The sequence below is a fragment of the Pararge aegeria genome, chromosome 9, assembly GCF_905163445.1.
Source record: "Pararge aegeria chromosome 9, ilParAegt1.1, whole genome shotgun sequence".
NCBI classification, from domain to species: Eukaryota; Metazoa; Arthropoda; class Insecta; order Lepidoptera; family Nymphalidae; genus Pararge; species Pararge aegeria.
This window is the reverse complement of record NC_053188.1, coordinates 1,832,739-2,081,585: the sequence shown is the minus strand read 5'-3', so window position 1 is coordinate 2,081,585 and position 248,847 is coordinate 1,832,739. Positions and strand designations below refer to the sequence as shown.

At 36.1% G+C, this 248,847-nt stretch overlaps 6 protein-coding genes across 10 annotated transcripts; 2 read left to right on the top strand and 4 right to left on the bottom strand.

Moving 5' to 3' along the window:
• The first annotated feature begins 67,791 nt into the window (after positions 1-67,791).
• On the top strand, positions 67,792-79,180 carry LOC120626565 (2-oxoisovalerate dehydrogenase subunit beta, mitochondrial). Its single transcript, XM_039894117.1, has 8 exons — positions 67,792-68,085; positions 70,037-70,173; positions 70,315-70,458; positions 72,033-72,188; positions 73,125-73,296; positions 74,846-74,991; positions 76,695-76,781; positions 78,998-79,180. Exons 1-8 carry the CDS (start codon positions 67,965-67,967, stop codon positions 79,136-79,138), a joined length of 1,104 nt encoding a protein of 367 aa, XP_039750051.1. The 5' UTR covers positions 67,792-67,964; the 3' UTR covers positions 79,139-79,180.
• A 2,152-nt stretch (positions 79,181-81,332) lies between these two features.
• LOC120626288 (inner nuclear membrane protein Man1-like) lies at positions 81,333-83,962 on the bottom strand. Its single transcript, XM_039893737.1, has 2 exons — positions 83,861-83,962; positions 81,333-83,773 (listed from the first exon to the last, which is right to left on the bottom strand). The coding sequence occupies exon 2, from the start codon at positions 83,763-83,765 to the stop codon at positions 81,465-81,467; it is 2,301 nt and encodes a 766-aa protein (XP_039749671.1). The 5' UTR covers positions 83,766-83,773; positions 83,861-83,962; the 3' UTR covers positions 81,333-81,464.
• Positions 83,963-91,058: 7,096 nt separating this feature from the next.
• LOC120626319 (fatty-acid amide hydrolase 2-A-like) lies at positions 91,059-117,207 on the bottom strand. Of its 3 annotated transcripts, XM_039893795.1 has the most exons (12): positions 117,027-117,207; positions 116,307-116,325; positions 104,909-105,083; positions 103,981-104,206; positions 102,435-102,652; positions 98,557-98,668; positions 97,336-97,514; positions 96,259-96,381; positions 94,869-94,970; positions 94,313-94,480; positions 92,478-92,657; positions 91,059-91,246 (listed from the first exon to the last, which is right to left on the bottom strand). In XM_039893795.1, exons 3-12 carry the CDS (start codon positions 105,080-105,082, stop codon positions 91,157-91,159), a joined length of 1,572 nt encoding a protein of 523 aa, XP_039749729.1. In that variant the 5' UTR covers position 105,083; positions 116,307-116,325; positions 117,027-117,207; the 3' UTR covers positions 91,059-91,156. The 3 variants fall into 3 exon arrangements, with proteins under 3 accessions (XP_039749729.1, XP_039749732.1, XP_039749731.1); XM_039893798.1 differs by lacking the exon at positions 116,307-116,325; XM_039893797.1 differs by lacking the exons at positions 116,307-116,325; positions 117,027-117,207 and adding an exon at positions 110,337-110,375.
• Positions 117,208-119,246: 2,039 nt separating this feature from the next.
• Positions 119,247-200,441, bottom strand: LOC120626225 (myc box-dependent-interacting protein 1). Of its 3 annotated transcripts, XM_039893631.1 has the most exons (10): positions 200,227-200,441; positions 133,199-133,334; positions 131,881-132,071; positions 131,293-131,397; positions 129,952-130,122; positions 127,869-127,998; positions 124,591-124,818; positions 122,221-122,367; positions 120,266-120,408; positions 119,247-119,933 (listed from the first exon to the last, which is right to left on the bottom strand). In XM_039893631.1, exons 1-10 carry the CDS (start codon positions 200,293-200,295, stop codon positions 119,853-119,855), a joined length of 1,401 nt encoding a protein of 466 aa, XP_039749565.1. In that variant the 5' UTR covers positions 200,296-200,441; the 3' UTR covers positions 119,247-119,852. The 3 variants fall into 3 exon arrangements, with proteins under 3 accessions (XP_039749565.1, XP_039749567.1, XP_039749568.1); XM_039893633.1 differs by lacking the exon at positions 122,221-122,367; XM_039893634.1 differs by lacking the exon at positions 124,591-124,818.
• A 1,277-nt stretch (positions 200,442-201,718) lies between these two features.
• On the top strand, positions 201,719-213,752 carry LOC120626588 (meiosis-specific nuclear structural protein 1-like). Its single transcript, XM_039894141.1, has 9 exons — positions 201,719-201,853; positions 202,158-202,334; positions 203,883-204,113; positions 206,912-207,141; positions 208,728-208,892; positions 210,391-210,469; positions 211,149-211,352; positions 211,778-211,962; positions 213,184-213,752. Exons 1-9 carry the CDS (start codon positions 201,851-201,853, stop codon positions 213,398-213,400), a joined length of 1,491 nt encoding a protein of 496 aa, XP_039750075.1. The 5' UTR covers positions 201,719-201,850; the 3' UTR covers positions 213,401-213,752.
• A 5,077-nt stretch (positions 213,753-218,829) lies between these two features.
• LOC120626426 (dynein regulatory complex protein 11-like) lies at positions 218,830-232,854 on the bottom strand (the record flags this gene model as incomplete). Its single annotated transcript, XM_039893951.1, has 19 exons — positions 232,750-232,854; positions 231,041-231,207; positions 230,670-230,872; positions 230,414-230,603; positions 230,206-230,340; positions 230,019-230,130; positions 229,304-229,452; positions 228,840-228,999; positions 228,458-228,625; positions 228,114-228,259; positions 227,877-228,030; positions 227,634-227,737; positions 226,631-226,776; positions 225,612-225,769; positions 224,813-224,915; positions 222,963-223,086; positions 221,743-221,862; positions 220,790-220,862; positions 218,830-218,964 (listed from the first exon to the last, which is right to left on the bottom strand). Coding segments are annotated over exons 1-19 (2,631 nt in total), but the record flags the coding sequence as incomplete, so codon positions are not given.
• Between the last annotated feature and the right edge of the window lie 15,993 nt (positions 232,855-248,847).

Below are 248,847 nucleotides of genomic sequence, written 5' to 3'. Positions count from 1 at the left end.
GTTTTTGTTATTTCTTGTTTTCACTTTTAATTTTTGCAATAAAGACTATCTATCTAGCTAAGTTTAAACAATGTTTTAAAACACTTTTAATAAATCTTGGTTGTATAGTAACCAATTTTGATTGATGATTTTCTTAACTTGCTTGGAAGAAGGCTCCGCTGTCATCTCTGATAAGATGGAAAGTTTAAAAGATTGTAAACTTTACAATGATGTTACAAAAGAGCAGTCTGTAGAGTTTCTTACCAGCTCTTCTCGGTGAAATCTTCCTTCCGAACCGGTGTTAGAGTCACTACAAACAGACTGACTTGACGTTTCAAAAGTGCTTATAAACTAGGCCTACTTGAAATAAAGAAATTTTTAATTTACAATTGTGACCTGAGTGAACCTGACGTCGGTGTTAAAATCAAACCAAAACCAAGTTAATTCCTACTATTTTCTGCCAGGTATAGCCTGGCCCAGGTTATTTTTGTTTATTGTTGTAAATGGCAAGGGTCCATTCGGATTATGAAAGGCAATTTGTTTATCGCTTATGAGATACAATCAAATCATATTATACCGGTCATATTTTGTATGTATATTTAACATCAGTATGGACAAAACTCGTAATACAACCCAGTATGCGCTTGGCAGCACTTTTCTTTGATCTCTCACGTTTGACCCGCCCACTCGCGGGTTACTTAACGTGATGCCAAATTACCTGTAATAATCGATAACGACATCGCGATGTCGAGATGTAATCACAATATTAGTTTATACCAACCGCAGCTAGGTTTTACACACAGAGTTAAGAATAAACAAAACCCTCGTTCAGCCATTATTGCATGCAGTGTATTGTGTCCAAAAACAGTAAAAACAAGCAAAATGTTGCTAGCTCACACTGTTAAACGGAATGATGTGAATAACCCCCTGTTCGACTAACACTACTAAAGTGGAGTGGTTTTTGATGCTTCAATATGAGTCTTTAGATTATTAACAATTGAATTATAACTCGCGTTTACTCGCGTTTTTGAAGTATAACCTTTGCACGCGACTTCATTCACGTATATTTAGGGTTTTAAAAACAGCATGCGCTTTCCAAGCCTAGGCTGGAGACATGTTATTTCTTCCCGGGGAAAGGTTTTTAATTTTATCTTCCCTCATACTTTATCAACTCTCCGAGAATAAGTGCACATATAAGATCCAGATAAGTAATCAGAAAGTTTTATTATGACGCATTATCTAGTTGTCTCATTATTGGACCACCAAGTTTCACTGAATATTAAAATTTGAGATTTTTTTACAATTGAATCAATTAAATCACCGGAATGAGCCCGCAGACTTTGACAATTGAAAGTGTAGGTACATTGTCAAACCTCATAGCTAACTTCAGGGTGCCGATGTTTTGTGACGTTGTGCGCGCGCATCGTAAAAAGTGAGCTGGCGGACGATGTATTTCCCTCTCACTCGGTTGAGCAACTACCTTCATCCTGTTAAAATCGTGTAACCATGTGCGCGCGCATTTCGTTACATCGTATAATTTCAATCCCATGATTTTTTCCTAACGTCGCTAAAGAAGTGTGACTTAGAATAGAATAGAATAGAATAGAATAGAATTTGTTTATTTACCAGAAAAACACAAACAGACTTACATACGGAGTAACTTAAAAATTTTGTACTTAATTATTAATAGCTTAAGTCTATGATGTGTCGTACCAATAAAAAGGTTCTGACTCAGCTTAATGCTCCGGATACTAATGTACCCACAACGCTTCAATAATAATAATAATATAAAAAATGTGTGTTTAATATAACTGCCTCAGCCTAAACAGCTTAGCCAGTTACCATATGAGACTGCATAATCACTTACGGACGGTGTATTTCCCTCTCACTCGGTTTCGCAACTACCTTCATCCCGCGATACTAGCTTCAGTATGAACAGAGCTTAACGTTTCCATTTTCACGGCCCGATGACCCTGTCAGCCCATGTAATGGTGACGGCACGTGAAGTCTATTTTTATGATAATTTTCGCCTTATCACTTTTCTGATACGATATTTTTCTCTATTTTTCGGAAAAGCTCTTAACATTTGACATGTTTTTGTGGAAAATATTTAACCCGTTTCATTTGAATAACATGGTGATCTTATCTCGCTAAGAAGATTTTGTGAACAACTAAAGACAACTGAGATAAGTTATTAATAAACAAAAGTATTACCTACAGTGGAAAAAATAGAATTAAGTTAAAATAAGACTTAGAAATATAATGACTACTCATTCAGTCTTATTTTAACTAAAAATAATTATTAATAAATTATTTTAACGTTAAATTTTACCAAATAAATATAATGATTTTGTGATTTCTAAATCAATGCGTTTTGATAAATACATTTTATTCCTCTCAAATATGATAAAAATAAAGGATACTTGGTTACAATCAGTGGTTACAAGTGAAAAAGTAAAAATTGAATTTATGATTTTTCCTTCTCCTTTATTTCTTATCAAGCAAATTACTTCACATGTCTTTTAGATTTGTAATTTTTGCAAAGTTACTCTATATACGTACATCCATTGAGCATACAAATACATAGTACCTACCATATAAAAGTTGCTTTATTAAATTACACGCTTTTTTTGAGAGAGAGGCTTTTTAAGGGGGATTCAAATCTCTGGCTACCTTGCGCACTTACATCGCAACTAACAAAAACACATCCACACAAGTAAAAATATTTTATCCCTTTCACTCGTATAGCAACAGGTTGCCCCATTTCAGTGACCCAGATGTTATGTCAAGGGCACAGTGATGGCACGCAACAAGTTTAGGGTTGCCAGAGTACTGGCATTTTCCTTAAATTTACGGAATTATTGATGCGTCACACAATTTTGAATGTTTTGGAATAAGGATATAACATGCGTTATGCTGCAGAGATTAAAGTTGTCTGATGTTACGTACATAAACAAAAGAGGGTTATTCATAACAATATGATAAATGCGAAAATATGTCTGTTTGTCTGTTCTACTACATCACTTACCATCAGGTGAGATTGCAGTCTAGGGCTAACTAGTAGTGGAATTTTGAAAAAAAACAACGGCTAGTCTTATAATAATCGTTAGGTGTAGCCCGCCAACCTGCATTGGATGTGAAGGGTCATAACTCTGTCCCTTTCTAATAAGAAGAAAGTTTCATTAAAAAGCTAACGATGATATTGTAGAAAAAGACCACGTTATGTATAGCTGTCTTACATAAACTGATTTGACGTAGATGCCTTTCAACCGACGGCAGAAGATTTTAAATCCGTTATTGAAATATTTCTACATATCGAGCTATGTCTATTGCATTCCAATACGTAATACTCTAACTGAGGTATGTATACAGTAATGTAATTCAAGATATGAGTTTGAGATGAAAATTCCTATGAACTGTATCGACATACTTACTCAACGGTGTCAACTCTGTTTTTTTTTTATAAATAAATATTCAGCCTTGGTTTCATTATGGGCCAGTTACGCCCATATTGAAACCAAGTGGATAAATGTTGGTTCCCCAATTTGCATAGTTTGGGACCAGTGGCGCGCATAGAGGGTATGCACAGGGTATGCAGATGATATAAAATGAAGAAAATCACAAGTACGAGTTTTAAATACTTAAGAGTAGGCTTTTTATAACTCTTACAATGCTCTTACTATAACGGACAGTCGAAGAATACCAGCCATTAAGGGCAAAGGGATGAGAGAACATGGAATATATCAGCTTTGACAACTCTTCAGAACTCTTCTGAATGTACAGACAGTAGAAACGCGAAAAGGACTGACGTCTCTACAGTATACCTATGTATCCAGTTGCTGGGATTGTCAAAAAATCGAATTCCCCAACTTTGAATCCGATCGAATGCAAGGATTGTGGTGCACCGACCCAGAGGCAATTATACTCCATGTGAGGCTGAACTTGCGCTTTATAAATTCAAATTCAAAAATGTTTTATTCATGTAGACCTTATCCACTAATGCTAGGTGTTGGTGATAACTGATTTCTTTAATTAAACAGTAAAACTAGGAGGGTTCCAAACGCGCGCTGGTCTAAGAAGAGCCCACAACAATCTTACCACTTTATATTATTACTTATATATTTTTTTAATATCGATTACTACACACTAAGCAGCTTTTGGTAAATATGCGAATAGAAGAGATAGTTACTGCACAATTGTTACGCGGTTTTTTAATTTAAACAAGAGGAGAAATCTTCATAATATGTAGTTTTAAATGTGAGATGGTGATAACAAAAAAAAAAACCGGCTAAGTTTGTTGTTTGCTTCTTTTTAGACCAGGGCGCGTTTGGAACCCTTGTAGCTTTAGTTTTAAGTTGACGAATTTAGTAATAACCATCAACTAACTTCTATGTCATATTTTACATGTACGCATCAAAAGTGCAATCTATGTGCCTATTTATTTGCATACAATTCTACAATAAACTACCAATTGACATCTTGAAAAGTTCAAAGTTTGAATTAAACGTAAGCTTATAGAAAAGTCTTGTTATAGTATAAAGGACTACGTAATCGATAAAAAAGCTTGGGTTTGAATTATTGCTCTAACCAGGTTGCTCTTCTAATAATTTTAAATGACATTGTGAGATGGTGATCACAAAAAAAAACACCCGACTAAGTTTGTTGTGGGCTTCTTCTTAGACCAGGACGCGTTTGGAACCCTCGTAGCTTTAGTTTTGAGTTTACGAATGTGGTTATCGCCATCATCTCACTACCGTGTAATTCTTAGGTACGCATCAAAAGTGCCACCTATGGGCCTACTTGAATAAAGATATTTTTGACTTTGACTTTGACTTATTTGAATAAAGAAATATTTGACTTTGACTTTGACATGGACACCCATCGAGAAGAGATAGCCTGTCACCCTGTTAACCATCTATAGCATGACATTTTTTTAATCTATTTTATGGTTTTATCTTTCTTCTGTTCTTTTCTCTCCCTTTTGTTACGAGAATTTGGAATTTGGCAATCTTACTAAGGGGTGAGTCGGTATGTTAAAACCGATAATTGGGTTTAATATAACTGTCATACTCCTAATTGGAATGGAATAAAAGAAAGGTTCCCAATATTATTAGCTTATAAAAACCAGGATATTATATTTACAGTAAATATCATAGAGCTAAACGCATTGCAAGAGATATCGTCGCAAATTCTTTTTGTCAGGAATTCTTATAATATATCTGGTAACCCTAAATAAATGCTATCTCCGAGAGAAATTTGTCCCTTTCATTTGGCATTTCAGTGAAAAGGACGGATATAACGACTTGACGTGTCCATTAATAAAGAGTAATGAACGACTCCATAAAGTTTTATGACAGAGTAGTTAACATACAGCCTGTTGATTTGAAGAGAAAATCGGTTGGTAAATTATTATTGTTCTCAATAAATCCATTCTCGGTTTTTATAATGTGATGGCTAATATGCCATTTCTTTGTTAGTCACTTATTATTTACTTCCCGACTACAATTTAAGTTTTCTCATGTAATATAAATGTTTTAATTAAATAGTTAAATACTTTTTCTTTTATTGGTTTATTGGTATTCAAACTTCTGTGAATTGAATTTTATGAATTTGCTTGAGACAAAATAAAAACGCGCGGCAATATTTTGCTGACTGGCGCAGTGGGCAGCGACCCTGCTTTCTGAGTCCAAGGCCGTGGGTTCGATTCCCACAACTGGAAAATGTTTGTGTGATGAACATGAATGTTTTTCAGTATTTGGGTGTTTATCTGTATGTTATAAGTATTTACGCATATTATTCATAGAAATATTTATCAGTCATCTTAGTACCCATAACACAAGCTACGCTTACTTTGGGGCTAGATGGCGAAGTGTGTATTGTCGTAGTATATTTATTTATATATTACTAGCCGTTTCCAGCCCGCTTCGCTGGGCGAATTGAAAAAGGAAATAAATTACATTTTATGTTTCATTTTTATTTATTTTTTTCATATTTTTATTATTCTCCTTTTTTTTTATTTTTGTATGAACATAAATAGGCCCCGCGGATAGAACTGTAAGCATCGATATTGTTTAGACTTACTCAAATTCCAAATTCCATCGATTTAGCCTGTATCTTTCATCAAGGTGATTTTTCTCACTAATATTCATTGTAACTTTCAATGTGCAATCATTTCCGTGCCTTTCTTCCAAAAATTAATAATAATTGACATGAAGAAAAAAATTTGAAATGAGCATTGAAAGTTTAAGTTAAAGTCATTGCAAGTCTCATATGTGAAGTTGAAATCTGTCTAGGTTCAAGTGCGACGAATTTTCTGTTAACTAAAATTTTCTCCGTGACATCAATTTTTTATAGAAAATTAATTGTGCATGTTTTTTATGAATTCTATTGGAATAAGTAACTAAATTTCTTTTCCACATCTCATGTGCTTGGAAAATGCATTCATTTTAATCTATTACATTTCCGCGATCCCGCAATAAAAGAATTCGTCGGTTATGTAGTCTGCAAAAGTAAAATGAATGTAAAATTCTTAGTCCGTTGATTGGATAGCTACATGTAAAGTTAAGTTTTTGAAACCTCTCAATGACTTTTTCTCCGCTGCCAAAAAGACGATTGTTGTAAGGAAATACACGAATATCCCTACATACACGAAGATCCCCACCAAATTTGGAGTCTGTAGAAGTTACAGGTTAGAAATAAAAATTTTAGATTTTAACACCCACCCCCGCAATTCCTGTCGGAAGTAGACTTTATTGAAATCAATTTTGAGATGTTCTTTATGTGAATAATAAAAGATTCCTACCATATTTAGAATTTTTAGAAGCTATATTTCGAAATTGAAATTTTTTATTGTTAACACCCACCCCCGCGAACCTTATTGGAGGTGATTCATTGTAAAATCCGCTCGAAGATCATTTTTATATTACATATAGAACACTCTCACTAAATTTGGAGTCTATAGGAGCTATCGCTTGGAAATTGAAAATTTTCATTGTTAACGCCCCCGCAATCTTCTTTGGGGTGGGATATCGTAAAATTTGTTCATAAATCATTTTTACATCACTTATAGAAAATTCCTACAAAATTTGGAGCTTGTAGGAGCTTTAGCTGGAAAATTAAAAATATTAATTGTTAATACCCACCCCCGCAACCCCCTGTGGGGTGAGCTATCGTAAAATTCGTTCATAGCCTATTTCTACACCTCTTACAGAAGATTCCTACCAAATTTGAAGTCTATAGGAGCTATAAAAACGGGAATTGTTCATTGTTAACGCCCCCGCAATCCCCTTTGGGGAATGAATTTCTTAAAATCTATTCATAGCTGACCTCTACATAGCAAAAGTAATTCCTACCAAGTTTCACGTTTCTAAGTCTTATGGTTCCCGAGATTTCGTGGTGAGTGACTATATAGATGGGAATTCTTCGATTATCATCGAAATTTTTAACTTTTTATCGGGCTTTTTTAAAATTTTCTTACATACAATACTTTCTCCTGACAATTCTGAAGATAAAAAAAAAAGCCCAATTGGTCCAGCCGTTCTGCACTACCGTGAGTAGATTCTTAGCTGAATGTAAAAAACCATAATCCGTTTAATACACTCTGTTGAAATCCATGAAAACAAAAGAATCAAGAGAAAATGCTTATCTTTTGTTTTTATTAGCGGGATAAATGTTCATAAAAGTAAAACAGCAATAAAAAAATGAAGGAATGTTGGAATTCAAAAAATAGATAGCCATAAACCATCTAGGAAAAATTTCGCATCGAATGGTGGTAGTTTCATGTCGATACGATCAGTGGTTTAGGCGTGATTGAGCCTCAAACGAAGACCATTTTCATTATATATATATATAGATTAATATCACAAATTTTGCCATACCTTTTTTCACATAACTGATTGATCTGTATAAACGTGTTTATTTATATTTTCTTTTATTACTTGTTTCCTTTCTACTCGAACTGATTTCCTCTTGTAATGTTTGCAACTCTCACACACATCACGAAAGTAAATAATGCTAACCTTCTCACATATCACTTCAAAAGCGCTTGAGCACTTTTCCGCTACACAAACTACTGGAATTTGATACTCAAAACTCGGTAGTTGTATTTCGTAAACAACAGCATGTTTGGAAACGAATTGCTACAAAACATACCTTATTTCTGGCAAGTAAGGTCTTTTATTAATTTGTGGTAGGAAGAACAATATTTTGGCGTCTCGCCACATCTCTCGACGCGTGAGGAGACTATAGTTTTCACAGATGTTCAGATACTCGGTCACATGCACTATGATGTCAACAAGACGTCATATAGGCGAAGAGACGTCCGTCATAAAACAATATCATCATCATCATCACGGTCGCATTTAAATAATCTTTTTTGCATTTGATATCTTAATTCTTGAGAAAATCTCTTTCGCAAATAAAGCAATGTTGTCCCATTGGATACAAGCAGACGTTACTTTGCGGAAATCCATAATATATTATGAAAATTAAACTTAATTTGCTATACTCCGAAAACATCAGGAGAATCTGTATGGTGTAATTTATAATTTCTTCAATCCTTATACTACACACCAAACAGATCTTCGACGATGTACCCTCTACGCACGTTTCGCTCCGAAACCGGAGCATCCTTAGGAGATGTTGACTTTACAATGAATAATTATTAAGTTGTTAAGCAAATTAAGCTTAATTTTCATAATACAACGTTGTCCTGCCAATTATCTGACTCCGTAACTGGATTGGTCATCAACTAAGAAATTTTGAATCAGGCTTTTCTTTGAGACATTTGCACATGACGATAAGATTAGGTAGTTTAAATTTGGACTTTTAGTATCCTCTGTGCCCAGAAGAGAACGTTAAGTCATCGACCCCGGTATTGAACATGGTAACAAAGCCCACTAAAAAGCATTGCAGCGTGGTTCGTTTTATCTTTATATATTATGTCTGTTTATACACATATTTCTCTCCTATGAGAAGTATGTGCCAAGCTGTGGGACATGAAACTGAATGTATGCTTTTTCCAATTAAAATTACCCGCATTACAATTGGCGCAGAAAATGGTGCATTGTGGCATAGAAAGAAGAAGATGAAACTTAATGTTCATTGTTGATGTCAATGAGGTTACGACAATCAAAATTTTGCAACATTAGCTCTTGGACTATTCCGCGTTTTAAAGCCAGTCAGATGCACCACGGTGCGGTTTAAAATGCGCGCTCGCGGATTGCGGATGGAAGATAAAGTTAGTTGATATTCTCTGAGGGAATGCGGTTTTATTGCGGGCGTGTTACAGCTATGCTTTTATAAAACAACTTACGCAATGTTCTCGCAGGGTTTTTTTAACGAAAAAGAGAAGTTCTAAAAAAATTTTTGATTAGCCAAAACTGCTATTGCTATTTTTTTTTATCCGTTTGATTGTAACAAAATATTATTATATGTATACAAATCTTTTATATTATTTTTATTTATTATTTCACATTTTTCTTTTTTTTTTTTAATTATATAATATATTTTAAATTATATTATTTTATCCATCGTTTTCAAGCGTCGCTCTGTCAGTGCCTACCGTCCAAACGTCACGTCTGGCTTCACGGAAGATCAGCGCTGTGTCTTTAACAGGCACTGCAAAAATGCTGAGTGAAGACCATTTTGGGATCACACCGTTCCTATAATTGTTGTGTAGACTATAAAGTTGTATTTTAATTCTAGTGGGTGTATATCCAAATAAAATTTCTTTCTTTCTTTCTATTGAAATTGTTTCTCAGGGGACGATCAATGTAGTTTTTTTAAGTAATACTTTACGGATTAAGCAGATGGCAATCCTGATTGTAAATGGAGAACAATCGCCTATGTATAGAAAAGAAGAAACACTTTATTGCACGTATACAGGAAAAGAAACGGTAAGAAGTATACAGTAAACATTGAGAAACACTTCGCAGATCAACCAAGGTAAAACGCCCTGCTAAATGCCGCTCTGTGTCCATACACTAGGTGTCAAGACTCATGTGTATGTAATCACAACGGCACCCACGCCCTTCAAACCAGAACACAATAGCAATAATGCTGATTGGCGGCAGAAATAAACATGGTGTATACTTCCCAGGACGAGCTCTGTCACAAAAAACTCTTATACTACTCATTTTCATAGCAGTAATGAAAAATAGTAAAAGAAGTTCTACTGTAAACACGCGAGAAAAAAAACACACAGTGAATATGCACCTAAGTAGGTATAATACAGGCTCGCCTCGGGTCGTTACTAACAGAAATTAAGTGTAATTAAACCTATAGGTACATATAATCGTTTTCTACGCGGCATTATCCCACAGCGCTATATTGCTTGATGGCATGTCTTTGTCGGTAGGATAGTAATAAGCCTCGGCCGAAGCCTCCCGATCAGACCAGAGGAAATTCAGAAATCATAAATAATTAAGTATACTATGGGCCTCATAAGAAGGCTCAGAGTCACTCAGCGGGCGATGGAGAGAGCTATGTTAGGAGTATCTCTACGTGATCAAATCAGAAATGAGGAGATCCGTAGAAGAACTAGAGTTACCGACATAGCTCAGCGAGTTGCGAAGCTGAAGTGGCAATGGGCGGGGCACATAGCTCGGAGAACCGATGGACGTTGGGGTCTTAAGGTGCTGGAATGGCGACCCCGCACCGGTAAACGCAGCGTAGGTCGGCCCCAAACGAGGTGGACAGATGACATCAGGCGAGTAGCTGGGAGCCGTTGGAGGCAAGCGGCCCAGGACCGTGCATTGTGGAACTCCCTACAAAAGACCTATGTCCAGCAGTGGACGTCAATTGGTTGAGATGATGATGATGATGATGACTATGACAAGACACACATCGCCATCTAGCCCCAAATTAAGCGTAGCTTGTGTTATAGGTACTAAGATGACGAATATTTTTATGAATAATATACATAAATGCTTATAAAATACAGACAAACACCCAGACACCGAAGGACATTCATGTTCATCACACAAACATTTCCCAGTTGTGGAAATCGAACCCACGGCCTTGGCCTCAGAAAGCAGGGTCGCTGCCTACTACGCCAATCGTACTCAGGACCTTTCACTTCTTTCACTATGACCGCTGCGCCTGGGAGATCGTCAAAAGCATCTATACATTTAAGGCCGTAGTCCACCACGCTAGCTATGTGCGGATTGGAGGACTCCTCACACCTTTGAGAACATTATGGAGAACTTTCACGCATGCAGGTTTCCTCACGATGTTGAAAAAACTGATTTAGTTATCCCTACTTCCCTATCCCTATCCCTATCCCTACTAATATTATAAATGTCAATGTAAATTTGCTTGGTAAGCTTAAGCAAGTGATATTTTAATTACTTAAAACGCACATAACTTTGAAAAGTTACAGGTGCTTGGATTCCAACTCGGCCCCCGGAAAGTTAAGTCGAGCTACTCACTGGGCAGTGGCGTGCATAGAGGGTATGCACAGGGTATGCAGATGATATAAAATGAAGTAAAATTCTAGTAAGAGTTATAAAAATTAAGTAAATCTCCAGTAAGAGTTATAAAAATTTTAAGAATAGGCAATGTAAGAGTTATAGATAGCCTACCATTGAGTATCTGCATACCCTCTATGCCACTGCCACTGAGCTATCACCGCTTCATAAACATGGCGTCGAATTAATAAACGAGAAGCGTTTTTGAAGTCGCTGAACAGAAGCTTATAAATGATAATCTGTTTGGAACTGCGACGGTGGGATTACAGAGGCCCGGTCTAGGCGTAGAGGCGGATGAGGGATCATCGCGTTATGAAACTGGGATTATCTGGCCGTTGTCTCCGCCCCGGGATAATAATATCACGCACGCAGGCTAAAGAACAGACGTTTTCGGGTTTCTGTTGGCGTGTAGACGTGAACAACCGTAACAATCATCATCAAATTTATAAATGGACTGTAACAATAAAAATATTAGAAGCAAAAATACACTCGTCTTGCAGTTTACTAGTCTACATAAAATTGCTACATCATTCAAGAGCAATTTGAATGTTATTTCATAACAAAGTACCGAATGAAATCTTTGAGATGTCACTCAATAAGTTCAAAGTTTATATAAAACGTAAGCTTACGGAAAATCCCATTTATAATGTTAAGTTAAATGTAAACTATAAAAAAGCTTGGTTGTGAATTGCTCTAACTTCGTAGCTTAATATTAATTTACTGAGAGATGGTGATAACAAAAAAGAATTACCCGGCTAAGTTTGTTGAGGGCCCTTCATAGACTAGGGCGCGTTTGGAACCCTCTTAGCTTTAGGTTGGCGAACGAAGATATCACCATCCCCTTACAATTATGTAAACATATATGTATGAACGCTTCATAAGTGCCTGTGATAGACATGAATAAATAAATTTAGATATTTTGATTTTGAAATAAACTGACTTATTTCTGCTGGATGTACGGGTTTGTCTATATTTCGATGAAATCCAAAAAAAACTAAGCCGCACGACATTGTTTGTGAACACTGTCAACTAAGATACTTCAAAACCAAAATAAAAAATTCTAATTAAAATCTTGTTCCTATCTTTTCAGTTCTTCGATTAATTTAATAAAGATAACATATAATATTGTCGCAGTCGAGTTTTTAGTTTTTGTTTGTTTAACAAACTACTGTCTGTTTTGGCTTATTCGATTGCCGTTGTTTTCCGGAGCAGAATATTATACAACGACTTAGTTACTTAATTTGATACGCAGCTTCCACATTTCTAAATGCAGAAATTAATGCATAAATGTTTTATTTATTTATTTATTATTATTTTAAAACATTGCTTAAAATTACTGCACATCGGGACTGTAGTTCAAAAAATTCAAAATGAAAAATTCATTTATTTCAAGTAGGCCTACTTTATAAGCACTTCTTAAACGTCATGTATGTATGTTTGTAGTGACTCTACCACCGATAGCTGCTGTAGATGTCGATGTTTGACTATAAAACGACGTGTGTTCAGTGCCAACAAATATAGAACTCCCGCCGGTAAAGTTCCACAAAGTTCCATCAATGACATAACGTGAACTTGACCCGGAGCGGCAGATGACCTCTGAAGGCCACTTGTTGCACCTGGCACGCCGCCAGCCCTCGTTTCTCCATTCATTCACGATGCCGTCTATACAACTGAGTACTTATAAACTACAAACTTCAAAAGCTCGCGGAGTCACTATCGCTAGTGGATACTAGATCTGACACATCCTACTTTTAAAAAAAAATATTCCGACGAATTGAGAACCTCCTTTTTTAAGATGGTTAAAAAGAAGAAGAAGAAGAAAGAATACCACTTTGTTTCTTGCCGAAATAAACTATTTTAATTTTTTAATTGTAAATTTTAATAATAATCTTTAAGAGTATCGGATAGAAGCAGGCGTTACTTCGTGGAATTCTATGATATATTATGAAAATTAAGCTTTATTTGCTAAACTCCACAAAAAGCAGCAGAATCTGTGTAGTGAATTTTATAATTTGTTTAATCTTTAAACAAAAAATAACTCAAAGAGAGTCCCCTTTTCAACCGACCTAAAAAAATAATTCGACTGTATATTTTTGTATATTTTTATACACTGATTTAGATGATTGTTTTTTTGTTTGGTATGTCATACCTCAGTCCTCAGATGTGTTCCCATTTTTTTTTCAAGAGCTATTGGAAGGGTCCTGAAAAATGTAGATAACTCTTCAAATATTATGGGCGCAACACAACACCTATATAGCGAGTATTTTTTATTTTTTTCTTCGGCATCTTCCTTCTTTATGCATACTCTGGTCAAAAACCCTGTGCACAGTGGCGTGCACAGGGTTTTAGTTGTGCAGATGATACAAAATGAAGAAAATCTCCAGTACTAGTTATAATATATAGAAAATATTTAAGGGTACTTTTTATAACTCTTACAATGCCTATCATTAAGTTTTTTATAACTCTTACTGAAGATTTTCTTCATTTTATACCATCTGCATACCCTGTGCATACCCTCTATGCACGCCACTGCACCCAGGGCTGCAGAGTTTGGTGATAATGAGTATGAAGCTGATGTTAAGTGGGAAACAATAGCCTATAAACAGAACTTCATAGGGCATGCAAGCCGAAAGAAACACGTTCTACAAAGTGTCGCCTCGTGTCATCATTTCATCCCTTCAAGTTACGCAACTTTAAGTTTCCCATATATTATGTTGTATCATGTATGCGGGACTCCCTCGCTAATAGTTAATGCAAACAAAGCCTTGTTTGATATTCAAGTAATGCTATCAGGGGTTTGTTTCTCCACTGACAGATTATCTCAATTCGAGGTCTTGAACTTTAAGGGTGCGCTTTGGGTGTTGCGACTTCTGATAATCCATAATTTATTCAATTACTTATTTATTGATTTACAATTCCATTACAATGTGGCCTATTTGGAACTCTCGTAGCTTTAGTGTTTAATTTACGAATGTAGTTATCGCTAGCATTTATAATATTTTTATGTTTTCTTTTATAGGGCGAGTTTTCGCAGCGCATGCGGGGAACACGTCCTACAATTATGAAAATTAAGCTTAATTTGCTATACTCCGAATAGCAGGAGAATCTGTATGGTGTAATTAAGTCAATTTGACTTAACAATTATTCATTGTAAAGTCAACATCTCCTGAGGATGCTCCGGTCTCGGAGCGAAACGTGCGTAGATAGTACATTGGCGAAGATCTGTTTAGTGTGGAGTAAAAGGATTGAAGAAATTATAAATTACACCATGCAGATTCTCCTGCTTTTCACGGAGTATCAAATTAAGCTTTATTTTCATAATATATCATGGATTTCCGCAAAGTAACGCCTGCTTCTATCCAATTCTTAAATGTATGTTTGTTAGGAAGTATAATTTAATTCCTTTGCTTATAGTTCTACGTTACATGATCAAAAAACTATAAAACTTGTCTGTAGATTACGGCCTTCTCATCGTGGAAGGTGACCAATGCCCTGTAAGGGCCGGCAATGGGTTGATATGGTGAACATTGTAACTCTAAGCGATCTTCGATTCGATTCCGACGATCTTCCTGGCGCAACGGTGAGCGCTGTGAATTTAAGTAGGAGGTGCCGGGTTCGATTCCCGGCAGGGTCCATTTGGGAATTTATAAATTCAGAATTTTCTCTGGTCTGGTCTGGTGGGAAGGCTTTGGCTGTGGCTAGTTAGTTACCGTACCGACAAAGACGTGCCGCTAAGCGATTTAGTGTTCCGGTGCGATGTCGCGTTTAAACAGATTAGGGGTATGACTACCATACTCCCTAACAGGTTAGCCCGCTACCATCTTAGACTGCATTATCACTTACCACCAGTTGAAATTGCAGTCAAGTGCTAACTTGTATTGGAATAAAATAAATATAAAAAACTATTGAAGTTTACTGAGTACACCAGTGACAAAAAATTATAACTTTATTTCTGCATTCAGAAAATTTTTAATAGGCTACTCTAATTAATAAAGTACATATTCTGCTTCATAAAACGGGTTAGCAGGGAATTAGCCAAAACAAATAGGAGTTAAGCTAAAACAAACTAAACGACAGATATACATTGCCTTTTTTTTTTTTTTTTGTCGTGGTGGAAAAGCTTTATGGCTACCTCTGTCCTTTTGGGCGGGACAGAGGTTATGTGGGACTCGTTTACCCGAACTAAAAACCACCACGGCATGTCCCTCTCGTTGGATTTATTGGACGTCCGGGGAACCCGTTATACTCTTCCCAGAAGATATACATTGCCTATGTTACCAGTAGGTTCAGTAAAAAAGAACTGAGGTGTGTGGATTTATTATATTGGAATTAGTATAGCATGTAAAAGCGGTTTCAAAAATAGCTACAAAATAAATAAGTAAGAAAAAGAAGGTGTAAAATATCGAACAGCGCAGCACGTGTCCATTGCCAATTTCGTCACGGTACGATGCGGGACGCCATTTTTAATTCGCGGCCATTTCATAAACACGTTAATCGAATAGACGAAAGTGTAACATTCGGTATCAAATACAATCGATAACTGTTTACCTACCTACTAAACTATATAGAAATACAAATAAAATCATTAATTGTAACAACTGAGAGTAATAGAAATGTTTATTTTCATTCGGTAAATTAAATTGATAATAATTAATTCATAAATTATCTTCATTAACCTCAACCTATTAATGTCGAACTACTGGAAAATGGTTCCTTTCTCAAAGGAGATCCCTACCTCCTTTAAATGATAAATGACCCACCACGCTGCTACAAAGTGGTTTGGCGGGTTATAGCTATTATTATCACATTAATTCTCCGTCCACTCTGAAACATTTTTCACCTGCCAAATCTTGTCACACTATATTTGCAGTAATCTTTATTTAATTCATTTCTGTGCTGTCATTTATCTTTTAAACATTCACAATTCATTTATTTCAAGTAGGTCTAGTTTATAAGCACTTTTAAAACGTCAAGTATGTCTGATTGTAGTTACTCTACCACCGGTTCGGAAGGCAGATATGCTAAGATTGTATAATATATTACTTAGTAAAGTTTGTATTGGTTATCACTTTCTGCCTTAAAAGTGCTATACTGCTATATATAATGCTTTCCGAATACTCATGGGCCTACCGCGGTTTTGCAGCGCTTCGACAATGTTCGCCGAATCGGGAGTGCTTGACTATTATTGTATTGCTAGAGCCCGTGTAGTATCCTTTTGGGAAAGGATTAGGAGTGGAGTATAAAGATTGAAGAACTCTACCAGTATAATACTCAAGGTTGTCTGTGAAGGTATGCCGAGTCCTATCTCAGACCATTGGCTATCTGTTAATCGAGACTGGAACAGAAAATAAACTAAGATCCTATGACATCTGAAATAGGTTTATTAACTATTTCATTTAGATTAAGTTTTAAAGTGTATATTTAATTGTAGATTTCTTTGTATTGTCCCTATATAAAAGCTGATATATGCCTCTAATAAAAAAAGTATGTGCGTGTTACCTTTACGCGCGATTGAAGTAAAACTTTTATTATTATTTATTGATGAAAGAGTAAAATGTTCCTCGGACTCCGCTATTTAATTTGATATACAAAATACCCATAAAAAAAACCATTAATAATATTTAGAGATTTTCAAAGAAACTTTGCAATTTAATTTTTTTTTAAACTGTTGAGTTTTTATTCACTTTGCACAATTGATCCGTTTTAAAATATTGGAAATAAATAATCCTAATTGATTATGATGTTTGCCACTAGCTGGCGTATAAGTCAAGAAGCGTGTATAATCGAGTAAATGATATGTACCATCGACCAATCAAATTTATTATTTTTAAAAAGCGGAAACTAGAAAAACGTGTGACGTAAGCGTTACTTCCGCTAGAAAAAAATCTAAGTTACGCCCTAGTAGCACCTAAAGAAGTTTTACTTAAACTTTTAAAATTTTTGTATTATTATTATTTAATACTATTAATCTAGAAACGGGCATAGGCGTCGCGAGCATAGGTATTTCAAAAATCTCATGGGATATCAAAGATACTACGCAGACGAAATTGCTGGCATCCGCTAGCAGATAAATAAATAAATAATCCCCCGTTAACTTCTCCAAGATCGTCGTTAAGACTATATCAGTGTGACATGTCAACAAATGTGTAAAGGTCGTGATATTGTTATAGCTAGTACTTGTCGCTCTGAGCGCCCTTTGAGCGTAATTGGCCAATTTGAGCCTCTACCAGCGGGTTACTTCATGTAATTACATGGAATACAGACACGGTACAATGGATTTACGAGACGGATGTTTTATTACGCTAAGCTACGGTACATTTAACTAGAATAACGATTCCCGAAATATCTAAATTTTAGATCAATGAGCCTCTAAAAGGGGCGCCTGAATATAAAATGGAGTAAAAGAAAAATGAACGTGAAATCTTAAAAATAAGTAATATATAAATACGAGTCATGATTTTAGATTAACGCCCAAAATTAGTAATCAATCTCATCCAAAATCTTAAGAAGGTGGTAGTACTTACTCGGACTAGCTCTGTTACCACACGAACAACTCTACTTATTACAAAGAGATTTATCAGACAATATTGAGTTTCGGATAAAAGCAGGCTTACTTTGTGGAATACGCACGAACTTATGCGCCCCTTTCGCTCCGAAACAGGAGCATCCTCAGGAGATGTTGACTTTACAATGAAAATTGTAATGTCAACATCTGAAAGTCAACATCTGTCAAGAAAGGTGCGTAGAGGGTACATTGCCGAAGATCTGTTTGGTGTGGAGTATAAAGATTGAAGAAACTATCATTTCATTATCAGATTCTCCTGCTTTTCGCTGAGTATAGCACATTAATAATTTTCACCACATTAAGTTTCCCCGTTTTCTGGTTCTGAAACACTAGTCAGCATATCATCAAAACATGAGAACAGTGACATAATTGAAGTTATACTTCTTTTGGCGCGTTAGGGAAAAATGATGAGAGTAAATTTTTACGATGCGCACACCGTCTCAAAAAACCGACAGTCTGAAGTCAATTGTCAAAGTCTGCCGGCTCATTCTGGTGATTTATTTGATTCAATTGTACATAAATCTTTTTAAGTTTATTTTTGTTGTGTCCATTGTTTTTTTTTCCTGTTAAATAAAGTGTATAAAAAAAATCTCAAAATTTAATGAGTCTGGTAATGAGATAATTAGATAATGCGTTTATAATAAAACTTGCTAAGTATTAAACACCTTTTTTCTGTTGTCGTTTTTTCTACAAGTAGGTACGTCTACGTAAATAGGCGAAAGATAAAATTTTTGAAAACATTTTTATCTTGTTACGCCAAAGAAGTATAACTTCTTACGCGTGTGCATAAGTACACACACGCTTTTTATTTTTTAGTTAAACCACAAGTATGATTAAAATCATTGGAAAACCCCCTTTATATTGGCAATAATAATTATGGCATAGTCACGGTGTTTTGCTTTATTCATATGATATTTTCTATAAAATAATTGCAGTGTGTTTACAATCATTTACGGCAGATGTCTCAATACCGCCTCATTTGTAAGGAAAATAGTTATAACAGCTGTTTACTGCATGCACTCTAATCTATAGACCGTCGCGTCATTATGTACTGACGCGACGGTCATTAGGGCAAAATACCGAAGGTTTTATTAACGACACGCGAAGATTGGTATACCTACATAAACGATGTGTTATTGACATATTGTACGCTCTCGGACAGAATGATACAAGTCATCAATCAAGAACAATGGTGGTGAAGCCCTGAGGTCGCGGCTCGAGGATACCGGGTCATTCATTTATTTAGTTTATTACAAGGAAATAATGGAAGAGACATCTGCGAGGTTTTTGCTGATGAAATATAATTACAGACTTTGGTTTAAAAATTTGGTAGACAGCCCAGTTAAATCGGAGCCTCACATTATGAAATGTATTGAAAAAGAGTTTTTCTAGGACAGCCGATTGGCGCAGTTTGCAGCGACCTTGCTTTCTGAGTCCGTGGGTTCGATTCCCACTACTGGAAAATGTTTGTGTTATGAGCTAGAAATGTTTTTTTTTCAGTGTCTGAATGTTTATAAGTATATAAGGGTTTATGTTTATTATTCATAAAAATATTAATCAGTGATCTTAGTACCCACAACTCAAGTTACGCTTACTTTGGGGCTAGATGGCAATGTGTGTATTGTTGTAATATATATAAATGTAGTGTGTGTGTTTTTTTATAAATGTTTATTTTTATTGCGATTTAATACTTTAAAAAATAATGTTACTGTAAAAAGTAATTAAAGGATTGTTTTCATAATAAGACAAGTAATAAAAAATAGATTATAACCAGTAATTACTTATGATTTGCGTAAAAATACTTACTTAAATTTTTTTAATAAATGTAACATAAAAGGGTATGACGTTACGTCATTCGATAACCGTGACGCGTGACCAATGGGCACGTGCGCTCCAATAAACTGCAATAAACTAAATCTATTCGCACTTTATACTAATATAATGTCGGCAGATTGTTTATTTGATTTATAATTTAACTAGCTGTTGGCCGCTTTCTTTGTCCGCGTATATTACGTTTTTTTTATTATTATTATTTATTTAAGTCTTTATTTGTACACCACTATGAAGTTGGGCAGTGGCGTGCAATGAGGGTATGCACAGGGTATGCAGATGATATAAAATGCCATTTGCCATATTGTTAATATTAATTGATAATCTTTTAGTTATTAATCTTGTATTAACAATAGTGTATGGCAGTAAAGTAAATTTTTATTATTATTATTAATTAAATGAAAAAAATCTCGAGTAAGACTTATAAAAAACTTAAGGATAGGCATTGTAAGAGTTATAAAAATCCTACCCTTATTTATGACTCGTACTGGAAGTTTTCTTCATTTTATATCATCTGCATACCCTGTGCATACCCTCATTGCACGCCACTGAAGTTAGGGAAATAAATGAATAATACAAATACAAAGATGGAAGTTGAATACAAAAGGCGGCCTTATCGCTTAGTAGCGATTTTCGCCAGGATTAGGTCAACATGAACGACAAAGGACAGGTGGTGTAAAATTATTATAAACCTACATTCAAGTAGCTAATTTATAAATAGAAAATAAGGAAAATGATATAAATGAATATAAAATAATAAACAAATTTTATTTTAATATAGAAAATTAAGTTGCCTATGTAAGTGACTTAGGTCTTATTATGGGAATAAATGTCTTTAAACCTAAATATTTGTTGAACCATTTGTTGTCTAGGTTCCAAAATAGCCTATGTTATTCTCCGTCATTTCAACTAACTCCAAGCCAAAATCAAGTTATTTGGTTTCTTAGTAACGTCGTGAGACACACACACACAAAAACACACTTTGGCATTTATAATATTTTTTAAATTCAAATTCAAATTCAAATTCATTTATTTCAAGTAGGCCTACTTTATAAGCACTTTTGGGATTTTAGGATTTATTGTAATACAAATTGACTTACTCTTAGACTGTACACACGCGGACTGCCGGTAGCCCATTTATTGGTACGATACGCTGCGTCCCAAAGTTAACGCGGGTGAAACCGCAAGGCAGAGCTAGTTTGTCAATAATTTTGTGCAAAATTCAATAAACGCCTGGCGGTCACTTAGCCCTGGGGCAAATTGTATAAATATCAACCAGTGGTATTTTGTGCGCGAAAGCTAAAAACATCAATTATTAAATTTGTCGAGGTTTCTTGATGAAGATTGGAGACTGGTTTCCACTTTGTACGTATACAAAGTAATTGAATATTAATATTTAAATTCACATCTGTCCACACCCACGCACAGATTAACATTATATTATGTTAATACTAGCTGTTGCCCGCGACTTCGACTTAGTAGGTTTATAATAATTTTACACCACCTATTTGTTCTCGCTCTGGTTGTCTCCTAATCCTAAGGTTGCTTGGTAGAGATCGCTTTTAAGCAATAAGGCCGCCTTTTGTGTTCTACTCCAGTTAGACAATTATATCCAATTATATTCCAAGTTACCGTGCTTTAGCAAGTGGAAACGTTAATTATATCCCCTCGATTATATCCCCTGTCAGGGGATATAATCGAGGGGTATAATTTTATCCAATTATATTCCAAGTTACCGTGCTTTAGCAAGTGGAAACGTTAATTATATCGTATGGGGGTATAATTTTTGTCTCCTGCACGGCTAGCATGGGCAAGAGACAATTATATCCCCGGGGAAAGAATATAAATTTATATAAGATAAGAATTAATCTTCTCCCACAGCCTTATCAACTCTCACAGCACTGGCGCACAAGTGGAAATAATATCTATATGACATATGTGTATTTATAGATGGGGGTGAACTTCTCCTATTCATTTTCCAGTAATTTAGCAGGTGGGCACGTTAACTTTATACCTTGTCAGGGGATCAGGGAATATAAAAATATAGTATTAAATTTATAAAAATAGCTTTCGTCAGCCGCATGATTTCGATTCTCATACAAATTTCAACCCCTATATTACACCCTTAGTAAGTGAATTACTAAAAATCCTTTCTGCTATATAATCTCAGTTTCTTGCCGGCTTTTTTTGGGTAGAGTCTGACTTCTGAATCGGTGGTAGAGTCACAAAAAATAAGAAACAGACTTGACGTTTCAAGAGTCCTAATAAATTGAGCTCACTTGAAATAAATGAATGAAAGAATGAATGAGTGCATGAATACTATGATTGTACACCGAAGTGAAAATCATACAAAATGCAAATTACAATAGGTCGGAGAAAATTTGGTACAATTTGGGGGCATGGGCGCAATCTCTCCCAGTGACCAGGAAAAAAATGCATCAACGTTTTTTTCTTTTTTAATTTTATTGCAAGTTTGAAGCCACTCTGTCCAGTAGTTTGAGCTAGCCAGTAGCTTAGATTATACATCATTCATTCAGTCACCTTTTATTTGTATACACAGCCCAGTTGATTCAGGCAACTTTTACCATGAAACCTTAGGTTTAAACGTAGGCTGCTTTTTATACAGGTAAACTGGACACCTGTCCTGAGGCTTTATAGCAAAATCTATGCTGTTGATATAGATATGACGTCACAACAAATCCAATATGGCGGATGTTACAAACTCCGACAATATATATATTTCTTCCTTAACCATCTCGGTTAATATTAAAATAATGTTTATTTATTTGACATGGGGTTTTTTTTATTTATTTGTATTGCGTGTACATAACTATGTATTTTAAGAAATAAACTTAATTAGCAAATACGTAACTAAACAAATCTTTCGATTGTTTCTGTAGTAATAAACGCTGATTAAAATCGTTATTTTAATCGCTTAATACCTGTAAATAATTAATAACGGCGTGCAAATTAGAATAATAATCGCGTTTTTTAATTATTTACTGAGTGTGTAAGATTAGCTGCCTTCCCTTCGACGGGGAGAGGAGGTAAATAATGCTCCGACATAGTACTGGGCCACTTGATCCATAATAAGGCAGTTTTACTGAAGTGTGAGTCAGCATTGGATTGTAGCATTTAGCAAATTAAGCTTTATTTTCATAATATATCTTGTAATTCCTCAAAGTAACGCCTACTTTGAGGAATTCCATGATATATTATGAAAATAAAGCTTAATTTGCTATACTCCGCGAAAAGCAGGAGAATCTGCTTGGTGTAATTTATAATTTCTTCAATCCTTATACTCCACACTAAACAGATCTTTGCAATGGCAATGTACCCTGTGGCGTATGTATAATAGTTAAGTCGTACGCACAACAGTACAGTACAATAATCGTCTTATCAGCCCATTACCGGCCTACTACAGTGCACTTGTCTACTCCCACAACGATAAGAGTTAACCCCTTCTTTCCCCTTGGCCTTAGTCCACCACGCTGGCGTAGTGGACTAAGGCCAAGGGGATTGGTGGACTCTGTGAGTCCACCAATCCCCTTGGCCTTAGCCCTACAGTCATATTAAACAATAATCCATTGTAAATGTTATCATTTTCTATTGTATGATCTTTCCATAAGGTCACATGCAGTGGCGTGCATAGAGGGTATGCACAGGGTATACAGATGATATAAAATGAATAAAACACCAAGTAGTACGCGTTATAAAAAATTAAGGATAGGCATTTGAAGAGTTTAAAAAAAGCCTAGCCTTTAGATCTTATAACTCGCACTGGAAATTTTCTTCATTTTATATCATCTGCATACCCTGTGCATACCCTCTATGCACGCCACTGCGCACATGCCTCAGCATTTTTCACAACAGACTCTAAGGCAACTCCTAAACAGCGTTACTTGATAGTCAATATTAAAGTATCTTTTGGAATAGTTCAATTATCGCAAAGCACTGCCGCCGCACAGCCTTGGCATTTTTAGTAAGCCTAGTATTATCTATAATGCAGAGTTTAAATGCGGCAAACGTTTTAACAAATATGCAAAACGTTTTACACTTATCATGCGTGTATTGAGGTAGGCGTGCTAATAAAGCTTGTAAAGTATGTACGGAATATGGTTTATGGTATGACCAGCTGTTTCCCGCGTTCTTTGCCAGCGTTGATTTTGGTTGTTATTACAATCCCGTGGCAACTATTTGTTTGTTTGAAATCTTTATTGCACACACAAATAATAATAAAGAAGGAAAAACCTGTTTGTTTTCGTGGAATTACAATTAGTCTACTCTTTGTCCTTTCGACTAACTCTTTGCCAAAAATCTATAAAAAATAAAGCTTGTAAAGTATGTACGGAATATGGTTGTATGGTAGGACTAGCTGTTGTCCTCGTTGATTTTGGTTGTTATCACAAATCTCGTTGCAACTATTTGTTTGTTTGTAATCTTTATTGCACGCACAAATAATAATACCTACAGAAGGGAAAACCCGTTTTTTTTCTTGGAATAAAAAGTAGTCTACTCTCCGTCTCTCTCTCTCTCTCTTTGCCAAAAATCAAGATGATTGGTTGCTTAGTTAGGGCGTCAAAAAAGGGCAGACAAACACAAACACTTGCGCATTTATAACATTAGTTAGCATTTGTACCTATTGTCTAATGGTTCGAGCGGTGATAGCCATGTAGTTAAAGCTTCGCTGTCAATTTCGGGAGGACCAAGTTAGACCAATAGCACCTATAACCTTTCGGAGTTAAGTGAGTTTTAAATTTCTAAGCAATTAAAATATGAAAACATCGCGAGGAATCTGAGAGTTTTACATAACGTTCATGGGCTTGTGAAGTCTAACAATCCGCACTTGGCCAGCTTGGTGAACTACAGCCTAGACCCTTCTCACTCTGAGGCCATTGCTCTCAACATCATTTTATACTTTAACAATCTTTAGAATTGTTCTGTTTTGTGAGAGATGAGAGCGAGAAGTTTGACGTGTCTATGAGTGTATGTGTGTCTGTGGCAACGTAGTTCCTGAACCGATCGACCGATTTTAATGTTGTTTTTTTTTGTTTAAAAGGTAATTAAGACTAGAGTGTTCTTAGCTATGTTTGATAAAATCGGTATGCCACTTGTAGTGGGCCGGCAATGGGTTAGTAATAGCAACTTTCGGTTGTAATAAAGAAATACATTTTGATACTAAAAAGTTTCTTATCTTAATGTTAACTTATACATAACATAAGCGCTTTTAAACACAAAGAAATATTCCTCATCATCATCATTACCCGCCCCCTACAGAAGACTACAGAGCACGGGTCTTCTCCTACAATGAGAAGGGGCTAAAGACGTAGTCCACCACGCTGGCCCAGAGCGGATTGGTGGACACCACACACCTTTGAGAACATTATCGAGAACTCTTACTTAACATAGTCAGCAAACCTGCATGCCTGAAAGTTCTCTATAATTTTCTCAAAGGTGTGTGGAGTCCACCAATCCGCACTGGGCCAGCGTGGTGGACGGCCTTAACCCATTCTCATTGGAGACCCGTGCCCTGTAGTTGGCCTGTAATGGGTTAATATGGCCGTATTTTGTTGACACTTAAAGACCCATTCTCCTTTCTAAATGAGATATCTAATCAAAACATGAATTCAACTTGTCTAACCGACTAGCAAAAACCGAACACCGTTAGCACATACGCCCTTAGAAACAAAATGTAACTGTCCCAAGGTAGACCACTTCGCTTAGATCCATCTACCTAAAAGAAACTCTAATTAAATACATATAAAGTCTTAAATCGTGTATCAATCAAACCGAATATTTGTACTCGTGCGTATTGCACTCATTAGTGTATCAATGATTGCAATCTAATACGGTCTCCATGCGGTTTTTTTTGGTCGCTTTTGGTAGTGCCTTTCCTTATCTATACACATTTAATTTATCGGTGTGCGCTGATTTTCCATAACATTATGCGATTCGATATCGTTCGCCTTAGAGTATAGTAGATTGCACGTAAAACGAGCGCTGACAATAGCATATTCATTTAGTTCAGAATTCGTTTTTTAAAGATCCATGCCGAAAGGGTAAAAAGGGACCCTAACGAAGACACAACTAACACACACAGACAGCCTGTCTGTACGTCTCACCAGGCTGCCTCAAAGAAATACTAAAAAAACAGAAAAAAAGGAACATTAAGGAGGTTTTCCAATAGCTAGTACAGTATATTTTTTTTGTATGTTTGTACAATGGTCTCCGAAACTACAGGACCGTTTTGACCACTTCATATACCAATTAAAAGATACATTATAATCAGGAAACACCTAGGCTAAAATTTATTATTAAAATATTGAGAGATCCTTACGAAAATTTCAATATATATATGGATACTGCAGTAAAACAAAATTTTGCTTATAAAAATAGTTATTTCTCGAAGCGAGAATCCACTAGGTTAACGAAATGTTGGCTTCCGTACCATGAAAGTGGCAGAAAAATCTTGTCTGTTGTATGGAAGCCCCCTATAGTATTTATTTTATTCTGTTTTTTTAGTATATTCTGTTGTAGTGGCAACAGAAATAAATACATCATCTTGGAAAACTTCAACTGTTTAAGTATATGTAGGCCTAATATAAGCACTTTTGAAACGTCAAGTCTGTCTGTGTACTCTAACACCGGTTCGGAAGGCAGATTCTACCGAGAAGAAGCTGGCAAGAAACTCAGCAGTTGCTCTTTTCCGCCATAAACAATTTACATTTTACATTTTAACATTCATTTTTCTATCTTGTGAGAGATGAAAGCGGAGCTGGATGCTTCCAAGCAACCTTGTCATTAAGAAATTCATCAATTGTATAGTATCCTCGCTGTAATAAATGTGTTTTAACATATTCTATTAAGTGTGTATACCGTAATGAGATACAGCCTGGTTGGTGACAGACGGACGGTCATAAAGACGGACGGACTACGGAGTCTTAGTAAAACTGTCCCGTTTTACCCATTGGGTATGAAGCCCTATACAATGAATGTCTAAAAAGTGTAAGAACTCTGAGCAGTATCTGAATAATGTTTGACTTTGAATATATAAATTGAGTTAGTTAGTAATACTTTAATCTTATTTTATCTGATTATATAAGTTATTTTAATTTTTTTAAGCCGTGATCTTCATAATACTCCATGTAATGTTTGGGATTATAAATTATGTATTTTTAATTCTCTATTTATTGTTTCAACTTTAATTTTTACTGGTTTTTATTTTATTTTATTCCAAGTTGTGTAACACACCTTGGTTTTTATATTAGAGAAATACTTATTATTATTTATATTCAGATCTAACTATGATTACCTGTTTTGTGTACCTAAAAACAATTAATAAATAAATATTATTTGTTAAGAACTTTTGCTCCGTTACTCGAAGGTGGGAAGAAGCCCTACTACGAGTTCTATTGCCTAAATGGTTTCAAATAGTTTTCGAATTTCGAAATACTATAATGTCTGAGTAAAATGAACTTACACGTTTCTTTGATCGTGTTTGTTTGGTCACGGGCAGCGAAAACTTTCAGAAATATAATTCGGTTCTTCGGAGTTTTATTATTTTAAACAAATAAAGTATTTCGTTATTCAAAGTAACAACTTTTTGAGTTAAGAATTTCACAATCTTGTTACTCTTTCACCATTCTATCACGGAACAGTACGGTTATTTCGTTTTCGTTTATACCAAATCTGTATAAATATAATCGATAATATTAGATGTTTATCTGGGACAACTAATATCTTTCTCTAAGACCAGACTCGAAGATGAAGTTAAAAGACGAGTTAACATAACTTGGAATAAATTCTGGAGCAATAAACAAACTTTAAAGTCAAAAATCCCTTTAAAGCTAAAGAAAAAAATAACGGACTCTTGTTTATTACCCTGTCTTACGTATGGCTGCCAAACATGGATTTATAATAATAAAACTAAAAATAGAATACAAGTATGTCAGAGAGCGATGGAAAGGAGTTTGCTGAATATAAAACGAATACACAGAATAAGAAATACTGAAATAAGAAAAGCAACAAAAATAATAGATGCTTTAGAACATTCTCAAAAACTAAAATGGAAATGGGCGGGTCATATTGCACGTATGGACAAGGAAAAATGGACAAATAGAGTAACTACCTGGCAAGGTCCAACAAACAAAAGGAAAAGAGGTAGACCGAAAGAAAGATGGGTTGACGAAATAATAAGAAAAGCCGGTTAACTAAAGCAAAGGACAGACAGTCGTAGGGAAAAATGGAGGAGGCCTTCACCCGTATAGGGGTCCATAGTGAAACTTGATTTTATTATTTATTACTAAGAATTTAATATATATATATATATAGATATTATTTTTATGCATGCACATATTAAAATGTATTAATAATTGATAAAAATGTATTATGGAAATAAAGAGACTATAATAATAATATGTATACCAACTAACTTATAAAGTATACAAATGATTGTTGTCAATCAAATCAACTTTACCTACTGTAGCCATAATCGATCTTGAATCTTTATAAACAACCAATATTTCGTGTTTTTTATAAAGCAATTATAGACTGACTAAGTAGATGACTCACCTGATAGTAAGTGGAAAACTGTCGGTTATAACAGAGCAACACCTCGCAGGGTATGCAATGAACAGTCCTAGAAAGTTCCTCTCTGTGTCTAACCAGAAGCGTCAGTGTTCCCTCCACATCAATCTTTTACCGGCCCACTACAGCGCACGGGTCGCCTCCCACAATGAGAAGGGCTTAAAGTCGTAGTCCACCACGCTGGCCAAGTGCGGATTGGTGGACTCCACACACCTTTGAGAGCATAATGTAAAACTCTCAGGCATGCAGGTTTCCACATGATGTTTTCCTTCACAGTTAAAGCAAGTGATATTTTAAATACTCGAAAAATTTTAAATACTCTAATTCAAATTCAAAATTTCTTTATTCATGTAGGCCTATCACAGGCACTTAGAAAGCGTTCATACATATATGTGTACATAATTGTAAGGGGATAGTGATAACTTCGTTCGCCAACTTACATCGTGAGCAGTGGCGTGCAAAGGGTTTTTGACCAGGGTATGCATAAAGAAGGAAAATGGAATAAAATTGAAAAATCCTTCCCCTTTATGAGTAATACAAAATTTTTAGGGTATGCAGTGCTTTCGTGCATGTATGAAGTGCACGCCACTGATCGTGAGGTAACCTGCATGCCTGAGAGTTCTACATATAATGCACCCAATACACCAATGGGACATAAAAAGAGCTATTTGTATCACACGCTGCCGGACGATTCCCCAGCATTCCCCGCACAAAGGGGCCCAAGATCTCGCATAATCTGCTTCACTTTCACTGTACGAGCGGTGATGCAACGGCCACTACCCGATCGCCTTTGTTGCGTTCTATTCAAGCTTATCAAACTTTGTTTACGTTTTACCGACTGGTATTACGTTGAGGCTTATAGAAAATACGCTTTACAAAGGACGCACTGTGAATGTATATTAATAAATAATCGTTCAAGCTGTGCGTATCGTAGCGTATCGGGTAGGAGCTAGACTTCACTTTCGGGGGGCCCAGTTCGAATCCCAGCACCTCTAACTTTTCTAAGGTATGAGCGTTTTAACTAATTAAAATACTTGCTTCAACGATGAAACATCGTGAGGAAACCTGCATTAATTCGAATTCAAATTCACAATTCATTTGTTTCAAGTAGGCCTGGTTTATAAGCACTTTTGTAACATTAAGTCAGTCTATTTGTACTCTACCGGAGTTCGGAAGGCGGAAGGAGGAAGGCATGCCTGAGAGTTCTACGAAATGTTCTCAAAGGTGTGTGGAGTCCACCAATCCGCAATGGGCCAGCGTGGTGGACTACGGCCTTAGCCCCTTCTCATTGTGGGAGGAGACCCGTGCTCTGCAGTGGGCTTTTAAAGAGATGATGATGATGATAAATCGTTCGAAGGGTAAAAAAGAGATACTTACAATTTATTTCTACTCAGACTTGATCATCATTTACCCCTACCCCTAACAGACTAGCCCGATACCATTTTAGACTGTATCCTCATTTACCCGTACCTCTAACCGAACCCTAAAGGGTTAGCCCGACACCATCTCAGATTGCATCATCATTTACCCCTACCCTAACCTACCCCTAACAGGTTATCATCCGCATTCACCAGCAGAGATAACAGTCAAAGGCCAACTTGCAGAGGAAACAAAAATAAAAAGCTGACAAAAAACTCATCAGATGCTATCAGATGCAGATGATGTTTTACAATTTATGCAAATTAAATCGGATCCGCTTAGTGTCGTGATTCATCAATTTTATAGTAACCTCGACTTTTAATGTATTTTTACACATACTTACGCAATGGCGGGTCACCGCAATTATGTGACACAATAAACTAAATTTAAAATTAATTAAATTCAAGCGCCTATTCAATGCCGCTTTGTGTTTAAGGCGCAAAATCAAAAAACTGTTTTAATACGTAATAAATCCTTGACTCTTTTGTTTTTATTGATTTCCATATAATTTATTATGGCTTCTTTAGCAAAAACTCAATTCCTTGACTTTATAATGCATCCTGAGTAAGTTTTTAAGCGGGGTATCTAAGTCATAATATTCATCACCATCATATCAACCCATTACCGGCCCACTACAGGGCCTACAATTAGAGGGGGTTAGAGGGGGTTAAGGCCGTACTCCAACACGCTGGCCCAATGCGGATTGGTGGACTCCACACACCTTTGAGAACATTATGGAGAACTCTCAGGTATGCAGGTTTCCTCACGATGTTTTCCTTCACCGTTAAAACAATCGATATTTGAATTGCTTTAAACGCACTTAGAAAAGTTAGAGGTTCGTGCTGGGATTCCAACTCGTCCCCCCGAAAGTGAAGTCGTAGTCCTACCCACTGGGCTATCACCGCTTCTCATAATATTATTAACTTTAAATAGATGTTTAATAAAATAATATACACTATGTCAAATTTTAATGCGTATATGGCTATCACCATAAAATAGCGACATAATTTTTCACAACTCCCTCAATGCGGTTATAAAATGACAGGGCTTGTCTAGTAGAATAATGAACACTATATAGAAATCCAGGAGATTTTTAATTTCTTAATTTACATATTTTCTTACGAGAATAACTCAAGCAATTAGTAGTTAATGTGAAAATTAAGTACCGGAATTACATCGTTAAAACTGTGAAGAAAAGGTTATATATTTGGTAAACGCCTCATTGGAAACTTTTTCTATTAAAACTATTTTAATAGGCGAAGCAATATAATATGTTTCCTGCATACTTATTGCCATTTTTTTCTTTTTATTGGCCGGGAAACTAGATAAACGCAAACTCGGCCTTGACATTCCGGCCATATTGGCTTTATCACCCAGTCTATTACAACTAGGTATTCTACTTAGACATACCTACCGACATTAGGTAAGTATTTTTAATTTTATCAATTTCATGATATACTTAAAATAGGTACAAACTATAAATCGTTACTATTTTACCTGTTTAGTTACAGACAATACGCATGATGACTAATTTAGAAAAACTGGCCTATGATGCTCGGAAGTACTACGATCCAAAAAATATCTTATTATTGGATATAAATAATCCAAAGGTTGCCTGGCAGAGATCGCTACTTAGCGATAAGGCCGCCTTTTGTATTCTACTTCTGTCTTTGTATTTCTTTTGTTTTTTTTATTTTCCTAACTTCATTGTGGTGTACAAATAAAGAGTTAAATAAATAAATAAATAAATAATAAATAATAATAAAATTTTTAGTTAGCTCTTATAATCTTCAGGTCAATATTAACAATTACTAAAATACTGTAACAAGGTATATCAACGTACGATTGATTTGATAATATACTGAATCTTTTTGTAAGGATAAATATTTTATGCCTAAAAATTAAGAATTACATTCTAATTTTTCTTTATCAAACACGTTACGTGCGTGCGTGCATGCGTGTGTGCTTGCGTGCGTTACGTGTGTGTTGAGCGGATTAACCGATTTGGATTTTGTTTTTTTATTTATTTAAATGTACCATTAACCAGCTAGTGTTCTTTTCTATGTTTGATGAAAATCGGTCCACGAAGGCCGTCGCGTCGCTACATAGTAGCGGATTAAGATTTTTTTCAAAAATCCAACAATATGGGGATCTCATGAAAGGGCTTGATTAGTAGAATACTTTACATTATTACAAATTTCAAATACATGATGACCGCCACCACTAAATGGTGTATATCTTATTTTTTTCACAATTACTTCTATATGGGTATCGAATCAAAGGGCTTGACTAGTATTTTTTGTCGGTGGTTTTCAAATTTTAAATTCATAACTGATGTTATTTTATTAAATTTTTTGTCTATACGGTTAACACCCAAACCCTTAAGTAGTTACTTTTAATTGCGTAAAAATGAGATTAATTATCAGCCGAGCTACCTATAATGAATAAATATGACATTGTGAGATGGTGATAACAAAAAAAAAACACCCGGCTAAGTTTGTTGTGGGCTTCTTCTTAGACCAGGACGCGTTTGGAACCCTCGTAGCTTTAGTTTTAAGTTTACGAATGCTGTTATCGCCATCATCTCACTACCGTGTGGTTCTTATGTACGCATCAAAAGTGCCACCTGTGGGCCTACTTGAATAAAGATATTTTTGACTTGACTTAATAAATATTATTAGTTTTTTAAATTTCTTATTCGATTTTGTTTAATTCTTCTGACTTGTTGTGTTGGCTCTGAAGTAATCATCTCTTGAGGATGTTGTAATGTGGCAGGTAGAGGTAAACTGGCGTAGAAATAGTTTCCCCTTCCTGTATTAAATCTTCTTCCTCTTCTTTCTTAGGAGAATGGCTAAGAAAGAAGAAGAAGAATATTTCGCCAATGTCGCGTTAAATGAGAATACACTGCTCAGCACGGCCACTATGGGCCGGAGACAATTATCTCTCCGGGGAAAGGATAATAATTTATCTTCCCCCACAGCTTTATCAACTCTCAGATCCCTTTATTAATAAACGGGGGTAAACCTCTCCTATTCCCTGTTACCGTGCTGTAGCATTAAGGCTAGCACGGGCAGGAGACAAAAATGATATCCCCCGATTATATCCCCTGGCAAGGGATACAATTAATGCGGCCACCTGCTAAAGCAAGAGAATATGTAGTAGGAGAAGTTTACCCCCGTTTATTACACATATATTATTTGTATATTATTTCAACTTTTGCGCTAGTGCTCTGAGAGTTGACAAAGCTGTGGGAGAAGATAAATTTATATCCTTAAGATTTAATTGTCTCCTGTCCCTGCTAGCCGTGCAGGTGGACACGTTAATTATATTCCTTTGTGCGGGGGTAATATTTTTGTCTCTTGCCTGTACCCTGCTCCACGTTATCTATCAACGGGCGAAATTGTGATTTCCCAATATTAGTTTTTTTTTAAGTTTTGTTTCAAAATTACAATCCATATTTCAGGTTCGTCAATGTACCCATACAATATAAATCTGTCATTTCAAATAGCTAACAAATTGCTTTAAGAGATAATAAATAATAAATATACTACGCTAATACACACATCGCCATCTAGCCTCAAAGTCAGCGTAGCTTGTGTTATGGGTACTAGGATGACTGATGAATATTTCTATAAATAATATGCATAAATACTTATAATATACAGATAAACACCCAGACATTGAAAAACATTCATGTTCGTGACACAAACAATTTCCGATTGTGGGAATCGAACCCACGGCCCTGGACTCAGAAAGCAGGGTCGCTGCCTACTGCGCCAATCAGCCGTCTCTCATTAGATCATAGTTACGTAATCTTTGCTGTCGTGGATCATAAATTAATGTTCATTGTATTAAGATAATACCCAACCATAACAGCAAAGAGTGACGTCGAAGTTCTTGAACGGCGAAGTCAATTTTGACGTCACAAATGCACTTGACGCAAACGTGAACGATTTCAATGTCATAAAGAATCCGAGCCCCGCAGCAGACATAAGCTTGTTTACAGCTTAATAATAGGATTTAAGACAACAAAACCGACTCCATTGTATTATATTGTTGGTGTCACCTACAATACTTGTATATCATATTATGACGAGCTGTACTCCGCGATTTTGTCCGCGTGCAACTTCTCTTAAGTATTTAGACATACAAACTTGATTCTAACATAAACACAATAAAAATCGACCTACCGCCGCCCGCGGTTTTACTTTGTGCTGTGTGGTAACAGCAGTGTACCGTGTGGTGACCGCAAGCAAGTTTGAGCAAATTATATTTTAATTGCTTAATTTAAAAACGCACATAACACAAAAGCGGTGTACTCCAGTGGGTAAGACATCGGCTTCACTTTCAGGGGGCCGAGTTCGAATCCCAGCACGCACCTTTAACTTTTCTAAGTTATGTGCGTTTTAGCCAATTGAATATCACTAGCTTCAATGGTGGAGATACACATCGTGAGGAAACCTGCATGCCTGAGAGTTCTCCATAATGTTCTCAAAGGTGTGTGGTGTCCACGTAGTGGTGGCTCCGGCCTAAGCCCGTCTCATTGCGGAAGGAGACCCGTGCTCTGTAGTGGGCCGGGAATGGGTATAGAAGGATAAGTATTCTCTTTATTAGATGAGCGGAAGTTTACTGTGTGAAAAGCGACGATGATTTTTCAGTTTTTGGTAGTTATCATAATCATAATAATCATCAATTGACGTCCACTGCTGGACATAGGTCTTTTGTAGGGAGTTTCACAATCCACGGTCCTCAGCCGCTTGCCGCCAGCGGCTACCAGCTACTCGCCTGATGTCGTCTACCTCCAGCTCCCGGCCTACGTTGCGTTTACCGGTGCGGGGTCGCAATTCATGCACCTTAAGATCCCAAAGTTCATCTGTTCTCCGAGCTATGTGCCCTGCCACTTCAGCTACGCGACCCTTTAAGCTACGTCGGTAAGTCTAGTTCTTCTACGAATCTCCTCATTTCTGATTCAATCAAGTAGATATTCTCCTGGCATAGCTCTATCTATCGCCCGCTGAGTGGCTCTGAGCCACTTATAAGGCTTAAAGTAAGCGACCACGTTTTAAGTCCGTAAGTCATCACAGTCATCGGGTCGTATTGCAGCATAACATAACTATGTTAATATAACATTTGTAATCATTTTGCGTTTCCTTTATAATTAGAAATGGTGAATCGACTAAAGATTGGTTGCGGCTGTTTATTGCCTCTAAGCAGCGTTTAACTTTTTTACGCTTTAGGCAGTTCTAGTTGTAGATAACGTGTAACTGCTTTGAACTTCCACGCCTTGTGTGTGTTTATTGGTTAAATCAAATCAGAAATGAAGAGATCAGCACTATGTTAATAACTCATGGACTTGCGAAGCTGAATCGGTAATAAGCAAGATACGTAGCTTGAAGGAACGTTGGATCACAAAACACTGAAAACGCGAAACCGCTCCGGAATACGAAGCGATAGTAGACAGATAATAAAATAGATGGACAGATTATTCGAGATCAAACGAGACGCAAAAATTAATCCGTCACAAATGTCAAAAGACCGTGGAGTGATGAATTTATTTTAGTTCATATCTATTAAGCTTTCTGTTTAGAGAAATATGTAATGCTCAAGATGGCAAGCGTTTATGAATACGAAACAATGAAAAACTTGTATTAAAATTTATTTTTTTAAATAAAAAAACGAGCAGGTGTGAGAAACACCAAAATACAATGTGTTCGTTCATAATTTATTTACTTCGAATTTGCTTTTTGTGGTACAAAAAGTAGCCAAAGGAGGGCAGCTGGCCCCTCTTGAAATCTCGCAGCAAATGTGTGAACTCTCTTGAAAAATGTATCGCGGCCAGGACAGAGGCATATAGACAAAAGAGAAAAAATAACAGCCTCGGCTTCAGTATCGACTATAGAGGGCCCTCTAAAAAGATTACCACAAAACGAAGCCCGGAAGATCTGACCTAAAACTCTCAAAGAGTAACAAGAAAACATCATTCTGAACTCTATCTTGTGAGAGGATTGACATGTGCCCAATGGGTCATTGATTAGTTAGATAATGACGATAAATTCAGTGATTCATATATTTCGCGTGGCAACCCTAATAATGTCAGAAACGTCGTAACATGTTTATTAAATATTACACTTGGTTTGCATTGCAGTAGCTGAAATTACTTAGCACGTACACACTGTCACCCTTAGCACGAGTAAGCACACCTTTTTTTAAACTTTTCGAGTGTTGCAACACTAACTTTACGGTATTCAGACATTTTAACTTCAGCGCTATCTATCAAGAAGTTCTGAAGTTAAAATGTCTGAATAATGAAAGAAAAAAATTAACATCTCTTTTTTTTTTTTTTAAATTTAACTATTGAGTGAAAACATTAGGTCTGTGGTAAGATTATATATTAGTACCACAAAAACCACTCAAATACCCAAACTTATTTATTTATTTAAATAACTTCAGTTCAGGACATAATAAACAATTTAAAAGCAAAGGTTAAAAAGGAATTATATATGTTACAAGCAAATAAAATACAAATTCTACATAAATAGACAAATCTGAACATAATCAATTATGTATTCAATCAAAAAAGCCTTTAAATGTCATACATATGTTTCTCAATTTAATGAAATAAGTACTTAAGTACTTAGCAAATATTACAATAAATTAAATGAGCTGCTCTGTTTATAAAGTATGACTCTTTATAGGCTAAAACCCCTAATTAAAAATAATGAAATTTAGGACACCACAGTATTTTTCTGAGGAAAAACGTCCATTACATCGCAAGCAACCGTCCAATTAAGAAACAAAGCCGCGAGACCGTACCCACTAACCTCTTATACGCCCGAGGAAAATCAAGTTTATATTTGGAAGTGCCCTAAAACTCGAAAACCATAAACGTGATCTTGTACTAAGGGTAGAGATTATCCGCGAAATAGTAAACGCACTTCACACGGAAGCATCTGAGTTATATCTTATGTTAATCAACTAGACTAAAATTTTAGTTTCATATATTAATGAAACACAAATGTTCTTAATATATATATGCGGCGATAGCTCATCGGGTAGGTTCGAGCCCTAGGGTTCATCGAGCCCCTTCGTTCAAACTCTTCCTGGCAGAGCCCCATTCCAAGCTCGCCAACAAGCCCGCGTTACGCTGTTAAAATCATTAAGGTTAATCAGCTACACACAATCCGAAAAAAAAAAACAGCATCGGGTAGGAGCTCGACTTCACTTTCGGGAGGCAGAGTTTAGATCTCAGTTTAAATACCTCTAAGTTTTCTGAGTTATGTGCGTTTTAAGCAATTAAAATATCACTTGCTTCAACGGTGAAAGAAAAGTCGTGAGGATATGTAAAAAATTATATCATTATGGCTCGTCAGTCGTCACATACCCTGTGAGGTTTGAGACTTGATTTACCTAATTGTCATTAATTGATTATTAAAAAGAAGACAAAAAGTATAACTGAATGAATTAAGGTAAATATATTATGATGACAGTTCAGAATACAGATGTCACCAACCCCCCCTCTTTCGGCGGGGGTTGTACGAGGCGACTAAGGAAATATACCGGAGAACGGGCAGCAGCAACGGTATGGTAAATAATATATTATTAAGATTTTTTTAATATTTATTATACGTTAGAAGTGTTTGTGTATATTAGTTTATATATTAGTATTTAGTTATTCGTGTGGATGTATTTTATGTTTTGTACCACCTGCGATTTGTTCTCCTCTTTTTTTTCTAATTCTAAGTATGCCTGGCACTGATCGCTATTCAACGATAAGGCCGCCTTTTGTATTCTGCTTCTATTTTTATGTTTCTTTGTGTATAATAGTTTTTCTTCGAGCGGTGTACAAATAAACAGTAATAATAACAATAATGATTGAAAGTAAAATTTGGGACATTTCCGGCTCAAATCAAAAGGCTGCTAACCCTATTATCCAATTAATTAAACAATCTAATCAGTCGCACTTTTGTTTGCGTTTTTTTTATAATAAACACATAAAAATAGTACAAGGTCAGGCGATTGAAAGTTTATCGCACAAATGTATCCTACAAAAGTAACAGCAATTGTTTGTTAACTTTGACTAAACATTTCGTTTAATATTAATATTAGATCCTTTATTATAGCTTTTTTTTTTTTTTGTTATCGGGGGGGGAAATCTTCAAAGATACCTCCTCAGACCTCAAAGAAGATCGGGTTATGTGGGATTTTTATCCACTAAAACCCCCTCGGTGGCCATCCTCGGCACATAATTGTAGGCTCCGGGATCTCCTAAGAACGCACCGGTGCCTCCCTCGTACAGCGCATGTGGAGCTCGTCCCGGAGCGCATGTTGAGCTCGTCCCGAAATTATTATACCTAATATTCTAATTGAAATTATAATACGTTGTTTTACTCCACTACAAACATCCCCACCATGGCTGGGTAGAGGCTTACCTATTACGGATATGGCAGTTATATTAAACCCCTAATCGGCTTCTACTTGAACGCTAAATTTGACGCCACGTCTTTATTGGTGGTAACAAGCCACGGTGAAAAGCTCCCAATAGACCACACCAGAGGAAATTCAAAAATTATATATTTCCAAATTACCCCTGTCGGGTACCGAACCAAGAACCTCCCACTTAAATACCACAGCGGTTACTCTGCGCCGGGAAGGTGGTCTAAATTATTTCCGTTTTGCCATAACCCAATTTTTTATCTGTGATTTTAAACATGACTTTGACCTCCAATCAATGACGAGTGGTGACGGCAGACCAGAAACAGTTATCCACACCCCTCCGCGGGTGTCGTACCAGGCGACTAAGGGACAAATATATTATGATTTCGAAGTTGGAAATATATATATTGTGTAAATAATATAATGTTGGAAAAGAGCAACTGCTGAGTTTCTTGCCGGCTTCTTCTCGGTAGAATCTGCCTTCCGAACCGGTGGTAGAGTCACACACAGACAGACTTGACGTTTCAAAAGTGCTTATATTAGGCCTACTTGAAATAAATGAATTTTGAATTTTGAATTTGAATTTTTAAATTTGAATTTTGAATTTTGAAAAATTGAATTTGAAGTGTTCACGTTCACGTTCAAAATACAGATGTCACCAACCCTCCTGTTTCGGTGGATGTCGTCAGTGGCGTGCACTGGCTTCCTTACCAGGGTATGCGTACAACAGGAAAATTGCGTAGAATGGCGAAAATCCTCCTCTTATACGAGCTATATATAAATTATATGGTAGGCAGTGCTTTTGTGCGTGTATGAAGTGCACGCCACTGGATGTTGTACGAGGCGACTAAGGGAACAAAACGAAGAACGGGCAGCAGCGTCCTCCGTGCTACTACTACCATATTCTGCGATCTCCAACGCCCAGGGTGGTGATTATGGGTTAACCTTTAGTCCAGCAGTGGACTGTTATAGACTTTTAATGATGATTCAATTATACGCAGCATAAAAAAAAATTAGAAGCTGTGATAGCGCAATGGTTAGGAACTCGACTTCACTTTCGGGAGGCCAGTTCGAATCCCAGCACGCACATCTATTTTTTCTAAGTTATGTGCGTTTTAAGTAATTAATAAAATCACTTGCTTCGACGGTGAGGAAACATGCATGCCTGAGAGTTCTACATAATGTCCTCGAAGGTATAGGTAATATATGGTAAGTCTACCAATCCGCACTGGGCCAGCGTGATGGACTACGGCCTTAACCCCTGTCATTGTGGGAGTCAACCCGTGTCCTGTAGTGACCCGGTAATAGGTCGATATGAAGTGTCGAAAACGTACGCACTACTTTAAGTTCTGTCTGCCTTAACCAGTTGATAGAGTTTGATAAACGAGTACCGTTAGATTTATCTCACTTATGGGGAGAATTCGTATCCCTTTAAGTTTGGGTGGTAAATGAAAAGCCCGCCTACGCAAAAGCTAATCTTCGAATTTTAAAAAAGATGAACGACATGACATTTTATTTAATCTTAAGTGTTAAAGGATTGTCGCAGGCGAGATCATTTTTTTTTAATGCCAAATCAATTTTTATTTTGCTTCTGTATAGTATATCCTTAGCTAACTTACATTAAATTTTAATTGGTATTGTCACTTTTTAAGTTTTAATAAGTCTGCTATCTTGTTTTTACCTGACTACGGAAGCTAATAGGGTTAATTTTAATTTAATTTTGTTAGCAGTAGAAGTAGAAGCGGTGATAGCCTAGTGGTCAGGACTTCGGCTTGCGGTGGGGCCGAGTTCGAATCCTAGCATGTAACATTTCTAAGTTATGTGCGTTTTAAGCAATTAAAATATCACTTGATTTAACGGTATAGGAAAACATCGTGATGAAACCTGCATGCCTTAGAATTCATAACGCTTTGAAAGGCTTGTAGAGTCCACCAATCCACTGGACCAGTGTGGTGGACTACGGCCTAACTGTTATTGTGAGCCAGCGGCTTCGTATGCGGTTTTTTGATTTTTCATGAATCCTGCGCGAACCGTACATTTTCCAGGATAAATAGCAGCCTATGTGTTAATTTTATAATATATCTTCATTCCAAAATTCAGTCTAATTGAATCAGTAGTTTTTGTGTGAAAGATTAACAAACATCCATCCATCCATCCATCCATCCATCCATCCTTCTTCTTCTTCTCACTGGGCCTTTTTCGGCACGTAAGCTGTCCGCTTGTTGTACGTCGAACTCTTCCCGTACAAGCGGATAGCTTTAGTCCATCTATACGATTAAACCATCCTTACAAACTTTATATGTAGTGGTGGGCCTTTATAGGTAGTTATTATGTAGTGGGCCATTAATGGGTTGATATGATTTTGTTACCTTGTATTTTATCGTTAGACTTTATCATGAAATCACAGAATGTTAGTGAAAACATTTCCAGTTACTCCGATGCTAATAACGAATTAAAAAATATTAGGTTACCGTATTTCGGTTAAACCGCGACCTTGGAAACTCTTAGAGATCGGATGACTACTTTTCCTTTCCGATTTCTCATATTTCATATTGGAATAATCAACAATGGGTTCTCTATTTTATTATACAGATATTGTTACAATAATTTAATATAATTTGCGTAATTTTTTAATTTTAGCTATGCAATTTTGATTGCGGTGGTAAAGCCAGATCGGAAACTGTATGGCAAGGTCTGTGTGCCGTTCTGGCGTAGGTAACTCTGCTAGCTCTGGTGGCTTCGGCCATGGCTAGTTACCACCCTACCGACAACGATCAACCGAAGAAACCTGTACAATTTTACAATAAATTACCGGTTGATATCTTGGGGATGTCACTAAAGAAGTTCAAAGTTTGTATTAAGCGAAAGCTTATAGAAAAGTCCTATCTATATATATATAATGAAAATGGTGTTCCTTTGAGGCTCAACCACTGATCGTATCGCCATGAAACTACCACCATTCGATGCGAAATTTTTCCTAGATGGTTTATGGCTATTTATTTTTCGAATTCTAACGTTCCTTCATTTTTTTATTGCTGTTTTACTTTTATGAACATTTATCCCGCTAGTAAAAACGTTTTCTCTTGATTCTTTTGTTTTCATGGATTTCAACGGAGTTTACTGAACGGATAATGTTCTTTTACATTCAGCTAAGAATCTACTCACGGTAGTGGAGAACGGCTGGACCAATTGGGCTTTTTTTTTATCTTCAGAATTGTCAGGAGAAAGTTTTGTATGTAAGAAAATTTTAAAAAAGCCCGATAAAAAGTTAAAAATTGCGATGATAATCGAAGAATTCCCATCTATATAGTCACTCACCACGAAATCTCGGGAACCATAAGACTTAGAAACGTGAAACTTGGTAGGAATATTACTTTTGCTATGTAGAGGTCAGCTATGAATAGATTTTAAGAAATTCATTCCCCAAAGAGGATTGCGGGGGCGTTAACAATGAATAATTCCCGTTTTTAAACTATAGCTCCTATAGACTTCAAATTTGGTAGGAATCTTCTGTAAGAGGTGTAGAAATAGGCTATGAACGAATTTTACGATAGCTCACCCCACAGGGGGTTGCGGGGGTGGGTATTAACAATTAATATTTTTAATTTTCCAGCTAAAGCTCCTCAAACAAGCTCCAAATTTTGTAGGAATTTTCTATAAGTGATGTAAAAATGATTTATGAACAAATTTTACGATATCCCCAAAGAAGATTGCGGGGGCGTTAACAATGAAAATTTTCAATTTCCAAGCGATAGCTCCTATAGACTCCAAATTTAGTGAGAGTGTTCTATATGTAATATAAAAATGATCTTCGAGCGGATTTTACAATGAATCACCTCCAATAAGGTTCGCGGGGGTGGGTGTTAACAATAAAAAATTTCAATTTCGAAATATAGCTTCTAAAAATTCTAAATATGGTAGGAATCTTTTATTATTCACATAAAGAACATCTCAAAATGGATTTCAATAAAGTCTACTTCCGACAGGAATTGCGGGGGTGGGTGTTAAAATCTAAAATTTTTATTTCTAACCTGTAACTTCTACAGACTCCAAATTTGGTGGGGATCTTCGTGTATGTAGGGATATTCGTGTATTTCCTTACAACAATCGTCTTTTTGGCAGCGGAGAAAAAGTCATTGAGAGGTTTCAAAAACTTAACTTTACATGTAGCTATCCAATCAACGGACTAAGAATTATACATTCATTTTACTTTTGCAGACTACATAACCGACGAATTCTTTTATTGCGGGATCTCGGAAATGTAACAGATTAAAATGAATGCATTTTCCAAGCACATGAGATGTGGAAAAGAAATTTAGTTACTTATTCCAATAGAATTCATAAAAAACATGCACAATTAATTTTCTATAAAAAATTGATGTCACGGAGAAAATTTTAGTTAACAGAAAATTCGTCGCACTTGAACCTAGACAGATTTCAACTTCACATATGAGACTTGCAATGACTTTAACTTAAACTTTCAATGCTCATTTCAAATTTTTTTCTTCATGTCAATTATTATTAATTTTTGGAAGAAAGGGACGGAAATGTTATAATGATTGCACATTGAAAGTTACAATAAATATTAGTGAGAAAAATCACCTGGATGAAAGATACAGGCTAAATCGATGGAATTTGGAATTTGAGTAAGTCTAAACAATATCGATGCTTACAGTTCTATCCGCGGGGCCTATTTATGTTCATACAAAAATAAAAATAAAGGAGAATAATAAAAATATGAAAAAAATAAATAAAAATGAAACATAAAATGTAATTTATTTCCTTTTTCAATTCGCCCAGCGAAGCGGGCTGGAAACGGCTAGTTATAGTATAAAGGATTACGTAAACGATAAAAAAGCTTGGGTGTAAACAATTGCTCTAACCAGGTTACTTCTTAAATATTTTCTAATGACAATGTGAGATGGTGATAACAAAAAGAACACCCGGCTAAGTTTGTTGTGGGCTTCTTCTTAGACCAGGGCGCGATTGGAACCCTCGTCGCTTTAGTTTTAAGTTTACGATTGTAGTTATCGCCATCACTACTCACTGCTATGTACACATTTTGTATATAATAACGCATCAAAAGTGCCATCTATGTGCCTATTTGAATAAAGATATATTTGACTTTGACTTTGACTTTGAAGTGATATAGCGCTGTACGAAGTCGCATTGAAACCGATTATGAGAAATGAAAAATTATTTAATACATAATAAGTTTTTCCAAAACATTGAAGCGTTGATGGGACTTCCTTATAAGTAAGTAATATACCTGTGCTAGGATGTCACGCCCTCTTAATCTAAATCTTTATAGTTACATTTTACTAATACTATTGGATAATCTTTTTTTATTTTTATTTTTTATTGGATTATCAGACATTAAAATAATAATTGTGTGTGAGTGTGGGTGTGTGTATGTGTGTATATAAAATAAATAAATAAATATGTAATAAAAGAATTTGCATAGTAAGCATTGATTTAGAAAAATCCTATTACAATATTAAGGATTACTTAAACGATAAAAAAGCTTGGGTGTGAATTGCTCTAGCTTCATGTCTTAATATAAATTTACTGGAAGATGGTGATAACAAAAAAAAATTTACCCGGCTAAGTTTGTTGTGGGCTCTTCTTAGACCAGGGCGCGTTTGGAACCCTCGTAGCTTTAGATTTAAGTTGGCGAACGAAGTTATCACCATCCCCTTACAATTATGTAAACAAATATGTACGAACGCTTTATAATTGCCTGTGATAGGCCTACATGAATAAAGAAATTTTGAATTAGAATTTGAATTTTAATATGTTACCCTCGTAAAATATGTAGTAAAAAAAAAATCTACAAAAAAAACAGACTTCCTATAAACAACGCAATTACTTACGCTCGACCAAATATATGTGCTTTTCAAAAGCAAGTGCACAAGTTACTTTAAAAAAATAATCAAATTGCAAAGGTGTGTGTATGAGAGTTTCCTCGATTTTTCCAGGATCCCTCCAATAGATCTTCACCAAATTAAAAGGGACCACCTCTGAACTATGACAAACCAAACTAAGTATCATATAAATCGATTTATCATTGGCGGAGTAATAGCGTAAAAAATAAATAAAAACAAACATACAGTCGAATTGAGAACCTCCTCCTTTTTTAAGTCTGTTGAGAAAAAAATGCTTTGCAGAAAAAAAAATGAAATAGGCGGATTATGAATTACTGTCTTCCGTCAACTTATCCCCCCCCCCCCTCTCTCTCCTATTCTTACGTCTCATCGGATGCAACTCCCATTTGTCTCGGATCACTACAAGTTGTGTCTACGCTAGCTGTAGCTAGTGATAGTTGTATACCATTAGAAAGTGTACTATAATATACGAACGACTGCATCTTTGGTCGAGTGGTCAGTATAAATAAATAAATATACTACGACAATACACACATAGCCATCTAGCCCCAAAGTAAACTTGTATGTTACGTTTACTAAGATTTATATTATGAACAGTATACATAAATACCTAAGTATACATAAACATCCATACACTGAAAAACATTCATGTAAATCACAGAAACATTTTCCAGCTGTGGGAATCGAAACCACGGCTATGGACTCAGTAACCAGGTCTGCTGCGCACTGCGCCAATCGGCCGTCAAGTATGGTCAACTACAGATTACGAGAGCTTGACCCGGGAATCGAACCCAGGTCCCAGGCACACAAGAAATATATATATAAAGACTAGCTGTTGCCCACGACTTCGTCTGCGTTTGTTTTTGTTTTTCGAAAGACACTTAGCTTTCGATTTAGGTGTAATTCTACGCACTTTATGTATTTAGGATAGCTAACCCTTAAATGACGGGCTTTGCTGCCGTCCGCTGAGGATTTGTGTCCTCTATCTCCAATCACATTCATTCATAGACGAAACTTGGGCAAAATTAAACAGACGTTATAACCTCTAAAGTACAAAAGTAGTTATTTAAATCGGTTATCATTTGACGGCGTTATGGTATAAAATCATCAAAAACCTTCTACCCCTCTCCCAAAAGAACTGAGCTTAATTTCGGAATAAAAAGCATCCTATATTAATTCTAATATCTTCAGAAATATGTTTACAAAGTTGATCGGTTTAGTAGTTTTTGCGTGAAAGCGTAACAAACAAACTTACATTCACATTTATAATATTAGTAGGGATAAAACTATAGGTTTCAATATAAATTCCATGCCTTTAAAAGGTTAGCCCAGGTGATGTTGCAGCCAAAGGCAATTTTTTAACGTAACCAAAAAAAACTCGTAACACTATTAATAGATATCTGTATTCCTATATTCTAAGCTTATCTGAACATAACACTTTCCGAAGAAGTTTTTAAAAAATAATGGCTTATACACATGAGAGGTCTTCTAGGTCTAAAGAAGTTGCTATAAAATAGTACTCCTTATAGATAAGGAGGAAGGATGAGGAGCTCCGCAGTTGTTCTCAGCAATTTTTCTTACGGATAGTAAAGAGGTAATATACTTAAGTTAGAATGAGGTTTTACTTGTTTTAATATAAGGTTAATTCTATCATCCCATTTATAAAAAAACTACCTATCAAACAAAACTGGCTAAGTGAGAGTAAAACTCGCTCACTGAGAGTTCCGTATCTTGAATAAAAACATATACACTTATACTATTATTATTGACGGCCGATTGGCGCAGTGGGCAGCGAACCTGCTATCTGAGTCCAAGGCCGTGGGTTCGATTTCCACAACTGAAAAATGTATCTGTGATTAACATGAATGTTTTTCAGTGTCTTGGTATTCTGTATATCTGTTTATTGTCTGGGTATTCTGTATTTCTGTTGCAAAGGGGTCAATACTATACAAGTTACAACGTGTAACGGAACTACGAAATACTGTTGAATGGTACATATATTCATAAGGAAACACACTGAAAAAATATTAAATCGAAATAAGCATATTAATAAGTGTTTACTTATGGCAACCCTATTGAAGATAAAAGCCCGACACGTGCATAGTACCTACGCTACACGACGCGTACCTTATAAACAGGAGTCAGATGATTTAAATTTGTATCTGATTTCTCTCAGTATAAAAAAGTATCTGAGTTCTCTCAGTATAAATGCCAGTGGTTATAAAAAAGTATTAGGTTGTAGGTTTAACTCATAAGTTTCAGAGACATTACATAATGTACCTCGAAAGCCTGTGAAGTATTATTTCGGTTTTCATTTACACGTATATTATAATAGTTTTTAAATATAGTTCAACGGGTACATACCAATTACCACGATAATATTTTTGGATTTGTCGATATTTTTTATTTCACCCAGTTGCATGGGTCGAAATATCGAAAAATCCAAAAATATTATCGTGGTATGTACCCGTTGAGATAAGAAATGTTGATTAACCACGAAAATTTTAAGTTTAAAATCTTTAATAGTATTTAAGTAAGTTAGTTCCTTTGTGATGCGCTAAACGGCTGCCATAAACTTCGACTTTTGAACCTAATCTTGTTGAATTATGCAATAATGAACATTATTTAAATTAAAAAATAATTACTTTCTTGAGACATAAATAAAAAAGAAAGATATCAATTAGAACTTTTTCATCAAAACCCTTTTAGCATAACTTTTTAAGTTGACAATCTGTAATGCACTCTTTCGTTCGAGCTCAACAAAATAAATGTTTTGAGATTAGGCTTTTTCTGGAGATTGTTTCAAATTCGGAATTCAATGCAATTTGTGGCGATGCAATACACTATTTCTTATGCGATTTAGAACCTTATAACCTTTACATAAGGATTGGATATCAACCTAAGATAACATATTGTGGGATTAAATAAACTGTATAGGTAGTCCATCAAGCCTCGGTCTCTCGATACAGGTTTAGAGGATGCTGCGGAGTTATATCATCGACGTTTTTGCTTTTCAGATAATCATTATTTATAGCCGATGCAATTTTAATAAAACAACTTCGCTTGTCCTTTTTTCCTTATTCGGTTGTGCGTTTAATCGAGTTTAGAGTTGTTTTATTGTTTCGTAATATCGTCTGCGGAGTGTATTATGACTGTGACAACTTATGCAAAATATTTTATCGGTAAATATTACATACTTCATACATGCACGAAAACACTGCCTGACCTTAAATTGATATATATATATATATATATATGACGTGTAGAAGGAGAATTTTAGCCGTTTTATGCTATTTTCCTGCTGTATGCATATCCTGGTGAGAAACCCAAGTGAATGCCACTGTATATAGTGTATATTATGCGGAGTGAATGAATGAATGAATACACTTTTATTGTACACCAAAGAAAGAAAGTAATTACAGAGATATAAACATAGAGCAAGAGAGCACAATTTGGTGGCTTATTGCTACATAGCGGTTTCTTCCACACAACCTAAGGCGTAAAAGAAAAAAACATAGAAAAGAGGTAGGTGATGCAATAAATAAGATTTAAACATTACACAAATATATAAATAAAAGGAGTGGTAGACTTTACATGCCTTTGATGAACCAGGTTCCATCAAGATATTGTTTCCTTCACCGTTCAATTTATTTATTTATTTATTTAATGCCTAAAATTGAAAGTTGACAATAGTTAAAAAATTTCAAAACTCCTAAGTATTCTCATTCCAAAACCATCAGATTGAAATTTCGCAGTATTTTAAGAGAAATGTTTAATGGGCTCTAACATCTATAACAAAGAAGCTTTCATTAGAAGTACCGGCTGGAAAGTACATAAATCTGTTATGTACTCAGGCGTAGATAGAGTGAGTCCTAAAGCCTAAAATATTCATGTAATTTGGACGACAAATTGAACAAAAGATGGATATTTGGGTGGAAATAATCAAGTGAGACGTAGTTAACGAGAAAGTTCTCTCGAATTATTTAACGCAGAAACTAGACAAAAGCTAGGTCGTACAGAAAATAAATTGAACTCGTGAAAATACAGAAATAAATCATTCGAACTGAAATGTTTTACTCAAAAGCGTCTACAAATTCTAATTAAAACAATAACAATAAGGTAACAAAAAGAAGATAATGAATCAGAATATATTTTTGAAAACTCCTTGAATGTGAATCTTCTACGTAAATAAGCGCAAGTTGTGGTCGTCCGGTAACGGGTTGATAAAGATGAAACTTCCACTTCAAAAATACACTATATAATTGAAATTTAAATTATACTAAGAAAAATAAGGCATTTCTTGCTATGTAGCCTATATGACCCGTTTTGGTTCATAAGTCATAACATACATTTTTAAATAGACTAAAATTTTACTATTTATATATATAAAAGAAAGTTGTGTTAGTTACACCATTTGTAACCTCAAAAACGGCCGGACCAAATTTTATGATATTTGATTTTTTTGATTCCTCTTAGACCGGAATAGGATTATAAGTATTAAAATATAACATTCATCAAAAAAAAAACAATGATACGCGGTACGAAGTTCGCCGGGACAGCTGGTTAATAATATAAATTAGTACTTCTTAATAATTGTGCAGTCATAGCTTAATATTCCATAAATTTAATCAAAAGAGATATTATTGTAAAAATCTATTAATTTAATAAAACAATTAAGACGTAAGAATTGATCATAAGAAATACAGCAATAAAACTACGAAGAGCAGCTGACTGTAATGTTTCTCGCTCGGGTACACTCGGCGGTCCCGAGTTCACCCGATCGAGCGTTTCACCTTAGAGCATGACGGATAACTTACTATCCACGAAAAAATAAATTCATAAATAAATAAATTAATCTAGCCGCAAAGTAAGCGTAGCCCTAACAAATATGGCTACTAAGATAGTTGTTGAATATTTTTATGAATATAATACAGATAAACACCCAGACACTGAAAAACAATCATGTTCATCACACAAACATTTTTCAGTAGTGGGAATCGAACCCACGGCCTAGTACTTAGAAAGCAGGGTCGCCCACTGCGCCAGTCGGCTGAAAAATCTGTGTGCGGTGCGCCTAAAGAAGTTTTCACTCCAAAAATGCATATTACGTGAAATAAGTTTTTTTTTGCCATCTACGACCGCAAGCAAGTATATTTTTTTACAAAACCCGAAGCGATATCAGGAGATCTGGTATATCTGCTATCTCTAGCGCGATAGTATAGCTATATCAAGACTAATTCTGATCTAACATAGAGAGTTTCAAAATACGTATTTACTGCTTTTAAACTGCGGAAATGTCATCTAAATTCGTTCAACGGATTTCGATTTAGTAAACCAGTAGTAAAGTTACAAACAAACTGTAAATCGTTAAAGTTTTACAATATCGGAAGTTATGCAAAAATCTCATCAGTAAATAATTGTGACTTTTGAATTATTGACACATTTGTTACCTCATCATTAGATAATATCATTGTAATGATAAATAAGGAAAGTCATATACCTATTTAATTCTAATTAAGCACCATTATGTGTCTAAACATGTGTATATAAACATCTTATTTGAATAAAAATGAAGCATGATTAAACACTTGACCGCCATTTGAAAAATATCCAAAAGAATATTTTATTTAAAGGTATATTCTTATTTTAAAATAAAGTATCTATAAATACGAAAAAAAGTAAGAACCTATAAACCTAATATAAACTAACCTTTCTCAATAATCATACGATTGTTACAAATATTTAAAAGATAAAATATGATAAGCGTTAGTAATGGCTAAAGTAACGTAGTTAAATACCCCATATGGAATAGCTTCATGTGCAAATATAGGTATAGAGAATCCATAGAGTAAGACGTTATTGCGAATTTTCTCACTAACATAGTTAAGATAAATGATGTCACGTTCAGTTAATTTATATGTCAATAAGGTTCCAATAGTAATTGATTACTGGGAGTTAATATGCTAAACTTTGCTAAAGAATGGTCGGAGAGAGTGTGTTCCAAGGAATTGCAACATGCCACAATCTCACGTATCTTATTTTTCCGTTTTCTTTTTCTTCGCGCTAGAAATTCTTTGAAAAGCTTAGTTTTCTTAGGAGCATTTTCGTAAACATTTCCGCATACTGTTCAGTATCAAATATATCATGAAATATTTCTTATGCCATTGTGTGTATCTCTATATAAAAGGAATTGATTACTGATCACTTAAGAAAAATATCTAAATAATTCATCTAACTAATATAGATTTAAACTTTGTTCTTTGAAGTACGTTGAAAAAGTAGGAATCTAAACTAGACAGGCAAAAAAAAATAGTTCATAGGCAATTTCAAATTCAGCGATGTGCTCGCAACTTTCCAATTATCAGCATTTCCTAATAGCAGTGAAACAGAATTGACGAATACAGCTTGCTAATTGCATAATTTACAGCCAAATGCGACGGAGTCTTGTAAATCACTATTCGTAATTTTAAGTTTTAGTTATTGTGAGTTAATTTTCTACCTGACATCATCAGACAACAAGATTGTCCTGGATATAAGCTAAGATGGTCGAATAACGTTAGAACTGCTCTCAACTGTACTTTAAAGAAAAGCCATTTTTTCCGCATCATTGCGAAGAATCCATCAATTTTATAGCACCGGTATTACCTATAGACACCAGAGGCAGTGAAACTGAATCAACAAGTGTACGCGGCGGCAGTGCATGGATGTCGGCTGTGGAGCCGCCGGTGTATCGGCACCCACAAACAAAGCAACCAGTGGAATTCTAAGACGGAGGCAACGATCGTGAAAACTGGGCCGGACATGTGAGCCACGGCCGTGACCACATACAATCACTTTTCAATTAATAAAGAACTAGGCACCTGCAGAATGCAACTGTAACTCGGTGCAGCGTTCGACGGAGTATCTCGGTCTGGAATCTCACTTTGCAGCACTTTGCGCGTCGGTTCGTTTGTTTACGTGTTCGGGGAGCTATAAACACTGGCACAGGTGCACAGGTGCGCGGAGGCCGGGTGCGTCGCGAAGGGCGTTCGTTCCGCGCGGCGGTCGGCGCGGCACTGTCTCCAACTCCTCGCGATTCGGCCGTTCAGTTCTAGTCACTCCGGCCAACTCACGCTGGCGCCGCATGTGCTCGGAGGCGAGTGGACAATCGCAATTCGCAACTTGCCTACGTAACGTAACTTAACTCCACAATATTTTATAGTTTCGTAACCGAATTACTAGATTACCGTGCGCCGTTCTCGTCTAATCGATGTCACGATTCGGGTGTGGTGAGCGCTCCTCAGGATAGGTACTTCGTGATCCCAAATTTATTTGAGGGTTCCAATTAGTGGCTTCTTACTGTTTGTTTTGCGAGTGATTTTTTTACCGTTGCAAATTGGGCTAATCAATATAACAGAGCGGATAGGGTTTTGGCTTCACTTTCGGGGTGCCGAGTTCGAATTCCAGCACGCACCACTAACTTTTCGAAGTTATGTGCGCTTTTTAAGTTAATAAAATATCACTTGCTTCAATGGAAAAAATTGTACGGAAACCGGCATGCCTGAGAGTTCTCTATAATGTTCTCACTTCTACTGTCATCTAGAACATTTTTTTTTTCGGAAACTTATTTCAAGGAATATAAGATTGGTATAAATCTAATTGACGTACGTACTTACAATACGTTTATGCAAATCCGGCATTTGAGATCGGTTGAAATCAATATCAAGATTTTACAGATAGTCTTGAATGAGCCCGGTTTGAGCTTCTCGGTGATAATATAAAAATAAATTCAAGCATTATAAAATCGTTTCGGGGGACCAAAATAGTTGGATTCGTAAAATTTATATAAGCTGATTAATGTTAAATTCGATAAAATGCACGCATTCATATTAAGTAAGACGCCTAAGAGATGTGTCCGTGATAGACCTTGTAATCCCACTTCTGAAGAGTATTAGAATAAAACCTCCAAGAGTCCTTGCAGACCGCCCATTGTCCTGAATCAATATAATTGAAGCTCAACTCAATTTATTTTTAGATTCAAACTAAACCTCTATTCTTTCAATATTCTACGTTGCTCATTTGCTCGGCATTTAGTTATATAATATCGTTTTTGGATTCAAGATTTCTACCTCTCAAAAACAGCATGTTATTCTTATTATATATTATTAACTAGTAAAATAACAACATGGAATCCCTACTCCCTACTAATATTATAAATGTCAATTTAAGTTTGTTTGTTACGCTTTCACGCAAAAACTATTCAACCGATCCTCATGAAACTTTGTACACATATTCTTGGAAGTGTTAGAATTAATATAGAATACTTTTTATCCCGACATTAAGCTAGGTTCCTTTGGGAGAGGGGATGAAAATGTTTGACGATTTTAAACGATAATTCCGACAAATTTTAACCGATTTCAATAATTATTTTTGTACTGTAGAGGTTATATATTTAATTTTGCCCAAATTTTGTGTAGATCTGATGAATATACAGCAGCAAACCCCTCATTTAAGGCTTAGCGATACTGAATACTTTAATTTTTTTTATAACTACAACTAAATTGAATGCCTCATCAAAAAACAAAATCAAACGCAGACGAAGTCGCGGGCAACAGCTAGTTATATATAAACCTTTAAAACTTTTTGAAATTCTAAGGCCGAGAAGCAGGCATTACTTTACGGAAATCCACTTAGGCGTGTGGAGTCCTCCAATCCGCACTGGGCCAGCGTGGTGGACTACGACCTAAACCCTTGTCATTGTGGGAGGAGACCAGAGCCCTGTAGTGGGCTGATTATGGGTTGATGATATATTACTATATTTATACTACAGAAAAGAGCTGTGCGATCGATATATAAACTTAGATCACGCGAATCCCTTCGTGCCAAATTTAAAGAAATAGGTATACTTACAGTAGCCACGCAATATATTTATAATAATATAATCTTTATTGAACAAAATATAAGTAATTATAAATAAAAAGTCGATATAAACAGTCGACTTACTAGAAACGGACATAAATTAGTGATATCTGCATATCGTCTGAGAAAAGTACAGAAGTCCGTTGTGGGGATGGGTATATGCTTTTATAACATGATACCGAAGGTAATATTAGATCTACCTTTACCTAAGTTTAAACAATATATTAAAACACATTAAAGAAATCGTGGTTACTACACGCTTGATGAATTCCTTAACGACAAGGCTGCTTAGAAGCAGGCACTCCTCTCTCATCTATCACAAAACAGAACAATTCTAAAGATTGTTAAACTTTAAAATGATGTTGGAAAAGAGCAATCTACTGAGTTTCTTGCCGGCTCTTCTCAGTCGAATTTGCCTTACGAACCGGTGGTAGAGTCACTACAAACAGACTGAGAAGACGTTTCAAAAGTGCTTATTCATTTATGCCTACTTGAAATGAATGAATATTGAATTTTTGAATTTAAATTTTTTCATAATTATGATCATGAGATCGAGTAAATATACGTAAATAGTACTTGAAATAAATTAATTTTGGATTTTGTATTTTGCCCTGTTGTGGCAGAACAAAACACAGTTGTCAGTTGCCACGACCCCTCTCTTCCCGCGGGTGAAGTACGAGGCGACTAAGGGAATATGATGGAGAACAGGCAGCAGCTTCCTTTGTGCTACTGCTACGAGTACCATCTACAGAGATCCCGTGTGTCCAGCGTTGTGTTTGTGGGCCAACACTACCGTTGGGAGAGGCCTTTAGTCCAGCATTAGATTGTTATGAGGTATTGTTTTTTTTAATATAATCACATAAAATTTAATAATAATAAATAATAAATATACTAAGACAATACACACATCTCCATCTAGCCCCAAAGTAAGCGTAGCTTGTGTTATGGGTACTAAGATAACTGATGAATATTTTTATGAATAATATACATAAATAGAATAGAATAGAATAGAAAAACTTTATTGCAAAGCGACACACTAGGAAAAATACAAGGAAAACAGTAACAGTACTTAGTGCCACGGTGCAAAGGCGGCCTTATCACTAAAAGTGATCTTTTAAAGGCAACCTGAGCGTACGAAGCCGATAAAAAAGTGGAAAGTGTATGGTGCATAAAGTATGTTACAAAAAAAAACTCACATGAACATTCATACTACGTTTACATATTAACTACAAAAATACAGATATAAATAAATGTATATATACTATAATAGATATTAATGCTATTATAAACTTACATAATGCTCAATTACATAGATAGAATATACATATAAACACCGAGACACTGAAAAACATTAATCTCATCACACAAACATTTTCCAGTAGAGGTAATCAAACCCACGGCCTTGGACTCAGAAAGCAGGGTTGCTACCCACTGCGCCAGTCGGCCGACAATTTTCGAATTGAATGCAATGCGGCAAGACCCCAACACTTCGTGCGCAATTCTTCTTAGAAGCAAGCGAATTGATTACGAATCTACTATTAAGTATTATTGGTGACGTTCCTAATTGCCTACTTGAATGAAGTATGTAGTTTCAATATCAATATGATTTTATCAAGTGTATAATAAAGATAGCCGGATTTTTTATAAAATCGTTAAGTGTATTTAATTCAGTCTGTGGAATTTTTATAAAATGTACCTTATATAAAGGGGAAAAATTAGTATTCTCGTTAAACTTTAGACGCAATTTTATATTTTACTTTCGTCGTACGCGTTTATTACGGTACAAATCTCATAGAACCGTTTGTTTTACTAGGATAAAAATTAGCTTATTTTCTTCCAACTAACTCTTTGCCAAGAGTCAAGTTGATTGGTTTTCACGTGATGCCCGGACAGACTGACAGACAGACAGACAGACAAAAATTAAGTAAAAGTCTGTTTTGGACTCAGTATCGATTATAAAGGATTCCCCGATTAAAATTTTAAAAATATATTAAATGTACAGAAATCTTCCAGTTACAGTTTTATTATAAGTATAGAAGTATAGATTATGTTTCTATTAAGTCGATTATACAGTCTTAGTAGTAAGTACATAGTTATCATACGAAACTATTATACTCTCATTGCTAGTTAGGCGAAGTTTACCGAAGTACAAACAAAGGGTAGGTATCAGAAGATGGGGCACAATTTGGGGCACATAGACTAACAGCGTCGCGCTATGAATATTCAGTAGGGCGATAATTAAAAAGTCGTTCTATATTTTCGGGTGTTAGGACTTCACCGCGATGCTCTGTTCTGGAACTTGTTAATTCAAACTTCTCTTCAATGTAGTATTTACACCTTAAACAAAGCAACAATTTAAAGGGCATGCAAGAAGTACGTCCTGCAACATGCCGCCCTGTGACCATACATTTGAGGTGTAGGTGTTAAGCCTCATCATCATCTCAACCTGCAAGTTATGCAAAAATTTGAGGGTAGGCAGTGCTTTTGTGCTTGTATGAAGTGCACGCCAATGATAGGTGGTTTCGGCCGTTGCTCGCTTAAATCCCTCCAAACGCTTTCGGGTTGCAGTGAAATTACAGCCAAGGCATAGCGTGTAGACGAAAAAAAAAATAACTACCAAGTTTTAAAATAAGTCTCACAATAAATCCGATACTCCACGAATACGCGTTGAAAGTGGAATATAAAATTCAAGATCACGTTATCAAAGCGTATACTCAACCCCACAAAAGAGTTCAACCTTTTGCAGGCGACATGAAGTTATAAAGACGCAAACTTTTTCCAGTTGGACATTATATCGATGTTGCACTGAAGTTTATTTTCGTACAAAGCCCTGTTATATAAAAGGGTAAATGTTTTTCCCGTATACATCGTTCGTAACAACACATTGCGTGGCTTTTTGCATTGAGGTACGTCTTCAGTGGGAGTATGACTTATGCCCACGGATATCTTTTTTTTTTACCACTTCCTGTCCTTTTATATAAGGCCAGTTGTTCGGTGTTTTGGGGATACTTTGGAGATTTTTTTTTTTTTATAAACAACGACAATACACACACATCGCCATCTAGCCCCAAAGTAAGCGTAGCTTGTGTTATGGGTACTGAGATAGCTGATGAATATTTTTTTATGAATATAATACACATAAATACTTATAATATACAGATAAACACCCAGACACTGAAAAATATTCATGTTCATCACACCAACATTTTCCAGTTGTGGGAATCGAACCCACGGCCTTGGACTCAGAAAGCAGGGTCGCTGCCCACTGCGCCACTCGGCCGTCAGATTGTGCACAAGGACTATTTAATCTCATTCCCTCTTCACCATTCTAACATCGCATTGCAAGACACCGGACGGGTTTTCATCCCTATGTTGTCAATATCCCAAAAACTGGCACGAAGCGATTTGCATCTTTTCTTATTCGCATGGCTTCGCATCAGTGGCGTACAAAATCCACAGTACCTACCAGATATAAAAACTTAAAGGTAGGCTACTTATGAGTAACTATTAAATAAGTTTTTTTATAAATCTTGCTCCAGGTTTTCTCCGTTTAATAGCTCACTAGCGGATCCCCGCGACTTCGTCCGCGTTTGAGTCAATCGAGAAGCTAGAATATATCTGATGCTAACATCATAATCATCGTTGGTAGCTAGTACCTACTAATATTTTACGTGGTATTTTAGTTGATACATACATACATCCATCCTCACAAACTTTCGCATTTTTAATATTAGTAGGATTACCATCCTTCGATCGTTGTCCCATATGCCTTGCGACTAACAGTTATTTGTGAAGAGTTATGTTCTTTATCTCCTACAATATTTATCAGATCCTTATTAAATTAAGACCGTGCATGCTTGATAGGATACACTTTCAAATAAAGAAAGAATTATTAAAATCGGTTCAAATTTAACGGAGCTATGAAGTTAAATTGGTTGAAATTTTCATCCCATTTCCCGGAGAAAACTTATTGTTTATCGGGATAAAAAGTAACCTATATGTTGACCCGACTTTACCAAGTTTTATTTGAGTCCGATCAGTAGTTTTCACATGATACCCGGACAGACAGACAGACAGACAAAAATCTAAATAAAAATCTGTTTTGAACTCAGTATCGATTATAAAGCATCCCCCGGTCAAAATTTTCACAATATATTAAATGTACAGAAATCTTCCAGTTACAGTTTTATTATAAGAATAGATACTACATAGTTTTCATCATGCATACTCTGTGCACGCCACTGCTTCGCATTCCTAATTCTAAAAACCTTCTTAAACGTCTTTATAGAGTGAAAAGGCATCTTCTAAGCAAGCGCGTCCCATCTTAGGCCATATCTACACTTTCTACATTGTGGTCAAGCGCCAGTCTATAATCGTTAAAAAAACATATGGTCGCTGCCTCGTGTGTCACGACGAGCATGTTTACTACTAGCGGACTTGAGTTCGAATCCTTAATCGGGAAAAAAATTGTTAGGATTGCGTTGTTTTATGTTTAAAAATTTCTAGTAACCAGCCTGTAGTTAGAAAATTTGAGGCTTCAAGCAAAGTACCTCGGAGAGCACTTTAAGTCATCTGTCTCGGTCACTACAATTTACTTGTGATAGTAGTCTAGTAATTTTAGCCCAACAATCCGCATCGGAGCAGTATGGTGGGTTTTTGCTCTAAAACCGTCTCTCTTAAGAGAGAGGAGCCCTGTGCCCAACAAATATATACATCAGATGCCTGAAATCCTGCACACATTAGTTGTTCAAATTTCAGTTCCTTGGAAACTCGTATTAGTTTCACAACCTACAGCAACAAAATGGCGTCAACAATTTTAAAACTTTTTACTATATTGGATAGAATCAGGCGTTACTTTGCGGAATTCCTAGATATATTATGAAAATTAAGCTTAATTTGCTATACTCCGCGAAAAGCAGGAAAATCAGTACGGTGCGATTTATAATTTCTTCAATCGTTATTCTCCACACCAAACAGATCTTCAGAAATGTGCCCTCTATGCTTCGACACCGGAGCATCCTCAAGAGATGTTGACTTTACAATGTATAATTGTAAAGTGAAAAATTCGCCAAATGTGTTTTTTCCATACTTTCACCTAATAAACCATATATTTTTGAACTTATTGATCTACAAAATAAATAATAACTTGCTTTACACAAAACTTAGTTCGGACTTCATCATTTCGACCCGTCTGCTCCCACAATTACTGAAAACTGTAACACAACGACAAGGGGTTATGGCCGTAGTCCACCACGCTGAGCCAGTGCGGATTGGCGAGTTCAGACTTACGCTGCTATTAAATTAATAGGTAATGCAGCACAGTATTTACGTGAGAGATACGCCCTTCTAGCACTACAATGACGCAAACAGACAAAGCATTCATACTTATAACACCCCTTTTTGTGTGGGAGGATAATAAAATGATGTTATACTATACTCGTAACAATCTGGAGGACGATTTAGGGCGTGTGCTAATGTAAGCGTTGCGTCATGAATATTTTAGCTTCACGATAATTAAAAACTCGACGCTTATGTTTTCTAGATGTGAATCCAAGACTGAAGCAGAAAAGCGCGCTGTTTTTATAATAAAATAGGTTTTGCACGCAAATTTCAAGGCTAGCAATTACATTGGACGACCTCCTTGGCGAAGCGGTGAACGCTGTGTTTTTAAGTAAGAGGTCCCTGGTTCAATACCCGGCAGGGCAATTGGGGAATTTCTGAAATTTTACTGGTCTGGTCTGGTGTGAGGCCTTAGCCGTGGCTAGTTACCATCCTACCGACAAAGACGTGGCACTAAACGATTTAGCGTTCTTGCAATACGAGTATGTCGCGTAAAAACCGAATCGGTGTATGGGTTTAATGTAACTTTAATGTAACCCCTGACAGTTTTACCCCTCAAAATTAATTTTAATTAAGGGAGAATTTCGGGAGATTTTAACCCCCGCAACCCCTTTGTGCCTTTATTTCATCTATGTACCATTCCTGTAAAGTAATACGAAATTATTTTTAGGTCAGATCGTCCGCGGATGTTTTGTGAAATGTAGAGGGCCTTCTATAATCGATACTGAAAAGCCATTTTTTTAAATTATTGTGTCTCTGTATTTTGGCCACCATTTTAAGTTGAATGAAATTCGTAGGTATGCAGGTTTCAATTATTTTAACCCAAACTGTGAAATGGTGTTAACGGTAAAACCAACGGCAAACTGTTCATTTTATCGGCAGCTAATAGGCTGCAAAAAGGAAAGAGATAAGGTTTCTAGATAAAAATGCAATTAGACTTCTGAAATGTTACTAGTTTTGCGTGCCAAGGCATTAAACCTTTATGTACATCCTGAAAGTATTTATCTGAAGACATTTTTGTCCATCTACCCAAAAGGATGATGACGATGGATGCTTATGGCGGGCCTATTTTAATTTGATTCCTGATCTCACTTTTACTACTAATATAGAGGGTCGGTCTTCAGGCATTTCTGAATACATGGCATTCTAAATTCTCTTTCGAGATCGCATCGAAACCTTCCAGAAAAAACTCACCAGCTGCATTTGTGTACTCATTTGACGACCTCCCTGGCGCAACGGTGAGAATAGTGAATTTAAGTAGGGGGTCCAGGGTTCGATTCCCAGTAGGGGCCATTTGGGAATTTATAAATTCCGAATTTTCTCTGGTCTGGTCTGATGGAGGTTTTGGCCGTGGCTAGTTACCACCCTAAGGATTTAGTATTCTGGTGCGATGTCACGTAGAAACCGATTAGGCGTATGACTACCATACTCCCTAACCTAGCCCGCTACCATCTAAGACTGCATCATCACTTACCACCAGGTGAAGATTGTAGAGGGCTAACTTATAGAAGAATAAAATAAATATACATCTATAACTATATTCATATCAACTCAGTTAATATCAAAGATTATTAAGACAAAGGAATTTCTTTAAAATTGTGGATTTTTCTTCAGTGGATTCCATCGCATATTGATCTAAAAGGTAATGAGGAGACGAAAAGACAAGCAAAGTTGGCTCACACATACGGAAAGAATTTAAATAGGTATTTAACTAGTATTAAACCTCACTATACCGAAATGTTGCCGCCTAGTAATTGTTTTGCGCATACTAATGGCGTGTGTTCGGAATCACAACTTGCGACAAACACTATCGTATGAACAAATGAGTATTGGCATTTTGAACTCTACTATTAGCGAACCTTTGAACATTTCAGCAATTAAACTTTGTATATTTGTTGGTGATTCTTTCAAATGGTTTTAGTTTAAGATTGGTTTGTCCCGAGGATTCAGTTATAGGTAACCTATAAAAGTCCCTTGAATACGAGTAAATAGTTAATAAAAAACTCAGTTAATCCGGTAAAATTAGCGTCAATTATTTGATGCTATGATACGGTGATAGCGCAGTGGGTGGGAGCTTGACTTCACTTTCGAGGGGCCGAGTTCCCAGCACGCATCTATAACTTTTCCAAGTAAGTGCGTTTTACGATTAAGTAATTAAAAATATCACTTGCTTCGACGGAGTTAATTTAAATAAATAAAAAAAACGAAATAAACTTATTAACGCTCAATCACAAAAGCGTAGCGCTCGTTCCGTGTACTTTGCGCGTGGATTGTATTCCTAACTTCAAGACACGCCAACAATTTCACACACTTATAATATTAGTATGATTTTCTTATAAAATAAATAAAAGTTTTTTTTATTTTTATTGGTCAACTTAAGAGTAAGACAATTTACGACAACTAGGTCACTCATCTCATCTCAAACCACACAGAGTTTATGTGACATGGTATAGATTAAAGATTCATGATATTCATTTTAAAAACTTTTTTTTTTATTACTTAAGTTGCATTCACAACCCTACCAGTAGTCAGTACACAACAGTTAGATAGCAAGTTAAACTATCTGCTTCATCATCTTACGGCCTAGCAGACGTTAACGTTGAAGCCTTCTACACACAATTCCCATATTAACAAATAAAAGATTAAGAGAGTAAAATCTGATTTTCGTCGTTACTTATCAACGCTCAATCAAAGACGCATAGCGCTCGTTCTCCCGAGCGGGTAATAATTACAAAACCGCAGCGCAGCCATCTTGGATTACTCGTTGAAGTCTAATGCTCAAAGCGGGATTAAATAATACACCCTTTAATCACGTTACGTCTCAATGACTCCGCTAATAAACGAATTAGCGGTTTATTTCGCAAGTTTAATCATGATACGCAGTGATGCCAATGCTGTTGAACATAAATAAACTATTCCTTAAAAATAGTTCAACGGGTACATACCACGATAATATTACGGGATTTGTCCTATTTTTGGTTGAGACCCGTCGTGACCACGATCCATAAAACTCGGTCGAAATCTCGACAAATCCCGAATTAACACGAAAACTTTAGTTTAAAATCTTTAGTTAATAAATCAACTATATATAATGAACTACATTGACTTTAATATCAAATATTTTTGTCCTTTCTACGAGTAGCGTCCGGATAAAGCCGGTCACAGTTAGGCTTTTGTTTGCGTCTGGTCAAAAAAAACGGTGTCCATTTTGATAAATATTAATGTTTATCTTGAATTAAATTTTAATTGAAGGCTTTTTTGACTGATTAATAACAAAGTACCTACTTAGACTGACTTGGCATTCGACTCAATTTATATTCCATCAGAAGGATATTTTACTCACGCTTCCGGCCTTTTAACTCTAATATTCGGCCAAACTAGCTGATCTGTCCAGTTAGTAGGTTCGGCGACCTGGTAACCCTATCCAAGAGTAACATTGTGATAAGGACAGTACTCTTTTAAGTTTTGTCCATTTAGTCCATTTGAGAGATTGATTACAATATAATTATTGGCGCTAGTATTAATTTATCTGGTATATAATATACCAGAAATGTAGTCTTTTAAATCTTTATTATTATTACACGCTTTATTATAACTATTTGTACACCACATTAAGAATTATACAAGAAAAAAAGAAACAAAATAGAAGTAGAATACAAATGGCTTAAATCTTTATAAGTGCTTACCAGTTGTATTAGAGAAATTCTGATGATGACATCCCAAATACTAACTCAATTTAGATAAATTTATATTAAAAGTTTAAATTGAAATAAACATAAGTTAAAAATATTGTAACTAATTTTAAAATGATTGTTAATTCAAAATTTCTTTTGGATTCTCCGATGTGAGTTGGAAACGTGCGTAGAGAACGAATTTTAAAAGATGTTTTTTTTTTTAATTTCACTTAAAGTTAGCCTCAGGCTGCATTTCCTGAGAGTTCTCCATGGTGTTAATTCTACCAATCCGCACTTGGCCAGTCTGGTAGACTACGGCCTAAAAACCCTTCTAATTCTGGGAGGAAACCCGTGCCCGTTGGTGGGCCAGTAATGAGTTGATGACGATGATGATGGAGAGTTAGCCTTCAACTGTAATGACACTGGTGCAGCTAAAACTCCAAAACGATAGAGGTGCGTGCCAAAATCCCTCACTTCTTAGAGAGAAGCATAATCCCAGCAGAAGGAAAAGACTCATGATAATGATGGTGGAAAGAAACCCTTATTATGAAGTCTCCCTAGATACGGAATTAGGAAGTATGGTATTTAGGTACAACAACGTAACTCCATAGAACTCAGGGCAATTAGTGGAAGTGTGCGTTAATCCTGCGTTGAACAAAGACGTGCCAAATTATTATTTCATACACTTCACCACAGATCTGGCGACCTCCCTCCTCAGCGGTGAGTGAGTCCGTCAAGTGGGAGGTCCCGGGTCCGATCCCCAGCTTGGACAGGATGAGAATTTATAAGAATTTTCTCTGTTCCGGTCTTGAAAAAGGTTTCTGCCGTGGTTAGTTACCACCCAACCGACAAAGATGTACCGCTAAGCGATATAGTACCTATATATTTTGTAGTGCTTCAAATATGTTCGCCTCTGCAAGACTGCCCAACCTTCTTTGCCTTAACACGTTCCAGAATAGCTTCCTTTTGGGAACGATTACGTCGCTCAAATAAGTTGGATGTCGCCTTCTTCCGCCATTGGTTGAAACCACATCGCAGCGCGAATCGGAAATAAACTTTTTTTTTTTAGTTTTAATTATTTTATTTTTTAGTTTTTTAATTTGTAATTGTAGTTGGATATTTATTTAAATTTTAAATTCTACTATTGTTTTTAATTTTTTTTGTATTATTTTCACAGTATTTTTTGTATTTTTGTTTTAATTTTTGTCGTTTTGTAATATGGGTATTTGACCTGAATTATTATAATTATTACTCTTATAGTGTTCCGGTACGATGTCGCGTAAAAACCGTTTAGGTGTAAAAGTAAGTACAACTGCCGTGCCATGTGGCAATATTAAACAAAAAAAGGTATCCCTATCTTTTGACTGTGAGATGGTGATAACAAAAAAAAACCCGGCTAAGTTTGCTGTGGGCTCGTCTTAGACCAGGGTTCGAGTCCCAGCACGCACTTCTAACTTTTCAAAGTTATGTGCGTTTTAAGCAAATAAAAATATAACTTGCTTCAACGGTGAAGGAAAACATCGTGAGGAAACCTGCATGCCTGTGTGCTCTCCATAGTGTTCTTAAAAGCGTGTGCAGTCCACCAATCCGCACTGGGCCAGCGTGCTGGACTACGGCTTTACCCTTCTCACTGTGGGAGGTGACCCGGGCCCTGTTCTGGGCCGGTAATGGGTTGATATAATTATGATGATGATATTGTGTATAACGCTTCATAGGTGTAAACATGAAAAAAAAAAATTTAATTTTTGTTTGAAGGCTAGCAAAAGCTTGGGCTGATATCTGATATATCATATAGGTCGACATCCGACCTCCTAGCTCAGTAAATGCGTGTGTATCGGGCATGTGTCTGTGTGCGTGTGTGTGTTTGTGTACACCAATGCGGCCGAAGGCAGGTAAGGCCCACTTTTACTTTCAGTCACGACGCACGGCCGATGACTTCTAACCAAGATGTAGTACCAGTGCATTAAGCTATTCCTAGATATGTTTTATCTTACGCTCATAACTGACGGACAAAGTAGATGACCAACCTGATGGTAAGTGGTAAACCATCGCATATAAACAGAGCGACACTTCGTAGGGCTGTGCCCATAGATCGGAGGAAAAAATATACCAATATAAAGTCAACATCTCCTGAGGATACTCCGGTTTTGGAGTAAAACGTGCGTAGAGGGTACATTGCCGAAGGTCTGTTTAGTGAGGATTCTCCTGCTTTTGGCGGACTATAGCAAACTAAGCTTAATTTTCATAATACATCATGGATTTCCGCAAAGTAACACCTGCTTCTATCCAATACCAATGTTACTTTTGACAAAGATCCTTACTTAATATTTGTCCACTTTACAAGATTCAGAAAAAAAATCTCGATTAAAAAAAAATTTTTTTGGGATAATATAAAAAAATACTTTATAGTCGAGATGTTTCTGAGTACATGTTTCACCGAGCAACTGATTACCAAGTTTTACTCGGTTTCATTCTCGCCAAAGTACCGAGTTACTAAGTCTAGGTTTTCACATCCTAGATAAGCGAAACCAGGTGTATCTGTGCACGGTAACTCCAACTGCAAGCTGGAAGCAAGTGTTGTTTATCCTTTGAGGACACTTGCAACCTGTATACTAGACGTACTAAACTTGCATAAGAGATACTTGCGACCTATATACGAGACGTACTCAACTTGCATAAAAGACACTTGCGAACTGTATGCACGACGTACTTAACTTGCATAAAAGACACTTGCAAACTGTATACGAAACGTACTTAACTTGCATAAAAGACACTTGAAAACTGTATACGAGACGTACTTAACTTGCATAAAAGACACTTGCAAACTTTATAAGAGACGTTCTAAACTTACATTAGAGACACTTGCAACCTGTACACGAGCCGTACTTAACTTGCATAAAAGACACTTGCGAACTGTATAAGAGACGTTCTTGACCATAAAATACACTTGCAAAGCGAATACGAGACGTACTTAACTTGCATAAGAGACTCTTGCGAAAATAATCAACAATATTATTGCTAAAAGGTAAAGGTCCTACGATGGTTAAAAGTACTGTCAAAATATTAACAGACTACCACATTATTAGCATACGTGCAATCATTGACTTGTCATTGTGCACGAGATTAGCAAATAATGCTAAATGTTTTAATGGCGTGTCAGTGGTTCGCAATCGGAAAACCGTTATGACGCTATTGAATTAGTAGAATACAAACTTGTCATAACTGACCATTGAGATGTAACTGATCGACCACTGAAACACTGAGAACCATCGAGTAATAAACTGCTTAGCAACACCTGCAACGTGCCGCCCTGTGCTAATAAACCTGAGGTACCTATAATTTCTCTGAACGAGTGACAACCTATGTCAATAAAAGCTCTAGGTAGAGTGCGGCCAGCTCCTAAGTCCAACACTGGTTTTTTTATTGATGATTATTTTTATTTTTAGTTTTGTTTTTAATTTTTGATAAAATTTGATTTTGATTTAATTTTATTTTATTTTAATTTTTTTTGGCGTATTTTTATCTTTCTGAGTTATTTTTTTTAGTTTTATTTTATTTCATTAAATTTGTGCATTGTTTTATTAATTTGCAATGTTTTCTGTTTATGGGTGAAGCCCGAAATAAATTTATATTATCATATTTATTATTGTTATTACTGCACATAATTACAAGGTAACAGACTCACACCACAGCGTCAGAGAGGTGTCAAGAAAGAGATTAATATAGCCGGATTGTGGGGCTGTTTTATTGAAAAAGCTTGTCTCCGCACCGGGGGCGACATGATAACCCCATATGCTAATATGCCCCCGTTGAGAAGCGTCACACGGAGACTGTTAATGCGTCTTTAGAAGTTTAGACCCCGCTTGCGCAGCGGTTTGTGAAAATTTAGCTGTCTCGTGCGAAGCTGCGGAACAGTATTTTTTTTTTTATTATCTATAGGGCAGCGCTTTACGACAGCAATCAAGCCCGTTAGAAAGCAATGATGAAGTCTAGGATGGAGCACGCTTGCCTAAAAAAGCCTATTCTCATCAATATCAGCTAAACACAGAATTAAGAACATACAGAAGCCGTGTACACGACTAATATTGAAGCATCAAAAACCACTCCAATTTAGTAGTGTTTCTCGAACAGGCGGTAAGTTACTTCATTCATTTAGCAGTTGACAGTAATTATTTTACCTCTAATGTTCTAAACGTTTACCATAAAAATGGGGAAAATAGGAAAAGTTTGTGAGCTGCAACCGCGGGTGTGAAGTGAGCTGTGACAGACATGCTATAATGGCTGAATAAGGATTCTGTATGTTCTTCATTCTGTGGAGCTAAAGCAGTGTGGAAACTAGAACCTGATAAAATAATTACCTACACTCCACGCGACCTACCTACACTACAATAACGCGAACAATTCAGCTTCAGGGATTCGCTGTCTACTGATCACGTGTCACTTGTAGGTTTTAGCCCATTGGACCATCAAATTTAGTGCAATGATATTTTAGTATAGGACGTTGTGATTTGCTACAACTATTAAGTTTGCGGCATGTCTTTTTTCAACTGCTTCGAAACAGAGAGCTACGTCATCCTAACCATCGATCCATAATAAATGTGCAAAAATTTTTGGGACGCTATTGGGATTGGAAAAGTTGAAAAGTGAAACGAGCGAGCAACAAGATGCGCAATTGCTATGACAACGATAACCAAATCTCATAGTAAAAAAACTAGATACATACAGCTTAGTCTTTTATCTGAGAATATTTTTTAATTTAAAAACAGTTTTAACACAGACACTTGTGATGAATAAATATTTGATGATTAATGATTTATAGCTGCTTTCTAAAAATATGTACTTTATTAAATGCAATTTTTTATTTAAACGATCAGGGGAACATTAAATTACTTATGATCCAAGTTAATAAAATACGTTGCATTCCCAAAAGTAACTTTTTCGTGATCCAACAAATTAATATTTATGAATCATAGCGCGTAATAAATAAATAATTGTTACTCTAATGTTTTTGTTTTATAAGAAATCTATGACTAAAAGAGTGTGTGCTTAAGACCGCACGGCAAAAGTGAAAACAATAACTGTGTTTTAATCATCTTTAATGTTTATAATGTTTTTTCAATATAAAATATTTATAAAATATTTTTATTAGCACGATACACCGCTAACTATATATACTAACATCACAATGTAAACCAAATAATTGTTAAAATAATTAACTATTACGTACAATCAATAACTATTAAATTAACAAAGGCAATTATTAGGTATGAATTGAATAAACTAATATGTACGAGTATGTGCGGTACACCAAAAGAAGTTTTCACTTTTTTATAGCATAAATTTTCCATGGTATAAAACCCGGTCAAAAAGGTTCTCAATAGTTCGATGCGTTTTTAGTGTTCTTATATAGTGGCACTTTAGTGGCTTATTGCTCCTTCATGTCTCATTTTTATTACTCTTTTAACAGAAAAGTAGAAACATAATTAAGCTTTTATTAGCCAAAAATTTGTATTTTCTGGGTATAACGGAACGTAGTAGATTCTAAATGTCAAAATCAAATGGCAATTGACAGTTGACAGTGACAAGAAGGATTGTTTACCTAGTTTTACTGTTGTTTATTGTTCAATTATTGTATGCTCTAAAAAAGTCATCTTCTTCTCAGAATATAATATGAAGAAACATAGCTAAACGTTTAAACTCGAGTAAAACTCTATTACGTAACTTGATAAGTGAACAATAATACAAACAAGTTGTCGTCAAAAACACTTCGCTTGTCGTCATGCTTTATCAGTGTTTATCGATTTCACTAATTACAATTGCAGATAAGGCAGGCTACTATTATTTAATTTATTCCTCTCGCCCGCATACACTGGGCATAACTTAAGCCATGGCGACAGTAGGGAAAAAGGTTATAGTACTCGGAAACTTAGTGAAAAATGTGAATAATTGCACTAAAAGATTGTCGTCGCATTTCGTCTATCACCCCGATGATGGAGCGCCGGTGGAAGGTATTAATTAAGTCTTTTAAACTCTTATAATGTGTAAAGTTGATAAAATACGCTAAAGAAACAAGCAAAGCTAATACATGAATGATTCATCATCGTTATCCTCCCATTGCCACTACAGAGCATCCTCCATGTATCCTCTCAGAATGAAAATGGTTAATGCTACTATCTACCATGATGGCCAAGTGCAGATTGGTAGTCGTCACACCGTTTATAATATAAAAGAGATCTCTCAGCCATGCAGGTTCTTTTACTTAGTGTTTTCATTTGCTGTTACATCAATTAAAATTTAATTGAAATCCACATAACTTCAGAAGATAGAGGTGTGTTCTAAGATTCAAACTCGGCCCCAAGGAAGGTCCTAATCACTAGACTATCACCACTATGTGAAACCAACCAATCAAATCAATATTAAAATAAAGTTTCATGAATAACAATATAATAAATTGTTTATATAACCTTGCAAATAAAATAAAAAAAATAAAAAATAAAAATAGCCTTTATTCTCTGACTAAATACATTTTTGCTTATACACTACTAGTTACTAAATCTATTATTTAATTAAGTTATATTTATTCCTAAAAAAAAAAAAATTGTAACACCAGCGCGCTTAGTCAGGCTGTCCTTGGACATAGGCCTCCTCTAGAATACTCCAGTGTGCTCTGTCTCTGGCTATTCTGCGCCATCCTTTTGGCAGGTCATCTTCCCACCTTTTTTGTGGCCGTCCTTTTTTCCTCTTGCCATCTCTAGGGTACCAAGATATAATTTCTTTAGTCCATTTTTCTTTCGAGGATCTAACTACATGGCCAGTCCAGCGCCATTTTAGCCTCTTGTAAATAATTTAGTCTAACCTTGTAAATAGTTTTTAAATAATGCAAAAGTGTTCATTAAATTACTTTGATTGGCAATTGTCGATATAATTACTTTCTAATAGACTTAAGAACTTATAGTCCTAAGGTCTATTAAAAATATCTCATAAGCTCTACTTTAGTATACTCAGTGGCATGCATAGAGGCTATGCAGATGATATAAAATGAAGAAAATCTCTAGTGCGAGTTATAAAACAGGATAGGCATTGAAAGAGTTATTAAAAGCCTACCCTTAAGTATTTTATATATATTATATGGTTCTTGCGCATTCATGTAGAGGAGCCTCAATTGGTCTTCACTTGTTCCGCCCATCTCATTGTTTATCTAACAAGTGCAAGTGCACAAAATACTTTGCTGAAAATTCAATAAACAAGATACTTTGCTGAAAATTTGCTATCCTGTGCTACACAGTAGTAAAATCATCACTGTTATTTAATAACACAAATTATATGTGTTAACAGTAATATACAGTAACTTTACAGCCTTTTAGATAATATAATTGACGGCCGATTGGCACAGTGGGCAGCGACCCAGCTTTCTGAGCCAAGGCTGTGGGTTTGATTCCCACAACTGGACAATGTTTGTGTGATGAATATAAATGTTTTTCAGTGTCTGGGTGTTTATCTATATATTATAAGTATTTACGAATATTATCCATATAATTATTCATCAGTCATCTTAGTACCTACCCATAACACAAGCTACTTGGGGGTCTTACGTCACAACTTACTTTGGGTCTAGATGACGTTGTGTATATTGTCGTAGTATATTTATTTATGATTCAGTAGTTGGGATGATTGAAATTCTTTAATTAATTGTGTACATACAGAGCAGGGAAAATTTCAGATTCCGGAAAGAATAGCAAATAATAATATAAATGCAAAAGTGTCTGTTTGCTTGTCCTTCCTTCACACCCAAATCCCAAATCAACTTGATTTTAGGCATAGAGTGAATAGAAGAGATGGAGAGTAACAACTTATTAGCCCAGCTAAACAAACAGTTCCCATGGGATCTGTAAAAAACTGTAATTAAAGCGTATAGCAAACGTGGGTAACAACTAGTGAGAAACTTTCTTATAATTGCAGGAAATACCTCTAAGATGAACATGATGCAGGCAATCAACAATGCAATGGATATCACCCTTAAGTCTGACCCCAGTGCGGTGCTGTTTGGTGAAGATGTGGGATTTGGTGGGGTTTTCCGGTGTGCACTAGGGCTACAGGTAATAATTACTTGGAGTAATTACTAAGGACTGTTTGTATGTTCTTTGTACAAAACGGTAAAGTTGACAAAGGTCTGTCTACTCGTATTTCCACAGCCACACGTTAAATAAGATGAAATTAAAGTAACTTTTATTTTTCAGGAGAAGTACGGCAAAGATCGCGTCTTCAACACTCCACTGTGCGAGCAAGGTATCGCGGGGTTCGGCATAGGACTGGCAACGGCGGGCGCAACTGCTATAGCAGAGATACAGTTCGCCGATTACATCTTCCCAGCGTTTGACCAGGTTTGTCTTTTCCACACTAACCTTTTTTGTCATCAAATTACCGGCCTACCACGCTAGAACTCCACACACCTTAGAACATCATGTCGAACTCTCAGGCATGCAGGTTTCCTCACGATGTTTTCCCTCACTGTTGAAGCAAGTGATATTTTAATTGCTTTAAACGAAGATAGCTTAAAAAAGTTAGAGTTGCGCGTTGGCGTTTGAACTCGCCCCCCCCCACGAAAGTGAAGCCGAAGTCCTACCCACTGGGCTATCACGCTTCGGAGTTATGCGCGTTTGTAATTAGGGTAAACTTCGATGTCTTAAAGTTCTCCGTACTATTCCCAAGGGCGTATGAAGTCCACCTATCCGCACTTGGCCAGCGTCATGGACTACGACCTAAACTTTTCTCATTCTGCGAAGAGACCCGTGCCCTGTAGTAGGCTTGATGATTATGAGCACTAACTGACTTTTAGTTTAAAATAGGATTACAACCGAAAGATGGAGACTTGCACCAACAAAAACAATCGCTTCGTGAAAAATTTAAACCAATAGGTATTCTTACAGTAGCTTCGCAATATATTTATAATAATGTAGTCTTTGTGAGACAAAATATTACTCTTTATAAACAAAAAGCTGAAATTAACAACCGACTTACCAGAAGCGGACATAAATTAGTGATATCTGCATATCGTCTGCGAAAGGTGCAGAACTCCTTTGTGGGGTTGAGTATACGCTTTCACAACATGATTCCTAAGGAAATTCTTGACCTACCAATGCATACATTTAAAAAATGTGTAAATTAAATTGTTGTAATTTTAATTGTTTCTTGGAAACTATTCATTAATTAAATAATAATTATAAGCGTATTAATAAAGATCCTAATCAATTTAATAAAACATATGGCCAATATGAATTTATAGTTATCAAAAGTTGAATTATTTATCCACTTTATAAAATTACTGTAACAAAAGATTTTGCTGATACAGAATATTCCAGTAAAGAACATTTGTGTATTAAAACCACGAGATTCAGACCAACATACCCACATGGTGTCATTACAAATCTACCTACTTATTTCATAAAATTCATAATTCGTTTAAAGGAAATTGCATACAATTCTACAATAAACTACCAATTGACATCTTGGAGATGTCTCTTAAAAAGTTCAAAGTTTGTATTAAACGTAAGCTTATAGAAAAGTCCTATTATAGTATAAAGGACTACGTAAACGATAAAAAAGCTTGGGTGTAAATTATTGCTCTAACCAGGTTGCTCTTCTAATAATTTAAAATGACATTGTGAGATGGCGATAACAAAAAAAAAACACCCGGCTAAGTTTTTTGTGGGCTTCTTCTTAGACCGGGACGCGTTTGGAACCCTCGTAGCTTTAGTTTTAAGATTACGAATGTGGTTATCGCCATCATCTCACTACCGTGTAATTCTTATGTACGCATCAAAAGTGCCACCTGTGGGCCTACTTGAATAAAGATATTTTTGACTTTGACTTTGACATACACATCAAGAACGTTTTGGCTTCAGATTGACAACATGTCAACCTTAAAACTTTAATTGTTCTTGTACATTATTCCCAGCTTGTGAACGAAGCGGCCAAGGTTCGATATCGCTCCGGAGCTCAGTTCTCGTGCGGCGGCCTCACTGTGCGCGCGCCCTGCGGGGCCGTGGGCCACGGGGGCCTCTACCACTCGCAGAGCCCTGAGGCCTTCTTTGCGCACGCGGCGGGACTCAAGGTAACCGAAAGGTGGATAGAAGCAGGCGTTACTTTGCGGAATTTCATGATATACACTCCGCAAAAAGCAGGTGAATCCACTCCAGACAGACCTTCGGAGCAGGAGATGTTGACTTTACAATGATTGGTCTGAAGTTTGGGATTTAATCATAATAATCTCTTTATTTCAGACATAGCCCACAGTTATACATTTAAAAATTACAAAATTAATAAAATAAATAGAAATAATAAGCAATATACAATATTAAAATAAAATGCTTTATAAATTAATAAGAACAGTGTCATAAATATTAACAATAAAAATAAAAAATTAATAAAGAAAAATTTACAGTAAGTAATGATTTTGTTATTTATTGTTACATTAATGTTTGCTCCGCGTATATTATGTAAACCCACCAGGGCTTCCAGAATGAGTTACTTAACTTACCCAGCAAGTGTTTGCAAAATACTGTTAAGGCAAACGCAATTGCCTTGAAGATGACAAATGTCAAAACTCTTTTATTAACATTAGTTATCTCACATTAAAGATTCACAATATCCAAACAAATATGGGTAAGACTTCAGCTTCCTTTTCGGGAAAACCTAGTTGGCTCTTAATTTTCTGAGCTATGTGCGTATGAAGCAATGAAATATCACTTAATTTAACGGTGAAGGAAAACATCGTGAGGAAATATTCATGCCTGAAAGTTCTCCATAATGTTCTGGCGTGTGAAGTCTACCAATCCGCACTTTACCAGTTTGGTGGATCACGGCCTAAACCCTTCTCATTCTGAGAAGAGACCCGATAACAATGATGAAGAAATATTCCTTCTGAAGTGTTCTATTGCTTCCTCTGTTTGTGCTAGGAACACTTTTTTTCTTCCTTGGTTTTTTTTGGTTCGTTTGGAAGTTTCAGAACATTTCAGAGCACTCGCGAATTCTATGTTACATTTTATAGGTGGTAGTCCCCCGTGGTCCGATCGCAGCCAAGGGTCTTCTACTGTCGTGCATCCAAGAGAAGGATCCCTGCATATTCCTGGAGCCGAAGATCCTGTACCGATCAGCTGCTGAGGAAGTTCCCCTCGAGAGTTACACCCTGCCACTTGGGAAAGCACAGGTTTTAAGAGAAGGTAGACACTTAAAATTGGCAAGGTTATGGTACAGTTTTATGCTGCTTTCTTCTACGCGCGTCTGGGATTGGGAAAGCCCTTACAAGTTCTATGTTTCCAAAGCCTTACAACCTGGGTATCTTTAAAATAAGACAATATAAATCTTCTAGGCAAGCGCGTCCCATCTTAGGCCACATCTAAACAGGTTCCATCAGGTGAGGTTGTGGACAAGTGCTAGTCTATAACCTACTTAAAAAAATGTTAAATTATTACAGCCGATAAAAGTTTGTCTCTATCCACTACGAATATCCATGCCTGTTTCCACTCCTACAGGGAAAAAAACTTATCAATATCTACTGCACTACAGACAACTGCCAATGTGTAGCGGGATGTTGGTTTATGGCTACCATAATTTATAATATACCATAATTTAAATATCTTCTTAATTTATACATTTCTATAATATTATAATACAAATATATTTTTGAATTATATTTCGAATTATGAAATACTGTTGAAGGGTGCATAAGCATATTTCATAAGGTAAAAGGTCCTGTAAAAATATTAAATCAAAAGAAACATATTTATTTTTCCATACAAACGAATTCAAAACATCCTAAGTTTTTACTTATGACAACTAAAACACCGACACGGGCGTAGTGAAACCACTGCCATAGTTTTTACCGAAAGAAATCAGATATAGCCCTAGCATCACATGCAAAAATAAATCATGTGACTCCCGACACTTTATTAGGTATGCGTCGCGTAGCGTATGTTCTATGCGCGTGTCGGTCTTTTATCGTCAATAGCGTTGTCATAAGTAAACGCTTAGAATACTTTGAATTAGTTTTTATGGAAAATAAATTTTATTTATTTAAACATCTTTATTGCGTAGTAAAGGAGAAATTACAAATATACTTAAAAAAAAAATAAAAGCAAAAGGCGACCTTATCACTAAAAGTGATCTCTGCCAGGTAACCTTAACGATAGTACACAATAATACATGACAGACTGACAGATGAATAGACAATACATAAATTTACACACTTAAGTACATACCTACTACTAATAACTAATATAACAAATTATTAATAAAATATTTATATATTATTTATTTATATATATATAATCAAAAGAAGCATAGTGTAGTAGCAAGTGTATCTAGGTTGTTTATGTTATGACTATTTACACTATCCTATTTTCTAGGATTTGGGTTTGTGTTTAAAAAGATCAGACTGTTTTTGCGCATTTCTTTATTTTCTTTACGAATTAACGACTATCCATCTATCATAATTTAATGCACTGATTTTGTTATTTTACTACTTAATCAATATTAAGGACGGTAGGTCGCTGATGCCTATAGCATAGGGTTACCTAAATAAGGCAGCAGAGACCGTCCATACTTTTTGTTTGTGTATTACTAAATGTCATCATGTTGCCACAATAAATGATTTATTCATTTTTCAATATGTCTCTACAATTTGTAAGTCTCAGCAGAAGTAAAAAATTAATTAAACTATTTAGGCTTCGTCTGACTATGTTCTGCGTATCCATTACTCGTGTGTTGCAGGCGACGCGGCCACACTCATAGCGTGGGGTACGCAGGTTCACGTCCTGCTCGAGGTAGCGGAGATGGCTGAGCAGCAGTTGGGGGTACGCTGTGACGTCATCGACCTCATGTCCGTCCTGCCGTGGGACCAGGAGACCGTTTGCAACGTGAGTGCCCGATATACAGGTTAGCCCGCTACTAGACTGCGTCATCGCTTATCACCAGGTGAGATTGCAGTCAAGGGCTAACTTGTAGTAGAATAAAAAATAAAAATACACTAACCGGAATTGTGGACTCTCTACAACTCTCTACTAACGGTTCAGACTAAAAAAACAGGCGGGGACAATCTTTGGGGACTGCCGATAGAAGTGAAAAATATATCTATGTTCATATAAACACATTTTGAAAATATAAAAAACAAGTGTTTACATATATAAAAAACAAGTGTTTACATATTTCTTTTATAAATTTAACCTCAAATAAACTGTAGAACTAAATTCAGCGAGGCGGAGTTCCTAAGATTGCCCTTTTGGAAGGCCAAACTAACTCTTTGGCCAAGATCACTGCCCGCTCTAGGATCACCAGTAGACTCGATAACCCTTTTTGATAATTCCCTTTTTAATAAATACATCGACATCTAGCCCCAAAGTAGTTGTTTGTAATTTTAATATTACCTACATAAAATAAGCAGTAAATATTCTCATTGAGTGAAATTGTAATATCTTTTGAGAAAAATAAACGTCTTTAACCACAAGTAAGCGTACCTACTTTTATGGGTACGTACTAAATAACTGACAAATATTTTTATGAATAACTAGCTGTCCCCGCGAATTTCATTACGCCTTAATATATTTTACATCTCGATATTTTTATAAAGTACAATACGTAAAACTCATGATTTATTTTTAGTCATCAACAGTTTTACGATTAGGTGCGCTGTCAGTTGTGTTTTAATACTTATTATCCTATTCCGGACTAACAGGAATCAAACAACTCAATAATAATGGAAATCGGTCCATCCGTTCTCAAGTTATAAATGGTGTAACTAACACGACTTTGTTTTATACATATAGATATACATAAATACTTATAATAATATACAGATAAGCACCAAAACAGACACTGAAAAACAATTATGTTCACCGCCCAAACATTTTCCACTTGTGGGAATCGAAGCCGCAGCCTTGAACTCAGATTTTTTTAGTTTTTATAGACAAAAACAGCCGCTTCATAAATATATGGATTTCAATAAAAGTAATGTGCCAATGCACACGCGATAAAAATTACAAAATCGGTTTCCTATCATTTCCGACGTACTTCTTCTTCTAGAACTTCTTTAGATAGTTTTAAGGACTTTCACATCATGGGAAGCGTTTGGTGACGAGACGAATTCCATGATTTTTATCACCCAAAACGCTGGACAGACGTATTGGATATTGGATAGAAGCGGGCGTTACTTTGCGGAAATCCATGATATATTATCAAAATTAAGCTTAATTTGCTATACTCCGCGAAAAGCAAGAGAATCTGTGTGGTGCAATTTATAATTTCTTCAATCCTTATACTCCATCTGCTTTTCGCGGAGTATAGCAAATTAAGCTTAATTTTGATAATATAGCTGGGCAGACGGATTGGGTATCGCAGTAGATGGCAGTAGCACAAAGGACGCTGCTGCCAGCTCCCTGTTATATTTCCTTATTCGCCTCGTACAACACCCGCGCGAAGAAGAGGGATGGTGACAACTGTATTCTGATCTGCTGTCGCGTCCAATGCTAAGCTTGCAGAGATAAAAATAAAACTATTCCGTCGTTATGCCACGTTTATATGTAAGACCCAAAAACAAATCCTAATTAATTCCAAATAATTCCAGTCGGTGAAGAAAACTGGGAGGTGTCTGGTGGCGCATGAAGCGCCGCTCACATCGGGCTTCGGGGCTGAACTGGCCGCCACTGTACAGGTGTGTGTGACTTGTGACATCATTGCAGAAGTGGTTGACACCGCGTAATTTTATAAGAAATATTTACTTATCTAAAAGTATTGCCTAGTTATTGCTGTAGATATTGTCATCAAATAAATCATCTACATACAATAAACCTCGCTGTAACAAATTGTTTAAACTTATGCATTGGTAGGTCCAAAATTGCCTTAGGAATCAGATCAGAAAAGCATATACACACTCAATCCTACAAATGATTTCTGTATTTTTTACGGACGATATAAATTTGTTTTTGTTTATATACAAAGCTTAATTTGCTATACTCCGCGAAAAGTTTTTATATTGTTACGTCTTATGGTTCGAAGATTTGGAATAAGAACATCACAAGACTCTTGTAGGACTTTAATAATATTCTCCACAGTACAAAGTTCGAGCACACAATACCTCTACGATGTAACTTCACTCAACTCTCAGAGCAAACTGACTCAGCCGATTTCGATTTTTGATGGGCTTGCCGATAACCACCTGAGGGGTTGCTACGGCGTCACCGGGGGAGTGGGGCGAGCGCGAAAGCTCGCCATGAGAAGAGCCCCAGGGCTCGACGACATCGGGGGTAGAGTCGCCGCGTCTCGGCTCGGTTCGACGTTAATCTGAGTGTTGGTGGACTTTTGGACTAATCATTGTCTAGTCTGAACGCCTCCGTGACCGTGAAAAGGATCCACGTCCGGATGACGTCAGAAATCGGGGTCCACGTCTTCGCCGGTGAACTTGTGTGCTTGTGTGCTGTTGGGACACATTGTCGGTAGTTATTTGATCGTCATGGTCGTAAAGGATATGCTTCGGACGTCGCCGCCTAGGCTCGACGTTGGGGGCGGGGGTATAAGTGGACGCCTCGACCACTAGGGGGTTGGAGTATCGCACTGCTTTTTCAAAGTAGTTCTTTGATAATTTTTTAAAGTCCTGGCCTATGGGGAAGATCGAGGTCTCGGTAGAGACCTACTTTATACTGCTTCAGAGGTCTAAAACCTTTAGCCGAAAATTGTTAATAAAAGAACGATCTAGAAACGTTTCGAATTATGCCTATTCCCAGAATTCCTTATTCGACACAAACAAGTAGGTACCTACACGTTACGTTCACGCGCGTGCTAAAAAAATATAGGGAATGGAAAGCCATGGTAGTCAGATATTCCTTTCAATACCAACAATGTGCAGGATGGCACTTAGATCTTTCATTAATTAACAGTATTATTGAAGCTAAATACCTAGTTTCTCATATTAAAGTATTCATTTTATAAAAGACATCATTAAAGCCCACCAACCTGCTTTAGAGCAGTGTTGTGGGTTTGTACTCTATAAACCTGACTTCCCAAGGAGTGAAATAAAACAACTAGACTGACTCTAATACTGTATATTAGGCTTCTCTATAATTCATATTACTTGTTACCTTGAAATGACTCTACTACCAGTTCGGAATGCTGTCTTCGGCAGAGAAGACCACTGGCAAGAAACTCTACCGTTGCTCTTTTATTCAATCAATTAAAACAACTTATAAACACAATTACAACATTGTCATATGTAATAACGCTAGGCCCTTTGATACAAGACATATAAGACAGGTCGAACATAACTACTATTATCACTTATAACATCAGGACTTTTGGAACAAGTTGTTTGTATAGGAGCAACCTCTGCTACATAAACTGTCGGTATAAAGTTATGCTAGGGCTCCATATATGATACCTAAATAAACCAAAAGATGATATATACTTATCTGATGCAACATCAGGTACCAACATAGTACCAACAACTTATCTCAACTCCATCACCAATACATACGACTCTTGTTTCGTCACAACAATATTTCCTTAAGTATATCGTTTCCATTATAAATCATCTATTCCCAATTTGTAACGTTCTATCCACAATACTTTACTTAATCTCCTTTTCTCAATTAATTAATTAAAATCCGTGCTAACTTTTCTTTCCCGCCAATCGATCTTGTCAAACTCGCGTCTCCCGCCATAGATCCTATATTTTTATTTGACAGTCTACTAAAGGCCATTATTCTATTTTCAATACACTATCAATGAGTATCATCGGGTTTATCATAGATAAAGTGCTATAATTCCCTATTTCCTAACACGCGAATATGAATTTTACGCTTCATGTATTAAGGTTCTTTGTAATATTATGTTCTTTTCTCTGCAGCCCATTCATTATCTTGTATGCCGTTCCAGGAGGAATGCTTCCTGCACCTGGAGGCACCCGTGGCCCGCGTGGCGGGGTGGGACGCGCCTTTCCCGCACGTGTTCGAGCCCTATTACCTGCCCGACAAGTGGCGCTGTCTGGAGGCGCTGGCTCAACTTGTACAATACTAAGATATCATACTAAATGTATATTAAATTATCGTTTTCTTTGAATACCTTGACCTTTAGAACTTAATCAACCTGTTTCGATATTATTGAATTACTTTTGGCGCAACGGTGAGCGCTGTGGTTTTGAGTGGTAGGTTCCGGGTTCGATCCTCGGAAAAAAAAAAAAAAAAAAAGTCAAAAATATCTTTATTCAAGCCCTATTTGGCCCATAGATTGCACTTTAGAGGCGTAGGTACATTACTTGAGAAATGTTTACACGGTAGTGAGATGATGGCGATAACCATATTCGTAAACTTAAAACTAAAGCTACCAGGGTTCCAAACGCGTCCTGGTCTAAAAAGCCCACAACATACTTAACCGGGTGTTCTGTTTTGTTATCACCATCTCACATTTTAACTTATAATTATTAGAAGAGCAACCTGGTTAGAGCAATAAATAACACCCAAGCTTTTTTTATCGATTACGTCGTCCTTTATACTATAATAAGACTATTCTATAAGCTTAAGTTAAATGGCAATTGAGGAATTATCTGAATTTTCTTTGGTTTATTATGCTTCGGCCGTGGTTAGTTACCATCCTACCGACCAAAAAGTGCCGCTAAGCGATTTAGCATTCCGGTTCGATGTCACGTAGAAACCGATTGGGATATGGGTACTTATAAATACCAAGCTTCAGGTTAGCACCATACCATCTTAGGCTGTAGTCCATCTTAGCTAGTGAGATGGCGGACGAGAGCTAACTTGTAGAAGAAAAAAAACGAATAAATAAATGCCAGCCTACTACAGGGCATATCCAGACATCACATTTAACACACCTATGAAAACTGCATGGTCACGTCAACCCATTACCAGCCAACTACAGAGCACGGGTCTCCTCCCACAATGAGAATGGTTAAGGCCGTAGTCCACCACGCTGACCCGTGCGGATTGGTGGACTCCTCACACCTATGAGAAGATTATGTGGATCTCTCCGGCATGCAGGTTTCCTCACGATGTTTTCCTTCACCGTTGAAGCAAGTGATATTTTAATTACATAAAATGCACTTAACTTAGAAAAGTTAGAGGTGCATGCTGGGATTCGAACGCGGCCCCCGGAAAGTGAAGTCGAGCTCCTACCCAATGTGCTATCACCGCTTCCGCTCCGCTTAACACACCTATGAAAACTGCATCATTTCTTCCCAATTGTTTTTTAATCTAGGTGAAGCAGTAATAAAAGAAGTGGTTTTTACCTAAATTATTTATTGAAAGTGAAAATCAATCCATAAAAAATTAACCCTAGAAAATAAATCAAAGTTAGTATGTAAGAATTATAAAATAAATGTCAAGAAAATTAACACACAGTTATTATAGATTAAATTGTGCCATTTTTTTATACAAATGGTAAAGTGAACAATTACAAATACTCCATAGAAACTTAACCTAAGTACTTGAAATAAAACCTATCGTATCATGTTTGTAATGAATTTGTTCCAAAAGAGTAAAAAAAAAAATTAAACCTACATCTTAGAACTAAAAGATATTAGTTTGTGATGTCATATATTTACAAGTTGTATTTTTTATTTTACTTTTTGTTCTCTGCAATATCAAAACAAAATTGCAGTTTAAAAAACAGAATGTTTGCAACTTTACATCTGATGGATCTTCCCCTTTTCCACCCTTATTAAACAAAATTTGTCAGTAAGAGGGGAGGGGAACAACTAGTCCAAAGGGTGCAATTTAAATTAGGACCTATATATCTTGGTGCAACTCAAGCCCATAAAACTTTTGAATTTAAAGGACTGGGTGTCATTACTGCCAACCTTCCGGAACAGGTTTCTTACCTAGATATAAAAGCACACTGCAATTTTGTAGTCCAAAAGCAGTAAAACATGCTGTACTAGTTAGTGTAAACAGCAAATGAACAATAGCAAACATTTGCTTGCATTGAGATACACTTATCTATTATATTCTAAGCTACTTTGCAACCCAAACAACGGCCCACAGGGATTGTATTATGCAAATAATTTATATCAAATGTTCTATAACTGAGTTTCTATTACAATAATAAAATTATGAAACATCCACTTTAACAATGAGCATTTTAGAAAATCCCCAAAAAACCTACCTACATTAAAATAAGAAATATTCTTTCATCATAACAGTAAGAAATTAAGAACACAAACAGTAGTTTAACTAGTTAAAAACATTAGGCATAACAATAATTTTGTACGCAGCATTCTATATAATTAAAACTCACAATAAATATACGAACATTGAGAGAATCAGTATTAAAAATTCATCAGAAGGTTTTTATTAACACTTATTTATAACAAAATTAATTCATCCCATGATCATTGCATACGGGAAGGTTTTAAATAAGGTCCAGAAGAGGGTGAGTATGGAAACCTTATCATGTATCGGTCGAGATGTAGATATTTGACTGTTATCAAGCGACCCTCATACCACCAGCCATGCAAACTCTTGTAGACTACACCAGCATCTGTTGTAGTCGAACATTTAACATACACACAACAAGACGTTCTTTCTATGTCAATGTGTAGTATATTGCAGCGCTCACACTTTTCCAGAATAACATCTTGAATTATGGTTCGTAAGTTCGGATTTGTATCATTCTTATCAAACATATGGCGGATTTTCAAGCATGGTGTTGGTGCTACACTAACATTATTCACGGAACCTTCCTGCGTTTCAAATGCCTGCCCCTGCCATGAAGTGCTGCGCTTAGGGCTGCTAGTGGCTATCCATCGCCAAACCCTACAGTCCTCCCCATCAACTGATTGCACCTCCATGCGCACTCTACTCTCATTCTTCTGAATAAATTTAACAGCAGAATCCCATGTTGAAGCTAACTTCTCCCTATTCTGCGGTGATATTAAAGTATCCCTAACATGGTCGACTGATATGTACGGTTCCCCACTATCCTCAGTCTCTTGGGAAATCACATCAATGATTTGCTCCACCATTGAGTAAATTTCCTCACTCTTTGTTTTCTTATAATTCATGTACAGCTTATACGCCTTTTGTATACCTAAGATTGCTACTGATAAAACTACAATAATAATGAATGTCGAGCCAGCTGAGTACAAGGTGTTGACAAATAAACATGAAATGGGAGTAGAAGGGTCCGAGAGAACCAAAGCTACATTACCCTTGTTGCGTTGTTGAACTATGTCAGTGGAAGTGAGAGGGGAATACTCAACATCCTTTGTATATGAGTTTTTGAGTTGGACAACAGCCAGACCCCATTTTGGGTTGTGGACCAAAAGGACTTGTAAATTGTTCAGATCTGTCCTGCACTGACTGACATCTACAACTTCAGCCCTGGCGCTAGCCATGTCGATTATCTCTCTCTCTGTAAGATAGGGTAAAGCACCTGACTTGCCACATTTGTAATTTGCGGCCCGCGATGTAAGTTCAGGGTGGATAACCTTTAACAGATCTTTAGCATAACTTACTTGCTCTTTGAGCACACAGTTAATGCCTGGTCTGTCCCCTGGTTTTTGTGATTGACAGATTGGTACTATACTATTCTGGTCATCTACTACTGAAGTGATATCATTCTTCTTAACTATATACATAAAAAAAACGCAAAAAAAAAAAAGTGCAACAAGTCCAACCAAAGCAAGAGACACCATGTTGCTTTTTATAAATTTCTTGTCATTAACAGCCTTGTAATCAATATCCGATCTGGTTACACCTGTCATGTAGGACCTTCGCTGTGTTGATGTACCACCATTGTTTGTGTCTCGGTTTAAGAAAGAAGTTGGTTTAGGTTCAGCTTTAAGAGAAGATAAGCGACGGGTGAAATTACTTAAATATGGAGATTCAACTTCATCTATAGTGGATGTTGAAGGCTGATAAGTACTGGTTGTGTAGTTGGAGGTATAGTTGGATGTGTAGTTGCTGCCTGAGGGGCGATCTGCTAGAGAGGATGTTAAGCCGAGTCTAGACCTTATAGAGTTCAAACTATCAGAAGAGGAAAGTGATGAACCAAAGGTAGATGGATGTGATGTGGACGGGCGAGAGAAAATTGATGGTTTTGTTTTTGGTGGACTTGTTGATACATCATGGGTTGGTAATGTGCTAGATATGTAGTCGCTCGATCTGGAACTGCTTCGAAATGAGGTAGAGGTCTTTTTATCGACATCTACGTCACTGTCTGAGCCTGTTTCATAGTCGTCCTGATCATTGGCATACGTGCGGGTCACACGACGCTTAGTCACAGTTTCGACTTCCTCGAGAGTGCGGACTGGCGCTTTCTCGTCATCAGATTCAGATCCTTTATCAGAGTCGCGTTTAGCAGGAGAGTCCTTTTTTACAGGTGTTCGTCGTGTTTTGTTGACCGGAGGAAGCATAGCTGCACCAGTGGTGGCGCGGCGGCCTCTTTTTTCTTTAGCATTCTTAGTATCTATGTCAGATTCCTCGCCGCTGGAATACCGTGCGAGCGATCTTCTGCTTTCAACCTTGCTGTCAACACTATTTCGAGGTTTGCTTTTGTTGTCAAGTACCATTTTCAACTTTTTCACAAGTAATTTCCTCGTGGATGCCGTTATCGGCATTACGGGGAACCCATGCTCGGCCAGCTTAGTGCGGAGCTCCGCGTCTGACATTGAATCAACTTGATCGGCCATTGTGAAATCTGCAAGATACAAACAACTTTTATCACACTATCACTTGATTCTAAATCGAAAACAAAACCGGAACTGTAAAAATAAATTAGGTTCACCTTATTTATAAAGTGTGCACACAAATATAACGTCAATTTTTAAAATACTTTTAAGTTAAAATTCACCGGCGCGTCATCTCGCACGCGCTAAAAAACCACAGCACTGAGAAAAGTCGTTAACCACAGATTATTGATGTGATCTCCAAACAAAGAGTAGATACATACTAGTAATGATATACTCTAAAATACATTCAACTGTCTGATAAAATGTAAGACAGTTGAACGGTTTTACTCTCTCAGAAAATTACTTACTCCATTGCTCTGCACAAAATAGAGGTTAGAGACTATCTATTTAAGTTTTAAGAACCTAGTTAAAGGACATTTATCGGTGAAAACTTCTTTATTGAATTCAAGAAGGATAATATTGGCAGTTCACGCCCCATATTGAATGCCACGCTGCAACCACGGATCTTTTATCGTTAAATAACTAATTAGTTTTGAAATAAAATAAATAAAATTTTAAATTAGCACAATAATTATTATATAACCTATTACTTCTTGGAAATATTAAAGTACATATTTTTTTTCTTATTTCATGAAATAATCATTTAATATTTTATTTGAAGTAATAACAGAAATAAAAAAATTCAAAATTCATTTATTTCAAGTAGGCTTAATATAAGCACTTTTGAAACGACAAGTCTGTATGTGTGTAGTGACTCTACCACCGGTTCGGAAGGCAGATTCTACCGAGAAGAAGCCGGCAAGAAATCAGCAGTTGCTCTTTTCCAATATCAACAATTTACATTTTACATTTTAAAATTCATTTTTCTATCTTGTGAGAGATGAAAGCGGAGCCGGATGCTTCCAAGCAACGTTGTCATTAAGAAATTCATCAATTGTATAATAACCTCGCTGTAATAAATGTGTTTTAACACATTATAAAATCATATTATAAAAGCGTATACTCAATCCCACAAATGACTTCTGCACCTTTCGCAGACGATATGCAGATGTCACTAATTTATGACCATTTCTTGTAAGTCGACTGTTTATATCCACTTTTTGTTTATAAAGACTAATATGTTGTCTTACAAATACTATATTGTTATAAATATATTGTGAGGCGTAAGGATACCTATTTCTTTAAATTTTTCACGGGGGGGATTCCACACACTTAGTTTTTTTGCATTTAAAAGTAAATTATTGACAGTAAACCAGTGCGACACATGCGACATAGCACGGCTTACATCGTCAAAGTTATCTCTACCTCTATCAGTTTTAAAAATTAGAGATGTATCATCGACTGCCAGTACAATTTCACAGGTTTCATTGACATGGTGTGGTAGATCATTTATATACACCAAAAATAGAAAGGGACCGAAAATTGAACCCTGTGGGACACCCATTGACGTAGCCGAACCCTGCGACTTAATGTCTTTTATGCCAACCCTTTGGGTTCTGTCACTAAGATAAGAGGCAACCAAATTTAGTGCAACGTTTTTGATACCATAGTGGGCTAGTTTAAGAAGCAAGGTTTTATGATCAACACAATCGAATGCTTTGGATAGATCACAAAAAACACCAATGGCATTCTGCGAACGTTCCCAGGCATCGTACACATGTTTTAAAAGTTTAGCGCCTGCATCCGTAGTGCTACGACCTTTACTAAAACCGTACTGCTCCGGATGTAGTAAGTTATTTACATTGAAGTGATTCAAAAGTTGAATTAATATAATTTTTTCAAAGACCTTGTTAAGAGCTGGTAAGATTGAAATGGAACTGTAATTGTTAATGTCGTTTTTATTGTGAGATTTAAATAGAGGAATAAGTTTACTATGTTTCAGGCAGGTCTCTAGCTTATTAAAGGACAAAATATTACTACTTAAGTCTAGGTTAGCCGTAGGTATATCTTGAGAACATTGACATCTATTATTATTAGTGTACTACCTGCTGTATGCTGTATTGCTTTTTAATGGTTAATATATGATATTGTATATATTTAAACTTATGAGATTTTAGAGGAATGTGCAGCGTCCAAATAAACTCATGTGAGTTTTAGGATGCGAAGAATAATAATTTTAGTAGTCTGTGTAATAAAAAAAAAAAAAAAAAAATTTGCCAATGAGTCAAAACGAGCCATATTGTAGGTACCTAGAGCTAATAACTCATCAGCTGTCAAAATTGGTTCATCGATCTGCTTTTTTGACAGCTCATATTTAATAGTCATAGTTTTTAGTGAGTCTTCCAACTGTTGAACAACATCATTTAAGGTTTGGATTTCACTCTCAAATTTTTCCCTGCTACTTTGAAAAGAAAGAGAAAAGGTATTTAACAAAACTGAACGTTATTTTCTTAGTATCAGGTTTTCACTGCTTTTCTTCTGGTTTTTTTTACTAATTTTTGAGTTTTTATTACTATTTTACTAATTCTAATGTATTTTTTTATTTTATTGTGGCTATTTAAAATCGGATCTATTTGAGGCTTGGTGAGCAAAATCCGTTTTCATTATTTAGAAGATTTTAAAAAGCAATCTGTTGAATCGATCGCTTTATTAACACAGATTAGTTTGATGCGCACGCGGTTTAATTAGTCCGTTATGCGGCAATTTTAAAAAATATATTTTATACCCTTTTTTGGGTACATTGAACGGTGTACCTACATAAAATTAAAATATTTTTATAGTTATATGTATTCACAAGTTGATAAGTAGTCCTTATTCTAAATTTGTACAAAAAACTGTACTTTTAGTGCAATAAGGGTAGAAACCAGGATTTGTACTGTAAAAAATATTAAAGGATATTTTTTAACTTAAAACATTTTTATCCTTTCAGGTAAATTTGGGAGACCTGGCTGGCAACACCGCACGGCGCACACGCCAATTAAATCGATCTGCAGAAACTAACTCGATGGAAAAGAGATGTTCGGGAACTCTCTCGGATGTCGGACTTTTGGCTTAATAGGTTATATAATAATATAGCTTAATACTAGGTGGGGTTAATAAAACTATTTTTTATAAGATATATTTTACTTTTAAAGAATACATTTCAAAATATTAAAGTTAAATTCACAGCACATTCAGATCGAAGAAAAATCTAAGGTCCTAATTAACCAAGAAAAAAAATACAGAAATTGAATTCATTTTCCTGCAAAACTTTTTTAAAGGTATTTAGATTAGGCCCTTAGTAGTATTTTAAATAACCAACAAACTTACAAGTTTTCTTTAAAAAATATATTTTAAGTTTTTGCTCTAAAACATCACATCACAACACCGTGTCTAATGGCAAGGATAGCGCTATTTTAAGACGTATTAATTTAGTTTAGCATAGAGCTTTGGGTAAATACATACAACAGAATTGGTACCACTAAATTAACTTAGATATTTTATTAAGAAAATTAGATAAAGCGTTTCCGAAATCTTCCGCTTCGCAAATGCGTTCTCACTGACCACAAAAATTCAGCTCGGCAGCATGAATTTTAGAAACCATCATCATTATAATCATAAAGTCAAAAACTAATGGTTCAAATACCACCAGTCTGGATCCGCTTCGGTCCAGTGGCTTGATGTCATTCGTCCACATCGTCGGGGGTCAACCAACGCTGCGTGTACCAGTGCGAAGTCGCAATTCCATCTCTAAACTAGAATAAGAGGATAGGTCCATAAATAGTGTTTATCATTTTCATGCGGTAATATTTTGAAAAGGAAAGCAATACTTTGAGACCTGCCAATTTAGTTTAGTTGTAAGATATTCACCAGACGAAAGTCTGCTTGGTTTACACTGGCGATTTGTAATTAATTTGACGTTATCTCTCACGACCCATATTTATCGACATTACAGAGTAACACTTTTGCTTGTAGCCTAAAAAAATAATCATTTCAAAGGCCAAGAGGTCATTAATCTAATTAAAAGGTGTTAATGAACAAGAGATTGTCGGTTATTTTAAAATCTATAGTAGGATATATGTAGATAATATATAGGGTGATATTTTGAGAATGGAATTAAATACGATATGGCTACAATAACCGTTCAAGATAAGAAATCTGTCTACTGTCTACGATTTTAGGATTTTATTTTTAATTTAATCATTTTATATTCAATGCAGTTTTAATACATTTGAGAAACTCTAGACGGAATTCTAAAAACCAATGTTTGTATCCCTGAACGGTAAGGAGAGCTATAATTTGATTTCGACTTAAAATATCACCCTGCATAACATAAATAAGACATTTAAAGGTAAAGGGTAAGAAAATAATTTCACACTACTATCTAGAGGACTAGTTACAAGTATATAATTTATATATAAATAAAACATTGTTTTTTTCATGTAGAAAAGTAAATAGACTATATTAAAGATTTTCCACTTGACTACCTAGCTAGACTTAGCTAATGAGAGAATAGGAATTCAATTCCTGTTAGCTCAGTAAATTAAAGTGAATTTTTTTCGAATAATAATGTACATGAAAATACTTCTTTCCTTAGTATAAAAAAGTCACTCTGTCACAAAGTTTGTAGGATTTAATCTTTATGAAAATTAAGTCTAATTTCTATACTCCAAAGCAGGGGAAACTGTATGATGTATTCAGATTACATAACTTGGAAAAGTTAGAGGTGCAGCGATTCGAACTCGGCCCTCCGATAGTGAAACCAAAGCCCTTATCTATCACTGCAATCTAGAATTATCTACAATGATACCGCATTAAAACGGTCAAAAGGCGTCAAAGATTGCAATAAAAAAAAACGATTATTAATACAAACTTTTTCACATTGAAACTGTTCCTAATCTCATTCCCATAAAAAAACTATTTAACGCATTTCAGTTATATTCTAAAAAATGGGGTACCAAAGTTGGAACTGATTGATGCAGAAGACATGTACATTGTTACTCAATGTCTAAGAAAAAAAATATCTTTGGATATATTCTACTCGAATGTGTCTACTATTCAAATTTATTTTTTCCTATGTAAGGGCGCATTTTCATTAATGGATAATTCGGGAGAAGTAGCATGCCAGAAATTCCAGCAAGGTAACGACTAGTAGAATATTCACCTTCCACCACCAATTCAAAGTTTCTTGAATGCATGCCATACCTATCGGCCAGTGAAAATAGTGCACACGGACATGTTTTGACTAATATTAATATCTTTTCTGACTTCTACACCATTTCCCATTAAATTCGGGTTTTCTAATTCTCTATTAGCGCGATTTAATTGCGCTTTTATGTTTATGGAAATATACCTTTGCATCATCCAACAGTATTTCGTAATTCCATTACACGTTGTACATAAAAGTTTCACAAAAAAGTGACTTTCGGGACAGTGATAGACAAAAATAAAATTTTCAATTTATTAAAAATAAAAACAACTCTTTAAAAATATACTACATCTAACGCCAGCGTTCTTTTGTTAAAACTTATTCTATGTGAAACACTATGAAAAATAAATTACACTTATACTTATCTAACACACAGAGTAGGTACAGACATACAAAACACCAATATCGCCGTAATCGGGTAAACTGTAGGATTTCACGATTATTACTCTCCATGTCGAGAGTATCGCAAATCGTAGTTATACTTATTTATAATAGAATATGTACAATATTGAAACAATTAACGCTATAGGTAGAAAGAGGTTGCCCTGTTTTGATTATCTCCACTTACTATGAGGTGGGCCACCTGTTCCGTCCATCAAGTGTTAGCATAAAAAAAACTAACCTTAGAAGTGGACTAGCAAACTTTATTAGCCAATGTGCTACTTTTATGATACAATCGACCTCTTTTAACTTATAGCGTCATCGTTAAAACGTATAAAAAACAACCACGCCATACATGTGGTTTGTGATTCCTTTGACACTTATGTTGTAACAGACACCAGTGAAATAAGGGTATAAGGGTAGAAACATACTCTTAACACGCAACGCGTCCCGCTGGAATGCCGCGTCGGGAGTTCGACTCCCCCGAGCTTTTCTAGTGTCATAACGTCACAGTGAAATAGACCGGATTCTGTTTATTAGCCGACTTCAAAAAAAAGGATGTTATAAATTCGAATGTTTTTTTTTTTTAAAGTTGTAAGTAAGTAACAGATTTAAAGGCACAATTAATCTGTTTAAAGTAAATGAATAAGGTCTTTTCAAATCTATTTAGTAATATCACGCCGATTTAGCGTAACCTATAGAACAAAAAATTTGACAGTTCTCCTGTCAGTTTTGGATCGGTTAAGTTAAATATTGAAAAAAATCATATAACGCGAAAAAACCGTAATAAACGTAGACAACTGTGGGCTTAGTATAAGATTAAAATCAAGGTGTCGTTTTCGATTATCTGAATACATGAAAGTCCAGAGTAAATTGGATCTTATTCGAATAAAATTAAAGTTCAAATTGGCCTAGAATTTTTAAGCTATATATTAAAAATAAGAAGTACAGGATTGGAGACTCTAAACTTAGTGAAATTAAGTCCATTTTGCTTTGAGAGCATATAGATTTTAATATGTGAAAACGAATCCCGGAGCGAGAGAGAGAGAGCGAATCTTGTACTAAGGCTACAGCATATCAAAAAGAGTTACGCCTGTTTCTATACAATAACTTGTCGCTACTTTCACTGTGACTTTACTAGGATACTGGAAAGCTTCTACGCTCGTGCAATTCCAGCAAATCGGGACAGTGACGGCGTGCAAAGGCAGCCTATGAAGCCTGCTTGTAAATACTTCAAAAATCACTTTCAGTACACACTCTCATACAACTTTGATATACACAATAGTACACTTATATTTCCATCAATTATTATTAAATAGAGATGCCGCGACTGGAAATAACTACAGCAAAAGGAATCTTACTAACAAGTCGCTAGAAATGTTGTAGACGCGTCAATTTGTCGCCGCAAACGAGACTCAGAGCACAACAATTGTTATTTCATACTAGAAAAGTATAGTTACTGTACACAAATCTCTGAAATGCTCTAATTTGACAGAAGTACAATATTTTTGGACCTGTCAATTTAGTTAACACTTCAATCTTGTTAACTTTTCTATATTGTAAACAATCTTTTCATTACTTTTCAGTGTAAAGTATGTATTAAAAATAAACAATATAAAAATGAATAAAAACTGTTAGTTTTTATTCATTTATATAATGAGGTTTTCTTTTTGTGGATGTGTTTTTGTTATTTTCTTAACAATTTAAAATATATACTCGTACTTCAGGTTTAAGTGTGAGAAAAAATGCTTTACATTTTTACAAGTAAAAAAATAAAAAAAATACTTTAGTTCAGTTGTAAATACAACAGATTACAGAATTGGCACCGTCGAATTGTAAAAAGAATGGTGGGTAACCGCGACATCTCTGTTATTAAGTAACATTACACTATCGGTTGCCAACCGCCGAAGCGTTCTTCGAGCTGTTTCGCGACCGCTAAGCAAAGTCTGTCTTGATATGGAGCGGCGATCACCTGCAAAGGAAATAATCATTATCATCATTCATCATTCATCATCGGCCTTTGCTGGAATACCATCAGGGTTTAGCATGGGAATAGGGCCTGAGCCCTTGCCAAGTGGGAATCGGTAGATTTCACACGCTTTTGAGGACATTATGGAGAACTGGAGGAAACCAAGGTATTTTGTGAGTTTTATTGCTGGGGATTTGTGCGTCCCAACGATGGGTGTTTATGAACTCAATTGCTGGGTGTTTGTAAGCTTTATTGCTGGGGGTTTGTGAGTCCAATTGCTGGTAGTTCGTGAGGCGCATTAATGAGTTTATGTGAGTCCCATTTCTCAGTATTTGTGCGCCCTATTGCTGGGCGTTTATGATGGATGTTCGAGAGTCGTATTGTTAAAACTATTTTGCTGGGATACCCAGTTGTTGGTCCAATAGCAGAGTGCGTCCCAATGTTGGGTGTTTATGAGCACTATTGCTGGGCGTTCGAAAGCATTATTGCTGTATGTTTGTGAGTCCTATTGATGGGTGTCTGTGAGTCCTATTGATGGGTGTATACGAGTCCTTTTGCTAGGTGTATGCAAAATCCCATTATTGGGTGTTCGTGAGCCGCATTGCTGGGTTTATGTGAGGCCCAATAAATGAATTGATACAATTTTTTTGTACACCACATAAAAATACAGGAAAAATTATAAAAAAACACTAGTTTACACCAAGTATACAATTAGGTGCCTTATCGCTACATAGCGATCTCTTCCAGGCAACCGATGGCGTAAAACACTGCTCAGGACGAGAGGTAGGTGGTGCATATTTATATATACGGAAACGGCTGGACCGATTTCAATGAAACTTTCAGGGAATCTCCGGGTTGACCTGGCGAGTAATTCTGTAAAGTTTGGTGACGATCGGAGCACTCCTATTTTTGAACTGTCAAACTGTCAAATACATCTTTTATTTACTATGATGATATTCTATTGTTGGTTGTACACGGGTGTAGATAATGATCTTCACCCGCTTGAGAACAGAATAGAAGAGAATTTATACGGAGATAAATAAATGATTTAATATATTATGAGACTTAAATTAAAAATTTAATGATGTAATTTTATTGTTTAAATAAAATAAAGCAAAATCTAGCCCGGCGATGCGGGCTGGGTACGCTAGTATATATATATATTCTGGGTGTTCGTGTGTGCCATGGCTGGGTGTTCGTGATGGTGAGCCGATGGCTGGGTGTCGCCACGCACCTGTATGGCCACGGGCAGGCCGCGGTGCAGGCCCATGGGCACCACGGTGGCGGGGAAGCCCAGCACGTTGAACAGCATGGAGTACATGACGCCGGACGCGCGCAGGAACACCTGGTGGTGGTAGTGCGCCAGCGAGCTGTGCACGGGGTACAGCAGCACGCCGTCTGTGCCCAGCTTCTCCTGCGGACAGGCGGGCCCGATGAGCTCGGTGTTCGAGGAGGAAAAACTACTTTGCGAGTCGCCATCACTTTTTTACACGCTTTATATAAGCTTCACCTGTATGTATGCATGTAACCGACCCCTTTGAGCTCAATTTTGTCCTACTTTGAACGATCAGATTTCGTTAAAACTTTGTAGACATATCGAGGACAGATGACAATACACTAATTTGAGCAGATTATTCCAATTTTCAATATAAAAAATGAGTTTTTATTTAGTTTTTTCGAACTATTAATTACAATTACTACAGCGCCATCTAGACCCAAATGTAAAAAACCTATAGCGTTACCAACAGATGGCGTTCGCGTATCTGCAGCTCCACAGAAAACATTAAGCTACTACATAATTATTATTATTCACTTAATTTGAGAGATAAATTCATAAATGATGACAGATAATGACAGATTTAACGGCCGACTGGAGCAGTGGGCAGCGACCCTGCTTTCTGAGTCCTAGGCCGTGGGTTCGATTCCCACAACTGGAAAATGTTTGTGTGATGAACATAAATGTTTTTCAGCGTCTGTTTATCTGTATATTATAAATATTTATGTGTATTATAATCATAAAAATATTTAACAGCTATCTTAGTACCCATAAGACAAGCTACGCTTACTTTGGGGCTAGATGGCGATGTGCCGCGTAGTTGTGTGTGTAGTTTTTAGCCAATACATATTTGAAAATTTAATGTATGTTCACAAAATATTTTTGTGAACATACATTAAATTTGTTGTACAAATGTTTTTTTTTTTAATTATTTCTGTAAATGTGTTTATTTGTATTTTGTTTTTGTGTGTGCAATAAAGAATTTATTATTATTATTATTATTATTAAAATATATCTAAAATGAATGATGAGAAAATGTGACTGCAATAATTTGAACATTAGAAGCAAAAACGGCTAAGTTCGTTGTGGGCTTCTTCTTAGAGCTTAAAGCGCGTTTGGAACCCTCGTAGCTTTAGTTTTAAGTTGACGAATTTATTTATCGCCATCAACTCACTCCTATGTCATATTTTACATGTTACATACACATCAAAAGTGCCATCTATGTGCCTATTTGAATAAAGAAATATTTGACTTTGACTTTGACATACCATTTAGCAGATGACAGTAATTATTGTACCTCTTAATGTTCTAAGCGTTTACCATAAAATGTGAAAAATTATATGAGGGTTCTGTATGTTCTTAATTCTGTGTTCCATATAAATTTTTTTGGTCACACCATCACTTGTTTTTCTCGCCCAAGGAGGGTTGACTGATAGAAAATGCTTTAGCATTATGCCGGCATATTGAAAGCCGATTTCTGATTGATCAATGAAGAGAGTAATGGTTGTAATGCATAGGTAAGTAATGGGTTTTCAATTTTCATTGTTAAGGTTATTATTATGCTTTATTTTATGGAATTACTGCTGCGACGATAGGACCGACTGCGAGAACTTTGATCGCCATATTGAAGTTTACCGGGGACTAATCTTTTGTAACCGTTAATTTCTGTATCGTTAAGTAAAACATAAAAAAAAAAAAATATGTTCATAAATTTGGTTCATGTATGACATATTAAAACATCCGTATAGAAAAAAAAATTATCCTGTATATATAGCTTCGATGTCGGAACGTACCATCATGATGTTCTTCAAGCGGCGCGCGCGCTCGCGGTAGTACGCCAGGCGGTGTTGCGGTATGAATAGTAGCTTGTCGCTCAACAGCGCGAAACCCAGTGCCTGTAGCGAGCGCGAGCCGTTGCCGTTGAAGTACTTCATTATCTCCATCAGCAGGTTCTTCTCGTGCTGCGAGTCACCACAAACAACGTGTTTAAGTTTCGAAGTGGGAAAATGGCGGATGCGGATTTTCCGCATTTTTCTTTCGGAAAATTGTAGCATTTTACTATCTAGGGTATGTTTCATGATATAAATAACATTAAAAGTTTGAATACACATATTGCAGTTGAGAAAAGCAATACTACATTTATCTATATTGAGATCAGAAGTGGGATCAATTTTTAAAGCCTATCCCACTTCTGATCGTGTGATTTTTACACAACACAAGTTTACCGTCTAAGCTCTCAAAAGCCCTGTGCACGGCTGTGGGAAACGTCCCACTGCTGAACACAGACAATAAAGATAATAAAGTGGTACTGACAGATAGGTTTAGTCGTCTAACATCTGGAGGACTTACTTTAGGGTCGAGCGGGTCTTGCAGCATATTGGGGATGTCTTTCATCGCGAAGAACACTGACACTGACATCTCCACAGATTCTTCTAATTCCGTGAATTTCTCCTATGAATATAAAATTAAATTAAATTTAAAAAAGTCTCCTACCATTCTTCTCCTACTCTCTAATTATATATTTATATGTATTTAAAAGAATTTCAGTGCGTGTGCTTCGAATTTCCCGATAGATTTGAATATATCTTTTGTTTGATGATGAATGAATGAATGAATGAATATACTTTTATTGCACACCACAAAAAGTACATAAAAATAGAAAAAACTATAACAAAACAATGTGTTCAATTTGGTGGCCTTATCGCTTTATAGCGATTTCATCCAGACAACCAATGACGAAGAAAACAGAAAATAGGTAGGTGGAGCATATATACATAAAACCTTAAAAATATAAAAAGGATGGAATGGAAGGAATAGTGGACGTTCTTTAGATGGTACGAAGTTTAAAGTAAACTATAAATAATTTATACATTATCTTCAAATGTTTGCAATTTTCCAAATAAACTAGATTGTTTATCTTCCTCTTACACAAAGATTTTTTCGGTATGTTTATTCAAATTCATTTATTCTTTATTCATTTAGAACTATTTGCAGCATTTATACACATACAACGTGTAAATGAAAACCGAAATAATACTTCACAGGGTTCAGAGGTACATTATGTACTGTCTCTGAGACTTATCTGTGAAACCGAAAATCTAATAGTTTTTAAGTAAACCAATGCCATAGTTTCCACTGAAAGAAATCAGATACAAGTGACAGGAGCTAACATCACATGCAAAATTTAAATCACTCCTGTCACTTTATTAAGTACGCGTCGCGTGGCGTAATAACTGTGCGCATGTCGGTCTTTTATCTCTAATAGGGTTGTCATATGTAAACACTTAGAAAGTTTTAAATTGGTTTGTATGTAAAAATAAATGTGCTTCTTCTGATTTAATATTTTCACAGAGTGATTTCTTATAAAATATACATATGCATCCTACAATATTATTTCTTAATTCTGTTACACATTGTATGTTTACATAAACAGTTGATGGTGATAATTTCGTTCGCCAACGTTCGTTTATGACTACCATATTTCCTAACAGGTTAGCTCGCTACTATTTTAGACCGCATCAGTTACAACCAGGTGAGATTGCAGCTTGGGGCTAACTTGAAAAAAAAAATAGAAGGTGGCGTGCACTTCATACATGCACAAAAGCACTGCTTACCCTATAATTGATATAATAACTTTTGTAAGAGGAGGATTTTTGCCATATATGCAATTTTTCTGCGGTATGCATACCCTGGTAAGATACATAATCTGAACTTATTATGTCGTACGAACTAAACTTACATCGCACAAAGTAGCGCCACATTTGCTGTGCAGATAGTCGGTCGCTTTGAGAACGGCTTCTTTAATGGCTGGATGTACGCTCAGAAGCGCTATCGACTTTGTGGCTTCAGTCATATGGTATATCTGGAACAAAACACTTTATCATACAGTAGCTCGGAAACTGAACGTACATTTGAAGGAAATGTACTTTTTCGGTGTGAAAGTTAATTCAAGTTCAAAAATTATTTGTTCATGTAGGCCTCACACTTATGAAGCGTTGAAGCGAACATATATATATGTTAACATAATTGTAAGGGGATGGTGATAACTTCGTTCGCTAACTTAAAGCTAAAGTCAGTCTAAGAAGAGCCCACAACAAACTTAGCCGGGTATTTTTTTTTGTTATCACCATCTCACAGTAAATTAATATTAAGCTATGAAGTTAGAGCAATTCACACAAAAGCTTTTTTGTCGTTTAAGTAATCCTTGACATTATAATATAATTTTTCTGTAAGCTCGCGTTTTATTTAAACTTTGAACTTATTGAGAGACATCTCAAAGATTTCATTCGGTAATTTGATTTTTTTTTTTTTTTTATTTATTACATTAGTTATATTATAGCGTAAATTATCCCAAATGTAACAAAATATATATAAAGCTATATTTAGTATTTCAATTCGCGAAACGTCTGAAATTTATTTTGGTTACATAGTTGTACCACCACTTGCCGGCCGATTGGCGCCGTGGGCAGCGACCCTGCTTTCTGAGTGCAGGGCCTTGAGTTCGATTCCCACAACTGGAAAATGTTTATGTGATGAACATAGATGTTTTTCAGTGTCTGGGTGTTTATCTCTATATTTCAAAAGTCATCTTAGTACCCATAACACAAGCTACGCATACTTTGGGGCCAGTTATATTTAATTATCATTTATTTATTACTTGTTATCAGCAAAAAATATAATAGAAATATGTAATTGCTATGTGATACTTATGATTATATATATCTTTAATTTGTGACGGCATATAACATATCTGTGTTGCACAACGCAATTATACTTACAAAATTTATCAAAACGACCTCTAAGGGTTAAAACTTACCCTCAACTGGTCGACGGCGACAGGTCTGTGCAGCTCGAGCCTGTACCCCTCCTGTGCCGCCATGACGGACAGCATTAGGGGTAAGTCCTCTGCGTAGCGCGTCATAGGACCTACTGTTAGGAACTTCGGGTAGTTTTCGTCGGTGAGCGTGGGTACGTGGCCTTCGATAGATATTATACCTGGAATATCAAATGAAAATATCATTAGAATTTTTTGTCAGTACAAAAATAAATAATTTATTAGGATCCTAAACAAGGAAAGTCTCTCTTAGTAGCTTTTTCCTTCCTAAGATTCGAACGTGTGCTTTTATATGGATGTTGTAAGAAAAATATATGTAATGCGCCATTTTGTGGCCATCTTAGAATTAAAAAAATGTCATAGTGAATAGTATTCCTCTAGTCAAGCTTATTTCATTTGATACACATATTAAGGGTCTGCAAAAAAAAAATTATTCATAAAAATATTCATCAGTCATCTTAGTACCCATAACACAAGCTACGCTTACTTTGGGGCTAGATGGCGATGTGTGTATTGTAGTAGTATTATTATTAATCTGTGGCAGTGGTCATCGTGGACCGATTCTTATCAAACACATGAACACGTGGCGGTGGCTATCTTGGACCGATTTTTTTTAAGCATATCTATAAGGACACTCTCGACTACCTTTCAAAATAGAAACAAAATGTAAATCGGTTCATCAGTTCCGGAGATGCGATGCAAGAGTAAGACTGACACACAGACACGTCAAACTTATAACACTCCGTCTTTTTTGCGTAGGGGCTAAAAAGGCACTTTTAATGTTTTTAAAGCGTAGTTAACTTTTTCTAAGTTATATGCGTGTTAAGATAGTCCGACACGAGTGTTTTTCAAAATGATGCAAAAGTTTCTCGCGATGATATAACATACTTTGAAGTAAATATAGGGTAGGAGCCTCGACGACATATTTTATTGGTATTATAATCAGAAGTGGGATCAATTTTTTAAGCTACCAACATAATTTTAGCAAGGAGGATAAAAACACGTTTGTTTTTATAATACCTTTTTCACCTTCAACCCTTCGCTTTGTTAAGATTATTACAGCTACCATGCAAGTTGTTGTGGGGTAGTTTGGGGCACTGTAATTTTTTTTGCGCGTAAACAAAAATTAGGAAAACTTTCATGGTATGAGGAGATGAGTAGTTAGGAGGGCAATTTCGGAAGCAGAACAGAACAACGACTTACCGGGTGTTGGTTTGTGTCCAAAAACCCCACAAAACGCAGCCGGGATTCGGATAGAGCCCGCGATGTCTGAGGAAACTGACAGGGCGGATGCGCCACTAGCCAGAAGAGCAGCCTGCAAAATAAAAAAAATTAGAAGATATAAGCGGGTGTTTCTTTGCGAACGGCCATCTTTAGGTTGACGATTCAAGGAAGTGGAAAAGCATCGCCTATAAACAGGGCATGTGTTCTACAAAGCGCCGCTGTGTCTATGGACCTGTGTAGGTGTTACCTCATGCACCTGTAATTACATCGGCAACCACGCCTTTCAGACCGCAATACACCAATGCTGCTAAGCGGCAGAAATGGCATGGCGGTAGCACTTCTCCAGACGAGCTCTCCCTTAAAAACTACTAAAATATTAAAAAAAAGTGTCTGTACTTATGTACACGCGTTATAAGTAATACTTCTGTGGCGTAGCAAGATAAAAATCTTTTCAAAAATGTTATCTTTCGCCTTATTCTACGTTTGTAGACAAAACGCAACTAACAATACTTGGTTCCTTGGCAAATTACGTCGTTCCAAATTTTGTCCCTCAAACAAATTCGAAGTGTAACTCTCTCCATAGCACTTGAAGTTTAAAGCTTAACCTCGCTGTCAGTGTCCACATCACTAAAACTCTACGCATAAAGTAACTTTCTATTTTATTCCATTTAATGTATAATAAAGAAAACTTTTAATGCAAATTTGCGTTAAGTTTTAACTTGCCATTTTTTTCTGTGAAGGAAATTTTAGTTAATTGTTTTACATCGGCTAACCATTCAGTCGGAAAAATGGTCAAGAATAATAGATATTCAAACATTTTATTAGTTTTTTTTTCATCGATCGAGCACGAATAAACGCCCAGATAAAATTGCAGTCAAGAGCTGACCCGTAGTGGAGAAACAAAAAGCAAATAAACTGCATTAGACGGATGCAACTTAGTGCACACGCCACTTGACCTTCGGTCGAGTTCAGTGTGTTGACAGTTCACGTTATACGTAAAGCTACACGCGCACTTTAGTGATTTCACAATAAACAAAGGTGTAACGACTGGCGGCGATATACTACCGTCGTGCTTATACCTGCCGCAAAGCAGCATTGTTGCAATACTGTATTCAAGTCTAAAGGGTGTGGTTGCCGTTGTAACGCACACACTCATACACACACAAACATATACAGTGTGTATGAGTTTGAATAAGTGAGGGAATGTATATCACATACATTCCCTCACTCATTAAAAACTTCGAATTTAAGATTAGCATGTTGCATGTATAAGGAATACATTGATTATTGTTTTTTATCCCATTTAATTTTGATTTATATTTTAACTACGTATGCATTTGAATTTTTTGAAGTTATACTTCTTGTGGGGCGTTAGAGAAAAATAATGAGACCCACTCAGTCAAAAAAAACCGACACCCTGAAGTTAGCTATAAGGTTTGACAGTAAACACTTGTCAAAGTCTGTGGGCTCATTCCGGTGATTTAATTGTACAAAAATCTCAAATTTTAATGTTGAGTGAAGCTTGGTTGTCCGATAATGAGTCTATTATTAGTATTCCAAATTTACTTATGTTTATTATTTAATTGTGCAGAAATATTTTTTTTTGTGGTATGTAATTACTCTTAAAAAAATAATATTGTTGAACTAGAACTTTTTATAAAAAATTTGAAACTGAAATTCTGGAAGTCGGTTAAAAATAAAAATATCATCCCGCGAATTTATCCAAATTCTATTCACCGGCTGGACTTCCCAGGCCTAAGGCTTAAGCGGTGAACAGCATACTTCATGCGTTTATCTCAATCTGATAAATCTCATTCAAATCAGTTTAGCGGTTCCCAGTACTGATTAAGTAACACAAATCTGCATTTTTTTTCACATTTATAATTGTTTTTGTGTGAAGTGTGATGTTATAGAGATTCCATTAAATTGCCTAGATCTTAAGAGCAAGAATCGAATTTTATATGAGAACGTTGCAAAATAAAAAGCTACCTAAAATGCAACTTGACCGCTTTTCTGTTGAGAAAATTTTAGTGAACATTGGACATTTAGTTATATTAACCATATAGTACAAATTTGACCAAAAGCAAAGACCAGATTTTTTATGTCAAAGTCAAAGTCAAAAATATCTTTATTCAAGTAGGCCCGGCCCATAGGTGGCACTTTTGATGCGTACATAAGAATAACACGGTAGTGAGATGATGGCGATAACCACATTCGTAAACTTAAAAATAAAGCTACGAAGGTTCCAAACGCGTCTAAGAAGAAGCCCACAACAAACTTAGCCTTATGCTATTAAGAACTCATAGATCTGGGTATAGTGAGCGAAACGTAATTGTCTATTACATTGTTTGTTTTAATTTAATACTCAATATGCTAAGCAAAGATGGTCGTTCAGCAAATATTGGCTGATCGAGCGAAGGAAGGTATCTGTGTTTACTTTGCTGAATTTAAACTTTATTTGTCTGAATGTCAGCACCTATAACTTATCGCTCACTATACCTAAGACGTAGTTTATTTAACGTACAACGTAGTGTTTTTAATCCTTATTGCACTTTACTCAAGATGATGTACTCAGCATTTGTTTTTCCGAAATCCGGTTAAAATAACTTACCTATCTAAGTATTATTAAATCTATGAGTTCTTAACAGCATAAAAAACCTATGATGCTATGTTTTTTTTTTATTTGGTTATTTGTCCCAATGTTCTTCAGTAAAATTTTCACAACAGAAAAGCGGTTACGTAGCTTTTTGGGTCGCTTTTTATTTTGCAACGTTTGCAAATGTACACCACTACACAGTTAGGAAAATAAAGGACGAATAGTGAGGACCACAAAGACTGGAGTAGAATACAAAAGGCGGCCTTATCGCTTAAAAGCGATCTCTTCCAGGCAACCTTAGGATTAGGACAACAATAGAGAGAACAAAAAAATAAAATTATATATACATGAAATAAATATAAAAATAATAAACTAACATATACATTATGATAAGCTATACTATTGAATAGTTAGAAAAAAAAAATCAGTTGTCTTATTGCGCAAGGTAATAAGTTTTAACTGCTTTTTAAACATATAAAGGGATTTTGTCTGTCATATGTTCGTACGAGAGCATTCCACAGTTCGATAGCTTGTACTTCTTAAATAAAGCTACTAAGCGATAAGGCCGCCCTTTGTATCCTACTTTTTAAGTTTATTTTTGTTGTGTCCAATGTTTTTTTTCTATTTGTGGTGTACAAATAAAGTGTATAAATAAACAAATAAATAAATAAAATCCGAATCTGGAACGGGAACTGTTTAACTGATTTGAATGAGATTTGTCGAACGGATATGACTATTTCGAGATAAACGCAGCCAGTCCAGCCCGTGAACGGAATTAGCACTGTATAAATTCGCGGGATGAAAATATGTAATTTGAACCGACTTTAGATTTTAGCACGAAGTCACAAATTGTACATGTTTATAACGTGACAAATTGTACGTGTTTATAACGTCACAAATTGTACGTGTTTATAACGTCAAAAATTGTACGTCTTTATAACGGCACAAATTGTACGTGTTTATAACGTCACAAATTGTACGTGTTTATAACGTCAAAAATTGTACGTGTTTATAACGTCACAAATTGTACGTTTTTATAAGGTCACAAATTGTACGTGTTTATAACGTCACAAATTGTACGTGTTTATAACGTCACAAATTGTACGTGTTTATAACGTCAAAAATTGTACGTGTTTATAACGTCACAAATTGTACGTTTTTATAAGGTCACAAATTGTACGTGTTTATAACGTCACAAATTGTACGTGTTTATAACGTCACAAATTGTACGTGTTTATAACGGCAGTGTGGCGGCACTCACCTCTCCGCCCGAGGAGCCGCCGGGCGTGGCGCTGAGGCGGTAGGGGTTGCACGTGGCGCCGCGCAGCAGGTTGCTGGTCTCCCAGCCCAGGCACAGCTCGGGCGTGTTGGACACCAGCAGCGGGATGGCGCCCGCCGCCGTCACCAGCCGCACCGCGCCGCCGTCCTCCTGCGCCAGCCTGCCCTGGTGCTCCAGGCAGCCCACCGAGTTCGACATCGCTGCCGGTCGAGGGAATTCTCATTTTGAAATGCGACTAAACGCATAAAGCCAATGAGTATGCCAACACTCAGCAATGTACGTTATACTAAGTGGATACATCAATGAGTATGCCACTCAGCAATGTTAGTTATATTAAGTGTATGCACCAATGAGTGTGCAAACACTCAGCAATGTACGTTAGACTAAACGCATAAAGCCAATGAGTATGCCAATACTCAGCAATGTACGTTATACTAAGTGGATACACCAATGTGTATGCCAACACTCGGCAATGTACGTTATACTAAGCGGATACACCAATGAGTATGCGAACACTCAGCAATGTATGTAACACTAAGAGTTATGCATTTTTAGTTTTCGATATCATCATATCAACCCATTACAGACCCACTACAGGGCACGGGTCTCCTCCCACAATGAGAAGTGTTTAGGCCGCAGTCCACCAATCCACAACAAGTTTTTGATATGACATTTGCATACTTTGTGGTACACACACAGAATTTACATACAGAATATATAAAAACCGTGTATACGACTAACATTCAAGAATCAAGTACCACTGCACTCTACTAGTAGTGTTTCTCAAACAGACGGTTAGTAAAATTTTTCAGTTGACAGTTATTATTCTACATGTAATGTTCTAAACCTTTCACATACATGGGAAAATAGTTTTTAGACACAATGCACTGCAATAACGGCTAAATGGCTAACAGGTTAGCCCGTTACCATCCTTGACTGCATCTTCCCTTAGCATAGTAGTTTACCTTTAAATGGTTTTGCATACTCTGTGTAATGTACTCGTATATATTATAAATGAATGTAAGTTTGTTTGTTACGCTTTCACGCAAAAACTACTGAACCGATCGTCATGAAACTTTGGAAACATATTCTTGGAGGTAATAGAAGTAATATAGGATACTTTTTATCCCGAAATTAACCTCAGTTCCTTTGGGAGAGGTAATGAAAAAGTTTCACGATTTTACACAAGGACTATATAAAAAATGATAGAAATGTCAACCTTTAGCATATATATCGAAACTAACAATGCGATTTCGACTCGTCCTACAACGATTACTATTATTTGTAAGTGATAGGATTAGCTGAGACTGGTCGGACAGTTCTTTTCAGATATTGTTTATGCGAATAGATTTTTTTTTTTATATTAGAATACACAACTTAAAAATTTCAGTACAACTCCTACAACTAAATTTAATGTCCATGTGTCTCAAACAGCTAGTAAATAAATAAATCACACCAGAACAAATCAAAACCAGCGGGTGAGATTCTTGTCTAACGTGTAGAGGATGGAGATCAACGATTATCTTACATCTGAGGGAGCAGCTTTCCTTGACGGTGAAAGGGACTCCTAGCAAGGGCTTGGTGACCATCAGCTCATCTATCGAGCCCTTCATTCGCACCTCCTGCAGCATCAGGTCGACCTCGATCGCGCGAGCGACCGCTGCGCAGAATATCTCCTGCACCACTGCGTTGATGAGCGGGTTCACTTCTTTGATTCGAGCTATGAAACTCCTCACCACCTCTTCACTGGTCAACTGTAAACAAAAATCAATTTCAGTTTATCGCTGCCCTTTCAAAAGATAACTTACTAGATATTGCCCGCGACTTCGTTCGCATTGAAATTCGACATGTATTATCGCATAGTGGTAGTTCAAGGTTCAGAGAATACCTTGCCTATATTAAGAATAACAAATAAGGAACGTATTTTTTTTTTTAGGCTATGTACTATTCCAGACTAATATCCATCGAAGCTGTGATAGCCCAGTGGGTAGCAATTCGACTTTACTTTTGGGGTGCCGAGTTCGAATCCCAGCACGCAAAGTTATGAGCGTTCTAATTAATTAAATATCACTTGCTTCGACAGTGAAGGAAAATATCGTGAGGAAACCTGCATGCCTGATAGATCTATAATGTTCTAAAAAAAGTGTAAAGTCCACCAATCCATACTGGGCCAGCATGGTGAACTACTGCCTTTACGCCTTTTCAATGTGAGTAGACCAGTGCCCTGTAGTAGCCTATATCTGTGGTAAATTTCATACATATCTGTTCAGCCCTTCTGGCGTGATTGAGTAATAATACATTTGATTACCTTTTTGACGTAATGGTAAGCGGTATGGCCTTATATATAAGTGGGAGGGTTCGATTCCCGACAAGGACAGTTTTGGGAGATTTACATAATTTCTGAATTTTCTCTGGTTTGATTCGTGGCTAAAATATATAGGTATCGCAAACCGTACCTTCCCACTGCGGATCGCAGCGGCAAGCTCCGAAGCGCTCTGCAGCAGCACTGTGTTCCTGATGGGCGGCACTCGGAGGTGGTCCTGCTTGCGCCATCGCAGCCAGAACAGAGGCGCCAGTATGAAGTTGAGCACCCTCAGCACCACGCCGACTATCCGGACGCCTACTTCCATTCTGCAACAAGTTACCCAAATTTAAAAAAAAATGCACGTATAAAAATTAAAATAAAATAATTATGCCGCAATATCTTATTTTAAGCCCCCCGTGCAAAAACAATAGGGTTTTATAAGTTTGACGTGTCTGTTTGTGCATCTGCCTATGGCATCGTAACTCCCGAGCGGATGAACCGATTTTAATTTTGTTAGTTTTCTTAGAAGGTAAATCAGTAAATTAGTGTTTTAATATTGTTTGTTGAAAATCGGTCCAAGATGGCTGCCGCCACAAAATTGTGGATTACCTACTTACATATATTTTCAGAACTTCCTCAATATTTATTCCCATAAAAAGGCCACGTCAAGTCACTTACTAACTTAATTTTCTATAATAAATTAATACACTTCGCCATTACACTAAACTAAATTCAATTTTACTAATTTCTACTCATTCAATGTATTCGTCTTTAAATTGATTGGCATTACTTAATATATAAGAAGCTAATTTAGTTTTGAATACATTGAATGAGTTTAATTTTTTTATAGGTATAGGTATTTTATTATAAAATTTGGCGCCTTCGTAAGGTTTTTTTTTTACCATAATTTGTTCTATTTCTACGGTAAGGAAACTGGCTCGACAAGTTTTATTTATCTTTTTTGTGAAAGTGATATTACTGTGGATTGTTTTGTTTATTGATTTTCTAATAAAGATGCACGTGCTATAATTGATGCATGTTCATTATTTTAGTACCACTATAGATTTTATATCTATTTTATATATATTATTCTTTATATTACAACACTATTATACACTATGACAAATTTCAAATCCAAGATGGCAGCCACCACAACATGGCTATTTTCATTTAATTTTTCAACTACTGCAATATCTAGACGAGAAGAATAATGGACGCTATGTTTAAAGGGAATAAATAATATTAACTAACGAAATAAATACCTACTAAAAACTTGAAAATATGTTTTTTGTCTGATCAATGCTCTAGATTGATGAGGAAAGTGGAGTGATGACTGGAACCGACAAAACATCACGGTTCGACCCTTAGGAGTCTAGCAATAGAGGTAATAGGGCAAGCGGGCGCTGCAATGCGGTGGATCAAAGTATATTGTGTAAAATAGCAGGCAAAAATTTGTATCGGAAACTTATCAAACGTACGCGGACAAAATCGCGGGGTTACATAGTATTTTATATCAAAATACGGCAAGGTCACTTTCAAAGCCTTCCAATTATATCGGAAAACAATTAAATTCGCTGCATAATCTCTTATCAATTCCAATATTTCGATTTAAATCTTCAATTTATCTGGGATTAACAAAACAAAGATGTGAAAATATTTGTCTTCCATTTTCTGTGGAGGTCATTCAAGTACACTCTATCATAAATTATCAATTTTTAGGTATTTATTATATAATCTCTGTTGCATATACTTATTTATTTGTGAAAAAGTAGTAGCTTTGCCCGCGACTGTCTTTGACCCTCGCTAGTTTAGGTTGTAAGGGACCGCTAGTATGTTATATGTATGAATGAATTGGTCGTTTAATGGTATTAAAGAGATAGATAAGAATGTTCCCGAGTTTTGTAAAACCTTTAGGTAGGTAACTATTTCTATGGATTTAGGTGCAACTTAATAAACACAAAGCATGCGTGCGTTGCTGCAGAAGGATGCCTTGGACGTGTTCAGACTGATTAATACTTAAATTATCCTAAATTGTGGCAATTACCTCACCCGTTGTAGACACTGCCAACAAACTGGCAAAACATAATGTTACGTTTTTTATTGCACTACAAGTTAGCCCTAGACTGCTATCTGATCTGGTGGTAGTTAAAGTTGAAGTCTAAAATGGTGGCGGGTTAAACTGTTAGGTTGTATGGCATGGTTTCTACGCGACATCGTGCCGGAACGCTAAATCGCTTAGCGGTAAGTCTTTGTCGGACAACAGCCCCGACCGAAGCCTCCAACCAGGCCAGAACAGAGCAAATTCAGAAATCATAAGCTCCCAAATTGCCCCTGCCTGAAAACGAACCAGGGACCTCCAACTAAAAACAAACTCCAACGCTCACCGCCTGGTCCATCGGTTCTGCGAGCTATGTTCCCCGCCCATTGCCACTTCAGCTTCGCGACTCGCTGAGCTACTCGTATGTCGGTAACTCTAGTTATTTTACGGATCTCCTCATTTCTGATTTTGGATTTGAATAGAGATATCCCTAGCATGGCTCTCTCTCTCCATCGCCCGCTGAGTGACTCTCGAGTCTGAGCTTTCTTATGAATACCACAGTAAGCGACCACGTTTCAGATCTGTCATCACTGGCAACACGCACTGTTCGAAGACTTTAGTCTTCAGGCATTGAGGGATTTTGGACGAAAAGATGGCACGAAGTATTCCGAACGCTCCCTCTCCGAGCATGAATTTTGGAGAAAGAGTTAAACAGCCGTATCCAACGGCTGTTTAACTCTTTCTCGCAATTCATCATCGTCATTTCAACCAATTGACGTCCACTGCTGGTGTCTTTAGTAGGGAGTTGTTCCATTATCCACGGTCCTGGGCCGCTTGCCTCCAGCGGCTAGTCTGATGTCATCTGTCCACCTCGTTGGGGGCCGACCTACGCTGTGATTACCGGTGCAGGGTCGCCATTCCAGCACCTTAAGACCCCAACATCCATTGGTTCTCCGAGCTATGTGTCCTGGCCATTGCCACACTGTCTCGAAATTGGACCTACCTAAATGGATCGTGTGGAATATAATAATGGAGCTATTATAAACTGACGTGCCCGCGCATAATCGGCTTGAAGCCGTACGCGCGCGATTAGGACCTTGAATGTGCTCATCCCGCACTATTGCCCGTCTTAGAACAACTAAGAATTAACTTATAAATTGCAAACTGACTAAATACGTCATTGAATAGGCTATATGTTGGCCAGGTAAGACACTAGGTCTAGTGGGAGGCTACAGCCGTGGCTAATTACCACCCTATTGACTAAGACGTGCCGCTTAGCCTTTTAGCGTTCCGGTACGATGTCGCGTAAAAACAAATTAAGGGTATTAACAGCGTAGCCCATCACCATCTTACACTGCATTACCTGCTGGTAATGCAGTCTAAGTTGGCTTGCAGGTGTGAGTTTGCAGTCAAGGGCTGGTTTTAAGTGGAATATAAAAAAAAAACACCCTTAAGAGTGATCAAGAAAGGCTGGCAGAGAAGAGAGGTAACGGATAGTCAAGAGTGCCACGACCGCGACCGCACTGTCCACAGCGAACCGACTAATAAGAAGTTGTCACACCTCGTTGGTCTAGTGGTGAGCTTGTTCAACTACGAATCACGCGGTTCCGAGTTCGATAACCGGGTTGAGCCACTAATTGGGGTTTGTTTACCGTGAAATTAGTTGTGTTTACCCCGTGGCTCAGAGTTCACGGTCGCAGGTTGGAACAATAACATATTGTGATAATGTTAATGTTAAAGCCCACCAGATTGCATTGGAGCAGCATGGTGGGTCTATGCTTTAAAGCTCTCTTTCCTTTGGAAGACGAGGCCTATGTCTGGTAGTAGGACGGCAATGATAAATACTGGAATTAGAAATTGTATGGCAACGACTAAGCTAAACAGGTACTATAGTAGCTATATTAAACCTAGTGGTTAATCAGTAACTAGCCACGGCCGAAACCTCCCACCAGACGGGTTTGAAAAAAAAAAAGAAAATATGAATTCCCAAATTGCACCTGTTGGGGAAACTACTGCTCCCGTCGTCAACAATTACTGGCCCGAGCGTAGGCACATGGGGAGACAAGTTTCAAGACATTGTTACAGTAGTAGCCATAGAAGTCTGGAATTAACAACATTTCACACGCAGATTAATGGAAGTTTTTTAATTGGAGCTAGAAATTATAAACATTTTCTGAACCTTCTCTGATCCTTCTCTGATATGATACTTGTAAGACGCACAATTAATATACTAAAATGAAAAATTTAATTAAATTACCTTGCTTTATATAAAAGGGAATACGAAGTATATGATCTAGGTACACCAAGTAATTTTCAACATTTAACTTGGCACCGACTTAAAAAGATTGTAGAAAATATTTATTTCTTGCTTTATAGTTGTTTAACAAAGTCGCTTTTTAAAAATTTTCATTTTCACGTATTGTAAATAATGAAAAATTTGAGTTTTAAAATTATTTGTATCACAAATATATAGGTTACAAGAAAATCGAGTTTCTAAAAAATTTTTAGCATTGGAAAAGCAGAGTGATGAGAATTCAACAAAACGAATTTTACGAATGGAATTCTTTATTTATTTATTTATTTATTGAAAACTTTTAACTTAAACTAATTTACATCTTTAATTTCTAAAAATTTTTTTTTTATAAAGTAAAGTAAATATAACTATTGATATATACTCGTATATAAAACAAAATGCGTACTTCGCATCTTATATTGATTAGTATGTAATAAATGTATGTAATGGTGCAATTTAAAATCTACTGTCCCTTATTTAGGTAAAAACCAGTATATCAGGCGACAGGAATCGAAGTCTAATTCAAATTTTAAAAGTAATTCATAAAATGAGTTTCTTACAAGCATTTGTTTAATATGTTACTATCGTTAAGCTCACTGTTACCAAGACTTTTATTACGAATGAAGTGTTATTTTCCCAGATTCATGCAAACTGCTGATTTTGTAAATAGTTCGAGAAGTAGAGGAACCGCTAATTCATTTTTTTCTTAATAACTTCATTAGTAAGTAAAGTTTACGTTCTTTATGTAATTAATGGTTATGGTTAAAATATCCGTTTTTATAACTCGATTCTTCCATAAGGGATTGCATGCGGGATCGCTTAGCAACATGATTTTGTTTTTTAATCAAGTGCAACGGCTTTATCTTATCTCAATGTATATCGATTAAGCTTATAAGCTATTTTTAGTTACCAAAATTTTTTCTTCATTGACCAAAAAAAATCACAAAACCACAACCTCTTTTTTTTAAGCAGGCAAACGACCAAGTGGGTCACCTGATGTTAAGTGATCACCGCCGCCCATAAACATCTGCAGCACCAGAGGAGCCACCGATGCGTTGCCGGCTTTTAAGGAGTTTGTTTATCCGCCCCTTGAATAACCCTAGATTGTATTTTGGAGGGAACACATCGGATGGGCCAACACATCTCTTATAATATATGTTTAAAAAAGAATATCTCCCATCTTTAAAACTGCAGCTATTAAACGTTATCACAAGATTTAATATTTCTAAATATAAAAAAACAACTTACTTGTGTTATTAGAAGAGAAGAATGACGGAAACAAACAAGTTTTTGAAAAAAGAATTTAAGGACTGTATAAAAACTTCAAAAACTAAACTTCAGTCTGTAAAGATTATTTAAAAAAAAAATCACAATTTGTTTGCAAATTGCTGAATAAAGTACGTTCACAACAATAAACAAAAATTTACCGAATCGTTAACACGGTTATTTATATTAAAGTTTATAATCGAAGTTAAGAAAATGCGTTTTCAATAGCGAGCTCGTAACGAAAAGGTATCCAAGCGGAGATGTGAAATACACGACCGATCGCACCGATGTTACCCGGCTGACTGACTTTCCCTACTTGCGTTGTTGCATTATAAGCTTTTCAGCCGTTCAACCTTTCAAACGTAGCTTTCATCCAAACAGCAGCGGTACCTCTTTCCTTGAAGGACAATGCTACACGCGACGTTTTCTTTCGCCAACCTAGCTGACCAAGAGGTCCGATATATTATGAACATTTTTAGACAAACCTTCATTGAATCAATCAATCAATTAAAAATTCTTTATTGCACACAAGAAATAAATAAAAGAGAACAAAGGTACAAGTCATTTCAATTTATGTAACAAAGGCGGTCTTATCACTTATAATGATTTCTTCCAGGCAACTATTATGAGGAATTGAACTCACATATGAATCCTTATAGCGGTGCGCAAAACTCTAGGAATATATATACATATTAATAATTACAAAAAAGTACATATATAAAATAAATAAAATCAACTATATGGTAAAATAAATACTACTAAAACTATCCCTACTAATCCCTACTTAATATTATAAATGTGAATGTAAGTTTGTTTGTTAAGCTTTCACGCGAAAACTACTGAGACGATCTTCATGAAACTTTTTATACATATTCTTGGAGGTATTAGAAATATTATAGTATACTTTTGATGAAAAAAAAAATTACGAAAGATAAAAAAATGTTTGTGAAAAAATATAAAATCTCATATTCTATGACTAGAGGTGTAGACTATGTAGCAGTACGCTGCCTAGCAAAATTACGCGGGCGAAGCCGCAGGGCATATCTAGTACATAATAATGTTAACGGTACAGAAAGTAAATGTGGAATATAATAATCATACTTCCAGTGTTAGATTAATTACGTTTTTAGACGACTCTTAAAAATATTATGTGATTTAGCGTAACGAATGTCACATTGAACTTTTTATTAAACTTGTAACTAATTGATGGCTTTTTTTAATACCAAGTTAAGTTAGCCCTGCCCTGACTGCAATCTCACCTGCTGCTAAGTGATGATGAAGCTTGAGGTCACCCATAAAGTAATGGCGTGCATGGAGGGTACACAGGGTTTGCAGATGATATAAAATAAGGAAAATCTCCTGTATAAGTATAAAAACTTTAGGGTAGGCTTTTTACAACTCTTACAATGCCTATCCTTATGTTTTTTATAACCCTGGAGATTTTTTTAAAGATTATATCGTCTGCCCGCTTAATGCATACCCTGTATGCACGCCACTGCCATAAAAAGTAAGTGAGATATGATGTCCCGTGTTCGATTCCCGGTACGGACAATTTGGGAATTTTAATTTCTGATTTTCTCCGGTCTGGTCTAGTGGGAGGCTTACCCTAGGACGTACCGCTTAACGATTTAGTGTTCCGGTACGATGTCGCGTTAAAAAGAGTTTAATAAGTTAGCCCGCTACCGTCTTAGATCATCACTAAAACCAGACGAGATTTCAATTAGGGGCTAACTTCTAGTCTTTATATATATATTTCTTGTGTGCGTGTGTATGTCACTGAACTCCTCCTAAACGGCCGGACCGATTTGAATGAATTTTTCGGTGTGCGTTTGGGTGGCACCCTGGATGGTTTAGATTCACAAATCAGCCCGACAGATGGCGCTGGGGTCCGCTAGTGGTATATAAAAAAATATTAAGCATGCGAGCTATAAACATGTATAATGTCTCTTAAAAGTGTTGCTCAATGGTTTCTACTGGCTAGGAAATGTTTTATCTGGAAAACTGGAATAGAACAAAGTTTCGCTACCACCTGAGCTAATCTAAATAGAATAGTTTGTATTGTGTCGGCGTAACAGCCTCGTTCATCTAGTTGTTAGCATGTTCGGCAAGGAATCATAAGGCCTGGGTTCGATTCCCGGGTTGAGCCCTTTTAGTATTGACTTTTTCTGACAAGATATTCTCAGTACCAGAGTCATTACCAAAGTTACAACTATTTATTGACATCCTCTATTTTCGTTCCTTAGGGAGCACGTATAACCATTAGTTTCGGTAGAGCATTAGCGTATAATCATTAAAACCCACCAAACCCGCATTAGAGCAGCGTGGTGGGTCTAAGCTCTAAAACCCGGTCATGAGAGAGGAGGCCTGTGCAGAGCAGTAGGATACAGATGATGAGTTGCGTCTTTACCCGCCTCAATTCCATAACGCATATATTTAATGGCAAATCTTTCGCGGTATTCTCGTAATTAGCTGTGGCCGAAGATTCCGACTTTATTCTTTTTTCACTAAAAGTTACATCTTGACTCCAAGTCTCACCTGGTGGTAAGTGATGATGAAGCCTAAAGTGGTAGCGGGCTAACCTGTTAGTGAGTAGTCATACCCCTAATAGGTTTCTACGCGAAATCGCACCGGAACACTAAATCGCTTAGCGGCACGTCTTTGTCCAGACCAGACCAATTCACACCCAAGCTTTTCTACCGTTTAAGTAATCCTTGACAACGTAGATTTTTTTTTGTTTTTAAATATAAACTTTGAACTTATTGAGAGACATCTCGAAGATTTCATTCGGTAATTTTTTATCAAATAATATACAATTGCCCTTGAATGAATACTATGTATAAGATTTGTCCGCTCACAATCCAAGATTCGTTTTCGCATATCAAACTCTATACTGTCAAGCCAAAGTATATTGGACCTTATTGTTTTAGAGTTTTAGAGTTTTAGAATCGCAAATCCCTTACTTCTTGGTTTTTAAATAATGTTCAACAAAAAGCCCTAGCTGAAGAATTTCAGGCAAATTTCAGCTTTAGAATAATGAGCATAAGATGCATTTTACTCTGAATTTGAAGTAATTCGATACTCGAAATCGCCTCCTCGATTGCGAGCGAGCCAATCTTGTAAGGGTGCAGGATGATTCAGAGAGGTCACTGAACCAGTACTTTTTAAATTTTCACCATCATTTTGAAAATAATATCAACGATCTTAAACCTTAACCCCACCTTAAAAGGATATTTTAATAATTACAATGCCAGATAAATAATACCAGAGATGAATAAATGAATGTGACATTTACTCCTTAACTCGGCGCGGAAGCTTTATTAAGGAAACGCGTGCGTACGCGCAAGTACGAAAATATAGTATTAATTACACTATAAGCCTATTACGTAAATGTTTACGCGGTTATCAGAAAAATGTATCGTAATGACGTCATTTTCGAGCTTTTTTCTTTTTTTAATTTAAGTTAACTAACTATTTATTACGTCATTTGTAATTATTATTATAAAAACAGGAAGAAAGTTGAGTATAAATACAATTATAAATTTAGTACACTTATACGATCCCTGTGGCGAAATGGTAATATTGTGGAAAAATTGGAGAACCAAGGTTCGATTTCTTAAGGGCCACTTTGGGAATATATGTCAGAAGACTTCATAGCTATGTACAAATTTACCGTTAGATTATGATGAAAAAAATACAGGTTGGTTGTGAGTTTCTTAGACCAGGGATCGTGTGGAACCCACCTAGCTTTAGTTTTAATTGTAGGTATACAAAAACATGATAACAGCATGCTATTAGAATAATTAACAAAAAGCACATAGGATACAAGGGGGGTTTACGTCTATAAGTAACGTACCGGTACGCGGTTCATATTATAGAAAAATTCTAATATAATATTACGAATTACTTAAACGATAAAAAAAGTTTGGGTGTGTAATTGCTTTAATTGACTGTGAGTTGGTGAATTTTGTTGAGAGCTCTTCGTAGACCAGGTGCGTTTGGAACTCTCGTAGCTTTAGGATTGCGTTGGCGAACGTAGTTATCACGTCACCAATATGTATCTATCCGACATCCCAACCCTCTCATAGTTGCGGCTTCTTTTTACTCACCCAACCTTAGCGCCACTTTCAACAAGAGGAGTTAGGCCTCCTCTTGTTGAACCTGCACGACCCTGACGATCAGATTACTACTGACAATGCTCCCTATCAGAACACACAATCAACAGCGTCTTCGCCGGCAAAGACGAGGTCCCCGACTTCTAGCGTAAACCGGACGTGGGCTCGCACCACGTTCTCGGAAGCGTGCGGATTAATCACCGTCCGTAACCCTTTCACTCCAATCGTCGCCTGAGTCGAGGTTCGGCCTCACATGAGGCGCCCTCAGGCCGACGATCCCTTCGCTTCTTCGAGCCCTAGGGTTCAAACTCTTCCTGGCAGAGCCCCATTCCGAGGCTCGCCAACAAGCCCGCGTTACGCTGTTAAAATCATTAGGGTTAATCAGCTACACACAATCCGAAAAAAAAAACAAATATGTAGACATAATTTATGCATGAACGCTTTATAAGTGCCTGTGATAAAGATAAGAATTTTTTGAATCTGAATTTAGCACGTTCGTGAAACCGAGAGGAACAGCTAGTAGTCGAAATAATAGGAATTTGATCAATTCAATTGTAGGTTATCTATACAAGTAAATATGATACAAGTATCTGTATACGTATTTCGAAATATCTGCATCTAACAGTGCTCATACTGCTATTTGAACTAAAGTAAATCTTCACCGTTATAAATCCTCACAGTTTGGTTTTATTTAGAAACTCATAATCCTTTTGATGAAACATAACACAGCGGCGGAGATATCACTTAGCTTGCGCGTAACGTACAACAAAAAAAATACATTGTAATTTAGAACCTTCTCGAATTTTAAAGTACATTTAAAAAGAAGAATTATTAATAACAAACAAAACTTAAAAAGAAAAAAATAAAAAACAAACTTACAAAATAAACACCCACAACTGGACCCATGGAGTGAATCCTGTGTTAGAAAAAAAAAACAAAATTGAAAATGAAAAAAAAAAATAGAGCGCAATGCATTCAATATTGCGAACGCTTAAGATTAATGGCAGTGTGTAATGTCGTAAAAAACTTGCTAAAAACTACCTGATTTTTCTAGTGGTTCTTGCTCAATTACGGAAGGTTCCGAGTTAAATTCCTCGGTCAGGTCCATTCCCAAGCAATGGGGAAACCATTGTTATAACTAAAATGTAATAAACTTATGAAATTACTGTTAAAGTCTGGCGGCATCCCACAGTGGAGCAAGTGAGTAAGGTTTTAGCTCAAATTTCTGTTATGAGGGGAGGTCTGTGAACAGCTGTAGCATAGAGGATGATGATGATGAATATTAAAGTATTAATACTAAAGACACAATAAGCTTTACTACATAATTTTATAATTTCTTACTTATTACACAAACAAAAATCAGCACTGGGCCAGCGTGACGGATTTCGGTCTTAACCCCTTCTTATTGTGGGAGGAGACCCATGCCTTGTAGTGGGCCGGTAATACTTGATGATGATGACACAAACAAACCAAGAACAAAGAACCCCTAAAAATATCACTGTACTTTTGTCTGCATTTTAATCTATATACTGTCATACTAGACCTTTATCCATCCTATAATATAAACCTATTTAGTGAAGGTTACATGTATGTTTTGCAAAGGATTTAGTCCATTATTATTGAGGATTACGATGGTAAATAAACCTATAAAATTTCCTCTTACCAGACATTGATATCACATCTCCATTCAATAGGCAATTTGATAAGCAAAATTATAAAGCCCTGTGTAATGTATCTATATATATTATAAGGAATATTATTTTTTTCTTTATAAAATCGCTGGTACAACCAATAAATAAATAAATAGGTGACTTAAAGACTAAATGATGTTTTTACTTACATTTTTGAGTAGTATGTGCCTGAAAAGAATAACACATTTTTTTAAATGATTAAGCATAAACAGAATGAATGAGTACTTCGAGAAAAACTTAGTGAATCACTCAAATACATATATAAATTTGCTCTTCAGAAGTAGAAGTAAAAAGGATAGTTTGAACACAGATTACACAAAAAACATTAGTGATAATTATTTTATTCACAAGATTTTAGGTACTTTTGGATAGTCTAGTAATATTTAAATCTATAAAACCATTAAAAAAAATTGTTGTTTAGAAATATGTAGTTAAGCTGCCTTAGGACACACACGGTAATTATTAAAATTTTCTGTAATCTGCATTTTGCTTCTTCTAGAGACAAACTGCCAGAAATCAGTTTTTGGGTTTTATAAATTTGTTTTGTAGGTATCACTTTCATCATAATTCATCATTATCAATGGATCAACTAGTAGCATTAGGTAGGTGACTGGTTATGGCAAGATAGGGGTGGTTGTAAATACTAGTTCATAAAATAGCCTAAAAATACATAGTCTCTAAACTTTTTGGCCGCCCTGACGCCCTACGCTTGCACGTAGTTTAGGGCGGCAAAAAATATTGGAGACTATTGTATGATGTCTCTACAGTAGCCTGTAGGTAGGTAACCTGTTAAGACATTTTTGTATCCACAGCAAAATGTCAATGGTTCAATGAACTCCGAAAGGTGAAAATTAATCGATTATTCCTACCTGAGGGTGGACTTCTGCGCAAATATCAGGACAACCAATGGTAAACTTAATCAAACACGATATTATTACTAAATATGCTAAGGCTCAATTGTTTTAGTCCCTTCTCTACATGTATCACTGTAATTAAAATACATAAACACTTCTTTCGCGTAAATTACCGAAAAAAACATACACTTGCAACTTGCAGTTTGCACAGTGCACTTGACATTTGAATTTTGACAGTCGAAATGACATTGACATTATTTATCCTTGACTTTGACGGCTTTGAAGTTTGCCATTGACATAGCACGGGTGAAGTTGATCGCTCACAGGCACGAATCAACAATGTGTTGAACATTTTAGTAAGTATTTATATATGTATTATAGGTATATCTTCATAAACCATGTTGATTAATGGAAACTTACAGTAAACATTGCAATATTTCATTGCTAAGTAATAAAACTGATTACATTGTCGTTACTCATAACATTAGTAAACCTGTATATTTATAAGAGCCGATTGGCGTGACACGCTTGATTTATTTTGTAAAATCTGTCATTTGTTTTTAGATAACTAACTAAGTCAATTAGAAGACTATCTAAATATATGCAAGATCACACCTGTGGAATGTGAAAATAAATGCATCAAAATACTTAGGATAATAATTTTTAAATTTTTTGCAAATATTTATAAAACTTGACGCAATGACGTATTTGTGTAGTGATCCAAACGTTATGCAAAAAAGCATTTGAATCGGCCTATTCGTCTAAAAGTTGTTGCGATAGGAGATAAATAATATATGGTGAGGTTTTATAAAATAAGAGGCAAATTTGTGAGAAACATTTTATTTGCAGTTGTAAAAACTGTACAAATCTTAACAAACTTATAAATTATCATCTATTATGGACCTTCGCATGGCACTGCTGACGACAAAAGCCACATATAACGTCGCGCATAGACTACTAAGAAATTCATATTCAATTCCTACAAACATCAGTCGTTTAAATCTTTTTAATTTTGACCAAAGGTAGTCTAAGAAAATAATGATCTTATGGCTTTTGACTTCATTTTTGCTTTTTTTAAGAACTTTCACTCACTGCTACACTGCGTTCAAAGAGTATACAACTAAAATATAATTGGGAGTGTTCGATTATAATTTGCAATTGATAATTCAATCTTTTCTTATTTCTAAATATGGTAATGAAAAGATGATTATGTATTTACACACCCAAAAGCACCATTTTTGACACAAATGTTCGTATGGGTATAGTAACATGATCGGTTTCTCCGGATATGGGGACATTTTTCAATTTTTTTTATTTTCGATCTAATACCTCGTTTAAAAATTATTTTTCATTTTATTTTAGGGATATATTTTTTTTTAAATGTAAAATGTCTCCTGTATTTCGTTATTCATAAGCATCCCTAATAAATAAAGATTAGTAATCAGTTCACTATTAGGGTTAAAACAAAAATTAAAACCGATAAAGTCTAGTTAAGGAAGCAAGTTTACAGGTAATATATAATATGTTTATTCGATTAAATTACTCGCTATGTTAAAATAATGCTTTAACAATAATAAAAAGGTCAACAATTTAAAACTGATTTATATACACTAAAGCTAGTTGGTTGGTAATGATATAATATACTCATAGTCATATAATCAATAAATAGATAAGAATTCAAACAAGAGAAAAAAAGCGCTAAGAAAAAATTAAACACATTAATATTTGTCCTTAATATTATTAAATTGACATTAATGTAATATTTTACAGTAATAAATAATCATTCATAGAATACATAAAATATCCAAAACAATTATGAAATAAATATCAAAACAGTCAAACAGTTCAAATGCAACCAGACATTAAATACAATTATCATGTAAATAAAATGCAATATTCCATTATATATTATTATGAAATATAAGACACTGAAACAGAGCTTGCAACAAAAAGCTAAAAGATTAGCATAAATAACTAGAAAAAAAAAATGAGAACCATTACTTTTAATCTCCATTTGATATTTTCAGTATCGAATATATTATTTTATATATTACAGTCGTGTATCCTCGACCAAATATGTTTTTATAATAAATATTATAATTATTATCTTTAACTTGGAGTAAATTTTTTTGGAAGATTTGATCATTTCGCCTTCATATATCATAAAATTTAATGTAAGGTCACTTTTTATTAATAATTTAAATTTTAACAATAATAATAACGACTGAGCAATTTTTAGACATTATTATATTACAATAATTTCATAAAACTCGTCTAAAATATACATTACATAAGAAATACCAAAGTAGTCCTCAGATATGTTTATGTCAATTATACAAATATGAATAGTGTAAGTATTCGGCTTTCGAGTAAAAAATTCTGATGAAATAAACGGGAGGGGCACATATATTACATTTTTCGTTGTAATACAACACAGACAATAAATAATATATATCTAGTAACGCTGAACAACTAAACTCTAACTTTAACAATGCGCAAAGTATTATGAAAAAGAAAAATACATCCAATAGACAGTATTAGAAGTAGAATTTATAAGTATTAGAAGACAGAACTTTATTTCAAATTAGTGTTTTGATAAGGCCAATTTTATTTAGAGCATTAAAATTTGTTTGAAGTATATATTACAATGTACAAAATAAATATAATTATTTTAAAAATAAAGTTTACAAAGCTTCACAATTGTAAGTTCAAGGAAGTGATATAATTTTTAATTTCAAAACACTAGGCGCATTGCACTATTCACATCTAAGTTAGCGGTACACGTGTGGTACGGTGACTCTCGTGGGATGTCCCGCGGTCCGCTACGGCGGTCTGTATCGCTCAGATGGGCCGCGTGAAGTTAGCAGGGAACATGCCCTTCTCATTGGTGGATTCCTTTATACCCATAAGCCAGCCTTCCTCCTAGAAAAGGCAAAAAAAAAACAATTAGATTTTTTGTCCATTGGCGTACCTACAATAATTTTGAAGTAGCAACGAAGTGAAGATACAATTCTTTATCTATTTTAGTCCGAATTAGATCGAAATCGCAAAAGACAGCATAAGTTTCCTGTTATTGTTACATTTTAAATCTGATCATAAAGCAACAAGGACTGTTTCATTAGTGTTTAAGTAGTTTGTAAGATTAAAGTGCACTCATGAATATTGTTGTTGCAAGACATGATAGCAGTGTACATAATTTTATTCCCACCAACGTTCATATATTCATTAGAAACATTTGATACATATAATATTACCTGTTCGTCGGGATCGTCATACTCCACGACGCGTATAATGTCGCCCACTTCGAATGACAGCTCGTCGCAGTCCTCACGCGTGTAGCGGTACGTGGCACGCACTCTGTACAGCGTGCCGGCCGGCAAGCCCGCCAGAGTCGCTCCTGAACCACAGATATACAAATTACATAACATGAAAACGCTCAACGTGTCGTTATATATCTACGCCTTGTAAAAGAGCAATTGTTAAAATTCGTAGATATTTAACTAAATGTAAACAATCTTTATACAAAAAATATGCATTACAAAATCTGAAAATGCATAATAAATTTAGTAATTACTCTAAAACCGGAAAACATGTCCGTATATTTAATTTGAAATGTTGCAGACTTTCTAAATGTAATTTATAAAAATAAATTTATATTAACGCACACCTTATGACGCTTATTTAAGTTTTCTTAATTTCCTTTAATTTTTTATATTATTTTTTTGAATTTATGAACCCAAACCATCATAAGTTATCACGGTTGCATCACAGATTGCATCACTATTTGCTATCAAATAAGACCTGATTTATAGCCGACGACGTTTTCTTCGCTAAAATTTATTGTTCTTGTAAAACAACAATGCGTAGAACAGGCGGCTTTTTGTAAGTGTTACCATTTTCGCCAACTACGCACAACGTTTATGGTTAGGTTATATTTCAGTGATTTACAGTCCGCTCCATGTATCAAAACAGAATTTTTACTGTATAAGAAATAATAATAATAAGGAAAAGTTGGCGCTGCTTGAAAGAGACCTATGTTCAGCAGTGGACGCACAATGGCTGATGATGATGAAGAAGTAATAAATACTGAGATACTATTGAGAGGAAGTGCAATATTACGCAATCTATGTATGTGTGAAATAGATTAATATAAATGTTTGACTATTAACATTAAATGTAATCGTTAAAAAAAGGTTAATAATAAACAATACTGAACAGTCAAGCCAAGCATTAGAAAAAATCTATTAAGCAAGCCATTCAATAGAATAGATATTTACAAAATAGAAACTCCGCAGCCTGTAAAAAATATATATAATATACATAAAATAAGATGTACAATAGATAACAATCGCTTTATAAATCGTATTATATAAATAATATTTAAAATCAATTCTTTACCAAACCAAATTATCTTTGATGTAATATGTTAGATTCAGAAATAAGAAAGATATGTACAGAAACTATTCAGACGCTTTACTGCGAGTCATTAAAATCGTTTAAGAATTTTTTCAATAATCAATCATGTACATAAAACAATGGATACTAAACAAATCTCCTTTCATAGGAAATTTGTTAAAATATATAAATAATACTAATATGTATTATGAAATGTTAAGGCCGAGCGTTCAGCAGTTAAAACTAAAGAATAAATAAATAAGCAAGAGCGTAATGCATTTCCACATTATGGAATATTATTAGTGCTGCGTTGCTCGATGTTTCACAGCCGGTGAATGATCAGCCTTAAAATGACGAGGAAGTTAAAGTAATATACAATTTAATTCTCCAAAAAAAAAAAAAAGCTTTCAGTTACTTTAAGCTGATGATTTATTTATATAAATTACAATAATTTATTTTAATAACTTTGTATTGTATTGTTTAAAAGAATAAAAGAATTGGTGGTTTGAAAAATGTAAATGGATACATATTGTAAGTTAACTGAAGTCAAAGAAAGACCTATGATATAAAGTGAATTATACTTTTTAGTTTTTGGGTGTAAAATCCATCCCATCATCCATCTTCCCCAATACCTATAATCTGGGTACCTTCAAATCAAGAGTGACTAGGCATCTTCCAGGCTGGCTAACTGATAACTGTGATTCCGGCTACTCCAGAATCTGTCTAATCGCGAATCTGAAGCTATAATCTGTAAGGGGTTTAATTTCTAAACGTATATCATACAATACTGAACAGCCCACCGACCATCACTCACCGACGGGTATATCATAAACCTCTTCGGCCTTGGGTGTTTCATTCTGGTTGTCTGTCTCTTTCTTTTCCACGTTCTCGTTGACGTCGTCGTCGTTCTGTCTCTTCTCCTCCACGTTGTTGTTGAGCTTCTGGACCGCTTCCGGCGACCCTGGGAGAAGTCGAGCTACTCAAGCCACTACTGTGCTATCACGTGTTGTATATACAGTGGGACGCTGGCGTGCACTTCTCACATGCAGAAACCTTACCCCAGAAGCATATGTGTAAGGAGTATATACACTCCATTTTTTCTGGATGTCTTATTATGCAAAACAATCTTTCAATTACTTTTTAGTTTAAAGACCGTTTTGCACATTTATTTTATGAGTTTTTATTTAATTCCACACGTTTGTTTTTCTTTACACTAAAGTGTAATGAAATGTTGGTTGACATAATAAGACATGTTAGAAAAAATAGAGTATAGTGAGTAAACTCGGCTGGATTTAATTAGTAGCAGTATGTAACAGAGCTCGTCCGAAAAAGTACTAGCGCCATGCGTATTTCTGCCGCCAAGCAGAATTGATGGATTTCAGTCTGACAGGCGTTGCTGCCGATGCAATTTTTTTTTTCCTCTACAAATTAGCCCTTGACTGCAATCTCACCTGCTAGTAAGTGATGATGCAGTCTAAGATGTAAATGGTATGGCTGTTATATACAACCCATGCCTTTAACCGGTTTCTACGCAACCTCGCACCGGCAGGGTGATAACGTATCTCGCGACAGGCTTGCGACAGGCATAAATCTTGCTATCACTGCTGTCAAACGTCACTTTTGTTTATTTATTGTATGGAAAAGTGACGTTTGATAGCAGTGATTGCAAGATTTACGACTGTCGCGAGATACGTAATCACCCTGCCGAACGCTAAATCGCTTATTGGCACTTTTTTGTCGGTAGGGTGGTATAAAGCCACAGCAGAAGCTATCCACCAGACTAAATTAAAGGCTCATAAAGTTTAACACCTATGCCTTAGGTGGATGGTCACAGGATAGCGCTTTGTGTCACGTGTGCATGCCCTCTTTATAGGGGAAGATTTTCATCTTACTATCAGGTGGGCCACTGCTTGATCCATCAATTAGTACTATAAAAAAGAGCAGCGAATAGGATTGATGGTTGCGGTAGACCATCTCGGCTTTGCTTGCGCGCCCGTACTTCCCATGAGTATACAAACATATAGGTTGACTCACTATTATCCTCATCACACATGTCTTAAGTTTTGAAGTGAAACCTCTTCGCCGACGATTCGATAATTTTAGGAATAGAATTTAGAGTGGAACATCACATTTCTTTACATGAAAGAGGAGAAAGATATAAACGTAGATAGAAGGAGAATAAGAACTGTACATCCTGTTCGAAACGTCGGCCGTAAAAAATATGCCAAAACCATAACAACATGTCTTAACTTGAAGCTAAAAGACATGTTGTGCCAACCCACATCCCATGGGATATGGGCAAGAAGAAGTAGATCCTGTTGACTTATCCATAGGGTTAGTTGGTTCCTGACCCATTCGTAAGTCAGCGGGACGAATGGGTCAATAACCCGCACGCTGATTTTTAGCTTATTTCAATGCCATTAAATTTATTGGTATGTTTTATGATTGGAATATGTGGTAGACTATGACATTACACCCCATTAATGTACATTAATTGAAAGTTGACAAAATCGACGGTTGAAAAGGCTTTTGTGTGTCAATAAGATTGGCAAAACTCTTTCGCTTTTATTAATAGTAATTATACACTCTGTCTTCACATACACTTTTATTGGTCTCCCAATAAAAGTGTACAGACTTTTAACTGTATAAAAGTCTATTCAACTCTAAATTACGATAGCACGAGAGAATAGCGGAACTAAAATAGCTTCTAACACTCTAAACTAGCCAGCAACAGCTTAGCCAACAACGGGAAAATGTAAGTTAAAGGCTGGCTTGCGCAAGACGCTGCTGGCACCATTTAGCTTAGCCATTACTCGCCGGTAGAGCAGAAAGACATAGTAGTCAAACATATATATCATTCACTGCGTGATTACACGCGTTTCATGATATAGCGATAGTTATGTTACTGCGATAAAGTTTTAACGGCCTCTTAAGTTTTCGGAGTCACAGTCACAAGCAATTTAAATGCTGTAACTAAAACGTGAAGAAACTTGCATGCCTGAGAATTCTCCGTAAGTCTACCAATCTAACCCTGATCATCGTAGTCGACTTGAGCAATAGATATAATTATGATAACATAAGGAGATAAACAGACCTGCTACGCATGCAGTATCTGAGGCGGTGTGCGGGCGGGGATTCCCCAATCCCCCATCGGTCTAGTTGGTTGAGCAAAATGTCTACTTACCGACGGGTATATCATACAGTTCTTCAACTTTCTTGTCGTCAGCTGGTTGCGTGGCTGGCGTCACGGGAGGCGAGGCTGTGGGGTCACGTCTCGCCGGCGGGGCGGGCTCCGGGGTCACCTGTCCCCCCGGGGTCGCGGGCGGCACGGGGGTCACGGGCGGCACGGGGGTCGCCGGGGAGGCGGGAGTGGAGGGCGGGGAGTCCCCGTTGAGCGAAGGGGAGGGCGGCGCTGGCACACACACAAGCACACGCTCACACACATGCGGTTAAGAGATAACTTGAGACCGTAACGTGCCTGCTGATTGGTCGAATACGAAGAACGCACTGAACAAACGAGAGTGATTTGCACGCTAGCAATCGTAGTTTTTCAATGTGAAAACATTGATGTCAAAGTAAACTGAACCTTATACCAATGCAATTAAATCCATTTTAGTCTGACATTACGGTTGCGGGCGTGCAAATATCATAAGGGCAAAGTAAAATGGACTGTGGGTTACACATTTTAGTGTCTACACACATGGTCCGCATTATGCTATTGAATGCAGTTCTGATAATCTGCTCCAAAAATCTAATTTTGTAGCATGAGTGCAACCATGTCTGCGCTATGTAGACACTAACCCTCTTACTATAGAACGTGGCGTGATGTTAGAACTGCTACAAAGTGTTTTGCCACACTTCAACTGTCTGAATATGACACTGCCTAACTAATCCAAGCTGAAGCAAGCAATAAGGGTTAAAAGGTTCCATCTTTTGTAGAAGAATTTGAGCTTTAATACAAAAATTTTAAGTTTACTTTGACGTTATAATGTTTCTGAACTCAAAAGAGAACATACGATTGCCAAAAGACGGTCAATATATTGTTCATTTATAGAAGAAAAGATAAGCCAAATTTAAACTTCTCATTTTTCGTAAATTCTCAATAAATTCTGGGTAAGGTCTCAAGTTATGTGCCAGCAACTAATGTAATACTAGTTTAGAAAACAACACAGTCTAGATGATGTACTGTCAATAATATTATTATTGATATTAGGTAGGTTATTATACGAGCATTTAGACTGATTATGTTTGACAAAGTGAAAAATTCTAAAATTAAAAAAAAATTGAATTTTTGAATTTTGAAACTTCTTTTGTATTTTTTTAGTTTACAATGAGATTGACTATTTTAGTACGGCCTTTGGTTTCGCATTATATATTATTATGCTTCCATAAATAATACAACAATTATTAGGATAAAATAAATACATTTTCAAAAATTACATTCGCCGTATTTTCGCGAATGTTGCAGCGAATGAAAGACGTTTTTAAAGTAAAAGTATTCTTTTAAATAGTTTAAACCATATTCTTCCAATCTCGTTAATAATTCAGACGTTTTGGTAATTCGATTTTAATTTCAAAATTTTAGTACCACTAGTTAAATAATAATTTACGTTTAAACATATAAATTTACTTATGATGCAACTAAAAAAAATACTATGGCCTAACCTTAGATAGAACTAAAATTGCATGAACCGATTAGTTCAATATAAAATAAAAAGTATATAAATTTCTTGTATCACACATCTAACATATTAACATTCAAAATGTTTTTAAAACTTTTCTCTTACAAAATAACTTAAGATACACCTTTAAACTTATAAGTGAAAAATTTAGAAATCGCATATTTTTTAATCTGAAAGCGCTTGCAGCAGTGAGGAATTTGAACTTTAAACCAAATAGCATTAATTATATTTTACTGTGACATATCAGAGTATCTATACTCAAAACCGATTTTACGACTAGGAACGTACAAATCCTGTACCTTAGTATGTTGGTTCTGTTAATAAAATCAGCGTTACACGTTGGATAAGAATCTAAGATCGTGACAATAGCAGTATGTATGCTTTTGTTTTTTTTGTACAGTAAGCTTTGATTTCATAATATTTTAAATTTCATATTTTTATTAAGATGTCTTTACCTACACTATATAATATAATATATATTACTAGAAATAATAATTAAAGGAACCAAAACACTCAATAATGTTTATCCCAAAATTAAAATTTAATTTAAATTGAATAAATTATATTTAAAATTAAAAACACAGAAAAATGTACTTTAAATTTTCGTAAAAGGTAACTTTTACATTGTTTTTTATAGAGAAATTTGTATTGAATGGTGTAAAACGGACAATGGATTTAGCGGCATTAAAAAAACATAAATTTGTTTAGCTATGAAGAACTCCACAGATTAATATTAGTTTAAGTTCTATTAACCTCATTTAGCAGCACACAGCACTTAAAATGCTTCTTCCACTAAGCAACCAATCGACTTGAATTGTTTGCATTATTTATTTGTTTGTTTGTTATTGAGTTAGTTGAAAGGATTAACAAAGGCTACTTTTTATCACAGGAAAGCAAACGGTTTCCACGGGATAAGTAAAAAAACCGTAATAAGCGCGGGCCAAACCTAGTATCACATATTTTAGACATGTTGAATGCATGAAGTACATTACACGTTCCTAGCAAAGTTATAAAGAAGACAAAAGTTTTCAAAACACCCATTCCACGCGACACGAACACAGTTCATTCAACACGCAACTATACTCCATTTTTTCAAACTTGTGTTATAATGTAAACAATATTTTCATTATTCTCTAGTGAAAAGGAGAATTGACGTATCTGTATGTGTCTCTCTGAAGGTGAATTAGTTGGAAGTATTCTTTAGTCCAATATGGCCGCCATCACAAAATGGCGCCTTACATATTTTTTCACAACTCCCTCATATAAATGAAATATGGATATAAAATGAAAAGGCTTAACTCGCAGAATGACAAATTTAAAAATCAAGATGGCCGCCACGTCAAAATGGCGAATCACATTGTATTATATTTATTAGAAGGTTATTATTTAAATTCATTTGAAGTGGTGATAGCGCTTTGGAGCTCGACTTCACTTCCGTGGGGCCGAGTTCGAATCCCAGCACGCACTAACTTTTCTAAGTTATGTGCGTTTTAAGTAATTAAAATATAACTTGCTTCGACGGTGAAGGAAAACATAGTGAGGCAACCTGCATGCCTGAGAGTTCTACATGTTGTTCTCAAAAGTGTGTGGATTCCACCAATCCGCACTGAGCCAGCGTGGTGGACTACAGCCTTAACCTTATCTATTTGTGGGAGGACTGATGTGATGATGTATTAAGTGGTCTTTTTGATCATTTTAACACTAAAAGGTGATAAAAAGATTGTTTACATTATAAGGCAAGTGAGAGAGAATGGACTTTAGACACACACACGCGACTCACTCTGCACTGTGTTGGCCGGCGACGCGTTGCCGTTCTGCGCGGGCATCGCCTTAATAGAAGGCTTCTTGTACGTGCCGCGTTGACTCTCCATCGCCAGTTTGTCCGTTATGGCTTCCAGTTCAGAGAATACCTGGAAATGTATGTGTGCAATATATATTTGTATTCGATCATGTTAGTTGCAACGACGACCTCCCCGGCGCAACGGCGAGCGCTATTAATTTAAGTTGGAGGTTCCGGGTTCGATTCCCGGCAAGGGCGCTTTGGGAATTTATAATCTTATAATTATTTTTATACTGGCAATAATGTTTTGTAGTTAACGTACTTAGACCTAATTCTCTGTTAGCATATATTACAAACCTGGGTGGTTTTCTGATGCTAGCTATAAATATTTTTTATTTTTTTGGAAACTTTATGTAATAAATAAATAAATATCTGAATTTTCTCTGGTAAACTTTTTTTTTTAAAGAAAGAAAGAAAACTTTTCACTCAGCATGTTTGCAGTGCCTGTTAAAGAGACAGCGCTGATCTTCCGTGAAGCCAGACGTGACGTTTGGACGGTAGGCACCGACAGAGGTTTTTATTTTACCTAATCGGTCATACCCCTAATCGGTTTACACGCGACATCGCACCGGAACACTAAATCGCTTAGCGGCACTTCTCTGTCGGTAAGTTGGTAACCAGCCACGGCCAAAGCCTCCCACCAGACCAGACCAGGGTAAATTCAGATATTATAAATTTCAAAATTGCCTTTTTTTTTGTTTACGCGTTGGAAGTCTTTAAAGATACACCCAACCTAAGAGAAGATTGGGTTATGTGGGATTTTTACCCACTACCCCCCCCCCCCCCTCGGATGACCCCCTCGGTGGTCATCCTCGGTACATATTTGGGAGGCTCCAGATTTCCTAAGAACGCACCGGTGCCTCCCTCGTACAGCGCATGAGATTAAATAGTAATTTTTATTTTTTTTTATTTTGAGTCACTTTTCTTTGTGTTGTAGGCTTGTACTTTGTATGATATATTGATCTTAATATATATAAATCTCTTGTCACGATGTTTGTCCGCGATGGACTCCTAAACTACTTAACCGATTTTAAATTATATTGGCACACCGTGAGCAGTCTGTTCCAACTTAAGAGATAGGATAGTTTAGAGTTTTAATTATAGTCGCAATTTTATTTTATTGCAAATTATTTTTCTATAATTAATTGACAGTCACATGTTATATATATATATAATATTACTATACTAATTTAAGGCTTAGCGATACTGAATGCTTTAAAAACAAAATCAAACGCAGACGAAGTCGCGGGCAACAGCTAGTTGATATATATATTTATTTTTAATATGGTAACTGTTTTGCTCTTGTGTACAACTTAACCCTTAAGTCTGTATTTTTTTCCCCTTTCCTTTGTTGGGTTGCCTGGCAGAGATCGCTTTTTAGCGATAAGGCCGCCCATTGTACCTGTGTTTTATTGTTGTTTTTGTTTATAACTCCATTTCTGTTTGGTGTACGATAAAGTGTTTTTTCATTTAATTTTCATGTAGGGCTCGTCCCGGGAGCCAGAAAATATTCCTCCCCGGGTCGGGTAGATTGAAACGGCAAGAGCCCCATCCTGTCCGACACGACCCGATGTCCCTTCACCTGGGACTATTGATCAGACGGAATTGGGCGGTGATTGCCATCCGCCCGCCTCGGTCGTCTCCGAGAAGGATAGCCTCTCTCTCGATCGCGCTCTTACAATCTCGCAGAAGGAGACCATCGCCCTCCTTCCAAATTGCCTTGCCAGGCACTGAACCCGGGACCTACTACTTGAATTCACAGCGCTTACCGTTGCGCCAGCGAGGACGTCAAATCACAAAAACCAACTGTTCTCGGTTTTGTCATAAAACCGAGATACAGCTAGCAGTGGCGTGCACTAGTTTTTTTGCCAGGGTATGCATAAAGCAGGAAAATTGCATAATATCGAAAACCTCCTCTTATACGAGGCTATATTTCAATTTTAGGGTATGCAGTGCTTCTGTGCATGTATGAAGTGCACGCCACTGACAGCTAGTAGTCAATATGATGCGGAATGTGACCTACCTTCGAGCTCTCCGAATGGAAAAGCTGCTCCGCGCTGAACAGAGTCTCTAGATTGTTGACGTAGAACAGCACGCGTGAATCGTATAAGGCTGGCAGTTCGTCGTGCAACTCCGAGTTCAGTACTTCATATGTGCGTTTGGCTTCCTCTAGTTGCTCCCGACCTTTGGTTATCTGGAATGGAGTATAATAGAACCGTTTTACTTGCAATACTAATGATATGAAGCAATAAAGCCGCCAAATGGTATTTTGTTTCCTATATAATAAGTTGTAAAATATGTAATGATTTATATATTTACATATATATAGATTTATGTTTATAGTATGTAAAGTACATGTAATGTACCCATATCGATTATTTATATTTAAATTGAATTTTGCACTATCCCGTTTTCAGTACCAAACATAAGCATGTTTGACACAGCATCAATAAATAGTTGTCTGGAGGAGAGCGCTTCAAGCGATAAGGCTTGAATTCACAGCGCTTACCGTTGCGCCAACGAGGACGTCAAATCACAAAAACCAACTGTTCAAAAAAAATTCAATATTCAAAATTCAAAATTCATTTATTTCAAGTAGGTCTAATATAAGCACTTTTGAAACGTCAAGTCTGTCTGTGTGTAGTGACTCTACCACGGGTTCGGATGGCAGATTCTACCGAGAAGAAGCCGGCAAGAAACTCAGCAGTTGCTCTTTTCCAACATTAACAATTTACATTTTACAATTTAAATATATGCCTTTGTGCATATATTTTTATCTACCTTTTGTTTTGTTTAATTTGTTTTCTTCTGTATGTGCAATAAAGACTTTCTATTCTACTCTGTTTATGATAGCTTTATCTTTTTATATTAATTATTATAACTTTTTAATTACTAAAAGTTATACACTTTTGGTAATTAAAAATTATATAATAATAATCTCATTCATATCTAATCATCAATCTTCTTTATTGCAAATTAATGCCCCATCCCATTACACAGGTGCTGGAGTGGCCACCTGTGTTGTTAAAGCCCCCGTTAGAAAAGACAGACAAAGCGAAGATAAGCTGGGCACATGCCGCATGAAAACGTGGAGTGTGAACGTTCTTGCGAAAAACCCATGAAACCCTTATGCAGTAGTGGACTCTGTCGGTTGAAATGGTTATGATGGCAGTTGTACATTAATAGTGTGAGAGCACGCGACGCTGCTGGCCCCATTTAACGTTTCCAGTCGGGGGGGACAGGAAAGACAATTTTACTCTAAACAACTACAGATAAGACGTATCTGATGAGCTAGTGCGACAGGAAGGGATAATCTCCCACCCGTCTTCCTATTAGTAAGTATCAAAATGTTGAAGTCACAAACCTTAACGTCATCTCTTCTTTTGGCCGCGTTCGCCTGCAAATTCTGGAAACTATGCCTCTGACCGTCGTAGTCCACTAGCTTTCTACCGCGTTTCTCGATTTTTTTCTGTAATCAACAAAATGAAAATACAAGCCCCTCATTTTAGTATTTACTTATTTAATTAATAAGTTGGATCATATCTTAATGCTGCACTCATTTTGCAAAACTCACTGGAGTCTGTCACGTGTTCCTAAACCTTTGGTTCAAGACAATTGGTCAAGACAATTTCAACTGAATGCTGACCAATAACAACGTCTATAACTATTAGCTTTTGCGTTCAGCTAACCGAAGTTCTGCCATTATGTTTTTTTAACCTTTAAAATGACAATGAATCCACCTTCAGGCAGCAGCGTTTTTTAATACAAACAAAACTGAATTTTTTGTTAAGGCAAAGTTGTTTCAATGAAATTCTTTTCGTACATTATTACTTTACGAAAACTTCTCTGACGTTGCAGCTGATTCTTATGGCATGTCTACTAGGCCATGTCTCACATTTCAAATTAAGCTTAATTTATTCATCTTTAGTTAATATTAAAGATCAATTCTTACCCTAACTTCGGGGAACTGGTTGGTGTAAGTGTTGAGCGGGATGAGAACTTGGTCGCCGAGCTTGTGCGAGAAGTCCTGCCACAGCATCTCCATGTTTTGCGCCTGCACGTAAAGCAGGTCGTGGCCCGACCAGCCGCTCTCGTAGACCTCTGTGATCGCCTCCATCAGGGACTTGGACGCTGTTTGAACCGCTGAAAGGCATAGAGCGATAGTTATATTTATGCTAAATATTTAGAGGGGCGACTGATTCGGGAATGTTATGCTACAACGTTATGATCCTGATGGGTGAGGTTGCTGTATGGAATTGCAGATTACCAATTATTAGGAACTTTCCGAAATACAAGCCAAATTTAGTGAATCAAGGATTTTAACAAGAAACCTGCGCAAGCAGTTCCAAGTTTCCCATATTCAAAGTATTAAGATGTGACCTTGACAGTTTTATCAGATAACGCAGTTAGCCTATGTACTCGAAAATATCTTGGAACTAGGGTAAAAGCTGGGGCCATAACATAAAACTGCACTGCAGTTTGGTATGCTAAGGCTTTTATCGCATCACAGTGTGGTTGTCATGTATTATAGACACTTTCATATTTTAACAACGCCCTGCTGGATATTCTCTCGTGGGCGTTGCAAAATAGTTATTATTATAACACAATTATATAACAGCCTCGCTGTAGGACGTTCGATGTGGCTCTGCTATTAAATTGAATGCAGATAATTCATGCTCAAAGAATTACACGAGTGATATAGTATATGATAAGTTCAGTAGATGAAAGATCCAAGATCATAAAAGCAACACGGAATTTAATGAGCGTTTTACTCTAGCACGTGGGTTTTACGATATAGACTCAAGGTATGTCTTTTCAGCATTGACTAATAATAGGCATATGTGAGACAGAGTAATTGCTTTATAGCCAGGAAGAACGATGTACGTTACGATGAAAATTTTTGTTAAAATTTAATGTTTTTAAAAAAATTTGGTATAGCGTACGCGTTGGTATCGTTCTTTGAGTACCTAGTATCTTTACATTTGTAATTTCTAGAGCTTGCTGATAGCAAATAGAGATTGTTTGTGTAAAAAGACAAATGGACCAAAAAAGTTAAAAAAAAAAATTTTTTGTTTCAATCAAAAAAAAAATTGCGTTATATTTGCTGAGAGCCCCCCTATCTCCAACGTAAGATTAGATAAGATTTGACTCGACCCTCACCCCCCTTAAACATCTCACGTATTTTATGAACCTAACAACTTGAAGATTTAACAGGAAACTTAACACCATCGTATAAAACATAAATAAACCACTAAATTATATTTAAATACCTCGTATACATCTTATGTAGTTGTTGAATTCCTTCTGCAGTCTGGTGGCGGTCTGGTGCTGTCGGTTGAAGTTCTGTAGGTGCTCCTCGAATATGTCGTCTAGCGTGCGGTCCACTTTGCCCAGGTTTTGCAGCAACTAGAACCAGAAAAGCGAATAATTAAACGACTGTTCAATAAACTGTTAATTGATGTTAATTCTGATAGGGAACCGATGGACGCTGGGGGCAGGAATAGCTATTCGACACAACTGAACGGTTGACAGACCCTCGACTAGATGGGCAGGTGACATCAAACGAGTCTAAGAAGGCTGCCGCTCGACAAAAGCGTCACAAGAACGTGTTATTTGGAACTTCCTAGAAAATAGCTTTGTCCAGTAGCGGACGTCCATTGGTTGACATGATGATGATGATGATGATGACACGCATTTATGATGGGCATAAAGTTTTCCTTCACCAAGCAAGTGATATTTGATTCATCATCAACAGCCTATTACAGTGCTGGACTAACGGCCTCTCCCAACTGGAGGATCGCAGTAGACAGTAGTAGTAGCACAGAGGACGCTGCTGCCCGCTCTCCCTTATATTCCCTTAGCCGCCTCGTGCGAAGAAGCGCGGAAAGAAGAGGGGTGGTGACAACTGTTTGATCGCACAAAACTTTGGATATGCATGCCGCGGTTCGAACTCTGTCACGAAAGTGAAGTTCTAATTTAATTCTTTAATAATCCAATGCAAATGGTGCGTTGAGATATACCTGCGTAAATTGCGTCACACTCACAGGTCAGAACAAATTGTGGCTAAGTAGGTGTGACAACTGTGTCGGATTTCAGCGAGTGTCTCGCCTTGCGCAACTTGCGTATGGTAATGTTACGCCGGTTCGCATTTTACTTATAAGGTTGACGAGTCCCTTTGTCCGCACCACGTAATTTGAAATGAGCTTTAGACAAATTAAGGACAAATTTTCATAAGTCGTTAACATGCGGAGACTCCACTACAGCTGGGCTAACCAATGAAATGCACCACTCATTGTTATGTATATCTCTTTAACGCATACCTAAAACTGCTGCATTTCAATCAGCCATTAAACCAAAAGCGATTCTACCAACTAATAAAATGAATGGTAATACTAAACGTAATAAAAATGCTTATCCGCTTGGATTATTTCTGCATTAGGTACGTACAAGCCTGATTAGTGAAATAGCATTTATAATATTATGGTGCGTATACACTACTTCAACGAATGAATTCAGACCTAAATGTTGTACGAAACATGGCTGTTTTGAAAAAGTATTCCTTTACTTTCGGTAGATTTTCCGAATGGAAAGGAAAACAACCACAAGTACATATTGCAAAATTTTGCATATTTCAGTCAGACACAATGCCAAAAAGTTGCGAGCGAACCTTTACTCAAATTCATAGTGATGTCACTTTTATTATCCAACTTAATGTTATTCCTAACAGACGATCTCTGTTTGACTGTCCCCCGGCATTATACTTAGGTAAGGCACTCAATATCTAAACTAGTTTTGCATAGACTAGAATCTATGATGACGCTATGTTGGAATGAGCTTGACTAGAAAATTACGCTTCCACTGAACCGGAGACGAGATGAAGAGGAAGTTAAGGAATAGAGCAATCAGATTAATAAGAGATGAATGAGTTAGGTGAATAAAAGGAACATGATACAGCGCAAATACATTTAAAATTATCATCGCTAACTTAGACTTTCATTAAAACTTCTCGGACATTTTGTAAGTCACACATAAAATTGTAGAGGTGTCTAAGCAACTAAAATCCGAGATGCTAATAAATTTAAGAGTGATTCTTACGACAGATTAAATTCAATGTAACTTAAATTTTTGGATTGATTTTTGATATATTTACACCCGAGATTGATAAATAATAAATTTAATACAAAATCTTCAGAGTGGAAAAATGATAGTACAACTGAATCTTCAATCTACTCGTCTCTGTTACTAAAGATAGCAATAAAAATTAAATCTATAATCTGAAGATTTTGAATTTGGTCATTTATTAACTTCTGGGTTAACAAGAATGAATATCTGTATTATCTGTAAAATCACCGACCTCTCATCCGGGTATTTGGATGGAAACGGGGTCCTCGCATTTAGAAACTCAACTTCATGCAATATTAATTGGCAACTCCGTCATTAAAACGCAGTGTTAGTAGCCCCCAAAAGTGGAAACAGAGGAAGTCACTGGATACAAGAAGCCCAAGGCCATGGAGTGTGGTGATCCTTACACAAGATAACATGTTCATCATAACTTGAAGTAGATCGCTTTAAATTGTGAGTAACTCTAGTTGAGAAAAATCAACAAACTGCTGTCAAACAACAATAAAGAATATGCGAGGGGAGTGTAAACATTGCAGAAGAACTTTGAACCTTTGAGAAATAAATGTAATCGCCGTAGCTACGGAAAAAAGTAAGGGCAATGACACATCATTAGGGTGCTCATCAGTATTCAAAGTAGCAGTTGATCCAAGTGCAAGTGTTAATGTATGCGATATTATGTTAACAAACAATGCAGAGATTGTCGCAAGGTCGGCATTCGCTCGGTCTCATGATAGATCGGCGTTCCGTGGAAGCGAGGCCGGTCCTAAACTGGTATGTACCTCATTACTTAATTCAGTCAGGAATGTGGAAACTATATCGTAAATATGTATATGAAAGTTGAAATAAAAATATCAACAATTTAGCTCTTAGCAGTTTTAATTTTGTAATCGTTAACGTTGCAAAGGAACAACGTGATGGACTTCTATCTATAAAATTGTATGTTGGTCTGATTGCGTAGGACGACGCACTGGGTATTAAGACGATAAAGAAAGTATCTGGAAATACACAAGTACGAAATTTATAGTGCGTCCAAAAGTGTTGGGAGTTCTGTACAATTTTATAGATGAGTAATTGAGTATAAGATTAAGATTTCGAGATCAATGCTAAACCAACCTTAGTGGTAACAGCTCCTGCATTATTTTTTTACATCACGTACCACGTATAAGCATCATGATATTTGCTCATAGACAAATATGATTGCTATGGTGTGCGGTTTGATGTCTGCCTATCTGCTTGTCTGTTCGCGCCACTCCCAGAAAGTACGGTAGGCAAAAAAGGCTGCATAAACAATTTGAAAGTGGTTTTTCTTAGTCAATGACTGTTCATCATAATGATCACCTTTTAACGCCCTACTGTGTCATAAATAGGAGTTAGGGTTTTAGAGCATTGGCTGAACACGCTGCTCCAATGCAGATTGGGGTGTTGGTTAACGTGCTCTACGAGGACTGGAGAAAAATCGAATACCAAACAATTCTTGTCCAGTATAGCAAAAAGCGGTGTTAGCCTGGTCGGTAAGTCTTTGGCTTCCCTTTCGGGGAATTTTAACAATGAAATATCACATGATTTAACGCGGAAGAAAAACATCGTAAGGAAACATTCATGTTCAGAGCTCTCCATTATTTTCTCAAGGACGTGTGAAATCTGCCAATCCTTGGCCAGCGGGTGGATTACGGCCTAACGGCCTTTTATTCTGAGAGGTGGTAGGTAGACATAGATATCTCGAGGATATAGATATAAAGCCTTGCAGGATTAAGTTACCGTAAGAATCTAGAGCAACTTCTTGTGTATTAAAAAAAACTAACATATGCACACAGGACAAAACTCCAGGAAAAAGACCCAGTAAGTCGAGCTATGTGTGGGACATAAGACGTAAGCTGCTGATCGGCTGAGTTGTCATTATGCTAATGCGATGTTGTGTCATCGACCGCCGGTCACTCTTTACGAGTGTGAACTTTGCCAGCGCAGGGCGGTGCAGTGCTATCAAGATCTTTAAATAAGCATTGTTTTGCAACTGATTTATATAGATGCTAATTGCGTACACAGAGCAATTGAGTTAAGCGTGAGTTAGCTAAGCTTTTGTAATATCTCAACCTTTCTTTTACTAGCGCCCTAAATTATACAAATATTATAAATCATGTTTGTGTGATGAACATGAATGTTTTTCAGTGTCTGGGTGTTTATTTGTGTATTATAAGTATTTATGTGTATTATATTCTTAAAAATCATCATTATCTAAGTACCCATAACACAAGCTGCGCTTACTTTGGGGCTAGACGGCGATGTGTGTATTGTCGTAGTATATTTATTTATTATCCGAAATCTTCAGTTAAAAGGTTGTATTTAGTAGTGCTCTCCTTCTCTCTAGATAAGAAGCACTATTAAATTCAATCTACCATTTGAACATTTTGGATCAGCTTAATTATAAGCATCGAGCGTTTTATATTTTCCTCTAAAAGTTAACTCTTGACTGATATCTCACTTGGAGATAATGCAGGAATAGCAATGTTTTTTTTTATATATTTATAACACTACATTGTTGCCCTTGTCTGCAATCTCACCCGATGGTAAGTGATGGCGATGAGTACGCGACGTGTTTTATAAGATACAACTGGTTGCTGCCATGCACACGTGCTGCATACCTTCGCATTGGGTGTGCATTGCCCTTTAACCTTGTTACGGATAACAAGTTTTTAGCAGGTGCAGGACTCGTAACATTCCCAAAAATTAAGGTTGTATAATATACCTAAAAGCTAAAAAAAAAAGTTGTGCGACGTGTCCGGCGCAGTGGTGAGCTCGTTGCTTTATAAGTTCGAGGCCTCGGGTTTGATTCCCGACGGGGCAGTTTGGGAATTTATAATTACGTAATTTTCTCTGGACTGGTCTCGTTGAAGGCTTCGGCCACAACACAAAGAAGTGGCGCCAAACGATATATAGCGTTATTATAGTATATGTCGCGTAGAAATCGGTTCGGGATACGGATTTAATATAACTGCCATACAACTCATAGGTTAGGCCGTAAGTATCTTAGATTGCATAATTACTTACCATCATGTGAGATTGCGGTTAAGGGCGAGATCGTAGCGGCATAAAAAAATAACCTTCCTGGCAAAGTTGACAGTTGTGAACGTGGTGGTGTTTTCAGTGGGCACCGGGCATATATTATTGGGAATGTCCTCTGGCCTGGTTTTGTGTGTGGCATTGGCTACCACCCTACGAATAAAGACTTACCAACAAGCGATTTACTCTTCCGGTACTACGTCGCGTAAAACCTATTACCTACCACCCGGCAAGATTGCAATCAAGGGGCTAACTTGTGGTGGAAAAAAAAAATGGTTCCTTTCGCAATATAATTAATTCCACAAGACACAGAATCCTCATTCAGCCATTATTGCATGCAGTGCATTGTGTCGAGAAGCAGTGATAACGCCCCGCGCACGTCTCACTTTACACCCAAGGAATGTTGCTAAGTCAAAAAAATTCCCATTTTATTGTGAAAGCTTAGAACTAAACTAGTACTGTCAACTGCTAAATGGTATGAAGTGACTAACCGTTTGTTCGAGACACTACTAAAGTGGAGTGGTTTTTGATGCTTCAATATCAGTCGTGTACACGGCTTCTGTATGTTCTTAATTCTGGGCCCATTGCGTCTATTATTGAAGTTATACTTCTTTTGGTGCGTTAGGGATAAATGGTGAGAGTAAATTTTTACGACGCGCGCGCACACCGTCACAAAAAACCGACACCATGAAGTTAGCTATTGTCAACATTTTGTGTTTTTCTAAAAAAGATTTGACAGTTGACATGCAATAATTCAAACAATAACTTTTTTCTATTGATAGTGTCGTTTTTTCTACAAACGTTACACTACGTACTACTAGGAGAAATTTAAAATTTTTTAAAAGTTTTTTATCTTGTTACGCCAAAGCAGTATAACTTCTAAAGCGTGTTATGTACACACGTTTTTTTTTTTTTATTTCGGAAGTCAGGTAGACTCTCGTAGAACACTCACCACAGTTTTATCAATTGTTTTGAAACAAAGTTCACTGTATACCACTTGAAGTTATCGTTATCAATAACTATGTTGAATGATATTGTGGATTAGCTTATCATGACATCTGCGTATGTCAATTCGATTCACAAATATTTTAAAACCTTGTCCTTGATTCCATTACTGCACAATAAGCGTAGGCAGGTGACAAATATAATATCCTCGTCAGTGACGAGGGATTAAACTAACTTGTCCAGCAACCGGGATTAGGATAAGTTTACCCACGTTTATTATTATACGTAAGTATATTCTTAAAATTTTATTTCCACTTATGCACCAATGCTCAGAGAGTTGATAAAGCTTTGGGAGAAGATAAAATTTTATCCTTTCCTCACAGTCTGTCACCATTTTGATTAACGCTATTTTGGCGCTGTATTAAGAGTGTCCAAGGAACTGAAATTTTTTAAGATTAAAATATTGTATTTTATTGTATGCACAACATTAAAACTGCGTACTTGTACAGCAAGTACAGTATGGTAATTATAATTTAGAGAGGTCAGTGATTTACTGGCCACGGCCGAAGTCTCCCCCCCAGAAGTGATAATTAACTTAAACACCCTCATGATGTGTGTGATAATAACGGTGCTGTAGTTGTTATCAAAGATATGTGCGATGTAACAATAGGCGGTATGCCTGTATATGAGACCTCGGTCAACGACAATCGAAAACGAAAGGAACCGTGCCGGATGCGACGCCATTGATCGCGGACGTTATGACAACTAGCATCATCTAGCCTGCTTTTCCTGTGAGGTTAAAGGATGTTAAAACAAAAACATTGAAAGAAAGAAAGAAAGAAAAATCGTATTTATTGTCACACATTTGTGTCACAAAATTGTTAAAGTATAAAAATAAAAATGTGTGACAAAGCAGCTGGCCCCGGAGGAGCCCTGTCGCAAAAAACTCTACTACGACTAAACCGTCTTAATAATTCTATGTGATAGGTAAAATTATATGAGATCGGTTACGTCATTTTTAATTACTTTTTTTTTCACTGCCCTTGATTGCAATCTCACCGGCTAGTAAGGGATAATGTCAACATCAGTGACGGGCTAACCTGTCCTACGGCAGTTAAAATAAACCTATGCCCCTAATCGGTTTCTACGCGAGATTATACTGGAACGTTAAATCGCTCAGCGGCACGTCTTTGTCGGTAGGGTGGTAACTACATAACAGAAATTATAAATGTCCAAATTTCCCCTGCAGGGAATCTAATACGGGACCTCCCACTTGAATCCACAGCGCTCTCCGCATTTTATTTCATCATCATCGTCATTATCAACTCTGCCAGCCCACTCCAGTACACGTGTCTCCTGCCAGTATGGAAAGGGTTAAGGCCATAATCCACCATGCTTGGTAAGTGCTTCACACGCCTTTGAGAACGTTATGGAGAACTAGGGCAAAAAAACTGGAAACTCTTGACTTTGGTTGATCGTAGACTAATTGAGGGCTAACTTTTAAGGGGTATGGTAGTTAAACCCGCACCCCTATTATGAATAGACTAGCAGGTTTTATCGCCGTTAAATGAAGTGATATTTTAATTGCTTAGATGCACAACGCACAACCTCCGAAGAGCGTGCCGGAGATTGAACTCTGTCCCTCCGAAAGGAAGCCGAAGTCCTAACCACTAGTCTGCAATGTGTTTAAAAATTTAAAATCGATGAAATACATAATTGAATTAATAGATGCTTAATAACTGATAGAAAAAAACTGCAACTATGTAAAAACTAGAAAGGATGCAAGGATGATGCATATTGCATTAATAAAACGCATCCTTCATTAAACCTGTGCCAATAAATAAACGACGATAACCGGAAAGTTGCGAAAACAATCGGATATTATAAAATTTCTAAAATACCAAGGCCCATAGACGATAAAGCAATAAAAATATGGCAAATTAATTTAATTTTACACTAAAGAAACTATCTTATTCTTGATAAACAATATAATACCTATCTAAGATTGTCTGTTTAATCGTATACGACATTTGAAGGCTAGTCTTATTCATTATAGGGGGTACAGGTTCTACAGGTTAGCCCTCAATAAGTCTGCGGTCAAGAGTTTCCAGTCTTCTCGTCAGTTCTCTTCATTTTACAATGTTTTGATCGAGGAAGTCTACAGGCTAAAAAGCATCACGCTAGGACAAATAGGACCAAAGAACCAATTAAGAACTTTTTAAAATCGGGGGTTTTTTTTCTTATGAGAGATTGCGCTGCGATCCCGCTGTTTCGATTAAATCATATGAGACAAAGCTGTTCCCCTTTAAAAGTTCTTAAAAAATTTCCGCGGCAGCATGTGACTATCTTATAAGGTTAAACAATGCATAGTGCATTTCTACTTCCTATTTACAGATAGAGTAAAGTGTGGCGACTGGCGAGGTTTCAAATGGGAGTTTTCTGCTTTATAAAGAACGTGTAAATGAGAACCAAAATAATACTTCACAGGCTTTAGTCTCAGAGACATTATTTACTGTCTCTGAGACTTATTTGTGACACCGGAAACCTAATAGTTATTGAGTAAACTACTGCACTATTTTTTAACGAAAGAAATCAGGTACAACCCTAACATCACATCAAAAAAATAAAATCATATGACTCCTGTCACTTTATAAGGTACGCGTCGTATAGCGTAGGAACTACGCGGTCTTTTATCTTGAATAGGGTTGTCATAAGTTAATACTTACAATGTTTTCAATTCGTTTGTATGGAAAATAAATATGCTTCTTTTGATTTAATATTTTACAGGGTGATTCCTTATGAAATATACTTATGCATTCTTCAATTTTGTTTTGTAATTCTGTTACACGTTGTATAAATGCTAAATATAGTAGCCAAATCCAAGCATCAGTTCAATAATTCAATACTAATTTAAATTATTTTTCGAGTTATTAGTAGGAAAGTATTGAATTATTCACACTTGTATAAATACCAGCCAAAACAAACAGTTTTTGTTAATCAATCGTCAACTTAGTAATGCGGCCAATTACATCCACTTATACAAATCGTTTTAAGAATAATTCTATGCGTTCTGGCGTAAAGATTTCAATCTTAATTTTAGCCATTTGGTTTTTCAATCGCGATAACTTCACCAAGTTACGACTTATTATTTTCACGAGACGCAAGAATTCATTCTTTAATATTAACGTGAGAATTGCGGACCAAATTTTGCATTATTTACGATTACGATGAATGATGCACAGTTGGCGTTCCATTATTTATGAATGAAAATGAATTCATCGGCAGAAAATTGAAAGGGCAGTCTGTCACTCTTGAATTAATTGTAATAAAACAAGTACATTGAATAAAGAATGCTGAAATAAAAAATGTTATAGACTGGCATGTTAGTTTCATGGTATGGTCATGTATGTAATGCGGAAGCCGAAAGAAGGTTAAATATTATAGTGGAAGGACAAAACAAGAGCAAAGGACCAAAGGGAGATGGATGGTTCTTGTGAAAGAGATGGATAATGAGATGGGAGGTAATGGAAGTGAGTGGGAGGAGAAGACATATGGTGTAGAACTCAGATTGGGAGAAGGACAAAAAGAATAAGGCAGTGAATAAATAATGCCGTGAAGAATGGAAACAAGGATGTGGTTCTGCTTAAAATTTGGAGTAATTTTATAATTAACGACCAACTAGCGGCCACGGGTCTCCTACCAGAATGATAAGGGTTTAGGGCGTAGACTGGACTGGCTAAGTGCGATTTGCAGGATTTCCCACGCCTTTGAAACATTATGGAGAACTCTCAAGCATGCAGGTTCCCTCACGATATTTCCTTCATCGTTAAAGTAAGTGAAATATAATTGCATAAAACGAGGTTGTAACTAGGCCCGCCGAAAATTAAGCCGAAGTCCGAAGCACTAGGTTATTACCGCAGTAATTTATGAATTTATAAATCTAGTTCAGGAATGAATAAATACAGTCAAACCTGGGTAAGTGAGAACTGGATAAGTGAGAAAACTCTATAAGTGAGATTAATAGCCAGGACCCGTCATTTTAAGCTCCCAAAACCTCTATTAGCGAGAAACAGAAACCTTTGTAAGAGAGAGTCGTTTTTCCCTCACGGACCTCCGTAAGTGAGACTGCTACTTATCTATACCTCTATAAGCGACAGTCGAGCAAGCAATATTCGACAAAATTTATGAGTTAGAGAAAAACATTCAAAATACAAAAACAGTAACCCAAACGAAATTCACGGATTTTTTTAAATGTAAATAAGTTCTAAATAAAATAAAATTACATAGTGCATGAATATATGTCTTGTTATTGCTGCGTACCTCTATAAGAGAGAAACGCTACCCATGTACCTGCATTAGCGAGAAACTCGTGTTAGTGAGAAACCTCTATAAGCGAGAATGAGATTGTGCTCCCTTGAACTCTCGCTTATCCAGGTTTGACTGTATAGGAAAATTATTACCAAAACACTGAAAAACATCACCTGGTGATTAAATGGAATACATTCAACTGTGCCTGTATAATGTGTACAGAAATGTGTGTGAAAAGAACTAACGAGCAATTAATAAATACCCTGCATATTCTAGGTTCATTAACCTGGTCAATTAAATAATATTATTATGAACAAAAGTTGAAGTTATGTTAGTTAAGTTGAAGAATGGATGCCAAATAATAGAAAGGGCTCGTCAAGTGCACGGGGAAAGCTAGGAAATAGAAAATGAGATAAATCATGTAGACATGCTCGTCCTATAAACCTGGATGCCAGTTGGATGTTCAGTATGCAATAAACACTGGAGAAAGTGTATAACTTGGCAGTGTTTTATCAAAGTGACTGAATCAAACTGATTACGTGTCGTAGGTTAATTTTATTTTTATTTTTGTATTCCATGTGGTCTCCCAAATTTTTTTTCAAGTTTGTTTCGTGGCTGTTATAATGTATTTGCCATACACCACTTTTTATTACACTACTATCGCGGTATTTTCGACTGCATGCAAAAAATATATTTCGAGTTAAACATATTAGTAGGATACCAACATTATAGGATTGTTTTAGGTTTATTATAATTTTTACTGAATTCAATTAAAATTCTTAGTTAAATGCTATTTTAATATAGAATTCTCGCAACTTTATACCCATTGATATGCAAAGATTTTTACGAACCTTCAAAGTTCTATACTAATAAGAGAAAATTAATACACGTTTAAAAGTATATTTTACCCCTGCATTGTTATCACCTAACATTTACTACATGTGTGCTCTAAAAATAGTAACATAAATCATTTTGGTTCTCAGCGATAGTTCGCTCGCTACATGTTTTAGGAATCATTCTGAATTAAAAAATGCGGTAGCTTATTTTTGTTGCATCTTTGGAATGTTTTTCGGTTTTTATTTTAAGGATAATTTTTTATATATATATATCTGAGTCCAAGTTTACAAACCCGTTATATTCAATAGAATTTTTTGGTCGATGATAATGCATATATCATCAATAGCCTATAACAGTTCACTGCTGGACCCAAGTCCCCTCCCAACGCCAGAAGGGTTAATTATCGCAGTAGATGGTCGTAGTAGCACAGAGAACGCTGCTGTCCGTTCTCCTTTATATTCCCTTAGTCACCTTGTACGACACCTCGGGAAAGGTGGTGTATTCTGATCTGCTGTCTGATATAGTGCATCTATAAGCACGTATAGGAAATGAATAAATAGAATATATTTCTTAGTAGATAGTTATAGATAAAACAATTCACTCTATTCGCACAAGATTCAGAATTACGATGCCATAATAAACATAGTTGTAATAGATCTGAGGAAACCAGGACTTGCATGATCGCATGCCACAAAAATTGCTAATTCTTAAACATAATCGTATCTTAGCGCGAGTTATGTTGGCCAATCTCTTTTTAACATTGCAGTTATTTCTTTCACCACATTTTCTTTACTTATTCGCTATCTGCCTAATAAAAAGTGTTTATTGAATATTCTATTTCAAATCATCTGTTGAAAATAATGTAATAAGCTCATTTGTCAATATTTTGAAAATGGCAAGTAAACATACATCCATTCTTAATACTTAGTTCTACTTAAAGGCCCGTAATTTCTGTAACGTCGCCCTGCTTTTTGGCATAGGCCTCGGCATAATTCTTTACTTCTCCAGCATTTTAATTAGGTTTGTTTTCCTGTCCAATTTTTGGCGTTGTTTTTTCCTCTTTCATTATGACTCTTTATTTGCCTTGCTTCTTTTCATCTAGCCTCAATTTAATTATATTCGGCTTCCTATAAAAATATTGGCGTCATTTTTTCCTTTTCCGTATGGAGACCGAATAGTGTCATCTTTCGACCATTTACTTGTCTTGTTTCTTATCGTATGTTAAGTATATCTATATGTAAAGAAGAGCTCTCAGCTAAATTTAGTTCAGTTTATTAACATACGCAACATAGATCCAATATACACTCATTAAAGTGTCTATCGGTCTAATAGTACTCGCACGTCCAGGCCATTCAATGTAACGTACACACCATTAAGTCTCGGTCCGGCTTCGTAAACACGCCTCAACACGACTCGTCATAAACATGGTGGTAACAAGTTGTTAGTAGAATATTTCCCTGCACTATCATTTGGTGTGGTGTGCAATTTAATTAAATTATTTGTGAAATATTATTTTATTCCACTACAAGTTAGCCCTTGACTGCAATCTCAATTGCTGGTTAGTGGTGATTCAGTCTAAGATGGTCATAGTTAAATAAAGATTTGCACCCCAGTGGTATACCGAGCAAATCTTTATTTTAATGTATCTTGGGATATCCTGGCCCTTCTCGAAAATATACTGCGTATATTAAGATAATCTGTGAAACTTGTTTACTGTGGTGAAGATATGATGAAGATCTTCGAAGATATAGGGCAGCACTCCTCCACGAAAATCAGCAAATTATTCGTGAACAGCGAAATAATAAAACAGTATTATTTTAATAACTCATTTTATAACACATGAATAGATATAATAGATTTCGTTAATAATGTAATCCTGACAATCTCAACTTAAAGCGGTGATAGCGCATTCGGTACGAGCTCGACTTTACTTTCTTGGGGGCGAGTTAGAATTCCAGCACGCAACCTTAACTTTTCTAAGTTATGTGCGTTTTTAGTAATTAAACTATCACTTGCTCCAACAGTGAAGGAAAACATCGTGAGAAAACCTGCATGCCTGAGAGTTCTACATATTGTTCGAAGGTGTGTGGAGTTCTAGCGTGGTGGACTACGGCCTTACCCCTTCTCATTGTGGGAGGAGACTGGAGCTCTGTAATGGGCCGGTAATGGTTTGATGTGATGATGATGATGATGATCTCAACTTTGGTTAAACAACCCGTCTTTTTACAGAAGGTCCTACACAATATATATTCAATCTTGAGATGTCTTTTTATTAAAACAAATATCTGAAACTTACAAATGAACATCGTAGTGATTATGTCTCATAATTCACAAAACATAATATCTCAGTTGTTATTTTTTACATTATAAAAATGCTAATTTAGATTACATTACGCAAGCAAACGTTTTTTTTTAAATTTTTAATTAAGTGTTTATATCTACACTTGTAATTTGTATATTTCATGTCAGTTAGGAACCTAAGCCACGTTACAGATGGATTGTTTTGTAATGTACCCAATATTGTATTCATGAATGTATACAGTAGGCAAGTAGGTAAGTAAACCTTATTGCAACCTGTTGCATTATTTGCACAAACAAAACGAGTTGAGAGTAAATACTGTAAATAGCGGGCGAACGTGACTGTGGGCCGTTCGTGTTTCATAACAATGAGGAATTGTAGATCGCGAGGATGCAGTCTAACCGCAGGACGCAACAAAATGTAATGCGATTAGTAGGTATCTAAGTAGAGTTGGACTAGTTAAGACTTCAAAAACGTAACATTCTGTTATATTTACCTTCTCTTCAAACTGCTATTGTGGCTTTTCCATTATCATATAAACCCGTTACAGGCCTACTACAGGACACGGGCCTCCTACAATCAGAAGGGGTTAAGACCTTAATCCACCACGCTGGCCCAGTGCATTTGAGAACATTATGGAGAACTCTCAGGCATGCAGGTTTCCTCACAATGATTTCCTTCACCGTTGAAGCAAGTGATATTTTAATTACTTACAACGCACAAATATATAGAAATTAAGCTTAAATTGCTATAATCAGAGGAAAGCAGAAGAATCTGTATTTATAATTTTTCAAATTTTATATCCCACATCAGACAGCAATGCACTCGAAATAAAAAATTATCTACGCGCAAAGTAACGCCTGCTTCTATCCAATATTTAACTATTATATTCAGTTATACGTCTAACTCTCAGATTAATAATAAATACTTTAATCAGTTATTAGATATTTTTTATGCATCTCACAGTTTTGTTAGCGCATACCAAATAATGAATTTTACAGGCAAGATTTTGCCACTTGGATTACAATATTTTAATTTTCTGAAGCATCTCAAATTTTTCATGAAATAAATAGAAGCCTAGGTTAGGTACTTCTGGATAGTTTAATTTGCTATTGGTACAAACAAAAAGAACTCCTCTTTGTAACATTATATTTAAATATTAAAGGAAGAAGACCTATTTTTAGCAGTAAAAAACCATGTTTGTTTTGTTAATATTTAGATCGGCTATCGGGACGGGACTTGCAGAACAGAAATCAGCAGAAATAAGCATGGAGGAAGAACTTCCCCGGACACACCGTGTTACAAAAAGTTGTAATAGTGAAGTTACGGGGCTATGACATGTTTCGTTAAAGTTTAATAAAACCTTGAAATGAATCATTAATCTGCAAATAATAATGTAGGTCACATTCAACAACCATGTTATCGCATGAACAGAAACAGAACGGAATCCGTCTGGTCCAGCATTCATCATTATAATAAGTACGTATGTCACGCTGTAGCGCGCAAATTAACTAATTTATTCAAATAAACCATAAATCAATTCAACCGAAGACAATAAAACTGCGATACATAATATGCGCATATAATTAGTTCCGTTTCTATGATTGTGTGCCTATTACTCATAATTCGCAGGTTTCAAGGATTTTTTCGGTCGGACTGTGGATGTCGATTCAGTAACTTCATCATGTTATCAAATAAATCTATGTAATATGAAGACCAGTTTCTTCACAAAGCGGCATGCCGTGTAGTTCGCGCCTTCCTGGAGGATTCGGCAGCGACAAGACATCTACTCTGTTTTCATTACAAGCATTTTCTCTGTATAAAAAAAAGTTTTCGTTGAAAGTCGGTTGATAAATGAATCAATTCGACGGAAGACAAAACGCATAAATCAATAAGAGCCTATTTGCGAATTAGAAAAGCTTGAAGCAAATAGAAAAGGAAAAGTAGATAAGGAAAAAAATAAAGAAAGTTGTTTAACTAAACAAGTAGTTCTAAAAAGGATAGTCGTGTTACCAAGTCTCGTTTTAAACGAACATATTGGACGCGTAGTCCAAGAGATTGTTATTATATTGCTTCATAGCGTTTTTCTTCGCTTATTAATTTATGAAACTTGTTTTACTAGGTTTACTAGGCATACTTTCAGTTTAGACATTCATGGATTCACGGTATTACTTTATAACATCTCTTCGATGAATTAAGAACCTCCTTATTTCATTAAGCCCTTCCAAGAAGGATTTAAGATACTTTTTTTGTTCGGTTTATCCGCTAAATATATTTTTATGAAATTCATCATCATAACCGATAGACGTCCACAGCTGAACATGGGTCTTTTATAGACAGTTCCAAAATTCACAGGCCGCTTCTAGCGGCTCCTAGCGAGTCGCTTGATATCATCATTTCACATCTTTGGGGGTTGACCACTGCTGCGTTTTCCGGTGGGGGATCGCCATTCCAGCACGTTGAGACCACAACGTCCATCAGTTCTCAAAGCTTTTAAATTATGAAATTATGCACAGATCAATTCAAAACTCCAAGGGGAAAAGGATTTTTATGGGACTTTCCGCACTGTTAAGCGGTGCCTGCGCATTATTCACCAGCTCTCAGCCTACAGAAACACAAACAGTTTCACCGGCCACTAACACAGATGCTCGGGCGCATTGTCAAGCCGACAATACACTCATCAGTCAAGTAGCTCGGAGGTGGATCTCTATTATGTGTTTGGAATGAAACGGTAATGCTCGCAGTTTCAAGGTCAGACCAGAGGTGAATTTGGTCAATGGTTTATTTCGCCAATGTTTAGATTCGATCGTTGTTTTTACACCTAGCTTATGCTATCGGAAAAGCAAATCCACTTTCGTCCTCAGAATAGCCGATGGTAGATTAAGAGTGACATAGGTACTTTTCGTACTCTTTCTCGTAGATAAGGATAGCACTACTAAGTTAATTCTGACATCTGAAGATTTCGAATTAGATTAACTAATAATTAATAACATCGGCATATGTACAAAATCTATTAATATGCAAGAAATCTGTCGGTTTTTTGCTCCATAAATGCTGTTTTTCTGATATTAGTGTGATTTAACCGGCTTCAGGAAAATGCCAGGAGGTACGTTTCAAAATTTTTACGCATAACTTTTTCAGATCTGGCTCGAAAATTCGGTGAAGTACATTCCTCAAAGATGGAACAAACACTCCTCATCATGATTCTAAATAGCTAATTACAGTGTATATGCGCAGCAGTGAACAATTATAGGCTGAGAAAAATACTGACGATGATTAGGAAATTACATCCGCCGGCATGGAACTCGTCATCGTTCGAATGCCGAATCGAGAAAGAATTCTCTAAATTCTTAAATCTCCAGGAATAACTGGTTAGATACGAAAAACTAGACATTTTATTAGACTTCGAGAGATTGAAGTTCAGAGTGGATTGTACAAATAAACGATTCGATTATAATAAACAGCTCACAGTGCAACGGTTAAAATAAAACCAGAAATAATGCAGACGCACAAAATACCGTCAAGGGTAAGGTTGCGAAAACAGGTCAAATAAAAAATTACTAAATAAAGAACTCACGACGTAAACTAACTTTCCTTTTATACCCTTTCAAGTTGACAAAAGCCCTCTTAATTTATATACCGTTGAGTACATATGAATCAAACATAGCTTTACGATTAAGCATTCCACACACTACCAATAAAATAACACATTTGGTCTATGCGTTTTCGCGCTAATTTGAAATTATTTATGTTGAGCAACCAACCTGCATGCGTTTCTGTGTTTTAAAATCCCACATTCAAAAAGTAGCTATGTCCGTCTCTGCAAGTGCTTAGTTACCGGATGCTTGGCCACGATAAAATGTAGACAAAGTACAGGGGACTCAGCAATCTCTGTGCCAAATTTCATCAACGGTGGAGCCGAAGAAACAACAATAAAAACAAACAAATTAACTATTGGATAGAAACAGGCGTTACTTTGCGGAAATCCATGATATATTATCAAAATTAAGCTTAATTTGCTATACTCCGCGAAAAGCAGGAGAATCTGTGTGGAGATGTTGACTTTACAAATCTTAACAATTATTCATTGTAAAGTCAACATCTCCTGATGATGCTCCGGTTTCGGAGCGAAACGTGCGTAGAGGGTATATTGCCGAAGATCTGTTTGGTGTGGGGTATAAGGATTGAAGAAATTATAAATTACACCACACAGATTCTCCTGCTTTTCGCGGAGTATAGCAAATTAAGCTTAATTTTGATAATAAACAAATTAACCTTTTTGTATTTATAATATTAGTATAGAAATAATAAAATATTGGCCAGATTAGTTACTTTCAGAACGGTTTTCTTTACGTGAACAAACATCATTGAAACAAAATAATAAGTAAGCCTACTAGCTTTTCTCGCGTTCATCAGTTTACCTTGTAGCTATTTACAATTACATTACAAATTACATTACATTTTAAAAGGTCAGTAAAAAAACTGTCAGCTGAAATCTCGAAATTTCTTTGCTACATAAGATTCTACCACTGGTATATTAACTGGCTATCATGCGCTTCCACGAGTGGTACCTAAATAGTTGGCAAATATCCCAGTAGTAAATATTTAAAATCAACACGTCGATGTATATCCGCTTTATCTGGATGAACTAGATTGACGGTCATATAAACGACCCCAGATTTAAAAAATAGACCCCAGATATAAAAAATTGAGGTTTCTGTGTAAGAACAAGAATTTCAGTTTTCAGTTCAAACTGTATGTTTTAGTTACTTATGGTTAAATTCAACCAATTGCGAAAAATTTGCTATCGTCCGTTGAGATGTTAAGTTTTCCATTTTCGAAAATTGTCTCGCATACGAATTATTCATTGTTCTTAGGCATTCGACGTAATATAAATCGGACACTAGTGTTCTTTACTAAAATGGTTTGTCACTTCCCAACACGTTGTTTTGTTCAAATGTGACTATGTGACTAGTAAGAACACCATTTACACGTCATTACAGAGATATCAATATTTTAAGTAATGCTATATGAACATTTAAGACTAAGTTTGGCCGTACTAGTCGTATTTGTTCACACTTCAGACGATAGGGTCAATATATTTGGCCAACAAAGACTCTTCGTAGGCGTTCGAGACATGCGAGACACTGTCGTCGTAAATCATCATAAGACATTAAATATTCGTCAGTTCCTTATCGAAACTTAGAGATACGTAGCTGGTTAAACGAATATTTGGATCAATATAAATTATTTTAAGACAAGCGCATCCAGATTTGAAATACATTCAATAAACGAATCTGCAGCTATTGACGTCAACGTCGGATGTTGTTAGAATCTTCATTTTATTCATAATCGAAGTCTTCCAAATATATATTAATTAAATAAAAATGCCGTAATATGTTTGTCAGCGAAATTTAAATTGCTTGATAGAATTATAAACATTCAAATTGAACAAAATTTTCCTCTTGAGTCTATGATATTACAAACTACCATAGTGCTTATAACGCTAAATAGATAACGTATAAAACTAAAGCCATCTTTTGTTAGATTTTTGTTTCTTTGGTTTTCTCCTAATTTTCTATTTCATAAACCAACCAAGTGAAGGGCATACATAAAGGGCAAACGAAAGAAATACAAATCAATCTATCGATTTTCGTCTTATTTGACACATCAGTTAAGTGTAGACGCCATCCTAAGTCTAGTAATAATCTAACAGATGCAGCCAGTGGCGTGCACTTCATACACGCGCAAAAGCACTGCTTACCCTAAAATTGATATATAACTCGTATAGGAGGAGGATTTTTGCCATTTTATGCCATTTTCCTGCCTTATGCATACCCTGGTAAGAAACCCAGTGCCCGCCACTGGTTGCAGCGTCCAGCGGTCACGGTCCTTCAGTGTTTATTTCTAACAAAACTGACTTGTATCACTTTCTTAGGCAATTTCCACAATCATGCATCGAAATACAAAGCCCACTTTTAATATAATGTCGAAATGGTACATTTATACATTCATATGTATGTAATATAATTGCATTTGATAGATTCGTAATATTAAATAGCGTGTTGCGGTTAACTGGCTTTTGTAAATGGACAACATTTTTCATTGTAACACGTGAAATACGATATCTCACGGACGACCTTGGAGTGCGATATGGAAGTGTTAATTATGCGTAACCACGGTAAACTTGGTTTACTTTATACGGATAATAGAGACGTACAAACATTACGTTGATGTGACGTTGCTGTGAACTAGATATATCAGAGACGGATAAGATAATGGCAATTAATGTGGAAGAGGCCAGATAATTACTTAACTTCTTTAACGATCAGACAGGTCGCCTGATGTTAAGTAATAAATATGGATTCTTAAGAAGTATATTTCAATTTAAATACGAAAATCAAAAATTTAAAAGGCAGAAACTAAAAATTATATATTTTTTTTGTCGTTTTGGGAAATGAAATAATTATAAGGGGGTCAACATCATCGGCGCTTAAAATACATTTTCAAGCGAGAATCTATATAAGGTTACAAACTTACACCATTGATACTTCGTTACGAATGCTATTTGAAACATCATTTCTATTTACTTAATTTCGTGTAAATACAATCCGATTCTGAGAATTAATATTCGAGGGACCTCTTACACTTGCACATGGAACAAGTCTTCATAATTGTCAAATAAATATCGCATAAATAATATGTGGATTTCTCATTGCTAAGCAGGAAAATTCGTTAAACGATCAGTAACCGATTAGTTAACCGTGTTCATCGACAGAAATGCGAAATGGGTCACGGGCAGTGCTTAAATAGTAATACGTAATATATGACGTTTATTTGAGTGTAACGAGCGACCTAAATGCTGAGGATTCTAAAACTATTGCACGTTTCATAGCTTTCAAGCTCATCGGAAAATGACCTGGAATATGAAAGTGTTTGGGCGTTTGCAGTGAATTACGAGTTTCATATACATACATAACTTAGTATGGATCTTTATCAATTATTGGAATTATTTTCCAACACATTATTGAAAGGTGTCACATGGTGTAATTGCATTATAATGATTCTGTACGAGTTAGGCTAGATACCTTAGTTAAGCGACTCTATAAAGCGCATGGTAATTCCTCTATATTTACTAAAACAACTAAACCTACGCCTTGGAAAAATTATCATAATACATAGATAATTCCTAAGATCATTCCAGACTTATCCACTTTTCACCTGTTCGGGAGCTACGATGTCACACACAGACGCTTCGGGGGTTAAAAATGTCATCTGTGAGGACGCAACTTTGAGAATTGATATGCTAGTCAAGCACTAATCGGAGGAACTAGCTGTGTCTTACAATTTCCAACAATAGTTCTAGCTAGGTAACTAGGTGGCTGAGGTACATAATGATCGGCGTCGTGAGGATGTTTATTGTTTGAGCTAAACACCGGTCATGAGTAGATAATTACCTAGTTCACGTCCGTAAAGGCTGACCGCATCCGTAGAAATGCACTTAGGCAGTTTAAACACGACGTTACGGATTGCCTACCATCATTATTACACGTCTTCCCAAATCCCGATAAAGGAATGTAATATTTTTATGCTTCATATTTTTACAAGTTTCGTTAATCCACTAATGTCCACTATTTTTCTTTGAAGTAACTTTTGAAAGTCCATCGCGGTGATGTGAGGAATATAACCCCGAATGGCACAGGCTATGAATTCTTGTAAAAATCTAAATTCTGTCACGTCTGTGTGGCACCATATTCAAATGGGAAATTTGAAGTGTTCGGCAGTGTTGATTTTTAGTGTTTAGATTTTTATTTATTTATCGAATAAAACAATCACATCAAAATGGTTAGTATAAAAGCACCGAAAAAACCGCAGAGGTTTGTTCTCGGTCCTTGCCTATCTGCAACGATAACCTTAGGTGTTTAATTAGAAGTATAAAAAACCAGCTGTAGGAAAAAAATACTGCTATATTGTAGAACGAATAGGAACTAGAAAGCGAGTAAATTTTAATATTTAATAGTAGTAACTTATGATATGCTTAGGCTTAGCACACCTATCATACTATCAGACATACACTTGCATGTTGTAGTCTTCTTCTCAGACCAAGTCGTGTTTGGGATCCTAGTAGAGTTAATCTCAAGAAGAAATTAAAAGTAAGTACTATCATCACGTCTCAAGGAAAAACATGCCTTAACTATTCTCTCATTTAAAAACGCCCAAATATTTAAAGTCGAAACGCTTCGTCTGCAAAAGCCCTTAACTAATGCACCGGGTGTAGTTAGTAAAATAATAGTAGCTAAGTATACAATATATTTTGTACGCCGGTAATTTGAGTAATGTGTATTGAAAAGAAGTAAGCCTATTAACTTCATAATAGTGAAACTTGTAATTTGTACGGCTACGTAGACGTTTACCGGTTTATTGATGCAAAAATGACGTTTGGATAAAAAATATATGTTGTGCCTTAAGATTTAAAGCTTATTACTAAAGTTTATACTTCAATGAATAAAGATATTAGAATTAACATATTGCTTTTATCTAAGGATCATTTTTCTAAGCAAGAACCTCTCTGAAGCGAGGTGGAAGGCCTCCTGCAGAGACGACCACAGAGGTCACCCTTTTTGGCTACTTGCGACCACTTATTGCAGGCAACTTTAATAAAAGGCTTTTAATATACACGTATAATGTTTTGAATTCTTATTCGAGCTATATTGTTGGCTACTTGTATACCAGATACAACTGGACAATGGGCATCCATGATCTATTATACGACGTCACCATCTTTAATTTTGGACTTTATGACCATAGATATAAGAGTGAGAATGTGCCAATACGTAATGCCACTGATGCCGTGTCAAGGTTTAAAGGCGTTAACAGTGTCACGCGAAGAATTCAACAAAGGTGTTTTAGTAATCCCCGTTATAACAGATTTGACACTGATAATAATAAATTAATCATGTGTATCTTTTACAGAGAATGTGAGACTGTTACAATGGTTTAACTTTTTAACCCAAAAACCAAAGCTTAATTAGTAACAACACATTTTTCACCGTTTCTTCGACGTTTCTTGACAGATATGATTTTTTTCTCTGAATTCTATAAGAAAAGCTCTTGCTCTTAAACGATAACTTTGGTTGAATATCATAGGAAGAATAATTCAAAAATGCCTAATACAAGCACTTTTGAAACGTCAAGTCTGTCCGTGTGTAGTGACTCTACCACCGGTTCGGAAGGCAGATTCTACCGAGAAGAAGCCGGCAAGAAACTCAGCAGTTGCTCTTTTCCAACATCAAAAATTTACATTTTATATTTTAACATTCATTTTTCTATCTTGTGAGAGATGAAAGCGGAGCCGGATGCTTCCAAGCAACCTTGTCATTAAGAAACTCATCAATTGTATAATAACCTCGCTGTAATAAATGTGTTTTAACACATTCTTTAAACTTATGCATTGGTAGGTCCAAAATTACCTTAGGAATCAAATGGAACAAATGACTTCTGCACCTTTCGCAGACGATATGCAGATGTCACTAATTTATGACCATTTCTTGTAAGTCGACTGTTTATATCCACTTTTTGTTTATAAAGACTAATATGTTGTCTTACAAATACTATATTGTTATAAATGTATTGTGAGGCTACCGTAAGTATACCAATTTCTTTAAATTTTTCACGGAGGGATTCACGTGATTTAAGTTTATATATTGACCGTACAGCTCTTTTCTGCAATATGAATATAGTTTCAATATCAGCAGCTTTGCCCCATAATAAGATCCCGTAAGACATCAAACTATGAAAGTACGCGAAGTAAACAAGTCTTGCTGTTTCTACGTCAGTAATCTGTCTAATTTTCCTGACGGCGTAGGTAGCCGAGCTTAGTTTACCTGCTAGTGTATCTATATGGGTACCCCAGTGAAACTTACAATCCAAGGTCATGCCCAGAAAAACTGTGGAATCTTCCATTTTTAGTGATTCTCCATTTATTATTATATTTTTATTAACTTTCTTTACATTTGTTATATGCAAAGTGATTTCTTTGAACAGTTCTGCAGTAGTTAAAGAAGTAGCAAGTAATCGAAGTAACCGAACGGATCCCGTTCAAAATTACCGATTTCTTTTTCGGCTATTCCTTAGGATATTTCCTGATTTTTTTTATGTGGCTTCTGACTTTTATTTTCTTTCTTGAAATTTGTTGCGATTTCTGAATGTAGTACATGTCACGTATGTATGAAGATTCCATCTAAGTGAAAGACAAACACGAAAAATATAGTGAACTTGGCCTTCTAAATAGCCAATTTAAAAAGCTTAATTAAAAAATTGGCTATTTAGAAGGCCAAGTTAACGTAATGATCGTGTGAAACACACGGAGATCGGCGAAAATAGAAAGCAAACGGAAGATGTGTGTCGCGCTGCGCACGCGCAGGTGGATCCGAGGGGAGGGAAAGCGTGCGAGCAGGACAAGCGATAGCCGGAACATTGCTAGGGTATTCACACTAGCGACATGTCAAAAATCACAATACTATTTAGAAAATTAATGACAAGTTAGCGTTTAACTGTCGCCATGACCACCTTAATATTTTCCCACTTCTGTGTGCAGGTCTCCCCGTTATAGACATTGATTAGGGCTTTACCCTCTGCTCCAGTGTGGGTTGGAGAGTTTGGACGATCATAATCACATGTTAGTGATAACAACCAAGTGAGATAGTTTAACATGTTTTTCGACGCACGGGGATAGACATAACCAATTTTCTAACTCCGGGCTAAAAATACCTAACAATTATTAAACTGACCCGGAAATTTAACCTAGGACCTCGTGATATGCAGATGCATTAATAAGGTGAAGTCACATCGACACGATAAAAAGTTGCGTTTGACTCTATGGTGTCATCACGTCAAGTGAGTGAAAGAACACAGCTTCCGTAGTATTATTATTATTGGTCGTCTCAACTTATGGACGTCTATTCCTCGAAGGGTTCGCGTGCCTATAATTGCAATTTCATTAGAGCATGGTTGCTCTGAAGTAACGCTGCTAGGCGGCAGAAATAAGTATGGTCGTATTACTGCGCCGAACGAGCTCTGTCACAAAAAGCTCTACTACTACTCCCGGTATCCTCCGCATTTTGGTAATAAGCTAATATAATGATTTTAAACGAAAACTCCATAGTGTGATCTTAAGCTTAGCGAATAAAGGAAAGGGACGGTCTAAGTTGAACTACCATAGAACATAGAACTTCTCGTTTTCCGAGAAACGAGAGAGACGTATGGCCTCATTGAGGAACTTGTTATTGATACGACAGCAATGTCGCTTGAGTAAACAACGTTTTTGTAATTAGATGTAGGTCAAACCTGCGAAGCAGTAAAAAGAGCTACCCGACAGACCGGTTAGGTCAACAATGATCTTGAACTACAAAACACAGAATCATGAACGAAATTTAAAAAAGATCGACAAAAAGATTTAACGAATTAGGTATGGTGAATTCAATAGTGCAGTAATTGTTAATACATACATAGAGTTTCTTCTATAAAAAGGCTTTTTAACAAGCTTTGCATTGACCTAAAAAACAAAGGGCAAAATCATGACTGATTTTGATAATGCATTCATTAAAATATTCATTAAAATGTGTTATCTTATAATGGGTCAAGGTTATGAGCACCGTAAAACTAAGGTTAAAATTTGAGGCTGTTACATTTATATTATTTTTTTTTTTTTTTTTAAATCTAACACTAAATATTTAGAGGGATGACGAAAAGCCATTCAAGAAAATGATTTCAAGCAAAATTTCCAATGGCTCACAACATAAACAACATTAACATTATTTTATTATAAAACAAGTTTTTGGAAACAATCTGTCGAACCCCGAAATTAATAATCAATCTAATCTAAACTGTTCAGATGGCATATTGACTGGCATATACACTTCCTTGTAAATCAGAAAAGCATTATTAAATTCAATCTGTCATCTGATGATTTTGGATTCGATTAATTATTAACTTCAGCCATTAATTAGCTACCGCAGTGAGTCCACATTTACTAAAGATCCCAAGACCACCATTCGACTACATCGTCGGACCAACAAACATGACAGAATTGAGACCTACGAATTGACAAAGTTATGCTACATTGCACATTAACGGGTGCAACACATCAGGTGCTAGAATATGCAGAGCTTACGAAAAAACAATGACTAAGCTAGTTTAAAACAAACTTTGTATAAAAGTTTTGTTTGATTGAACAGTAAGAATAATAAATGTTATTTTATACTAATTCGAATCACATTTCATAACAGACCTAGAATAGGACGACCTTGATAACAGTTGCAGTTCAATTAATAAGGCAAAAACAAATTAATATTAAAAATATCTTGTGTAAATTAGATTGCAGATTCTCATTGTATTAGAACATTTGCATATACTCGTAGTAGCATTGTTATGCGATGTAGATTAAGCATCCCAATTTCATCATCGGCCTCGCCTTTGCCTTAGTGACATTTACCTTAGGTACTGTTCAACTAATAAAGCAAGCTTCACATGCTACGGTCGACCTGCGCAGAACTGATGTAACAGCGCAATGGTATATTGGTTTTAAGATAATTCATTCTGGATGCCTGTAGATGATGGTTTGTTTACTGCGTCTGTTAACGACCCTGACTTTGATGACCTATGTATGACCTATCCATGATGTCCCTAAATAATTTGATGCAATCAAAACATTAATTTTAATTGCAACTTTTCGGCTTTACTGTCGCCTAACTTGTCGCGTGTCTCTTTGTTTGTTGCCAAGGTTTAGCTCAACCCTGTAGGATAGGAATAATCTTCATGAAAAGCACATCTATTGTTTTTGGAGGTGCATAAAACTAAATATGATATGATTTCAGTTAATTTGTCTAGGCACTTACATCCCAGGGTAAGTATCCGGGCCCGTCAGACAGACCGTCATGCTGTCACGTGTGTGGCCGCTTTAATATGGATAGATACGCCTTCGGCTTGGGTGTCTCGGACGTTCACTCACCGCATTCCTACGTCAGATAAATATATTACGATAGCCGAGCAAGATACGGCTTTTGTGACGGTGGGATCAATAGTTAAACATTCCGTTTGTATTAATTGAACGTTTGACATAGAATTCGAATAATAGATGTGAAAATATTAAGAAGGTCAACTGAGAAACGTTTTTATTTGCGTTTAACTGTAACCTTTCTGGGAGTGTTTATTTCTGTGATACTGAATTTAATCGTGACTACAATAAACGTTAGTTACTCTAATTTACGATTATTTTTGAAAGGAAAATAAAAAAACAAATAAATGCACACTGACCTCACGCACCATATGCAAGATCCATTAGTTCTATTTCGAGCTGCTCCGATTACTCGGGCCGCTCACGCGTTTCTCTCTTTGGGAGATTCTCCCTCAATCCAAAGTTTACCCGAAAGGGTCGTTGCGATCATCGCCATCCACATAGTTTTGTAATCCAGAAACTATATAATATTGTTGTTCAGTCCGTCTTCCGTCCGAACTTCGTCTAATTCGAATTCGTATTCGTAATCATATCGACCGTATTTATATTTGTACGGATTGATTCATTAGTTATAAATATTGCAATAAACGGCGGCTTAGTCCAGAAATAAATTCACGAATGCGTAGCTCTTGTATCTTGACCTCATTTCTTTTTTAGATCGAAGCTGAGCTTGTTCAGTTTTCATTTTTCAGTTGCTTTTTTTATTCTTTTCATGACATAAGTTCTTGGAATTCTAAACAGGTCAATTATTTTTTTGCGTTTTTAATTAAAACACGTTTATTTTTACTTACTTTTACTAACTTTTTACGAACTTTATACACAAAAAGCTCTACTAAGTTTTTAAATATTCGTACTCCATTATCTCCATCTATTATATCCCTAAACGTATTGATTGAAGTATTGATGTAGTATTGTCGGCACTGAAGCCGGAACTGAGAGACAGTTTCGATCGAAAGAAAACCTTGTACTCCTTGCATTACCATCTCCTATTAAGGGCAAAGGAGAATTAAAATGTCGAACACTTAATGCTATAAAAGATAATTGGGTTCGAAACAAAAACCCCACAGGTGTTGATCGGACAGAACACGACAAGTGAATGAATTTTAGAGAACCGCGGCATCTAAAAGGGACAAGGCCAGAGTGTGTTACTCCTACAGCACGGCTAGCATGGGCAAGGGACAATTATATCAACGGAGAAAGGATATAAATTTATCTTTTCCCACAGCTACGAGTAAATATCAACTCTCAGAGCATTGGTGCACAAGTGGAAATAATATTTGAATAATAAATGTGTGTAATAAAAATTTAGCAAGTGGGCACGTTAATTATATACCTTGTCAGGGGATATAATCGGGGGATATAATTTTTATATCCCACCCGTGTTAGCCCTGCAGGTGCTTACTTCCAGCAGTTATCATTAGTGATAGAGATTTCATAATAAAAAATGTCACTTCAGGGCTCAATGTGAAAAAAAACCCTCAACAGTCGCTCTCAGAAGACTTAGTGAAGACTTTTTTATTTTTGTAATGTTTATATTGTCTGCATTCAATTTTTTTTTTTTAATGGCGGACTATTTAATAGCATTTAATCCGGGGGTGCAAAAAGATCTAGTACTGAGCTTCCTCTGGTGGGAAGCTACGGCCATGGCTAGTTACCACCCTAGTGACAAAGAAGTGCCCCTAAGCGATTTAGCTTTCCGGTACGATGCACGATGTCGCGTAGAAACCGATCTGCACTCGGAACAAGTTAGCTCGCTATCATCTCAGACTGCATCAGTTACCCATCTTGTGAGATTGCACTCAAAAGCTAACTTGTAGTGTAATAAAAAAAAAACAAAAACCTCAATAGATCCTGCTCCCAGATCCCAGAAGCGATAACAAAGTCGTTAAGCATTATGTTTTTATTATTATTGTATTGTCTACTCATAACGACGAATTCACCGAGAGGTATTTTGCATCTTCTAGTGTCTCATAAAATAGGAAGAGTATCTTCTTTTCTTTTTCGGATTGACACTTGCCGATAATCACCTGAGGGGTTGCTACGGCATCACCGGGGGAGTGGGGCGAGCGCGGGAGCTCGCCATGTGAAGAGCCCCAGGGCTCAACGACATTGTTTTTTTAATTGGCATAGTGATATTATTTAAACCGTAGAACGATAAAGTTTAGGTTCAAATCCTGTCGGTTCCGAAATTTTTTATATGCATTTTAAATTTATAAAATTGATAAAGTTCAGTTTATGTTCAGATCAGTTTATGCTGTAATCTAATATAGAGCTTCGCGAACGATAATTATATTTTAATCTTAACTGTGATTTCATATAATCATGACGTTATACCTCTTAATCACGCGAGCTATTAACATATGAGTTGTGTAAAGTAATTTCGATGTAACCGTGTTATGTATCTGTAAAACAGTAATGTTTGGAGGAAATTTTAGGGTTCCTTACCCGAAAAGACCCTGAAATCTCAGCTGAGTGATGAGTTCGTTCGTTATTTATTCATTTAATTATTTATATAAATAAAAGGGATTTTTTCTTACATTTTTTATTTAAGTGTTTTTATCTACACTCGAACGAAAAAGCATATGAAAATTTCGGTACGTACCTATCGGATTTGAAACTGCGATCTAGCATAAATTATAACTCAATATTATTTGGCAATATTCTGGTAGCTTTTCATATTGTAGGGTACCATATACAGATAGTGTAATACAATTTAAAAAAATCGCATATTGCATTTCGGTATATAGTCAGTAAACCCTCAGGTTGCCCACCAATCCGCATTTGGCCAGCGTGGTGGACTACGGCCTTAACCATATCTTATCGTGGGTATCTTAATCTATCTGAGACCCGTGCCATGTAGTGGGCCGGTAATTGGTTGATATGATGATGATGACATAGTGAGGTGTCCACTCGATTGGGCACCGAATGCCTGGGTTGCGGAGGAATGCTTAGTCGCTCACTGACCACGACTCCAGTGGCAGGCCGGCACGTACGTACTTGCACCATATGTATATATACTTATTACACATATGGTGGTACGGAACCCTCCGTGTTCGAGTGCAACTCACACTTACAATTTTTTTAATAATGCAGTGTTGAAAATTAGATTTATTTAAAGTTATAGTATTAGCAATGCCACTTGTTTTACGATGATGCTTGTTGTAACAATGCGAGATATGTATAATTGTTCTTACGCTAACCCAAATATGCGGCCGGCATTGCGACCTTGTTTTCATTTTCGTTCAGTCGATGCCGTGGTGGCCGAATCGGAAGACGCCGATAAGTGACATAACGACCCACGCTATAAAAATAATGTAAATGGCCGGGCGACTCGTGACTCACTTTATTAAGCTGTTAAGAATAATGCGCCGTTTAATAAGGCGTTACTGAGACTAATTAATTACTTTTAATTTCGCTTATTTAAAATACTTCATCACTTGTCGATATAAATCGAGGACTACCTCTAAAGAAAAAAAAGTATAGTACATAAATAACAATGAATGAGGTCTGTTAAGGCACATTAGGCTTAACACCTACGTCTAGATTGGTGGACAAAGGGCGGCACTTTTCAGGGTGTGTCTCTCGCATACCCTGCGAAGTTATGCTTTGTTTATAGGCCATGGGCTTCCATATACCATCAGTTGCGTCATCCGATTGGTCCACCAATTATAATTATTTAAAAAATAAAAAAAAATACTTTTAGACCCCGGAGGGCTAATTTGTATAAAAAGATTGTAATTCGATTCGTTTTCATGTTTTCAAGTCTAGGAAATATGTATCTATCAGGGCTAACACAGGCAGGTGACAAAATTCAGGAGACAAATAGATAGAATAGATAGAAGTTTATTATTACAACTGTATCAGCTACTGTCGGTCCGAAAAAGGAAAACTATAAGCATCTTTTACATTTCCACACCTGAACACATCGGTTACAATATTTATATTCGATAGAAGCAGGCATTACTCCGCGAAAAGTAGGAGAATCTGTATAGTGGAATTTATAATTTCTTTATTTTCATAATATTTATATTTATCAATAGCCTATAAAAGCCCACCGCTGGACTAAAGGCCTGTTCTAACGTGAGGGTTTTTCCCGACATAACGCTGGGCCGATGGGTTGGTGATCGCAGTTGATCGTAGTGGTAGCGAAGAGGACGCTATTCACATAACATTTAGTTTCAATTTATTCAGCACATACAGAATGTTAAATTCATAATACCAGATTTAAAATAAATTTAATTATACAACGTGTAAATGAAAACCGAAATAATACTTCAGAGGCTTTAGAGGTACATTATTTACTGTCTCCGAAACTTATCTCTGAAACCGAAACGCTTACAGTTTTTGAGTAAACCGTTGCCATCGTTTTGACTGAAAGAAATCAGATACAAACCTAACAACACATGCAAAAGTAAAATCAAGGGACACCTGCCACTTTATTAGGTACCTACGTATCGCGTAGCGTAGGTACTATGCCCGTGTCGGTCTTTTATCTTCAATAGGGTTGTCAGAACTATACACTTAGAATGTTTTGAATTAGTTTGTATGGAAAAATAAATATGCTTCTTTTCATTTAATACCTATTTTTACAGGGTGATTCCTTATGAAATATATTAATGCACTCTTCAACAGTCTTCGTAATTTCAATTTATTCAGCTTATAATACACATACAATTGGCGCAGTTTGCAGCAACCCTGCTTTCTGAGTCCCGGGCCGTGGGTTCGATTCCCACAACTGGAAAATGTTTGTGTGATGCGAATGAATGTTTGTCAGTGTCTGGGTGTTTATATGTATATTCTATGTATTTATGTATATTATTCATTAAAAAAATATATGTTCATCAGTCATCTTAGTACCCATAACAGAAGCTACGCTTACTTTGGGGCTAGATGGCGGTGTGTGTATTGTCGTAGTATATTTATTTATTTATTTATTTATATACAAATACAAATGTAACAATTTTTATTAAAAGATTTAAAATAAATTTAATTTTCTAATGCAGCCATTTTTAAATTAAATAATTCGGGAAGCCGGGGAAACTGATGTTATTAGGGATGCTCATTATCTAAGAAGTCATTTACTGAATATAAGCATTGCTCAATGAGGTATTTTTTTTAACTTATTTTCATTTTCAGAGTGCCTTAAGAAATTTGGCCAATTTCTTTCCCCCCTGTTGGTTGAAAACCATGTTTGGTCTTAAACTGAAACTAATATACCTATCGTAGTCTATACTACTATTCTTCTACTATCTATATACTAGCTCGCTCGCTTCGGTTGCTCGTGTTTAATGAAGATTTTAAACGCAATTACATTATGAAAGCAGATTGCAGCAGACATGGATTGCACTTAGCATTTCTAAACTCATCTAGTTTCAACACAGAGTGGGCGTGGAATACGGCAGTGAAATGAAATAGGTGGTGTTTATTGAAACTTAGAAACGAATTGGTAACTAGCCACGGCCTGAGAGCCTGCCACCAGACCACAGAACATTCAGCAAATTTAAATTCCCAAATTGCCTCAGTCGGGAATCGGTCCCGGGACTTCCATATAGCCCAGCGCTCACTTAAGCGCCAGGTAGGTTGTCAACCAAATCAAATGCTCCCCTGGAAACAGACCTCCTTTTTCATAGAAGAGAGAGATGAGTGTTACACCACCGACATTTAGTGTATTTACCGTAGGTACAATACATAAATGTCTTGGACCCGCAGCGCTAAGGAGTTATGAACTCTTACATATAGAGAGTTGATAAAGTTGTGGGAGAAGATAATTTTTCATCCTTTCGCCGGGGAGATAATTGTCTCCTGCCCTGCTGAGGCCCTGCTCACTTTATTAGGCGCGTGTCGCATAGGGTAGGTACTATGCACGTGTCGGTCTTTTATCTTCAATAGGGGTGTCACTTAGAATGTTTTGAATTAGTTTGTATGGAAAAATAAATATGAGCCCAGCGCTCACTAACCTGCCAGGTAGGTTGTCTACAATAAAATCATCAGCATCAAATGCTCCCCTGAATACCGACCTCCTTTTTCGAACCCGGGACTTCCATATAACCCAGCGCTCACTTAAGCGCCAGGTGGGTTGTCAACCAAATCAAATGCTCCCCTGGAAACAGACCTCCTTTTTCATAGAAGAGAGAGATGAGTGTAACATCACCCACATTTACACATATAGTGTATGTACCGTAGGTACAAAATTATGATCGAGACCGATGTAACGTGCTCTCTAGGATATGGAGATAAGGTAATGATCCAAATTAAGATTTCCTAATAATCATCCACTCAGTGACAGACTTGGATCAACACTGATTTGTACCCGAACTATTAATTGTCAGGAATGGTAATGAAATTAAATGAAACTGGAATACACTTTATTGTACATCAAACACAATAAAATTATAGAAACAAGAACATGTAACACGACACATAATAATATAACGGTCTAAAGCTAAAAAGCGATCTCTGCCAGAGAACCTGACCGAAGCAAACATAAGCAGTATTATGTGATAAGTTTGTAGGAATATAATGACTAAGGAAAAAATATAGGCACTACATTACCACCACAGAACAATAATAATTAATTAATTAAATTGAAATAAAAAAAAAACAATAAAATGAAGCGTAGGCTATGGAAGAGTAAGGCCTCCTGACACAGGTATTTTGATGCTTACTAGGAGGTCTTCACAACATGTATCATTTACAATGTAAGAAACGAAATAAACGATTTTTATTTTTTTTTAAGCTGTACAATAAAAGTTGAAAATCTATGGCTACGCACAAAATACATTATCACATTATTGTAAAAGTTGTACAAGGTGCATTTCAAGATTTTTTTTCTCTCTAATCGATAACAGCTAATACAGCGATTACAAATGAGCATATGAAGCGCCGGATTCCACTGACCCAATCAGGTAGAATGCATTTGAAAACGCAACATACGTACAGGTAGATATAAAGTGGGTATAAATAACTGACGAAACTTGTTTGGTTAGATCCAGTTACCGTTGTATTGACTTCGGACACGCGGGAAACTAGTTGTACAGAAATTTTTGTAAGACCTCTTGAATTCATAGCTAGAATAGAATAGTTTTGTTTAGAACAAGTCCTTTTTCTTCTTGCTAAGATGTAAGATATGTAAATCCAATCAAGAACCTTGAATTGTTCTTGGGATGGTTTACAATTTTTTTTTTTACTGGTAACATTGCGTGGGAATAGCAACTTCGGTTTCAATAGACAAGGGGTACTACTAGTCCACTGGGCCATCTCCGCCATATCAAAAATATTTCACCAGTCACCATGAGACAAAACGCAGGGTAGACTCTATCTGTAGAAGACACAAAAGTACTGGTAGGTTTGTGATTACAACTTAAACTAAAAAAATAACATTATATCATGTGTACATAAACCCCGTGTGGTTTGAGACGAGGTGAGTTACCTATTTGTCGTTAATTTTTTTAAATCTAAATTTATCAATTAAGTAACAAAAAACCTATATTGTTTACCTAAGCCAAATAAAACTTCGAACCACAAATAATCGCATACATTATAATACAATAAATGTGTTTTTTTACAAAAAGTAATTATAGATGATACGAATTGAAAGAAGATAGAGATAGGAGCACGGAGAAGATTTTTTTTTTTAAATCTACACTCTAAAATTATGAAACAAGAAGGCTATATAAAAACTTTCAACATAAACAATAACAAATAGCTGTTTTAGCATGTACCGACATGAAACCTAGTGAGGAATAACAAGTAGGTAGGTGAACTTGAAATCCAATATTAATTAATACTAACACCAATCACACGCGATGGCGTCCATAGCGATAAACAATAAAAGTGGATGCCAAAATATAAATCAAACAAAACCAAATAAAGCTGAATCGAATTAATAACGCATTGCCTATTGCGATAAATAATGACGCAATCGATTATATTCAGTGAAGAAGTACAACTACGAGGATTATTGGACAAATTAAGAATTGAAAAATGTTGATAAAACAGGTTGGTTTTGAGAACGAGAAAAATAAAGTCACCAAATTTTTAAAGTATTGATTTTATTTTCGAACAAATTACAGGATTAACAATCTAAATCTCTGGCTCTCGAAATCTTTGGTTTCGTTAAGCAAATAACCTACAGAGGCAATTAAAATTCATATCTTTGTTAATCTAAATTCACAATTAATTTATTTCAAGAAGGTTTAAATATAAGAACTTTTGAAACATCAAGTCTGTTGTTTTGTAGTGACTCTATCATCGGTTCGTAAGGATATTCTACCGAGAAAAGGCCGGCTAGAAACTCTGCTTTTAATCATCCACTACTCTAAAGCCTCAAGCCCCTTAAATCGATCGACATTCCACTGTAACCAAAACTACAATACACTTTCTGGGTGTCGACAGAAACATAATAGAAGCTTATTTCCTAGAGCCTAATAAATGTTGGGAAAGAAATCACAAGTATGTGATTATGTGAGAAATTGAGACATTAGCGTGATGGCTTCATTAGAGAAAGGAAAAGAAATGAAATTCGTAAAAACTTTCAAAGCCTTGAAGCGAAGACATTAAAACGTAATCTTTGCCATAAGCTAATAGTGAAAATTGATCATCAGCTGAATGGACAATACAACTGTAATTCACAAATGTTTATGATCGTCACTTGATCAAAGAGAAAGTAACGTGGTAATGCACAGCTTGAATTAAGACATTACTAATGCATGTTAACACTTGACTCGTAAAAATTTAAGCTCCAAGTATTCTTTATAGAAGTAATTCTTACAAGCGTTTTGGAATTGTCTAGCATGTAACATGCTGGTTTATGTACAAATGAGCTATATGTACAGGTATCTAGTTCTACAAAAACAGCAAGGGCATCTACGGTATTCTGCGTAAATAAATACTTACGACGAGTATATTGAAAGCTATTTACATTAACACCCATATTCTCAGTCGTAAGTCCCTCGACTCCATTTCAATCGAGGAACGAAGCAATGATTCGAATGAACCTCAAATCTGGTATTCATAGTTGACAGCATTGGCGTGCACTTCATACATGCACAGAAGCGCTGCCTACCCTAATATTTCCATGTAACTGGCAACAGAGGAGGATTTTAACATTTTAATGCTTTATGCTTACCATGGCCCAAATTCCCCAAATTCCTGTACACTCCACTGGTTGACAGGATAAGAAGTGTGAACCAAGGTAACGAGTCTCACCATCTTTTGGCCACCACTATAATTATAGCTTAAGCGTAATATTAAGGCTTCGATATCTAACGTCACCACTCGTGTAATCTTGACGTATATATCAAAAGCATCTAATATCCGTTTGATTATCTACGAAAGACTGGAGTATCCCTTAAATAGGTCCACGCATCCTTCCAAATTATAGGTTACCCTACTCGTACTAATGAAAACAAATTGGACTATATGGTTAACATCATTAAGAACCGACTACCGCGGCCCATTACAGGGCATGGGTCTCCTCCTCAGAATGAGAAAGGTTTAGGCCGTAATCCACTAGGCTGGCCAAGCCTTTGGGAACATAATGGAGAGCTTTTAGGTGTGCCACGACATTGTTTTTCACCGTTGAAGCAAGTGATATTTAATTGTACAATTTAAAAAACGCACATCTCTTTAGAAGTGCTTTCCGGGGATGGAACTCGGTCCTTCTGAAAGAAGAGCCGAGGCTAATGCCTTCCTTACCACTAGGCTATCATCGCAAAATGATTAAACCTGCTAACATTAAAACGAAGCTGAGAGCAACGTTTTTCATTTTAAATTGAGTGGGTATAGTTTAAATCTGTAGAGATGAATTATATACTTGTAACTTATAGAACCTCTGAAAAATCACGTGCAGAAATCAGCGGGTTAGGTAATCAACGATTACCCAATTCCTTTGATTCCAAAAGTCCTAAAAATCCTATTCAAATTTTTATTGTCTTGACACAATAAGCGACAATCAAGGCCCAGTTTAATAGCTGGGATTTAAAACAATTAGTTAAAGCGGCGCTTGGTTATAAATTAAGGCGGGAATCGTCTCGGCGACATCGGATACAGTGTCCAGCTCCCCAGACGGGAATAGTCGCATCCCTGGCCTGGCGGCCGTCCATATTGTAAAACGTCCCTCAAATGCCATAACTCCATTTAATCTTTCTACGAATCTCAATCTTGACTGGTCGTATTTAGGTCGTCTTTGCTTTGTGTTCGAATTTAGATACGTCACTCTGAATTGCCGGGGGACGAATATAAGCCGCGTCTACGCGGACCCTTACGTAATTTTTAGCTGACGACGCGACGGGCTATTGAGCCCACGTCACGGCAACGCTTCCGGATGGCAGATGGCTCATTCGGCATACAAGTGTTTTACTGCATCAAAGGGTGCAAGGTTAATGGGGCCTTGAATTATGTTTCTAGCCATATTAGAAATTCACATTGATATTTTAATAGACAGGTGTTCAGACATTATTTTGGTCTATTACACTTATTTGAAAGGGTTCCCAACGTGGAGATAAGAAACGGAACTGAAATCACTGACATCGTTCAAAGGGCAGCGGTCCTTAAATGGAGCTGGGCGGGCCAGTTAACCGGTATGTGATGGGCGGTGGAACAGCGAGTTTTTGGAATGGCGACCGGACAGCATCACCCGACCACTCGCTCGATGGCCTGATGATTTAGACATTCGCATGTGTACATTATACATAAGAGTAATAAGTATAAGAGTTTGATCGTTCTCTGAAGGTTCGCGCAATGCGAGGTTGTGAAGAAAAAGTTCATATTGTCATAGTTTATAAAGTGAATTGAAAAAGTGCTATTTTTATTGTACGTTTATTTGCATCTTTTCGTGGCCTCATCGCTATCCTACTACGGTTCTAATAGAATTTCCTTACAGACGAATCCCGGTAAGTGTTACATTGAACCCAAAATACTTAAGGCCTACTACCGGTTTTAGCCATGTTTTGAGTTTTGAATTATGGCTTGAGATAAGTAAGTAGTCGAACTTTCACTTTTACTTTCTTTCGCGGTTATATGATCTTTCATTAGCAAATTATATACAACCAGAGAATACGTTGGTAGACGCGTGACAACTTTAGTTAAACTATGTATATTTATATTTATCAATCTTTTGTATGCGACAATTTAGAGTCGAGCTTGGATATCAATGCTTTATCGTATCAAATACCTGAAATATCAACCTGTTACAAAAATATGAATTTTAGTAATCTTAGTTAATCTATAATTTAGTATTATTTTTTTTATCCTAAGACGAATCATAATCCTATATATAACTGCCTTGTTTTGTTGTTAAGCCTACTTTTCTTTTCGGGGGAACTGAATTCGTTGGCACAGTCCTTTAACTTTTCGGAATCATGTAAAATTGTTGTTATTTTAACAATTAAATACCACTTGCTTTAGCTGTGAAATAAAGTATTGCTGCTGTTCTTGGCGGTGACCAATGCTTGCTGGGAGATCGAGAAAGTGGCGTACTAGGTCGATGAGACACCAAGGAAAATGAGCCGCAAGAAGAAGAAGGAGAAGAACGGTGAAGTTCTTAAAGTTTTATAAAACCCTTGCCCCATTTCACATCCCGAATCTGTTTCTGAACTGCATCGTACCGGCATATTTTTTTCGATTAGATCAGACCACATGTGATTCCTGCAAACTAACGAAAAACCGACCAGGCATGAGGAAGCCTATATATGCCAGCACGAAGTACTCGCATTCAAAATGCATATATTTCAGTTAAACCTGGTTTATAAGCACTTTTGAAACGTCAAGTCTATCTGTTTTTACTATTTGGAGTGACTCTACCACCGGTTCGGAAGGCAGTTTCCACAGAGTACAACGCCTAGATGGTTATTTAAAGTAATGATAACTTGTAAATTAGCCGTGTGGCACCGGCAGAGAAGAATGCTGCCACCCCAAACCACTCCCGTGGGTGTCGTAAGAGGCGACTAAATGGGACGTTAACCGACTTAGTGGCGGGATAACCACTTTCTCAGCCAAAAACTGGCGGAATGAGGCTACAGCGAGCCTTGTGATCTAAATAGTCACTAAAATGTCTGGAATGAAGGAGAGCAAACGCAAATACGATGAACATAGCGGATCAGAAAAATAAACTACCCCAGGAGGGTACCAGCACTGCTGGCGGTGCTGGAGAATCCCTCACTGGAGCTCTGAATATGTCTTCGACAGCGAACATAATCAGGGCTCCAGGCCGTCCCTCGTATTCTGGGGGGGCCAAGGTTCGCCAAACAGTCATACAAAAAACACACAAAGATACACACGTACACACATACCCATGACAGCAGCAGCAGCTTCACGCTATCAAAGTACAACTGCTGGAACAAGAGAAGGATCCCGGATTGAGACAGATGACACAAGCAGTCACATACACTCAGAAGAAGAAAAAGGGAGATCAATAGAGGGAATAGTATTCGACGAGATCAATCCTTTCATCCGAGGAGGGACCGTGCAAAGGTCACCACCATTAAAGGCTGACCAAGACAGTGACTTAAGTGAAACGATATCTAATGACCCACAGGCAAACACACACACATGCAAAACTATAAAGACTACTCAAATACGGGAAAGAAAAGGTTCACTTGGCTCTACTGAGGGCTTTATTGCCTATACAGCTAAGAAAGGTCTCGCATCAAAGAGATCGAGAACAGAAGATGGTGATGGTGAAGGAAAGCAAATAGAAATTATGAGAGCCATAGCAAGACTAACGAGAATAACAGCTGGCTTAGTTAAAATTGTTAGTGAAAATTCCAATACTAAACTGGAAATAAAAGCAGGTGTTCGTGACCTAAAGGGCCAAATTGATCATTTAAATAAAAAAACTAGCGAATGGGAATGGGAAACGACTCCGTATAAATCTAAAACTAGAGCTGTAATGAAAAGTACTATGGAAAACAGTACGCAAACAAAGGACGAGACTAAAGAAATACCACATGGCAATATCCAAAGTTCAAAGCTTAAACAAGATGCATGGACACAAACAGATAAAGAATTAGAGGGAAAAGACGATAATTATAGGATAATTGAATTAAAAAAAAAGATAGTATCATGCAATGACTTTAATAACCTAAAGGAAATAATTAATAGTTACTGGCCAGAAGAAGTTTTTACGGTGGCTAAAATAGACGCTTTGAACCCTCTAACACTGGCCAAGAGCTGGGACGTCGCTTATATAGCAGTACCAAGTACTCAAGAGCAAGAAAATCCAAAGTCAGCAAGAAAACTAATGCGAAATAGTCACCCGGAAGCCTTAGAGCTTCTAGATGAGTGTAAACCAGGTGAGGTTGAATATTCCATTCATACATATAAAAGTTCAAAGAGAAGAGTGGCGGAAGGGGAAAAATATGTCTTTGTACTGCCCAGTGCTGAAAAGTCTGAAAATAATGAAGAAAGAGAACAAGTTTATAAACAAATACTGGAACTTAAAAGGAAATGTGAGGAGCAGAATAGGCCAAAAAGATTGGCTATTGTAACTGACGAAGAAATAGACAAACAGTGTATAAGAAAAATATTACAGGTCATTTTTGTGGGCTGGGACATAAGAATGTTTCTAAGTGAAGACGAAACCCGAGTGATAAAAACAGAAAAACGAAAGACAGAGACACTTATAGTAAAAGGAGAAGGGACATATGCGGATGTACTTAAGAAAATGAAAAGCAGTGTTAGTTCAACTGATCTTAAACAACTGGGAGTAACTGTTAAATCGGTGAAAAAAGTAGGTGAAGGCAAAGTTATGATGAAAGTCTTTGGAAACGCGAACCAAACAGAGGCTCTTAAAGATAAAATAACTAATGTCATGGTAAACTCAGAAGTAAGTATGGGAGGAGAATCCATATATCATATTACAGGTATAGAGGAAGACGTAGACAGGGATGAAGTTAAAAGAGCAATAGAGAAAGAACTTAACACCACAGTACAAGTCACATCTTTGAGACCCACGAAACATAGAAGCCAAACAGCTACAATTGCAGTCAAAAAATACCTCACTAAGAATCTGATAAATATACAATGGATAACAATTGGATGGACAAGGTGTAGGCTAAGGAAGAGAGTAAACATTGATATATGCTATAAATGTTGGGAGACGGGACACATTGCAGTGGAATGCCAGGGCCCGGATAGATCAGATCTTTGTAAGAAATGTGGAATGAGTGGGCATAAAGCAGCTAGCTGCGTGGCAGGTGAATACTGTTTATTATGCGATAAGGCAGGCCACAGACCTGCAACGACAGGATGCTTGAAATTTAGAGAAGATATAAGGCGTGCTGAAAATATAGGCGTAAAAGAGTATAAAGGGAACAAAACTAAAACAAAATAGTAAAAATAAGATAGAAAGAAATATATTTAATCAAGAATAACAGCAAATAATGACAATTAAAAAAATAATACAAATTAACACTGACCGAATACGAGCAGCGCATGATCTTCTTTTCGAAACAGTCAAAAGGTTGAATATCGATCTTGCTATTATAGCAGAACCCAATCGCAAAATAGCTGAGGCAAAAGACTGGGAAAGAGACAATAGAGGTGATGCAGCATTAGTCGCGTTTAAAAATAATACAACATTGGATGGGATAATAAAAGGAAATGGCTTCATTGGTTGGCACCTGGGTAGTTTTACCGTTTTTAGTTGCTACATTTCACCAAATTGCCAGCTAGCAGATTATAAGAGAGATATTGATAATTTATGGGACATTCTTAGACAACAACGAGGACAGATATTAGTGGCAGGTGACTTTAATGCTGCTTCTCAAGCATGGGGAAGCAAAAAAAGTGACCATAGAGGAAAATATCTACTCGAAATGGTGGCGGATCTGGATTTGGTAATTCTGAACAAAGGTGACTCTCCTACCTTTGAAAGAGGTCTTAGAACCTCTAGGCCTGACATAACCATAGCCAGCCAAGAAATAGCGGGAAGAATATGCAACTGGGAAGTATTAGACGAAGAGTCAATGAGTGGACACAAATATATCATGTACGAAGTACTCGAAAATGAGCATAAAGTCTATCCTTTAAATGGAAAATGGAATCTCAACAAACTTAACATTGCAATTTTTGCAGAAACTATAAAAAAGCAACAAATTGAAACACCAGAAGATCTAATAGAAGCAACAAACAGAGCTTGCGATAGCTCAATGCCACGCAAAAAAACAAATAAAAGGCAGGAAATATACTGGTGGAACAACGAAATAGCAGAGGCAAGGCAAAAGTGCATTCAGTGCAGAAGAAGATTAACGAGGGAAAACACAAAAAAAAAGAAAAAGAAAAACCATCATGATCAACAGTCTGCCTTATATAATGATCAATACAAGGAGGCAAAGCTTTTATTGCAAAGGTTGATTATAAAATCTAAGAACAAAAGCTGGGAGGCTGTCTGTGAAGAGGTCGACCAAGACGTCTGGGGTCTTGGATATAAGATTGTCACAAAAAAGCTGAAAGGAAATCCTGCCGTTCAAATTAGTATGAATAAAATCGATGAAGTTGTTGGTGTACTTTTTCCTAAGCACGAAAAGTTTACGCGAATAGTAGTCCCAGTGCAGGCAGTTCCGGAAGTCACAGACGATGAACTTAAAAAAGTACGAGATCGAATTAAACTAAAAAAGGCACCAGGCCCGGACCATATACCACCCGAAATAGTAAAATTGGCCACAAGTATTATACCTGAAAAGATTAAAAACGTTATGACTGGGGTGATTAAATCAGGTATTTTCCCAGCCATTTGGAAAACAGCAAAGCTAGTATTGCTCCGAAAACCTAACAAAAAAGCTGATGATCCCGCTGGTTATAGACCACTCTCCCTACTAGATTGCTATGGTAAACTGCTAGAAGCAATCTTATTAGGCAGGATAGAAGAATTGCTACAAAATCATTGCAACTTAGCGGATACACAATTCGGATTTAGGAAAGGAAAGTCCACACTTGGCGCAATTGAAAAGGTTGTAGCAATGGCGGAAGCGGCGAAACAAGGCACACAACGTAACAAAAAATTATGTGCATTAATAACGCTTGACGTTAAGAATGCGTTCAATTCAGCGCCTTGGCAAGCTATACTCGAAGAAATAAAGAGAAGAGGCTTCCCTCAATATATGTACAACCTTATAGATAGCTACCTAGATCAAAGACATGTCGTTGTAAGAGATGCTAAGGGAACGACAAAAACGTTTGAAGTAAGCAGTGGGGTACCACAGGGCTCCATTTTAGGCCCAACACTGTGGAATATTCTTTATGACGAGGTGCTGAGATTGGATTTGGGATCTGAGGTCCAGCTTGTAGGCTTCGCTGATGATCTAGCCTTAATAGTGACGGCCCAAAAAGAGTATGTGTTAATGAAAAAGGCCAACATTGCACTCGGTAGGATAAGCGACTGGATGAAACACAAGAGACTTAGACTTGCACCCGAAAAGACTGAAGCCATTATGCTTAGCGGAAAAAAAAGGTATGGCCCAATCTCATTTCTAGTAGACGGCGTAGAAGTTAGACCTGGAGAAAAACTAAAGTACCTGGGTATATGGTTTGACAGATGTCTGAAGTTCAATAAACATATTGAAGAGGTGTCGGGCAAGGCAGAACGCCTAACTGCAGCGTTAGGCCGGCTGATGCCTCGGCGAGGTGGACCACGTGCGAGTAAGAGAAAATTACTGGCATCAGTGGCCCACTCTGTTATGTTATATGGTGCACCAATATGGGTAAACACATTAAAGATGGATAAGTATAAAAAAATGCTGACAAGAATTCAGAGGCTGCTTGCCATAAGAATATGTGGTGCCTATAGAACTATCTCTTTAGAAGCCGTGCAGGTAATAGCTGGACTAATACCCATAGAGCGACTGGCTTTGGAACGTACCAGAAGATACAGAAAAGACAAAAATACACCTGAAGAGGAAAGAAAAAGAACGTTGATAGAATGGGAGGCAGAATGGAGAAGCCGTGGAAAAGGAGCATGGACCAGGGAACTTATACCGAACCTTAAAGAGTGGATGGAACGCAAACATGGAGAAGTAGACAGATGGCTAACACAGGTTTTGAGTGGGCATGGTGTCTTCAACACGTACCTGCATACCATAGGTAAAGCCATAAGTGACGAGTGCCCCTATTGTGGCGAAAATGATACTCCACAGCATGCCATCTTTGAGTGCCGTATGTTTGAACGAGAAAGAAATATGACTTTAGGAAAAGGAAGCAAGTTAACGCCTAAAAACTTTATACCCAGAATGCTTGCGAATAAGGATGAATGGGAAAAAGTTGCTAAATTGGTAAAGCTCATTATGAAAACTCGGGAAGATGACGAATGGGATAGGCAGAACATCGAAGCCTGAATTAAACAGCTGCCTTTCTGATGGAATACTTAGTGTAATACCGGAAAGTACAGTGGAGGATGGAGGAGGTTTTTAGTCCGCAGGTCACCCCATAATAATAGGTGAAGTCGGGCATGCCAGTTAGTGGTATCCATGAGGATTTTCCTCCTCCATATATATATAAAAAAAAAAAAAAAAAAAAAAAAACTTGTAAATTAGAAAACGTGTTCGTGGGCGAGACGCCAAACTTAAGTTCTATGCTATTGATATTTAATTCCATTTCGGTCACTGGTTTATAAATAACCAGCCCATTATAATGTTTATTGACGGACGTAACTATGGGATATGGGTAGCCCAGTGGGTAGCTCGACTTCACTTTTTACTAAGTTATGTGCGTTCTAAGTAATTAAAATATCACTTGCTTGAACGGTGAAGGAAAACAAACTACAACAGTTAGCGACTTTATTGTAATCTTTAAAGTACATTGCATCTTAAGCTCTTTAACAGTGTGTACAGTGTAGGTACACCGTTGTGAAAACCAGAAATGTTTGACTCCCAGCGCGTGCGGGTATGCGTAGTGGCCGTACGACCCCGGGGCCGTACCCCTGGAAGCCGTCGTTCCGCGACAATAATCGAAAGACTAATATCTTATTACGATTTCTTTGGTTACAAATAATATTTTAATAATATATGTACGTTTTTCATAGTCTACTATGATGTCATAAATCGAGATCTGAGATACAGTTGCAGACTTGGGGGTCTGATCTCGCCTAGAATTCGTTTCCGGCTTTACCTGCCTGTCTTCAATAGACAATTTCAAGTAGTTACATAACATTATTAGCACGTGACGCCTAACTGAGCGACAGCGTCCATTTTCGTCGGCTCGTGTTAACTCTATTAGGAAGGTAGCGGCTCATTTTACACTTAAATTTCATGTTTGAATTTGCTCAGTAGCTTTAGTACAAGATTTGTTCGCTCGCAATAGTTTGCGCATATCAAAATCTGTATCGCCATAGTAAAATGGACCTTATTTCACTCGTTTTAGAGTCGCAAATCCTGTACTCCTGATTTTTATTTTACAAACGTTCTGTCAAAAGCCCAAGCTAAAGAATTGTAAGCAAATTAGAGCTTTAATGCAATTTAGATAAGATCCATTTTACTTCGATGTTCAAGAATTTGCATACTCGAAAACGACTCCGATGGCGATCGAGCAAATCTACTAAGGCTACCGATGTTCTTACGGTCACGACCATGCAAGTGACGTTGCAGCATTGTAATAGATAAGAGAAATACATTACAGTAGTATGAAGAGACAATGACTCTATTGAACATCTAGTTGTCCAAGGAAGAATCGAGGACAATCGATCTAAGAACCTATTTCGTGTGAATGACTCTACCGTTTATTTTTTTAACGCACACTACGCCATCTAACCCCAAAGTAAGCGTAGCTTGTGTTATGGGTACTGAGATGACAATGAATATTTTTATGAATAATATACACAAATATTTATAATATATCCAGGTACATATAAACACCCAGACACTGAAAAACATTCATGCTCATCACACAAACATTTTCCAGTTGTGCGAATCGAATCCACGGCCTTGGACTCAGAAAGCAGGGTCGCTGCAAACTGCGCCAATCGGCCGTCAACCGATGGTTCCGAAAGTAGATTCTTCTAAAAATAAGTTAGTTGTATTTTTCTCTCTAGTAGGTAGGTGTGTATGTAGGTGGCGTTTTAAAGGGCCACTTTGTTTCATAAAATTTTGTAACAAATGTCGAAACTGTTAAAAAAATATTTATTAATTTAGATAAATGAAAATGAAATTGTTTGTCTGTGATTAGAATGTCCAATAATTATTGATTTGAACCGTAGCATTACACAACCATACGTTTAAATGCCAAATGTGTGTCTGTCACACGGCTGAATCGCTTTTGACCAGACTCTTTACGATATTTAGGCAGTGGACCAGAAATAGTTTATCTAGAAGACTTTTCTTTTACCGCAGAAGGAAAAATCTTAGGAACATCAAAAATCTCAATTGGTTTTCTATTTGAATTTGAGGAATAAGTAATCTTGGCCACTTCTGTATAATCAGTGAGCGATTAAACCAACTCGTCCTATCTGACATTTTCAGATAGGACGAGTTTTTACTTTGTAAGTATTTTGAGCGTAAGAAATATTTAACTTATTACGACAGAACTTATTAATTTAAATAATAAGCGAAATTATCAAGGAATATTCTTGGCTGTTTCGTAACCATGTTATCGGGAAAACGTACATCCTACGCGGACATCATCGCGGGTAGCAGTTAGTATCTTATAATAATAATATTATTACGATATGTTAAACCTGTGTGCCATATTAAGAAGTGGTCAGTGATTTAATATTACGCGTGGGCCTGGCCGTTCACCTTACAGGCCTGACTAATACTTTTGGACCTATTCCAAAATAAGTCGCACACGAAAATCGTTTCGGTTTGTTGACGAAAAAATTCTTTGAAGCCTAATAATTGGGAGTATCTTCACCGAAGTCGTTTAAAATATTAAGATAAAGACATGAAATGAGAATAGAATTCGCAACACAAACAAGTTGTAAAGTAAAATATAAAGCTTAGTCCGCAAAGACCACGCAAATCTGGACCACCATTCTCGGGAGATTTTGACTACATAACTCGATTCAACGCAAAGGAAAGTTTTCGCTACCGTCTGCAGACTAATAGTGTGGTTTTATGGATAGGTCTAGCTATAGGTAAAATGGAAAACATTTTTTTGGAAAACAATAGGTTCTACGTTTAATTTAAGCTTAAATTATTTAATGACGTCGTCTTTAGTACAGCTTTGATATCTATCAAGCAGATGTTTCGGAAACCTACACATTGTTTTTGTCTAATACAATATTATTGTCTGATTTGATTAAGTACAAATATTTATATGTATGTACAAGAAAACGGTGTAGGTAAGCTAAAACATTAAAAGCTCCCTGAAGATAAAGATGAAGATTAAGATGTAGATCTAACGAAGATGATGAATATATAGGATGTACCTTATCAAAAAACAAAGAAAATAACTCGAAATCAGTGCAATACTTTAATAAACAATAGATTTAGTTTTCTTTTAATTCTATTAGGTTTTCAGACAACATTCCGTAGTCCGTCTACTTTGTTTGATAGTAGCTATCTACCATTTTAAGATAAACCAACAAAAGATTAAAGCATCACAAAAAACAGAAGAAGAAATAATAGATAAGTAGCTTTGAATCACCTTGAAATAAAAATAATATAAGATGAGATTGTATTGGCGATACGATAATATATAATTTAATCAAATCATAAAATAATCCATTCCAATGAATAATATATGAAAGGTTTCAGTACAAGAAAACACCAAAACACACACCTTTGAAACCTAAATCGTACATTTACAACTCAAAAATAAGTAAGTATTCTAGACATCACTATGAGATTTTTCCATACATGGCAGGCAGTATTGACACAAATAACGTGATGAATTGATTTGTACCTACGGTTAAAAAGGTGATGTACCAATGTTACATTACCATTGCCTATGATAATTCAAGTTGGTAACTCTCTTTTGAAAATAAATAGGTAATATTATGCACTCACTGACACCATTTGAAATGTAGCAACTAAATTCTAACGTATTTAGGAACTACAATAAGCTGATTTTTACAAAAAAATAAGTGCCTCAATTAGGTGGTTTATTTCAAAAATAAAAACTTTATGAACGAGAAGGAGAAGAAGACGTTCTAGTTATGCTATTTTAAAATTAAGGGTATTTATCAATGGATCACCCCAATACCTTCTTAAAATGACGTATATTTAGATAGCACAAAATTAATAAAATCTGGTGATACTGACAGTGATTCCATCGCATTATTGACATTTTTGGAAGTGGAAATTTGTTTATAAATATAATTGAGAAGCTCAAACCTTAGCTAATATAAGTATGCATAATATTATTATTTTTTTTTACTTAAATATGCAAATGGTCGTCGCTAAAACAATGTGTTTTATTAAATTACAGATAAAAGTAGGTATCAATACAATGTGATACTTTATCAGAAAACATGTAAGGGACAACAATTCGTTGTTCCGATAACGGCGATCGGAACAAATGGAAACAATGAGCCGCATCTGAAACAGAGCATTTTGAGACAGATAGTGTTATCGGCGTCGAAGTACAGGAATGTTTTGTATATAATGTTACAATTACAGACTAATAACCTAAATAAATGAGAAACCCTAAACTACTTTAAACCTAGTAATAACCAAAGTACCAAAAAAAAACATGTAATATATTAAAAAAAATAGATCAACTTTATGATCACACTTTCGTCGGTCAAATTAAAACCCATTCACATTCTGTGAAATTTCAGCTGTTTCATTACGATGTGCGTAATCTGTGGGTGGGCCTTGCATATAGCGTTCCGGTATACGATTCCATATATAAACTGATGAGTATGGGGTTAGTATAAAAGCCAACATCAACTTCCATTAACCAATCCATTAACAGGTTAGCCCGCAAAAATAAATAAAAAAAAAACTTATAATAAATTGACATTGGATTCTCCAGAGAAATGAAGCGATGTTGGTAATATTTGTTTTGCTATAATTGCCTCTTTTTCTTACAGTCACATGTTAGAAGCAGTTATCATCTCCTCAATCCTGGTACTTGTACCATCTCATTATAATTTCTTCTGTCCGAATTTATACTGCGGACTTCCACAAAAGCTTTCCACAAAAAAACGTCAATTCCCTAAAACTCTTTATTAGCTTTAAGAATGCTATTTATAATAGTGGGCTGCAGTTATCTAGCTCATCTGCTATTTGTAGCCCTTACAAATATTATAAATGCGAAAGAGTGATTGTTGGTCCTTCACGCCCTAGATAAGCTCGATTAATCAATCAACTCGATTTTGGCATTGAGTTAGTTGTAATGATAGAGAGTAATATAAGAAACAAACGATTCCCGCGGGATTTGTAAAAAAACCGTAATAAACGAGTGAAAATAAAGTGGGCCAAAGGTAGTAAAAAATTAATTTCAGACGTTATAAAGATTACAATGCCATATAAAAGCAGAACCGATCAGACAATACTGAAGCACAAAGCCTGTCATCAATAACACATAAAAACTTGATTTCAACGCACAGATACATCCAACACATACTTAATCGTATCAGACTGTGTATCAGCAAATCCTATTTACTGCACGAGCGAATTAGGGAAGCTATTTACATTAGCTGATTTTCCTTCCTGTGGTGTAACTATGTATTGTTTTGGCTTCGCGCAGGCAATTACCCAAACTGAATAATTCAATTGTATTGTTTAAACTGGTTAAAGTTTGGTTAATTAAAACGCTGTTAAAAATTAACACTTTGGAAATGCGAATATGAGACATATTTATCAAAATCATTATTCCTATTTTGGCAGTTGTAATAGGATTTAATTTGAATTATGTTCTTGCTTCACCATACTTCCATCGAACCAAGAGGTCAAATCCTATTTACTGCACGAGCGAATTAGGGAAGCTATTTACATTAGCTGATTTTCCTTCCTGTGGTGTAACTATGTATTGTTTTGGCTTCGCGCAGGCAATTACCCAAACTGAATAATTCAATTGTACTGTTTAAACTGGTTAAAGTTCGGGTAATTAAAACGCTGTTAAAAATTAACACTTTGGAAATGCGAATATGAGACATATTTATCAAAATCATTATTCCTATTTTGGCAGTTGTAATAGGATTTAATTTGAATTATTTTCTTGCTTCACCATACTTCCATCGAACCAAGAGGTATCGCAAAGGTTGATATTCCATGAAACCGAACGAAGCGCTTTGTTTCTTCGCTCCTGTTATGCTCAAAGATCTACCTTTCCTTCTTATCTTTTAGGTTCCCTTTTCAGTCTTCTACAATAGGTTCAAGAAAAGAGTGAAAATGCTTTGTCATGGTGAGTGCCTTACAACTTTGGCTGCATCATCCTTAATAATCAAGTATGACCGCAATCATATGCTGTTGTATGATATAGTCCTTAGCTTTAAAGTGATAACAGCTTTTAAAAATATCAATATTACTATAACCGCTCCATAATTTAATAATAAGACGAGTAATGGTCATCTAATGACCAAAAAAATGAAATGTATAAACTCGCCGAAACATCTGTAAATGCAATGTCTGTTGAACTATTCATAGGCATTAGACATGTTTTATATGTTACCGACAGTTGTTTATTTACTGTAGTCTTGCATGTCGTAAAGATTAGGAAACAGTGACCCATATAAAACTTACATAACGAAGTAAAACGGTGCTCGGTAAAAATATACGGGCAGATTTTATCCGCCTTGTGATCTTAAAGAAATCTGCATTTATCATGAAAATTCAATCTTTGATATGGTATTGCTCGCTACATTAATATTCCATAATGGCTTTTAACGAAACGTTGAATTTCATCTAAACGTAAACTAGATTCTTACTTAATTAGCTTAACGTGTCGTTGAACCAGAGTATAACCAGAGAACCTGGTTCCTCGTGCTCTACTACGGAAATCCTCATTTGTAATATGATCTTAAAGAGTACTCTGAGCCAAAGCCTGCTGCTGCGAGTCTCCAAAGCCTGCCTGGATTCTCATTTAAAATATGTTTGCGTTTTTGATTTGCATATGCAAAATTATTGTTGACATAACAAGAACCGTAGAATTTAAACTAGGCTAACATTCTTTATATATCTTTTGGAATTGATACAGTTTGTGGTTTAAGGATATTTACTTTAAAAGATCCATGTTTAGAATTCTTACTCTTCTGTTTGACAATGTAAATTTATAAAGAGTACGGAGCAAACCATAAATGATAGATAAATTACGTAAATAGGTAAAAGATGATTGCCTATAAGAGCTGTGACCTTGTACAGTTGACAACGCGGTGCATAGCAATGTTTATTGCAATTTAGCTTTTAAACGCAGGACATAATAACTAAGGCAACTACGTCATGCTGTGGGAGACTGTAATCACCGGAGATTCATCATTGAGTTGTCATGTTCATCTTATCAGATAAAGGCGGTGACAAGGTCAGGTTGTACAGAGATGTACCATCTATCCGTACTTACACTATAATTGTTTGACGGAACAAAAGGCAATGTAGTTAATGATATAAGTACATACCTTTATGACAAAAACGCAAGATTCGAAATTGTACAAATGAGATGATTACCTGAAAAAAAGAATAAAATTCAATATTACAATATGTACGACGCGTAGATTTGATTTTGAACATCTATCAAAGTAAAAAAATTAAGTCGTAAATTATCCACTTAGTATTTGTCCTAAATTAAGCAATTAAGTAATCACGCAAAGTATATAGGCGTCAATGTGCCCAAGTCTGATACACAAGAAACTGAATTAGGAATTTCTGATTTCTCCTGGAACTATTAAATTTCGCTGGGCTAAACATAATCTGAAGACAGAATAAAACGTATATCCTACCTTCAAGACATCTAAGTCATGCTGTGGGCACTTAGGGTCCTAAGGTAAGATTGGTCGAAATAGTATTCCAAGTGTCTCTCTCTCTCTCTCAAGTGTACATCTAAAGATCTCCACCTCAGCCTAATGGAAACTCTCTGATTGAAGTAAGGATTTAGAGCTTATACGAATAATGATCATGAAATTTAGGTAAGTGATCAAAATTGTATACCATCTATGATTACTAAAAACAATACGAATAAGATGTTTGACAAATGAAGAAAAAAAATAAAGCAATCAAATGAATACGACTTTACAAAAGCACCTCTCTGTCAAACTGGTCTTTCAAGAAAACTTAAAAAAACTGGTAAAAATGCATCCACGAATCACAAATTATTATATCCGTGAAGGCAATTCCGCAGACAGGTAGGTAGGTAAAGGCCAGCCGTGAAAGTACAAGAGAGGAAAGTGCGTGGCAAAAACACGGCCGGTCCACCTATCGCGTCGGAATTTAGCGCGGCCGACCGGACAACGCGAACAAAACGATTTAGATACAGTAGACAACTCTGTCAAGAAAGGGCTTAATGTAACGCTGCCTCTCAACATTTAACTTAAGAGTAATGTATGTGACACAACAAATCGGTTCGCTTCGTAGCTTAACGTTAATGGAAAACTGTTGTTATATTTATTTGAACGATGACGAAAAGCATGAAGAGCCTGTAACATGCCAATGATTCCGTGCTCATCGCCAATTTATTGCGAATCAAAGTGTATTATTATATATGAAGCTTTATTTAAATAATTGAGTTTAATAGGTTCACATATTCATTTTTTTTCCAGTATCCGTGACTTAGTAAAATACTTTATTGATACTTCAACTTTTCGTATCTCTTTTTTGATCGTTAATATTAATTTGGACTACTGCCATTTCCGTTGGAACTTGTAACTTACTTTTCTTAGAAAAAAATTGTCAAAAAGATTATGAATTTCCTCATGAGTAGGACGAATATCCACGACACTGTTTTCAACGGATTTAATTAAATTATTATCAACAGTTTTTCATCCTTTTTTAGTTCATCTGCCTTCGTAAGTTTGTTTACTTTTTAGTAGCAAGGCAAAGTAAGGCTTTGTGACTAAAGAGTATACAAACAACGTTAACTATAGCGGCAGTCCTTTGAAAATAGCAATATTCAAAAGCACACCTGACAGTTACAAAAGATCAAATGAAATGAAATGAAAACACAATTTTATTGTACACCAAATAAAAAAAGCAAGCATTAGAAAAAAAAAAGGCGAAAAGGTATAATAAAAATTTATTTTCTAAGTAATTTTCTGGATAGGTTCTTTTTTTATGCATATTAAAGTTCTGCTCATACCCGGAATGGCTAAATTTAATATTTTGGGTATTTATAAATTTTTTCCAGTATAATTTTAATATTTAAATTCGCGTGTTTGCGAAAAAATATCTTATAGAAATAAAACTAAGACAAAACAAGAAACAGAATACACCATTGTGATTTTAATCTCCAACAGAGCAAGAATTCAAAGCATTCCAAAAGTTGGGAATATTAAAACTGAAATGAGAACGTTTATTGTGGCTGAAATAAAAAGAGTACTTCACTACGCAGCAGGAAAAAATGAAATGAAAATGAAACATGTGTTGATGATAATATAAGGCTACGTGCATACGTGCTCGACGAGTGAGCTTTGTAAAAAGCGTATTCATTAACTTAAGGAGTTAATTTAGACGCAAAAGCACTAACCACTAGGATAGTTAGTTAGGTAGTTTTATTGGGTAAAAATCCCACATAACCCAATTCTTAACAATTCAGTTATCTCGTAATCAGGAGATTTCCCCAACTGTCAACAAAAAAAAGTTCTTAAAAAATGCATTACAAACTTTTAACCAGTAATAAAATATACAAGTTGCAAAAACTGTTTTAGATGCGTCTGCGCAGGTTAATATGTCATTGTAACATGCGTTTGTATCACTTGCTTTAACGGTTAAGGAAAACATAGTGAGGAAACCTGTATGCGTGAGAGATTTCCATAATGTTTTAGAAGTCCACCAATTCGCAATGGGCCTGCGTGGTGGACTACCGCCCTTCTCATTCCCTTCTCATTGTGGTAGGAGCCCTGCCCCATTTCCTCGAGTGAGCTGGTAAGGGCTGGGCGGATATGATGAACGAATAAAAGTGGTAAGTATAAAAGTACGCACGTGGAGACTTTGCATTAGATGTGAGACCAATGATATAAAATAAAACAAGAGGTGTAAAATACGATGTTTTCAATGTATGTAATGAGTTTTGACACGTGTATCGCGTATGAAATAACATGACCATTCTATCATTAAATTATAACAACTAAGTAGGTAGGTAATAACAACAATTCTGTTGTACGCAAATATTCCTAGTAGATGCATAACAAAGATTATGTTTCAAATCTTCTATACTACTAATATTATAGATAGATATGGTATACGTATAGGCATACTTGATGTTTCAAGTGTTTATATTAGATCTATCTCCAATAAATGTTTTTTTTTTAATTTATACTGATAGTTAATGAATTTATATTTAAGCGGTAATAGCCCAGTGGGTAGGACTTCGATTACACTTTCCGTGGGCAGAGTTCGAATCCCAGGGCGAACCTCTAACTTTTCTTCGTTATGTACGTTTTTTTAAGCAATTAAAGTATCACTTGCTCTAAAGGTGAAGGAAAACATCGCTAGAAAACCTGCATGCCTGAGTGTTCAACATAATGTTCTCAAAGATGTGCGGAATAAACCAATCCGCATTGGGTTAGCGTGTTGGACTACGGCCATAACCCCTTCTCATTCTGGGGGGAGACCCGTGCCCTTTAGTGGGCCAGTAATGGGTTGATATGATGACGATAAGCTATATGGATTTTGTTAATATAGTTGGTTGCGTTTAGTCCGAAAACCTCCTAAGCATATGAACTTTTGAGCAGTGTCTTTAACTTCCCACATCTTAATTAGAAAAAGTATACTGGTTCGGAGTTTTTTTTTTTATTCCACTAATAGTTAACCCTTGACTGCAATTTCACCTGGTGGTTAGTGATGATGCAGTCTATGATGGTAGCGGGCTAACCACTTAGGGAGTATGGTAGTCAAACCCCTAATTGGTTTCTACGCGACATCGCACCGGAACACTAAATCGCTTAGCGCGACGTCTTTGTCGGTAGGGTGGTAACTAGTCACGGCCAAAGCCCACCAGGCACCAGGCAAAACACACATTAAAATTAATAGTCACACGAACCTAAAGTGTGTCATGCAATAGCAACCCAAAGCGGTGCGTGCGCGGGTCAGATTTACCATTTTTTTTAATAATAGACCGGAACGAGCCTGTTGTACGCTATCAATAACGGCATAAACTCCATCACATTCAAAAACCTGACAAGTGATTTTTTACCTTTTCACATGAGCACTACAGTCCAATTTGTTTTTTTATTCTGACCACGTTAGCACCTCTACGTCCGTCACCCGCTGTACCAATTGGCAAGCGCCATAGGAAGTGGGCGAAGATTGTGACGAAACATGTGCAACTATTAATACGGATTTACGAATAAAATATTTGGTTCAGCAAACTTTATCATGCATCTTTTTGTATTGTGGAAGGCTTCGGCCGACGTAGTGTCCATTCTACCGACAAAGGCCTGCCTCCAATCGATTTAGGGTTACGGAACGATATCGCGGGGTTAGTTATGGGTTTACTATAACCGTAATAGGTTAGTCCGTTATTATACTTACCAGGAGGTGAGATTGCAGTCAAGGGCTATCTTGCAGTGGAATAGTAAGAAAATCTTCAAACAATGCGTTTAGCGCATTTATCGCGCAAGATTTTCTTGTGATGACTGTGAAACGTGGTCGCTAACTATGGGTGTCATAAGATGTCTCAGGGTCACTCGGCGTGCGACGGAGAGATGCTTGGAATATCTTTACGTGATCAAATCATAAATCAGGAGATTCGTAGAAGAACCAATGGGGGGGGGGGCACATCAACCGATTGACACCCACAGCTGGACATACATGTTCCATAGGGAGTTCCAAAAATCCACGGCCCTGGGACGATTGTTTCCAGCGGCTCCCAGCGACTAGTTTGTCGTCGTTTGTCCACCTGGTTGGGTTCGACCAACGCTTCGTTTTCCGGTGCAGGGGCGCTACTAATTTCACCGGCAATCATGCCCTTCAGATAATGCTGCTTGGCGGCAAAACTGAGCATGGAGGTAGCATTTCCCAGCGAGCATCACTAATAGCTCTACTACTAAACTTGAAGACAGCCATGTTTTTGACATATTGGAACTTTGAGGAATTTATTTCGCTTATAATTTACTTTCGCTCCGAAACAAGAGTATCCTCAGGAGATGTTGACCTTACAGTGAACAAAAATAACTTAACTATTATTCTATGTAAAGTCAACATCACCTGAAGATTCTCCGGTTTCGGAGCGAAACGTGCGTGGAGGGTAGGTACATTGCCGAAGATCAAACCTGTTTGGTATGCAGTATAAGGATTGAAGAAATTATAAATTACACCATACAGATTATCCTCTTTTCGCGGAGTAAGTATAGCAAATTAAGCTTAATTTTCATAATACGTTTTTGGCATATTTTTTTCTGACTTCAACGTGAAGGAAAGCATTATGTAATACACATTATCTCTAACTTACATAAGATAGCTATTGCAATAAACTTTCAGTTAGCAAAGAACTGTGCGTAGGTTGTAGGAATTTATGTCCGACCTCACGCCTTCGAAGGAATGTATAGGTGAGCGAGTACGAGAATGCGATATTGGTAAATCTAAGCAATTACGCATGTTTAGTAAAGAGTGTATTAACGGAATGTGACGGATATGCTTGTTGGTTAACTGGGCGCTAATAGGAGTTCTTTGTCGACTTGAGGGAGAAATAGTCATAAGTTAGTGTCATCTGCATATCGTCTGCGAAAGGTTCGGAATTCATTTGCGGGATTGAATATACGCTTTTATAATATGATTCCTAAGGTAATTTTGGACGCATAAGTTTAAGGAATACGTTAAAACACATTTATTACAGCGAGATTACTATACCATTGATGAATTTCTTAATGACAGGGCATCCAGCTCCTCTTTCATCTCTCACAAGATAGAAAAATGAATGTAAGTAGTTGATGTTGGAAAAGAGCAACTGCTGAGTTTCTTGCCGGCTTCTTCTCGGTAGACTCTGCCTTCCGAACCGGTGGTAGAGTCACAAGAGTTCACAAGTTCACCATAAAATGGGAAAATGGGAAAGTTTGTGAGCTAGTTCAGTCACTGTTTTTGGACACAATACACTGCATACAATAATGGCTAAATGTGGATTCCGTATGTTCTTAGTTCAATGGTAGTAGCACAATATTTTTGTGTAAATTTAATGCGCGTACAACCGCGAATTACTGCTAGCAATTATCGCAATAAATGCCCTAGTATAACTTACGTGATAAGAGGATAAGATGAAGATTTTAACTATAATATTAGCCAAAGTGAGACAACAATAAAAATAAAACATGCTTCCCCTATAAATCTTTCAAGCGATGCGTAGATTTTACAGCCGCCACAGACAAACAACCGAGTTATAAAAGCGGGACAGTTTTCTCTGCATAAATCAGTGGCTATTAAGCAATCAGTCTAACGAAAGTGCATCCATATCGCAGTGGGCGGGGCGTGGGATAGTGAAGTTAAAAACTGTACGGCGTGGGCGAGCAAGGACAGGTCCCACACAATGACTTAACTAATATATAAAGCGTTAGGCATTATAGGCTCAAGCTGTTTCTCTTTAGCTCTTTTTGGATAGCTGTGCGAGTGCCAGGTAAAAAGCTACGAACTTGCAGGGGAAGATTACCACAATTTTCACATGATTCGTTACGTACGCATTATGCTCGAAATGCTCCAACATTTCGCGCACTCGCTTTGCTTTATGCTTTGATAGCACAGCACCAACAAATTGACACATTTAATATGAGTTTAGCTTAGCTAATAATCTTTATATATATATTTCTTGTGTGCGTGTGTATGTCACTGAACTCCTTCTAAACGGCCGGACCGATTTGAATGAATTTTTCGGTATGCGTTTGGGTGGCACCCTGTATGGTTTAGATTCACAAATCAGCCCGACTGATGGCGCTGGGGTCCGCTAGTTAAGTATATAATAATTAAAATAATTAATAAATTATATTCAGATAAATTAACTAATATTTTTTGTAATATTCATCTGTGACTGACTATACTAAGGATATAAATAAATAAATTTGCTGGTCTTAATTTTCACCTCACTGTAAGTATTAGTGAAAACCAGGATGCACTCTCTCTATGCAAAATGTTGGCGAGATGCTGTGAATCTGTGAACTGTCCCGAAGGACCGATCCCATGTAGGGTTTCCGAGGAAACATCCTTCTTCTGTACATTTCAATAATCGTTTTATTTTGTTATATTATTTAGGATTATTTTGAAGTTAACCATTAAATATTTAAGCGTGACATACACGATGCTCTAAAAAATCGAGCCAACCTCCCAATTCATTTTGTTTTTCAAACACCTGCCGCGAACGTTAAACTTATAGTCCAACGTAGCAACACGTAATATTTAATTGTTACAATCATCGCTTAGCGTGATCAGTCAATTAGCACAGTTATAGTGCGTAGTGGATACGTATTTCGAAATCGCCACTATTTCATTCTTCAAATTGCTACGGTCGATAATTCATTAAGGAATATGTCGTAATGTTATGACGTAGCGATTTTCTCTAGTGATATATTCAACATACGTATTTCAGGGGGCTTACTAGCAACGCTTATGGTCGAAGTATTTTTAAATTACTTTTTATATAATAAACGTTTACGAATGTACGTATTCGCATCAAAATTGCCTAATCTTTCCTATAGGTTCCCTGCAGATAGCACTACCAATCCCAGATATATTTAGAGATATATATTTATGAAAAAAGGAAAAATTTAACTTTGACTCTAAACCGTCGTGCACTAAGCGAAAGATTTATAATTCTGAAACTTGACTCGCTATGAGCCACCTGAGGTACTTTCAAAGATAAAACTAACCTTTATTCTGTACATGATAAGCATAAGGGAGAAAACATCACAACATAACAACGCTACTGCCTTTCTTATAATGTGGCTCATAAGACAACAGAAATAATGCTTTGGCAAATGGGTTATGGTTAACCAGTTATCATTTATCCCTGGACCTGTGTGACCTGGTACAATCGAACAACCACTACACTATTATGCACAAGATCATAACCAATGACCACTAAATATCTGCAATGTTTGAACGACTTATAAGAGAATATCAAAACACCGTCGTAACTGCTTTAGTTAACTTTTTCAAGGAGATAGGTAGCTCCTCTTTTTCTTCACTTAACATGAGCTAAACCGTCTCCTAGTTTGTCTACAGGTAGAGCGCACTCCACAAACCTTAACCTAAAAATCAGTATAATATTTGTAACCTACCCATACGAGTAAGTAACATTAGGTCCGTTTAGCTTCACTTTATCATCATTATTTCAACGTCATATTGCAGGGCAGAGGGCTCTTCTTTATACAGAATTCATTACTGTCCTCACTGGTTCACACAGCAATACTTATATATAGCAGGGCACACTCATCGTGTATACTAATGTTATAATGAATCAATGAATAGTTAAAAACAACTTACACTTATCATTAGAAATGGCTCAACTTAAACAAATCCGCCCTTACTAAACAATTAATCGCGTTAAGCGATGCCGATATTTCAACAGTTACCTCGTCAACATTACGTGTACATTAACAAATGATTATATGTGGCAGGTGTTTGGAAAGTAGTCTGTGATAGTAATTGGGCCAACAGCGTGACCTGATTTGTGACATGATCGTGTGTGTAACGTTTAAATGTTTTTCTGTGCTGAAACTGGGACTGTGCATTCATTACGTCACCTTAAGAGCATTTAACGACGATAGCTTAGTGGTTAGGGCGTCGGCCTCACTATCAGGGGACCAGAGTTTTATCCGCGGGACGCACCTCTTAACTTTTCGGAGTTATGTGCGTTTTTAATTTAAGCAAATAAAATGTCACTTGCTTTAACGGTGAAGGAGAACATCTTCAGAAAACCTGCATGCCTGAGAGTTCTCCATAATGGTCTCAAAGTTAGGTTCAGCGCGGGACTGCGGCCTAAGTTCTTCTCATTTTGAGAGGAGACCCGTATCCTGTACTAGGTCGTTAATAGTTTGATAATGATGAAGAAAATTGATTCTGACTTCTCTCTCATGAGAAACGAGGCATTTGCCCAGTATTTTGATAACACTCATGACTATTTTTATTTTTTTTACTCCACAAGTTATCCGATGATGCAATCTAAGATGGTAGCGGGCTAACCTGTTAGGGAGTATGGTAGTCATACCCTTAATCGTTTTTATCGCGACATCGCACCGGAACACTAAATCGCTTATTGGCCCGTCTTTGTCGGTAGGGTGGTAACTAGCCTCGGCCAAAGCCTCCAAACCAGACTAGACCAGAGAAAATTCAGAAATTATAAATTCGCAAATTGCCCCTGCCGGTAATCGAACCCGTCTCCTACTTAAATTCACATCTCAGCTCACCGTTGCGCCAGGGAGGTCGTCACAATTATTATGGAATATGAGGCATTGGCAGAAGCATTGGTGTGTTCCGATCTTAAGTGCGTGCTTGCCGATGAAATGGCAGGCACTCATGGCTTAATAGGCTGTACACATTTTGTACGTTTTATTGCTCTGTGAAGTGTTTCTCTGTTTAGAGGAGATGGTTTTCCACGTACCTTTGAGTCGACTGGTTCGTCTGTCAATCATTCTATATATATATATATATATATATAAAAAAAACACTGCCCTGTGCCCTCGGGTATAATTATTGCGAAGACGCCTTAGTCAAGGCCCCTAGTACAAGGGCGGACATATTGATTTCAACGTCAAAGCGTGTCTTGGACATTGCCACTCCGTACGTGTCCGCCCATCTGGGGCATAGAAAGTGTCATCTTGACAAAGCGAGAAATGACCATATCCGTTTGTACACACATACGCTGAGGGTACTTACATGGGCGCGGATTTGCAATGTATAATATGTAGAGGCTAGAGTAACCTAGATTATAAGTGACTGCACGAAGTCTTAACTATAGAGGATTTGTGTTAATTATTGTATAAGTTTGGGTAACGCGCGTTAAGAATACTTAAGAACCTAAGCTGTTGTCGGATTATTAATACAGACCTCAGTTTGCAAGTAAATAACACTTTTTGTTTTAATCCACTACAAATAAATAGTCACTAAATAAACTGCCGACGGCCTTCCAGAAATAATAAATTTTCAATGTCGGGGTTCGGCGACGTCCGACTTAAAAACCCACAGTGAACGAGCAAAATTCTTGCTTTGACCTCACATTAACATACAGCATTATAATAATCACCGTATTAATGTACAAAGCTGAGCGGTTACAGGACTCTTAATGGAGACAGGGCTTTCGATATCAGCCCTACATGCTGCCCAGTGCGGATTTGCGGGCTTTGTAATAAAAAAAAGCAGGATAGACTAACTGCAGTTAGAACATAAATTGGCCGTAGTAGGCGCCTCCAATATCTGTGTTAGTACATTTTAGTCCAAGCTAGTAATTCATTTCGAACCCACTACAAATAACTTGCTTAGTCCCAGATATTTTACGAAATGGCTTTTCATTCCCACAAATGTGCTAGTTATTCTTTTTTAATTTATTGAATAGCCTAGAAGACGACCTGCCCGAAGAAAAAGTTAGGTGACCCCGAAATGCTAATGCGGGCCAACGATAGTGGATCTGGTTTTAGCAGCTATTTTGCTATTCAGGAATAGAAATTTATTTTAAACAGACCTCTAGCAAACGGCTAGATTATAGCACGGATCATAAGATCTAAATTTGAATTTCACCGAACAATTCCTTCCAAATTTTGTACTGTCCTTATTCTGTTGAGCCCACCTGATCTTGTTGAAAATTGATTTATCAAGGTCGATATAGTTTGCAAACTGAATTCTATCCCCGAAAGCACTCGGGAATCATTCTTGCTGGCTTTGAAACAGCTTTACATAAAAATTTAAAATCATAATGAATAGGATACTTTTCAGCCTTGGAAAACACACTGTTTCCGTTAGATTATTGAAAAACCGCAAAAATACAGGACGGAGCCGCGGGCAACAGCTAGCACATTATAATTTCTCTCAATGTTGTCTATGGTATAATAGACAAGGTTAACGATAAGCCACACATGCCAGGGGCATTCCCACGACTTGGCAGGTCACACTTGCAAACTACTGCAAACAAAAGGTAAGCCGTTAGGAGGTTTATAGTTTTTTTGAACCTCCATAGTGGACAACTGACGGCCGATTGGCGCAGTGGGCAGCGACCCTGCTTTCTGAGTACAAGCCCGTGGGTTCGACTCCCACATGTATGTTTTTCAGTGTCTGGGTAGATATATTATAAGTATTTATGTATATTATTAATCAAAACCTTTATCAGTCAACTTAGTACCCATAACACAAGCTACGTTTACTTTGGGCTAGATGTGTGTATTGTCGAAGTATATTTATTTATTTTATTTAAATACTTAATTAATCTTTTTACGACAGATATTCCCCAAAAGTATGATTTTTACGTCGCAACCACACTAATCCCGTTGCTACCGTAAATTGTTTTCACTAACACCAAATGCGCGAGATTCATTTGTTTAACGTAAATTCCCTTCCCGCGCGTGTCGAACGACGCGAATAAGGTATTAGATATATAACGGAGAAGGTACTTTGGCCAGCAGCGTCTTCTCTATTACTACTGCCTACTTTGATCTTACTCGTCTGCCCAAAATGTGATTGGTCAATGGTCAGGCAGTGGACTGTTATAAGCTATTGATGATGAGACATAACTGATGCGGTAGTATGCAGGTAGGGTATTTTCGCCTTTTCGCGTCCGACGCCCAATTCGCGTCCAAACGACGGTACACTGTTTTACAACAGTGAAAAATAACAATACCGACACACCAATCTAAACAAGAGCGCTTCTATTGATGTTCGGACCTATGACAGGTACTCACACACAAACAAAAGATCTGTGCGTGCAACCCAAATTTAATGAAAAATAAACTAATCTTGCGTGTGCAACCAACAAGTGCTGACGCGCGAATGTGTTGTAAAAAAATATTGAGCAGCTGTACTTTTCACGGTAAGTATTTAAGGTGTTTATGTGAAATTTAGAATACTTTGTTATCTCTAGACCTTAATTGTGAACCACACTATAGGAATAACGATGTATGTGCTTATATTTTTCTACTGACAGCTTTATATAAGGTGGACGCGAACTGGTACATAAAATTTATAAAAAAAACACTTTGCGTCCGCTGTGGACTCAGATTACTCTATTTCTCAGTCAGATGTTTAATTAAATACGATAACATGGGAAAAACAATATAAACTTCCTATCAATTTTAACAACATTAACATGCATAATATGATGGCCGATTTGCGTCCTTATTATTAGAAATATAAAAAAAGATAATGAATGTCAAAAATCAGACTTGGACGCACAGTTTTCCTACATTAGAAACCCTATAACATTTTGCGTCCATCTTTTTATCACACGAAAATAATAGAGTAAAATTTATATAATTTTATTTAAATATACTCTTTATAACCTACCTAACCTAAAAATATACAATTATAATACGAAAATTATTTTATGTATTTGCCAATATTTGAATTTTGTTCCATTTTTAGGTTTCCTTACCCAAAGGGTAAAAACAGGAACCTAGTACTAACTTCGCTGTTTCGCTGTTCGTCTGTCACCAGGCTGTAGCTCATTAATCGTGATAGTAAGACAGTTGAAATTTTCATGGATGATGTATTTCTATTGCCGCTATAACAATAAATATTAAAAAATAGAATAAAACACGGAACGCGCGAGTCAGATTCGCACTTGGCCAATTTTAAAGGCTTTGTACCGAAATGGTAAAATAGAATCCTATAAAGCCATCGACATGATATTCGAAATAATAGTGAATCTATTAATGGAGTTAGTTGGAGGAGAAAAAAAATATCCTGAAGTGCAATTTATGTTTACTTTTATGATATCAGCAATTATTAAATAAATGTTTTGATTAAAATCACAAGCTTCCCTTTTTATTTCCTAATTCCCTTCCTAATTACTTCTAAACAGGTGGACGCCAATTGGTCCACAGGCGGACGCAATCTGGATTTTGTGGACGCAAAATGGGAAAATCGCCTGTTTCAGCTATTTGTACCTGTGTAGAATAAAACATCAGATGCGTTGTCCAAAACTGTGCATTAAACTTGACAAGACTATATAGGGACCACATTACAACCATATTTGATTAAAAACTACCGCACGGACATTTTTTTTTTCACGTTCAAACCTAACAACTCCACTAAGTGGACGCAAACAGGCGAAATGACCCTACTAAGAATATTTATTTAAAAATTCCAATGGTCAAACATTTTCTTATCTACACAATTAAGTATCGAGGTATGGTTGGTGAAACATAGTACAATCGTATTGTAAACTATTGTTATGTAACTTTATTTATAGCAATGATTCAAAAACATCAGATGAAATCACGATTATAAAAGCATAGCATGCACAAACACAGTGCATGTCTTATATTTTTGTTTACACATAAACTGAAGCATAATTTGCATTGAAAGAGTATTATAAGTCTAGTATAATCTGGCAACTGAGAGAATGTGTCCCTGATCCCTGAGTTACTCATATAAAACAGTAAGAGTTACAGCTTACATACCCTTGCCATAAATTATAGAGAATAATAAAATACTTTTATCGTAAAAGAACGACACATCAAAGTTATATTATTCAACAATTCAGTCACACCATTCTATCACTGGCATGGGCAGGAGACAATTATCTTCCCAGAAAAAGGATAAAAATTTAACTTCTTTCACAGCTTTATCAACTCTCAGCTTTGGCACACAAGTGGAAATTATATCCAAATAATATATGTGTAATAATAAATGGGGATGAAATGGGGATGAATATGTGAACATGAAATAGGAGATATTTCATGTTCACATATTTTAGCAGCTAAACACGTTAATTATATCCCTTTTCAGGGGATATCCCCTGAAAATATAATTTTTGTCTTCTGCCTGTGCTAGCCCTGCTGTAAGGTATACAATATTAAACGGGCGAAATTTATTAATAAACTATAATATATTATATAAATATCTATCCTATCTCTCATTAGCCATGATGAAAAAACCAATATGAAAGTGAACTAACTATTGAATAGACTCTTATGCTATTAGTTGTGAGAGATTATTTCAAAGCAGGCCAGTTTAAACTTAGAAATATTTGGAAGTGGACAAGTGGGCCAGTTGCCAATCCAGGTCATTATCCTACTGAATGTGTTAATGTACATCTATTGATATATATATGACGCTTGATGAGAAAGGGTTGTTTTAGCTAACAAGATTTTAGCTATAAGAGCTTAAACAAATTCTATATAATAGGTATTTAGATTTACTTCGTTGAACTTTCACGGTGGAGGTAAGTTACAACATTTTTTAATGCATTACTATTATAAAAGTAGTAGTTATAAATCTATGAGTAAATTAGGTGTATTTGGAATTTGGAACTTCCTTAAAAAGATCTGACTATACTATTATCATGACGATGATTTTGAAGATGAAAAAGGCAAAGACAAAATAATTTAGTTCCATTTTGTATTTTATTTCTGTACCAATTTTTTTATTTTATCTTTAAATTTATTGTGGTGTAACAAGAGGATACCTGGTATTTGTAATTAATTGAAAATTCAAGGGTTTTTAATTTAAAAAAAATTGTTTTTGTTTTATGATATTTTTAAGTTAAACACTATGATAATAAATTTAATAAATATAAATATTTATACTCATGTATATTGACAAGAATTATTATAACTTTTATATTTTTATTAATTGAGACATGATGGTAAATTTACATAAACCCAATATTTTAAATCTTCCTATTTGTAGTTGGTTAAAAGGTGCTTCTATTAGTCAGCAGGAAACAATAAAGCAAAATTACAAAAATAGAAGTTATAACAACGTATGCACAACAGACAGCACGCAATCTGTCTCCAACGGATTGCTAGTAGCTACCGTGGAGTTATTTATAAAATTGGGCACACTACCCCAGATATCGCGATTGCCTAGCAAAAGTAAGGCACATGTGCGATGAAATAACACTTAAAAATCAACTACTAACACATTATCGCAGAATTAACTACTTCACACATTAATTTTTATATTCATAGACAATTTACTAAGTTCTGAAAATCTATTCAATCTATTCTGAACAACTTTAACAAGACATTTTATTTTTGACAAGACAATTCCTATGACAAACATTGTGCTTTAAGTGTGTCAGTATTAGAATGTAATGGAGAATCCTTATACTCACTATTCTAATTTGCTACAGTCAAACCAATAAATAATGATGTAGTCAGTCATAACTGCCAAATTCTATCCTGTCTAATGCAGTTCCCACAAAGCTTCTATTCAGATACTATGCAACATATTACTTAATTTCTGTGTTAGTGCTATGCAGGTTGTCGGATAACTGGAACCTATCCTGAACCCCCAGACTAGAGTAATTCTAGAAATAGTAAATACACAAATTGACCTCGAATCGATTATTTAAATCCATTAAAAATATCACAACACACACTACTGCACCAGGGATCGTCAGAAATATATCTCAACCAAAGCCTATTATAGTCGTAAAAATGTAATAGGCCCGTTTTGACATTTGTGCAAGACCATAGAATGTAACTTGGAACGAAACTGAAAGAAACCAAAAAATAAAAATCAATTACATACAGTGTTTTAAAAAATACGTAAATTTTTTTGGGAAGTTAAATAATACGAAATAATATATCGCGAGTATTCTTTTTGCGCTTACTTCATAGTAGCATGCAATTTATAATTGTTGCGAAACGTTCCGAAAACAGTTACGTTCTCAGTCTTTTTTTTTTTTATACTAGAGCTGTAACCATTTTTTTACTGAATATCGAAATGATATATTGTGTAGTTATTTTTACTGCAACGAATGAGCTTGGTTCTCAAAATGGGTTCTAAATAATGAGTCTGAGTTGATGTATCTGACCAAGCGGCACATGACTGAAGCGTCCCCGCGCGCACTGCGCAGTTTTTCGTTCCTCATCTTGTAAAGTTGACTGTGCGCTCGTTTAAGTAAACAATATTGATATATATTGTTTACTTTTACGTTAACTATGGCTCTTCTATTTTGGACATTAATTTAAACATAGTGATTTGACTCGATTTTTGTGTTTGTTTTTATATAGTACTAACTCTGTTTCAACATGTTGAAAAGTGGACGTATAATCAACAGCCAGTTACGCGTATTGGTTGTGAAGTTAAAGGAATACTTTGAACGAACGAACACTTTACAATACATAATAATATCAATCCAGTACTGATACAAACTTGAATTGATTTATCGTGAGTATCGAGTACAGAGTCTTATGGTTCCATAACTAGTTACGTCGCGATGACAAATGTCAAAACGGGCCTATTATATTTTTACGACTATAATAGGTTTAGTACTTCACCTTAGAAAGATAAGCTAAAGATCAACGTTCACGAAAACTTAATCAGCTGAGCAAGTAAACAAGGATCTAGTCACGGAAAACGTATTTAAGTTCTACAGGTTACAGATGCAACAGGTGTAAAATTGTCGGAAGTTTGCTAACGTATTGAAAAACCAGAGGTTCATACAAGAGTAGTTTAAAACGACGCGTCTCCTCGTTTAAAACCCACTTTCACACTTACGATTTTGAGCGATTTACTCGTCGGACGAAACTTTAAATACATAAAAACTATAAATACCTTCTCTTTTGCACGCCCGGCATGTTTTTGCATTGATTTCGCGATTAGCGCACCTTTACTCTCTGCCATTTTTATCACTATTTCATTACAGACTGTCTTTATTTTCGAAAACACTATCAAATTGCAACTGTGTGGTTGCAATTTGCTGTCACAGTTCACACGTCAAATTCCAAGTGCCGTGAAATTATACTGGCGTGACGTGAGCTATCGCTCTAGCGGCCGGAGGCGAATTGAATTGATGTCAACCATAGAGTACGAAATACTGACGCTAGATGGCGTTACTGTTTTTTTTTTTTTTTTTTTTTAATTTCCTTTTGCTAAATACATTAATGTATATATAGAATAAAATATGATAGTTAAGATTATTCAGACTTCTATAGTCGTAAAAATGTAATAGGCCCGTTTTGACATTTGTCATCGCGACGTAACTAGTTACGTCCGTGGAACCATAAGACTCTGTACTCGATACTCACGATAAATCAATTCAAGTTTGTATCAGTACTTGATTGATATTATTATGTATTGTAAAGTGTTCGTTCGTTCAAAGTATTCCTTTAACTTCACAACCAATACGCGTGACTGGCTGTTGATTATACGTCCACTTTTCAACATGTTGAAACAGAGTTAGTACTATATAACAACAAACACAAAAATCGAGTCAAATCACTATGTTTAATTTAATGTCCAAAATAGAAGAGCCAAAGTTAACGTAATAGTAAACAATTTATATCAAACTTAAACGAGCGCACAGTCAACTTTACAAGATAAGGAACGAAAAACTGCGCAGTGCGCGCGGGGACGCTTCAGTCATGTGCCGCTTGGTCAGATACATCATCTCAGACTCATTATTTAGAACCCATTTTGAGAACCAAGCTTATTCTTTGCAGTAAAGATAACTACACAATATTTAATTTCGATATTCAGTAAAAAAATGGTTACAGCTCTAGTATAAAAAAAAAAAGACTGAGAACGTAACTGTTTTCGGAACGTTTCGCAACAATTATAAATTGCATGCTACTATGAAGTAAGCGCAAAAAGAATACTCGCGATATATTCTTTCATATTATTTAACGTCCCAAAAAAATTTACGTATTTTTTAAAACACTGTATGTAATTGATTTTTATTTTTTTGTTTCTTTCAGTTTCGTTCCAAGTTACATTCTATGGTCTTGCACAAATGTCAAAACGGGCCTATTACATTTTTCCGACTATAGATATATTAAGCTTAATTTTTAAACGGATTAATTTTGAAATTAAAGTGAAATACATATAATAGTTGCCTCGCAATATCAACGAAATTTTCCATAACTGGTGGAAACTATTAAATATCGTATTTACGTCACAAACATGTAGAAAAGACCATAAGGCAACTTATTTAAATTGACAGAATCCAAAAAGCCAGAGCTGGAAAATTAGCCTCTTTTAAAGATAAATGAACATGTCTATGGTTGTATAGAAAAAATTACATTTGACAGCGTTCTGTTTACAAATACTGGTCTGTGATTTTGTTTTCGTTTTCTCAATCTTAAGACAAGTGAAATTAACCAATTGAGTAAACAGTTTTTAACGTCGTGCTACTTTACTACAACATCTATGATTACTGTTATTTAGTCTAATATTTAAAATGGTAAGTGTAACAAGGTTTGTGGGATTTGTAATTAGCCCGGGTGGGCACACCTCGCTTTGGCTTAGCCTGTGTTTAAAACGGCATCAAAACATTCTTAATAAGAAATTCTACATTTTAGTCTAGTTTTTCTAACATAAGGAAGCATTTGATTTAAATAGATTTTTGGCATAGAGTTAGAAAACAAACAACTCCCACAGGATTTGTCAAAAACCGTAATAAACACAGAAAAATAATGTTGGCAACAGCTATATAGTATTGGATACATTTTATTAAATCTTGAAAGAGGGCAATTTGACTTTTTTAGGAACCCAAAACAGAGTTACAGCGTAATGCAATAGCGGAAACTCGTCGCAAAGAGCTGGAGACATACCAGCGGGCTCTGGACATACAGTGGCTGAACAGTCGCATGGAGGATGGCCGGATGGGAAGATGCCTCGCGCTCATACAGAAGGAGGCTGAAATGGAGACGGAATATAAAGAGGTGCAACATTCAAGATACTTATAGCTCATATACATGAGCAATAAGTATCATGAGCTCTGTCACAAAAAGCATAACAGATACAGGCTCAAATGATAATGATGAGCAATGTTTCATCTTGGTCGCAAGAGGAAGACTGTCCAACATCGGCGAGTGGACTGGGGTTGGGAGTGCCCCCAGCTGTTTAACCTTGTGAGAGACAAGGCAAAATATAAAAGAAGTAACAGCAATGCTGCTTTCCGGTCTGAAGGGCTTGGTTGCTCTACACATACTTAGGTTGATGGACACAGGGAGTCAGGTTTCAGAATGTCAGCAACCATTATAAGGGCCATCTGCGTGGTCCCCACAATTATAAATACTGATCTGAAATAGTCTATCCTTTGAGAGGTACACTTTATTGTACACCTAACGGAATGGATTTATTAACAAAAAAAAACACAAAATAAAACACACATTTACAATGGGCTGCCTTATCGCTAAGAAGCGATCTCTGCCAGGCAACCCAACAAAGGAAATGGAAAAAACTCTTAGACTTTAGGGTTAGGTTGCACACAAGATACCAATTTAAAAAAAAAAATTTGCTATGCAGTGATGATGGAGTCTGTAGGTTGTCTTTATTAGGCTTATGTCTTGAACTAACAGTCCCACTGCTATTTCCAGACATATTATATATTTGCCTGCAATTCACATGTAGGGAAATTTACATTATATAATAACAATAATAATAATAAAAATAAAGCATATTCAGTCTAAATTTACAAAACAAAGTTCAATCCTTACAAACTACTTCTTGGTTAGTGTGATTTTTAAATAAATTCTTAAGTGAGTGTTAGTTTGTGAGCACTTATGTTAGATAGATAGATAGATAGATAGATTAGAAAGCCTCCCCCATATCTTTCCACACTTTTCCATCTGGGGCACTCTGTTAGCAGATTATATCGCCTGACAGGGAGTATTATTAACGTGTCCACCTGCTAAAGCACGGGAACATAGGAGAAGTTTACCCCCGTTTACTATTTCCACTATGCTCTGAGAGTTGATAAAGCTGTGGGAGAAGACACATTTTTATCCTTTCCCCAGGATTAATTGTCTCCTGCCCATGCTATCCGTGCGCCACTCTTTAATGTTGCGCAACCAACACTTACTGTTGCGACCGATGCATCTCTTTCCAGCAACTTTGCCCATCATTATCAGTTGGAGTAGCCTGTATCTGTCATGCCTAACCACATGCCCATGTAACTTTTTTCTTTTTGACGGTCTTCCAAAGTTCGCGCTGACAACCAACTCGCTGCAAGACTTCCTCATTGGTAACCTTTCGAGTCCAGCTGATTGGCCCACGTCTCGAATGCTTCTAGACATTTCCTGAGGTCCTATTTTATGGTCCAGGATTCGCAACCGCAAAGAAGTATTGCCCAAACGTAACAATGTAGAAGGCGTTTACGTAATGCGATGTTTAGGCGGCGGCCAGTGAGCACTTTTTTCATGCTAAGATCACTACTGCAATTTAAAACTAAAATTAATTATTTATGCTTAGTTCCTGATTTTGTTTAGAGAACCGATCATGCAGCTATTGTCAATGCACGTGCCAAAAAAGAGATTGATCTTGGCATAGAAGTGGCCAAAGTCCGTAGGGAAGAAGATTGCGAACTTCTTCGGAGACATTACCTCAGAGAAAGAGATCCTAGTCTTCGCCAGCTTATGAAGAAGTTGCAAGCTGGCTATGTGTGCAGGGACCTGCAGTTGCAGATACAGTGTAATGAGCATAAAAAACTGCAAGAAAAGGTAATTGAACTATACAATTCAATCGTTTTGATAGAATACAGGGCTATGTATTATTTAATTCTACTATCCTACTAATATTATAAATGTTAAAGTTACTCAATCACGCAAAGACGGCTGAACGGATTTGGATGAAATTTTGCATGCATATACCCTTTGACATAGAAAAGAACATTGTTAAAGTATTTAAATATGTAAGTGTTGTTATTATATATATTAGTTTATTTTTTTATTTATTAATTATATTATTTACTTTGATCTATTTGTGTACACTAGTTTATGTATTAGCATGTAGTTATTCGCATGTATGTATTTTAATATTTGTACCACCAGCAGTCTATTCTCCTCTTCTTTTTTTTCCTAATTCATAGGTTGCCGGGCAGAGATCGCTATTAAGCGATAAGGCCGCCTTTTTATTACTACTTCTTTCGATATGTTTCTGTTTTTGTTATATTTTATATATGGTAATGTTGTGGCAGTGGCGTGCACTTCATACATGCACAAAAGCACTGCATACCCAAATTATTTTATATAACCCGTATTGGAGCGGAATTTTTCCATTTTATGCCATGTGCCTGCTTTATGCATGCCCTGGTCAGAAACCCTGTGTTGTGGTATACAAATAAAGAGTTTAATAATAACATAGTACCTTTTATCCCGATTTCTTAAGTAGTTCCCGAGGGAAATTGAAAATTGTTTACAAGCTAAACTGCGGGCAGACAGCTTTGAAGCTTGGTACGCATGTCAGATATGCTATGGAAATGGGCATGCACTTTCTATATCGATCTCTCAACTAGTACGCGTTATAGGGTTAAATAAATTTAACGAGCGAAGCTTTAGACTCAATTCTGAAGTCCACGCAGACAAAGTCGCGGGCAGAAGCTAGTTATAATATATTTATTTACTTGACAATCTTTTAATATTCAAATAGTGAATAATAATTCTGCCATGCATGAAATCAAAATTGTATGAGAGATATATATTTATTTCTACTAACACCAATAAGAACCTGAACATAAATTGTGTATTAGTTATAAGGTTCAAACATTTTTTAGTGCTACGCCCTAACAAGGCTCATGACTATGTTAAGGCATGGAAGCAAAGAAATAAATAAATTTTGGGGTTGGTCTATCACGACGTACAAAAGGAGCTCCCAACATTACATACATATTAAGTGTATCATGTCAGATTTCGTACGTGGTGAAGTCTTCTGAAACAGTCTTACTTGATCTTGTTGTCTATAGTATAATACTGTCGGACCCGCGCGACTTCGTCCGCGAATGAGTGGACTTAAAAAAATAGTCGTATGTCAAATATAAATGATTCCGAGATTCCATTATAAATGGATCCTAGCTAGATCGATATATCGCCCTCTAAACCCCCTGTATACTAAATTTCATGAAAATCGTTGGAGCCGATTCCGAGTTTCCAATTATATATATTTATCGATAAAACACGAATAAAATTACATTTTCTAAAAATGTATTCTAGCTAGATCGATTTATCGCCCCCGAAACCCCATGTATACTAAATTTCATCATAATCGTTGGAGCCGATTCCGAGATTACAATTACATATATTTTATACATATACAAGAATTGCGCGTTTAAAGATATAAGATACTAGCGTACCCAGCCCGCTTCGCCGGGCTAGATTTTGCTTTATTTTATTTAAACAATAAACTTACATCATTAAATTTTAATTTAAGTCTCATAATATATTCAATCTTTTAATTCTCTCCGATTTCTCGAGCAGGTGAAGATCATTATCTACACCCATGTACACCCAACAATCATCATAGTACCTAAATAAAAGCTGTATTTGACAGTTCAAAAATAGGAGTGCTCCGATCGTCACCAAACTTTACACGATTAATCGCCAGGTCAATCCGGAGATTCCCTGAAAGTTTCATTGAAATCGGTCCAGCCGTTTCGGAGCCTATACGGAACATACCCACACACTTTCTCTTTTATATATATATAGATTAACTAGCTGTTGCCCGCGACTTCGTCTGCGTTTGATTTTGTTTTTAAAGTATTCAGTATCGCTAAGCCTTAAATGAGTATAGTAGTATATATATCTATATATATATAACATGTGACTGTCAATTAATTAAAGACAAATAATTTGCAATAAAATAAAATTGCGACTATAATTAAAGATCTAAGCTATCCTATCTCTTAAGTTGGACCAGACTGCTCACGGTGTGCCAATTTAATTTAAAATCGGTTAAGTAGTTTAGGAGTCCATCGCGGTATCACTTGTGCATTATTTTATACCACACTGTTTGTGTTCACAAGAGCTTATTTAAAACGGCATACTGACTACTGGCAAATTGCTCGGAAATTTGTCTTAAAATGTCCATACCACATTCCTAAGATGTGAACTTCACTACTTTTGTGCATGTGCAGTGTGCATGTTTCACCACGACGCGCAGTTGGAGAACCATCTCCATACATAGAATCATACATAGAATATCTCCATATTGAGCCGGTTGGCGCAGTGGGCAGCGACCCTGCTTTTTGCGTCCAAGGCCGTGGGTTCGATTCCCACAACTGGAAAATGTTTGTGTGATGAGCATGAATGTTTGTCAGTATCTGGGTGTTTATATGTATATTCTATGTATTTATGTATATTATTCATAAAAAAAATATTTTTCGGTCGTCTCAGTACCCATAACACAAGCTACGCTTACTTTGGGGCTAGATGGCGGTGTGTGTATTGTCGTAGTATATTTATTTATTATTTATTTATAATATTATAGAAGTCTAAGTAGAGAATACTTTGCTTAAACTTTCCAGGCTGAAGATGCTCAAGCAAACCGTGTCCTCTCAACCTGCCTCTTCAATGAAAATGAGGCCAGAGAACGGGATGAAGAACAAAAACAGAATAAAAATAGACAGTACTGCCACGAATTGCAGCAACAGTTGGTCAATAGGCAACAGCAAAAACAGTGCCAGTATGAGGAAATGCTTATTGAGAAGAAGATGCTCGAAGAAGTGTCCAGGACTCTGGCTGATGAGGATCAAAGGTATGACTTCCACTGTCTCTATGAAGAACTTTCAATTGAATAGGTGTTGTAGTTTGAGAGCTGCCTAAATTGTTATAATTATATCCTATAATCAAATAGAAGGGCAACATAATGAGAAATTGATTTGCAATTTGATAAGAAATAAATTTGCAACCAAGTAAGTATTTTTTTTTTATAAAATGTATATGGCTACATAGTCTTAAGAGTATATAAAATTGATAAGGAACTAAAATATAACTATATATTTATATTATAATTATATGTATTTAATTTAATTGTATCACTGGTTGCACTATCTCGTTTTCCCTAACCTAATTCTCTACCATAAAGGGTTGTCTGGAGGAGATCGCTCTAAGCGATAAGACCCCCTTTGCGCATCTTATATATAGATATTTTTATTATTTTATTTTGTGCAATAAAGACTTTATCTATCTATCTAAAAATTAAATAAAAATATAAGGTCAGATTGTGTGTGTGTGTGTGTCAGTACAGTTTACAACATTGTTTGGTAATATAATTGAGAAAATTACAAACACAGTTTGTTTGTACATTACATTTTGTATATATATAAAATGTAATGTAATTGTAAAAATTACAAATAAACTGTGTAGTAGTATGACATATTACCTTATAATATATTTATATATTATATTTATATATTATAAGGTAATATGTCCATATATTATAGTATAAATATATTATAATATAATAGTCAATTTTTGTCAACACTAATATTCATCATCATCATCATCATCATATCAACCCATTCCTTGCCCAATGCAGGGCTCCGGCCACCCACAATGAGAAGGGGTTAATTCCATAATTCATCACTCTGGCCCAGTTGGTGAACACCATAGCCACACCTTTTGAGAACTCTGAAGCATACAGGTTTCCTCACGATGTTCTTCTTGACAGTCGTATCAAGTTATATTTTAATTCCTTAAAAATCACATAACTTAAAAAAATTAGAGGTGTTGTGTGGGGTGCGGGGATTCTAACTCGGCCCTCGGAAAGTTAAATCTGTCACTGCTTTAAAACTAATATTATAAATAGATAAATGTAATTAATTTACTGTGTATGAAATAAAAGTTAATCCATACTTAATATTATAATATGGAAGTGTGTTTGATTGTTGATCTTTACTTAATGCCCTAACTAAGCAACCAATCAACTTGATTTTTGGCACAGACTTAGTTGAAAGTACGGAGAGTAACACCGGCTACTTTTTATCCCAGAATTTGCAAAAAACCGTAATAAGCGTGGACGAAGACGCGGGCAACAACAAGTTGAAAAATAAATATGAATTCCATTTAAAGTAACGTTTTACTTTAATCTTAATGCTCTAACATTTTGGATAATGTGAAATATTCATACACTGACTGGTAGAATGTACTGGATTCTATTTAATATTATAAAATCTCAATTCCTTTGAATAAGTTATTATTATTATTATTTCTATAGTTTATTTATATATTACATTTATTTTTTTATTATCTTCAGTGTAAATTATAGAAAAAATACAAAAAACACAATTTAAAAATTAAAATAAAAAAACCACTCAATATTATTATTATTATTCATTACAGGGAGCTTCAGTACAAACGTGAGCAAACAGAGAAGTTAAAAAATGAAATGAAGACATTTAAGCAAGCGCGCGACGCTTGGAAGGAGAAACAAAAGGCCATGGTAGTCATAGAAGAGCGGCAGATTGAGGAACAGAAGAAAGCACTCTCTGACAGAAGCGCTGCCATGTAAGTGCCATTAGAAATATTCTTCTTATTTTCTTCTCTCTCTCTTTTAGTTGTGTCAATGTCCCAATAGGGATAGCACGGGCAGGAGATAAAAATTATATCCCCAATTGTATTCCATGTCAGGGGATATAATCACTCCCTGACATGGAATATAATTGACGTGTCCACCTGCTAAATCACAGGAACATGGAATAGGAGAATTTTACTCCCGTTTATTATTTGGATATTATGTTCACTTCTGCGCCAATGCTCTGAGAGTTAATAAAGCTGTGGGAGAAGAAACATTTTTATCCTTCCCCGGGGACATGATTGTCCTCTGCCCATGCTAGCCGTGCCGGTTTGAACTCTCGAAAGGACAAAGAGGAATGATTTTAATGAATGACAGTTTTTTTTTTATTTTATACATAGCGATTTTACGCTTCAGATGAATATATCTAATGCCAAATAGTAAGCGACAAAATTTTAGTTGCAACTAAGCATTTTTTTTTTTAAAGGTAATCTATTAACTTTAATATTTACATAACTTGCCGTATGTATTCAAAATTAAACTTTTACTTATAAGGAATAATAATTACAAACTAAAATAAATAGAAGCCGTCTAACTTATCATCATCCCCTGAGGATGCTCCGGTTTCGGAGCGAAACGTGCGTAGAGGATATATTGCCGAAGATCTGTTTGGTGTGGAGTATAAGGATTGAAGAAATTATAAATTACACCATACAGATTCTCCTGCTTTTCGCGGAGTATAGCAAATTAAGCTTAATTTTGATAATATAACATGGATTTCCGCAAAGTAACGCCTGCTTCTATCCAATATCCAATATGAAATAGCCGTCTAACTGTTCACTTATGGGCATGGTACCCAAAGCATTTATTTGATTTTGAAACAAAAATTTCGAAAATATAAATTTTAATCGAATATCATGAAACTAATGATAGTACCATAGAATTAAGAACATATAGAACCCTAATTCAGCCATTATCGCTTGATTTTGGAACAAGAAAATGTAAATCGAATTTAAGCAAACTTATGATGTTACCATAGAATTAAAAACATCAGACCCCTCATGGATGGAGAGAGCTATGCTCTATCTCTACGTGATCAAATCAGAAGTAATACTTCAGACTAATGATGATGGTGATGAACTGGGTCATTGTTTTGCGGCGAAAAATAATATATAATATTTAAAATTATTTTGTATATATGTAAATATATATTTTTTTTATACTGAAATTGCTGCACCAACCCGTTCTTTCTTTTTTTTTTGCCTAATGTCAAAGATTGTCTGGAAGAGATCGCTTTAGTGATAAGACCGCCTTTGCACGCTCTATTTTTTTTTTATGAAGTTTCTTCTGTATTTGTGTTTAATTTATATAAAATGTGTGTGTGCAATAAAGACTTAAAACAATATAATATTACTACCCATGTATTTCTTTCGAAATAAGTTATTTAAAAAAAAACTTAGGACATCTTATGAAACATTTTGTTTATTTCAGAGTGGCGGAGCGGGAACGGAAAGTAAGACAAAAGGATGAAATCAACAAGAAAATAACCGACAAAATATTGTTTGACGAGGTAATGCGCCTCAATGTTACTTGTAAATGCTAAAATCGGAGCTCGACTTTACTTTCGGGGGGCCGGGTTCGAATCCCAGCACGCACCTCTAACTTTTCAATTCAATTCAATTGTATTTATTTCCTGATACAGGTAAATATGTGTTACAGAAAAAAAATTGTACTACGCCAAATTTTGATGCAAATTGTTGGTAGTATTTAAATTTTAATTGATGTTACTACTAGGCACAATTAAGATATTGGCAGTTGGAATAATATTAATTACAATTATTAAATCATGTTTATAATAATACAATACACCTTATAACATAATAATTTCAAAGTTATGTGCGTTTTAAGTAATTAAAATATCACTTGCTACAATGGTGGAGGAGAACATCGTGAGGAAACCTACATGCCAAAGAGTTACACATAATGCTACATAATGTTCTCAAAGGTGTGTGGAGTCCACCGATCCGCACTGGGCCAGCGTGGTGGACTAAGGTCTTAACCCGTACTTATTGTTGGAGGAGAACCGTGCCCTTTAGTGGGCTGGTAATTGGTTAATATGATGATGATGATGAAATAGTTATAATAAGCAGATGAAAATGTATGAAATTCCATCCATCCTTAAAAACTTTTGCATTTATAATGTTAGTAGAATATATAGTATATAATAGTATCGTTTTGTTTTCCTGCAGGCAGCGCGCCAAGAACGTGAGAACATAATAAAGCTTCTGCAAGAGCAAGAGTACTTGGAGAAGAACGCGCAAGACGACATGGCGGTGCGCACCAACTCGGAGCGCGTCCAACGTGACACCAAGCAGGCGCTGACGTCACAAATGGAGTTTAGGAAGAGGTTGCAGAGAGAACAGAAGGTGACAGAAGCGGAGTTTAGGAAGAGCGTGAGTATTTCTTACCGATACCTAACAGCAATAATAAATTAATTAATTATGCTACGACAATACACACATCGCCATCTAGCCCCAAAGTAAGCGTAGCTTGTGTTATGGGTACTAAGATCCCGTCATTAAACCACATTTGATTTACCTGATCGAAGTCTGGGGAAGCGCAACCAAAACAAGATTAGTTCAGATGAACTAATCTTGTTTTGGTTGCGCTTCCCCAAACTGCTCAAAATAAAACTTTTTCCAATAACCTTTTTGAACATTTATTAATTATATATATAGCACGTGCATCTTTATTAGAAAATCAATAAATAAAACAATCCACACTAATATCACTTTCTCATAAGAGAAAAATAGTTAATACAGTAATTAATAATTATTTTACATTTTAGTAATATTCATGTATTTTTTGGTGATTTCAGGCCGAAGCAAAAATGGCGTCCTACGATGCGCTAGAAAGAGAAAAGGAGCTGAAGAAAAGGGAGAAGAATGAGCAGTACGCGAAAGATTTACAGCAGCAGATAAAAGAAAACGCGATTGTCAGAGAGAGAAATAAAAAACAGGAGGATGACCGCGCTAAATACGTGTGGGACTGCGACCGAGCATGGTACGTGCTTAAGATAATAAATAAAAATAAATAAATAAATATACTACGACAATACACACATCACCATCTAGCCCCAAAGTAAACGTAGCTTGTGTTATGGGTACTAAGATTGCTGATGAATATTTTTGTTAATATAAAATGCATAATACTTATACAGATAAACACCCAGACACTGAAAAACATTCATGTTCATCACACAAACATTTTTCCAGTTGTGGGAATCGAATCCACGGCCTTGAACGCAGAAAGCAGGGTCGCTTCCCACTGCGCCAACCGGCTGTCCGCTCCAGATAGACCGCTCTCATGATATTTGGTTCAAAATTCATTATTCATTTGTTTCAATAGACTTATTTTCTAAGCACTTTTAAAATGTCAAGTCAGCCTGTTAGTCGGCCGTTTGTTATTATTGTTACTATTACTCTCTATTTGTACAACACATGAAGTAAAAGAATTATGCAAGAAAAAAAGAAAAAAAAATAGAAGCAGATTACAAAACGCGGCCTTATCGCGATATATATATAGTATATATAGTATATATAGTAGCGATATCTGTGGCGCAACCTTAGAATTAGGAAAAAAAATGAAGAATAAACCTAATGAGAAAGTTAATAGTGACTCTACCACCGGTTCGTAAGGCAGGTTTTACTGGCAAGAAACTCAGTTAGTTACTTTTCTTAACATCATTTTATTGTTCAACAATCTTTAGAAGTTTACTATCTTGTGAGAGATGAGAGCGGAACGGCCTGGTAGAGATCTCTTTTTAGCGATATGGCCGCCTATAACAAAAGGGTATCTCAGATGAACCATAATGGTATTTTAAAGGTATATGTTTATTTCTTCAAAATTAACACTTCATTTCCGGCGCACTACATCTCTACGGAAGTGTCCAATGCCCTTTTGGACTCCTCTAAGAATGAGGAGGGGTTAGACCGTAGTCCACCACGCTGGCCCAGTGCGGATTGGTGGACTTATTAGATGTTTTACTTAACCGTTAAAGTTTGTGTGTGTGCGTGTGTGTGTGCGTTCGTCCGTGCGTGCGTGCGTGTGCGTGTGTGGGGGTTGTTTTTTGGTTTTTTTGTTAAAGATGGCCGTTGCCACAATTTTTTTTCTCAACTCCCTCAGTAAGTGTATCAAATGAAATGGATTGATTAGTAAAATAATGTCATTTACATTAAAAATTAAGGTTTATTTTAAATTTATATATTATTTATTGATCTCTAGGCGAGACGAAGTGGAGGTGGAACGAAGGAAGATAATGCAGAACCACGTGCCCCACGTGATGGGCTACTTGCAGGCGGGGGTGGTCGCGCGCTCGGACGTAGCCGCCGACACCCAACACCCGGACCGACGCGACACCCAACACCCTGACCGGAGCGACACCCGCCCAGCCGGACACCCCAAGTGCAATGAGCAGTGTAGAGTGTTGAGAGACTATTGATGACAAGTGTACGGCCGCCGAACGAATGTTTCTCGTCACTAACCTATGTTTTGACGTTTTTTTAAATCCACTACATGTTAGCTTGTGACTGCAATCACACCTGGTGCTAAGTGATGATCCAGTCTAAGATGGTAGCTAGCCACCAGGTGTCATTGAAGTCAAGGGCTAATTTGTAGTGGAATAAAAAAAAAGTTTCCGAAATATCTATTTTATTGCAAAATCAACGCCACTTCAAAGTCAGATTGACCATTCAAAATTCAAATTCAAAATTTCTTTATTCATGTAGGCCTATCACAGGCACTTATGAAGCGTTCATACATATTTGTTTACATAATTGTAAGGGGATGGTGATAACTTCGTTCGCCAACTTAAATCTAAAGCTACGAGGGTTCCAAACGCGCCCTGGTCTAAGAAGAGCACACGACAAACTTAGCCGGGTAAATTTATTTTTTTGTTATCACCATCTTCCAGTAAATTTATATTAAGCTATGAAGCTAGAGCAATTCACACCCAAGCTTTTTTATCGTTTAATCCTTAATATTATAATAGGATTTTTCATTTGATCGCAATCTGTTTGGAATTCCTTTAAAGGCCAAACAACGTAACGTCTCTTCATCGTTCTGATATCTTTACTATTCATCATCATCGTTTCATCAATACTATAATTGATTGACCTCAAGCTCTCTCGGACTGTGGATGGCGGGAATGACTGTACGAGGATGCAGCAAGACATTGATAGAGTAGTCAAATGGAGCAAGGACAATCACTTACAATTTAACACTTCAAAATGTGCTACAATCACATTCTCTAAGAAACGGTCACCCATCCGGTATGATTACAACATTGATGGGGTGTCAATGACAAGAGTTTCAGAGGTGAGGGACTTGGGGGTTGGTTTGAACTCGGAGCTTACTTTTGGAAATCATATTATAAAATGCTGTAAGAAAGCTTTCAAAAATTTAGGATTACTACTTCGTACAGTTAGGGGATATAGCATTGTACAATGCTCTGGTTAGGAGCCAATTGGAAAGTAACTCAGTCATTTGGGCTCCACATGAGGTTAAATATAGCCTTATGTTGGAGCGATTGCAAAATAAATTCGTTAGGTACCTGTACATGAGGCTTTATGGGGTATACCCATACTATCCCTTAATGTACCCAACACTATTTGTTCTGGGTATGGTAGGGTATAACGAGCTAAAAGTTAGGAGGGAACTAACACTTATATTGTATATGTTTAAAATAATTAGGGGGAAGTTGCATAATGCGGACGTTTTAGGTCAGATTAATCTCTGTGCCCCGGACCGGTTCGTGTGCGCAGGCGCAGGCCGCCCCTGCTGGCGGAGCCGCGCGGACGAACCAACTTGCTCAACAAGGCGCCGCTGACGCGCGCGATTCGCACCCTAAACGACATAGCTGAGAGAACGGATCTGTTTTGTTGTACTCTGACTGAACTCACAAAGGTTGCTTTGTGGTGCATTTGCTACTCTGGTAAAGTTTAGTGTGTAGGTAGGCATCAGTATCTACGCTAGTGCATTAGGAAATTCCTGTAAACTAGTCGTAAGTTGGAAATAAATAAATAAATAAATAAAATAATTTTTCATAACATTTTTGCAATTTTTTTAAATAACATTAAAGTAATCTAAATTTTTTAATGAAATATTTCTTGAGATTAGTAACACGGACTGATAAATTGTGTGTATAATGCAAGTAGTATTATTATACTACTTGCATTATACACGGGTAAATAATTTTAAACACAGTTTGATATGCTTATATTTAAATGAAGTTTTTTTTTATATATATTTTGGATAATGTCTGACGAATGAAATGTACATTGAAAATGAAAATGAATTATATAATGTTAAAAGGTTGAATAAAGTTAATATTTATTGTAAAATGTGGTTTAAATGTCACAAATTAGTGTGGTGACAATCCCTACTAATATTATAAATGTGAATGTAAGTTTGTTTGTTACGCTTTCTCGCAAAAACTACTTAACCGATCCTCATGAAACTTTGTACACATATTCTTGGAAGTGTTAGAAGTAATATAGGATACTTTTTATCCCGACATTTATCTCGGTTCCTTTGGGAGAGGGGATGAGTGTTTGACGATTTTACATAATAACTCCGACAAATTATAACCGATTTAAATAATTATTTTTGTACTATAGAGGTTATAATATGTGTTTAATTTTGCCCAAACTGTGGTTGGATATAGAGGACAGAACTCCTCAGCGGACAGCAGCAAACTCCTCATTTAAGGCTTAGCGATACTGAATACTTTAAATTTTTTTAGAACTACAGCTAAATTGAACGCCACATCGAAAAACAAAATCAAACGCAGACGAAGTCGCGGGCAAAATCTAGTAATAACATATATTATTTAAGTTATGCATTCTAATAGAAGCTATCAAAACCGTAAAACTGTAAAAACCGGAAAAAATAAGGTGACCACCAATTACAATCGCAATTTTTTTTTATGCCACTGTAAATTTGTGCTGTAATCCAATTGTTAGTAAATGACGCTGCAGTCTAAGATGGTAGTGGGTCACGTTTTTTAATTATTTTATTCCTCTACACGTTAGCCCTTGACTGCTAGTGGCGATGCAGTCTAAGATGGGAGCGGGCTAACCTGGTAGGGAGTATGTGTATGTGTGCTATAGCCCTAATCGCTTTCTACGCGACATCGCACCGGAATACTAAATCGATTAGCGGCATGTCTTTGTCGGTAGGGTGATACCCGGGCCACAGCCAAAGCCTCTCACCAGACCAGACCAGAAAAAAAATCCCAAATTGCCCCTGCCTGGAATCGAACCCGTGAACTGCATACTTAAATTCAAATTCAAAATTAAAACTCATTTATTTCAAGTAGGCCTAATATAAGCACTTTTGAAACGTCAAGTCTGTCTCTTTGTAGTGACTCTACCACCGGTTCGGAAGGCAGATTCTACCGAGAAGAAGCCGGCAAGAAACTCAGCAGTTGCTCTTTTCCAACATCAAAAGTTTACATTTTACATTTTAACATTCATTTTTCAATCTTGTGAGAGATGAAAGCGGAGCCAGATGCTTTCAAGCAACCTTGTCATTAAGAAATTCATCAATTGTATAGTAACCTCGCTGTGATAAATGTGTTTTAACAAATTCTTTAAACTTATGCATAGGTCCAAAATCACCTTAGGAATCATATTATAAAAGCGTATACTCAATCCCACAAATGACTTCTGTACCTCATATATAAATTCTCTGTATCTCATACCTAAATTCACAGCGCTCACCGTTGCGCCAGAGGTCGTCAATACTTGCGCCGAGTATAGCAGTTATATTGAAAACCCATACGTGAACCCATTAAAAACTATTATATAAAAAACCCATTCCTGTAAATGGTTTCTACGCGGCATCCGGAATGCAAAATCACTTGCCAACGTCTTTCGTCACTTGATGCACGGAAAATAGGTATTTAAATAAATAAAAAAAGATCATATATTATTTCGCATCGAGGACGAATATTTTTGAAAGAAAAACTCGTTGTGTAAGTACCACAAAAACAAATCATAGATCACTCCTTTTTTTAATTACCGCCATAAAAGAAATTCCGCAAGTCCACAGATTATATTTCAAAGATCCAAATTAATTTCAAATAGGTCCGTCGCACGAATGTTGGGTGGGTTACGTTGTTTGATAGGGTGACCACAGTGGCGTGCATAGAGGGTATGCACAGAGTATGCAGATGATATAAAATTAAGAAAATATCCAGTCCGAGGTATAAAAAACTTAAGGATAGGCATTGTAAGAGATATTAAGAGCCTACCTTTAATTATTTATAAATCGTACTGGAGATTTTCTTCATTTTATATCATCTGCTTACCCTGTGCATACCCTGTGTATACCCTCTATGCACGCCACTGGGTGATCATCATTGTATGTTTAACAAATCTTCTATTAAATTAAGACTTCAGATATCATAATGCGTTGCTTACTTTGCGTATGTCGGATCAGTTTGTCCCTTTCAGGATTAGCTTTAGAGTTTCATAGAAATTTACGAAATACTAGCGGCCGGCTGTTTTTTTTTTAATTTTCAAATTAAAATTGATTAATCAGTGTTAACACCCTTCGTTAAACGGATATTGTCAAAATTTTCTACTTATAACCGGGGCTGATGGCATAATGTGCGCTGGTACTGACGGAATATACCTTAAAAGTTTTTGCCGGGTACCAAACAAAACAGTCTAATATACTAAACACTACATCAACGAGGTACATACTATAGGTACTGCCAATTTAAACCCATGACAACTCATGGGGCACAGAACTCCTATAAGAACGAGAAGGCTTTAGGTCTTTGAGAATATAATGGAGAACACTTGAGTCACGCAGGTTTCCCAACGGTGCTTTCCTTTTATTACATAAAGCAAGTGATGTTTATTTGTTTTTATGTATTTGTACCCGGTAGCGAACTCGGTACCCCCGAAAAGTAGGCCGAAGTCCTAACGTCTAGGCTTTTATCGATTCCTGCGCTTTGGTACTTTAATAACATTAAAACAATGCAATTATCTAGGTGGGTATTATTCTATTGTTACAAATATTTGGTCGAAAATATGTTTTTTATATGAACTAATTAGTTATACGTTACATGGTTGATGACGTATTAAAAACGTATAATAGTAGTTGCGGTAATGTTTAAAGAAAAACACTAACATCAATTCTCATTCAATAAATAATACATGTGGCAACAAAAACCCCGTGCCAAAAGGCCTTACTTTTCCATTCCACCGATTGAGTAGTTTGTACATGTGTCTGTGTGTGTTTGTGTGAGGGCACGTGTGTATTATATATTAAAGTGTGGTCACCCTACTCCGTTTAAAGAGTTAGCATTTTCGTGTAATAAAGAACTGAAGTTGCCGCATCAGCGGAACGCGGAGCCCGGATAAAAATCTCCAAACAGCAACCCTCACGTCTAATTGTCGCTCCGTCTGTTTTTGTGCACCCTTTGGCTTACCATTTACCCTCCATCCCCTATTTACGTGAGGCTTAACTCGGTTACGGTTGAATATGTTATTACCAGCTAATCAAAACTTGTTTAAATCTCTACTTATTTCTACTGAATATTATTTATCCGACAGTAGTTATTTATAAGTCTTACTGGAGATTTTCTTCATTTTATATCATCTGCATACCCTGTGCATACCTTCTATGCACGCAACTGCGCTGAAGAGTGAATAGATATACATTTTTTTTTTATCATAGAAAATACACAGTTAGTATGGTGTTTTCAATTTGGTTGAACAAAACATCATCTGAGGGCGCGAAGATTTTTTTTCAGCAGAATTAAACCCTTATAACAAAAAAATAACCTGTATCTTTGAGTCTACTTTAACCACAAAATAGTCCAAATACGGTGAAGAAAATGATTTATTTTTGCTCATCTTTCTTCTTTTTTTGCATTTTTTCTTTCCAGTCTTCTACGAGCGCTCTAAAATCTTGATCTTCTTGTAGTCGTTTACTTTCAATTTTTCCCCAGCGAGTGTTTTGTGTATACCATTTAAGATACCTTTGGTAGTCCTAAAAGAAAATATTTAGGTACAAAAAACTTATATTTACGATTAACTTTAAGCTTTATTTGCCATATTCCGCGAAAATCAGTCAAATCTGTACGGTGTAATTTATAATTACCTTAATCTCTATACTCCACACAAAACCGATCTACAGCAATGTACTCTCTATGCACGTTTCACTTCTATACGGAGCATCCTCAGGAGATGTTTATATACTTACAGCAAATTCTATATCATGGAATTCCCCAACGCCTGCTTTTATTTATAAGGTTGTAAGAACCATATCTTTACTTAGTACCTATTATTACAGTTCGCTTTGGAAACTCTTGTAGTAGTAGAACATTTAGTGACAGCTCGTTCGGGGAAGTACTATCGCCATGCTTATTTCTGCCGCTAAGCAAATCAAATCCAATCAAATCGTTTATTTGCAGATTGGTATTACATTGTTGGTAGGTACACAAAGTATAGGGACAAACAATCCGCCTTAGATGGCATGCAAAAAATATATATGATCGTACACTAATTCCTACTTACCATATTATTATAGTAATAATACTATCCTAAGTCAATCCACATTATTAAAATAAGAATAAACTTTAAGACTGATATTGATACAAAATTACAAATATCTAATCAATTCATGTCAAATTATAATCACTGTAAATGTCAAACCTATAATATTGTGTCTGTTAAATATTCTTGGATGGTATAAGCAGCATTGTTGCAATGCTGTGTTCCGGTCTGAAGGGCGTGGTTGCCAGTGTAATTACAGGCTCATGAGGCTTAACACCTACGCCTCAAATTGATGGACACACGACGTCGAGTCGCAGTACCTGCTCCTTGCAAGCCTTGTGAAGTGCTGCTATGTTAATAGGCAGTGGATTTTCACTTACCATCAAGTGGACAACCTGCTTGGTCCGTCGATTATGTCTATAAAAAAAACACTAAATAGTTCATCGCGGTTAGTTTCAATGGTAAATTGGGCTTTATCTATACAAGAAAATAGGATAGTTTTTTTTTCTTTGTTTGCTTGCACCGAATATGCTCTGTAACTAACGGAACGGTTTTAACTATTACCAATATAAAATAGAGATCCTTAGGTAAATTGCAATAATGTAACCAATTGGCAAAATTTTGGCTTCAAATATCAATATTTGGTATATGCTGAGAAAACTATTGACGATACATAAAAATTATGTATTAATTAAATTACATGATTGAAGTACATACTGAATGAATGATTAAATACACTTTTATTTTACTGCCCACGGCCGATTGGCGCAGTGGGCAGCGACCCTGCTTTCTGAGCCCAAGGCCGATCGATTCCCACAACTGAACAATGTTTGTGTGATGAACATAAACTGTTTTTCAGTGTCTGGGTGTTTATTTATATATTATAAGTATTTATGAATATTATTCATATAATTATTCATCAGTCATCTTAGTACCCATAACACAAGCTATGCTTACTTTGGGGCTAGATGGCGATGTTTGTACTGTCGTAGTATATTTGTTTATTTATTTATTGTACACCACAAAAAATACACGAAAAATTATAAAAAAAACTAGTTTACACAAAGTATACAATTAGGCGGCCAAATCGCTACGATATCTTCCAGGCAATCGATGGCGTAAAACACTGCTTAAGACAAGAGGTAGATATCTCATAGTCATTATTATTTACAAAATATCTGCGAGGAAATATATCTAGCTATCATAATTGAGCCGCAATAGGCGCTTTAAGAGGTGGCCAATGCAACATTACGTTACGACTATTACTTCACGCGAGTGAAAACAAGAATCAGCTAGTCCATGATAAAAACGTAACTTACAACTTTGGTTACATTATTATCTTGCATAATGTATTCGTAAACTGTTTGAGGACTCAATCCGTATGCTGCTATTCTGTAAAAACATTAAACGAAAGTTAGTAAAATAAATAATAAAATAAAATAAATGAAATCATTTTATTTCAGGTCGGGGACCCATATACATTTAACACTAATTAAATAAAAGACAGATTTTAAAAATAAACACAAAATAAATATAAGACAGATTTTAAAAATAAATAAAGAAAAAAAAAAAACAATAATTAATTAAAATTTACAATTAAAAATTACAATCAATTAAATTTCAATTAATTTCGTGTTAATTATATTATTTCGTGTTCGGAAATGTGTGTGTAAAAGATACCGGGTACGTATATTTGTATTTTCGCAACAAATTGTAGCGCCAGAACTTTCAGGCGCAAGCCCCACAGATATGACATGTTTTCATCACCATCATTGTAAACCCATAACCCAGTAAATACAGGGCACGAGGTTCCTCTCAGAACGATGTGTATTAAAATGTGTCTTATTTCTATATACAACGTGTAAATACTACTAAATAAATAAATATACTACGACGACAATACACACATCGCCATCTAGCCCCAAAGTAAGCGTAGCTTGTGTTATGGGTATAGTTTTGTTTAACTCTTTTGACGGCTGATAGGCGCATTGCGCTGTGACCCTACTTACTGAGAAAATGTTTGTGTGATGAACAATTATTGTTTTTCAGTTTCATGTTTATATATATACATACATTTCGTATAAGTGTTCATTAGCTATCTTAGGACCCATAACACAAGCTACGCTTACTTTGGGGCTAGATGGCGATGTGAGTATTGTCGTAATATTTATTTATTTATTAGAGAAGGATTTTCAGTTTTATACGATCCCCTACCCCTAGTCGACCTCGATCATTAATCGATCGACAAATAATAATTGAGTGCAACGCTTACTTTACTATTTCATCAGCTGTCAGGAAGTCGTCCAAAGTTTTAACGAGGTAACCGAAAGAGTATCCCTGAAGAACGTGAGCTAAACTATGAATATCCAAATCCGGTGGGACTATACGGTTGCTGAAAGTATCAGTTAAGGTCAGTTAGTCTTTAAGCGGCTTCCATTCTTTTCTAGGCAGGTATTTGTTAATTTATAAAGAGAAACTTATAACAATTACTTTTAATAGATCATGCCTAGGGTTCACAGTTGGACATAAATGCCCTCTCTTATATTAATAGAACTTTCAGGTTGCCCCGAAGAGGGTTGGTGGGCTTTAACCTGACTAATAAAGGTATCGTGAGTCCTTAAGGGATAACTTTAAGAAAGTTCAGATAAGAACGGTGCATAGTCAGTACATACTTGAAAATTTAATTTATCCATCCATAGAAACATAACAAATATTTAAAATAAAAAGAAACTACGCTAAGCTACGTCAAATTGGTAATTAATTCCAGGGAAATTGTGTGTTATTTTATAACAAATTGCCTACCGAATGAAATGTTTGAGATATCTCTCATTGAGTTCAAAGTTTATATGAAACGTAAGTCTATTGAAAAATCTTACTATAATATTAAGGATTACTTAAACGATAAAAAAAGCTTGGCTATGAATTGCTCTTACTTCATAGCTTAGTATTAATTGGCTATGAGATGGTAATAACAAAAAAAGGGCTCTTCTTAGACCAGGTTGGGTTTTGAACCCTCGGGCCTCGTAGCTTTAAGTTTAAGCTGCCGAACGTAGTTATCACCATCACAATTATGTAAACATATATGTATGAACGCTTTATAAGTGCCTGTGATAGGCCTTCATGAATAAAGATTTTTTTGTTTAGATTTGATTGGAAAATACTAATTTATGCTAGTGATAACAACTACAGGCATAGTACGAATCAAATGAACTGCTTGAACTTCGTGTATTTCGATGCACAAACTGCAATATTCGGTATCAGCCAACAAGCGGCCGGTACAGTTGACTACCTGTGCGAAGCTACACTCGCAGCAAAATTCCGCGACGACATAAAGTATGAATTGAACTATTATACATTTTTGGTCCGACCCAGGAATAAAACTCACGTCCTCGTAATCCGTTTTTGAACTTACTAACCCAGAGATTAATGAGCGGTACTTAAGTTTTATGGTACACATAATATACTCAAATAAAACAAATAAAACTTACTTACTTTAAAACCCAGTTTTGTAGGATGAGATAAACAGCGGAGTAGCTGGTATCTGGTAGGAGTAAGACAGTTGGAAATATCTTTAACATCGGCTTACTTTTCGTCAACCAGGGATCCGTGCAAGTGCCTATAAATGTTTTTATTTTTATTTTGGGATTGTGTTTAGCTGGTCAACCCTAATGATTTTAACAGCGTAACGCGGGCTGGATGCCGGTGCCTTGGAATGGGGCTCTGCAAGGAAGAGCTTTAACCCTTGGGCTCGAAGAAGGAAAGGAAAATTTAAAACCAAAATTATTCAAACGTTTGGCACTTCGCTAGAAGGTGACTCGTAATCTGATGATTAGGTACCCCAACTTTGTTTTCCAAGTTCCTTAAATATTAACATTGGTAATGTAAGTTTCTATTTCAAATTCAAATTAAAAATATCTCTATTCATGTAGGCCTATCACAGGCACTTATGAAGCTTTCTGTTTACATTTTATTATTATAAATATACATATCTTTTAATAATGCTTGTATAAAATTGAGTTATCGTACATACTAACCAGTGCATGCTGTGACTACCTATAAGTGAAATTATGTGTCATTAGTAACCTAACGGTACCTTTATTTATAACTATAATACATGTAATTTTGTTGGGAGTCCTAATAAAAATAAATAAATAAATAAGGGCTCGTTGGCCTGAGGGTGGCTCATGTGAGGCAGAACCTCGGTTCAGGCGACGATGGGAGTGAAAGGGTTACGGAGGGATTAATCCGCACGCCTTCGAGGCCGTGGTGTGAGAGCACGTCCAGATGAAAGCAGAAGGCTGGGACCTAGTCCGCGTCGCCGTGCAGAGGTTGATTGTGTCCTGATAATTGTGTCCATTGTCAATAGTCTTAGCAAATCTGCCTTTGTATGTACATTAGCGGTTATAGTACATTAGTGATATGTAAGTATATAAATGAGAGATCATTAGTATCGTGTGGCGCATTAATAGGTATTGACTTCAACCTCTGGTTTAGTTGACGCATCTGTTATGAAATTGGTTTATCTTTGACGAAAATCGAGTGTTTCACCTACTTCACAATAGATCATAGATGACGTTAGAAAATGCTGTACCTACCATTTTGTTAATATGGAAGAGCGTCTCTATATAACTGAAGGCGTTGTTAGTATCTGTATAACATCAGGGAGACACTTCATGATACAACAATACTGTAATATCCTTTTGAAAAAGTTGGATGCTGAGACGACCAAAGCGAATTGAGACATGAGAAAAACAATTGCTTCGTAGGTAGGTGGGTGTTCTAATCTTCTTGGTACTTTCTGATAAGTAACTTTCATACATACACATTTTCATCTATCATGTCTAAACGCCAGCTCGTCAGTTTCGTTAAGTATTGTATCGAAACTTTTTTCGGTTGTGAGAGTTAAAAAAAACCTACAGGTTTTCCTCAAGAATTGAGTTATTAAATTCAAAGAGATTTTTATAATCGAGATTAGTGTACACTCCGAAAAAAAAATAACTTAAGTTTTATCATAATATAGGAATATTGGTATTTAAATAGACAGATACTAAGAGATAATATTAATTAATTTATTAAAAATGTAACATTAAAAATTTGGTCAAAATGGGTATAAATAAATTAAATGAAATTTTAATTTTAATTTTAATAAAACAGCAATTTAATAAAATCGTAAAGTTGATTACTTTGAGCCATAATTAGCTTCACTTATTTAAAAGTACATATATTGTACCTACTGGCTACTGGGAATGAAAGTAACTGTAAATCTGCTCTATACTTATCCGTATTAGTCGACGAAGGTTAGTTAAAGGGAAAATTCTTGCGGCTGTATAAGAGAATCTTACCTATTATTGTTACATTGTCATGATGGTGGATCTTTTTGAACAACTTTCGTAAGAAAAATCGCTTCATTAAATCCAAATTTATGTGGATCTCTTTAGCTGGAACCTTGAAAGATTTAATAAAAATAAGCTTTTCACAAAACGAATATTACAAACGAGAAAATCAAAACAATTGTAGAGTAAGTAAACTGCCTTATTGGTTTATCGATTAGTACTTACTATGCTTAATCTTATGCCCCAATCACAACAGTTAAGCAATCTGTGCGTTTATTGTTATGTATAAATAGGTGGTAATTATAGATGAAACAATAGACTTCCTAGAAATGGACATAGATAAGTGATATCTGCATATGGTCTGAACACAAAAAAAATACCTTTGTGGGGATGGGTACATATTATATGCTTTTATAACGCGATACCGAAGGTAATAATATTATATCTACCTTTACCTAAATTTAAACAATATGTTAAAAGGTTAAAACACATATAAAGCTGCTTGGAAGCCGACCACTCCGCTCTCATCTCTCACAAAATAGAAAAATTATAAAGATTGTTAAACCATATAAACAGACTGACTTGACGTTTCAATTTTTTTTTTGTACTTTGTGTTTGTACTGACTCTACCAGCGGTTCGGAAGGCAGATTCTACCGAGAAGAGCTGGCAAGAAAGCAGTTTGCTATTTTGAGATGAGAGCGGAGTCTGTTTCCAAGCAGCCGTGTCTTTAAGAAATTCATCAAACGTGTAGTAACCACGATTTATTAAATGTGTTTTAACCCATATTCATTATTGAAATGATTTCACCTTTTTATAGAAGAGTCTTTGGACATCCCTGATATATATGACCGATGGTTGCGTTGTCTTAGCACACGCGGATACATAGCTCACGAGCTGCTGCAAGTACTCTGTAGTCTGATGGCATTCTGACACCTGGGCTGGATCCAACTCATATAATATTGCATCTGTATAAAAAAAAAAAACTGTAGGTATAAAAAAATAAAATTTGACAACCTTCCTGGCGCTGATATAAATGTGAATATCCGGGTACGATATGTGGGTATTTAAAACCTCTAAATTTCCTCTAGTTACCGCGCTATCGACAACGACGTGCCACGCGAATATGGGTTTTATACAACGTGTGAATAAAAACCGAAATATTACTTCACAGGCTTTAGAGGTACATTATTTACTGCCTCTGTGACATTGCTGGCCAGCGTGGTGGACTACAGCTAAAACCAAATCTTTCTCACTCTGAGAATCAGTGCGTGCACACAGTTTTTGACCAGGGTATGCATAAAGAAGGAAGATGGCATACAATTTAAAAATCCTTCCCCTTTATGAGTTATACAAAAATGTTTTGGGTATGCAGTGCTTTTGTGCATGTATGGAGTGCACGCCACTGGAAGAGATACAGTAGGTAGTTCAACGATCTCTCGGTAAATGCCGACATCGCCGACCCTTACTACTGAGACCAGTATGGGTTCTTGCCTCCCATAACATCACGATTGCTAGAAGTCAACTAGACAGATTGTTTAGGTTGATACACGTGCGATACCTATTATCTTTCTTAAGTATTTGACTACTATTGCTTATTTTGTTTTACACTCCGTTTAGTCGCGGGGATTGGGTGGCGATGAAGAAAGATAAGAGGCTGGCATAACCAGTGTCGCGCCTTTTCTTGTTTCGCTACACTGAGCCTTTGTCAAACATTATTATTTTACTTAAAACTGATACGAATGTTACAATTTTACTATACTATAAAGACGATTCATTTTTATCAATTTTTCCTTATTATAGATACAGAAAATTAAAAATTATCGCACCATTAACTGAAGCTAGGATATGCACTAAACGCGTCTTCCCACTGCCTCTGGGCCCCACCAACAGAATGCGTTTAAAACCGTGAATCACTTTACGACAGCTCTCCCACCAAACTGCTCTCGTCTCGGCACCGAAGTGTAATGCTGGTCTGATAAGCAAATGAACGAACACAAGAAAAACGTTAAAAATAAGGGTAAATCTTTAAAGCAGCTGATGTCCGCGTTCTTTGTCCCTGGTAATCAAAGTTTTATATAAATCCAGTTTTTTTTCCTGGTAAATAAGTATGTCTATGTTAATTGTTAGACATTCTCCGTCCTTTCGACAAATCTATACCATAAATCAAGTAGATTGGTTGCTAAGCTAGGGTGAAAATTAATAAGTAACAAACAAAAATAATAATAATAAATGAATATATACTACTATTGGTTTGTATGATATATTATGAAAATTAAGCTTAATTAGCAATAATTTTCTCACACAGTTATTCATTTTAAAGTCAACATCTCCCGAGGATGCTCCAGTTTCGGAGCGAGGCGTGAGTGAAGGGTACATTGCCGAAGACCTGTTGGTGTGGAGAACAAAGATTGAAGAAATTATAAATTACACCATACAGATTCTCCTGTTTTTCGCGAAATATAGCAAATTAAGCTTAATTTTCATAATAAATATACTACGACAATATCATCTATCACACATCGTCATCTAGGCCCAAACTCCAAAGTAAGCAAAGTTTGTGTTATGGGTACTAATATGACTGGTGAATATTTTTATGAACTTACTTATAATATACAGATAAACATCCAGACACTAAAAAGACATTCATGTTCACACACACATTATTCAGCTGTGGGAATCGAACCCACAGTCTTGGGCCACCCACTCAGAAAATAGGGTCGCTGCCCACTGCGCCATTCGGCCGTCAACCAAAACACTATTGCATTTATTAGTTACTAAGGATTCACATCCCCTAATTGAAATTGCTATAATTAATTTTGTTAGTCTTACCTTAGGATACATCTGAAATTGTCTCCAGCAAAATTGGAATCCCCTAAAAAGTCCTCGAAGTCCCTTCTCGGGTACTCTTTTAACACCTTACTTACTGCCAAATACTAAAACAAGTCATAGATCCTAATAAATATTCTGAAGATCAGAAATCTTTGAACTAAATTTAAAAGTATCGAAGTTGTGTTATCATTTTTCTCTATGTAATAATATCACTATATTTGGTGTTGTAACTTCAAAGCATACCGTTAAATTTTCGTCAAAATTTTCGTTTCTTTTCAGTTTTGTTTTCCGCTGTTTCTTTCGACATTTTGACCTTTCTTTAATTTTTTCTGGCATTGGTTTCTCATCTCTTTTATAATCTTCTTTTAGAGCTCTTTTTAACTGTTTCAATTCTTCTCTGGAATTTAATCATTTTCCAATTATCGCAGACATCTAAACATCTCGATGGTAGTTATTATCTAATTAGTAAAATTAACTTACCTCATATCAACATCAACAACTTTATTTATCTCTAACTTTACTTCCATACAGATTTGCTCTTCATCTATACTTTTAATAAATTTTTCTTTTGCATTCATATCTTTCTTATCCAAATCATACCAATTTTGATAGTATGTATTTATTGCCTGTAAGTGAAATATCACTAAAATGATACACAATATAAAATTTTTTTTCTGGATACCCTAATCATCTAGCGGTATTGAATATAATGTACGACCTGCCAAATATAAATTAAAAATTTCAATAACATCAGGCGAACCGCTTCGAGGAGTGCCTACAAACCCCGTGACACGAGATTTTTTTATAACATACTTTTAATCTACCTGCAATATAGGTTCAGTTTTCTTTGAAGCAGGATATTTATACCCTGGATGCAGTTTGGGGTTTTTCATCATCTTCTTTAGAAGGTCTGCTTTTAATTTCTTCTCTTCCATATTCTCTCTTTTCAAAATAATTTCTTCTTCTTTGGCTAATTTTTTTTCCAGTTTCAGCTAAAACGAAAGAGTTATAATATTCTGATATTTACTCTGGGCTGTCATATATTATTAGATCTACCATAGCTATCCATAGACAGAGTGGCAAACCTAAAGATGGTTTACCACTCTATCCATGGTAAGTATAATTTTATAATCGGCAGCTAAAAAATATTCATTTATTCCCTGGAGCATGCATTTACTGCAGTTCTTTATGCTATAGCAAACCTACCTGCTGTGCAGTTTTCCTTTTATTCGCTTTCTTATTTACTAAGTATGCTTCATACTGTACTTTCCATTCGGCAGGTGATAAAACTTCTTCTTTTATGATCAAAGCTGACCCACCTTTATTTTCTTTAGGGATATCATAGAATAACATCACTTCATTGTACCTTTGTTAACAAAAATTTGCTTAGATACATTTAAATTATTTCTGTAATAACATAACAAATATTTCAAGCCTCAGCCTGATGTTAGGATCAGCAGTCCTCAGCAGTGGACGTCCGTAGGCTAACATAATGATGATGATGTTATCCTATAGGCTTTACTGTTAGTAGAAGCAAGTTCCTTGCATGCCCTGCTTAGTGTTGCCTCGTTTATAGGCTTGGTCCGTAAACTATCACTATAAACAAAGCTTGGAAATGTTTACAATACCTGCATTTTTACTTAATGCTGTTATATTTCGAATGCAATTACCATTTCTGAAACCAATCTCTAATGTTATCTCTTGCATGTTCAGCAATGTCTTCATGATTTCTCTTGAAAAAGCTTTTCTTGAATTCTTCATTATACGCACTTCTTTGATCTTCATATTTTTTATACAACTTAAATCGCTCATTGATTATCTGCAAATATAGTTTTTATAGTTCCGAAGGGTGCCAACGGGAAGTTATTTAAAATCCTCAGTTGACTGGCTGTCTATCCTTCCGTCTGTCTATATGTCAGTGAAATGTATCTAACAAACCATAATAGTTGAGAGTTTGAATTTCATAAGAATTTATATTTCTGTATAACCGGTAATAGCCCAGTGGGTTCTACTTCACTTTCGGAAAGCCGAGTTCGAATCCCAGCACGCACATCTAATTCCTCTAAGTTAATTAGTAGTAGTAAGTTTTTAAAGTAATTAAAATATCACTTGTTTCAACGGTAAAGGAAAACATCGTGAGGGAACCTGGGATAGACCCAGATACCTGAGACGTAGCTGTTAAGCCTCATGAGCCCGTAACTACATCGGCAACCCTTCAGACCGGAAAACAGCATTGCGACAATGCTACTTAGCGGCAGAAATAAGCAAAGAAGTAGTACTGCCGCGGACGAGCTCTGTAACAAAAAGCTCTACTCCTACTAAAATCTTAAAAAAATATCCTTTAATATATTTTTGATTATTGAAATTGAACTAACTTTTACTTACCACTTTATGTATTGAGTTTTCTTTGTAAGATGGTTTATTGCATAACCTCAATTGCAATAGTTCATCTCTTCTGCAATCTTTATTCTTTTTTCTTTTCAATTCAAAGTAAAATCTGTTTAAGCCACCTAAATTTTAGTCATGTTTGATTATATTTTATTGTAAAGGGTATATTATGTTTTAAGTATACCTCAAAACCTTTTGAATTAGTGCTGCACTTCTTTGTCTAATCACAATTGGTGCTGGAGGGTTTAAAGTTCCTAGTAGTTCCTTTGCCCATATTTCTTTCCTTCGTATTTGTCTTATGACCAGACGTGTTATTTGCCTATGAATGAATATTCATAAATATAGTTAAAATAAAAGCAACTGGTATATTGAAGAAATGAATTGAATCAAACCTAGTTCTCTCGTGTGCCTGAATTATAAACACTTTTTGTTTTCTCCTTAATGTTTCCTCTGACATTTTTTCTTCTACTTCATAAATCTTTGTTATGTCAAGTTTTTTAGGTTTTTTGTCTCCTATTTCTACATTATTTTTCCTCCACTTAGCTAAGTGCGCAGAAACTGCATCTTCTGTTCCTGCTTTGTCTATCGAAAATATCACATTACATTACTGTAATTTATAAATTTTGGATGAAAAAAAAATTTACGAACCATCTTTTCTTTCTTCTATTTGAGCAACTGTTTGCAAAGCTCTGATTATAGAATCATTTATTTCTTGAGATCTTTCATGTTTTGCAGGAATATCAGCCAATTCCACATCAAACGGAGTGAGTTTATTTTCAATTAGTCCGCTATTTATAAAATGGATATAAGCGGCTTCAAGTTTTCGTAAATGTTTGTTAATTTCTCGAATCCTAAAAGCATTATTAGTTAGGTCATTTCTATTATTGTTATACTACTAATACTTCTATTTTATCGTACGTTCTCGATTTTTTGTCGGGATCTGCTTATTATTCCTACAGTATACTAGTTGTATCTTATAGGGCTTACTTAATCTAGCTCTTAAGTTATATGTCGGTTACCTGGCTACTATTGCTGTGACGACATTAGCTATGTATACAGTCTTCTGTACTTGAAGATTATGTTTTAGACATTCTAGTGCGTCGTTGTAACACACAATGTATCTTCCAAGTATCCCTGATAAACGCTGAGCGGCTTCGCAGCATTGCTTATCATGGGCTTTGGTTTCCTGCAATAAAATAGTTAAATAATGGAGCAGTACACGAAATAGCTACGGATTCGTGGTGACGCAGCAAGACGTCAGACTGACTGACAGGATGAATCAGATGAACATGTTTACAGTTCCTTAAACCAACTACAACTTCCAGGCGACAAAACTAGAAGTTGTAATGTATGGCAAAATGACCATGTGTCGTCTAGAAGATGTATGATAAAGAACTAAATGAACTTATGCTCCTAAGTTAAACGTGTTTATCTCATAATATCGTAATCAACTAATTAGTTTTTCTATTCCTTTGTTTTTTTTTTCTTTTTTATTAGAGCTATGAGAGCTATGAGAGCAAATTTAAATTTTTGATTAGGTACTTTGGGTACCCACAATTAAGATTATCGGTCATGTGTAACTTGTATATACACCGTATCGCCCCTACTTCTTACAATATTGTGGATTACATATTAACTCACACTTTTTGTAAAGGTATAAGAGCTATTGTATTATAGGTTTTATGTCCAAAATTAATGAAATAAAATTAGTTGAACATGTTTTATGTAGTACCGTTTATTACAACTCACAGGCGTACCATTACAGTAATGTTTTATAGCGCTTCGACTCAGTCTTTCGCAAAAATGTTACGAGGATGAGGCGTAACTTCACGTAGTGATTTTTGTATTTTGCTTGGTATATCCTCGGCTTTGGCTTGGCTTTATAGTGGATATAAGTAGGACAAACTACAAATCAACTTTAGCCGCGTTCATAAGTAAGGAGTACTTTTAAGTAAGTTTCGTTCCCTGGTGCGAAGATTGCTGGTGAGTACCAACAGCATTCTAATTATGATTGCTGGCAGGTTGGACTGCAGGTATGTGAGTCAGTGCTGCGCCATTTCAAATGGATTGGAGCGGCAGTGATTCGCATATTTAAATGTTATGTATTATTTAGTTTTTGTTTATTATTATAATTTTTTATTATCTTTTAGTTATATAGAAATAATTTATTTCTAATAACAAAAAATATGAGCATTCATGCCTGAAATAAAAACATATTATTTAAAAAATTATAAAAAAATATTATTATAAGAGTATGTTAGCTTAGAATTAATATATTTATATATATTTTGTATTGGCTTAGAATTAATTCTGCCATTTGAATATGTAGGTTATGTTATATGTACCTAGATTCAATTCTCCCAAATGAAAAAAATCACTTAATGCCACTTTCAGCCCATGGCATTAATCTACGCAAAAAATTATGACACACACTCAAACGGTAGAACACAGATTTTCTCACACTATTTGTAAAGGATTATGCGTGCTGTGTGGTGACGGCCAATCAGTATACAGTTGTCACCACCCCTCTTCCCGCAGGTGTCGTACGAGTCGGAATACAAAGGAGAACGGGCAGTACCTTCCTGTGTGCTAATACTCTGAATCTTCTGCGATCACCAACCCGTCTGCCCAGCGTGGTGATCATGGGCAAACCCCCCATCGGCAGAGGCCTTTAGTCCAGCAGTGGAGTTTTATAGGATGATAGCAAGATGTAAAGTGTAAGAAGTACCTGATATTCAAGATCAAGTTCTATGAGGCTCTGTAAGCTGGCAAGGGTTTTCTTCCATTTGGTAAAATAGTAATCACTGGACATTTTGACTAGGTATGCCAAGACATTGTACTTTTTTGTAAGAACTTTCTTTATTCAAGAGGGCTTCGATATCAAAAGGTAGGTGTACATTGAAAATTTACTTAAGCTTAATCTGCTGTACTCCGGGGAAATCAAGTATTAGTATCTAAAAAGATAGGTGTGCAAAACTTCGTGTTTGTCAGCTTATTATAAGTTCAAATATCAATGGAATTGTACCTACATTAATTTAATATGTTACTATTTGTAAGCTCACTGGAATTGTATTGAAAACAATGGTTGACAACATGGTTTTTTTATTTTATCAGAGTTTAACAGATAAATACATCGATCACTCATAAAAAGTAGTGATCGATGGATAAATAAGAAAAACGTACTTCTAATTACACAACTTCTTCTAAGTACACAACTTTACATTACTTTCTATGGAGAGTTGTTTCATAATCATAAATACGGTCAAGCATAAATCGTTTCATCGCTGTGCAGAACAACATGGGATATGAATAGTTTAAGTTCCTTCTACCTAATTTAGCAGCACGACACCAACAAGCAGCAACACCTTATGTATAGGGTACGCGCGTTATAAATTCTTAATTTTTAAAAAAACTTGCGGAAATTTACATTGAAAAGTCCATTGTACATCTGCACCCTCTCATAGTTGCAGCTGCTAGCTACTCACCCAACCTTAGCGTTACTCCCAACAAGAGGAGGCCTAAACAAATGCTTCACGACCCTGATGATGACATTACTACTGAAAATGCCCCCTATCACACAATTCTGCTCTGTACAGCGTTTTAGCAGGCTAAGACGCGGTCCCTTACTTCTAACGTCATCCGGACGTGGGCTCAAACCTCGGCTTCGGAGGCGTGCGGACTAATTACGGTCCGAAACCCTGTTAGTCCAATCGTAGCCTCAACCGAGGTTCGGCGTCACATGAGGCGCATTCAGGCCGAAGATACCTTCGCCTTCCTCGAGCCCTAGGGTTCAAACTCTTTCCGGCAGAGCTTCATATCGAGGCTCAACAACAAGCTCACGTTGCGCTGTTAAATCATTAGGGTTAATCAGCTACACAATTTGAAATAAAAAATCTGAACCGGAATTCAGAACATTCGTCAGTATAATTCTTAAAGATCGATCTGATAAATTCTTAATGGGACAAAACAGAATGTGTGTACTGACATTGTATAGCTGTTTCCCGCGGCTTCGTACGCGGTTTGGTTTTTTATGAATCCTGCGTGAACCGTACATTTTTTCCGGGATAAAGAGCAGCCTACGTGTTAATCCAGGATATAATCTATCTCCATTCCAAAATTCAGTCAAATTGGTTCAGTAGTTTTTACGTGAAAGAGTAACAAACATCCATACATCCATCCATCCATACTCACAAACTTTCGCATTTATAATATTAGTAGAAAATTTAGAGGGACATTCCGGCTATGTCAGACCAGCCTAAATGAGTAAATAAGTAGAAACCATTTTAATATTATCATGTTTGTGGGAACTACTCCGCCAGCCGTACCCGTCTGGAAGGTGTTTTATCGGCGGGCGTGGTTCCGGCAGCTCGTCACGCTGGCCGCCATCTTGCCGGAAGTAGTAAAGCCTTAGCGCCCTCGACGAATGTCACCGCGTCGTTTACGTATCTCTTTATCGCCGCTGCAACGCTGAGGGACGCTTTGTCTGTCTGTCGTTAAATTGTATTGTTGTGATATTTCCAGCTCTGATGTGCTTCTTATGTTATTTTATAACGTACTTTGGTTTTTATAACGTACTCAATGTTCTTTGGTCTAGCGATTACAGTCTTATCTGGTCAAAAAGATTATGCAAGCCTTATGGTTTTTGACCAATACATATATACCTCCTGGCCGTATCCGACCATAGCGACTCCTTCTAGCTATTATGAGCGTACCTGAGGTGCTCTCAAGTGACTGGCGTAACCACTCTTCGTTTTAAATTTACGATTACATTGACAGCACGTCAGTACTCCACCAATTATATTGTAATACTAGCTGACCCGCGCAACTTCGTCTACTTACATCAAATATAATTAAAATATTTTTAATCATTTCTATACCCGTCGTAACGTTTAAACGATAGGTCCAATTTGAATAGTTTAAACACCACCTTAAGATTGTACCAGTGTTTTGATTGACAAATTATAACAAAAAGCGGTTATTGTGCTTTAACAGTTAGACATGTAGCCTCCCGGACCTTTTTTTAAGTAATAATGATTACTTTAAACATATCTATCGATTCATACATACATACTCACAAACTTTCGCATTTATAATATAAGTAAGATGGTACGCATGCATTCGATCGCTGTCCCATATGCCTTGCGACTCGCTGTTATCTGTGAAGATTTATGCCCTTTATCTCAGACAATATTTATCAAATCTTCATTAAAATTTCACAACACATGCTTGATAGTATACACTTTCAAATAAAAAAAGAATTATTTAAATCTTTTCATATTTAACGGAGCTATGAAGTAAAATTTGTAATAATTTTCATCTCATTTCCCGGTAGAAGGTGTGGTTATAGCCATCATCTCACTACCGTTTAATACTCATGTAATGTACGCATTAAAAGTGCCACCTATGGGAATACTTGAATAGAGATATTTTTGACTTTGACTTTGACTTTAAAGCTTATTGTTTATCGGGATAAAAAGTAGCCTATATGTTGACCCCGAATATCAGCTACCACTATACTAAATTTTATTTAAATCTGTTCAGTAGATTTCACGTGATGCCCGGACAGAGACAGACAGACAGACTGACAAAAATTAAATAAAAATCTGTTTTGGATTCAGTATCGATTATAAAGCATCCCCCGGTCAAAATTTTCAAAATATATTAAATGTACAGAAATCTTCCAGTTACAGTTTTATTATAAGTATAGATATGGCCGGCGATAGTCTGGTCTTTATCTCATTACGCCTAGCATCTTGCTCTGCGCGCCTTTTAACTTCAAACTCCGATACTTTTTTATTTACGGAGTGTCTCCATCGCGGCCGATCTTCTGCTTCAAATTTCCACAGTGATGGGTCCATATCACATCTCTTCATGTGCCGCTTTAGCACATCTTTATATCGCAAGAGTTGACCGCCCTGTTTACGTTTCCCAACCTGCAATTCGGAGTAAAATATGCGCTTAGCCACTCTTTCTTCAACCATTCTGGATATGTGTCCACACCACCGGAGTTGCCGCCTTATATAAGCCTCAATCCCGCTGACATTTAATCGTCATAAGACTGTCGTGTCCCAACCTTTTGTATAGTAATAATTGAAGGACCATGCTTATGGTAAGTGCAAAACCATAGCTGGCCATCTGAAGGCTGATTGGCGCAGTTGGCAGCGACCCTGCTTTCTGAGTCCAAGGACGTGGGCTCGATTGTGACAACTGAAAAATGTTTGTGTGATGAAAATGAACGTTTTTCAGTGTCTGGGTGTTTATATGTATATTATAAGTATTCAAATTCAAATTCAAGTATTTGCTTAAAACATGGCAAAATATTATACATCTATAGTCGCAGTCTACGTAACGTACGTACATGCAAATCTTAATCTATATATATAAAAGAGAAAGTGTGTGGGTATGTTCCGTATAAGCTCCGAAACGGCTGGACCGATTTCAATAAAACACTCAGGGAATCTCCGGATTGACCTGGCTAATAATCCTGTAAAGTTTGGTGATCTGATTTTTGAATCCTATTTTTGAACTGTCAAACTGTCAAATAAGCTTACAGCTTTTATTTACTATGATGATATCCTATTGTTGGGTGTACATGGGTGTAGATAATAATCTTCACCCGCTCGAGAAGAGAATGAATACGGAGAGAAATAAATGTTTTTATATTTTATGAGACTTAAATTTAATTAAAAATTTATTTGCAATTGACTCAATTGCAAATAAATTAAAAATAATTAAAATTGTACACTATGATTATATTTATAATTCTGTTATAAGGTTTTTTTTTTATATTTAATTCATAAAAATATTCATCAGTCATCTTAGCACCCATAATACGAGCTGCGCTTACTTTGGGGCTAGATGGCGATATGTGTATTGTCGTAATATATTTATTTATTTTTATATTTATAGTTCATAAACAGAGCAAAAACTTCGTACTGCATGTGAAGAACACGCCTACAAACTGTAGTAAAACTTTAGATAAAACTTATATGATAAATGAAACATTATAAAAGACGTGATATTAATATAGTGTACTATAGTGATACTCTGCGAATATTGAAGTAAATGTCATTTAATATTCTTAGAATATCTCAACAATAGATCCCATCGAGCATTGCTGTCCAACGGTGAGCGCTACGAGTTTAAGTGGAAGGTTCCGGGTTGGATACCCAGCAGAAGCAATATGGGAATTTAAAATGTCTGAATTTTCTCTGGTCTTGTGGGAGGCTTCGGCCGTGGCTAGTTACACTACTACTGTCAAAGACGTGCCGCTTAGTGATTAAGCGTTCCAGTACGATGTCGCGTAGAAACCGATTAGGAGTATGGGTTTAATATAACTGTCATACTCCCTAACAGGTTAGCCCGATACCATCTGTGCAGTGTAAGACCTCCATGGCGCAAAGGTCAGCGCTGTGAGTTCAAGTGGGAAGTCCCGGGTTTGATTCCCGACAGGGGCAATTTGGGAATTTGTAATTTTCTCTGGTCTGGTCTGGTGAGAGGCTTCGGACGTGGCTAGTTACCATCCTGCTGTCAAAGACGTGCCGCTTAGTGATTTAGCGTTCCAGTACGATGTCGCGTAGAAACCGATTAGGAGTATGGGTTTGATATATTCGTTCACAATTCGCTTAAAGGAAATTGCACACAATTCTACAATAAACTACCCATTGAAATCTTGGAGATATCTCTTAAAAAAGTCCAAAGTTTGTATTAAACGTAAGCTTCTAGAAAAGTCCTATTATAGTATAAAGGACTACGAAATCCATTAATAAAGCTTGGGTGTGAATGATTGCTCTAACCAGGTTGCTCTTCTAATAATTTTAAATAACAATGTGTGATGGTGATAACAAAAAAAAAACACCCGCTAAGTTTATTGTGGGCTTCTTCTTAGACCAAGACGCGTTAAGAACCCTCGTAGCTTTAGTTTTAAGTTTACGAATATGGTTATCGCCATGATATCACTAACGTGTAATACTCATGTAATGTACGCATCACAAGTGCCACCTAGGCCTACTTGAATAGAGATATTTTTGACTATTACTTTTGACTTATAACTTCCATACTTCCCAGCAGGTTAGCCCACTTGCATCTTAGTCTGAATCATAAATTACAGCGAGATGAGATTGATGTCAAGGCAAACTTGTAGTGTACTAAAAAAATGTATTAACAGTACACTTTTAAACTCATTTATAACATTGTAAAACTTAATCGTTTGCCCCCAGGGTTCAAAAATACAGCCACTGTAATATCGCTTCGGGAAATTTAAAAGCTGAAAGTGTTTGTTGTGTTTCCATTATGGAAGCAAGCTTTAGGTCTGAAGATATAATCACTTTGATGTCCCGAATATTAAAACCTCGCCGCAGAGGTAATCGACACTCTAATGGAATTTACGGCTCCATGAGAGGCTGCATAAAAATTCGATACGCCCCGGGGACGAGGCGATAGGTGGAAAATGTCGCGGTTCAAACTATTTGTTTAACCAAATTCAGTGGCACACTTAAATATATATATTAATGAACTTTCTATAGCTTGGTCTAGGGGAAGTAGAAGGTTTTGTTATACTTTATTTTTAAAACGCTTCATAAGCAGTAGCGTGCACAGGGTTTTTGACCAGGGTATGCATAAAGAAGAAAGATGGCGTATAATTGATAATCCCTTCCCCTTTATGAGTTATACAAAAAATTTAGGGTATGCATTGCTTTTGTGCATGTATGAAGTGCACGCCACTGTTCATAAGTGTCTGTAATAGGCCTACATGAATAAAGAAATTTTGAATTTGAATTTGAATTTATTATGTTTTTTGTGTGATGTGCATAAAGTATATTCATTCATTCAACGGTTTAGTTCGCAGTTCCGACAATTTTCTTAATTTTCTCTGGTCTGGTCAGGTGGGAGGCTTTTTTTTTATTTTGTGTTCTTTCCTTTTTTCCTTCGACATTAGGATCGAAGACTGTTCTAGGTCGGTACTCAAATATGCTACGTGGATAGCATTCTTGTTTTTTTTTTTTTATGCAACTTCTACATTGTGCAGAGTCTACAACTGGGTACCTACTACAATATCACAACTATTAAGACCTTTTTTTTTATTCGTTATATATATATGTATATATATTTTTTATTTTTTTTTTCCCTCCATTTTCTCACTTTGTTTAATTACATAGTTTACTTTGTTTAAAGATATACCATTCCAACAACTTCTTTTTAGTAATTTTACATGACTTACTAATTATTCTACTTTTTTTTTTCCCCTCTTCCTTACCAACTTTTTGATAAGGAATTTATTAATACTTAAGATTAGCGGGTAATCATAATTATTATATTATGTGTACCTGCTATCCACATCCATGTCGTGGTCTTTTGTTGCTGTGTGATTTATAACATAGCAACCAGAGCCTTTACTTTTTGCAATAACAATTTTTTTGGCGAACGTTTCAATGTACAGATGGATTATATATATCTATATTACAGTAATATACACATATATTTTTATATTTATATAATATATATGCATTGATGTGTGGGATACATTGTGTGGTATGGTATATTAATGTATTCATTTATGTAGAAGGGTTGTTGCACTGTTCACAGATTAGTTACTCTTGTTTTCTTTTATTATAATTCTTGCTAAGTTCTCACAATAATCAAGGAATTTTTCCCTTGTTTCAATACTGCTCATCAAATCATTAAATAGGTCTGGTTTTATGGTTTTTCCAATTTCCATTTACATATAAAAAAAAAAAAAAAAAAACTAGTGGGAATCATTGTATAGGAAATAGCACTACACAATAGCCTCGCGCATAATGAAAAACTTTTGCTCTACAAATTTTTGACGAGATCAACACTTTTAGAAAAATAAATGTGCAAAGTTTCAATAGAAAATACACGGTGACACCGTTTACTTGAACGTCGAAATATAATCTACTTTAAAAAATATTTCTTTAAATCGAATTGTAGTGAAATTTTCATAGCAGACATGACGTCTGGACGCTGACATGGCGCAGTTGTCCAATTCAAAGTTCATACAAAACTCATACAATTAGCATAGTGAGACGCCTGCATCTTGCCCATTGATGTGTTTAACAATGAGTTTTATTTCCATAATTTTGTATGAAACAATAGATCGGCAGCAGCAATATATGTAGTACCTAAGCTCGGCAAGGATGTACGCACCATCTAAGTGTTGGTTGTCATATATCATTGAAGCTTGCGCCTTAGTCAGTCAGTATTTGTAACATATACAACGTGTAAATAAAAGCCGAAACAATACTTCAGAGGCCTTAGAGAGGTACATTATTTACTGTCTCTGATACTTATCTGTGAATCCGAAAAGCTAATAGTTTTTAAGTAAATCATTGCCATCGTTTTTACTAAAAGAAATCAGATACAGCCCTAACATCACATGCAAAAGTAAAATACGCGTCGCGTACCGTAGGTACTATGCGCTTGTCGGTCTTTTGTCTTCAATAGGGTTGTCATAAGTAAACAGAATGCTTCGAATTTGTTTGTATCGAAAAATAAATATGCTTCTTTGATTTAATATTTTTACATGGTGATTCCTTATGAGATATACTTATGCATCCTTCAACAGTATTTCGTAATTCCGTTACACGTTGTATAGCTACAAGGGAGATGTAGACAGCCAGCCGACTAGACTTACAAATTGAAAAGGCACAAAAAATATCGATTCTATATTTATGAAGTAGACAGTAAATTGACATCGCGTAGGTGTATTCCCCCGGCGAGTCGCACACACCGCAGTCGCCGTATTTTTACATTTTTCGGCGATATCGCGTTATAAGGATCCGTCCCACGATGCCTGCAATTTAACACCATAAGTAAACAGGAAGCAGACGCGAATCGCTCGCGACTCTGAAGAAAATCGAGTTTGGCGTTGAGCGAAATGCGGATATTTTAAAAATAACACTCTATGGAAATCTAAAGTGATAGCGACGTACCACAATGTACGTGCATACTACCTAGCAAACTCAGAACTTCTTTTTTTTTTTTTTAAGTTAACCTTTGGCCCTCAGACATGCAGGTTTCTTCACGATGTTTTCTTTCACCGTTGAAGCAAGTGATATTTTAATTACTTAAAACGCACATAACATAACTTAGAAAAGTAAGTCCGTGCTGGGATACGAACTTGGCCTCCAAAATTGAAGTCGAACTTCTCCAGAGCTAAAGTGAATCAGTCTGGCAAAACAGAGCCTTTTATATTTGAGCCTAATAATTAATGATACGGTGTCTGAACAAGAAAAGTACTATTGTTAATGTTTATTATGGTATTAAAAGTTGTAATGGAACTATGTTCTTAATAGAATAAGGTAGTTAATAAGCTTGTCTGTCCAATTACACGGGGTTTACTACCTACCCAATGTGCTATCACCGCTATTCTAACAATGCTTACAAAATGTTATATCTATCTTACATTTCTACACCTCACCTAGTCTATCGCCGCTTTTTATTCTGAATCTGATTCCATCTAAAACAAATGTTAATTATATTTAAAAAGGCAATATAATAGCAATAAACAAAGCGAGAGGGCGCGCGGCCGCCATGCGACGGTCGTTTCAAATTAACTTAGCTCGTAAATTGGCCACGCAAACAAGTTTCAAATTGGCCCGTAGAGGCGACGCTTTCGCTAAATACCTATAAAAATGTCTGCCTTCCGTGAAATATTGTGACTAATAATATGCCACGAGCCATAAGCGGTAGCGATGTCTTTACCAAAGCCTTCTTTCATCTTATTAGTAACACCCATCGATTTAATATTTTACTATCTAAGTAACACCTAGACTAAAATAAACAAAAAAATGTGTAAAACACATCTAATACAGCGAAGTTACTATAAATTTGATGAATTTCTGAATGACGAGGTAGATTGAAAGCAGCCAGTTTCGCTCTCATCTCCCGCGAGATAGAAAAATGATTGTAAATGTTGATGTTGGAAAGGAGCAACTACTGAGTTTCTTCCCGGCTCTTCTCGGTAGAATCTGAACCGAACTGGGGGTAAAGACTAGAGTCACTACAAACATACTTGACGTTTCAAAAGTGCTTATAAAGAAATAAATATTTTTTTTAATGATAAATAGTTTAGTCTACACGAATCACTGTGTATACATAATACATAGTAGAATAATATGTACTGATCTAAATTTCGCACGTTCGAAGACCAAGTCGGTTAGTGACTTGAGTTCTGAATAGTATTTTGTGTTCTTTGCTTCGTTTATAGTATACGGTATTCATTCCTGGCAAACAATGTACTAAATTTATGTAGTGGTTACAGTGAAGTCTCCACATGCCAAATCAATCGCGGCTTTCACCATTGTATCGCAGTGGAATCTTGTAGGTAGTAAAGCTTTTTTAGTGGTATTAGAGCAAGAAATGAGGACCGGGAAAGCAGCTGAGCAGCATTGTTACAATGCTGCCTGAATGGTGTGGTTGCCTGTTTGCTCAAACTCTGCAAAGTTCTGAAATCTTTTACGATATTGGAGGCATCCGCACCTTGCCAAAATCATTGCCAGAATCCTGTAGCTTGTGGCAAGCGTTGAAGTCTGTATAAATTGTAGCACTTACCGCGTCGAAACGGCACATTTCGGCTGATACCGTCGAGATATACTTTATACCGCCGCGCGCTGAAATATCGCGTCGCGCTATCTGCCGCGCTGGAGTACACTCCACACATTCGCGCTCTCCAGTACTTTGTGCCGCGCTGTATTGGTGTTAAATAGGGGGAACAAATATCAGGGTTAGAATCTCGCTTAGACAACACTGTCTTATGTTATATTTAGTTGTTAGTTTATAGTATAGTATTTAGTATAGAATTTGGATTTGAATTTGGAAGGTTCTACTCGAGCAATATTTCATCTCGGTGTTGAGACGTTTCGGAATTACCAGTTCTATTAGCAATATATAAGTTGGAATTTCAGCCGTACAATTAATATTTGTAACATCCATTTTCTATTCAATGTTGTCATTACAAAGGTTTTAATTCAAAACACGTGCTCAGGCCAACCAAACAACGTCGTCGTTTTCCCAATGGATGTTCTGTGCAGGACAATGATTTCTTATAGTGGTTTCTACACACCAGGTGTTACAGTCGTAGTCTGCCAAACCTTAACAAATTTTCTCAACCATGAGTTTACTAGTGCTAGTTCGTCAGTCTAGCAACTGGAGAGAGAGCCATGTTGTCAAGTCTGGAGGAAACAATAACTTTGTGCTCATGCCATCCATCACCGGGAGGTTCTTGAGCCAGACATTTGAAACTTTCCCTTCATATTCGATGTAGGGTTCTGAGACAGTGAGAACAATATCAATGACTGGTGTAGTTTCTTCTGGGACTTTTTCGAGACGATCGCGTTTGTAACTTTCGTAACTTTATGTTGATGATATTGTAACTGACAAACAATGATTTAATATGTTATAACTGCTGAAAAATAAAAAAATACACTATGACAGTACACACGTTTGTTTTGACGACATGGTTTTAAGCTGGCGGTCCCCGGTTCGATTCCCGGCAGGGGTCTTGTCTTGCGGGAGGTTTCGGCCGGGGTTAGCTACAGACTAACTCGCTACTCGCTACCATCTTAAACTGCATCATCACTTACCAGGTAAGATTGCAGTCAAGGGCTAACTTGTAGTAGAATAAAAAAACGTCTCTATTTAGCTCTAAAGTACCTAAGCGTAACTGATGAATATTTTTATGAATAATATACATAAATATATACAGGTAAACAACCAGATAGATTCATGTTCATCACACAAACATTTTCCAGTAGTGGGAATCGAACCCACGACCTTGGACTCAGAAAGCAGGGTCACTGCTCACTGCGCCAATCAGCTGTCTAAATATAAATAAGATCCAATTTATTCTGATGTTTAAGTATTTCGATACTCGAAAACGACTTCTCGATTGCGAGCGCATATCTTGTAATAAGGGTACTAGCATAATTTTGCTGAGACGTTTGTTTCGTTGAAGTTCGTAAACTAACAGGGCATCGGAACAAAGCAGGAAGGCGATTTCACTATCAGCTGATAAAATAATCAAGATCTCACAGAATTAAACAAATCCATCAGCACATTATATAGATCACATCAACATGCCGCGAGCTAATCTCCTCTCCCGCTCGCTGGTCATATATCAGAGTGGGACGACATTTTTACGAGCTCTTAATCAAGAAATATACGATTGTAGGGCGATTAAAGCGCGCGATTTACCGGCGCGCTAATGCAGTCGTTACACTGAATCTGAGATGAATCCTTGGTAATTTTATGGACTGCTTTTTATAGAATTGTAAGTGGGACATATCGCGGTGGCATGGAGGTCTCGAAGCACCGATTTTATAGTAGCAAGTTCGAATCCTTTTCGTAATGTATCTGTGCGTCACTATATATTTATATATATTTATTGAGGGGACACCTGCCATTCTCAGACGGATGATCAGTCCTCTGTAAGCAGTGGCGTGCATAGAGGGTATGCACAGGGTATGCAGATCATATAAAATGTAAAAAATCTCCAGTACGAGTTATAAATACTTAAGGGTAGGCTTTTTATAACTCTTTAAATTCCTATCCTAAAGTTTTTTATAACTCGTACTGGAGATTTTCTTCATTTTATATCATCTGAATACCCTGTGCATACCCTCTATGCACGCCACTGTATGTAAGGACTATTCCACCCTATTCCCCATGTTGAGACTCAGGTTTACTGATGTCCCGGCGGCCAGGATATCTACAATGTTACTTTAAAAGTGTTTACATTTAAAATTATGAACTTTGAACCATATAACTGTTGATCTAAAAAGCAAAAACTATGTGAAGGAAAACATCGTAATTAAACTTGCATGCCTGAGAGTACTCCGTAATGTTCCCAAAGGCGTGTGAACAGTGGCTTGCACTTTATAGATAAACAAAACCACTGCGTACCCAAATTATTTTATATAACTGGTATGGGAATGGAAATTCTCCATTTTATGCCATGTTCCTGCTTTATTAATTAAAGTATATGTTAATAAATGCCATCATATCACTTTAAGCCGTAAGATAAAGTCAATAGCATTCGATCATAAGAATAACGGCATAGATATAGTAAAGGTAAATGCCGTGAGAGACTTAGGTATCAAAATTACACTAAGCTTTCATTGAATGACCATATAAGTGTAGTAGCGGACAAGGCATTTAAACCACTCTGCTTTATTAAGCGAGTAACACGTAACTTTAGGAATATTGAATGCATAAAAAACTTTATTGCACGTACGTTCGTAGCGCCCTAGAGTATGCCTGCAACATTTGGTCTCCCCACCATATTATATACATACAGAGGCTAGAGCGCAGAAATTTGAGCGATATGTTGTTACCGCAGACAATCTTAACCTGTATACTAGACTTTCCTTCCTTATTGTCAAGCTATTCCGATCAATGCTTCTTCTTTTAGACGTCGGCATAGACGGCTATTGATCGTTCCCAAATCAAACACAATTTATGCACAAAATTCCTTTGTAGGTACTACATCTGGCACGAACATATAACAAAGTTTATTACAATTTAGATATTTTTCAGTTATCCAAAACACAATTTAAAAATAAATAATACTTTTACATAGATCGTCATGACTCACGCGCTTACATGAAGCACCGCACTATAAAGTATGCAACACACACCTAGGCAAGCACGCAACAGGCACGCGCAAAGACACACACAGACACTTATAAGCACGCACGCACGCACGCACGCCCACACAAATATGTGCTTTTTCACATGCTGGGACGAATAGATTTTTATTTGATTGTTTCTTTACGTCTTGTTCACACTTTTTAACACGCTTTTATTAGCTTCACCTGTATGTATGTTTGTATGTAATATGTTTGTAACCGACTCCTTTGAGCTCGATTTTGTCCTACTTTGAAAGATCAGATTTGATTCAAACTTTGTAGGCATATCGAGGACCGATTACAATACACTAATCTGAGAAGATTATTCCAATTTTCAATATAAAAAATAAGATTTTTTAGTTTTTTCGAACTATTAATTACAATTACTACAGCGCCATCTAGACCCAAATGTAAAAAACCCTAGACCCAAATGTAAAAAAACCTATGGCGTTTCCAACAGATGGCGTTCGCTTACCTAACAAATTCCACAGAAAACATTAATAAGCTACTAGATGGTAGAGGGCGTGAGCTGTTACTTTTTAATGGGCTGTTTTAAATATGTTATCACGGAATTGATAGTAGATTAGATCAAATAACAGTTTAAAATAAACCAAACTAAAAAGTAGAAAATAAATATTATTTAAAAAAAAAAACTAAAAATATCTTAAAGATATTATCAAAATAATAATCACTCTATATACCTGTCAATAAAATATTTATAACTATTGACACCATGCACCCCACGCTTTTTTACAATAAAATATTTTTTTTTTATTCACACTATTATTAATTTATATTTATTGAAATTATTAACACAATTCTTAATTTAAATTTATTAAAATTTATTTTCTAATTTTTAGTTTGGTTTTCTATAAAAAGCGTGTTTTTTTAGATTTTTTTAAACTATTATTTATATGTTATTAACTCTTTTAAATATTTATTAATTCAAAATACCTAATTATTTTTATGTTAAATCCGAGGCCTTACTATTTCAAAATGTTATGTTTAAGTAATCATTGTGGCCTTAGATTTAAGTTAAACTATTTATAAATATATCTTTATTGTAACGCTGTTGATGACAACGGAACATGGGTAATAAGAAAACAGTGATAATTCTCGTAAGTATTTGTAAAGCGAAGTTTCCGCATAAAATATGTAGAATACAGAATTAGTTATCTCAGTGCTCGGTGATATATCGCGGAGGGCGGGAGTTAAGTGTTCTTTTTATTGAGATATACGACTAGACTTGAATGCAGCTCTAAGAGTTACCACTTTTGGCTTAAAAAGACTTTGAAATAATCACTTGTGTACTATATAATGAAACGGTCACAACCGAAATCTAACGATAGCACCACAGAATTAAGAACGTACAGAATCCGTGTACACGACCAACATTAAAACATCAACCACCATTCCACTTTAGTAGTGTTTCTCGGGCACTTTATTTATTTAGCAATTGACAATAATTATTTACGTCTAATGTTCTAAGCGTTTACGATAAAATTAGGAAAATGGGAAAATTTTATCGGCAACATTACGCGTGAGTGATTTGAGATGTGCTCGGGAAGTCTTCTCTGTTTTTGGACACAATGCACTGCATGATAAGGGCTGAATGAATGAGTGGAGGAATGAATGAATACATATTTATTGTACACCAAAGATAAAAAAAAGTAGTTACAGAGAAATAAACATTAAAGCAAGAGAGGCACTGAGGATTCCATATGTTCTTAATTCTGTGGGTAACATTGTAGTCTTCAATCAATCAACCTCCTCGGTACTTCCATCCATATTCTATACTTCCATCTTAGACTGCATCTTCACTTACCACTAGGTGAGATTGCAGTCAAGGGCTAACTTGTAGTGGAATAAAAAAAAATACTTAATACTAATTTTTAATAATAAATAACTCAAGGTTAACTAACGTTTTTTCTCAGTCTCAGCTCTCACGAGTTTCTTGTCATACGGAATCGTGATGTCCACCAAAAACACCTAAATATATATTTTTTATACTGAAATTGCTGCACCAACCCGTTCCTTCGTTTTTTTCCTAACGTCAAAGGTTGTTCGGAAGAGATCGCTTTAGTGATAAGACCGCCTTTGCGCGCTCTATTTTATTTATATTTTTTAAGTTTCTTCTGAATTTGTGTTTAATTTATATAAAATGTGTGTGTGCAATAAAGACTTAAACAAACAAAACACCCTAGACTGTGCCCGGTCCGTTATCACAATATCTGGCTTATTAGCCGGGATAGAGTGTACGATTCTAAGCTCTCTTTGGTAAGCGCACTATTTAAACTGACTGAGATTTCAATAAAAACAACAAACTGGGGAAATATTAAAGTATGTAAAGATTAATATTAAATTAAATTATTAGATTAAATTCATTATATCTTTTTTTCCCATTAAAAGTTACACATAGTTATTTCAAAGATGTCTGGAGTGCACAGATACGCACTGGGCCAACGTGGAGACACAAGACATTACTCTCAAGCCTTGCTTCCTTCCATCAACAGCTAAAGCGGAAGGGCTGTGAATCGAAAGTCCTCCGGGGACAAAACGCACCGTTTCCCTCCCGTGACGGATGCTCGACCTTCTGCCTATCTCCTCGATTTACGACTTCCCGGGAAAAATGCGGACTCCTCGGAGATTTGTACGACCGACATATTTCACGCGGAGGAAATGACGTAAGCGACGACTTCCAAATTTGGGCCGCGTTTCCACTGAAGCTGAAGGGCAGAGAAGAAATTGTTTGTTTGTTTGTTTGTAAACACATTTATTGAAACAGACAATAAAAAAATAAACAGTAAAAAAAGTCTTATAGCTAAAGCGATCTCTCCCAGATATCCTCAGGCGAGAGGAAATCCGACAGAACGGTATGATGCGGCAGTTTTTTTTTGTTTATTGCACTACAAATTAGCCCTTGACTGCAATCTCACCTGGTGGTATGCAGTGATTATGCAGTCTAAGATGGTAGCGGGTTAACCTGTGGGAGCATGGTAAATGAAATGAAATGAAATGAAATTTATTCGCTGAATATGAGCTTACATAGGGTCTTATTATAATATAACATTCCTCCATATTCTACTATTAAGCATGCGAAATGTAAAATGCACAACAAGAACAATCATTACACATGTCTGCATAATCTAGTCATACCCTAACCGGTTTCTGCGCGACAT

Coding starts and splice junctions, on each gene's coding strand:
- LOC120626319 (XM_039893795.1), bottom strand. CDS start 105,082: ATGGAAGTAGGCGTCCGGATAGTCGGCGTGGTGCTGAGGGTGCTCAAC. Junction 104,207..104,908: donor CTGCGATCCGCAGTGGGAAG/GTACGGTTTGCG, acceptor TTTTGTTTACAG/TTGACCAGTGAAGAGGTGGT. Junction 96,382..97,335: donor TCGCCGTCGACCAGTTGAGG/GTAAGTTTTAAC, acceptor GTTTTGTTCCAG/ATATACCATATGACTGAAGC.
- LOC120626288 (XM_039893737.1), bottom strand. CDS start 83,765: ATGGCCGATCAAGTTGATTCAATGTCAGACGCGGAGCTCCGCACTAAG.
- LOC120626588 (XM_039894141.1), top strand. Junction 202,335..203,882: donor TGGAGACGGAATATAAAGAG/GTGCAACATTCA, acceptor GATTTTGTTTAG/AGAACCGATCATGCAGCTAT. Junction 210,470..211,148: donor ACAAAATATTGTTTGACGAG/GTAATGCGCCTC, acceptor GTTTTCCTGCAG/GCAGCGCGCCAAGAACGTGA.
- LOC120626565 (XM_039894117.1), top strand. CDS start 67,965: ATGGCGACAGTAGGGAAAAAGGTTATAGTACTCGGAAACTTAGTGAAA. Junction 70,459..72,032: donor TCTTCCCAGCGTTTGACCAG/GTTTGTCTTTTC, acceptor CATTATTCCCAG/CTTGTGAACGAAGCGGCCAA. Junction 76,782..78,997: donor AACTGGCCGCCACTGTACAG/GTGTGTGTGACT, acceptor ATGCCGTTCCAG/GAGGAATGCTTCCTGCACCT.
- LOC120626225 (XM_039893631.1), bottom strand. CDS start 200,295: ATGGCAGAGAGTAAAGGTGCGCTAATCGCGAAATCAATGCAAAAACAT. Junction 133,335..200,226: donor CCGGGCGTGCAAAAGAGAAG/GTATTTATAGTT, acceptor TTCTGGTTCTAG/TTGCTGCAAAACCTGGGCAA. Junction 132,072..133,198: donor CTACATAAGATGTATACGAG/GTATTTAAATAT, acceptor TATGCCTTTCAG/CGGTTCAAACAGCGTCCAAG.